General features: G+C 38.4%; 1 protein-coding gene across 2 annotated transcripts; it reads left to right on the top strand.

Annotated features, from left to right (window-relative positions):
- The first annotated feature begins 81,176 nt into the window (after positions 1-81,176).
- On the top strand, positions 81,177-220,849 carry LOC119251066 (phosphatase and actin regulator 1-like). 2 transcript variants are annotated; one of them, XM_054698441.1, is made up of 3 exons: positions 81,177-81,323; positions 112,519-112,665; positions 220,820-220,849. In XM_054698441.1, exons 1-3 carry the CDS (start codon positions 81,221-81,223, stop codon positions 220,825-220,827), a joined length of 258 nt encoding a protein of 85 aa, XP_054554416.1. In that variant the 5' UTR covers positions 81,177-81,220; the 3' UTR covers positions 220,828-220,849. The 2 variants fall into 2 exon arrangements, with proteins under 2 accessions (XP_054554416.1, XP_054554415.1); XM_054698440.1 differs by lacking the exon at positions 220,820-220,849 and adding an exon at positions 167,416-167,443.
- The last annotated feature ends 67,509 nt before the right edge of the window (positions 220,850-288,358 follow it).

The raw sequence follows: 288,358 nt of genomic DNA, 5'->3' as shown, positions 1-288,358 counted from the left end.
TTTGTTGTTATTGTTGTTTTGTTTTTATTTATTTACTGTAACTTTTTAAAATTGAAGTAGCATTAGTTAATGACAACGTATATGATTTAGGGGTAAGTTCATACCTCTTTAGATGCATATTATCTCACCATGCCCACCATCAAAATAACACTTATTGGTATATAAATAGCTTTGATTTGATTAATTTTAAGCATTATATATAATGCATATTCAAAGTAAATATCATCCACATGTGTAATATATAGAAACAAACAAATGAAGTGACAAAGCTAAACCATCACAAAGTGTAGCAATAACACTGCAGGTCCTCCATGGTGACGCAGCAGTAGAGTGCTGGGTTGTGAAGTTGCCCACAGCCTCTGCAGCGCGGGTTGGATCCCCGACCACCGGGCGAGGGTCCCTCATGGCGCGCAGACCTCTCCTGCCACCCGCTGCTCCCCTCAGCAGTGTATCGTCAGTCTGCCTGTTCTGTTCCCCACTCTGGCTATGGTGAATTCTCTCACCCTCCCGCGCTTCTGACTGTACCCAGTGCTTGTATAAATAAATAAATAAATAAATAAATCTTTAAAAAAAAAAAAAAAAAACACTGCAGAATTGAGGCTGCTCGAAGGGGAGGGGAGATGTGGGAATGATGGATGGAGCAGGCCCAGTGATAGATGGCACAGGGATTTGGGTGCTCTGGTGATGGGTGTGGTGTGGTCATGTAGGTATGAACCTGCCCTCCTGGATTATATATAATGCTGCAAACCAATGTTTTCTCAATATTTATTTTTTAACTATTTTTAAATGTATAAAATGTTAAAAGAAAATATTTTAAAATGCTTTTAATCCCAACACCTTGAGATAAATTTACCATTGTGTTAACATATCTTGAACTTCTGTTCATAAGTAGACATACAAATGTGAACATTTATAGGAATACAAAAATACTGTCAAATTATTTTACTTTTACTTTATTTTAGGTGTAGTATGTTTTAGCACCTTATTTGAATTGGAAAGGTTATCTAATAAATAATTATAGTTGTCATTCTCAACTTAGAGATGAGGAAAGTTTGAGAGAAAAAAAATCAGTTTGCACAAAGATAATAAATGCCAAAGATTGAAATTGAAATGAGGCAGTGTGGTTCTAAAATCACATGACACTAGGTACTGCTAATGACCTTCATGTTTCACTAACAATGCATTGTACATATGTGTCCATATTTAATACATGCCAAAACATGTACAATGTATTCCAACTGTATGCTATCACATTAGATGGTTGTACCACAGTCTGCAGCCCCTGGTGCATGGGGGCCTGGAAATTCACCCAGCATGGAAGCCCTGTTGCTGCTTATTGACCAGACTACACCCAGCATGGAAGCCCATGACATGCCCCAATGCAGCAGCAAAGGCATCAGGAACTCTGCTAAGTTCACCCCAAATCCTGTCAGGGACCAGAGACTCACTCAGCCCAGAATACCCCTCAAATCATCAGGACCCAAAAGCAAAAAGATGGAAAATCAAAACAACAAATGGCAACATAAGTCCAAAGGGGGATACCATCCAGAAAGAGGGCAAATCTCCAGATCCTACAAAAACATGGAAGGTCTGTTCTCCTTATTAGAAGCAAGTAAAAATGACCATGGTAAAGTAATTCAAAGAAATGGGAGAAAATTCAGAAAAATAAATGTACTTAAAAATAAAATCTATGAACAGAAGTTCAAAATTGAAATTCTAAATAAGAAAATATGGAGATTCCGGTTTTAAAAAGAGCAACAAAGGAGATGAAAAATTAAGGAGAACGTTGGAAGTAGAATAAACCAAATGCAAGAACAAGAGTTCAGAACAAAAAAGACTACTGAAGCTGGCAAGGGGGAAAAAAAGCAGATCACCTAAAAAGGACCCCAATCAGCCTACGTATTCTCTGAAGAAACACTAAGGGCAAGGAGAGAATGGAATGATGGAATGATGTGTTCCAAATACTTAAAGATAAAAACTGTCAGTGAAGAACACTCTATCCTGCAATGCTTTCCTTCAGTTTTGCGGAAGAAATAAAGTTCTTCTCAGATAAAGAGAATCTAAGGAGTTAGCAAACACTAGATGTGAATATTGAAAGGAGTTCTCACATTTAACCAGGATAGGAACTTACACATAGAACTGAAAAAGGAAATAGATTGAACCACAAAAATTAAGGTCAATAGCAGGAACAGACTTGCATATTGTAATAATCACTATAAATGTAAATGCATTGAGCTCAGCAATTAAAAGACACTGGAGATCTGGTTGGATTAGGAAACAGAACCCAACCTTCTGTTGTCTCCAGAAAACATCCCTGAGTTCCAAAGGTAATCACAGACTCAGAGTAAAGGGCTGGAAAACAATCCTGCAAGCAAATGGGGCTAAAGAAGGCAAGGACAGCCATACTCATATAAGACAAAATAAATCTCCAGTTAAAAAAGGTAACAAGAAGGCCTCCCCAGTGGCGCAGCGATTGAGTGCTGGGTTGTGAAGCTGCCTACAGCCTCTGCAGCGCCAGTTCAATCCCCGGCCTCCAGTGAGGGTCCCACATGGAGTGCAGACCTCTCCTGCCACGCCCGCTGCTCCCCTCAGCAGTGTACTTCGGTCCTTTTGCCTGCTCTGCTCCCCGCTCTGGCTCTGGTGAATTCTCTCACCCTCCCACGCTTCTGGCTTCTGACTGTACCCAGTGCTTGTATAAATAAATAAATAAATAAATCTTAAAAAAAAAAAAAATAACAAGAAAAAAAAAAAAGGTAACAAGAGACAGAGGTAGACATTATATAATGATTAAAGGAACAATACACCAGAAAGACTTAACACTCGTCAATGTGTACTCACCAAATGAAGAAGCACCAAAAGATATAGACAATTACTGTCAACTCCGAAAACAGACATTTGTGGTAGGAGACTTTAATATCCACTCTCACCAAAACAGACATTTGAAAAAACACATTTGTGGTAGGAGACTTTAATATCCACTCTCACCAGCTACACAGAAAATAAGTAGGGACACAATAGGTTTAAACAAAGAATTAGACAGCATGGACCTAATAGACATTTATGGGGCACTGCACCCCCAAAAATCTGAATATACATTCTTCTCAAGTGCATTTCTCCAGAATTCACCACATATTGGGTCACAAGGCAAATATCAACAGATTCATGGAATTAGAATCAAACCAAACATCTTCTCTGACCATAAAGTTATCAAACTAGAAATAAACTGCAAAAAGAAAGCAAGGAAAGCTTCACTGCATGGAGACTAAACAACACACTACTCAAAGACTAGTGGGTTAAAAAGAAAATAAAAGAAACAAAAAAAATAACACAAGACACTTCATGCTGCTAATGATTTGTGTGTTTCACTAATGATATACCATATGTATACTTTCATCTTAATACATATCAAAATATGTACATTCTTTTCCAGCTGTATAGTATTCCATTAGATGGGTGTACTACAGTTTACAACCTCTTCATGATGAAATTTAGTTTGCTTTTATTCCCTCAACCTTTTCACTACTAAAAAATGATCTGAAAAAAAAATACTTACAAAGTAATTTTGCTATTTTTTATTACTTATTTAAGATAAATTGCTAAAAATAGAATTTTAGAGTTATATTTTATTTTTGATACACATTGAGAAAATGCACTTCCTAGAGGTTAAACCAATCTGTTCTTACAAACAGTATGTGAGAATTGTTCTCCACACTTGCTCCAAGTAATTTTTAAGAAAAATCATTCTTAAAACTTCATAATCCAAGACACTTTGGAAGCAAAAGTATCTTTTTATAGTGAACCATCAATGTAATTTCCATAAAGCCAAACTACTTTATAGACTACAGTACTTTGTCTATGGACTAATGCTTCTATATAAAATACTTTTCCAGTGTCCAGTTACCCTATCCTGGCCAGCAGGCGGTGCTCAAATACAGATTAGAAAGATCTCTGTCCTATTCACTCGAACACAAACATCATTCACATTATCTCAAACTCTTGGACCATACATCACAGTCTGCTTGCTCAAAACTTATATCATGGTTTGTCCAACAATCTCAGAAATCCAGGCTCTTTGTTACTCTTTTTCTAAAAATTTCTTGAGAGGAAACCTATGAGCTGTGATCAAATATCCCCATGACTATGAGGCCCAGATATAGAGGCAATAATTCCTTAGGACCCTTTTAGGTCGCTTTTCATACACCTGAGCTTAAACATGCATCAAACAAACTTAACCTCCTATCTTCCTGTCTATACTTCTTGTCTATAGAATTGGCATATGCATAATACCATCTACTGCTCATCCTTTACATATTTCATTTTTCTTTAAATATCATACATTTCCTTAAGTCAGAAGGAAAAAGAAAAATATTGGATGGTTTCAATTATAGGAGCAATCACTTATTGGAGGAATAAATAAGACATCAAGGGAAAAAATAATAACAATTAAAAACACAATAAAACAAAACAAAACAAAAACAGACAATTATAAACCCAGAGACATCCTGCAGGGAAGGAGAAGGAAGAGGGATCAGAGGGAGGGCGGGAGGAGCACAGGGGACTGAGGTGATCATGCACAGGTGCCTTGCAGAAGGAAACTCTATGGGGACTACACTTGCAGAAGGAAACTCTATGGGGACTACAGGGGGGAAGCAAGCACTGTTTTAAAATGAACAATGATATAAAAAATATATAAATAAAAATTAAAATTAAAAAATAAATATCATTTTTTTCTTATTTTAAAGGGTGGTTAAATGTTTGTCATTGCAAGCGTGAGGTAGTGAAGAGTGAAGTTTCTCAATTTTCATTTCACTAATGCTTTTTTCATCTCTTCATGTACTTATTGGCTATCTGTATATTTTCTTTTGTAAAGAGTGTGTTAAAAACATTTTTGCCATTTTAATTGAGATCCTTGGAATGTTATTGATTACAACTGTTCTTTGTTCTATGCAAAAGTTTTACGTCATGTAGGTGTATTGTGAATATTGTTTATTAGTTTGTGACTTCCTTTTGTCACACTTGAATTTCAGTGAAATATAATTCATCAAATTTCGTAACAACTTATGTATTGGACATCATATGTAAGAAAAGGTTTCTTCCTATAAGAGGGAAAATGTTTTATGTTTATATCAGTGATCTATTCTAGTTTATTTCTTGTGTATATTTTGATTTAATTTGGAGATTCACACTTTCACATGGTTATCTAATTGTTTTGGCATTACATGCTGAAAAGATTATTTTTTTCACTGATGAATTATCCAGTAATGTTTGGTGAAAATCAGCTACCTCCAAATCTGAGTCCGTTTCTTGATTTTCTATTCTACCACATTGATCTCTGTTTATTCTCATAACAGGAATCATTAGTTTGGATTTTCCATTCATCTCCAGGTGTATACATTGTTGGACAATAAAATTACCACAATTCCATGGACTTTATAATTGGAAGAAATTTCTCTAGGATCTCAGCTATTCCTTCAAGCTAGCAAGAAAAACAAGAAAGCCATTTAACTTCTTGGAACCTTAATTTTTTCAACTATAAAATATATATAATTAGTACTTACTTTCAAATATTGGTTTGATAATTTAACAGTAAGTTAAAATATCTAAAGCAACGCCTAACACAGGTGACAAGATCAAGATAAGTTAATATCTCTGTAGTGACTTTTGCTAGCCATGGCTCTTACATGAAAGCCAAGGAAGGGTATATTAGAATGCATTTACTACTGGAATTTCTATCCCTCATTTTGCATTTTCAGCCATCTGATTTTCATTTTGATTCTGTACTTAAAGACATTATGGAAAGTTTTGTAATTTCTCTGGGCCTCAGTCTAGTCCACTGAAATAATAGGTCACTACTCAGTCTCTAGTCAATTTCATTTCTGGCCATTAAGTTTTCAGGAGAGCAACTAGTTCTTTAGGTTGTTTAGATCTAGAGAGCCCTCTACCAGAAGAACACCAAAAAATGGGAATGCATCTAGATCGCCGTTGCCGAGATAGAACAGATCTATTGTGTGCTATTCTGGTTTCTCACAGAAACCAGAGCACATGTGGGAAGACAGAACAATTTGTTATGATTTATCCAGAGCATGAAGACATGTACAAGATAACAAGCTTTAAAACTTGGACTGTTCATCATGTTGGGAGAGTGAACAGATTACTAGTAGCTCCAGAGTATAGTATTAGAATCGAACAGCAAATATTAATGAAATGGAAACAAATTGTTATACATTCAGCACATATTTATGAACCATTATGCGTTTTGCTGAAGTGATTGCCCCATCACTGGAAGTGTTCATCCTAGGGTCATATCATCATCTAAGTGATAGTCTTAAAAACTTCCTTTAATTTGTCTAGAGGGCCTATAAAATTCCTTCTAGTGCAACAAATCTATGATTCTGTGGAAATCTTGCAAAAACTCAGTAGTTTCCTTGAAACTTATATCAAAAACTCACAGCTTCTAAAGCCAAAAGAATCTATGAATATGCATCTTTTCATCAGGAATTTAACTACCAAATTAAAAGAAGAATCAAACCTTACTTTTTTTTTTTGGCTATCTCTGTAAATGAAACTTTCCATATCTTGAAGTACTGAGAGACTTCTAACATTCTCTCCTAGTCCACAGTAATAAAAATAGAAAGGTAAAATAATGTGAAAAGAAAGAGGAGTTATCTTTTTGCCCTGAAAACCAAATGTACTGGTTCTTATAAAGATGGGAAGAAAATTGGACCATCATCACTGGAAATCAGACTACAAATAGGAACTTTAGAATACAAAGAACCATAGTATCATTGTATTCATTTTCTTGTAGCCTGCTACATATTCATTGCATCAAATGTATCAATTTTCAGAATGAAAGTAGACTTTCATGTCTTCTCATCAATCCTAAATTTTGAAATATTTTATTAGTACAACTTCGAATATTATATATTAACTTTACCATGTTGTAAAGGACTTAACAAAAGTTCTTTGTAAATGATGGTTGGGATTTTGGATTGGCATGAGAAAGCCAGATAAACGTCACACAATTCCTTCTGCAGAGAATGTTCAGTTATGCATTGTGATAGATTCATTACATTATGGTCTCAATTTTCCTACATCTTCTTGTCTATGCCTTTTGTCAAGTGACTTTAGAGTTCCTCCTTCAAATGAGTATTCTCCATCCCACATGCCTTGCTTTGACCTTTAGAATAAGTGGCTAGATGTAACATAGACCTCAAAGGACTTTACAAATGTCTCTTTGATGTTTCCTCTTCCAACATCTCCATGATAACATGCACTGTCTAGTTTGCCAGATATAAGACACATTGAAAAGAACGAGTTGCTCATCATTTCAGCATAGCCCACCTAAATCAGTCAAACTGAAACTAGATCAGCAGAGACTCCTGGTTAACCCAAAGCTGACAACACAGGAAGAACATGCGACTCTGTAACAACAGAGCTTTTGGTTTATTGTTATGACAGCACTAAGTAAATAATCAAGTTATCTTGTGAGTTTTTTTCCACTTGAAGTCATGTATCCATTATGCTTTTAAACACATAGAAAATCATCCCCAGACTCCTTTTGTTTCCTGCAACAGACTTCTTTATGTATGAAATACCTCTGCTCCTCCCTCCTACTTGGGACTGGAGCTAATCCTGTGAAATGGCCCTGAAAATCCTGCCCTCAGACTGTGGAGACAAGGGTGTGGAAACCCAGAAAATAGAGCTCTTGGTGGTGCTATACATGAGATGCCCCTGCACGCCTCTTTCACATGTGGCTGGACCCCTGAAGAAAAACCAAAAATTTCACCATTACCTAGAAAATAAAGAAATAAGAAATCTTGAAGACTAAATTAATCATGGGTGGAAATTAAAATACTGACAGAGGGCCTCCCCAGTGGCGCAACGGTTGAGCGCTGGGTTGCGAAGCTGCCTGCAGCCTCTGCAGCGTCGGTTCAATCCCCGGCTGCTCCCCGGCCACCGGAGGAGGGTCCCACATGGCGTGCAGACCTCTCCTGCCGCCCGCTGCTCCCCTCAGCAGTGTACTTCGGTCCTTCTGCCTGCTCTGCTCCCCGCTCTGGCTCTGGTGAATTCTCTCACCCTCCTGCGCTTCTGACTGTACCCAATGCTTGTATAAATAAATAAATAAATCTTAAAAAAAAAAAAGTTAAAAAAAATAAAATACTGACAGAAAATAAAGTCTTTGAGATAACCGCAATTAATGCTGAGTAAATGGGCAAACAGATAAGGTAATTAGATTATGGCTATAAAAGATAGGCAAAATAGGTAAACACAAAATATCATCAGGATAGTTCCTATTCCTGAGGTAGAGCAACACATAAAGATAGTGAAAACAACTTCACCATTATAAGCATGTGAAAATAATTTTCTTCTATACTAATATGAGTATAGAGCCGTAATAATGTTATTTATAAAGATAATAGCCCTGTGAGGGAAAGGAAACAGTAACACAATTTGGGAAGCTGAAAAACAAATGGACCAATGATAACCAACTTGGCAATTATAAGAAAAGCTTCACTCAAGCCATCAGTGAAGAAAGTTGAGTCTTGAAACAGTTGAATTCACAGAATTCTCCAAAGTTACAGTAATGGCAGCTTTATATCTCTCCAGAGCTGGGGTGGTGGGAGAGTGAAGGGGATATGCTAAAAAAAGAAAATTTACAAAGGCGTTAACCTCATAGTGTGCTTTCCACTACATTCCAGGTCTTGAGATCTATTCTCATGAAGGTTTAGATTCCCTGACTGCGTGTACACTGATTTCTACTGCAAAGACTACCCCACCCCACCAGCTCAGCCTACATCATGAATGGTGGCATTTGGATCTTTGCCATCCAGGTGGAAGAAAAAAAGACTTAAAATGTTAAGAAGTCTAAGAGAAAATACTTATTTATTTTTATTTTTTTATTTTATATATTTTTTACATTATTCTTCATTTTTGTATAATGTATGCTTTCTCTTCTCAGGTGTAATCCCTGTAAAATTCCCACCAATTCACCCATGCACCATAAAAGAAAATATTTAAATACACTGATATTTGTAATAAATACATATATATATAAAACCACAAAGTCTTATAATTAAAAAATAATTAATTAATTAACCATGCATGCTGCTCCAGCATGCTTGGGTATGACCATAAACAATAAATAAATAAATACACTAATATTTGGAGTTTCTCACGAAAAAGCCCACACAGCTTTTTTGTTGCTTCCAGTCAACTTTTAGTAACCTATAGTAAGACAAACAGTATTGCCAGAACTAAAGGGAAATCTCTAATATGGTGAATAAATCCAAAACAAAGGACAAAAACATGATAATGATGATAAATGATGCTGGAGAAAGTAAAAGGAAAACTCAGCACTAGCTTTTTTATATTTGACACCTGCATCATAAAATGGACCAAAGAGGTGTGAACTTAAGGAACCAATTGTGTTCATCAGCTCATTAGTTAATTATTTGGTGCCAGATGGGCTGATTGGTCCTAAAATGGTCCAGTTGGTCACTTAGAATTGAATATGGTCCAATCAGGCAAATGTCAATTAGGGTAGGGAGACCCTAAAAGAGGAACCAGCTTAGGATTTCCAGACCCCCATTCTGTTCCTGACCTCCAAAGAAGAAAGAAACATCATCCAGAAGCTGACTTCTGAAGAGAGAAACCAAAGAGCTTTGCAATGACTGGGCTGCTGCACCAGCCTCTGGTCCTGTTGTTAACAGCTCCTGAAAAGCACACTAAAGGCCCCTGGCCTGGTGTCTCAAAGAGCTGTTGGTGGTGGTGTGGAATGACAACTCACAAAAAGCTATAATGCTGACACAACCTCTGATGACCTGGTGACCAGTACTACTGGCCAGTACTTCCCAGTACTGCTGACGGTTGACCAGCAATTTGTGTCGGGGTCACTTTTGAGAGCTGCTAACATGGTGTGTCTGATCATCCAACATTGCCTCCCAGCGCTGCTGTCTCCATTGCTGCCTAGTCCAGTGCCCCAGACTATCCATCCTGATCTTCAGACTCTCTCTTGGGGCTGCTGCAGTGTCATCTCGGCAGCCCCACCTGTGAGTGCCTCCAGCTTCAGTAAGTTGGATCCTGATCCGCTGCTTGCCAACGAATTACAAGCTTCAAGCCCTCATTGGTGGGACAGCACCATCTTGAATGAGTGCCATTGTTGTTGTTCCATGAGGCTGAGTGGTCTTGCAATTGTGTGCATGAGTGAAGATCCACAGAGAGTGACCTATTCACTGTCCTGTGACCTCTATTGCACCTCTAAGAGCAGTATTTCAACTATACCTGACAAGATTTTTGATCATTTTTATTCTATTTTTTATTCTTTTCAGTGCCAGTCAAATTATTAACCATAAGCATATTATTAATTTAGCTAAAATTTGGGGGGAATTAATTTTTTTTTTAATTTGGGGAATAGTTAAGGCAAAGGATACATTTTTATTTATTTTTTCCCTTTTTCTCTACTCTCACTGTTAGGCAAAGAAGTGGGTGTTTCAGGGTTTTTTTCTCTTTTCCACTGATTGCCTAAAACCTCACTTGATTACCCACTTTGAGATGTAAGACAGCAGGAACCTTTTGGTATTGAGTCATTTTGCCTTTGAGGGAGGAAAATGCTCAGGACAAATTGAATGACAAGAAAAGAATTGATTATATTTTTGACCTGTTGCTGCTCAATTAGATGAATTTGACCAGCTGTGGCAAGATTGTCCTAACAAGCTATTCTGTGTAGGGAACACCGTGTTCTCAACTCTTTTCTAGACTGACTTAGCCCCTTGCAATTTATCATGTGGTTTGTGGAACAGCAGCATATGTCTTCCCTGAGAGCTTGTTAGAAATGTGGTCTTGGGACCTACCTCAAACTTACTTTGATCAAGATCCCAGGCACAGAAAGCATTAGAATTTCTGACTTGGAAAGCACTCATCATGTTCCTGATTCTTTGTGCTGGTGTGTCAAATATGAAACTTCATGGAGATGGAGAACTGCAGAATGTTAAATGGAAAAAGACCCACATTCCACAGACCAGACAAGCTTACTCAGATGAAATACTTATAGGCTCTTTGTCATAAACCTTACCCTGGACAAATGAAGACTCCATAACCTACAAAACCACAATTCATAAATGTAAACTGATAGCTGCAGTTAGGATATTTGAAGTCAATAAAAATTAAATGACAAATTAGAAACTCAAGTTAACATTATTCCAATGACCCATGTTGCCTCTTCAGAGCACTGATATTCAAGCTGATATCCATGACCTTCTTTAAGCTTCCTGAGAACTGTCAGTGTTCTTTCTCTCTCCCTTCCCTGTTCCTTTTACAACTAGATACTTTTTATCTGTTTCTAGAACATCTAAGTATTTAACAGATGCAATGGGAAATTCTGATTATTTCAATTGATGCCAAAATGATAACTAGAATAAAGTCACCATCTTTCCTGCTTTTTAAAAATAATCAGATCAATAGCCTGATTTGGTTCATTTGGCCAACCCTCATAATTGAATATTGTGGCTCTGTTTGTTTATTTACTCATTTATTTATTTATATGAGAAGACATGGAATTTATTACTTAGAGGTCACAGGAACAAGGAGCACAATGAGCCAGGAAAATACTGTCTTCCCTCTCAGATCACAAGTTTATTGCTCAATTTTATTTCTAACACTGAAGTATAAATATAAAATAAAAGTTTCTTTAGAACTACAGTGACTTCTGAGAACTCTTCATGGATCCCAGTCTAAGTAACACTCAATTTATAGAAAACTGTTAATTTTAACCAAAAAAAAAAAAAATAGTGTTCTTAAGTTGGCGTTCAAAGACCAACTGAAGAAATTTTTAGATAGTATTCAGAAAATCTTTAAAATTGAATTATCAAAAGGTTGTATCTTTAATTTCACTATTTTTAACTAAGATATAACAATTGTATTAATAACACCTGTGTCTTTGTCACCAGTAAAAATAATAAATATTGTCCTAAAAATTATAATTTCTGGGGTCTCCCTGGTGGCGCAGCGGTTGAGCACTGGGCTGCAAAGCTGCCCACAGCCTCTGCAGCACCAGTTTGATCCCTGGCATGCCCGCTGCTCCCCTCAGCGGTGTACTTCATCAGTCTGCCTGTTCTGCTCTCCACTCTGGTTCTGGTGAATTCTCTCACCCTCCTGCACTTCTGACTGTACCCCAGTGCTTGTATAAATAAATTAATAAATCTTTAAAAAAATTATAATTTCTGTAGATATCTCAAAAATATCATTTATGTCCATTTCTACTTCAAAATTATGGTAGTCATCAAACTCACTGTTAGATCTTATTATTTAAGGTGTTAATAAAGAATCAAATGTATTGTTATTATAGCCCAAATTTGTTTAAATGATTTTAATATGAGGCAAAAAATTAACTTATCAGATTAATGATTTTTTTATTTATTGATCTAATTTTGAAATTTCTTAATTGCTTTTATTATGGTAACGTTGGTTTACAACATTGTTTGTAATTCAATAGATTCACATTGGCTCAGATGTATGTCCTCACATCAACTTACCAAGGTACCATTTTCATTTTTTAAATATTTAATTTCTTTTAAAATATAAAAAAATATTTTTTTATTTTTAAAATAAAAGCAAAACAATCTTTATTAACATGTATAACACTTTTATTTAAATACAGTCAAATATGTCACATTTAAATTTTGGCAAATCTATTTGATGTCTAGTTTATTCTTTCTTTTAATTTTTAATTGAGATAACTTTGGTCTACAAGACAGCATATATTATGTCACTATACTATGCCCACTGCCAGAGCATTCACTGCCCTTTATCATAGACTATTGGGGCCCCTCTCCCATTTTTTCCCCTATCCCCACCCTACTTTCCCTTATGATAGTCTGAATTCTGCAGTCAGCTTTTAGGGCTGTTTTGTTGTGGATTTATCAATTCTTTTATTTCTCTGTATTCCATATATGAATGAAATTATCTGGTATTTGTCTTTCTCCATCTTACTTATTTCACTTAGCATAATCCCCTCCTGTCCCATCCATGTTGATACAAATGGCAAGAGTTCCTCTTTTTTATAGTTGAAGAAGTATATATTATACTTCTTAGTGCATTGCTCTGTCACTGGACATTTATATTGTTTTGATAAGTTGGTTTTTATAAAAAGTGCTGTAATGAACATAGCAGTGCATTTTCCCCTTCAAGTTATTGTTTTTATATTCTTCAAGTAGATACCTAGTAGTGGAATTAATGGATCTTATAATAGATACATTTAAAATATTGGGAAATCTTTTTCTTTCTGGCTTATTTTGCTGAGCATGATCCCTTCCAGCTCCATCCATGTTGCTGCAAACTGCATGAATTTATCTTTTTTGATTGCTGAGTAATATTCCATTGTGTATATGTACCACATCTTCTTGATCCAGTCATCTATTTTTGGGCATTTGGGTTGTTTCCATGGCTTAGCTGTTGTAAATAGTGCTGCTATAAACATAGGGGTGCAGGTGCCCTTTGGAATTAATGATTCTGTGTCCTCTCACTCATAGCAGGAATTTAGAAAACCTAAATAAGGGACCAGGAGAAAGACTAATTATAATAAAGTAAAAATCAAAATGAACAAGCAACTATAAGCCACAGACACACTGTGGGGGGGGGGTAGGAGGGATTAAGGTCAAAATAAGAGGGGGTGGGAATTGTATGGGGCCTATAACCAAGTTGAAAAAGCATACATTGTGCAAAAATGAAAAATGATATAAAATATATATAATAAAATATAAAAAAATAAAATATTGGGAAATATCTATACATTTTTCCATAGGGGCTGGGCCAGTCTATATACCCACCAAAGGTTTACCAGGGTTCCTTTTTCTCTACAAGCTCACCAACATTTGCTATTTGGGTTTTATATATATGCCATCCACTGTAATGAAAGGTGGCATCTCATTGTGGGTTTGATTTGCATTTTCTTGATGATGAATGATAATGAACATTTTTCATGTGTCTGTTGGCCATCTGTATGTCTTCACTGGAGAAGTGTCTATTTAGTTCTTGTGTCCATTTTTTTGATTGGGTTCTTTGTGTTGTTGTTGAGCTTTATGAATTCTTTATGGATTTTGGGTCAGATGTGTATGTACAAAGCAGAAGAGGCTGCTCTCCTCCCAAGGCTGCCACCTCTGACTATGCAGACATCTCTTTTAATAAACATGTTTCTTTCAGGGCAGCTCTTTCTGCCCACTTGTGTCTATTCAAGTATCCTTAATTATTCTCTGCCTTTTTTTTTTAATAATAAACCCTCCCTTTTGGATCTAAAAAAAAAAAGATATATTAATTCAAACAAAACCATCATGGTAATCAATAACCAATAATCCAAAATAGAAAGCCACAGACTAAGAAACAAACAAATTGATAGTGACAGGGAAAGTTATACAGAAGGAGTTGAAAGAAACAAATGGGAAAATGAACAAAAGAAAAATAAAACAATGAAAAATAATTTTTAAAATGACTATAAGTATTTCATATCACCCTAAATGTGAATGGTCTGAATTCATCAATAAAAAGGCATAAACTAGCAATGTGAGTGAAAAAGTTTCAGCCATTGATGTTTTGTTCATAAGAGACCCATTTAAAGTTGAAGACAAAAACAAACTAAAAATAACAGATTGGAGTAAGTTCGTAAATTCTAATAACTCAAAGAGAAAAGGAGGAACTGCTATTCTCATATCAGGTAAACTAAACTTTCAATGAAAAAAGCTCATTCAGGATGAAGAAACAGACACTGTATAATGATCAAGGAAGCAATTCACCAAGAAGACAGAACTGTTATTAATATGTATGTGCCTAATACTAAAGCATCTATAACAACAGAAACTATAGGAATACATAACATCACAAGAATCTATTTCAAAAGTCTCCATGCAAAAACTGTACAATCAAGAAGAAATGGACAAATTTTTAGAACCATCAACCTCCAATGACAGAATAAGGATAAAATAGTCAGCTTAAACAGTATAATAACAAATGCTAAAATTGAAAGAGTAATAAAAAGTCTACATAAGAACAAAATTCAAGTACCAGATAGCTTCTAAAGTGAATTCTACCAAACCTTTAAAGAAGAACTAGTTATATCATAGTCAATTTCTTCATAAAAATGAAACGGGGAGTAAACTCCTAAAAATTCCTATAAGGCCAACATTACCATCCCTAAGCCAAAGACAGTACAAAAAAAAGAAGATAATAAGCCAATATCTCTGATGAACACAGATACAAACATCCTCAAAAAAAAAAAAATCCTAGCAAACCAAATACAACAACATTTTAAGAGAATCATCTTCTACGATCAAACATGAGTTATTCAGCTTATGCAAATAAACCATTTTTTTCACTAGATCAACAAAAAAGAAGATAAAAACCACATGACATCTCAATAGATGCCAAAAAAGCATTAGACAAGAATCAACATTGATTTATGATAAAAATAATCAATAAAATATGAATAAATTGAATTTATCTAAACATTATAAGAACTGTACATGACAAACTCACAGCCAACATCACTCTCAATGATGAAAAGCTTAAAACATTCCCACAAGACATGGATATCCACCATCTTCACTATTGACATAGTACTGGAAGTACTAGACAAAATAATTAATCAAGAAAAAGACAGAAAAGGAATTCAAATTGGAAAAAAAGGAGTTAAACTGTCACTATTTGTTGATATGTTAATATATTTACAAACTCCAAAAGACTACAAAAGAACTACTAGAAATAAATGAATACAGTAAAGTGAAAGTATACAAAATCAAAAAATTTACAAATACAAAAAAACTGTTGCATTTCTATATGCAAAAAATATATCAAAAGAAAGGGAAGTAAGGAATACAGCCCATTTACAATCATGTCAAAAAGAATTAAATACTTAGGCATACACTTAATGAAGAAGTGAAAAACCCATTATTGAAAATTATAAAAATATGTTAGAGGAAGTAAAAGAAGACACAAAGCAATAGAAAGTTATCCCATGCTCAGAGATTGGAAGAAATAATGTCATTAACATGTTCATATTACCAAAACCAAATTATAGATTCAATGCAATACCAATGACTTTTTTTTCCAAAGAAATAAAACAAACAATTATAAAATTTATATGGAACCACAATTGGTCCCAAAGAGCTAAAGCAATCCTGAGAGAAAAGAAGAAAAATGAAATATGCTTCCTGACTTTAAGCTACAGTGATAGCAACAGTAATCAAAACAATATGGCACTGAAATGAAAACAGAGACTCAGACCAATGGAATTAAATCCCACATAAACCCACACAAATATGGATAGTTCATCTTTGACAAAGGAGCTAGAGTCATACAATGGAGTAAAAACAGCTTGTTTATAAATGGTGCTGGAAAACATGGATAGCCATTTGCAAAAAAAAACTGAAACAAGATCCATACTTAACTCCACACACACAAATACAAAATGAATTAAGTTCTGGATATAAGAACCAAAACCACAAAGTGCTTGGAAGAAAATATAGGGGACACAATATAGGACATCACCAAAAAAAGAATTTGGGGACTCATTCTCTGTGGCAAGGGAAACAAAAGCAAGAATAACAAGTGGGACTACATTAAACTAAAAATCTTTTCTGGATATTTACCCAAAGAATATAAAAGCACTAATTTAAGACTATACAGGTACCTCTATGTTCATTGAAGCACTGTTCATGATAGCCAAAATGTGGAAACAACCCATGGATGAGTGAGGTGCACACACACACACACACACACACACACACAGAGGAATAGTAGTAAGTCATGAAAAAGATGAAATCTTGCCAAATGTGACAATATGGCTGGAACTTGAGAGGATTATGTTAAATGAAGCAGTCTAGAAAGAGAAAGACCAATGCCAGATGATTTTATTCATTTGTGAAATTGTTAGTAAAAAAGCAAATGAACAAAAAGAAAAGAAAAAATAAACTTTTAGTTTCTATAAACAATATGGTGGTCACCAAAGGCAGGAGGGGAAATGGAACAGATAGACAGGGCTGTTTGGTGGTGAATGGTGACTGAATATGTTGTGGTGGGTGTGTTGTCCCACACACATTTGCTCAAGTAAGAAATTGTACACCTGAAACCTTCAGTCTTGTAAACCAAAGTTACCTCAATACAAAGAAGTAAAATAATCTTTTACAAACTTATAAAATTTTTCTCTGAAGTAATAGATTATAAGAATTCTTATTTTCTAAATTTTTCATGTCTAGAATATTTGCATTTTTAACAAAAGCTAAATATTTGGTAATTAGGAAAAGTAAAAATAAGGCATTTTTATATAATGCATTTTATACAAAGAGAGTATTATAATTAAAGAAAGAAAAATAGTCTAAGGAAGGAATTGATAATTAGAAATTTAAAAACAAAACAATCCATGACCATGCTCCAATCAGTATTAATATAACACAAACGTTACTATCTTTTTAAAATGTTAACTGACAGCAATCTACAGGTAGGTTTCTACTATGAATACATTGACAATGTTCTATTGTGTAATATGCATTAATTACTTACTCCTTCACATATGATTGGATATCTAGATTGCTTTCAATTTTCCCTATCTTAAAAAATACTATAATATGAAACATCAGTAAATAATGATATTTATTCTTTTAATTTCAATTAAGATTACCTTCATAATGAAGAGCGCAACACTGAAATTCTTCTGTAAAATGTATAATTGTATGTAGACATAGGCTATGAACTGAATAAACACTTGAGAAATGAAAAATTCAGCAAAGCTGCTTGCTTGGATATCTTATAGATACAAAACGGTTATTTTACTCATTTTCCTACTTTATGTGCTTGATATCCATACCCAGAACAATTTAACTGGGTTGAAATAGTTTTGAATTAAAAAGATCAGCAGTAAGGGCCTCCCCGGTGGCATAGCCAGTTGAGCGCAGCACTGTGAAGCTGTCCGCAGCCTCTGCAGCACCGGTTCGATTCCCAGCCAGGCCGGGGAGATACCCACATAGCACAGCAGATCTCTCTTGTCTCGCCCGTTGCTCCCCTCAGCAGTGTATTTCGGTCCTTCTGCCTGTTTTGCTCCTTGCTCTGTCTCTGGTGAATTCTCTCACTGACCCGCGCCTGTGGCATGTTACCCCAGTGCTTGCATAAATAAATAAATCTTTAAAAAAAAAAAAGATCAGCAGTCAATTTTTGCTTGTATTTTGAGGAAAATAATTTAAAATAACCTATAACTACAATATAGGGGAAGGGCCTTGGTGTTCTATTACTTTATTCTTAATTTTCCATTTAATTAATAATGATAAAATAAATAAAATTGATTTTAATTAGTACAATGCACTAAAAATAAGTATGTTGTTATTAATGGCCACTGTCAAAATATTCATTGGTTTCACAGGTTCTGTCAATGACAGAATCTTAAAATCTTTAATGTGAAAAATGAAACTATACCACACTATAGCCAGCTATGAGATATACCAAACTAGCCAGCTATGAGATTCCAACAAATTTTCCAGGAAAGACTATAATGTTTGTAAATGGGTGCAGTCCTGAAGACTGCACCTGCATCTTGTCCTTTATAATTCAATTTGTGTGCTTACTAGAAGAGGATTGTATATTTCCATGGAAATTTAGCTCCTTCTTCTTTTTCTCACCATAAAAACAAATCTGAGGTGAGCTTAGAGTTGTATTTATATCTCCATTTTAAAATGGCAGAATTAACCACAGAATTGATGAACTTTCTCACCCAAAATGATATCAAATGTCACCCACACTGTTCTGTCTGAAGACTGTTGATTCCCCATGTAATGTGTGCTCAGGTTTCTCTAGAAAGAACACCCTCAGATAGATTACTTTAAAAGTTGAAAGAACTGTATGCCTTCCAACTATGTTTCAAAATGATATATAGTTCAAGACGTCATTAATGACATATATTGGATTTCAAATCTGAGTTGGATGAATCTGTAAAGCTTGCCGCTGGCAGAGGGGGCAGAATTGTTGGGAAGGACAAGAGTGAGCTTTCTCTGGGGATGTGGACATTCCAGATGCTTAGAGATGGGCATAGATATGTGATGAAGCAAGTACAAGAAAATGTGAATGATAGAACCTTGCTGGGTATTCTCTGTTACCCGTAAAAAATTTTCAACTGTTCTGTATGTTGAAAATATTCTGTATGTTTAAAAATCTAATAAAATGTGGAAAAGGAAATTTCCTTTAAATGAAACTTTTAACCCAAAATGTGTTACAAATCCATGTCCAGCCCCACAAATCACCAAGATCTACTGTGAAACACAATTTGAAATAATACACATAATACTTATATTCTACAGAGGTATTTAGAACCTAACTTTATTTTATGAGAAAATATTCATTTGTCCAAATTTTGCTCTAAATTTACTAAAATGGTTTGATTATTTGTCCTTATATGTATATTTGAGTAATGTAGTTTGTGTTCACGAAAATTATTACTGAATTACATTAATATGTTTGTCAGAACTAGACTTTTCTATTTATTTTCAAATAATTACAGAAATTTATTTTTTCATTTTCTTTTCAAATAATACCATTACTCTTAGGAAAACTGTAAAGAAACTAAAACAAAAATATTCCCCTTATAGTAATTTAGTATGTCTTGGACAACCTTGCCATCAAGTCATTTACATTGATTTTTTTTTTTTCATGTATTGGAAAAAAAAACAGAGTTCCACTTTCAAGGGGACATGCTCCAATGACAGACAGCTGCCAGTTTTCACTGGATTAGCTTGCATTGATCTCCTCCATTCCACTTGTCTTTTGATTTCACAGTTCAAGGAGAGAAGGGAAAAATAAACAACAAAAATAATCCTTTAATAACTCTCAAAGGAAACTATTTGGGACAACCTTCTTAAAAGATTAGGTAATCATCTTTTTAAAATGCCCTTAGTATAGTAGTAGTTTTGCCTTTCTAAAAATTATGGATGATGAAAGATGTGTTTTCTCTCTTTCATTCTATCAAGCATATTTGTGAACATTTAATAAAGTCATACAGTCATTGCCCTTCTTTCTCTCTCAAAACCCTGGGCCATCAGATAACCCACCTTGTTTTGTTTCTCCTACTATATATGATGTAGGGATGTTCTGTTTACTGAAAATATTAAAGCTCAGTAGCAATTCTTTTTTAATATTTATAAGCCACTTGAGGCTTTTCTGATTATTAAATATTTCACCAAGCTATCTGCCTTTTTTGTCACTTAGTGGTGGGATTTAACATGTGATTTATTGACCATTTATTTATGAATCCTCTTTAGAATAGTATTAGGTGCTAATGACTTTCAGAAACCCAAGCTTGTTTGTGAAAGTTCTTTAATAAATTATCCAATGATTATTGTAAAAGATTTATTGTACTATAATTGACATTTTCTAGATTTCCTAGATTTTTTTCTGATGATAGCATAAAAATATAGGAAGAAAAATAAGTTGTTTTCCTCAACAGAGGCTGTTGACGCCTCGCAGTCACAGAAGGGAGGTTAATGGATCCTAGAACCTAACAGGAACCAAGGAAGGCCCTGGGGAGAGAAAAGGAGCTGAGATATTGTGGTTCCTTATGATGCAAGAATAGCAGTGAAACCACAAAGCAGAGGACCCTCAAATTACTAAAAATGGATCTACCATATGACCAGGCAATTCCATTGCTAGAAAGCTACCCAAAGGACACAAAAACATTAATTCAAAAGGATACTTGCACTCCTGTGTTCATCACAGCACTATTTACAATAGCCAAAATATGGAAACAAGCTAAATGCCCAAAACCAGATGACTGTATCAAGAAGATGTGGTATATATACACAGTGGAATATTATTCAGCAATCAAAAAAAGATAAACTTATGCTATTCACAGCAACAACAGATGGAGCTGGAAGGTAAGCTCAGTGAAATAAATCAGAAGGAAAAAGAAAAATATGGAATTGTTTCACTTACAAGAGCAACACAGGGAAACCACACAAGGGGTCAGGGGGCAAAAAAAAAGACAAAACTATCAAGCAAGCTATAGATTGAAGACATTCATCGGGGAGGAAGAGGGAAAGAGATCAAGACAGGAGGAAAGAGCACAAGAGTCTATGGTGACAGTTCATGGGTGCCTTGGTGGTGGTAATTTTATGGGACAACACCTGAAAGGAGAAATCAAGCATTGTTCAAAAATGAACAATGATGTATAGATAGATAAAAGAAAGGCAGTGAAGAGCCAGAGAGAAGGATGTGGAACCTGAGGGGGAGTATATTTTACTTGTGTTCTTTTCTCTTTCATTATTTTGCCTTCTGTCATGGAATAGAAAAACTATAGTTCCTGTCTAATGCTATGTAGAGGAGTAGTTAACATTAATGAAGCTTTGGAAACTTTGGGAAAACAGGGAATAAAACATGGTGAGATAAATTGACCATTCCAATATAATTTCTCTCCTCCTCCCACCCCACTTTCACCCTTGGCCAGATTATTTGTGAGAATTCTCTTCATAAGGAGCAAAGCTGGGGCCAAAGGTGTTGGGGTTTCCTAAGGAATTGGCCCTCATAATGTTGTGAGTGTTATTGTGGAGTAGTTCATATGTAACTTCAAAGTGTCGCCCTCTTGGGCAAATGCATCTTTCCCTGACTAGCCTAAGAGTATAGGAGCTAGGGCTGGGGTATTTATCCCTCTCTCTGTTTATTCATCACCAGTCAATATTGTAAATAAAGTCAAAAGAAGTTTAGTTCACAGACAGAGAAAATAAGGAAATACCTCTCAAGCACAAACATAGAAGTTAGATTATAGATGGAAAACTTATGCTAATGTAAACCTAATTGAAAACAGTGCTAAGGTTGGGGCCAGGTCACTGGCTGTGAGTTGTCACCTTTGTGCTCACAATTATAAGACATCACTCAGGTTCAGGGTACAACAGCTCTCAAAGCCAGACACAAGTCAGAAGTTCCAGTAATCTGTCAGTAATATTGGTCAGCACTGGTTACCAGAAGACAGTGCCAGAGACAAGAGTGTTGTGAGCTGTTGGCATGTAGCCCACAGCAAATGACTCTTTTAGAGATACCAAGCCCAGGCTGATTGTGCTCTTTGTAGGTGATGTAGGAGGCGGGGCCTGAGGCAGAGCCAGGTCTCTGTGAAGTTCTAAGGAGATCTGAAGATCTAAGGAGGTCTAGAAGTCTGTAGAGATTTATGGAGGTCGATGAAGTTCTGTGGAAGACTCGAGGTCTGTGGAGGTCTGGAAGCCTCTGAAGTTCTACAGAAGGCTCAGAGACTGCAACAAATCTGTCTACAAAGGGTCTGAAACTATCTGCTCAGTGCTTCTCTTCTGAAGATACCTGCTGAATCCTCTTCTAAAGCCATCCAATGATTCACTCAAGATGGCTGTTGCCCTGCTTATAATCTTTTTCAGAATTCCTGCCTTCTAAGCCTTATTGGATTGTTTTCAATCCTAATTTATTGGTACCAGTTACACACCGGTCACCTTACTCCATTTTCAGTTCCTCAATTAAAGCTTGCATGGATCTGGTGAACTCACACTTGATTGGTCCTTTGAGCTTGACCCTGGTTGGTACATTAATAGTCCTGGTGCCATATTCAAAAATGAAACCCTGGGAAGCTTCCCCGACCTTACCTGGACTGAGGTCAGGGTAAGGCTTGTGTACTCCTTAGACCAGCTCTGGGGAGTCATGGCTAGATCTGGACCCAGTGGGCAAGAGGTTCACTACACCCAGATCCCCACAGCAGAGCTGGGTTTAGCAATGCATGGGGAATCCTTCAACAGGGCTGGAGTATGGGTCTGAGCAGCTGCTATGTTGGCCCCGTGTACCATTGGCCTTCCTCCCAAGTCTGGGGATAGGTCAGGGTAAACCCTGCTTCTGTAGCACTGGGTTTTTGACACTGAGGTGGCAGGACTAGGAAATGCCTTCAATAGCCTGCTTTCAGAGTGGCGTGGGGTCTGCCTGCAGATGGCTTGCTGAAGCAAATGGGTCTCAGCCAAGCTGCCATGTTCTGTGACTCATGCCAGAGTCACAGTAAAGCTGTTCATGGTCCACAACCTGTAGGCACCACAGGAGTCCTGTTTCAAAATAAGGAGCATAAAGGACCTGAATTTTAAAAAGGCAAAATAAAAGCTGTCAATGATATAAAGGAGGATTATTCATATGTGAACTGGGATTAACACACTGAACATAAGAACTATTAGTTGACACAGGCATGAAATGTTATAGCCATATAAAGACTTTGAAAACGTTCTTAATTAGAAGGATGGGTATAGCCAAAAAATTATTACAATCATTAAACTGCAATATGAGGTTCAAGAACTCACCAAGAAGGCATTAATAAGAAATAAACAGATGATAAATAGAAAAGCTAAGATATGGAGAAAAGAAGAAAGTAAAAAAGAGATTTTTAAGTAGAAATCCTAGAGAAGAGAAAATATAATCTATACAAGGAAAAGTAAGAAATTGTGAACATCTGTATAATATAGTAGTTCCAGAAGAAGAAAATTGCATATAGTTCAAGGGAAAGTAGGAGCAGAGAATATAAAAAAAAGAAAATATAAAAAATAAAGACAAAACAGATGTATTCATAATAACTATAAATAAAATAAATAAGATCAAAAGCAATCACCTCATATTCTATTAAAAGCAATGTAAAAACAAAATACAACCCAGCAATATAAGTCTATAAGACTTATTTACAATAAAATGATTTTAAAATGTTGAAAATACAGAACAGGTAAATATGAGTTATTACAGCTATTTTAATATTAGACAAAATAAAATTTAAGACAAAAAGTTCCTTAGGACTCAAAGAGAGACATTATTTACTCTAAGAATAATTGAGCAAGATTCAAACTATTCTGGAATATAATTGAATTCAATTATATAGTCTCAAATAAGCAATAGAAACCTGATATAGATTAATGACTTTATAGTAGAATATCTTTTCTACTCTTTACTATTTTATTGAATGCAATTGGTTTATAGTATTATATAGGTTTCAGGTGTACAGTCTTATACATCAACATCTATATATACTGTATTATCCTAACAACCAAAAGACTAATTTCTGTTCATCACCATACAATTGACCCCCTTTTTCCCCACTTTCCCCACCCTCTCACTCAATTTTCCCACCCTCTCACTCCCAATTCATCTTCCCTTCTATTTTGTTCTTACAGTCTAAAGTTGGTTTGGTTTTGTGGTATTCATTCATTTATTCTATTTTTTTATCCACCACATATAAGTGAAATCATACAGTATTTTTCTTTCTGTTTGACCTATTTCACATAGTGTAATACTTTCTAGCTCCATCCATTTTCACAAATGGCAGGATTTAAACATTTTTTAATAGTTGAGAAGTATGTATGTATACATACACATTGTATGTGTATATATGTATGTATATGTGCATAACATCTTTTTTTAAAAAGATTTATATATTTATGCATGCAAGAACTAGGGTGTAGGCCAGAGATGCGGGGGATGAGATTCACCAGAGAGTGGGGAGCAGAACAGGTGGATCTACTGAAATACAAGGCTGAGGGGAGCAGCGGGCGAGATGGGAGAGGTCTGCTGCGCCATGTGAGTAGCTCCCTGGCTGGGGATCGAACTTGTGCTGCAGTGGCTGCTGATAGCTTCATAGTGCTGCATCTTAGCCCCTTGCGCCACCAGGGAGGTCCCCTGTGCACAACCTCTTTTCCACTCACCTGTTCATAGGTCTGTAGGCACTAAGGTTGTTTCAAATTTTGGTTTTTGTGAATAATGCTGTGATGAATGTGGGGCTGCATATGTAGTTTTGCAAATCAGTGGTTTTATATTCCTCAGGTAAATATCAAGTGAAATAGTTGGACCATACAGTATTTATAGTCTTAATTTGTTGAGCAATTGTCACACCATTTTCTATAATTGCTGCACCAATTTATATCCCCAACAGCAGTAGAAAGGTTCCTTTTTTTCGCCACATGTTCAACAACATTTATTGTTTCCTGTTTTTTAATTAATAGCCATTCTCCTAGACATGAGGTGGTATATTATTATTGTTTTATTTGCATTTATCTAATAACAAGTGATGTTGAACATCTCATGTTCATCATCTATATGCCTTCTTTGGAAAGATATCTATTCAGAGCCTCTGCCAATTTTTTTTTTGTTTGTTTTTTAAGATTTATTTATTTATTTATACAAGCACTGGGTACAGTCAGAAGTGCTGGAGGGTGAGAGAATTCACCAGAGCCAGAGCGGGGAGCAGAGCAGGCAGAAGGACCGAAGTACACTGCTGAGGGCAGCAGCGGGCGGCAGGAGAGGTCTGCGTGCCATGTGGGACCCTCACCCAGGGGCCGGGGATCGAACCGGTGCTGCAGAGACTGCGGGCTGCTTCGCAACCCAGCGTTCAACCGCCGCACCATGGGGAGGCCCTGCCCATTTTTAAATCAGGTTGTTTTTCATTGTTGTTGTTAAATTTTATAAGTTCTTCATACATTTTGGACATTACCCCCTTATCTGATACATAATTCACAAATATTTTCTTAAATTCAAAAGGTTACCTTTTAATTTTAATAATGGTTTCTTTTGCTATGCATAAGTTTTTTAGTTTGATGCAGTCCTGTTTATTTACTTTTGCTTTTTCCCCTTACACACATAGACATCATTAAAGTCTATGTCAAAAGCTTAAAGCCTGTGTTTTTCTATGTATTTTATAATTTCAAATCTTTAGTCTATTTTGAGTTAGCTGTTGTGTATGGTGATATATAGTGGTTCTAGTTTCATATTTTGCATATTGTTATCCAGTCTTGCCAAAAGGACTAAAGGAAAATTCCTTACTCTATTTTACACTCTTATTTCTTTTGTCATAAATTAGTTGTCCATATATGTATGAGTTTATTTCCGAACTCTCAATTATGTTCCAGTGATCTTTGTATCTCCTTTGACTTCAATATCATGCTATTTTTATTACTATCAATTCACACTATATTTTGAAGTCAAGGAACATGATACCTCCATTTTTGTTCCTAATTCACAGGATAATTTTGACTATTTTGGATATTTTGTTGTTTCAAATAAATTGTGAGTTTTTTTGGTTCTAGTTCTGTGAAGAATGTTATTGACATTTTTGATAGAGATTGCACTGAGTCTGTAGGCAAAATTTACCCCCAAAAGTGAAAGAACGATACCTGAATATCTTAACAGATCTTTATCTAGATTGAATTAGATGGATGATGCAGACAAAATAAAAAAAAAATTAAAAATCTAGGAACACAATTTATAAGTCTGTAATTTAAATATAAATGCCATAAAATACTCATTCTTTCTAAATACATACCAAGTAATAACAATATGTGACCATGAACTAAACAAAAAGATTCAAAAATTATAGAGAATAAATATTGTACTTACTATATTTTTTATAAGAATGTGATTAAAATAGAAAGCAAATACTAAGGAGATACAATCTGAAAAGTCAAAATAGTTATATCTGGTTCCCAGAGGTTACCTAAATTCAACAGGCATTTACTAAATATCTACTAACTTACAGTCTTTGGTAAACCAGAGTACCCAATAAAGCCAACTGAGATACTGAAAAGAAACATACAACTTATTTATATTATTTCCTATCTTACTTTTAAAAATGTATATTTGCATATGTTTTATAGTGTACTTTAAATATTGTTATATTGTTACAGTATTTCAAGTATATAATGAATAAATAATTTATGTGTGTGTTTATTAGTTTCCTAGGGCTGCAATATACCATAAATTCCGTTGCTTACAACAATAGAAACGTCTTTCATATTCTGGAAACTTGAAGTCTAAAATCAATGTGTTGGCAGGACACTGCTCCCTCGGTAGACACCAAGAAAAAAATTATTTTTACCTCTTCCTACCTTGTAGTTATTGTCAGCAATCCCTGGTATTTCTTTTCTGGCAGCTACATCGCTCCAATTTCTACTCCATCTTTGCATGACCTTCTTCTCTCTGTGTATATGTGTGTGGGGAGTGCTTTGTATCTACAATCTCTCTTCATATCAAGGCACCAACCAGTCTTTGGATTTAGGGGCCACCTACTCAAGTTTGACTTCATCCTAACTTGATTATATCAGCAAAGACCCTATTTCCAAGTAGAGGTCACATTCACAGGTACTGAGGTACATTAGGACTTCAACATATCTTTGTGGGGATCACAGTTTAATCCATAGTAGTGTTTTAATCTCAAATAATAGAAGTATGAAATAATTTCACTATTAGAAGTATGGTAAATCTAAGAGGAGGGCCTCCCCTGGTGACGCAGGTGGTTGAGCGCTGGGCTGTGAAGTTGCCCACAGCCTCTGCAGCACTGGTTCACTCCCGGCCGGCCCGCTGCTCCCCTTAGCAGTGCATTTCGTCAGTCTGCCTGTTTGTTTCCCCACTCTGTCTCTGGTGAATCCTCTCACCCTCCCGCGCGTCTGGCCTGTACCCCTGTTCTTGTATAAATAAATAAATAAATCTTTAAAAAAAAAATGTAGGAGGAGTACCGTGGGAGTTGGAGGCATACAACAGTTATTACTCCTGTCTTTAACATACCAGCATTTGTGGGAGATATCATACTAACTATTATGATAAATTTTGAAAAAAATAAACATCACAAGATCTGTGAAAATGTTCTAAGGCAGCTCAAAGGAAAAGGGGTCCATAAAGATGATGAGGTCTTTCATCCAAATGAAAGGTTTTATTAAGGAGGTGATTTTTATGTTTTTTATTTTTTATTTTTATTTTATTATTTTTATTTCAAGCCTTAAACAGCATTTTATCAGGAGAGACAACTCTATAGAAAGCATTCTTTTTTTTAATAAATTTTATTTTTATATTCCCCATACAAATGCAACCCCCTTATTTTGACCCCAATCCCTCCCCTCCCTGCCCCCCACCTCCCATAGAGTGTCTCTGGTTCATAGTTTTTTGTTGATTTTGATTTTCACTTTCTTATAGTTATTCATTTTCCTGGTCCCTTATTTAAGTTTTCTAGATTCCTGCTATGAGTGAGACCATCCGGTATTTTTCTTTTTCTTTCTGGCTTATTTCGCTGAGCATGATCCCTTCCAGCGCCATCCATGTTGCTGCAAATTGCATGTGTTTATCTTTTTTGAATGCTGAGTAATATTCCATGGTTCTATGTATCACTCTAAACCAAACTTTATTCAATGTTCCTGTCCATCCCCTGAGCAGAGTGTATGTGTCAATAATGCTTTTCTGCTCAGGGGATGGACAGGAGCATTGAATAAAGTTTGGTTTAGAGTGATACATAGAAAAATAAGATAAAATCAGATTGCAGAATCTTTGGGAAATCTGTAAAAAGTTTTTACTTTGTTGTTGCTTCTGTTTTCAGATTTTTTTCTTTATGTGAAAACAATAGGCAATTATCAAATGTTCTGGAGATTAATATTCTGGCAACAGTATGTTTGCAATGGTTGGGAAGATGGATAAAAAGGGGATGCAGAGAGATGCTGCTTTACTATCTAAGCCAAGGAAAAGTAATGACGAAAGTTTTGGAGTATCTGAGAAAATAGGAAGGAGGAAGGAGATTTGAGGGCTATTAAAGAAAGTGGAAAAAATAACCTGGGAAGTCATTACATTGAGAGGCAAGTAATCAGGAGGTCAGTAAAAATGATCATAAAAATAGAAGACTGAAAGGGAAAATAAACCGCTTATGTAAAAGTCTGAGGTCGAATTTTTCATGTATTGAAATTTAGGATCCCCAAATAAGGATGCTGAAAAAATAAGGACAGTGTGGTGTGCAATTATGACACCAGGTTTGGGTCTAACTTTGGGAGGCCTCTGCTTAGGTCATGGTGACAACTGAAACTCTGGGAAGAAAATAGGAAAAAAAGCATAAAGGAGGTGGGACGAGCTAGAAGTCTTAATTTTACTGTTTTTTTTTTAATTAAATTATCTCCCTTATCTATCAACAAATTTTATACATGTAATTGCTGAAAGATGCTTTGGGAGCAATATATGTAATGTGTTGAATTTTCCCCACCTCATATGTTTACGGTCTTTTCTTTTTGTCTATTAGTCAGCTAATTTCAAGTAAATTAAAGTAGTTGACCACAGAGAATACTGGGCTAGGTCTGATTTTGAATAAAGATTTAGACACACACATACACACACACACACACACACACACACACACACTCACACACCAAGCATAGTGTTAAAAAGCTGGGAGATACAGTGGATTCTGATATTTAAGTAACCACTGGTTTTGCAGAATTAACTTTCACTCATGGAGAAGGAAAAGATAAAAGCAAAACTTCAGGAATTTGATGGATGAATGAGTAACAAGGCCTCATTATTTACAGAATGATTATACATTTTGCTTTCAATGAGTTTGGTGGTAATGCAAAAAAAGGGGGGGGAATACAGTATCTTGCAGGTTTAGGAGGGACACAAAAAATATTGTTTTTAATAATGAGGAGACATAGCCATGATTACTCAGAAGACAGGGGCCCAGAGAAAAGGGGAAAGTGGAAATCACATGAGGTAGCAAAAGGGCAAGGCCCCAGAACAGGTGTGGTGGCCAGGATGGTGGCCCTGGCCCAAGGCTTAGATTCTCTCTTCCTTCTGAAAAGGAAGAGAAAAAATGTGGAAGATAACTTGAAAGTGGATGAAAAAAATGAAGTAGCAGACATTAGATAGCCATATTACTGGACTTCAAAGAGAAAGACACCTTTAACATGTAAGTGAAAATATCAACGGAAAAAGAATCAGACTGAGCTCAATTGTTAGGACAACACGGAGTTCTACCCCAAAGTCCTCAAAGAAAGAGTCTGACCCAAGAAGTATATTCCCACCCAAGCTATCTTTCATGTATAATGATATCAAACAAATACTTTGGAGCCTGTAAATAATTCAGGGATGATAGTCCCAGATATACTGAATAAAATGAATTATGAAGTTAAAAGAAGATGTTTAAAAGTATGTTTTAAAAATAATTAATATACTGGTAAACACACCTTCCTTTTGGAGTTATACTTAAGATATATTTGAAGTCAAAAAGAACTTTGTTGAGCCCCTGTCGAGACCAATGAGATCACAGACCTGCATGGAAGAGGGTGCCAAACATTGCAACCTTTTGAAAGAACCTGCCAGATCCCAGCTATACAAGCAGAGATTTTATGACTTGTTGCAAGAGTCCACCAGTGCCTATCTAGACTGGCAAGGCCCTGCACCCATGTCAGGGAGTGTGGCAGAGCAGCCAGAGACCTCAGAAGGACCCACCAGCCCCCACCCAGATGAATAGTTGCCTTGTGACCTCCTGCAGTATCCAGCCAGCACCTAACCAGACTGGCAGAAGACTTGCAGCCTTCTACTGAACACCCCCAGCACCCATTCAAATCTACAAAGACCTTGTGACTTCCCATAAGTCACACTAGCACCCACACTGACTATTGAGACCCTGGACCCACATCAGGGAGAGAGCCAGAGTGGCCAGAGGCCACATGTGAAACCCTGCCTGCATCTCATCCAAATAGGTGAGAACACTGACAAGTGAGGGTGGAGGAGCCACACTCACAGGAAACCCCATATACTGCAATTGGAGTCTGCAAGTAACTAGTACAACACAGAACAAATCTCTAGAACCCCAAGTCATAGACAGGGAAGCTATGCTCTTCCTACCAGATACAGAGTTTAGAATTGCAATAATAAAGAAATTGTAAACAATGGGAGAAAACTCAGAAAAACAAGTGAATGTCCTTAGAAATGAAATCAATGAACTGAAGAGATATAATGAAGGTCTAAATAAGCTGAAAATGGAGTTTCAGGATTTCAACATTGAAATACAGGAGATGAAAAACTCAGGAGAAAGCAACAGAAGTAGAATAGATCAAGTGGAACAATGAGTCATTGTAATTAAAGATGCAAATGTACAAAGAACCCACATAGAAAAGAAAAGACAGAAATGAATATTAAAAATGAAGAAACACTCTGAGCACTATCCAACTCCATGAGAAAGAGCAACATAAGGATAATGATAATACCAGAGGGGGATGAGAGAGAGAAAGGAACAAAAAAATGACTTTAAAGAAGTAACGGAGGAAAACTTCCTGAACCTAGAAAAGGGAATAAATGTACAAACTTAGGAAGCTAAAAGAATGCAGGCATACATAGATAAAATGAGAGTGACAGCAAGACATATAAATTTCAAAAAATTCAGGACAAAAAAAAGAATACTGAAGAACTTGGCAAGGGAGAAGAACCAGATAATCTACAAAGGAACCACAAACAGGCTAACATCGTGCTTCTCTGAAGAAACATTACGAAAAAGGAGAGATTGCAATGGTGTGTTCCAAATACTTAAAGAGAAAAACTGCTAGCCAAGAATATTCTATCCTGCAAGACATTTCTTCAGATATGAGGGAGGAATAAAGGCCTTTTCAGACATGTAGAAGCTCAAGGAGTTTGCAAACAGTAAACCACTCCTTCAAGAAATATTGGAAGGAGCTTATACATTGAAACCAAAAGAACACATCAAGAACTAAATATGGAAATAGACTGATCCACAAAAATTGAGAATAAAATGTCAGCAAGAGACCATCACATATCAATAATCAGTATAAATGTGATGAATACAGAGTGTCCAGTTGAATCAGGAAACAAAATCCAACCTTCTTCTGTCTCTAAGAGACACACCTAAACTCCAAAGACAAAAATAGGATTAAAGTAAAGAGTTGGAAAACAATCCTAAAAGCAAACGGGGCTCTAAAGACACTTGCTACATCAGACACAATAGATTTCCTGTTAAAGAAAGTAACAAGATATGAGGGACACTATATATATATAATGAAAAATGTAAGGATATATCAAGAAGAAATAACATTCATCAACATATATGCACATGAGGGCTTCCCCGGTGGTGTGGCGGTTGAGCTCTGGGTTGCGAAGCTGCCCACAGCCTCTGCAGCGCTGGTTCGATCCCCGGCCCCTGGGTGAGGGTCCCACATGGCGCGCAGACCTCTCCTGCTGCCCGCTGCTCCCCTCAGCAGTGTACTTCGTCACTCTGCCTGTTCTGCTCCCCGCTCTGGCTCTGGTGAATTCTCTCACCCTCCTGCGCTTCTGACTGTACCTTGTATAAATAAATAAATAAATAAATAAATAAATGCTTGTATAAATAAATATATATTAAAAAAAAAGCATACATTTAAAAAAAAAAAACAACATATTTGCACATGAGACATTCTCCAGAATAGACCACATCCTGGGACACAAAACAAATATCAATAATGTCATGAAGATTGAAATCATCATACCCAGCATCTTCTCAGACCATAAAGGCATCAAACTAGAAATCAACTATCAAAAGAAAGCAAGTAAATATTCTAATATATGGGACTAAACAACACACTACTGAAAGACCATTGGGTTAGAGAGGAAATCAAAGAAGACATTAAAAAATATCTTCAGACAAATGAAAATGAGCATTTATCACCCAAAAGTTATGGGATGCAGCAAAAGGGGAACTAAGAGAGAAATATATATCAATACAAGCCTACATTAAGAAACAAGAAAGAACTCAAATATATAACCTTCTCTTTAAACTAGCATTAAGCATTAAGAAACAAGAAAGAACTCAAATATATACCCTTCTCTTTAAACTAGATAAATTAGAAAAGAAGATCTAACAAATCCAAAAGCTAGTAGGACAGAAATAATAAAAATCAAAGAAGAAATAAATGAAATATAAATTAAAAAGGCAATCCAAAAGATCAAAGAAACCAAAAGTTTGTTCTTTGGAAAAATAAGCAAAATAGACAAACTTCTAGCAAGGCTCACCCAGAAAATAAGGGATAAATCTCAAATAAATAGAATCAAAAATGAAAGAGGAGAAATCACAACAGATGATGGAGAAATTCAGAGGATAATTAAGTACTACTATGAACATCTATATGCTAAAAAATTCAATAACTTAGAAGAGATGGACAAATTCTTATAATTGTACAATCATCTGAGACTCAATAGGGAACAAATGGGAACCCTGGACAAACCATTCACAAGCAATGAATTTGAAACAGCAATCAAAACTCTCCCTAAAAGCAAGAGTTCAGGACCAGATGACTTCAGAAGTGAACCCTACCAAACCTTCAAAAATGAACTAAGGCTTAGCTTGCTCAAACTTTTGCAAAAATGGAAAAGGAAGAAATACTTCCAACTAATTTTTTGAGGCCAACATTACTGTAATACCAAAACCAGACAACACACAAAAAGAAAATAACAGATCAATATCTCTAATCAACATAGACACAAAAATCTTTAATAAAACCCTAGCAAACTGAATCCAACAATACACTCCAAGGATCATAAAACAAGTCCAAGTAGGATTCATACCAGGAACACAGGATGGTTCAATATTCAAAAATAAATCAATGTAATTCATCACATAAACAAAAAGAAAGATGAAAACCATATGATGATATCAACAGAAGCTGAGAAAGCATTTGATAATATACAAAATCCATTTATGTTGAAAACCCTCAAAAAAAAACTGGGGATAAACAGAACAGAACATAATAGCCATTTCTACAAACCCATAACTACTATCATTCACAATGGTGAAAAACTGAAAGTTTTTCCACTAAGATCTGCTATTCAACATATTACTGGAAGTTCTAGCTAGAGCAATTAGACAAAGAGAAAGACATAAAAGGAATCCAAATTAGGAAAGACGTAAAGCTATCATTATTTGCAGATGACTTGAAAATATGCATACAAAACCCCCAAAATTCTATGGAAAAATCTAATTGAAACTATAAGTTTAGCAAAGTGGAAGGGTATAATATCAAGATACATAAATCAGTTGCTCCTGTACACAAACAATGATACAGAAGAGGAAAAAATTAAGAAAGTGATTCCATTTACAATTACACAAAAATAAAAATTAAATACCTAGGAGTAAACCTAATAAAAGAGGTAAAAGATATATATGTATATCTGTACACCTTACCCTTACATCTGACTAAGAACTGATATCAAAGATATACAAAGAACTCATAAAATTCTACAAAAACAAAACAATAACCCAATCAATAATGGGCAATAGAACTAAATAGACATTTCTCCTAAGACATTCAAATGGCCAGTAGGTGCATGAAAAAATGTTCACAATTACTGGGCCTCCCTGGTGGCACAAGGGGTTAAGATGCAACCCATGAAGCTATCTGCAGCCACTGCAGCACAAGTTCGATCCCCAGCCAGGAAGCTACCCACATGGCTCAGCAGACCTCTCCTGACTGGTCTGCTGCTCCCCTCAGCAGTGTATTTCAGTGAATCCACCTGATCTGTTCCAGATTCTGTCTCTGGTGAATCCTCTCATGCCCCACAACTCTGGCCTGTACCCCAGTTCTTGTATGCATAAATAAATAAATCTTTTAAAAAAAAATGTTTACACTTACTTATTATTAGAGAAATGCAAGTCAAGACCACCAGGGGATACCATCTCACACCAGTGAGAATGGTCTATATCATAAAGACCAGAAATAACAAGTGCTGGCAAAGATGTGAGAAAAAGAATCCTACACTTCTGATAGGATTGCAAATTGGTCCAGTCCCTAAGGAAAGCAATATGAAGGTTTCTCAAAACTTTAAACATGGATCTTCCATTTGACACAGTAATTCCTCTTTTAGGCATCTATCCAAAAATTTAAAAATAACACTAACTGGGAAGGAAACTTGAACTACCATGTTTATTGTAGCACTGTTTATTATAGCTAAATTACAGAAACAACCTAAGTCTCCCAGAATAGATGCATGCATGAAAAAGATGTGGTATATATTCACAATGGAATACTACTCAGCAATCAAAAAAGATAAACTTATGCCATTTGCAGCAACATGGATGGAGCTTGAAAGGATAATGCTAAGTAAAATAAGTCAGGAGAAAGGTAAGTAGTGGATGGTTGTCACTTATATATGGCACTAATTTAAGGATTTATTTTTGTTTATTTATGCATACAAGAACTGAGGGTGAAAGGATTCACCAGAGACAGAGTGGGGAGCAGAACAGGCGCATCTACCAAAATACACTGCTGAGGGGAGCAGCCGGCAAGCCAGGAGAGGTCTGTTGCTCCACATGTGTTATCTAACTGGCTGGAGATTGAACTCATGCTGCAGTGGCTGGCAATAGCTTGATAATGCTGAGACTTTAACACCTGGGACACCAGGGAGGCCCCCCAAACCAGTTCTTAAATGAAATTTATGAGACAGATTCATTCTGATTTGGAGACTGCCCTAATTGTAAGATCAAAACTAACTTATATTATCCAGTTAATATGTAATCGATACAACATATTGCTTCATTTTCTAACCTTACCTTTAGCAAGGTAATGAGTGACTACAACTTAAAAAGTTTGACTTAAATAATGGTATGTTGGAATTTGTCTTAAATTTTTCCTAAGCTATGTTTGGGAAAATCCCACTTCATGAGTTTTCTAGAAAGTCAAAATCACTTCCCAATGGACACTGAAAAACATGACTTCAGTTTTTCTAATTTTTTTTTTCTTTACAAAACTAAGCCAAAGGAGTGATTGCTTTGGTCCATGAACTGTTAGAGAACTACATAGCTGAAGAAAAATGCATTTTTTTTGTTGCTTGCTGGTGGCTCCTGCTAGTCCCTGTATGCTGTGTCACTGGTGACCACCCAAAGAGCAAGGATGAACGACTATGGTTTGAACTGAGTGAACTTGTTTCCTTCCGGGGGGTAAATGAGTAAATCAGGATTTTTGTGTGTGTGTGTGCCCTCCTGCCACTAGCATGGATGCCCAGAGAGGTGTGGGCATGGGGCACAGACACTGATGATTGTGGACATCTGGGCCCAGAGAGTACAGGTGTGTACATGCATAAATGCTCACACCTGTACCCAGAGGAAAAGGATAAGGGCAGTGGTGGCAGCACGGCAGGAAGACCATTCTGAGACAAGACTACAAGATCAGGACTGAAAACCCAAAGCGAGAACATAGAGAGAGGCCAGAGAAAGAGCACAGATTCATGGGGGGATGGGAGGCTCAGTTGCCTGCCAGCCTGCCTTCCTGTACCCCCTGCACCTGGCCAATGTCTGCCTTCTTCTGGCCAGCTTCCCTGCATGGCCCATGCCTGCCTCCTTGCATGCCAGCCTCCTTGCCTGGTGTGCCTATCTGCTTCCCTAAGAGAGCATTAAGGGCCTGCAAAATCTATCAAAGGCTCCAGGACTCACCTTTTTGTCTGCCTGAATGGACAGTGAACCTGCCCTGTGCCTGCTTGCATTACACCTACCCAGCAATGAAAGGAAGAGGCATCTTTCCATCTATGTGTGAATCTCTTCCTATGTTTTGTCAACATAGAAAAAAATACAGGAAGCTAAAAAAGACAATATAGATGTTGGCTTTAACTGGACTAGAGTTAATACCTGGGTGGAGCAGAGGTCATTAGGTCCATTGGGAATTAGAAAAACCTCTTAATTTCAGGAGAAAATTCTGACAGATTTAAAACACACCAGCCTCTACAAGGTGGTTGTGCACATGAGAATGGACATTAGTATAGAAAGAAATGGGAGAAAACCATCAGGCCAAGGCTAGAACATGGGTGTAGGGTAAATGGTTTTCATGCTTTTCTGCCCTCCCACCATTAGGATTACCCTGCCTGATAGGGCACCTGCAATTGTTACATTGTTGTGTTGTTTACTTCTGTGGACCATGGGAGGGTTATTGAGATAATCACCAAGAGCAGCAGAGGTAGAAACAAAGAAGCAGCAGGAGAAGAAGCAGGAGAAAGAGGCAGGAGAGAAAAGGGGAGAGAGAATGCCAGAGAAGCCCAGAGTGAAGACTTGGCAGGGGAGTTAGAGGCCTCCTGGCTCTTAGCACCCCTGCCTGTGGTGTACCTGGTTGCTGCAATGCATGTAAAGTTCAATAGAAGCCCGAGAAAGCCACAAGGGCTCCAGGACTCTCCTTTACCCCATCTGTGTGGATCATAGAAACCTGCTGTGTTCCATCCTGCCCCTACAATTGGCTTAAGTCGGCAAGATGGATCAGATGCAGACAGGTGTGGAGCCCTCCGAAGATCTCAGGAGGGACTGAGGAGGAGCAGACTGTTTGCCTGTGACAACGCTGGACGAGCCATGGCAGCACAGGTGGTGACCAGAGTCCAGGAGCTGTGGAAATTGCTGAAGATGCTGCAGGAGCACAGAAGGTGGACAAGGCCCGGGAGCTGCAGGATGAGACCTCACGTGGAGGAGGAGATAGCCCGCGAGGACCAGCCGAGGACCTCTGGGGCAGCAGAATCAGGCAAGAATGGACCACGATTTGGAGCTTGCCCAGTGCTGATTCAGGAAAAGACTGATGGACTTGGACTTAGAATCCCACCAGAAGGTGGAGGAACTTTGGCAGGGTAATGTTCTGTTTTGGGGACCCTGGGGGAGGGTGGTGTTGTTTGTACACCCCAGGAGATGGGAATCTGGGGGTGGCCAGTGGGCCGCGGTGGTCAAAAGCAGCCTGTGTACTGCCCAGCAGCCAGGCAGAGGGAAAGCCAACTTAGAAAGGTAAAAGCTGTTGCTGAGGTTGGGAACCCTGAGTGGCTGTTAAGCAGCCTAAGTAAGCTAAAGAAGGCCAGCGAGTCCCGTAAAATCACCTGTGGGTGATGTCCTGCTGTAAAGTAACCAACCCAGTCCGGGCAGGTTTATGAACGGTTCTAGCAGCCACATGCTTTTCGCTGTTGTTTGTAGTCGGTGTTCTCATCCGTACACTCCACTCCTCCACCCTCGACACGGCACTACCACCACCCCGCCCTCTGCTGCACCACCCTTATAAACCAGTCTCTCAGCTCAGGTGTACCCACCTACGCATGCCCACACCCTACTCCAGGTGCCGCCATCAGGCATGCACTCAGGCCCGTAGGGCTCTGTCATCCATCCTAATGGCGGGAGGGCAGAAAAGCCTGATACCTTTTACCTTACCCTGCACTTGCTCATTGTTGAGTGAGGGTGAGGAGCCTGTAAGGGCAGGACTGGACACGGTGCAGGTTTTCTAGGATCCAGCAGACCGGGTAAAGGAGGAGTCAGAGTCCTCAGGGGTTTTGCAGGTTTTTATTGGGATTGCCAGGTACACGGCAGGCAGGGGTGCTGGGGGGGCTGGGAGGCTCCCAGCCCCCAGCAGGTCTTCACTCTATGGGCTCTCCGGCCTTCTCTCGGCTTCTGCTTGTCTTGCTTCTCTCTCAGCTTCTTTTTCGGCTTCTCCTGCTGCTTTCTCGGCTTTTACTGGCGTCCCCGTGACACCGCCCTTAAAAGCCCCATCTCAGCCCAGGTGAATCCCATCTACCTATGCCCACACCCTACTCCAGGTGCCGCCATCAGGCATGCATTCAGTGCAATGGGTTGGCCTGAGTGCAGAGTCCGCGTGTCGCTTTGGTGGCTGTGGGTAAAGGGCAGGACTGGACACAGTGCAGGTTTTCTGATCCCATGCAGACTGGGTAAAAGAGGAGTCAGAGTCCTCAGTGGTTTTGCAGGCTTTTATTGGGATTACTAGGAACACGGCAGGCAGGGGTGCTGGGGGGCCAAGAGGCTGGCAGTCCTCCCAGCCCCCAGCAAATCCGCACTCTTTCTGGGCTCTCTGGCGTTCTCTGCTTCTGCTTCTGCTTCTTGGCTTCTCTCTCGGCTTTTCTTTTGGCTTCTTTCTTTGCTCCTCTTCGGCTTCTGCTGGCGTCTCCGTGATGCTGCCCTTAAAAACCCAGTCTCAGCCCAGGTGAACCCCATCTACCTATGCCCACACCCTACTCCAGGTGCCCGCCATCAGGCATGCATTCGGGACTGCAAGGATCCATCATCTCTCCTGATGGCGCGAGGGCAGAAAAGCCTGACATTTTCTTTGCCCTACACTGTGAAAGCTGAGTGTTGGAGTGACCGCAGACAGAAACCCTGAAGATTGGGCGATTACCCCCAAAGAGTACAGAATCGCCAACCCAAGAGTGAGTGCATCCTGGGGGTGGATGTGGTGTGAGGTTTGTGGCCAAGACCACAGCCAGAGAAGGCCAGGAAGCCAGACAGCTCCTGGCACGTGAAGACAGATGTCTGAGTGGTCCCCCTCCCTTGTATGAGTAGTGCCTTTGGCAGCAGAAGTGGTGGATCATCTGCTGGTGCCAGTAACGGTCTTTTGCCGCTAGGTTGGTGCTCTGCCTGGAATTATTTGTGTTCTGTTGCATTTTCTTCTGTGGGCCATGGCTGCTGTGATTGTGTTTGTTAAAGGAAATTTGTGTATACTTGTTTATAGATTGTATGGCAGAAAACCCTGAGGGGGTGAACTGTTTTCAGACTTTTCTGAACTCCCACCATTAGGATTGCCCTGCCTGATAGGGAGCCTGCAGTTGTTACATTGTTGTGTTGTTAACTTCTGCGGGCCATGGGAGGGATATTGAGATACTCACCAAGAGAAGCAGAGGCAGAAAAAAAGCAGAAGAGGCAGGAGAGAGAAGGGGAGAAAGAGAGAATCCCAGAGTGAAGACTTGCAGGGGGCTTGGAGGCTTACCGGCCTCCTGGCCCCCTAGCACCCCTGCCTGTGGTGTACCTGGTTGCTACAATGCATGTAAAGCTCAATAGAAGCCTGAGAAGCCACCAAAGGCTCCAAGACTCTCCTTTACCCCATCTGCTGGATCATCAGTGCCCTTCCTGGCACTACAGTGGGTATGCTGATATTTAATGAGGATAAAGAAGGGCCCCATGAAGACAGAGAACAAATGTGCAGAGATGTATGAGGGGAATAAAGAAAGTAGAGCTTGAAAATGAGGGAATATGTAACTGTGACCAATCAGATAAGAACTGAGAACAGGGACCAAAATATGACAGCACTCGAAGGGATGGAGTGAGAAGCCAAACTTCAAGAGCCAAGCAGTACATGTGAAGTGATGAAGTAGGAAATTAATCAATTCTTTCAGCAAGCTCAGTTGGTAGGGGTTAGTCAGAGAAGGACCTGGAGGCTTGGGAGTTTACACAAAACCAGCCTCACCTATTTTAAAATACCCTATCTACACATCACCTGCCCTATCTGAGTACAATTATCAGCGTCAGTCCTTGATTGCCAACCTTTGGTGAGCCCTCAGATAAGGGAACACAGCCAGTAGCAGGTGATCTTAGACCCATGAAGCTGGCAAACGAATATGAATGGTTAAGCAAGTGTCTAGCAAAGTTAATTAAAACAGATAGGCCCACCATGTGTGCATTTTTAGTTTCCTTCAGTCAGCGTTGCTGTAAAGCTGAATCAGGCTAATGGCCTTGGTTCCCTGCTAAGGCATTTCCCACAGATACAGTTTTCTATGAAAACCAAGCAAAGAGGCAATTAGGAAAAACACAAAAGGTTTTTAGACCATGTCTTCATCTCTGCTGTGTTCACTACCTTACCACATTCTTTGCCTCATTCCTCTTTCCCTAGATTCATCACACATTTTCGGAACGCTCCTGTTTTTTTTCCCCCAGTGGTATGCTTTTTCTTTTTTCTTTTATATATTTCTTACATCATTTTTCATTTTTGCACAATGTATGCATTTTTATCTTGGTTATCATCCCCATACAATTCCCACCCCCCTTGTTTGGATCCTACTCCCTTCTCTCCCCCTGTAATATGTCCCTGGTTTATAGTGGCTTGTTGATTTTGATTTTCACTTTATTATAATTGTAGGGTAAGGTAAAAGGTATCAGGCTTTTCTGCCCTGAGGGAACCCTGTGATCCTGAATGCATGCCTGATGGCGGACACCTGAAGTGGGTACACCTGGGCTGAGAGACTAAGTTTATAAGGGCGGCATCGCGGGGACACCAGGGGAAGCTGAAGCAGAAGCCGAAAGAGAAGCCGAGAAGCAGCAGAACGAATGCCAGAGAGCCCAGATAGAGTGAAGTCAGCCCCCAGCCAGCACCCCTGCCTGCCATATGCCTGGTGAACCCCATTAAAAGACCTGCAAAAAACCACTGAGGACTCTGACTCCTCCTTTACCTGGTCTGCTGGATCAGAAAACCTGCACTGGTCCAGTCCTGCCTCTACAATAATTAAATAGGTAAGTGTAGGGTAAGGAAAAATGTCAGGCTTTTCTGCCCTCCCACCATCAGGACAGGTGATGGATCCTTGTGGTCCTGAATGCATGCCTGATGGCGGGCACCTGGAATAGGGTATGGGCATAGGTAGATGGGATTCACCTGGGCTAAGCCTCGCTTTTAAGGGCGGCGTTACAGGGACGCCAGCAGAAGCCAAGAACGAACGGAAGCTGAAAGAGGAAGAGAACTTCAGAGAGCCCAGATAGAGTGAAGATTTGCTGGGGGCTGGGAGGACAGCCAGCCTCCCAGCCCCCCAGCACTCCTGCCCGCCATGTACCCGCTAAATCCCAATAAAAGACCTGCAAAAAACCACTGAGACTCTGACTCCTCCTTTACCTGGTCTGCTGGATCAGAAAACCTGCACTTTGTCCATTCCTGGACTCTACAGTAAGCTATGGAAACAAACCAAATGCCCAAAAATAGATGACTGGATCAAGAAGATGTGGTATAGATACACAATGGAATATTACTCAGCAATCAAAAAAGATAAACTCATGCCATTTGCAGCAGCATGGATGGAGCTGGAAGGGATCATGCTCAGTTAAATAGGCCAGAAAGAAAAATAAAAATACCAGATGGTCTCACTCTCCTGTTTTGAGACAGATATCAAAGCTCTCATCCCCAACCTATTGATGCTCAAAGACAAAAGTCATTTCTCTGGTACAATTCAGCTTTCTCTGACCAGCATTCTTATTTAGATCTCTTTCAATATTGAAAAAGTCAGTGAGAAATGCTAATTGATAACCTGAAGAAACAGTTCTAGCAGACTTTTTTTTTTTTTTAAGATTTATTTGTACAAGCACTGGGTACAGTCAGAAGTGCGGGAGGGTGACAGAATTCACCAGAGCCAGAGCAGGGAACAGAACAGGCAGAGTGACGAAATACACTGCTGAGAGGTGCAGCGGGTGGCAAGAGAGGTCTAACGCGTCATGTGGGACCCTCACCAGCAGCCGGGATCAAACTGGTGCTGCAGAGGCTACGGGCAGCTTCACAGCCCAGTGCTCAACTGCTGTGCCACCAGGGGTGGCCCCAGACTTTTTTTTTAATTGTTCAGATTTGCAATACATTGGGGGTCACTGGCACTATAGTCTATCAACCTCAAAAGCCAGGATTTTAAATGCTAAAAAGGAGGCCCACACTCCACATGAATAATTGGGTAGGCAACAATATACTCATGCTTCCCCACTGTGATGACTGAGAAGCCTGTGTAAGGAAAATGGATTTGATCAGACTTTTCCCCTGTCCTCCCGTCCCTAGCCTCTACAGCTGGGTCCTGTGGCCTTGCACTCCTCCTAGGCTGCAGCACCTATCGAGCTGAGAGGCTTGAGCACAGGGGATCATGAACCTATAATTATCGACACCTCAGTCCATTTTGCACACATGCAAATGGGGACAGTGGGCCTAGAAGGGAGGGTTAAAGGGGTATGTAGGGTAAATGAAGTTGTCAGGATTTCCCGCCCTCCTGCCATTAGCATTAATGATAGATCCCTGCAGTCCTTCATGCATGCCTGATGGCAGACACCTGGAGTAGGATGTGGGCATGCTTAGGTGGGCACACCTGGGCCGAGAGATTGGGTTTATAAGGGTGGCATCAGAGGGATTCCAGTAGAGCAGCCAAATGAGAGCAGAACCAGCAGAGCAGCAAAGGAGAAGCAGAGACCATGAGAGAACGCCAGAAAGCCCAGAAAGAGTGAAGGCTCACCGGGGGCCAGGAGGCTGGCAGGCCCCCTGCCTGCTGTGTATTTGGATGCTGTACTAAAAATGATGTAAAAAAACTCAATAAAAGCCTGAAAAGCCAGAGAGAGCTCCAGGAATATCCTTTACAGTCTGCCCAGATCATTAGAGATTCTGCTCTTTGCCTTGCTGGCACTATAGGGTGGTGTCACTCTGAGGCTAGGGGCTCCGTTGCTGTCTCCTCGCCACCTAGTCTGTCCCTGATTCAGCATTAAAGTCCTGTAAAATCTACTGAGGGCTCCAAAATCCTCTTTTCCTGTGAGTATTGACAATAAACCTCCCCTGCCTGAGATGGTCACGCAACACCTTGGGATTGTGTTGACTGTCTGGCAGGACCAGGGATGGTGCTTGGTTGTTTTCTGTGGGTTGTGACAGAAACATGAAGCAGTGGGGAAATGGTGCCTATGTTGGAAACATGAGAACTTTCTCAGCGTCCTTTGCTCCTACATCTAAATTTATTTCCCTAATGCTCATCATGTCCTTTTGTTTGAGGAATGCATTTTCTGGATGCATTTGGCTGGTAGACTTAACTTTCTCACCTGTCAAATTGACTGGGGGAAGGGGTGTTAATTCACTTTTAAGTAACCTACTTCCTATCACTGTAGGGATCTGACTGACAAAGTACAATACTAAATGGTTATATATATACTGATTTAAAAGTATATAAAAATCTACATGTAAAACGAATGTACCCTGGTTCCTAAGGGGGAGAGGGCACTTTGAAATGTGTTGATTTTTTTTTTCGCACTCACTGTGTCATTTCCATGAGTGCTAAGGAGGAAAAAGATCAATGCCCTTTTATTTTTATTTTTATTTTTATTTTTCTGGAGAAGCAAAGAGTAGCATGGTGCTCAGCAGGGTCTCCTGCACAATGAGCTCAAACTGTGTAGACTCATGGCCAGGCAAACAACAGAGCCTGTCCTGCCACCAAAAAGGCTGTTCCCATCAGAGATTCAAATTGTGATAGGCACACACACACACACACACACACCCCACCCCACCCCCGTCCACTTGCAACCCATATTCCAGTCGTCTTCCAGTTACATACAGCCCAGATCAGATTATTAGGTGCGAAGAGCCCATTTCAACCCACAACGCCAGGAAGAACAGGATCCTGGCACCCAGGGTTCAGTTTAGGAAAGGGACTATGTTTCTTGCTCAACAGTGAATTCAGCCACAGGCGCAAGGGTTGCTTTAAGAATATTGGAGAGAAGCACAGTAAGATGGTAGTGTGCAAGCATCCTGGGCTGGGAAGTTCATTGTCAATTCTTGCAGACAAAAAGAGGACTTTGTATCATTTTGCAGGCCTTTAATACTGAATCAGGGAACAGACTAGCTGGCAGGGAGACAGCAACTGAGCCCAGTAGCCTCAGAGTGACAGTGACCCTGCCAGAGCTAAGGACTCCTTTTACCCCTCGCTTCTAGGCACAGGTATCCATTATCTACATGTGCACCCACCTGTGCTCTTGGATTCTTGTACCAAGTGTTCATAATCAAAGGTGAGCGTGCTCCACACCCAAGCTCTCACCCTGGGCTTCCGCAACCTAGGCATGCAAGATCCCAGGTGCTGGATATAGAGGCCAGTGGTGGGAGGGCAGGTAAAAAGCCTGAGTCACTCCAGTTCCCTTACAGACGGTGTCAGAGTAAAGACTGTGGGCTCTCCTCCTCCATATACTCCAGTAAGATTGCAGCACAATAAAGTCAATTAACTCCTGAAAGAAAAATAGATGATCACAGCCTGCAATAGGGGTAAGGTCCAGAGGAGGGGCTCCCAGAGAGAAGGAGCAAGCCCAGCAGGTAGCCTGGCTTGTGGTTCAGGAGCCTCCACAACTGCAGAGTGGAACTGACAAGCAGAGGCATTAACAGATGCACTGACAATGCATTAGGGCCTCACAGGCCCCCCAGTTGGTCCCTGAGTGGAGCTAGGAAGCAAACCTGCTGGGTGGGCTCCCTGCAGGGCTCTCAGGGCTGACACTGAAGAGATTCTCTGCAGAGCAGCAACCAGACACAGGACAGTCAGGGAGATAAAGAAGAGTCCTGGTGCCCTCAGTGGCTTTTGCTGGCTTTAAAACTTTCTCTACGCCAATTGTTGTGGGGCAAGCCCTCAGGCTGTCAGATCTGGGAGGCCAGAGGGGTGTCGTGGGGTGGGCAGTAGGCTGGCAGGCCTTCTCGTCACTGGCGAATCTTTACTCTCTCTTTGGGATCCCTCTGGCCTTGTCTCATGGTCCTGCCTCTCTGGAGTCACTCGTCCTTCATAGCCCTTCCGCCACAGCCGTCCTTTGTGTGAAGCCACCTTTATAGCCTCAGCCTCCAGGCTCAGGTGTGCCCACTCATGCAGGCCCTCACCATACTCCAGGTGTCCACCATCAGGCATGCGTGCCCCACACCCACACTCTCAAGCACCTTCTGCATTCAAGGATACAGGTGATAGCCACAGAGGCCAGCAGTGTACAAGCCTGATCATTTCACTTACCCTATGTTCACACTACATTAAACAAAGTTGGTGGAGAGAGAAACCTGGTGGTTGTGGTCTGGAGTAAGGGACACCAATGGAAAAAAAGTTTAGAAGGCAGAGATATCACTGAAGAGCAAAACTACACTGTGAAGAATTGAGATGAACAGGCAGAAAACAGCAACATGAGACAAAAATAAAGAAAGGTAGACTGAGAAATACAAGCAAGGTAGGTGTGTCAAAAGAGCACATGAGTGGAAAGAAAACAAATGAGCATAAGTTCGAAGAGAAATTCCTAATGGAACTGGTGGCTGAAGCCATAGACTGTTACAGGTGGTGCCCCTGGAGGGGGCTGTGGATGAGGAGACATAGTCCCAGGGAAAATGCTAAAAAGTGTCGAATTTTGGAGTGGCGTGACCAATAAGAATTATAAGTGCCTGCAGAAGGGGGTGGATTCATTCCGTCTTTAGAATTCAGGGTTTCAGGATTCAGCATGAGGGGTTAGTGGATTTTGGCCCCCACTGCTCCAGCCTTCCAGAAGGCTGTTGAGGGCCTCTGAAGCTGGAAGCTTTCAGGAGCCAACCTCAGAGAGGAAAAGTTTGGAGGCTTTACAAATGGCCAAGCTACTGAAACTGTTTCTGTTGTGCTGCTATTTCGGCCTGGCAGAGAAGGCGAAGACCTGGAGCCAAGCATCTTCTGAGATATGTGAGTGTGGCTGTTTGTCAGGTCATTTGACTACTGCAGCTGCTGTCTTGAGTATCGCTTGTCTGGGCCTGTGCTGGGGTATCTCGGCAGCTCATGGAGCATCTCCTATTGTGTTTTCTGTCTTTGTGCGTTGGAACCCGGCCTATAGTCTGACTGCTGCATGTCTGCAAAGGCAGAAAGACTTCATCCTGTACACTTGGCCTGTTGTTGGGGAGAAGAGCTCTGTGTCCGCAGTGGCGGGAAGATGCCAATTTAACTGCTTTTATTTAGAACTGAAAAACATTGGATATGGCCAGTTTGGGCCTCAGTAACGCTTTGTTTTTGCTTGTTTTGTTAAATAAATTCCTTTGTTGTTCTCTGAGCCTGAGCAGTCTTGCAATTGTGTGCGTGGGTGACCCGCGACAGACAGTGGCCCATGAACTATTTGGGCAGTGTCCGTGGCCAGTTTTAGTGCCCCTTGCTGCCATGTATCAATACTTGTGATAGTCAAGTCAAGTAAGCATATGTAAGGAATTACAAATGGATAATAGTTAACTAATGATAATACTGCATTTTTTTAAAAGTATTTTGAAATTCCATCTTTATTTATTTATTTATACATACAAGCACTGGGTACAGTCAGAAGCGCGCGGGAAGGTGAGAGAATTCACCAGAGCCAGAGCGGGGAGCAGAGCAGGCAGAAGGACCGAAGTACACTGCTGAGGGGAGCAGCGGGCGGCAGGAGAGGTCTGCGCGCCATGCGGGATCCTCCTCTGGTGGCCGGGGAGCAGCCAGGGATCGAACTGGCACTGCAGAGGCTGCCGGCAGCTTCACAACCCAGCGCTCAACCGCTGCGCCACCGGGGAGGCCCCTAATATTGCATTTAAAAAAAAGAAATGAAACAACTTTAGGACCTCCCTGGTGGTACAAGGGGTTAAGTCTGAGCATTATGAAGCTATTAGCAGCCACTGCAACATGAGTTCCATCCCCAGCCAGGGAGCTAACCCACATGGCACAGCAGACCTCTCCTGCCTCTCCCACTGCTCCCCCTCAGCAGTGTATTTCAATACATCTGCCTGTTCTGCTCCCCACTCTGTCTCTGGTGAATCCTCTCACCCCCTACACTTCTGGTCTACACCCCAGCTCTTGCATGCATGCATAAATAAGATAAATCTTTAAAAAAAAGTTAAAAAAAAACTTTAAAATACATAGATTACTGGCAGAAAAATATAAATCCAAATTATTGAAAGTGATCAAATAAAAGGCAGTAACATGCAATTCTTTCTTGCTCTAAGCCTTTGAGACCAAGCTCCACTAGTCTACTTTAATTGTTGTTTCTATTAGGCACCAGTTTGGGTACTTGATTTAATTTAATTATGCCATAAGAGGTCTTACTGTAATATAGCTCTTTTTATCTCCACAGTTTCTGAACAAAGATTTTTTTTTGAATGAAGTTGATTTACCTAAATGTACACCTCAATGACATTTCACAAGACCCAAACTCCACCTGCTGGTTACATTTCCTTTTAACTAAATATTGTCCTAGCTCTAGGGGCAAGAGAAGAGGGTAATAGGGGAGAAACAAAGCAAACACTTGTACCCTCCCCATCACACCTCTAATGCATATCACTAGTGGGCAATTCTGGAAAAACAGTACTGTATTCCAAGAAATAGATGATTCTAGTCTGCATTAGGGTGAAGCATTGAGCAGAGAGAAAGTAGGGTCTTCTAGCTTCTGGACTTGTATATTTAGGTCTTTCCCCATGTTTGAGAAATTTTCCTCTATTATTTCTTTGAATAAGTTCCCTGGTCTCTTCTTTATCTCTTCCCCTTTTGGAATATCCATTATCCTTATACTTTCTTTCCTAATGCACATTATTATCTTCAAGATTATTTTGATCCTCCATTTGGGTTATTCTTTTTCCATAGTGTTCTCTAGAATTTTTTATCTTATCTATCGAGCTTCTTACATTCTGAATCTGTTATTTTATTTAAAACTCCATAAGAAAGTTTCTCTTCCTATTCTCTTTTCATAGTATTTTTCAGGTCATTAATTTTGTTTTGTTTTAGTTATGTTATAGCTCTTTGATTAGCTTTTATGGGTTCTCTTACCTAACTTTGACTTGTTTATGACATTTTTTTCATCGCTGAACTTTTTATGTTACTGAAAATTTGAACTCTCTATCTGATAAGGAGATAAAACTTTCAATGTCTTTATGGTTAGACTCTACACAGTTCTCTCCTTATGATGCCAGGTTCCCTTGAAATCCAAAGGTGGCATGTGTTGGTTTTTTTTGTCTGTCCATTTTTCTGCTCTGGATTTGTCTATTTTATTGACAAAGTAACATATGGTCCAGCACTACTATTCCTGTTTATGCTTCCAAGAAAAATGTGTATATCCACACAAAAACTTGTACATGAATATTCATAGCATCAGTACTTACAATAATTGAAGAGTGGAAACTACCCAAATGTCCACCAAATGGTGAATGTATAAACAAAATGCTTGTTGTATGGGATATCAATACAGTGAAATATTATTCACCAAAATAAAGAGAAATAAAGTATTTATATATGCTGCAACATGAATAAATCTTGAAAATTGTATGCTAGATGAAAGAAGACTGTCACAAAAGATCACATTGTATGATTCCATTTAAATAAAACATACAAAATGGTAACTCTAAAGAAACATATAATGTATTAATAGCTACCTAAGGCTGGTGCTTGGTGAAAATAGTGATTTTTTTTTTTGGAGTTGATAAAATAAACTTGACTGTGATGATGGTTTAAAGACTGTGCACATACTAAGACATATTGAATGGTATACCTTAAGTGGGTGAATTATATGGCATATGAATTATAACTTAATAAAGTTTTAAATTAAAAAAATTAAAAAACAAAGTACCTATAGTGTAAGTGAGAGAGTTGAACTGCTTTTATTTTTCCAGCAAGTGGAGCTAGGAGGAGTCATTGTACATCTCATGTTTGATGAAGGATTAATTTCCAAAATATATAAAGAACTCATCCAACACACAACAACAAAATGGACAAAAGTCCTAAATAGACACGTCTCCAAAGAAGACATACAGAACCCACAGGAACATGAAAAAGTAATGTTCACCATCACTTATTAAAAGGGAAGTGGGAATCAAAACCACAATGAGATATTATCTCACCCCTATAAGAATGAATGAAAAATAGTGGAAACAGGATGTGGAGAAAAAAGAACTCTCATCCAGTGTTGATAGGAATTGAAATTGGTGTAGCCTCTCTGGAAAGTGGTATGGAGATTATACAAAAAAATAAAAATAGAAATCTCATATGATCTACTAATACCTCTCCTAGGTATTTACCCAAGAAATGAAAATGCTAATACAAAAAGACTTATGCACTCCTATGTTAATAGCAGTGTTATTTGCAATAATCAGTGACCAAATCTTGAGAGAATTTTTTATCAATATAAATAAAATAGTCTGCTTTTTAAACAAAAAAACCCATGAGTCCATACTAACTAAATAAAGTAGTTAATGCAAGATGAGAAAGGAAAGCTTTTTCTTTCAATACAATGACAAATAATTAAATAATAGGCAACTTTCTTAGGATAAAAACAAGCAATTTTCTATATGATAATAAGATACTAATATTAGTGGGTGAAAATACTGATAAAGTACAGATTATTAACATAGTTTCAAGTTATCTCCTCATAAATAACTTATTAATTACAAAGGGGAGCATAATTTTAAAATATATAAATAAAAAAATAATACTTCAATAAAATTATTATTACCAATACTGGAACAAGCCAACAAAAATGACAATATAAGGATAAGGAACTATTCCAGAGTTAGAAAACTAAATAGATATGATAACTAAAGGCAAGTTTCATCTGCATTGGACCTTAAATCAAGCAAAGAAAATGGCTATAAAGGACATTACCAGAAGAACTGATGCATTTTATTTTTTATTTTAATTTTTATTTTAGCATAGAAGAACTGGGGTGTAGGCAACAGGTGCCAGGTGTGGGTGGTGAGAGGATTCACCAGAGACAGAGTGGGGAGCAAAACAGTTCAGTATAACATACACTGAAATACACTGCAGAGGGGAGCAGCAGGTGAGACAGTAGAGGTCTGCTGCACCATGTGGTTCAGCTCCCTGGCTGGGTATCAGGGATCCAACTCAGGCCATAGTGGTGATAGTGCTGAGACTTAACCCCTAGGCCATCAGAGAGGCCCACAAAACTGATGGATTTGAATGTGAACTATGCATTACATAATAATATTATATCAATACTTCATGATTTTTCTTAAATGAAGTTAATGGAAGAGAATGTCATTGTTCTTAGGAAATATACCAAGAAATTATTTGGTAGGTAAAAATTTGCAATATTGGGGCTTCCCCGGTGGCGCAGCAGTTGAGCACTGGGCTGTGAAGCTGCCTACAGCCTCTGCAGCGCCGGTTCAATCCCGGGCCTCCAGTGAGGGTCCCACATGGAGCGCAGACCTCTCCTGCCGCGCCCGCTGCTCCCCTCAGCAGTGTACCTTGGTCCTTCTACCTGTTCTGCTTCCCACTCTGGCTCTGGTGAATTCTCTCACCCTCCCGCGCTTTTGACTGTACCCAGTGGTTGTATAAATAAATAAATAAATCTTCAAAAAAAAAAAGCAGTATCTGCAATGTATCTAAATGAGAGAGAGAGAGAGAGAGAGAGAGCGTGTGAACTTGGGGCAGGAAGCAAATGGGACAAAATGTAAACAATTGGTGAATCTGAGTGCAGAGTATATGAATTTTATTGTACTATTCCTGCAACATTTCCACAAATTTAAAATTAAGTCAAGTAGAAGTTAGAGGATATATGAGAGGTGACTGACAGATTGAGGTCACTGAGAAAATGAAAGGGAACCAGATTTATAGCACATTTGAAGGGAAGATACTTAGATTGGATAAAGGACACTTTATGCATAGTAAAAGTGAGGCAAAGAGAGGAGATGGGTCCTGATGTCCATTTTCTTTGTTGGTTGAGCAAAGGGACCAAAAGATTGGCTTTTATAATTTTATTAACCAGGAAATCTTACCTTCTTCCACTTTTGAAACTCACGGAAGGAAGGCGCAAACATGAACATGTTGCTGACAGACCATTACTTAGCAGAGTACATTAATGAATCTTTGAGGTTGCAAAGGAAGGTTTTCCACTGACTGTGAGTGCACAGCACAAGCCTACTCCCATGTAAGCAGAACAGGGAGAGAAGGACTCCTGCAGGTGAGTCTCACTCTCACGGGTATTGAAGGGAGTGATTCAAAGATAGGAAAGCATTTCCCTCCAATAACACCCAAGCTAGGATGACTGGTCGTGATCTTACTTATGATTTTTCCTTAAACCAGTTTTCATCGAATGAGCCATTCACCTATTTTTAAACTAAGAAATAAAATGTGTTTTTCTTGCAAATTTTTAACGTAACTGTTTGCCTTCTTCATTGCTCAAATTTAAATCGTATTTGTGGAAAGATGAAATCCTACAACAAATAGTGAAATATTCAAGCTATAAACCCATCTCTGTAAGTAGAGAACATTACTTTCACAGCTTTCTACTAAAATGTCCCAAAAAGACTAACAGCTAGGATAAACGCAATGCACTTTTATTGAAAGGTGGCTTTATCTTCCTTCTATGGTTCAATATTTTCACCATTGTCTCCTTAACTTGTTCGAGCAATGATTTGATCAATTGCGAGATGCACTACAAGAACTTAAAAATAAATAAAAATTTTGCCTCCAGAGGTATCGTCACCCTAATAATAGTAATCAAGTGAAAAGTTCAAATGTAGTGTTCTGTACACGTGGGAAAATAAAATATCAACAGAATTTATTTTTTTAATAAATGAGTGTTCACTCATTCAAATCATATTAGACCTATTTGTATAATTTTAGAAACTAGAAAATTTATTGAATGGATATTTCTAGTTCCTGCTCCTCTCAAAAAAAAATTACTGAAACAAATACGTACATTCACCCTAGAGTCTACAAGAGCATCTAGGTTCTTTCCAGGCAGGGACCTAGCTAATGTTTTTGAAATTGCTTTTTGTATGGATCTTCCTGGTGGGAAAATAGAGAGACCTTCTCCTTATGAACACAAAAATTGCCCTAGAGTTCAAAGAATCACTGCAATATCTATGTCATGTTTATAAAGTAACTCTTTAAAGGTAAATAAATACATGGTAAAAAAAATTGTGTGTCCACTTCTCAGTCTTTAACTGGGCAATCAGAAAGGTAGAAAAGTAAGTCATTGATTTGTGAAGCACAATTTAGTAAGATTACTCCTGGAATTAACAAGTAAAGGACTCACAGCACCTTACTTTTAAATTTTAAACATAACACCATTTATTCACAAGATGCCAAAGATACTCCATATGATTTATGGGACATATAATATAAAATATGAAATAAAATAAATCCCTCAGCAATAGTTTCTCAGTTCCCCTGGATGACTGAATTCTTTTGAATATTTTTATGAACTGGATTTTATGATTAAAAATTTCTAAGAAAAATTAATTGGATTTGAATTGTTAAATCCATTATTTCTTTCTCTAAGGAGAACTTTTATTTTCTGATAATTATTTTTAATTGCCACAAAAATTTTTTAGGCTTCAGTGGGGGAGGATACTTCATGAGGTTAAACATCTCCTCTTGGAAGCTCTAGTTTATTATGTAGTGCTACAACTGTGAATAAGTTTCTTACTTTCTATTAAAAGTTAATTGCAACAAGGCCATCCTGGTAGCTCAAGGGATTAAGCACGGCACTGTGAAGCGGTCCCCAGCCTCTGCAGCATGAATTCGGTCCCCAGCCTGCCAGGGAGCAACCCACATGGTGAGGCAGACCTCTCCTATCTCTCCCACTGCTCCCCTCAGCAGTGTATTTCAGTAGATTTGCCTCTTCTGTTCCCCACTCTGTCTCTGGTGGATCCTCTCACCACCACATCTTTGGCCTGTATCCCAACTCTTGTATGCATAAATAAATAAATCTTTAAAAAAAGGTTAATTGCAACAAGCTTTTTAAAATACTGCTTTACAGTTACCCATAGATAGCCACATCTCTAGCATTGCAGCAGTTATTTTCCTTTTTATATGTATTCTTCTTTATCTAGATAGCTTCCATATAATTATAATAATCATTCATTGCTATTTTTTTCTGATGACATGTTATATTAGGTCAGTGGATTCTATATGTGGTGATTTGGGTGGCAGTCCCTTTTATTTCTCATCCTCTAATAAGACTTCGCAAAAGTTTGCTTTAAATATAGATTTGAAAACTACCAACCTAATCATCCATCTAATACAGTCAAGGAAAGTGAGAACAGAAAGCATCTAGAATTTACACAGTGACACTGTAAACAAATTTAATCATCAGGTCATGTATTCATCAATTCAGTTGAATGTGTTTCAGTAACTGTGCCAGGTAAGAAAAAAGCAAACACATTCACACATAGCTATAATATAATATTACATAATAAAGTATAATGCATAGGAGTATAATTGATTTTAGAAAAGGTCCTGTCGTAAAGTATGTGGCCAATAAATATGAACAAATCCATGATAGATGATAAATGAATAAATATTATACCACTTCGGATGTCAAAGCAGAAGTCACATTTAGATGCCATATACAGTTCATTTTATCAACCAAGAATGGGCTTTCTGGGCCTCCCCGGTGGCGCAGTGGTTGAGCGCTGGGTTGTGAAGCTGCCCGCAGCCTCTGCAGCACTGGTTCGATCCCTGGCCTCCTGGCGAGGGTCCCACATGGCGCGCAGACCTCTCCTGCCGCCCACTGCTCCCCTCAGCAAGTACTTCATCAGTCTGCCTGCTCTGCTCCCCACTCTGGCTCTGGTGAATCCTGTCACCCTCCCGTGCTTCTGACTGTACCCAGTGCTTGTATAAATAAATAAATAATTAATTAATTTAAAAAATGTTTAAAAAAAAAGTATGGGCTTTCTGAAGGAGAATGATATGAGGTTTACTTAAACACTGAAATCAAGCACAAATTGCACACACCAGACAGAAAATAATGTGTCAGAGCGGTTTTAAAGGAACATTTGGATTTGTGCTTATTATAACTTGACCAGCCCTAAAAGCAAATCATATCTTTCACAGGCAGTTCTCCTATGAACCACCTCAGTGTAATCCAGCAAATGCTGTGGTGCTTTACTCAGTCATTCTACGGACAGTATTGTATTTGAGGCCCTGTGTAGAAACTGAGGATAAAGAAAAAATGAAATCATCCTTTTTTCCTAAAAGCTCACAACCTAGAATTGAAAGCTTGTTATAATCACATTCTTCATAAGTGTTGCAATACAATGGATAAGCACAATGGAAACATGGGCTTAGTATTATGGGAGTGTCAGGGAGGAAATAAGGAGGCTGTTAACTCGGTTGTGTTACAGTATTGAGTGTGTAAGGATATTAAAGTATAAAAGGGACTTGAGCAGGCGAGAAGAGCACACTGCAAAGAAAAAAGATCATGACAAGGACAAGGAGCTACGAGAAAGCAAAATGCTGTTAGAGAACAGTAATTTTGATCTGACTAGAGGGGGAAATCCATTTTGCAGATGTCACGATGTAGGGAAAGTGCTGAAAGGAAAAATCAGTGGGTTCTGTAAACCATACTAGAGTATTTAAACTGCATCTAGAGAAATAAGGAATCGTCAAAGATCTACTGGTAGGTAGAACCAAAGGTCTTCCTGTTTTAATGTTTTTGTTTGACTAATCAATTTAGGTCTATTTGAGAGAAAAAAACTCTTAAGCAGAAACACATTTGGTTTTTTTTTTTTGTTTTTTTGTTTGTTTGTCTTTAAGATTTATTTATTTATGCATACAAGAGCTGGTACAGGCCAGAGATGTTGGGGTGGGGGGCGGTAAGAGGATTCACTAGAGACAGAGTGGGGAACCGAACAGATTGACTGAAATACACTGCTGAGGGGAGCAGCGGGCAAGTCAGGAGAGGTCTGCTGTGCCATGTGGGTTTCTCCCTGGCTGGTTGGGGCTCAAACTCAGGCTGCAGAGGCTGTGGATTGCTTCATAGTGCGCTGCTTAACCCCTTGCACCACCAGGGAGGCCCAGAAACATATTTTGAATTACTTCAATTTACACTTAGAATCTGTGTGTAATACACAATCAGAGTGACCTAGCAAAGATGGTCTGTAATCAAAGTTTAGTAAACAAATTATTTATCTCAACCACTTATTGGAATGCTTAGAAATTTGCTTCTTGTTTTCTTGAAATTGTTTGTAGAATCTTCCCTTTCTAGATTTCTAAATAGTTATTTATCTGTTGATATGCTAACTTCCATTTTTCCTAGTAGTCTCTATCAAAGTTGAACCCAGGCAACCCCTCTCCAGGTACCAGGGATGGTGCTTAGAGGCTTATGTATGTATGTATATATTTATTTATTTTAAAGATTTATTTATTCATGCATACAAGAGCTGAGGTACAGGCCAGAGATGCGGGAAGTGAGAGGATTCACCAGAGACAGAGTGGGGAACAGAACAGGCAGATCTACTGAAATACACTGCTGAGGGGAGCAGCGGGACAGACAGGAGAGTTCTGTTGCACCAACTGGATTTCTCTCTGGCCGGCCAGGGATCGAACCCAGGCTGCAGTGGCTGCAGATTTCTTCATAGTGCGGTGCTTAACCCCTTGCACCTTCAGAGAGGCCCAGAGGCTTATGTATTTAGATCAATGCTGGTGAGCAGAGTAAAGCATTGACATCAAGACCTGCAATACAGTAGGCATAAAAAGAGACTGATACATGAATCTCTTGCCCTTTCTGTGGTGCTGGTATCTGTAATGTTTGAGATTTTCTTTTAGCTTAGGTTCATAATTCCATAAGAGAGACTTTGTCTGAGTACTTTTTTTCAGCAGTAAAAGGATTATACTAGCTTCTACTCAGAAAACTTAGTAATAACAATTTCAGCCCTCCTTAATTATTTGTAAAGCTTCCCTTATGTGAATTCTGTGTACCAACTTACTACAAATCTTTAGCTCCCCCAAAGAATCATTATATTAAATTTCATTTCATTTATTTGAAATGTTAAAAATATATACTTAATAATCATTGTGTTTTATAACTTCTTGGATAAAAATAGTTCTTTACAGAGATTGGAGAAACCCATTCTAAGTTTGAAAAACAATGACTCTCAAGAATGAGAGTGCAGGGGCCTCCCTGGTGGCGCAGCGGTTGAGCACTGCGTTGCGAAGCTGCCTGCAGCCTCTGCGGTGCTGTTTCGATCCCCAGCTGCTCCCCGGCCACCAGAGGAGGGTCCCACATGAAGCGCAGACCTCTCCTGCCGCCCGCTGCTCCCCTCAGCAGTGTATTTCAGTAGATCGGACTGTTCTGCTCCCCGCTCTGTCTCTGGTGAATCTTCTCACCCCTCGCATCTCTGGCCTGCACCCAAGTTCTCGTAAGCATAAATAAAAAATCTTTAAAAAAATAAAGGACTCATTCTAGCATCACTTAAAAGAATGGGCTGAGAGGGATATGCTTATTTCCCAGAGACCATTAGAGGTTTGTTGAAATAACTGAAACAAAAACTGTTGAGGCTATAGAAACAGAAAGTATAAAATATATGAGGAGGAAAAGTGGGGGACCTAGCTAGTGGCTGCATCTTGCTGTATAGAGAAAATACAGGGATTTGGGATGACTATCAGTTGTCTAAGGTAGATTCCCTGGAGAATTATGTGCCACTTTCAAAGAAAGAATACAAGAGAATGAATAGTTTGGGGGTACATAATGTTTATGGCTAAAATTTCAGTGATTATTCACCACTTAGGGTGTCAAACTATTTGTGTTATCTTTTGTCAAAGGTGAATTTGGTTTGGGGCATGATGAATATGGGAAGCCTATGATTACCCAGGAGAATCTTCTTACCTGCAATCAGGAAGATAAAAAGAATACAGATTAGAAGAGTTAGTTAGTTTGGAGTCAAAAGGATAATAATAGCTAATATCTGCCAAATGCTTACCGTGTGCCATGTATTGTTGGTAGCACCTATGTCCCTTTAATTCTCACAGAATCTAGATATAAGAGGAAAAAGAAGTCTAATGAGAAATAATACTTGACTTGCCCAAAGTCACAGATTAAAAACCCAAATAAAGTTGCTAAAGTGAGTTGCCTGGACTGCAGTTGAGTTCCTATGAAAGTAAATCCACTTTCCTGAATTTTCCATGAGGCAGTGATGTTCTACCAACCAGGGAACAAAAGTCATGTTCAATGAGGAATTTAGGTTACAAAACTGGATGTGAAATTCCCCTTTGTGTGATTTTAGGCAAGTAACTATTTTTGTGAGGTTTAGTCTTTTTTCATCTGTCAAAGTTGTAGAATATCACCAAAAGGATTTTTTGGAGAATGAAAAAACAATTAATTTATTTGAATGTAGAGCACATAATGAATACACACTAAAAATCTATCATATATTCAGTTCTCTTTTATCTGCAATAGCCTATTCACTTCTAAAACCAGCCACTATCATATAGTAGAAGGGGTGGGGATGAGGAATGGCCTAATTTTATATCTTCTTCGAAAAATTAACATGATCAGGTAAGAAAGAACTATTTATCTTTAAAATCCTATCTTTAGAATTTTATACATCTTTTTCCCATCCCATAGCCATCCAATTTCAAGAGGTGGAGTAAGCAAGTAGTTATGCTGGTGGTCTAAGTTAAAGAGAATTATAACTTCTTATGCAAATATTGAGTCTCTAAGCTGACATACTAATTTATTTAAAATGTTTTTTTTAAATAAATTTTATTTTTATATTCCCCACACAATTGCAACCCCCTTATTTTGACCCCAATCCCTCCCCTCCCCGCCCCCCACCCCGCATAGAGTGTCTCTGGTTCATAGTTTTTTGTTGATTTTGATTTTCACTTTCTTATAGTTATTCACTTTCCTGGTCCCTTATTTAAGTTTTCTAGATTCCTGCTATGAGTGAGACCATCTGGTATTTTTCTTTTTCTTTCTGGCTTATTTCCCTGAGCATGATCCCTTCCAGCTCCATCCATGTTGCTGCAAATTGCATGTGTTTATCTTTTTTGAATGCTGAGTAATATTCCATGGTGTATATATACCACATCTTCTTGATCAGCAGATATTAAAACATCTGTAGCTTTTTAATCCTCTTGCTGAAATATTTTTTAAAAAATCTTAATTGACAATGAAATTTTTATATATTTTTTAATTTTTTTTTATTTTTACATGCAAGAACTGGGGTGGAGGCCAGAGGTGGCGGTCGGGGTGGGGGGGAATGGGAGGAGGGAGTGGATTCACCAGAGACAGAGTGGGGAGTACAACAGGCAGATTTACTGAAATTCACTGCTGAGGTGGCAGCAGGCAAGACAGGAGAGGTCTCTGCTGCGCCATATGTGTGTTAGCTCCCTGGCTGGGATCGAATTCATGCCACAGTGGCTGTCCTATAGCTTGATAGCTCTGAGACCTTAACCCCTGCGCCACCAGGGAGGCCCCTGAAATTTTTAGATTTAACCATAGATGTAGTGAGAAATTATGCTATTCAGTAAAGTAATGTTCTTGACAAATGTACAAAAGTTACATAATGTCCAGTTATAAAAAACTATCAAAATTACTTTCCTCTAAGAAGAGTTCCCATTTTCAAGATATAATTTAGGCCAAAGTCATTATACAAGAAATTCAAGAAATTAACTTTTGTTTGCATGAAAATACATTCTAATTTCACTGGGAGTAACTGCTATTCATTTTTAAAAACTTGAACTTTGTGAATCTCCAAGTTTTCTAGATTTTTAAGTTCAATTTTATTGTATCTTGGAAATAAAAATATTTCCCTAGATTCACAATACTAATTGTTTTTATTGAGCAAAGTATTTAAGCTCTTTAAGGACAGAAAAAGTGTCTTACAAGTCTTGCCTACCATCCATACGTATCCAGGAGGGTTTGGAGAATTTGTCAAGCAGTTATTAAAGCCAAAAATAAAGGAAATTTATAAAGCATTTCATCAAGAATCATTCTGCTGGTAGTTCTCTTTTGAGATTACTGCAGCACTTTATTTATAGCATTATTTGGGCATTTGGAAAAATGTTATTAGTATTAGTACTAACTCATTTTGAAATAATTAAGAAATTCTAAATCTTTGAGATCTTATTTTTTATAATTGGACATAGTGTGCCGATGAATAAGCTATCTGTTTGAGAAAATTTTCAGGACTATTTAAAATACATGACTTGAAGTCTTTTCCATTCTTGGAATTGGGCATAATCCATCCAATTAAATCATAACCCAATATAAGTAGAACTTTAGAATCAGTCAATACTTCCTTCTTCCCATTTTGATTTCTAAGGCAGAGGCATGAAATCTCCATCATACTCTATAATTTAGGCATTAATCTTTGACTCATCCTTGACATTCTACTTACACCTACACAGTCTTTCAGTCTCACAAAATGCCACCTTTCAAGGTTTAGCAAATTTAGGCGTACGGCTCTTCACCACTAAGAGAAAAATACCTCTACCTCTCCTGACTACTTGTTCCCTCTCTCCCCCAAACTACTTTAATATAAGAAAAGTTTTTATTCTGTCTATGCTAACTTTAAAAAAATGTTTTATAAGTTTTCTAAATTAATTGAAAGTCTTGCAATTTAAGAGCCTAATAACTCAAAGGCTTCCTAAAGAATTTGCCATCTTTTATGTCGTCAGTGATGCCAGAGCAGAAATTACCTTCACACCCTCCTGCTGCACAGCAACTAAGATTTCTATTATTAATACGTTCCTAGCAGTATGCTCTCATTATCAAAAAAAATCCTATTATATTTGATTGAATTTAGATTTCTGCTTCCCCTTAAGACTTCTTAGCACAATGATTCTTTTCCCTAGCAATATATTAGAATCATCTGGGGAGCTTTTAAAAACTAATTCACGGGTCTCACCCCAGAGCAAATAAATCAGCATGTCTAGGGTATATAGTCTGAGCTTCGGTATATTTTTAAAGCTTTAAAGGAGATCTCATTGTGCTCTTCAGGGTTTAAAACGCTGTTTTAGAAATTCAGAGAGCACTTAGGTTAGGTTCAGCCAGCTCTGTGGAATTATCTTCTAAGGATGACCCATGAGCTATGCCATGACCAGACTGGTGGAATCTAACATATTAAGCAGACTTTCAAACTTTGATGTCATAGACATCATCTTGGAAGCAAACTAAAATGCAGATTCTGATTTAGTAGGTCTAGGTGGGGACTGGGATTCTGCATATCTAACGAGCTGCCAGGTGACACACATGCTGCTCTGTGCAATACTTAAAGAGTCAAAGATATAAAGCATTAGACAACTCAACTTAATGGCTCTTAACTCTGTACACCCAGATTTTTTAAAATAGTGACTTTTGGGCCTAATCTTTGTGGAAATTAAGTTGAACTGATTGGTCTAAATTAGAATTTCCCTGGCAGGACATGGGTGTCTGTATTTTTTTTTTTTTTCAAAGCTCCTTGGGTTAGTCTGAGGTTCAGTCAGAGTCAGTAATCAGAATGTTTTTGTCTACCTTATTTAGCCTATTTTGCCTAAATTAACTCCAGTTGTTCCTGTAAAATAAACAATTGCTAACATTTGAAGACTTAGATTGTTGCATTGAGACTAATTGGGCAATCTCCCGTAGGATTTCATTTCAGTTTCAATTTGGGAGAAATTCACGATGAAAACATTAGACAATACCTCACTGGTTGCTGAAAAGGCCTGCTGCCATTAAAAAATCATCAATGTCATAACGGGTAATGCTAGTTACTAATAGAGTCACATCAGAGATTTTTACTTTGATGAGTCAGAGCCTGGTTGATTTGTCTCTGGTTGTTCTGATCATTTCTGATTGTTCTGATCATCTCTTAATTGTCAAATTCAGTAGAGAATTCTGCATGGATTTTTGATACTCTGCTATCCTCTTTGAATTATCTTTTGTCCTTGGCTTCTGGAACAACCAACCTCTTTCTCCTAGTTCAACCTCCTCTCCCTTAGATTCAAGTTTCTTACTGCCTTTTAAACATCTCCTAAATGATTCTGAGACATTTGAAATCCAATGACTCCAACTGAATTGCACTGTCTTAAGTCAGGTCCTCATTACATTTGCCTTAACTTTGTTAATTGCCTCTTAACAAGATTCTCTGCCTGCAGTCTTAATTCTCCAGAATAAAGTCAGAATAGGATATCTTTCAAAATGTGGTTCCTGCTTATCTCTTCATCCTCTTCTTTCAAGATATGAAACTCTCCTCTGGAAGAACCCCTTGAAATCCTTATTCTCCTGAAAATACTAGGTTCTTCCTTGTTTCCATGCCTTTAAGCTGCCTCCCCTGTCTCAAAACCCTCTTCCATACTTTATTTTCCCATTTAGCTGCTATAGAGTAGCTAACATGAGTCAAACAACACTTGTTCTTAAACACTCTGTATCAAAAATGAGCTGGTTAAATTCCTCCTCTATTAAACTTTTAGTTTATATTTTTTTCCCTGCTCTCTCCTTTGACAAACCTAGAGTCACCCCTCCACTTCTGCCTTGGGAAAGACACTCCTTGGTTTGTTGTTGTTTAAGGAAATCTATTTGAATTAACTAAAGAAATTGCAATATATCCAAATGGTCACTAATGTTGTCTTCTTTGACTCTCCAAATCTAAAAGATTTAAGGTTTTGTTTACTGTATTCTTTAATTCAATAAACATTTTTGTGTTTAAGCTGAAATTGATTGCTTAGCTGCCCTAGAGAGCAACAGAGTTAAGAAATGTCAATTTAGCAAATAAAAAAGAACAAATATTCATGTATTAGGATGAATTCAAATGTACAAATGGTGTTTTTTTATTAAGTAATGCTGCTCATCACTGTATTCTTTACAGTTAGTCCCAGATAAAAGTGCTCTCCTCCTTATCATAAAAACAACTCAGATCCATCCAAAAAAGGTGAGACAGATTCAAGGATATTTTTATTGTATCATGATTTACATAGCTTTGCAGCCATTGTAGCTTGAACAAAGCCTGATTTTCAAGAGAAATTTATAAGTGGAAATTGGAGGCTATGGTTAAGTGAACAGAAATAGAATTGACAACCTAAATGCGTCAACATCCATGATGTGACATCAGCAGGCTTGGTGTGCTATCACTTTTTTAAAGTGAGTAGGTGTTTAAAACTTTTAAATGTTTAGAAAGTGTTACCTTCAGCTTATTTTTCTTTATGCAATCTTTTTTTTAATTTAAATGTTATTTTTATATTCCCCCTACAATTTCATCCCCCTTATTTTGACCCCAACCCCTTCTTTCCCTAACCCCACCCCCCACAGAGTGTCTCTGGTTCATAGTTGTTTGTTGATTTCGATATTTTCTTTCTTATAGTTATTCTTTTTCCTGGTGCCTTATTTAAGTTTTCTAGATTCCTGCTATGAGTGAGACCATCCGGTATTTTTCTTTTTCTTTCTGGCTTATTTTGCTGAGTCTTTATGCAATCTTTTAACATGAAAGAAGTTCCTTAAAAATATTAGAAGACATGTTAGCTCTAACAAGTTTAAAATATGTAAAATATGTACATCTGGCTAAGAACAGGGACATCCAGAAAATCTATAGCCTCTATTAAATCATTATGTTGTATGACCAAAACTAACATAATAATACATGTCAATTTTACCTCAATTTAAAATTGTTTTTTAAAAAAATTAAGAAAGGTATTATAAGGACAAACGTCTATTAAAAGGTATGAGTGTTCATGATCAAATATTTATGTATGAATCAATTTTCCACTCTCTAGTTTTCTTGGTAAAATACAAGTTCAGGGGCCTCCCTGGTGGCACAAGGGTTATGTTTTAGCACTGTGAAGCTCTCTGCAGCAACTGCAGCATGGCATGAGTTTGATCCCAGGCTGGCCAGGGAACTACACACATGGCGCTGCGGACCTCTCCTGTCTTGCCCACTGCTCTCCTCAGTTGTGCATTTCAGTAGATCTGCCTGTTCTGTTCCCCACTCTGTCTCTGGTGAATCCTCTCACCCCCTGCACCTCTGGCCTGTACCCCAGTTCTTGTAAGCATAAATAAATCTTTTAAATAGTAATAAAAAAAAAAAAGTTCATTATTTGCTAAAGTTGAATTAACACCACTGGCTGAGACTATTCTAGGAGTGGCAGTTACAAAGAAATATATATATATATATATATATATATATATATATATATATATATATATATGAGTCTTTATCATTCAAGGAAAAAAATATAGTTTTAGCTGAAAGTTGTGGTTCTCAAATTTTCGCTGTCTAAATCCTTTTACATTCTTAACTCTCATCAATATTTACCATATTTGAAATTAAAACCAAGAAAAAATGTTTCATATGTATTTTTGATTCATTTTAAGAGAGCAATGATGAATTCATTGTACATTTATAGCTAAAAAATAGAATATAGCCTCTCCCAAGAAATGTATTTTGGGATAATTATGATAATCCTGGATTTGATTGTAACTTGGTCTTATATGTACCATTTGATGACAATCTCCTTGCTGATAGCCCAAAGACTAAATAAATTCCTTAAGAGGACAGATCACTTTGAAGCTTTTGAGCACAAAATGAAGAAAATATTCTCAGACAATATTCCATTATCATTCTACACTAAGCTGTTGATGTTATTACCTTCAAAATGAATTTATGAGCCCAGGAAGTATATATAGATTATTCTATCAAAATATTTTACCCATACTGGTGAATGGCAGTCACTAAAATTCCTGTTGACCCCAAAGTACTGTACACATGTCTCTATGATACTGTACACATGTCTCTCTATATGACACTGGTGTTTACCAAAGTTTGAGTCAGTTTACTTCAGTAGACTATGAGTTCTTCAAATGCAAGGATTTTATTTTTAATCTTTTGTAAATGTTTAGCAAGTCACCAGTGACAGATACTTTGTAGGCCTACCAGCAATTTCATACTATTTAGCTTTATAATTATTCAATATTTAAATACTCAACCAATTACTGCACCCTATTGTTCCATTTACCAGGGTTGGGCTTTTCAAGAAGAATACCAGCATTTATTTCATGGTTTTCGTGTTTTTACAATGTCTGTGAAATGATAGGATGTGTCAATTAGTCAATTGCTAGCTTAACACTACAGGAATTTGCTCATTTTTTTCTGGCATAAACTATTTATCCCTAGTACAGACCAAGTAAAATCTCTGTGCCTCATTATATTCTGATAAATGAATTAGTTTCAGATCTTTTGAATATGAGTATGTTTGTTCCTGGGAACATATTTTCATTCACTGTGTGCATGTTTGCATGTGTGTTTAATGTGTATATCTACACATAGTTATACACAAATACACATATATATACATATATATACATATATATACACATACATAGATAAATGTACACACACATATATATATATGAGAAAGTCAACACATATGTATGTGTGTATATCTATAGCTATATATATTTCTTTTTTTAGTTTTATTTATTTTATTTCTATAGATATATACACATATTATGTCATTATTCATTTTTGTACAGTTTGCTTTCTCCTCTTAGGTGTAGTCCCCATAAAATTCCCACCACTAAGTCACCCGTGAAACATCACCATAGTCTTTTGTACTCTTCCCATCCCTGTTTTAATCCCTCTCCTTCCCCCTTCACTGATGAATGTCTCCAATTTATAGTTGCCTGCTAGTTTTTTCATTTTTCTCCCTGATATTTTATTTGGTCCCCTATATTCCTCCTATAAGTGAGATCATCTGATATTTTTCTTTTTCCTTCTGATTTATTTCACTGAGCATAATCCCTTCCAGCTCTATCCATGTTGTTGCAAATGACATCAATTTATCTCTTTTGATTGCTAAATATTATCCCATTGTGTATATATACCACATCTTCTTGACCCACTCATCTGTTTGGGGCATTTATGTTGTTTCCATATCTTAGCTTTTGTAAATATTGCTGCAATAAATATAGGAGTACAGGTTTTCTTTCAAATTAATGTTTTTGTGTCCTTTGGGTAGATTCTTAGAAGTGGAGTTGCTGGGTCATATTGTTGCTCCATTTTTAGTAGTTTGGGGAAACTCCACACAGCTTTCCATAGTGGTTGGACCAGTGTGCATGTCTTAACACAAGAAACTAACTGAACTGTGGAGAGCATGAAATGTTCTACATTTAAGTTTTGGAGGAGTACTCCTCCTTCTGAAAAACGATGTCAGGAAAATTCAGGCCAGCCTGTAAAATAAAAAATACCAGAATCAAAATTAAATTGCATAGAACTATATTTTATAAATTGCATAACCCAAATGATGATATGAGAAATCCTTAATAACATTTAGCATTCTGTTTCAACAAGGTATCACACAGAAGATACAGAACAGTCATGTAACTACTCTAAAGAACATTTTTCACTTTTGGATGCATGTTTCTATTCAATGTCAATGAAATTTTATCTTTTTGACATCCTAAAGTCTAACTTTGTCTTTTTGACCCCCCAAAGAAGTCTAACTTCTCAATAATATACTTTACTTTGTATATTTATTGCTCTTCTGAGAAACAACATATTTCAGTTTCCATATACTACATCATTCTCAAATATATTATTTTACCTTATCTCCTATACTACGACCAGTTAACTTCTAGCTTTAGCATTCAAAATGACTTACTGCTATGAAAATAATTATTGCAAAAATTACTTCTCTCTAATTCAGAAACCTGACAATAGGTTGTGCATGTTTTAAGGGTAAGAAAGATATTGCAAAACCATTTTCTGTGCAATGACAATACTGTTGGGCTTGATTAAGTCTCAAAAAAATGTGTCTTCCAAAATGAAATAACTTGGAATAATGGATGTAAAGTCAAGTATGGCATTAAATTTTCTTTAATTTTAAAAAATGACTATTTTTTGCTACTGTCGGTGGGACTATAAGGTGGTACAGCCACTATGAAAACAGTTTGGCAATTCCTAAAAAAATATTTTAAAAATAAGGTTGCCATATGATCCAGCAATTAAACCTTTAGGTATATATTCTGTGTATTTAAAGCAGAATCCTAATGAGATATTTGTGCACCTAACTCCAAGATAGTTCTTGGAGTTCTATCAAAAGATAGAAGCTAAAAGGCATCCACCAGCATATAAATGGAAAAACAAACATACAATGGAATATTATATTATATATATATTATATATAATGGAATATAAGTAAGCCTTAAAAAGAAAACGAAATGCTAATACATGATATAATCTGACTGATACTTGAAGACATTATGGTTAGTGAAATGTGCCAATCACAAAAAGATGAGTTAGTCAAATTCGTAAAGAAACTTATGCTGCCAGGAACAAAGAGGAGGGGTTATACAAATTGTTTAATGAGAACAGAGTTTCAGTTTTGCAGAATGAAAAGAGTTCTGGAGATGGATGGTGGTAATACTTTCACAATAATATGAATGCACCTAATACCACTCAACTGTACTCTTAAAATTATTAAGATGTTTTTTGACCCTGCCACTTTACTGAATTAGTTCATTATTTAAATTAGTTTATTAGTGGAGTCATTAGGATTATTTTGTGTCTATTATCATGGCATCTACATATTGTAGTTTTACTTCTTCTTTCCAAATTTGTATTCTTTTTATATCTTTCTCTTGCCTGATTGCTCTAGTTATTACTTCCAATGCTAGGTTGAATAGTAATGGGGAGAATAGACAACCTTGTCTTGTACCAGATATTAGAGGAAAAGCTTTCTGTTTTTTCATAATTCAGTGTGATGTTTGTTATGGGTTTGTTGGATAGTGCCTTTATTATGTTGAGGAATGTTCCTTCTATCCCCAGTTTTTTGAGGGTTTTTTTCATAAATGGATTTTGAATCTTATCAAATGATTTCTCTGCACCTACTGACATAATCAAGTGATTTCTTTCCTTTACTTTTGTTGATGTGATAAATTATATTGAGTGATTTTCAGGTGTTGGACCATGCTTGTGTCCCTGGCATAAATTCCACTTGGTCTTGATGAATATTCCTTTTGATCTATTGTTGAATTTGTTTTGCTAAGATTTGGTTGATGGTTTTTGCAACTACATTCATCAAGGAAATCAGTCTATAACCAATCTGCAAAAATCAGTAAAATTCCTATATGCAAAAAAAACAAATTATAAGAGCAAGAAATCCAGAGAACACCCCCATTCACAAATGCAAAAAAAAAAAACTAAATACTTGGAGTAAACTTAACAAAGGCAGTAAAGGACCTACAAGACACTGTTAAAAGAAATAGAAGAAGACAGAATGAAATGAAAAGATATTCCCTGCTCGTGGTTTGGAAGAACAAGCATTGTTGAAATGGCCACCCTACCACAACAATCCCTTTCAAGGCCCCAATGGAATTCCTCAAAGAGGTAGAACAAACATTACTGAAATTCATATGGAATCACAAAATACCCAAAATGGCCAACACAATGCTAACAAAAAAGAGGAAGGATGATGGCATCACATTTCCAGACTTCAAACTATTTTATAAGATTATAGTAATCAAAGCAGTATGATACTGGAACAAAAACAGACACATAGAACAATGGGATAGAATTGAGAGAAATATACCCACACACCTATGGACAGTTAGGAGTCCACAGGAGTCAAGCGTATAGAGGAAGAAGGAGACTTTCTTTAACAAATGGTGTTGGGAAAACTGGATAGCCACATGCAAAAGAATGAAACTAGATCACCATCTCACACCATAAGTGAAAATTAACTAAAAATGGAGTAAAGACACATATATAAGACCTGAAACTATAAAATACATTAAAACAAAAATAAAAACACTCCACAGTATCGGCTTCAGAAATACCTTTGGGAATTCATCACCAAAGAAAAAAAGAAGCAAAAGCAAATATAAATAAATGGGATTACATCAAACTAAAAAGTTTCTGTGCAGTTAACAAAACCATCAATAAAGCAATACTAAAACAGTCTCCCTATTGAATGGGCGAAAATATTTGCAGATAATATATCTGATAAAAGACTGATATACAAAATATACAAAGAGCTCATGCAATTCCACAAAAAGAAAACAATCAAACCTATCAAAAATTGGCAGAAGAACTAAACAGACACTTCTCCAAAGAAGACATGTTGGTCTATCCAAAGAACACAAAAATACTAATTTGAAAGGATATCTGCATTCCTTTGTTTATAGCGGCACTACTTAAAATAGCCAAGATATGGTAACAGCACAAATACCCCAGAACAGATACTAACAAGAAGATGTAGTATATATCCACAATGGAATACTACTCAGTGACCAAAAAAGATAAACTCATGTCATTTGTGACAACATGGATGGAACTGGAAGGAATTATTCTAAGCTAAGTGAGCCCATAAAGAGAAAGCTAAATACCAGATGGTTTTACTTATATGTAGAATCTAGGGAAATCAGACAAAGACAAACTGTAAGACTGACCTTTGAAAGCTGACCATAGATCTGAGATACTCAGGAGGCGTAGAAGGAGGAGAGGGTGCGAGTATGGGTGGGAGTAAGAGAGGACAATGGAGTGGGGTGGAGGACTGTAGGCACCTTCGTGGTGAGAAGACGATGGTGACTGTACCTGAGGAGAGAAATCCTATATTATGAAAAAATAAATCAGGATGTATAATAAATAAATAAATGCATACATACAGAGAAATTTAAGGTGGGCAATCTGAAGAATGCCCAATGAACACCCATTCCTCTTAGCTGGCCAACTATATGGAAAAACCTAATTTAAACCTAACTTGGTAATATTTAATGAACCATTGTTTACGGTTTATTATGGACAAGTCATCTACTCTCTTTGCACTTCAGTGTTCTCGTGTGTTAATAGGAATAACAACCAATAATAACCTTGCAGTGTGAAAGAAAGGTGGCTTTGATACTTATAACAGTTCATCAACAGATTTATCAATAGAAACACATTTCTGTAGCTACTGTACATCAGTAGTTCTCAAATTTTAATGTGTATATGAGTTTCCCGAAGAGCTTGTTAAAGTGAAGATCCTGACACAGTAGGTCAGGAGAGGGACCAGCGCTTCTGCAGTTCCCACGCCCCTGAGTAGTGCTGATGGACACCTTTTGGGTCGCAAAACTTACACAGATCACAGTAGGGTCCACTCCTCAATTTCCAGGTCTCATTTTACAAAAAACAGAAAAAGTGAAAAAGTTTTCATCAATTCCCACTTCTATTGACTTGTGTTCTAGAAATTCTAGTCATTTTGAGCAGCAAGATGCCTACGATATAGAGACTATATAGCTTAACTTCTCTATCTTACAAGTGAGGGAAGAAAAGCCCCAAATTGATAAGCAACCTGTCTGAAGTCACAGAGCACAGATCTAGGTCCAGCCCCTGGTTTTGCAATTCCCATTCCTTACACTTACCAGAAATACAATTACTGAGAACAGAATCTTAATCTAATACCCTCCAAATCACTCATCCTAACTGAGGGAGTCTGGAGGACAGAGGGATGATGGTTGTCCAGTAGAGAGAATACTTCAATGGAGGTATCGAGCTTCCCTCTGAACCAGAATGTTCCTCTGAATCTGCCAACAAAACAGAAGTGAATCATTGGTTCACATTTTGTCAATACCTTGGGCTCTAAATAAGATTGTATGCAAATCATCTCTACCCTGCTCATCTCTACCCTGAACATGGTTTTTCCCTTGGACATTTAAAAACCACTCCACCAGATTTCAGACTGTCTTGGTTTTTGTAATTTGAATCACAGCCCTCAGATTAAAAAGAAGCAGCCCTCCCTGAGGACAGAGAGCCACTGGAGTCTTCTTGAAGAGCAGGCAGTAATGGTGACAGCCAACCCCAGCGCCTGTGTATGAGACAGCCGACACAGAGGGGGTCTCTGCACAGCCATGACTAACTGCTCCAGCTTCCCGAGAATGTGAGAAATGTTCCCAGGGCTGTACTGCAGCCCAGTGGGTGCTTTTTGGCTCTGTCTCACCACATATGCTATCTGCATGGTAGCTGCTCCCAAAAAGGGTTGTATCTCAAGGGAATTTCTTCACAGACTCACGTCTGACTTTCAAACAAGGAGCTCTCAAACCTGTCAAAGCGGGGAAGCAGACGGTGCTCTATTTTGGGGTACATTTTCCCTCTGGGTTTGTAAAGATTTCCTCCGGGAGGACTCTCCCCTTTTACATTTATGGGTTTGATTGTTTGCATGTTGGGAACCAACTCTGTTTCTGGAAAATGAGCTTTTTCAAGGTATACAGTTTATTGAAGTCAGGTGGAATCCATAGGGAGGAGGCAGCTGAGATGGGGGAGGTTCGCCACTCACAGCTTAATGTACACAGCACACAGCATTAGTGAACACTTCTGTTGGTTGCCATAGGAATGAGAAGACTTTTTGATTTTAAATCATATTTCCTCTGGAACTATGTTAGAAATGTGATGCTAGATTCTTGCTATTTACAGCTACCAGCTTTTAAAATCAAAGACTAAAATATATTGTCCAAATGTTTACCCTGCCAACAGGTTACAGTAACCTGAAAAAAATGTCACTCCCAAGGTCTGTTAGCTAAAGAACATTGACTTCTCCCAAATTATCTTGGACCTGCAACTTCCAAGCTAGTAAATGCAATGGAGTTCTGTCATTTTCCTCCCCTGGAGGGATTTCTAAACACACAAAGGGATCTGTAACTGGTGATAAGCACCCAAGGCAATTATCATTAAATTGTTGTGAGAGAATATTTTAAAACCAGACTATTGGTTTAAAACCAACAGCTCTAGAAACCATTTGAAAGATTGTTTAAAACATGATAGCCCTTGCTCTGTATTTGTTTTCTCTGTCAGTATTCCTCTAATCCTTTTCATTACACATCCAAAGTTCTGACATTGAGTACCACCTGCAAATTCGGCATTAAACACTGCACCAAATTTAATTACAGTCTATTCCTCTCTTACCCTAATTCAACTAGATGATATTTTCATCTAATTTGGAAAGCTATGAAGAATGTAACACCTTAAAGGTCGTGCTACCTTACAAGAAGCTCCCCAGATGGCAAGGCAAGAAACCATGTGGATGGCTGAACCACTGAGGTTGACTGTCTCTAGACACATCTACTCAACTACGAATGTGATCAGTTTTGATGTATGCCTTAACATGAGAAGTTAGCCAATTTTCAATCTTCTTGAGAAAAGGAACCCATCACTTTTATAGATAATAGTATACCTAGCAACTTGTGCAATAACTGGTACAAAGTGAATACTAAACAATTAATCTGCCAATTAAATAACTATGAATAAACAAGTATTAACTAAACATTTAGATCAAACAACATATGTGGACCTATACTTGGAAGACAGAGACTTCTGCTATTGAGTTGTGCAATAACATAAAGTGCCTACTGTACACCAAACATTCACATGTATTATGTCATTTAATTTGAGGAAAGAGATGACCTATGAAAACTAGAGATCAAACTTCTGCTATAGTTTGTAATGCACTATTGCAAACTTTTCTCAAGAAAGCAGAGTGGCAAAAATATAAATAAATAACAACATTTTGGTGAGGATGTCTTAGCATGGGCCACAGACGCCCCCCTACTTTGCATAAGTCTCAGAAAAAGAACACTCACTGAAGAAATTGCTGAAGCCCACCAAGTCTCTGTGAGGGAAAGTTATTATAACAAATAACATGCTAGGGGTGCTTATTATGAGCCAGACACCATTCTAGGTGCTTTACATGTATTAACTTATTTAATTCTTCCGCATACAGTATTAGCTATAAATACTGTAGGATTTCAAAGAAATAGGAGCTTATTCACAATCAATGTGATAGAGATGATATTATAACCAATATGAGATGGATGCACTCGGGATGCAATGGATGGGCTGTTTACTCCCGCATTCTTTGCAAATGTAAACCATTTCAACAATATTTTAAAATAATACCTAACCTAAATTCTTCCATGTTCTCCATTCTGTGTTGTCTACTGAGATTATCTCACTGGATTCTTACTTTTTATTCTGCAGAGATAAAAACTGAGGTTTAACAAAGTTAATTTGCTCAATAAGCAACAGAGCCAGGATTCCTAGGCCAATACTTTCAACTACTTTGCAGCATTGTCTCCTGACTAACTGGATAACATATTTTTGGTGTGTATTAGATAACAATGAGTATTATGAGGTTAATATATAACAATTTTATGCAATAACAAGGCTTGTGATAAATTATAACTCAGTGACTACAATAAGATTCTCTTTATTTCAGAAGAGAGTGTCCACTTGCAAATATTGCCCTTTATGAACATTATGGAGAGAATGGGTCATCTGTTATCTTTAGTTCACTAGGGTAGAGAATGCTGACTTGGAAATCTGATACTATGATATTATGATCCACAATGTTTCAGGTGATAAATCTTAGAGATATTTAACTCTTACATCAATCCAGAGACTATATCATGAAAACACTATTTGATATGCAAAGATATGCATCAAATACCCTTTCCACATACATGTTAGGAAAATATTTAATATTACTATTTAAGCATATAGACATTCTGTAGAATTTGTCAGTGAAGTCAAAACCTAAATGGAATAAAAAAAAATTCCAAAGAATAAAATAATTACCAAAGTTCCTTTAACTTCCTTTTTTTTAACTTGGCACTTGAGAAAACACAAAAAAAAAATGTAGTTCAAGGTTTCCACTATATCTAAGTGTATTTTGATGAATTTCTTTTATTTCTATATATCTTTATCTGTCTCTGTCTTTAATATCTATCTACCCATCTATCTATCTATCTATTTATCTATCATATATCTACCTACCTATCTAGCTACCTATCTATTCTGTATCTCATTAGCCACTTTCACTCTGAATGTAGTGTATAATTGTACAAGTGATATTGCAATGACTAAAAATGACCTATATTGATTGGATTAAAATCAGACTTACTGTTTGAGTGTTCTCACTGTTATAGCAATTCCTATTTTCCTTCCTATTTGGAAGTTCAGGGACTGTATCTCCTGTGGAAGGTCTCTATAAGACTTCTGGTCCCTAGAGATCATAATTCTTCCATTCTTCAGCATGGCTTTGGATGCTTTCAGGTTGCCATCTGGAGTTTTAGTGGGGCTGGGAAAATGTAATTGAACTTGTGTTTTGTTTGCCCCCTTGACGATTGTTGAAAACAAGTTGCATGCATGTGAAGAATTAAAAGCAATGTGATTTCCTCACCACAGGGAGTGAAGTCAAATATTATTTTATATTCTCAAATTTGTGCTAAAAAATTTACTACTATTAACATATTTCTTCATTACTTGGAAATTTTCATGCCTTTATATTTAGTAACTTGAGAGTGAGAATAAGTAGAGAGTTGCTTGAGAATTTTTCATTTCCCTATTCAATATTTTTCATTTCTCTATTTCCAGATCAATTAGATAAGTACTGAGATAGAACATAATTTATGAGTATATAGTTTCTGCCAAGCTCAGCGATTTCTATGTTATGGATTTCCCCCACTATCCAAAAATAGAAAGTTCATATGAAATCTTTCATTAGTCAAAATGGTGTATTTACTATTCATTTATATGGGAAATAGTTTGACCATAACAGACACAAAAAAATTACCTACCAAATATTGCATAAAACCTAAAATAACACCAATATGTAGTAAAAACAGGGATGCTCTGATAAATACACAGCCTGTACAAAGCAGTCCCAAGGAAGGAGCTTGGAAGTGCCTCTCTCACTGCTGAGGGGGCCCGTCTCTAGAACTGCGGCTGCAAAAACAACACTGAGTATAGTTTCCTTTTCCATCATTGGAAAAATGAAAATCATTTTCAAATTTCTTTTGGGTAGCATAAAAACAGGCACTAATGTAGGTCTTTTGTAAAGTGAAGGGGCAATGAAAATATTTGAGAAGCAGGGGATAGCTATATAATCAAAATCAAATTATTATTGATAGAATCCATTTGCCAGAAGATGACATTTGTTTTGTTCATATTTTCATTAAGGTAACATTGGTTAAAACACTGCATGTGAGTCAAAGATATAGGATCACACCTCTTTAGATATGTGTCACCACTCCACACCCACCACAAAAGAACTCATAATCCTTCTCCATAGTCCCTTGGGCCCCCTCCATACTTCGCTCTCCTTCCTCCTCCTGGTAAACTTAATTCTACAGACAGATTTCTAGGGTTTGTTACTGGGTTGATTTATATTGATGCTTTCTTTTGTTTCTCTATGTTCCACACATAAGTGAAACCATTCAATATTTGTCTATCTCCTTCTGCCTTATTTTGCTTATCATTATCCTCTCCAGTTCCTCCCTGTTGTTGCAAATGGCAAGAGTTCATTTTATTTTATCACCATGTGGCAGTCCATTGAGTATATACACCATATCTTCTTAATCTACTCATCTTTCCTTGGGCACTTAGATTGTCTCCAGAGCTGGCTATTATAAATAGTGCTGCAATGAACATGAAAGTTCATATGCCCCTTCTAATTAGTTTTTGCATTACTTGGGTAGCTATGTAGGGCTGGAATTACTAGATCATATGGTCAATCTATCTTTAATATTTTGAGAAAACTCTCACATTCCATAAAGGTTGTACCAGTTTATATTACCACCATTAGTATATGAAATTTCTTTTTTTCCTCCATATCCTCACCAACACTTGTAGGTTTTGGACTTTTTTATATAGACCACTTAAGATGACACATGATCTCTTGTTCTTCACTCTATAAATTGACTATTATAAATAATCTTACCAATGGGGAAATTATATTTTTACAAGTGGGTAGAAAGTAGGGCCAAACTCATCCCTATTTTTGGTCCTGGCTTTCTGCCAAATTGACCAATCTCCTGCTCCACTCTAGTGGCTTGCTCCAATGCATTTTCAAGAACCAAAGGCTGCATGATTATGTTTTAGAAATTGTTCCTTATAACCAAAGATGGGCTAAGGGAAACCACTTAGACATAATGGTCTTGACTAGGATGTAGGAATCTGCCTCTGCACCTTTAAGAAATGCCCAAAAATAGATGACTGGATCAAGAAGATGTGGTACATATATACCATGGAATATTACTCAGCATTCAAAAAAGATAAACACATGCAATTTGCAGCAACATGGATGGCGCTGGAAGGGATCATGCTCAGCGAAATAAGCCAAAAAGAAAAAGAAAAATACCGGATGGTCTCACTCATAGCAGGAATCTAGAAAACTTAAATAAGGGACCAGGAAAATGAATAACTATAAGAAAGTGAAAATCAAAATCAACAAAAAACTATGAACCAGAGACACTTTTAGGGGGGCGGGGGGGAGGGATTGGGGTCAGAATGGGGGGGCTGCAATTGTATGGGGAATATAAAAATAAAATTTATTATTTAAAAAAAAAATAAAAATGAACAATGATGTAAAAAAAAAAAAAAAAGAGAGCACCTAGACCTGTTCCAAATTGGGATGCTGACTCTGCTTTAATGTCTTGTCTGCTAGCTATATACCTGGGTATCTCACACATAATCCAAGAAAACATGATTGCAGATTTACATGGAATAAAATTAAACTCTTCTTCACTGTGAGACTATTTTCTCTCAGTTTATCTTCTCAGTTCTCTCAGACTTCTTTAGCTTTCTAACTCTCATCAAAACCTTTTCATGAAGAAGAACTGGAAATTCATTCATTCTATAGTAAAAGTAACAGATGATGGCTTAAATGCTTCCTCCCCAGGAAGATTTCAATATGAATAAAACATCAGATAAAATGTTTACTGTACTCTTACCCATTTAAAGGTAAGTTCAAATGAGCAGAGAATAAGAGATTTCTTTTGAATGAAGAGTTGAGAGATACTTGCCAAGTAGAGAGGAATCACTGCATTTGAATAAAAACTCTTCATAATTCAATTTGCTGGGCCAACTATTCACCAATAAAAATTCAATGATAAATTAATATGTCATTTTCTGTATTTGTTTAGGCTAACACTTAACCAAAGGTCTTCGACTGAGTTATCCCACCAAGGGAACTAACTGGCAGAAGTCAATCAAATAACATGAGAAAGAGCAAGCTGTTCTACTTGAAAATATGAGCACTTCTCTCCCTTTCCTTTCCTTCTTTTCTTGGGTCTTATATCTTCCAATAGGATTAATAAGTACACCTCAGAAATAAATTAATAAAGCTGACGTCTTTACTGATCTATAGATTGCATCTTGAAGTATACCTCCATTTTTTATTTATTGGAATACTTCTTCCTTTTGCATATAGAGCACATATGTATCTTCTCACCACCAAACTGAAGGCAGATAAGCATGCACATTGTTGCCTTGCCATGTATTTTTAGTAATTCTGGATTATTTATTTCAGCCTTGTAGTTCTCAACTTTCATATTGTAATATCATCCATATAAAAAAGATGACTCTACTACGGTCATTTTTTGAATAATGACTTTATGTCTAACTCACTGAGATATGCTAATACTGTGCAAGTTAACTTTTTGAGCTGATATCTTGAGGATGTTTTAGGCTGAATTGTTCAGTGTTGCGTAAATGTTAGTCTGAATACTTGGTCTAACCTTGTCTCCTTCTCTGTCTGGTTCTATTATATCCCAGAACAATGAATCATTATAAAAGTTTCTTTTGAGCTCATCAAAGTTATAAAGCAGAGCTGAGATGATCAGATTTTGACATTGGCTGTTGAACATTATAATGATTCCCCACCTTCAAAAATAATTCCTCACACAGCTATTTCTATATGTAATAGGTATACTCTCCAGAAAGTAAAAATTGTTTTTTGAAAGTGGAAATAACCTTTATCTTCACAAGTATTCTGCAAATCCCATTTAAAATCAAAATAGTGACAGACGCCACATTTATATGGAATACATATACTCTTTCTTTTTTTAATTGAAGTAACTGGTTTTATCACTATAGGATCCTATCTAGATTTCAGATATAGATCATTATAAATCAACATCTTTATATGCTACATTAAGTTCACACTAAAAATCCAATTCTATCCTTCACCAATATAACTGATCTCTTTCATCTGATTTTCCAACCCCTTCCCCCTTTTTGGTATGGTAACTACTGATCTGATCTTGTAGCATCTTCGTTTATTTTTGTTTAATTTTGTTTATTTGTTTTGTTTCTTTCTTTATGTGTGTGAAACCATATAGTGTCATTCTTAAAAAAAAAAAAAAAAAAGATTATTTATTTATACAAGCACTGGGTACAGTCAGAAGCGTGGGAGGCTGAGAGAATTCACCAGAGCCAGAGCAGGGAGCAGAACAGGCAGACTGACGAAATACACTGCTGAGGGGAGCGGTGGGCAGCAGGAGAGGTCTGCGCACCATGTGGGACCCTTGCAGGCAGCCGGGCATTGAACAGGCGCTACAGAGGCTGTGGGCAGCTTCGCAGCCCAGCACTCAACTGCTGCGCCACCGGGCAGGTCCTTTAGTGTCATTCTTAAAATCATGTTTGAACATATATTTTAGAAACGAGTCATATTTTGTTAAAGATCACAAAAGTTAAGTATTTAGTAAAATGAAGTTCTTTTTTACAAGTGAATAATAAGGGGCTTCCCTGGTGGCACCAGGGGTTAAGTCTCAGCACTATCAAGCTATCGCCAGCCTGAGATCAATCCCAGGCCAGGGAACTAACCCACATGGTGCAGCAGACCTTTCCTGTTTTGCCAGCTGCTCCCCTAAGCAGTGTATTTCAGCAGATCTGCTTGTTCTACTCCCCACTCTGTCTCTAGTGAATCCTCTCACACACACATGCCCCCACCCCTGACACACCTCTGGCCTACACCCCAGTTCTTGTAGGCATAAATAAAATAAACCTTAAAAAAACAAGTGAATAATCATCCCCTTCCCAAATACGTTTCTTTTCTCTAAATTGAAATTTACCTCTCTACAGTTCTCGTATCATGACCCTTTTACATTATATATTCACTTTGTAAGACATTCAAATTTGCCTTCCTTGGTCAAATGTCCAGAAATTACTAACTTCCAAACCCATCCCACAACTCCAAGGAATCAACTCAGTTTTTCAAATACTTCATTTGTGCTCACCTAAATGCTTGTGTTTGTCAGGAGCAATGGACTGTGCATATTCTCTCTCTCTATCTCTCTCTCTCTCTGTCTCTGTCTCTGTCTCTCTCTCTCAATGAGTCATTACAATTTTAGTACAATCACAATAGAGAGTTCACAGCCTGTCGCCCACACCGTACTGTAAGCTAAAGGAATCAGAAGACAGCTTTCTCCTCTTGTCAATGTCAAGTGTTCGACATGCCTCCACTGGGGGTTGAATAGTAATGTAACCTTAGAGAAGTAAGACCTTGGGTGTGGGTAAGGCTTTGAGTTTTCTAAGTTCAAATTTGACTTTTCCTGCAAAAGCATGTAATTGGTAGTTTTAGTTTCCTCTTTCATCAAGCCTAATTCTCTGCAGCACCAGCTCAGTGTCTGATTTGTTTTGATTGAATAGGAAAACTCACAAGACAAATAACAGATTTCAGCTTTGTCTTAAGGGTACCCAGCAGAACTATGTATATGGGAGAGAGAGGGTCTGGTGGCCTTCCCTCCAAGACTTCTTAAATATATCTTCTGTTTTCTTAATAATCTAATATGCCGCACACCACACCACTTTATTGCCAATTCTGCTTGGTCAACAAGAAGTGCAAGAGTTTTGTGGAAAACCCAGTATCAGGCTTGCATTTGGCTGTTATTATGCATTTCATGAGCAGATCTCAAAGTATTGTGTCAAAAAGTCCTTACTGAGGCTTGGAAAGGGGATACACAATCAGAATAAGCTCAGCCATCTAACCAAAGTGTTGTGTTTGTTTGTTTGTTTGTTTGTTTGTGGGATTATTTTGTTCCATTCAGATATAGTAGAATGCATTTGGACACATTGGCTTGATTTGGGAAGATTTGACCAAGCAATCAAAAACAGGCAGAGGAAGAAATGCCAGGGAAGAGGGAGGATATGGAATCAAATGTTCATTCTGCATTTCACTCCAGAAAGCAGTTCACTATTATAATTACCCACCTTATTTTGTAGCTCAGAATAAAAGTGGCTTTGCACCCACCCCTACCCAAGCAGTCGTCATGATTAGAAAGTACTCCACACCTTGGAGAACTGAGGAGACATGAGCATAATTTTAAATGCAAATTAAATTGAGGGGGTAGCGGAGAGAACACATAAAAGACAGTAAAACAAAACCTTTCAATTTTCTTAAATTAGCAGTCTAATGTGTTTTAAAGAGCAGCTTCAGTCAGATCTCATCTTAGGGGTAGAATTTCATCACAATATAAAATGGGCAAATCCATCACTTTTCTCTGCTCAGTGCTCTTGAATTGAGATTGAAGGGAAAATTAGAAGCTGTTCACTTGGGCTCGCGGGCTCAGCAGCGTTCCGCAGCAGCTTCGTTTTCTGTGCGCTCGTGTCCTGTGGAGAGGGTCAGCAAGTGCTGGTGAGTACCTGCTTACTTCCAGACGCTTCCCTTCCCGGTGTCTTCTTGGCTACCTTTCCTTTACCAGGGGGTGTATCCCAAAAGATCTGTTAGGATGCATCTTTCAAAACCTGGGAAATTTCAGACAGCTTTTTAAGCTTCTTCCAGAGACTGATTCACAGAAGGGAAGAGTTATTTTCAGCCTCGATGGTGACTGATCTGTAGATTAATTTTAAGGGGAATGTTTAACACAGACTAAGTAAAAATGGCCTTTCCCTGCCACCTTTAGCCAGCATTAGGCTGAGGGCTGGTACCCCGGCAATTGTTAGACAACTTTCCTATCATATTAACTGTTTAATCATGTAATTCTGTTGAAATTGCAGATCAAACTGGGACTATAAAAATAAATTATGAAAGCAAAAAACGTTTTTTGTTTTTTTTTTCAAATGTCTCTGGCACTTCTCTGCATAGGAGGTGGAGGGGGAGAGGGTAGAGGAACCTGCGTGCCAGTTATGTGTGAAGATGGTGACGGTTTTCTGCCAAAGTTTTACACGGGAAACCGGTCATTTTCTTCCCTCACAGAGGAGGATACAAAGAGGCTGAGGCTGGCGTCACCTTCCGTTGCTAAGGTAACATACTTAGGCCATTTTATCTGATAAAGGAAGTCCAGTGGACGGTATACATTATTCATCGCCGTTCAAATCAGACAATCAAAATTGTTTACTTTCACTGGGGATATTTAGTGACATCAAAGACATTCTTACTGAAAGTGCTCTTGTTTTTACTGCGGGCTGTTAACTCTTGGTTTGTTTTTTGGTGGTGGTTTTTTTTTGTTTTGTTTTGTTTTGTCTACAGTAAGTATGATTTGCTTTTGGGGTAACTTTGGGCATTTTTTAAAGTTTTCTCTTACTGAACTTGATTTCTTAAATTAAATGTGCACTGTTAGAAAGAGAAACCAATTGGATTATCCATCTGAGCTTGATTCTAAAGACTGTGTCTTGTAAATTCTTTCCACAATCACCCTGCAGAAATAGGGAGACTTCATCTGTATGGGCATCAGGAAAAGGTTACCTATGCTAGAAAGAACCCAACAGGCTGAACTTGTTTCAATGAAGTGAAATAGCTTTTTGACAGGCTGGTGTATGATGATATTATGAGGATCATTACAATTCTGAAATAATTGTCACTACTTTACAAACCAGAAATTTTACTCAAAAGCAGCCTGTATCAGGGACAAGCAGGTGATGATCCTCCAGCACTTTATAAAATGTGCTGAAGGGAATCACTGAAAAGAAGAAATGAAAGGGATTTTTTACAGCAAGCACGTCAGCATGTGTCATAAACAGAGGCATCTGGGAGTGGAGCCTCTGGTTCCCAGGCAGTTCCTGCTGCTCAAGGGAATTGAAACTCCCTGGATCAATTGGAGATCAATACTCAGAACAGCTGGCACTTAATGATGCCATTTACCATACAGGCCTTTTAAAAACTGATAGCTAGCATGTGATTTTAATAGATTTTAATTTTCCAGTTAATATACAGTAAGAAGAAACTGGTATGTTGTCTCTCTTTAGCCTAAATCATGTTTTTTTCTGAGTAGAAATATATTTCCTTTAATGAATGTTGGCTAAATGATGCATTTTTTTTTTAATGCAGAAGGAAAGATATATTGAGCTGTGGCTTTAGAATGGGAAATTTCAGTCAACTAATGGGATATTTCCTATTAAAAGTAAAAATATTTCCTATATATATTTCCAATGTAATATATAGAGGACATTTTTAACAGTATATATGTTATGGCTTTTTTTCTTCTTTCATAGGCATTCAAGTGACTATTTTCTTCTAAAACTCTGTGTTTGGAACATCAAGGATGGATTATCCCAAAATGGATTATTTTCTGGATGTGGAGTCTGCTCATAGACTTTTGGATGTTGAATCAGCTCAAAGATTCTTCTACAGTCAAGGAGCTCAAGGTAATAAAATGGGAGGAAGAGAGGAAACTCCTGTCATTTGCATGTTGGTTGTATTCATAGTGCAGTGTTGACTGTAACAGTATAAGCTGCACTGTAGCTGTTCAACAATTGGGATTTCTAAATTGATTACCTCTACTGAACTTTTGCTGGAATTGGGAAGCATATAATAGAATGAATAAATCCAAACATCTTGAATGTAATATGAAAGCATGCTACCTGACTAGCTACAAATGTCTTTTAGAGAGCTATGATTAAAAAAAAAAAAATGTTTCTAGCACCTCCTTACACCAAAGCAAAAGTTTGAAAGGCATCAGGGATGCTTTCACCTCCTCGAAAAGGTTGAGTTTGCAGCTGAGGAAGCTAGGACACCCTGACGTACCTTACTGAAATACAGTGGAATAGTGGCTCCTGAGATCAGTGCTGAGTTTCTAGAGCTGTCTTATCTAGATTAATGCAGTTTAGATTAATGCAGTTACTGCATTAGATTAATGCAGTTACTGCCTAGAGGAATTAGCAGTGAACTCTGGAGTTCTTGCTGTGAAGAGTGGCTGATAAATACATCTATATTACCTATTTCAAGATGGTCAGTTAGGCTCCAGTTTGATTGCTCTTCCATTCCAGGGTGCATTTAGAATATCTTGCCAGAGCATTTGGAGTGCAGTGTGAAGCTAGAATGATTGATGGAATCTCCCGACAGGCAGATTTTTTATAAGGATATTTTCTCTTTTCCATGGAATTTTTAGAGATTCAGTTGGAATAACCTGATGATAGGTTTGTGCCAAAGGGTTCCAGGGATGCACTGAGGAGAAGGGCACATAAACAGATAAGTGATTTAATTCTTGGACGTCACAAGGCAGGGCTGAGAAGGAAATGCTGTTCTGGAAATGCTAGCTTTGTAACTGTTAGGAGGTGATAGCACTTTGCCACAGGGCACTGATTACATTCTGTCTTCACTGCCCCCCAGTGGCCTCTTCTGAATTGGTTTTGCTTCCCTCTCAAGCCAAATTCTTGAGGCAACCTCCAAGGCATGTAAGCCTCCCTCTTCCCTGCCTCCATTTTCTGAGGCATGCTCTAGTGTTCTGAAATCAAGAGGGGCTGGAAATTATCTGGTTGATTTGCTTAGGTCAATGCATTCATTCACAGAACTGAAATTAGCAAAATCAAAATAACTAATTCTCCTCACCCCTCCGGTTTGTGTAGTCAGCTTCTCTCAGCCACTTAGATACACAAAAATGGGACAGAGACTGGCTAGAGTCTCCAGCCTCCTGTCAGTTTGCAAGTAGGAAGAGGCTAAGAAGGAGATGGAACACAGAAGCCCGGAAGGAAAGTGGTCTGAAGCAGGCTAAGTCCTACCACCAGTGCTGTGTTTAAACATTTGCTGTGTCTGGTCCATTCAGTTTGAATGAGGGAAGATTGTTGAGTGGTGGGGTCATCCACCTGAGCTGCATAACTGTTGGCAGAGCAGAGAAGGGGAGTGGCAGTTAATTATAGATAATAAAAATGTCCACCTTGCCTTCAGTAAGGACAGATTAAGCCTGTAAGAGGAGTGTGGGCTCTAGGCTTTTAAGGAAGGAAAGCTGGCAAGGTGTGGGAGGCTCAGAGGACTCGATGCAGCTTGGAGGTTGCTGGCAGATGGAGCTGGGGGTGGAGTGGTCAGAATTGTTGCCATCAGTGACTATGGTTCAGACACCAGAGCTGGGATGTCTAGAAAATGTATGGGAGGTAGTAGCATAAGCCACTGCTGCTCCCTAACATCACATTCATTTTAAGGTTATCGGAAAGATGTTCCAATTAAAGATTCTTGGGTTTCAGCAAAGCTGGGTTTCCCCAAACATCATCGAGTTTAATTTTTTTAAATACCTAGACTTCCAGAATCAGAAATCCACATGGAAAGTCTAGGAATTGGCATTTTAAGCAAGAGATCTGATGATCATTTCCCACTGATCACATCAGTCTAGGGACCTACATTGAAGAACCAGCTCAATTTTTCTCTTTTCCCAGAGTAGGCGATTTCGCCCAGCATTAGCAGGGGCATAGCACAGCAGCCACACACCCTGGGTAACAACAGTCTGTGTTTAAATCCTGGATCTGACCCAGGAGCCCAGGCACATTAAACCACTCTCTTCTGCAGAATGAAAACAATAGTAGTACCTAAGTAGTACACTGAGGCAAACAGCGTCTGCCTCATAGCGAACACTACATGTAAATAAATCAATAAAATTAAACATCCCTGGCAAAAGACAATGAATGCCCCCTCTGTTTGAAATTTCATAAAAATCCACTGTCTTTCAAACAAGAAATAAGGTCTGATAGGAACTTAGTGTCCTATTTTTAATGATTTTAATTTTAAATAAATTTAATAACACAATGATTCTTTTCATGTCCAATCAAAATCCAACTCAGGGCAAACTTAAAAAATGGTAAAATTTATCTTGTTGGTACCCATCCACTAAGTCCATTTCATTTAACAGGCGAGAGCCCCTTCCTTCCAACACCATCCCCAGAGCCCGCCATTCCTGGGACTGTCATCCCTGGAGCCACCTTTCTGGAACAACCCTGTGACAGGAGCCTTGCCACCATATTGCTCTGTACTCTGTATCCTGTACAGCAGCTCCTTCCACTGGGTATAAAAACCCCTGTCTTTCTGGATAATAAGCCCCTGGGCCTGGTGAAAGGCTCCAAGTCAATAGAGGCCAGAGGACCTTGGCTCACTCCCTTCCCTTTCTGAAACAAAGGCTCATGCTTAGAGTGGATGTTTAAGGTCCATATCTCACCGATGGCAAGGCTCGGCAGACCATTGGGAAGAGGGCACATATGGTGACAGGTTCTTGAGAAAGATTTTTGGGACCATTAGGGCTTACACTGCTGCTGAATCACAGCACATGTCAGCTCTCAACCTGGTAGCGCAGGGTATAGAGGCCACATTGCCCATTAGATTGTGTCCTTTATGACCATGATCCAGTTGGGAACCTAGTATGTGTGGTGAGTACCTGGATGTTAAATGACCAGGATTTGGGTGGTTTCACTGGTGTGTTATTATTTCCTTTTTGACTTGTCTAATCTTGAGATCATGACGCTATCTCCATAGACAAAGTGTTCTTATAGGAATAAATACATTTAAAGGGGAAAGCAAATAAAAAGAATCTGAATTTGTCTTTTTTTCCACATTTCCATTCTTGCATAAGTTTATTTACAAATTTATAAACTTCCTTGACTACAAGTTTATTATTCACATACAACATGGTTATCCAAAACAACAATTTCATAATTATGATAGTTTCGACCCCATTATAGTTGTTTTTTAATTTTTCTTTGAAAGTGGCAAAAAGCCTACTGCTAAGTGAAGGATTATTTAGCCGGTGAAAGAAAGAGGAATCCAGGAGGAGAAATAAAAGAAGGGAGAAGTGGTCCAGTTTATCACTGGGCAGATTCTTTTAAAAATCCCAGAGATCTGGGCCTCCCTGGTGGCACAAGGGGTTAAGCACCGCACTATGAAGCAATCCGCAGCCTCTGCAGCACGAGTTCGATCCCCGGCCAGCCAGGGAGCAACCCACATGGAACAGCAGACCTCTCCTGACTCTCTCGCTGCTCCCCTCAGCAGTGTACTTCAGTCAGTCTGCCTATTCTGTTCCCCACTGTCTCTGGTGAATCCTCTCATCCCTCCACACACACCTCTGGCCTGTACCCCAGCTCTTGTAAGCATAAATAAATAAATCTTTTTAAAAATTTTAAAAAAAATTAAAGTCCCAGAGATCTTCAAAAGTCAAGCATCTGCCCTGCTAAATAAAAAAGTTATTTCTTTTCCCATCTCCGTTTTTCTTTGGTTTGGTCTCAAGGGAGGGAAGATAACTACCTCCCCAGGATGCTGTGTTGTCAAGAGCAGCAGCGAGTCTATGGTCATTCTGTCTGTCCCTGTCAGTGATGGATGTTCTCCAATTAATCTCTTTGGTCATCGTCAACAGGAAATCCTGTTCACAGAATTATAACAAGGTCCCTGTTAACTCAAAAGGAAAGACCTGGCAGTTGGAGATAAACATAAAGATCAGTCAGATGTTACGTTCACCCATCTTTCAGATTTTTCACAGTGATATCCCACACTTTTGACTTTAGACTCTGTAACTTGATTCTGAATAGTTGAACTGAGAGGGAAGTCATCTATTTAAAAAAATCACAAAATTAGCATCACGGGATTTTTAGATTGAAATGGACATTTCAATGAGATCACTGATTCTCTTGGATGCCTCAAGCCTAGTACATAAGATCTGTGTGGGCCAGGCCCCATTGCTACATTTTCTTTTTTTTTTTAAAGATTTATTTATTTATGCATACAAGAACTGGAGGACAGGCCAGATGTGCAGGAGGGTGAGAGGATTTACCAGAGACAGAGTGGGGAACAGAACAGACAGACTGACTGAAATACACTGCTGAGGGGAGTGGCGGTGAGACAGGAGAAGTCTGCTGTACCATGTGGGTAGCTCCCTGGCTGGCCTGGGATTGAACTTGCTGCAGTGGCTGTGGATAGTTTCACAGTGCTGTGCTTAACCCCTTCAGCCATGGGGAGGCCACCCATTGCTACATTTTCAACAAGCCCCTCGTTATCTGATGAAACTTAAAGGTTGAGAACCAGTGTGATTCTAGACTAGGAGTCTGTCGCATCACAGAACAATTAAATCAGAATCTTTGGAGGTGAATCTCATACTTAGGAATCTTTTTAATTTTGCCAGCTAATTCGAATGCACAACAAGGGCTAAGAACTACCAACCTCTCATTTTAAAGAAGTTTAGCTTATTGTGTAACTATTCTTCAGAATTTTTGAGAATATTCTAGAGAATTATCTTTCTCTATCTGGATCTTTCTCTTTGAATGTGCACAACCCCCTAGGAAGGTGCTAATGGACTGGGCTATGAAGCAGGTGCTGATTTTGTGTATTCCTTGTATCTGTTAATTCTCAAGGAAACGAGGAACTATGAGAAAGAGGAACTATGCTCATTTTTACAAATTAGAAAAGACTAGACATTCAGGTAGCAGCAGAACCAGGATTTGAATTCAAGTATACCTGACTCCAATTAGCCCACAAGTGTGACCATATCACACTTCCGGAAGATGGTGAAATTATGACTCAGCCACATGCACAATCACACCAAGTATCCCAAGAAGGTAGAGACTGGAAACAGCTACTTTTGCCACACATAACACACCCTTCCCACTGGGTTTCTTTTCTCAAAGACTATCAATATCTTTGAACATTTAAATTATCTTCAACAGGGAAAATGCATTAAAAGGCAGCCAGTTGACTAAAGTCACTAGGGGATCACATTTAGACTACTGATCACGATCCCCCGTTGTTATCATTCTAAATAACATTGGACATTGGAAACAGGTGCTGAGGCATTGCTATTTCATCATAAGGCAACTTTTCTGTCATTTACATTGTCTTGTTCAACAAAGGAAACATGCCAGTTTGGACTTCTGTTGAATACCACGGTGAGTAGTTCAGGCTGCCTCCTCCTGTGGTATTTGGAAGTAAAGGAGAAATCATCTAACAACTCTCCCTTCAAACATTTCTTACCATCCTCAAACCTTTGTCCCAACTCCATTTTTTTGCTCACCTTGTGAAGGCTTTCAGAGCTGCTGGCTTTCAATCTGTAGCTTTGAGTTAAATGGACTCTAAACCTACAATGTTGCTTGTGTTTAGCGGCCTGAGCTCTCCCTTTCTGGGTTGTCACTAGGCTACACTCCCTACACAACCAGCCATCGTCCTCCACCACAGTCTCTTGTGCTTTCCCCCTCTTTGTTCTCAGCCTTCCCACTTCCTATTCCCACTGGTAGCCTGGGTTCTACAATCAGTTTTCTAGCGTTTGTTTATGGGATTTTTTTTTCTTGTTTTCTCTATATTCCACATTAAAGTGATGCCATCCAGTGTTGATCTTTCCTTCTGATTTATTTTGCTTCACATAATCCCCTCCAGCTTCATCTATGTTGTTACAAATGGCAAGAGTTTATCTTTTTAAATAGTTGAGTGGTATTCCATTGTGGGTATAGACCACATCTTCCTGATCTGCTCATCTGTTTTGGGCACTTACATTGTTTTCATAGCTTGGCTGTTATAAACAAGGCTGCAATGAGTATAGGAGTGCACATATTCCTTCAAATTAATTGTTTTGTATTCTTTGGTAGATGCCTAGGAGTAAATTGCTGGGTCATATGGGAGATCAATTTTTAATTTGTTGAGAAACCTCCACACAGCTTTCCATAGAGGTTGGACCAGTCTACAGTCTCACCAAGAGTGTAAGAGAGCTTCTTTTTCTCCATGTCCTTGCCAGCACTTGTTGTTCCTGGTCTTTTAGACATGGGCCATTCTCACAAGTGTGAAGTAGATATTGTCATTGTGATTTTGATTTTGCACTTACCCTTGATGATAAGTGATGATAAGCATTTTTTTTTTCATGTGCTTGTTGGCAATCTGTGTGTCTTCTTAACATGGTCCCAAGAGATAAAGACATTTGGCAGCACTCAGTTATTTGCAAAGATTGGTAATAGTCATCTGCAGAGAATGTGCTCATGTCATATCCTTTCCTGAGAGGGGAAAGGATTCTGTGATGAATACAGAGCCCAACGCCCATGTCACCTCCTCTACAAAGCCTAACTTCCTCAGGCCTTTCTCTCCTGGCATTCTTTTCAGCCTACATTGTAGCTAGTGTCATGTATTATTCTGCTTCCAACATCCATTGTGTACATGGGCTCACATAGATGGCTTCACCAGAGTCTCAAATTTCTCATTTAAAATGGATATAATGGGCCTCCCTGGTGGCGCAATGGGTTAAGCACCACACTATGAAGCAATCCGCAGCCCCTGCAGCACGAGTTCGATCCCTGGCCAGGCAGGGAGAAACCACATGGTACAGCAGACCTCTCCTGCCGCGCCCGCTGCTCCCCTCAGCAGTGTATTTCAGTCAGTCTGCCTGTTCTGTTCCCCACTCTGTGTCTGGTGAATCCTCTCACCGCCCCCCCCCATCTCTGGCCTGTACCCCAGCCCTTGTATGCATAAATAAATAAATCTTTAAAGAAAATAAAATAAAAAAATGGATATAATGCTAGCTGCAAACTCATAGTATTAAGGGTGAGGGTGATTTAAATGAGGTATGTTTATGAAGTGTTTAGTACATTATTTATTATTGGCTATTGATTAAAATTATTTTACTACTACTTAAATATCTATTACATATCTTGGTCATATGAACACCTAAAATACCATTTTTTGGGCACCTAGTGCCATCACAGTGGGAGATTAAGAGTTATTAAATATCTCTGTTGAAATGAAGGAATGGAAATGCTTAAATCTGCATGACAAAGAGATGCTTGGGTTTTAGCAAAAGGACTTTTTACAGTTCAAGGTTTGGAAAATAGAACCTCCTAGGATCTTTAAAAAGTTAACCTTTAGTTGAAAATAGATGCTTTGCGTAAGGCTGAATAGAGAGACAGGTAAAAATAGTTTTCAAACACATACAGATGTAGGAAATAGAATAAAATTATCAACTTTGCTACATCTGCTCTAAAAGAGAAGAAATTGAAAAATTAAAATTGAAAAGAAAATGCAGCAAGAGGGATTTGGTGTATTATTGAAGAGAATTAACTGTTAAATAGATCTCCAGGGTTCCCGTAATAATACCTTTCTTGGAAAGGCTTTTTAATATATAATAGTCTATGATGAATGAGCTTTATTCTACCTAAAAGTAGAATTATGGAATAGATAACTGTCCAATATTTATTCTGATGAATTTGAGACCAAATCAAAACCTGCTCTGAACATATTCCAGAAACTAACTCTAAGCTATACTTTAGTTGAACTCTCTTTCCCCTGTTTTCTTTGGTCTCTTACTGACTAGTTCAGTCTTTACACTTTTTGGTTGATTGATCTTCAAACTGGCTTTCATTCACACTACTGCTTCCAACTAGACTCGATGGAAGGGGGCTGTAGATGCCCATCTAAGTCTTACTAGAGATGTGATCTTTGAGAAGCACTCACTGAAATCCCGGTCTTAATGTCTTTGGAGTCTTCCCAGTGGGTGGCAGGCTGGCTCCCTTTTTTATATCTGTCCCTCTTCCACTCCCAACCCCTGCCCCACCAAGCACCTCTTGTCATGGCCTTAGATGTGGGTCTCATGTGGACCTGCAGGTGTAATTTGTTCCTTAAGGATTCAGGCAGGTGTGGTGATTGCAAAACACCCTGATCCCATTTGGGCTGTTGATTGGATCAGAACCTTTTCTATTCTCCAATCTAATGTTCTTCCACCTGGTACTCACCTGGGACCAGCACAGCAAAACTTGTGCATCTCTGTTTCCTCGTGGCAGTTTAGATGTGCTAATGCTATTTTTCAGGCCTTCATCTCTGAGAAATACTTTGGATGTCATTTATACCATTTCTAGCCTTCTTTTTTAAATATTCAACTCAACGCCCTCAACAAATATTTGTTTTTCTGGTTTCTTTTGGGTATTTTTTTTCTCCATAACTCTAGCCAGGAAGCAACACGCTGTGCTTCACTTATGGATGACAAGCAAACTACCAAGTCTTCCTTTCTAACTTCCCACACACTCCATTTTAGACCTCTAATTGCTCACACCCAGGCTTTCCAAAATGTGTTTTATATAGGGAACATTTTTGTGAAGGAGAAGATGAAGGCAGATAAAGAGGAAAAATATTGAGGAGATAGATGCCTACCAATCCCATCCATGTGTAGATGACCATGAAATCCAATATTCCATTTCTGGAGTGTGCCCTTGGGATTGGACACTTCTCTGCACAAAAAAAAAAAAAAATACAGCATTCTTGGTGCTGAAAATTTACCCTCACACAGTTGTCCAAGGATCTTTATACATTTGCCCCAATGATCTTTGTAAGACACAAGCAAGCATCTGCTTACCCATGCTTTCAGGGCTTACAAGTGAAGTAAGATAAGAAGGCAAGAAAAAGAGATGGAGGAGAGAATCAAAAATAGAGGAGAAGAAAATCATGAAAAGACAATGCAATCATTTCAATCCATTAATAACTTCTACCTACACATAAACAATATGAGAGAGTGGATTACAAATTTGGCACATGCACAGCCAGTATTAGACATCACCCGTTTAGGTTGAACAATTCACAGGTTTTGGGAAAACAATTCTCACTCATCAATTGCTCAAACAAATCACTTTTCTCTAAAACTTTCAATACTGATTTCTATAAGAGAGCTGAGGTAAGGTTGAGGAGCCAACTGCATCAAAATCAGCTATTAGTTGCTACTATTTTCAATGTTTTAAAGGCTATTTCAGTAAGAACTCAGATCCATACACTTATATGAAAACATGAATAAACATTGCCATTTAATTGAAATTTGGAAAATCTAGGAATGAGCAGAGATTGTTTTCACATCCATATATCTTTTTTCTCCATTATAAACTCAAAACAAGAGTATCATTAAAGACAGGTAAAGATACCTGGAAAGACAAATCAACCCTAAACAACTATTTCAATTTTTATACCCTCACTGAAATCCTGGCCATTCATATTTTTACAAAGTTCCAAATATAAAATTGGGATAAGGATAAAATATTTTGCAGTACTGGCTGAAGAACATAATAATGTTTTATGGCTTCGGCTTCAGGATAACACAGATCTCAATTCAAACTATGATTTAGCTTGTGATGTTAATCAATCTACTTCATTTCTCTTTGCTCACTTTTCTCTTTTGGTAATAAAAGTTCCTAACCCAAAGAGTTATTTTGAAGATTAAGTGAAAAAAATACCATTTCACAAGTTATGGCACAACATATGATTTTCAGGTAATGTGAAATTGTTGTTGTTGTTATTATGTACAATAACTTTTAATTGAAATATTAAATAAAACTTTTGATTGAAATATTAAAGTGTATAAATAGACTTCATACTTATGGACTGCTGCTTAGTAGAAAGGGGAAGGTAGGACAATTAAAGTCCATTTAAGGAAATACCTTCAGCAAATTATAGACTGGTAAATTATAGACTGAAGAGGTAAATTATAGACTGAAGAGGATGCTTAAGTGTAACAAAATCCATAAATGTGATTTAAGAATGAATAAAGTTTGGAAACACAGAAAAAAAATATAAAACACTAAACAACATGTAAACCACCCACTACATGTTTAATAAAAGGTAGCTCTTATGTTAATTGTGTTTTAATTTTGTCAAATCTCAGAGGATAGTGCCAGGATCTTAGCTTCCTCAAGAGGGACTATCATTCTGTTCCTTCTGGTTCTCCTCTGCTACAGTTCATTCCTAAGTCAAAGTTTTAAGCCCTTTGAAGGTCTGATACAGTTTTAAAATACAAAAACAAGAAAATGTACCAAAATTTTTATCTTAAATGAAAAATTGATAACAAATTCCAAAAATAATTCTCATTATACTTCTGCTGAATATTTTCTTTCTTCAAACTCTCTTAAACTAAACTGTACTAATTTCCTGCAAATTTAGAGCAAACTCTAGTTTATCAGAATGTGACTTCCCTGTGGAGATTTAAATGAGTCAGCATTTACTGAGAAATGAGAAAATGGATTTGGGAGAATCCACTTTAAATCATAATTTATTCACTCTTCTAATTTGTTGACTTAAGACCCTGGTAATATGAAGAAAGCAACATCAGAAATGCCTGGAAACTAATTCTAGCCCAACCATTAAATTTTCAGGTGAATGGCTAAAACTCTGCAAATTCTGATTTCCCTATTTAGAAAATAATAACATGTTTAGATTATTTTTTATTATTATGAGGATAAAAATTGCATGAGTTAATGCATTTAGATTAGCAGATTCTCAATTTAGATAGAAAATTCTCAGTAAATATGTAATGAATGAATAAGTTACCACAATAAGGAAAGGAAACAACACTCATTAACTGTTCTTTGTGTTCAAGAAGCTCACAGGGACTATCATACAACACAAGATTCCTTACAGGAGAAAACAGGATTTTAAACAGAAAAAGATAGAATTTGGGAAATTCTTTATGTAAAACTTGATGCCTACCAAAGCTGGAGAAGACCAATAGTGGGTCATTGCTTACAGAAAATAAAGTGAGCATGTACAGGTGTTTTATAAACAATTCAGTTTAACTGGATTATAAACTGATACCCAAAGCTGGGGAAGGAAAGCAGCATTCAAAGAAAGTGAACTTGAGCACCAGATTAAGAAACTTGGAATCTATTTTATAAGTAACACAGAGCCTTTGAAGAATTTCTAAAACTAAAAGTGACCACAGAATTTCTAGACTAGTTGATCCTAAACCTCGCTTCTATAAGAATATTCTCTGTAAGAAACTTTAACTCCTTCTTGGGTGTACTGATCTGAATCTTTGAGAGTCAGGTGTGGTAAACTGGGTTTTTCCTATTTTTAAGAGATCATTTTGTTATATTTTTTGTGGTGCCCAGATTCTTTGATGCAAATAATTTAAGGTCTAATTTGAGACACATTGACTATTCTAATTTTTTGACTTTTATGGATGAGGAAAATAGAGTCCAAAGAGGTAAATGAAGGAAATAGAATAAAAACCCAAGATTGTATTCATTTAAAATTTACTGGTTTTGTTAAAAAGTATTATTTTTGAATATTAGCCACGTGCTGGGAATTCAAACTCAAAATAGACCTGTCTTCTGATCTCAAGGAGTTAACTATTTGATAAGGAGAGAGATAAAACAGTGATTCCAATATCAAAAGATAGATGCTGAGAGATTTTGTTAGCACAAATGAGGACATCCCAATGAGAGAGGAGAGAAGAGGAGTGGAGGGAAGATGAGGGCAGCGGAGGGCAGGAGAGGAGAGGGGAGGGGAGGGGGAGGAAGGGGAGGGGAGTGGAGGAGGAGAGTAGGAGAAAGAGGTAGATGTGGTCTATTTCCAGGTTAGAAACAAATGACAGTTAAGCTGCATTTAAGTTAAATTGAAGTAGGGAAAAAAGAAATATTCTGGAATTGTGAAATGGCATGAGTGCATCAAAACATTAGGGGTATGCAATATTAGGGAAATTGTACGAGTTGCTAAATGAAAGGTATTTTGTTGCCAGGGGAAATGGCAAGAGAAGCATCTAGAGTAGTAGGCAGGAAGCAAGGTATGCACGGATTTATGTGCTTAATGAAAGAATTTTAAGCGTGATATTGAATCCATTAAAGTATCTAAAGTAAAGACAGCCTGAAAAGGGAATTAATAGAGTGAATTCAGCAAGGAAGAGGGATCCTGGAAATATTAAGAAAGTTCTTTCCAGATTGTGTGGTGTTGAATGAGTAGACAGAAATGAGAAATGATGATACAATGATCCCAGATATTTTACTTGGACCCGTTGAATGGATGAAGCTGTTCACTGTAAAAAAGAAATGTCAGAAGTCTGTCAATATAGAAAGGTGAGAGAAAAATTAAACTTAAAACATACTAAATCCAGAGACTCTACAAACTATCCAAACATAGGTTACCAACAGGGAATAAGTTCTCTAGGTGTAAATTTCAGTATGGTGATCTTGAAAACAATTTAAAATATAGTGTGTGCTTAGGAAATTCCTCAAATATTTTTCTAACACCTTTTACATTTGCTTCTGAATATGTGATTCCGCTAGGTCCTTAATTTTTTCTTTACATATTATTTAAAGAATTGGAAGACTTTAAAGGAAACATTTGCTTTCAAAATTAAAAGTTTTGCTATAAGTATTTAATCTCTAGCACTAGTTTTCAAATTAATAGTCAATCTGAAATAGTGACATGAATCAAACATTTGAAGATACCAACATTATTTCAAACTCTGGCTTGTGTTTTCATAAGAAGCAAAATTCCATATTAGTACTTAGGAGAGCATCTAAAGAAAACAAGTTGTTTCTTTTTTTTTTTTTTTTAAATCTCAATGCAATTCAATCACTTTGCAGAACCATAGGCTGCCACAGAATGTTGCAAAGGAAGGGAAAAAAGATTCAGCTGTAGCTGGTTAAAAATAGATCTTACTTTTCTTTTGAACCTACGCAGTAAGATCTTGTTACATTTAGTTGATTCTGCATTATTTGGTGACTGAACTTGATAGGTGACAGGCAGGGGAAAAACTACTTGACTTAGCCCAATTTAATCCTTGTCGTTGGAAAGCAAGTTCACACTGCAAACATCATACCACATGACTGACTTTTACATTAGTCCAATATCTTACACTAATTCAGTAATCTGGAATGCACGTAGAAGTTGCAAAAGGAAAAAAGAGTAAGAAGATTCACATTTTATGTGGCACAAGGTTGGTATTTATTGTCTTAGTTTAGTACAGGGAAGGGAAATTTGTGAAGTCCTTATTATTATCCCCATTTTGCGGATGAAAGAATTCACATTTTCAATAATCAAGTAATTTCCCCAAATCACACAGCTATTAGGAAGGGATTAATACATAAACCTGAACCTTTGATCCTTGTCACCACACCATAGTAGTCCTGTATCATAGTGGTGACCATGGTAATACTAGGAAATATTTGCTGGGATACAAATATGTGTATGTATTTTCACACATTCAAAGGTAGACTGTTTCAAGGTTGTAAAATATAAATGTGACAATCAAAAAAGATAGACTCATGCCATTTGCAGCAACATGGATGGAGCTGGAAGGGATTATGCTCAGTGAAATAAGCGAGAAGCAAAAAGAAAAATATAGGATGGTTTCACTTATAGGAGGAATATAGAGTAGTCAAATCAGGGATCAGGAAGAAAAATAACATTAATAAATGAATAAATAAAAACAAAATTAGCAGGCAACTATAAATCAGAGGCATTGTGCCAGGGAGGGGGAGGTAGAGGAATCAAAACAAGGGAAGGAAGAGCACAAGGGACTATAGTGATGGTTCACCAGTGAATGGGTGGAGGGAATTTTACAGGGAATACACCTGAAAGGAGAAAGCATACAAGCAAACATTGTACAAAAATGAACAAAAATGTAGAATATATATATATAATATTTAAAAAATAAAATATAAATGTGGCAATTGAATTATTTTATATAATGATAATCTTAACTTCAGCTTCTTAAAGTGACATTCTGACTTATTTACTTTGAAAACTATCAGTACGGGATGGTGAGGCTTCTGCCCTTTAGAGTGAATTGCAAGGGTGAGGTATGATGTAGCAGAGAGAAGCAATCTACTTAAGTCCCCATGGGAGCTTCTTACTATACCCTTAACTCATTTTCCCTCTCCAATTTAACTACTAATTGAATTTGTAATAATTACAGAAAATATAGACAATGAAACAAAGCTTAACTAGCCCATCATCTGAAAATAGGTATTCCTCCAATTTATAGTTGCCCGCTAGTTTTGTCTTTTTTCCCCCTCATCCCTTATTTGATTCCTTTGTGTTCCTTCTATAAGTGAAAACATCTGATATTTTTCTTTTTCCTTCTGACTTATTTCACTGAGAAAAATCCCCCGGCTCCATCCATGTTGTTGCAAATGGCATGGATTTATATTTTTGATTGCTGAGTAGTCATTGTGTATAAATACCACATCTTCTTGATCCAGTCATCTGTTTGGGGGCATTTAGGTTGTTTCGATATTTTAGCTGTTGTAGATATTGCTGCAATAAACATAGGGGTGCAGGTTTCCTTTTGAATTAATGTTTTTGTGTCCTTTGGGTAGATTCTTAGGAGTGGAAGTGCTGGATCATATGGTAGCTCCATTTTTAGTAGGTCCAGAAATCTCCAGACAGCTTTCCATAGTGGTTGGACCAGTTTGCACTCCCACCAGCAGTGCAGGAGAGTTCCTGTTTCACCCCATCCTTGCCAACATTTTTTGTTAGCAGTGTTTTGATTTTTTTTTTTTTTAATATGTGCCATTCTCACTGGTGTAAGGTGGTATCTCATTGTGGTTTTGATTTGCATTTCCCTGATTATAAGGGATGTTGCGCATTTTTTCATATGCCTATTGGCCATTTGCATTTCCTCTTTGGAGAAGTGTCTTTTAACTCTTCTGCCCATCTTTTGACTGAATCATTTGTTTTGTTTTTGTTGAGTTGAACTCTTTGTAGATCTTTGAAATCAGTCCCTTATAAGTTGTGTGGAGTGCAAATATTTTCTCCAAATCAGCAGGGTGTCTCTTTGTTTTGGTTATTGTCACTTTTGCTGTGCAAAAGCTTTTTAGTTTGATGTAATCGTTTCTTTCACTTTCTTTGCTTGGGGAATGTGTCTTTAAATATATTTCTGAGACATATGTCGTGGAGTGTTTTGCCTATGTTTTATTTTATATATTCTATGATCTCAGGTCTTATGTTCAAGTCTTTTATCCATTTTGTGTTGGTTTAGTTCACGGTAGTAGTATAGTTTCATTCTTTTTTTTTTAAAGATTTACTTTTTTATTTATGCATACAAGAACTGGGGTGTAGGCCAGAGTTATGGGGGGTGAGAGCATTCACCCAAGGCAGAGTGGGAAGCAGAACAGGCAGATCTACTGAAATACACTGCTGAAGGGAGTAGCAGGCAAGACAGGAGAGGTCTGCTGCGCCATGTGGGTCAGCTTGCTGGTCAGGGATTGAACTCATGCCACAGTGGCTGGCGATAGCTTGATAGTGCTGAGACTTTAACCCATGTGCCACCAGGGTGGCCCTAGTTTCATTCTTTCACATGTGGTGGTCCAGTTTTCCCAGCACCATTTATTGATCAGACTATCCTTGTTCAGCAGTGGAGAGGGAGGAAATGCGATTAAAACAGGGACAGGAAAAGCACAAGAGACTATGGTGATGGGGAATATATATAGGGTATAAGTTGGGATGACTTAGTGGTGGGAATTTTATGGGGACTACACCTGAGAGGAGAAAGAAAATTGTACAAAAATGAATAATGATGTAAAATATATAATTAGAAATAAAAAAATAAAATTTTACAATTTTCTCCAAAGTATGTAAATAAAAATAGGTATTCCTAACATTATTAGTAATCTTTTTTTAAAAGATTTATTTATTTATTTATACAAGAACCAGGGTACAGGCCAGATCTTTAGGAGGGTGAGAGGATTTACCAGAGACAGAACAGGGAACAGAACAGGCAGACTGACGAAATATACTGCTGAGGAGAGCAGCAGGCGCGACAGGAGAGGTCTGCTGTGCCATGTGGGACCCTTGCCAGCTGGCCGGGATTGAACCGGTGCTGCAGAAGCTGTGGACACCTTCACAGCACGGCGCTTAACCCCCTGCACCACCAGGGGAGGCCCATGATTAGTATTCTTACATTCTTTTTATATACATGGGCATACACATACCCATACAGATTCATGTAACCTAAATCAATCCCCTCATATTTATTTCTTTAATTTTTTCCATTCTAATTTTAAAAATAAGTAAATTCTTCATATACCTGAGTAGTTGATTCTAACTAATGTAGAAAATAATCAAACACAGATTCAGACTTAGGGAGAGGGCAAGCATGCTAGGCTTTTGCCAGCTGGATGGATGTTATTGGATCTGTTCTGCCATTATTTACTATACAGAGTACATGACTAACCCCCTGTGATCTTGTCACTGTCATCAGCCCATGTATAGAAATGGTAGAATTAAAATAAAATACCTACCAAATACACATTGGGCAGGCAATCCTTTTAGACACACCCATTTTGAATTTTTATGCTTTTCCTGTCCATACTTTGATTTTTATTATAGCCAGATGCAGTACTTCACTACTTACCAGAGCAAGTTCCCAGATCCGCTCTTGTTTCATTGAGTAATGTAACTCCTATAACATGAAGTATTGAAATGAGAAGGGACTTAATTCAACTGATTTGTTTTAAAGGTAATAAAACAGACTCAGGGAAGAAAGGGAAAATGTGAAAGTAGCTTATTAAATACCTAACATATGGCAGAACATGTGCATATTGATTTCATTCAAAAACCACAAACTTTTGGCTTAGATAAGATTTCCCCCAATTAAAGTTCAACAAGATCACACAGCTATGAAGTGGTGGAGTCAGCATTCAAACATGACTCTTACTGGCTCAATTTTCTCCTACAGTAGCCTATTTTTCTGCAAAAAGGTGACTTCTCAAACCACATAGCAAGTTTTTGGCAGAAAGCAAACTGGAACTGATATTCCTATTGTCTAGTAGATAGCTTTACTAGTCCATCTCTATATCCTATTGTTGTATGAGGAACTAAAATAAAATTCAAATCCAAGGAATTTGCTTTTAAAGTTGCTTTGCAAGTGGGAAACCGAGCAGTTCCCACACAAGGATATGTCCAGCCATGTATCACCCTTTTACACATTTGGACATTAATTTGAAATATTAGGGCCTTTAGATTTTAAAGCAACTATATTGGAAATGAACCATGTAGAAAATACAAAAGTAACATAAATAAGGTTTAACATTACCTGTATAAAATCTTAAGCAAGACTGGAAAAGTAACTTGTCTGTCTTAATCAAACCTCTTCAACATTTAAGTAAAAGAAAGCTGTTGAGGTTTATGTCCAACTCATGCCTGAAACACATTTTCCTTTTCTGTATCTATCATGCTTTAGCAGCCAGCCCCCATCCACTCTGCACAGTGTCTACTTTAAGAAGCTGGGAGGAAAGGAAGCAGCGAACATTTGTTTCCCGCCTACCATTTGCCAGGCTCTGTGTTAGGTGTTTTACATTTATTATATAATGTCTTATCCTCCCAAGTCCCAGTGGGAGAGTTTATTTTATTTCTAGTTTACATATATAGAAACTAAACCTTGGAGAACTCACTAACTTTCTTCTGAGATCTAATAAGCATTAAAATTGGGAATTACGCCAAAGTTTAATTTCACAGTTACTGGCTAGTAATAATAGTTTTAACATACTAAATGTTTATTGGGAATTTCTCTTGCCAAAGACTTTACATAGATTATATGTCTGAATCCTCGAAACAATTGTAAGACTTTGTAACATCCATCCACAAGAGGTAAATGACTTGCAGAAAACCATGTAACTATTAAGGATGAAATTTAAATACAAATTCAGGGAGACTAAACTCAAAGTCTTTGGTGTCAAACATTACTTCACATTGTATAGAAATAAAATAATATACAGGTTATAGAGTTTCTGTATTCATGAAAAGTGAAAATTACAAAGTGCCACAGGTAGAGATAAAGAAAATAAAATATTACATTCTCACTGAAGCACTGGATCAGAGATAGAAATAAAACCACTTCAGTCATAGAGGATGGGAAAAGTATAAACATGAAAAGATGGGGAAGAGAAGGATAAGAAAGGATTTCTGGTGAAAAAGCTTATAATGTAATTTGATAATTTTTTAAAAGTTTTGTTTGGCTCATCTATTAAAATGGATAAGGTATGGGGGGGTTCGATAGATATATGTGGCATCTAAGCACTCATGATTAAAGCTCTGAGTTCATTAGCACATTTAGATATTATTTATCTACTACTGCACCTGAAATTACCCCAAAACTTAGTGACTTCAAACAATAAGCACTTGGGGCCTCCCTAGTGGCACAGGCAGTTAAGCACCGCACTATGAAGCAATCCACAGCCTCTGCCACATGAGTTTGATCCCCGGCCGGCCAGGGAGCAACCCACATGGCGCAGCAGACCTCACTTGACTTGCTCACTGCTCCCCTCAGCAGTGTACTTTGGTCAGTCTGCCTGTTCTGTTCCCCATTCTGTCTCTGGTGAATCCTCTCACCCCCCACATCTCTGGCCTATACCCCAGCTCTTGTATGAATAAATAAATCTTTAAAAAAAAATAAGCACTTATTATTTTTTTAAGATTTACTTATTTATGCATAAAAGAACTAGGGTACAGGCCAGAGATGTGGGGGATGAGAGGATTCACCAGAGACTGAGTGGGGAACAGAACCAGTGAATCTACTGACATACACTGCTGAGGGGAGCAGCATGCGAGTCAGGTGAGGTCTGCTGCGCCATGTGGGTCACCTCCTTGGCCGGGGATCGAACTTGTGCTGCAGTGGCTGCAGATAACTTCATAGTGCTGCGTCTTTACCCCTTGCACCACCATGGAGGCCCCAATAAGCACTTACTATCTCATAGTTTCTATGGGTCAGGAATTTGAGAGCTTAGCTGAGTGGTCCTGGCTTAGGATTTTTGGACCTTAGGCAATGACCAGGGCTACAGTAATCCAGCAGCTTAACCAGGGCAGCCAGGGTGACTCATGAATATTGCACTTGACTAGAGGCTTCATTCCTTGCCACATGAGCGTCTCTGTAGGCCTCCGTAGGCCTCTTATCCTCATGACTTTGTAGTTGTCTTCCCCCTACATAAAGAGGCCCAAAGAAATACCAAAGCAGAAACCAAAATGCATTTTATGACCTAACCTTGCAAGTGATATTCCATTACGTCTATCATAGCATACTACTGGTCACTCAGACAAAGCATGATAAGATGTGATAGGGGAATACACGAGCATGTGATGGCCAGGAATTGGGGATCACTGAGGGCCACCTTGGAGATGGGCTACCACAACACAAAGGTTTTTATGGGAGCAGTAAAAATTCAAAAGAAATAGAGAATGTAATTCCTATATTTAATCAGGTTTTGTTAATTTGTCTAAGATCTTCTTAATTCTACTTAAATGTGGCACAGTTTTACATAAACCAACATTTTGTCCCTATGGTAGAGAAGCCACTATGTCAAAATAAATGCGACCATTAAATAGTCGCATCCTTCTTTATCCAGTCATTCAAGGAAATCTAGGTATTCAAGACTTAAAGGAAGAGTAAAAATTAAATCAATGTTAGACCCATAGAGTTATAGGTAACAGGGCTGACCTGAATCGCCAGACTTGAAATTGTCTCTTTAGAAAGTCACCACTTTTAGGGTATAATTGAACAAATTGTAGGACTCAAAATCCATGCATCTATTTGTCACAGATTATGATGTGAATGATGTATCCCTACAGTTGCACAAAATGAAAGACTTGAATTGGGGGCATCAGAGACCCTGTGGAGTTGGAATGCTAGATTGCAAGTGGTAAAGGCAAAAGAAAACACCCCTCAAAATTAGCCAGTTAGAAAGGGAGGTTAATATCAAAACTTTGTCAAGTGAACGGCTCCTTTAACGATAAGCTTAAGCAGAGAAATAAGATACTCCCATAACAATCCTTCAGATTTTTGGTTCTTTAGCAAATTATGTATATGTATAGAAATAATGTCGCAACACATATATATTAAACTTAGATATATATTAAAATTAGTACAAAATGTCCAAACCATTATTGTATATTTTTCTTAATCCTACTTAAGATATATGTTACTACTGCATTCTTGTTGGCTTGATATTACAATTAATAACACATATCCTCATCATTTACAGTTTGTATTTTCTATGTGGGTGGCATTCAATAATATAACTGTAATTAGGGACATCATACTAGGTTTAATTATAAAGTGTAAATAGTCTTATATTTCTAACTGATGTTAGATATGCAAGACAGTGACTTTTGCAAGATTCTGCATCTACTTCATCAATACAACCTAGATTCTTAATCTGTTTAACTCCCAAATAAATTTTTTCAAACAAAAATCAAAAAACCTCTAGCATAAAGCAGGACAGATTACCCTTAATATTAACATTGTCTTTATCCTCAACCTATGTGACTAACTGAAAATGATAAGTTTTCAGAGAGATTTAAAATAGAGGTGAGACATCATCTGTAACAATGGGAAACTCTCCTAAGTAGGAAGAAATAAACACATTTCTAACTTGTATCAAAAATAACTTAAAACCGGGCCTCCCTGGTGGCGCAGGTGGTTGAGCACAGTGCTGTGAAGTTGTCCGCAGCCTCTGCAGCACGAGTTCAATCCCCGGCAGGGGAGCAACCCACATGGCACAGCAGACCTCTCTTGACTTGCTCGCTGCTCCCCTCAGCAGTGCATTCCAGTGAATCCGCCTGTTCTGTTTCCTGTTCTGTCTCTGGTGAATCCTCTCACCCCCCCTCACACCTCTAGCCTGTACCCTGGTTCTTGTATAAATAAATAAATAAATATTTTAAAAGAAATAAAAATAACTTAAAACTTACCAAAGTTTCAAAAATAATACAGTATAAAAAATACTTAGTTATTCTTTTCTCAGATTATACACCATTTATCATTTGCTCTCTCTAGACTCTATCCATCATCTATCTATCTATCTGTCTATCTATCTATCTATCTATCTATCTATCTATCTATCTATCTATCTATCTATCTATCATCACCTATCTATTGTACCTATGGGGAGAAAAGTGTAAAAAGCAAAGAGAGAAAGAGAAGAAAAGAGCAACAGAAATGAGTGAGAGGAGGGAAAAAGACAATACATGTGACTGTGTCTCTAATTGTCTATGTGCTTGTGTGTTTTCATTTTTTTCTGAGCCATCATATGCCTTTATCTCTAGTACTTCACGGTGTACTTCCTAAGTATCTGTTTAGGATAAACAGATATCCTGTTTAGGATATCTAAACAGATAAACAGATATTGCTCACAAAGGCACAGCACAATTATCAATTCCAATAAATTTGACATTGATTCTTCAAAGTGCTCTTTGAATTTCAATTTTGTTAGCTCAGTCAAGAATTTAGTGCACTTTTCCCCTCCAGGCTAGGAGCCACTCTAGGAGCAGTTCAGTTTAACTTGATGGTCCAGTACAGAGTCCAGTCCAGTTTCAGATATCTTATCTTTTTGCTTTCTTTAATCTAGAATTTTCCAAAGTTTGAATTCGTCTTATAGGACATTGTTCCTTTTTAAGAATACAGTTCCCCTCCCTCCATTTAAATAGGTTATTCCTAACTTTGATGTTGTCTGAAGCTTCCTCATAGCTTGACTCAGGTTATACATTCTATCTAGAACACTCCAAAGTTGACATTAAGTATTTCTCTAGGTATCATGTCCAGAGGTACCCCATGTCTATCTGTTCCTCATTAATAATGAGAATTTTGATTGCCCAGTCAAGATATCCAATATTTCCCTTGAAACTATTAAATCTGTGGGGAAATACTTCAAGGTTTATCCAGTTCATCTTTTCAGAATCCATTGATGGTTCTTGCTTGATTTTTGTGCCCACAGGTTTGAAAGTGCTGATTTTATAACTAGCCTTTCCACCCCCCCATTGATGCTTCAGCTCTCAGCATCCTACTGTAAACAAGAGACTTGTCTTTCCTTGCCCTTTTCTGCATTTGCTTATTTAATTGTGATGGGTTTTTATCCATTTATCTTTTATCATTATGATCAATCATACTTATTTTTAATGGTATATCATTCATTGATGGGCTTAACTATTTTTTTTTTTCATGTGTTCACATACTCCCAAATCTGATGCAAGATGCATCCTGGCTCCTGTATTCTTGTTACATGCCCCCTCTACTTTGGAGAATGCTGCCTTGTTTCTACACAATAAGAAGAAGCCCACTATCATCATTCTTTCTTTCTTCCTTATATACATTTCCAGTCTAGTAATTTGTAGTAATTCTGTTATTGTTTTTAATGCAGCACAGAATGCCAGGATCAAAATATTTAAAGATCATGGTTGTAAGAGACAGATATGATAGCTTACAAAGAAGGCTGAGACAAAAACAGATTCTACATAATTTTTGCATAGTGTAATGCTAGTATTCACAAAGATGGTCCAAATCATTTATTAATAACTTAAAGTCATTTAAATTTTTATTAATAATGTGGTTTTAAATATTTATTATCTAAGCATAGTCATTCTCAAATTTGTTTGTGTATCTTTATTACCAGAAGCTTTTAAAATTTTATTTCCTAATGATATATAATAGATAGAGTGATTCCCATAGTTGCTGGTAGCTCAAGTTTTCCTTTTCACTTGTCTACAGGTAATTTTTAAATCCTTCTTTGATTCCTCATTAGACCAGTAGTTATTCAGTGTGTGTTATTTGGTCTCCACATACTAAAAGTTTTGCCCATTTTCTTTTTGTACTTGATTTCTAGTATAAACCATTGTGATCAGGCAGGAAAGATGCTTGATTTTATTTCAATCTTCATAAATGTATTGACACTTATTTTGTAACCCAATCTGTACTCTAGCCTGGATAATGTTCCCTTGTTCCTTGTGCACTTGTTAATTTTGTCTTGTTGATCTGTCTATTGATGGAAAAGGGATGCCAATGTCTGTTTTTTAGATTTGTCAATATTGATTTATATATTTTGATTCTCCTTCATGAGGTGCATAGATACTGATAAATGTTGTATATTTCTGACGTGTTGATCCCTTAACTATTATAAAATGTCTATCCCTGTCTCTCTACGTTTTTAACTGGAAGTCTATTCTATGTGATGCAAGTGGGTTGTCTCTGCCTTTTTACTCTAGGTTGGGGGAGGTAAGGTGGACAACTTTTGCTCGTAAAATCATTTTCAAACTTTGAACCTATTAGTTAATCATTGTTGCTCAGATGGGTGCCCTGGAGATAGCAGAAAGTTGGTCTCATTTTCTGATTCAACCAACCACTATGTGCCTTTTGTTTGGTGAATCCAGTTCATTTACATTTAGAGTGATTATTGATATATAAGGATTTACCACTACTATTTTGTCTTTAGTTTTCTGGTTCTATTTCCTTGTTCAATCTTTGTGAATTCTCTTTACTTTGATTTAGATAGAAAACTTTTTAACATTTCTTGTAGGGGAGGTCTATTGATTGCAAGCTCCACTAGCAATGTACAAGAAATCCTCTTCCTCTATAACTTCACCAATATTTGACACTGAATGATTTTTAAATATTAGCAAATTTGTGGTTGTGAAATGATATCTCCTTGAGGATTTTATTTAAAGTTACCTTTAAGTAATAATGCTGAGCATCTTTTCTTATGCTAAGTTAATATTTGACTATACTTTTTCTGTCAAGTGCGTATTTGTAGTCAATTTTTTAAAAAATTGAATGAGTTTCTATCTTTTCATTATTGCTGTATGTGTTCTTTATATACTATTCTTAAAAATGCCTTTGAAAAGGCAAATACATCTTTGAAAATATATTTTATACTTAACACAAGATATATAGGTATAAAATAAACATATGAGATATCTACTAGCAATATAAATGTGTGTAGGATATAATATGTCAGATATACATATTTAAAATATATGTATCTTCTTCAAGAAGCTGACTTGTCTTTCCACTTTCCTAGTGATATCTTTTCTTTTTAAAATACATGTAGTTGATTTCCACTAAGTTGTTTATATATGAGCATGAAGTTTTGTATCCTCTTGATTCTATAATAATGATCCCTATTTAATTTCTGTTACTGGTGATTTGCATACTCTGTATTTTTCGTTCATCTTATTAAAATAAATTTAACAATTTACTGATTTTCTTGAAGAACAACTTTTCTGTTTGATTTTTTTCTACTATCCATTTATTTTCAATTTCATTGACTTCTGCATTTATTAGTTTCTTCCTTTGCTTGCCTTTGATTTACTTTTCTTTCTTCTTAGTTCCTGAAGTGGGAACTTAGATTATCGATTTTAGACCCTTCCTCTTCTCTAATAACACATTTAATTCTGTAAATTTCCCTATCAGTGCTATTTTACCTACACTTCACATATTTTCTGTGTGTTGCATTTAATAGTGTTGTGGTGAACAGAAATTCCTTATTTTAATGGCATCAGCATGCCTATATGTTCTTTCATGGCTAGTGTCCTTTATGCCCTGTTTAAAAATCTTTGCTGCGGTCATAAATTATTCTTTTATGGAAAAAAGAGTTTCTTCTAGAAATTTTATTAATTTCTTTCACAATTAGTTTTATAATCTATTTAGAATTGAATTTTGTGTATGGTAGGAGGTAGGGATCAAGGTTTTTTTTTCCTCCCATATGTATATCCAAATGATTGAGCATGATTTATTGAAAAGTCCATCTTTTTTCCCCATAATATTAAAATGGGACTTTTTTCATAATCAGGTGACTCTTCTAATGTGGTTCTATTTATATATTCTATATTATTTTCTATAGGTCTATTTATCTTAGCTTTATTTTAGTTCTATATCTTTCTAATGTCTTGATATCTCTGACTGTGCATACTCAGCTACTTTATTTGTCAAGCTCAACCTGATTAGTTGTATCCCTTTGCATTTTCATCTAAATTTTGGAATCAGCTTATCAGATTCAATAACAAAGTTGGGGTTTTGATTGGAATGGTATTGAAAATACAAGTCAATTTGAAGAGACACATGCCTTTACAATACTATCTTTCAACCCATGACATAATTATAATATATTCACCCAACTTCCCATTTATTTAGATCTTCTTAATTTCTTTCAGGAATGTTTCATGGCTTTTCATGAACAAGTCTTAGCTTTGGTTAGATTAATTCATAGATGTTAGTTAATTTTGATGCTATTGTAAATGATACTTTTTAAGTTACATTTTCTAATTTTGCTAGCATATAGAAACAAACTTGATTTTTTACATTGACATTGTACCCAGTGATGTGGAAAATTCACTTACTATTTCTAATATCTTAGACTCTTATGGACCATGTGTGTACATAATAATAAGGTATATACCTATTTATAATTCTCTTCTTATTTCCAATTATTATATCTTTCTAATTCTTCACTTAGTTTATCACCCTCACCTAGACCTCAAATATAATGTTAATTACATCATATTTATAAATGCATTGAAAAATTAAACACATTTATATATTTATAAGTATATCATATAGGCAGGAGAGTGCATATTTTATATTTTTCTGAATATTATTTTATTTATTTTTTGTTATGCAAACATTTTAATATATTTTGTTAATAAAATATCAACTTTTAACAAACTAGTTGGAAATATAACTGTTAATAACTTCTACAAAGTAATTACTGACTAAATATATTATTAAGTATGTACATGTATTCATGAAGTAATGTGATAAACATTGTTAATAGTTACAAGCCTATTTTAGCTTGATCTTTCATATTTTTTTCAGTTAATGGCATATCATCATTTTAAATCCTTGTTTTTTTTTTATAATTTAGGATTTCTCCCCTCAGGTGTGGTCACCATAGTTTACCCACCACCAAAGTACCCATAGTCCCTCCACCAAAGTCATTTGTACTCTCCTCCTGGCCTGTTTTCTCTTCTTCTCCCTCTGTCCTCCCCTCCTGGACGCCTCAGATCTATTGCCAGCTCTCAAGGGTCAGTTTTAAGGTTTGCCTTTCCCTGATCCTTTGTTTGGTTATTGTATATTCCAACTATAAGTGAAATTATCGGATATTTAACTTTCTCCTCCTTCACTGAGAATTATCCCTTCCAGTTCCATACATGTTGCTGCAAATTATCTTTTTTTGATCACTGAGCAGTGTTCCATTGTGTATGTGTAAATACTACATTTTCTTGATCCATTCATATGTTTGGGGGTATTTAGGTTGTTTCGAAATGTCTGTTGACCATATGCATATCTTCTTTGGATAAGTGTCTACTTAGTTCTGCCAATTTTTTTATTAGCTTGTTTCCTTTTATGCTGAGCTGTATGAGATTTTTGCAGATCTTTGATCTCAGTCACTTGTTAGATGTATGGTGTGCAAACCTTTTCTCCCATTCAGTAGGGTGTCTCTTTTTTTTTTTTGTCTACTGTCTCTTTTGCTGTACAGAAGCTTTTTAGGTTGACGTAGTTCCAGTTGTTAATTTTCTCCTTTGTTTTCCTTGCTGTTGGACATGTGTCCACAAAGATGTTGCTGAAGTTTATGTCATGCAGCGTTTTATCTGGTTTCTTCTATGTATTTTATAATTTCACATCTTACATGTAGTAGGTTTTTTTAATCCATTTTGAACTGATTTTCATATATGCTGTGAGATATGGTCTGGGTTCACTCTTTTGCATGTGGCAGTCCAATCTTCCCAACACCAAGATTCCCACGTTTCATTTCTTCAAACTCTGATTCAATAGGTTTATATGGTGACCTGGAAATTATTTTTGAACAAGTATTTAAGTGATACTGATGTAAGAGGCCTTAGAAACACATTTTTAGGGCCTCCCTGGTGGCGCAAGGGGTTAAGCACTGCACTTTGAAGCTACCCACAGCCTCTGCAGTAGGAGTTCGATCCCCCACCTGCCAGGGAGCTACCCACATGGCACAGCAGACTTCTCCTAACTCACCTTCTGCTCCCCTCAGCAGTGTATTTCAGTCAGTCTGCCTGTTCTGTCTCTGGTGAATCCTCTCACCACTGCACCTCTGACCTGTACCCCAGTTCTTGTATACATAAACAAATAAATCTTTAGAAAAAAAAAAGAAACACATTTTGAGTATTATTTTTAAAGGGCAAGTTTCAATCACCTGAAAAGTTTTCTTCTCTTTTTTCTTACTCTCCTTCCCAACTCCATCTTTTTCCTTGTTAGTGATAGATGCATAAAAAGTTAATTTTTTTAAAACCCTATAGAGATGCTTCTCTTTCTCTGACTGTTGTTCTAGACATGAAATGCATGTAAGGGTCTTCATTATTTAAATGTTGACTAGATTTAGAAAAGAAAGCAATACAGCCCTCTTCCTGAGTTAGCCATCTATTAAAAAAAATAAGCATTTTTTAAAAAAACTTAAATTTTACAGTTGTTGAGGTTACAGTTGAATTAATTTCTTCCTATACACATGCACACATTCACATGTGCACACACACTATAAGAGATTCTAAAGGACAAGCAGTTACATAAAATAGACTTGAATAATATGAAATTACTTGGGAGAAGTATGGATACCATGTGGTTTCTTAAATATGATTGGTTACAAATCAAAGGAACAATGCATTTTTCTTAGATTAAGAGACAAACTATACCATGGATATTTATGGAAAGATGTGTAGATAAAAATACAAGAATAGCTACATTATTTATGGAGTATAAAAACCAAGAGGGGCCTTAAAAACATGTTATCTGATGCTTCTATTTTTATCGCTGAGGTGACTTGAACCATCCTGGTAGAATGTGTTACTTGGTGAGATTGTGGCTGTGCTGAGAGCTACATCCACCACCCCTCATTGCCACCCCACAGATCTTCCCCTGATGTCACTCAGATATTCTCTAAGAGACCATGAATATGAAAGGAATGCCAGGGAATAAAGAATGTGGAAATATTCTGTGGTAAGGCCACAGAAATGAATCCTCCATATGGGATACGATAGTGATATATAAAATGAAACTTACTTGAAAGTGATTGCCTTTGGTTGAACTAAGGAAAGATGTGATAGAAGTGCAGCAAAGTGAAAAGGGAATATGAAAAAAATAGGTGAGAAAAAGACACTAAGTTAAAAAGGCCAAAAAATAGAAGATAAATTATAGAAATGAAAATATGACAAAACAATTCAATAGCTCACAGACAGATATATCTTATGTCATTCTTATCAAAAGTATATCTAGAATTATTTCAATAAAAACTAGTAAAAAGTTCATTATGAAATAATATGGAAATACAGTCAAAACTCTTTGAAGAAAGGTAAATATAAAGTGGTAGCAATATTACATTCTTAATCCACTCAAATGCTAAATAAACAAGAAACAGAGAATCAAAGATGTATTCTATATATCAAGAACTATTAATATGTAAAATCAAGAAAACATAAAATCAAAGAAACACTGAGAAAGCTAAAGCTAAATATTTCTTGAAATGTCTGTCACATTTTTAGAGCTATGATTAATGAGTGAAAATGCAAGGAGGTTGGGAATCTCAATCTATCAAATAAGACTGTATTAATTTTAAAGACAGGCAAAGTTTGTATAATATTCAAAATTATTAGAGGTAATTTTCTTACTTTTCACACTTCCATAAAAGCCTGAACCCAAATGTCATAATCATAACATTGGTTTGCAGTTTGATTAGTCATCCAAAGCATTAACCTTCATGGTTCATGTGACAAATATAAAATACCCCAGTTGTATCCCTTGGGATAGAAGGGAATCCATTTTTAGTATATATTTAACAAAGATAAATGGGACATAATTGTGAGTCAAATGACATAGAAAAGTGTATTTAAAATGTAACTAGATATATATGATATATATGTGTATGTGTATATATATATATATATATATATATACACACACACTACATGCACATATACACACACATACTTAACTAATCAATGTACTGGTTAGGGACATGCAATTTGAAAATCAGGCAGACATGGATTTGAACTTCAGTCAGCTACTCATTAGCTATATAACCTTCCATTAATCCTCTTTTCTTTCTATTCTTCCTCCTCCTCTCTCTCCCTCTCCTTGTTTTTAGTCCAAAAAAAAAAAAATTGAGTATTTACTATGTACTAGTTTCATGGCATAGACCAGCTTACTCCCATTTCTGAGGGAAAGCAAAGAAAGGCTATAGGGGAAGATATTTGTGGTGTGCAACAAGCAAAGGTGCAGGTCCAGAAAGGACAAGACCTTTTGTGATGATTCCTAGCAAGATGGAGATAAATAATGGGAGATGGATTTGGAAAGACAGGTTGAAGTTGTGTTGCAAAGAGTTTTGAATGCCAGCAAAAGCAATTCCAAATTAATATGCAGAGAACTGGCTAGCCATTAGAAAGCATGTGGTTAGGGAGGTAATCGAAGCGGTAGGTCAGAGGTGAAGAATTTCAAAAATAGAGGGCTATGTACTTAAGAAAATGCAAGAAACTGTTCGTGACACATTGATGCATTTAAAATATTTTTAATTGAATGGTGAGGACAGAAAACAGTGGTGGAAATGAAAGGAGAAGGTTGAGTGAAACAGTAGAGCCTGTGAGGCCAAGGACTCCACAGGTAGCGTGAACAAAATGGGAAGGAAATAGTGTGTTTAAGACTGATAAATAGCTGGACAGATATCTTTCTCCCAAGAAGTATTACTTCCTAATATGTAAAGTAAGAAACTAATTAGAGAAACTGAAATAGTGTGTAAGACTCCAAGATGAAAATAGTGACAGTCATGGTAGACGGGGAACTCTTGCAGGCCAAGCAGCACTTCTTCCTCTGAGACTAAAGGGCATGACTTGATACTGAGATTTCCTTTGTAGCAGGGAGGGATTCAAGGTAACACTTATCTGTGTGCTCCAGGTGGGCTCTTACTAGAAAGAAGAGTGGCAAAGTCAGGCTATAAAAGACTAAGTGACTACAGCTGCAGAAAGACAAACATAAAAGAGTTAGGCCATCAATAGGTTGGGTAGGAGCATCAAACTGTTCTGATTCACACCCCAGAAACCTTTTTAGGTCCCTCTGTTGTATGCCATGAGAAGGTTGCAATTCAAGCATTCAAAGAAATGTAAAGTGCCCTTGATCTTCAGCTCTCTTTCAGAAACAAAGGTGCAGGGTTATAGAAACTACAGATCCACTATAAAGATGTTGTTTGCCCTCTAAATCACCAAATACAGACAAACCAAAGGTTGAAGTGAATGGGTGTTTGTGTAGAGATGCACACATACTGTCAGCTAGTGGTCGTAAAAGATGGCTAGTCAATTCTATGTCAGTATATTCAGTCTCAGTTCAAATTTCAACTCTAGAAACTTTATTGCCAAACTATTCCAAAACTTGCATGCTCTTTTCCTCCATGACACACCTCTAGGGGTAGGGAAGAGAGCTTCAGAGCAGTTCTTACCTGGTTCTCTATTTGAGTTCCTCCTTGGGAAAAAATGAAGCAAAGGGGTACCTTGGGTGCAGTACCCTCTTCCAAGTCCAACTGGCCTTGGCTTGCACCAGAGAAGTAATTCCAGGCAAGCAAAGCTGAAGTTAGGCTACCTAGGCTATCTGATCCGGCAGCCTCAGGCTGGAGAATCTCGTGGTAAAGGAGACTCGAGTGTGCACTTGAAGAGAGAGTAAGTGTGTTTGGCGGGAGCGGGCACAGTGCTGACTGGGCATCTTTGCCGGGAGCTTCCTTTACGCATCGGCCGGTGTGTGCCAAGAGCTGAAAACCGGGGCTGCGGCGGGGGCGGGTGCCAGTCTGGAGCCCTGACCCGCTGGCCCTGAGACGGGGAGAGGAGTCGGGGGGAGCCCTGGGCGCTCGCCAGGGATAGCCTGATCTCTGCTCCAGTCCACAATCCTTAACGGATTTTCTTTCTCTCCCTTCACCCATTTCTCTCCTTTGCTCTCTTTCTCACTCCCTCTTTTTTCCTCTTTCCCTCTCTTTTCCCCTCCCTCCCTGTCCCCTTCCCTCCCTTTCCCGTCCCCTCTCCCCTCCCCCATCCGTGTGTGAGCCTCTTCCTTCCCCTCCTCCCCTTTCCGCCGTGCTCCCTCTTCCTGCATCTCCTTCTCCCGCTCAGCTCGCCGGGCGACCCTGCTCCTGCCTCCCACATTAATGGCGGCATCTTCGGAGGACGATATAGACCGGCGGCCCATCAGGAGAGTCCGCTCCAAGAGCGACACGCCGTACCTCGCGGAGGCCAGGATCTCCTTCAACCTAGGGGCAGGTAAGGGCGACCCTCTCGCCGGGCGCGCTCCCCTGCCCGGCTTCTTCCCTGCTCTCCCTCCTTGGGCTGGCTCAGCCCCCTGCCCCTCCCGGCAGTGCCCTCCCCGCCCACCCCCTCCCTCCCCAGCTGGGCTCCGGCTCCTGCTCACTGGTTCTCTTTGTGTAGGTTGCAAGGAGGGTGTGTGTGTGTGTGTGTGTGTGTGTGTGTGGTGGGGAGGGTGGTATTTGGAGCCCTACATCCACCCAGGAGTAACACGCGGGTTTTCCCTCTCCATGAAGAGAAGAAAGTGCTGTCACTGATAACAATGATCACTGGAGCAGCCAGAGCTGGGTCAGGATGCCTGTGCGCTGCCTGTGGGGGCGGAGAGGCTGGCCAGGCTCTGCTGGAGAGGTTCGCTGACTGCTGGTGGGCTTACTACAGGGTGGAACTTGTTGGTGACATTCAGACTCTGGTGATTTTGTCCGGTTGATACCACAGCTGCTACTGCCATGCTAGAGTAGGGAGAGGGGTAGACTTGACTACTGGGAACTGGACCTTTTTCTTTTACTAAGCAGTTTGCAAGCAACCAGGGTGATGATAATAACAATGCATGGGTACAATGTTAGGGGATTTGATGCTGTCACTGGAGCTTGTGTCCAAAGTGGCCCAGATGGAATTAAGTCAAAAGACAGCAGAGAGGCTGAGGAATTTAGAGAGTCAAAATTGCTTCATTTGGGTACTCTGTGGGTTGCCAAATAAGTAGTACCCAGTATCTACTGTCTGCATTTCTGCTGTTGCTGTTCCATATTCACAGGCAAATCTCACTATCACTGAGAAGGAGTTGTTCACCACTAACTTCATAATACTACCTTTCCTGAATGACCCCTAAGCTTCCTTCTAGCTGGGTCTCTTCCTTTCTGGGGTCCCTTAGTATTCTAGTAACTCCACTGCGAAAAGAATTCAGAGTACTTTCCTGAGAACTATCCAGAATAAGTTTAAAGAGCAGAGAATAGTCTTTTTGTTTAGGAGATTAAATGCTTGAAAATGGAACTGAATCAAACAAAGTGTTCATGTGTGCATATGTGTGTTGGAAGAGAGAACCCTCAAATGATCAGTGTTTAATACACTATTGAGAAGTTTGGGTAAAAGAAAACTCTGCAGACAGAAATATGATGCATGGGTATGCAACCATATCTTTATGACTGGAACAACTGCAATGAAATATGCCAGAGTAACCAAGTCCCTGTCATGGTGCTTTGGGTCTTTTAATCATGTTTCCTTTTCACTCCTGAAATGTTTGCATCTGGGTCTGGGATAAAGATGAATTTATAAAGATGGGTTTATTGCAGTTTTTCTTGCATGTCTTTGGGCTCATTTTGGAATAGTTAATCCTCCACTTGTAGGTTTCCCATAAAGATTTTTGTTGGGAGGTATCTTGAAAAGACCTTAGAAGAGTTTCCAGTAGGACTAAGATTGTTTTTTCACTCAGGGATATTAGAAATTATTCCATTAACCCCTTTGCTACCAAAATCTGATATATCTCTTTAGTGCCTGTGGCTTAGCACAGGAGATAAAGTGTTAAATAGGCAGTTTGTAAAGTTTATCTTCTGCCAATACTTTTAAAACAAAACAATAAAATAATGCACACACAGAAAAAGAGTTTCAGGTTTCAGCTGTTGGTGAGTTAACTGAGCCATTTTATCACCGGATTAAATCCAGTGACTTGCAATCTTCTACTCTGCTAAATTGCTCTGGAGTCCAATTTAAATTTTTAAGAGAGTCAAAAAAGCTCACAAAACCTTCCATATGTCCCTTAGAATGCCCCTAAAATTAAAATGTTAATAAAAACAGCAAGAAAGAGAAATGCAGTGTAGAGGACTTTGGTGAGGGCAAGAGGCCTCTGCTGCAGTTGGTGGAGCTGTCCTCTCTTGGTGGTGCTGAAGCAAAGGGTTGTGTGACAGAGCTATTACAGTTAAGCAAGGACAGTGGGAGGCAGGGATGCTCAGTTTTTCTGTGATGGAATTCCAGAGAAAACATAGATGATCTGGCCATCAGAAACTTTTCTATCCCTGCCCACCTACATTTGCTGCCTGTTTACTATGCCTCACGCCTACTGCTCCACTGCTCAAATCGGGCAGTTTTGCTCTAATTTTGTGCCGGCTGCTTACTCCTGGGGCTTTGTTTATCTTCCAGCTGGTTTCTGGTAGCTTTCCTGACATAGTAAGATCTACTCACAGATGTGCCTTTCCCCCGCTTTTAAAGTAATTGTAACCCCTGGTTTAAAAATCAAACAGCCTTGTTTATCTCCTTGAGCAGCAAGTTGTAATTAAACTATTAGTGTTGTTATCAGAGTTGCTGAACAGAGGAAACTGCACACTCTGGATAAATTACATGATTTGGGCACATAGATAATCGTGTTTTTCTCTTAACAAAAATTTCTAAACAGTTAAACAAGGAAGTTTCATCTGTTCTTTCACCCCATTCCTCTCCTACCCCCAATAATTTGTTGTTTATTCTCTATTGGTTTAAACCATTTAACTTTAATATTTGCTTTCTCATACCCGCTTGTTATATATAAATCCTTGCTTAGTATTTTAGAGGCTTATAATGGTTCAAGGAAATATATATATGTAAATATATTATATATATTCATTTTACTTGGTCATCACAGAGCCATATTTGGTACCAACACCCAAAACTAATGTGAAACTAATGTATATAGTTGCCAAATAAAGTGGAGTGGACATTTTGAATGCTAATTAAACACTTAAGCATTTCTTCAGTTACACCCTATCCCCAATGTTTCAGAAATAACTCCATAGCTTGCGTGAAGATATATTCCTTCACATATGATACTATGTCAGTAAAACATATCACCAAAATATGGGTCTTTCAGCACCTTATGAAGAGGCTAATTTTATGGTTCAAACAAAATTGAGAGAATAGAGGACAGAAATTTTCTGAGCCATCTTTTTATTAATTAAAAAAAGCCCATTCTGAATTTATTGTTTACTTTTATTAAGCATTTAAGGTAATGTGCAACTATTAGTAGATGAATGTTTGCTAATGAGAATATATGTTAGAAAAAAATTAATGCATTGTATTTTTTGCAGGTTACCCAGACATATCAGACTTCCATTTAAAACACTGAAAAATATTTTTTTCTTGAGAAATTCAAATGTGTTAAAAGGACATTTTGTAACAGAAGGGTATGTTCACACTATTAGTAGCAAGTGTTTCTAATTGTGTTCTCACTTAGTAATGAACATCACTGACATGTAGCTTGTAAGATCTCACCCTGCCGTGTGAGGTCATTCATTCACTGCACTGAAGTGAATGCAGTGGAAAACTGCAGATGTTTTCCTATGGAGTATATTCTATTTCTCTTTATATTGATAGTATATAATAGAAGTATATATGAAAGTACTCAAACTGAAAGTTTCTCTGCAATTGTACACTAAAATAAGTGAAAGTTTTTGTAAATGTAAGAATTAAATACATCTAAAATTTATTCGAGGGGTGTCAAAGGAAGGAAAACTGATGATTTAAGATTGTTTAAAACACAAAACCAATATTGAGCACTACTGAGAAGAGCAAATACTTTTCTAGTCATAAGGAGGTTTTAACCTTTGTTGACATTTCAGAATTGCTATATATGGGGGAGATATTAGGTTAACAGTTCAGTAAACCCCATTTTACTTTCATCTTTGGAAGGCTGATATGTGTTATAGTTTCTTATATCACCTAAAGGTAGTGGTTTCTGACGTTCTTTTTTTTTTTTTTTAATTCTTTTGCATTCTGAGGGTAATGGTAGTCAAACTCGGCTTGGCATGGTTACCTGTAAGAATGGATGAGTAAGCCAGATTAAGCTGTAAACTGGTTATCAAGAGAATTCTTTCCTATCTTTCTTGAGAAAAATATCTTTATCCCTTAGCTAAGTTATGAAATCCCCTGATATTGAGAAGTGGCATCCCAGGGTTTGCTATCTTTGCTCAGTAGTGGAAACTGTCCTTAGGCAAAACTGTGAATATTGTCATGTTATAGCAAGGTTACTTTCCCAATATAAAGGACTTGGAAAATGACCTTTTTTGCTCTTTCATTGAAGAATATCAATGGATCCCTCTCAATATTTTTTGTTACTTATTTCAAATTGAATGCGCATCATCTAGGTCTGACTTTTATTTGCTGATCCCAAATTCTACCTGTAACTATTGCTTCTTACATTCAGTCTTCAGAAATCAAGTGTAGATGGCCAGAAACCTCTATTGTGTTTGAAGATCTGTCCTATGTCATCATTAAAACTAGCTGTCCTGGTAATCTCATTATGAGATAAATTAAGGTAGTTCTAGCAGAGACCACTCCAGAAAATATGAATAACATAAATAAGGTATAGGAAAGTAAATTTTTATCCTATGAGGATAATGGGGATCCTTTTGCTATAAATGGGGATCCTTTTGCTATAAATATGTAACCCGATCATTCACCATGCCATTGTTTCATCAACAACATATATTTTTATAGTGCAATTCAAACACAAATCTGAGTTGAGTGCTTATCTACTTAAGATCTTTGGTCTGGGCATCGTTAAATTGTTTTAAACATTGAAATATTGCATTTGCTATTTTCTTATGGTTAAGAGGTAAATTACTTGTTTGCTTTGTCTATATGTAGCCACATAATTTAATTTTATGGAAGATGATACAGTTCTGTTTCATATGAAAAATGTGAGGGAAGAGTCAGAGAACTTGATTCTATGCATCTCTTCCAATAAGACAGTGGTCAAGTCACTTAAGCCTTCTGGGCATGATTTACTCAGCATTTATATTAAAAATCTCTAAAATCCCAAATAATCTAAAATGTTTTGTGAACAATTGGTACTTTTAAGACAAGCTGTACTATTGGGCATATACTTTACCTTAATTTTGCATGTTGTCTTATTTATAGTATAAAACATGTAGAATATCATGTTGAATTTTAAAAGAATTGATTTACATTATACTGCACATTTATCTCTACATAGTAATTTAAATGTCTTTAATTTTAATATTCAGGAATTAAAGTCTTTAAAATAGTTGATGCTTTACAAAAATTTGTAATATAATTGAACAAGGTATTGGAGACATCTAAGCAATAAATGAACATTGAGGAAACTAAATATTAATCAAGATCCCAATTGGCATGTAAAGTCTATTACACTGTTCTGCTTTATAATTAAAATGCACATATAAGATATACAGTTGCCTTTATCCTTTTAAATTACCTGGGAAGGTAAGTATGTATGCAGACTAGCTAAATGGTAGGTTTCAGTCAAGCTGCAATGTACCCCTTTGGTATTTGCTGGTCGAATAATCCTAACTTCTAGGGACTTAGCCATGAACTACAAAGAACTATTTTCTTTCTTTTCTTTACAAGCATGTAAACTGATGGGAGCAAATTAATTATCAGTTAGGAAAAGTGCAGCAAGTGCACACTGGTACATTTTCAGTCATATATTTAATTACTAAACAAAAACATTAAAAACTACTTATGGAGTTACTCTTAGATACATGTGACTTCAATTCATGGTTATTATCTACTCTGCAAATAAAAGAGTCAAAATTCAACCAGATAACTTGTAGAGTTGAGTCCTTGATTTAATCAAGTGAAAAGGAGAACATATATTATAGCTCTCTATGTTGTGTAAACAAAAAAAGGCTCTAAAATAGCTATTAATAAATGCAACATTTTCCTCATTGTATGGTACAAAAGAAACTACCATTTCCATATTTTCTTTCACCACTCTCTGTAGCCCTTTTGGTAGGTGATAAAGTGGTTGTAATGGGGAGAGGAAAATGGGCTCTGTTGACATTTTAATTGCTCTAATTTACAAGTCTTTACATAATGAATAGTTAAATCAAAGACAAAGTCAACTTTATGGCCTTGTTGAATGATGATAGATTCCAATGACATTATTCACAGTTTATTAGACAACAGGAAAAATCTCATACTAATTGTTATTTTTTAATTTTCTTTTTTTGTGGGACCCTTGCCGGCGGCCGGGAACAAACCCGTGCTGCAGAGGCTGCTGCAGAGGCTGCAGGCAGCCTTGCAGGCCAGTGCTCAACCGCTGAGCCACCAGGGGAGGCCCCTCGTTGTTATTTAACACAGGCGAGTGATGTGTAAAGCTTGTAGGTTTCCTTATTGACCTTTTCTGCCACAATTGTATATCTTAAACTAACAATTCAACAATAGAACCTTTGAATACTAAAATCTTGAACTGTGACTGTAGACATGAGGTTTCAATATATCTTTGTTTTGAAACTATACTGAACTTTATCAGTATGATCTCTTGCCATTTATAGACATAAAGAGCTCATTTTGTTTCAGTCTTTGCCAAAGACAATAAGTTGGTTTAATATTCACTCATGATTTAATCAAATGTATAGAAAGAGTTTTATTATTATGCTTTAATTTCTTCTTTATTCCACTTGGGCCCTGTTTTGGGGGGCAGGAGGAGGTACAAAGAAATAATATAATAAAATTCCTTCATTCAACAATTAAAATGTTAATATGTGCTAGACCATTTTTGGGCACTTGGATACATTTCTGATCATAACAAATAACATCTTAACCTTGTGAATTTTGACTTCTAAAGGTGGGTTATGGAAAATAAACAATATGATATAGAATACCTTGTACATTATTTCATAAGACAAATGTTAAAGTAAAAATAAATAAGCAAATTAAAAGTGTAAGACAAGTTGGGGGGAGCAAAGAAAGGGGTCATCTGAACAAAGTTTTTCAAAAGAGATGAAGAATATAGGATGGGGACAAAAAATATTAATGTCTTACACTAAGAGTGTTTCCAGAATGTTCATAACTTGGCAAGGAGTCCAGTGTGGCTGGAAAGGAATGGATAGAGGAGAGAGTAGTAGGAGAGGAGATTCATGAGGGAATTTGGTTCAGTCTATATAGGTTCTCTTGAGCCACGGCCACACTTTGCTTTTAATGGTGTGTGGGACAGTGAAGGAATTTAAGCATATGTGCGCCATGATCTGACATACATGCTAAAAAGAACAGTGGGGCTGGCTGCTATGTATGTGTAGTGGGCAATAAACACTCAGGGAAGCTGATTTGTAGGCTGTCATAGTGTTTCGGGGAAACAATAGCAGAAGCAGTGAGCAGTGGTCATATTCTGTATGTATTTGAAGGCACAGCTGTGACAGACTGAATGTGGGTTATGAGAAAAGGCAAGGAAAAAGGTATCTGGAAGATTTGACCTAAGCAACCAGAAAGATAAAAGGGAAATTTGGAGGTATAGGGGGAAATAATCCCCACTTTAATAAAGACATGTCATATATGAAATGTCTATTAAACATCCAAGGGGAGGTATTGAATAAGCAAATAGTCAAGTCTAAGTTTAAACATAAAGTCTGCCTGAAAAAAAAATATTTGAGTTGTCAGTATACATAGAGTATTTACTAACATATATTGTGCTGAGGGATTTATAAACATTTGCTCACCTATTTCCTATGATGACTCTATGAGATTTGTGTTATCTTTACTGTCCTTATTTTATCCATGTGGAAACTTAGTCACAAGGAGGGCAAATAAATCAGCAAAGGCAATATAGATTATAAAGGAAATAAAGAAAATTTGTGTTTGGATAATGTTTTATGACTTCAAAATCATATTCTTAATTGTCATGATAGATTGAAAGAAAAGGAACTTTGTTATTAGGTCACATTTACTGAATGTGGACTAAGGGAAAGAAAGAGATGGTACTAACACTGCTTCTTAGTTCAATATTTAAATATATATATATATTTGACTAGGATTCACTGTAAGAAATACACTTTATATCATCTGATGCAACACATACATATTTATAACTGGAACAAAGTATTCCTTATAAGGACCTTTATAAGGTCCAAATGCACTGTGATGTTTTCTATATTATCCTATCCCATCCCTTACTGTCCCATCTCGTTCTAATATATTTTCGCCATAAAAATGCTATCCATGGCCCATTTAAATGACTTTAAAACCCACAGTTAAGGGGAAAAATCAATATAATCCAGTCTAGTTTATATTTGTCTTTACATTAGCACATAACTGAGGGATACTGATAGACTCCCAAATTGCACTCTCTAAGGGGAGCTGGTCTTTCAGGTACACAAGGGCAAAAGCATATTCTTATTATGAAATATCTTTAATAGAATCAGTGTGCATAGAGAGGAAACAGAAGAGAAAATATTTCTTTTTTTTAAAGATTTATTTATTTATGCATACAAGAACTGGGGTATAGGCCAGAAGCATGGGAGGTGAGAGGATCCACCAGAGGCAGAGCGGGGACCAGAACAGGCAGATAGACTGAAGTACAATGCTGAGGGGCGCAGAGGGCGAGTCAGGAAAGGTCTGCTGCGCCATGTGGGTATCTCTCTGTCCACCCGGAAATCGAACCCACGCTGCAGAGGCTGTGGACAGCTTCACAGCACTGCGCTCAACCCGCTGCACCACTAGGGAGGTCCAGAAGAGAGAATATTTCTAATAAGAGTTTCCCAATAAATCACCCAAAATTTCCCATTCCGTTGTGGGAAAATGCGGGGGCACTTAGGTCTGGAACTCGCCACACATTTAAGGCACCATTTGGTGGAGAAACACAAGGAAGGGGCAGAAGGGGACATGCAAGTATGAGACGAAAAGAACAAAATGAAAGTAGAAATCAAGATAATGGCTGCCATTGTCAGTCTCCCCATGTGCCTCTCACCCATGTGTCTCTTTCAACTGTCTCTATATGTCTCTTCTCCATGCATCTCTTTCAAGTTTCCCCATTTCTCTGGGCGCAAGTCAAAGCTGCAGAAGCATGTACTTTTTCTCGGCCCACCTGCCTCCCATGTTTCACAGCCTCACCTGGCTGCTTAAATGCACCCCTTGTCCCAGTAGCTACTCTGAGGTAACTGTATGTAGTGGGGGTGGGAAGCATGGTGCCGCCCCTAACATTTATACCAACACAGTCATAAAATATATTTTAAGATATTTTTCATGTTGAAAGGTGTCTACAAGTCAAAATTAAGTCCTGTAAAGAAATGAAAAAGGGGCCATGAGAAAGCAGAATGGCATGAGGACACACTCATGTCCCAGCCTTATTGGAGGTTCTAATCTCCACTTAGTCACTTACGAGCTGTGTGATGTCTTGGGCAAAGCAGTTAAGCTCTCCCTACTTAAGTATTCCCGTTTGTAATATGGGCTTAAAAATGATAACCATCTTGGAGTTTTGTTTTGGAAAGTAAATAAATATTAAACATGAAAAACTTAGAATAATGCCTGGCATATGGTGGGTATTCATTACATAGAGTAAAGAATGAGCACCCTTATGTGTCACCTTTGTGCTATTTTCCCATGATACCAAAAAAAAAGAAGTGTTTCCAGTTACCATATCCTATAAGACCACCAAATGACCTTAACATTCAGAAATTCTCCATAAGTAACAATATTTTCATGGTTAAAATTTACCCTTATTCAATTCTTCAAGCTTAGACTGTAGAATGAAATTGACTAGCCCACAATGAGAAAGGAATTCACCCTCAGCCTCTAAATGTTAAAGAAATTTACATGAAGGATACTATATCCTCTGACTAGAGTTGAGTGAGTGAATTAATTCTGAAATATCTCTGGTAAATGGCTACATGGAAAAGAGTAACTTATTGAACTTTTCAAAGATCCTTTGAACTTGGAGGTATTTTGTGGGAAAGGGAAAAGGCAGAATAGGAAAGAGATATAGGAAAAAGAAAGGAGAGAGGGAAAAGAGAGAGAGCACAACTTTTCAGTCTGAGAGGTCATCCATGGAAGTCAGGTGAGTGCAACAAGCATCAGAGGAACTTAGTTTCAGAGAGTCAGAGGAATAGCTCTTCTTGTCTGAATAATGGACACACGTGTTCCGGGACGGCCCTGGACACGTGCTGATCCTAAATCTGAGTCGGCAACTTCGGTGCTAAATCAGGTCTCTGCATCATTGAAACCTGTAACACTGGGATAACATTCTCTGCCTAATTTTTCCTGTTGTTTTGAGGACCAAAAGTGAAAATGTTTTTGCCAAAAACCAGGTGCTATACAAAGGCAATAAACAGCTGTGGTCCAGGTGGCTAGAACAGCTTTAACTGTCCAGCTGTGACACAGATTAGGTGCAGGATTCTATGTAAAATGCTGCCAATGCCATGGCTAAAATTTCATCACAATCTAATAATCCAGAAAGAATCAATGTGGAATCTACTGATTTGTAAATTTAGGCCATGTCCATGAGTCCACCGTCAACTCTCATCATTATATAAAGTGTGATCACCTCAGGATGTTACTATTCATCCATAGAGACAGAGTGCTTGCATTTTTACAAGGATTTGTGAGTTACAGAGCTTCTAGTAGAGTCCCAGCCTCACTTCAGCTGATAGCAGCCCAAAAGAAGGTAACTGTCCTTTTGAAGTTAAAGGAACTTTGCTGCACATGGGTCATTGACCAATACCTGAGGGGCATCCATCCATCCTGCCCTCATACACACCCTTGACCAAATAACCAGGCCCACCTCTTTTACAAATTCCTCTCCCCTTTTCGTCAGGTTCTCCCTCTTCCCTTCTTCCCTCCAACTGAATGCCCTAATTATTTGTTCTTAAATAATGCCCTAATTATTTGTCCTTAAAAAACACATCCAGAAGCTTCAGGAAAAATCTTCGTTTCTGAGAGGGAGAGGCTTGAAAGTCCCCTGTGTGTCTGCGGAAGTCTAGGGCTGCTCATTACCTCCCACTCAAACCACAGGATTACACAGTTTGCACAGCTGTGGAACCAGCTGCCCTGCGTTCATGCCAGACCTCACCATGCTGCCTTCCAGCAACATCCTTGCTCTAGCTGCTCGTGATGCTGACTCTAATTAGCTAAGGAGCAACTATTTCAATTAGAAAAGTGACTTCTACTAGCAGTTTTGGCATAGGACTCAGAGCCGCCTTATAGTCAGGGAAACACCTCAGTTCTAGAAACAATTTCTCCATGTTTAAATTATCCAACTGAAATAGAATAGTCAGAAACAAAATTGTGAGTCATTTCATTTTTATTTTATTTTTGCATTTGAGTTTTACAGTTTGGAGGTTCCCCTAAGCCATGAATTTCATTCATATAAATGCCAAATTTTCAACTGATTTCTGGGTCTGGACTATGATGGGAAAATGCAGACCACAGAAAATTCTGGTTAATCACAAATGCCCATTATACATAATTTATGACACTATGTGGCTCTCATTGGTGTGTTTTACTGCATTTTGATTTAAAAAGATATTTGACTAGGGCCTCCCCTTGTGGCACAGTGGTTGAGTGCTGGACCGCGAAGCTGCCCGCAGCCTCCGCAGCACTGGATCAAACCCCGGCCGCCAGCGAGGGTCCCACCTGGCATGGCAGACCTCTCCTGCTGCTCCTGCTGCTCCCCTCAGCAGTGTACTTCGTGGGTCTGCCTGTTCTGTTCCCCATTCTGGCTCTGGTGAATTCTCTCACCCTCCTGCGCCTGGGGGTATTTTAAAGTGCCTGGGGTATTTTCCTTTATTTTCTCATTAAGAAGTTCTTTTTAAGTATGCTGTAATAAAGCATTAGTGTGGTTTCAGACATTTTAGCCAAAGGTGGTCTCTGCTCTATTTAACATAAAAATTATTTTTATTCTATGAAACAACCAGGAAGAATGGTCAGTAGCCACTGTAAATGATGCTTGGTTTCCTGTTTAGTTTAAATGAACAGTCTTTGTTTTTCACAGCTGATCCATATCATATGGTGCTTCCACATTCTTTCAGGTACCTTAAGAACATTTATATTTATAGAAATGTAAGCTTTCTCTTACTTTTCTTGTCCTCTAAGATTTGAGTCAAACCATGTCTCACAGAATAACAACCACATAAATGGAAGTATGTGTTAAGTCTTAGACAAGCTAGAACCACCATAAAAATAAGACCAGGTCAACCCTAAGTAAGCACAAATCGGCCTTAAACTCACTTCATTGGCCTCATAGATACAGTCCATATAATATGATCTGTATGAACAATTTTTGCTGTGAAGTTACCTCATAAAGTAATATATCACCTACAGAGTCCTTCCATAAACCCAATCATAGGAGCAATTGAGGAGAGTTATAGCCACTAGGATCTGCATTCTATTTCCTCGTTGGTTACACTTATTAAAGACACTGGATAGAAATCTCGAGGTGGAAAGGAAACCATATCTGAATTCAGCCAACACAGAGAAGGCTGGTGTGATCATTCAATCAAGTAGAACTTGTGATCTCTCTTACTATTGTGTTGTAAGCTTCATTTGTTATACGTGATTTGTCAAAAGAAAAACTAAAAGTAGTCTCTTTTCACAAGAATACACATATATTTCCAATATTTCACTGATTTGTTTGCTCAAAGTTGTACTTGATTCATTCGAAGTATTAGTTGGCCATTTAATTTATTTTTTTATTTTTTTAAAGATTTTTATTTTATTTATGCATACAAGAGCTGGGGTACAGGCCAAAGATCCTCTGAGAGGATTCATCAGAGACAGAATGGGGAACAGAACAGGCAGACTGACTGAAATACACTGCTGAGGGGAGCAGCAGACGCGACAGGAGAGGTCTGCTGCGCTATGTGGGTTGCTCTCTGGCCGGCCGGGGATCGAACTCATGCTGCAAAGGCTGCAGATTGCTTCATAGAGAGGTGCTTAACCCCTTGCGCCACCAAGGAGGCCCCTGTCCATTTAATTTAAATGAAGTCATCACAGTAAATTGATAACTAAGATGTTTGTCGGCAAGGGACAGAGAGGAAAATAAGAATTACAAGGGAAATAACAGAGCATTAGACAATAATTGATTTTAAAAAATCATTGTTGGGAGATAATGTCCAGTCATGAAAGATATGATTCCTTTTATACTGAGGCTCAGGTCAGAAAATATTCATGCTAAATTTGTTATCTCCCAGAGAGTTGAAATGGTGAATCTGGTTTTAAAAAGAAATCATATGTCATAATAAAAAGGCTCAGAAGGGGACCAAGTAGAGAACTGGGTATTAATGTTCAATGAAAACATTTCTGCAGCCATGACTCATTCAGAACTACAGGAAAATGAAGAGCATGCCTTGTCTACTAGTGTGTTGATTCAATATTTAGTGCATTCACTGCAACTGGGTAAATGCACTCAATGACATGGTGTGTATTAAAGTTGGTGTGATTTTCTTTCCAGCCATTGGTTCTCAGAGGACTTTCTTCTTGGCAATTTCTAGAAATCTAAATGCGGTCCAATTACCACAGTGAATCTTGACAACATTGTAGCGTCTTTTCTAAAATCTAACTGATTTCATCTCTCTAGTGTTTGCTTTTTGGTGACCTAAGAAAAACAATTGTGTTATTTTGTGGGTTCATAAAAACATAATTTTTCCCCAAAAGTCCCAAGTTTCCATTAGTCTGTTGCTGAGTTTCAATCATTGTCTTTTCCTGGGTGTGAGAACAATTTCAAGCTTTAAGTTTACATAATTTCTCCCTTTACATTCCTGGTTCTGACTGGTGTTTGTTTTTTTTTTTTTTTTTTTCTGACTGGTGTTTGAATAGAATGCTTTAAGTGATGAAGCTGTACAGACCGTACAATTCACAGCAGATTAAAAAAAAAAGTTGGTGGTGATTAAGGTAGAACTCTAGCCCTTTCAGGCATAAATCACCTGAAGCAACTAACAATTGATGATCATACATAGGAGAAAAAAGCCTGGAAAAAAATGGTTCACATAGGAAGGAGTGGGGTTCACATGGTCAGGTAAAGGTGTACTGCCATTTCTGACTACTTTTTTTTTGCTTAGAACTGGGGTGTAGGCCAAAGGTGCAGGGTGTGAGAAGATTCACCAGAGACAGAATGGGGAGCAGAACAGGTGGATCTACTGAAATACACTGCTGAGGGGAGCAGCAGGTGACACAGGAGAGGTCTCCTGCACCATAGGTGGGTTAGCTCCCTGACAGGGAATCGAACTTATGCCATAGCAGTGATAGCACTGAGACTCAACCCCTCCGACACCAGGGAGGCCCCTGACCACCTTTGAAGCATTGCATTTAGAAGGATAATCTCAGACTCATGTTAACAGACCTGGGATTGAATTTGGACTGGGCTTCTCTCTAAGAAAAGTTAACATTTATGAACTTCAGTTTGCTAACCTATAAAATGGAAGCACTCATTTCTCAGAGATGTGAGAGTTGCATGAAAAGGGGGATATAAAGCAAAGTATCAGGCAATTCAAACAAGAAATACACTCGCTTGAGTTTATTAGCATAAAGTCTTAATGTATCACAGTGGCAATGATTTTATTAGATTACCAAAGTTCCCTTATAAAACCTGGACAAAATTTTAGGGAAAGATGGGATTATGTGTTATTGGTTTTTCTGAATTATTTCACTAAATACCAATGTAACAAACATTCATCAAATATGATCCACATGGATTTACTGGTTTCATCAACAACTAAATCCACCAGTAGAAGCATCAGCATCCAAGTTTTCTGAGGGAAGGAACCATGCCTGATTCATCCCTGAATCTGCAGTGCCTAGTACGGGGCATGTCCCCTGAAAGATGCTCAGAGTACTTGTTGAGTAAAGAAATGTATCTGGGAAAATGACCATTTTGCTCTCAGTTCATTTTTATATTTCTTCATTTTCTTCTCTTAAAAAGGACTTTATTTTTCATTTTTGTTTGGGAGGGGATATTATACAAATATAACGTTGTTTAAGTTTAAGGTATACAACATATTGATAAAAGATGTTTATTTTTCTAAGAGCAGTCTTAGATTCATAGCAAAAGTGAGAGGAAGATATAGAAAGTCCTTATACTCCCTGTCCCCACACATACACAGCTTTCACCTTTATCAACACCCCACCACAGGGGTACATTTATTATAATTGATGACTTTGCACTGATATGTCTTTATCACCCAAAGTACATAGTTGACTTTAGGATTCAGAGTTGTCTAGTCTATGTGTTTGGATGTATGTATAATAACATAGCAATGTTATTATAACATAGCATTATTACAGTATCATATAGACTATTTTCACTGCCCCCAAATCATCTGTGATTACTTCACCTATCTTCCTCCCTATAAACACTGACCCTGTTACTATCCTTGCAGTTTTGCCTTTTGCAGAATATCATGTCTTGCAACCATACATCACACACACACACAGAATATCATGTCTTGCAACCATACATCACACAACTTACTCACATTGACTTCTTTCATTTTCATTTAGTAATGGTTCAATAGCTCATCTCTTTTTAGCACTAAATAATATTTCACTGTCTGGATATACCACATTTATTCATCAGTTCACACACTGTAGTATAGCTTGATTGTCTTCCAAGTTTTGACAGTTAAGAACAAAGTTTCTATAAACATCCATGTACAGGATTTTGTGAACTTAAATTTTCAACTCCTTTGGGTAAATGACAAGGAACCTATTTACTGGATCGTATGGCAAGAATGTATGTTTAGTTTTTATAAGAAACTATCAAATTGACTTCCAAAGTGGCTGCAACACTTTGCACTTCACCAGCAATGAATGAAATTTCCTCCTCTTAGGAGGAGACATCAGATGTTACTGGTCCTTACTTCTTTCTCTAAGCAGAAGCTTTAGAACAAGAACCACTCAAATGCCCAAAAATAGACAACTGGATCGTGAAGACGTGGTATATATATACACAATAGAATATTATTTAGCAATCAAAAAAGATAAACTCATGCCATTTGCAGCAACATGGATGGAGCTAGAAGGGATTATGCTCAGTGAAATAAGCCAGAAGGAAAAGGGAAAAATATCATATGGTTTCACTTACAGGAGGAATATAGAGGAACCAAATAAGGGATCAGGAAAAAAAATGACGATGATAATAAAAACAAACAAAATTAGAAGGCAAATATAAATCAGAGATATTCTACAAGAGAGGGGGAGGTAGAGGAATCAAAACAGGGGAGAGAATAGCACAGGGGGCTATGGTGATGGTTCAAAATCAAAACAGGGGACTATGGTGGTGGGAATTTTATGGGGACTACACCTGAAAGAAGAAAGCATACATGTACAAAAATGAACAATGATGTAAAATATAACAATATATATATACATATATATGTAAATTTAAAAAAAGAAGATAACTTATCACTTCAGAGCTGTCTACAAGCCAATCAGACCTCTCCTGGGGAAGGGTTCAGAGACCCCATGTTCTCTATAGTTTGTGTCTGGGTTCTAAAATGTTTGGAAAAGGGCCTCCCGGGTGGCACAGTGGTTGAGCGCTGGGTTGCGAAGCTGCCCGCAGCCTCTGCAGCACTGGTTCGATCCCCGGCTGCTCCCCAACTGCTCCCCGGCTACTGGAGGAGGGTCCCACATGGTGCGCAGACCTCTCCTGCTGCCCTCTGCTCCCCTCAGCAGTGTACTTCGGTCCTTCTGCCTGCTCCGCTCCCCACTCTGGCTCTGGTGAATTCTCTCACCCTCCCGCGCTTCTGACTGTACCCAGTACTTGTATGCATGTATGTATAAATCAATCAATCAATCCATCAATCAATCAATCAATCTTTTAAAAATAAAATAAAATAAAATAAAATAAAATAAAATGTTTGGAAAGGAAGGGTTACATTGATTTTTATTCCTGTTACATTTAGTGGTAATAGCTCTTGCAATAATACCATTAACTTTTCCCCATCAATAGTCAGTTCATGGTCTCCTCCCAAGTGACTCTCTAGACACGAAGGAAGGTTTAAAGTGCAATTTTTGCAAAGAAGACTAGCTGTTACTTCCCCCATGCATCAGAAATAGGGCCGTCTTTGAGTTTGCCCATTTTGAAAAGGCAGAAATAGAAATGAAGCAGATGCAACCCAACCGTAATGTCTTTCTCCTAATTGACTGACTTTTTTTTTTTTCTTTTTGATCTGAACTGCAGAAACTGACATCATTGTGACAGATCATGGGAATCTCTCATTTTATTTATTTCTGAAAACATTGACCCAGGTAGTGCCACAGTGATTCATTCACTCTGTTTGTAAACCATTTTCCATCAAATAAGTGGTGAATCAGTTGAAATGTTCCCCAATCCAGCATCACCAACTATAAAGGTGCATCTTGAAGCAAGAAGTCAACAGTTATTTAGAATTCTCTCAGCCTATCTATCTTTAGCACAATTGCTTAACTATGTCAGAATAAAATGTTAAAAATTCATCATATGTGGGCCTTCCAAAGAGAATCTTTTTAAATTGTATTTCAGTTTCTGCAGGTTACATGTATTTTTTAAACAATGACGGGAAAGATTTTGTTGTTTTCTGAATAGTTTTTAGCTTTTAGCAAATGCAGCTGTAGATGAAATGAAGGTCCCAGAGGAGACTGATTTGCTGTAGGGAATTTGAACAACATTCCTTACACTCTTTTCTTTCTCTTTCAACTGTGGCTCAATGACAATCATAGAGGAGTACATGTGCATAGACTAAGAAAGCAAATTAGAGTTTTGCATTCATGCATAATGGCAGTCTAGGGTAATGAATGAGAATATTAGCTTTTTAGGTGTGTTTTAAAGTTCTCCAGGTCATTCCTGAGCATCCTGACATGTAGGAGAAAATGTATAAAAGGGCTTCAGAATGAGAGGTCATTGTTTAAGAAAATGGCCTCAGGTTGGAGAGCTCCAGGAAAAATGAAAAGACAAACTTAAAAGATATTAAGAAATCCTCTTTGAATTACCTTAGCATTTCCTAGCAGAATGCATGAATCAAGCAGAAGGTGTTAGGGTATGTGACTTAAATATTATTGCATAAAGTGCTTGGCACTTTTCTTTGGTGCAGAAAGTGAGACCTAGCACATCTGGACAATAGATTTGTCAATTGGGAAGTAGAATTACCTGATTTTGACAAGTTTGAAATAACTCGGTTACAGCAGCATCTTTTTTTTTGTGTGTGTGTGTGAGGATAATCATTTAGAATGCTATCAAACCTTTTTTAGGGAATAGAGCCTGGGAAGAACAATTATCACCATCAAACCCCTGTTGAGCATAAAAGCCTGAGAAGAGATTGGATTTTGCCTCCTTTAAGGTCTTGGTAAGGTGAATTAGTATAGAGGGCCCAAATTACTTTTCACCTTTTTTCTCTTTTTGAAAAGGAATGTGCCACAATCTTGATTTGGCTTGGGGTCTGTGGGCCCAGGGCCTGTGGATTTGCATCTCACCTCCAGCCTTCACTAAGTCCGGGGCCTGGAGTTACTTGCTGAACCCCTCCCCTGTGTCTTTCTTCTTCAGTGAACCAAGATAATAACATCATCTTTTTCACATTTATGAGTAATAGATATAGCAATGTATAGAAAGTTCTTAGAAGCGTTTCTGATACATAGTAAGCACTCAGCAAATGTCTTCTGGTATTATTAGCAGAGACTGCTGGCCCAGTCAGCCCAGGATGCTAATAGGCTTCAGAGACTCAGCACCTGCTGGGAGAACTACAGACAGACTCAGGGTGAATGAAGCCAGCTGGCTCAGCTGTGAGATCCCTCTGCAAGTAGATGCTTTTGCTTTTCTCCCCCTTCTGCTTAGAGGCTCAGAGGAGAACCCCTTTAATCCCCCAGGTCGATGCTTGGCTGAAGCAACCTGTCCCAGACCATTATGCGGGCTGTGACTAAGCAGATTTAAGATTCAAGTCTCTTTTAGGTAACTCAATTTATGAAGTAAAGCATTTAACTCAGTAGGATGTAAAAGATGTGATATACCAGTGTTTAGTCACTTATAATTCTAACTGGTTGAGATGATTATGTAATTTGAAATGCCACCAAATGTGGGAAGCAGGGTATGAGTCAGTTAAGACTTAGGTCCTCTTGCCCATTCATTTGGAAAGTCTCCTTGGAGTGTCCTCCACTGTGGGGACTATTAAGCCTGGTTCCATGTTATCCCAGAGGGCTGATAATGGAACCAGAGTTCTAGTTATTAAGACAGAAATTTTATACCATACATCTGTTTAGGACTCCCTACCCCCAGACCCTGTGCTGGACACTAGGGGCTCAAGGAAATATAGGCACCCCCGCTTTTTCTTAGGCACCTGAGTGAGCTCTAGTGAACAGATAGTTCCAATGCAAAGTGGTGATGTGCTTGTCAAGGCACAGACAAAACCTTTCTGGACACAATAAATACCCCAGCCCTGCCTGGAGAGTCATGGAATCTTAGTTGAGAAGGGTACCTGGGCTAATCTGGAAAGAATGAGTAGTATTTTTCCCATGGACAAAGTAGAGAGAGTTGAGGGAAGAGTTTCAAAAGTTGAGGGACATTCTCATCAGAGGAAACAGTCTGCACAAAGTGTATTTGGCATTTAGGTTACTCTGGTTCACAAAGGTTTCATATGTATTCCTTCAAAAATATCTGTATATAGTCTGCAATGCACTGAAGTGGCTGTGGATACCTTTGCTATTAAGGAATACAGACTGGAGGAAAGATAGTCAAGGGAAGTGACTGTGATGTAGCTTAAGTGTTCTAATAATCAACAGAAAATCAGGAGCGCACCCAGCAGGGCCCAGGGTCCCTGGAGGCTCTCATCAAGGTGGTGCTGGAGCAGGGTTTACGGCCCCGTGGTGACCTTCAGGAAGGTCACGGGAAGCAGGTGTGTGAAGGCATGAAGCAAACCATGTGCACACTCCAAAAGAGCAAGAAGACTGGGGTTTGAGGATGCTGGAGCAGGGAAATGCAAAAAGGAGACTAAGGAGAGAGTTGGACAATGAAGAACCTCACTGCTCTTCAGCAACAGTGCGCAAGAGGGACTGGATTAGGCCAACACTGAGCAAGAAAGTGCTTAGCTTATCTTAAGCATTTGTCAAGATACAATAAAGCCTGTGGGTAAAGCTTTACCTGATTTCTCTTAAATTCAGTATGTGTTGCTCAATGTTAGTTAAAACCTATTTTATTGTAACGTGAAGTATTTATTCCTTTTAGTTAGTGCTCAGATTATTTTTTCTTATGGATTTTTTAGTACTCTCTAACTGATTAATAAAAAACAAAATGATATTATACCTGCAACAACAACAAAAAAGATATAATAAAGGCCTGAGCTCAGGGAATAATAGCAGGGATGGAAAATTGATTTAGCATCAAGATATTTTAAAAGGTAGAAGCGCTAAAACTTAGTAACCAAGTGACTGTAGGGGTTAGGAAGAGGGATGAAGTCCTCTGAGTTTGGTCAACTAGTTTCTATTTACCATTTCAGGGAAGTGAGGATGGGGTAGATACTCATGGGACAGAGTGATGAGCTTAGACATAGATAGATGAGTTTGGGGAAGATCTAGCAAGAAGTGAATACATGGATTGGGGCCTAGGAAGAGCTAATATTACTAAAATCATAGGTGAATAAGAACTCCTAGTTCAAAGATTCTTGCTCAGGGTATTGTACTGATTGTACTGTGCCAAAGTATGGAGATCCTTTATCCCCAGGTTGACCGACAGGATCAGCTCACCCTCCAGCGGGTTCCAAGTATTTTCAGATCCACCATTTTAATCATGTCTTTAAAATGCCACCTCTTCTTTCTTTAAATTTTATTTTAACTTTTGTAAATGGTTCTGTTTTTTGTAACATTTTTTAATTGAAGTAACATGGTTTACAACACTGTATATGATTAAGAGGTATAGGTTCACACTTCTTTAGATGTGTGGAGGTATAATTGACATCAAACATTGTATTGCTTTTAGGTATACAACATAAGGATTCGCTGTATGTATATATTGTGATAGGATCACCACAATAAATTTAGCATCCATCACCATCCATTTGCCAGCACCTGGCAGAATGTTAGGAAGCCCTGTGCTGGGGAAACCGTGGGTGAGAGAGAGAAGCACTGGGAATGCACCTCCAGGAACATGCATTTAAAAGGGGTGTGGAGGGGCCTCCCCTGGTGGTCCAGGTAGTTGAGCGCCATGCTGTGAAGCTGTCCGCAAGCTCTGCAGCGCAGGTTCGATCCCAGCCAGCTGGGGAGAATCCCACATGGCGCGGCAGAGCTCTCCTGTCTCGCCCACTGCTCCCCTCAGCAGTGCATTTCGTCAGTCGGCCTGCTCTGTTCCACGCTGTCTCTGGTGAGTCCTCTCATCCTCGCATCTGGCCTATACCCCGGTTCTTGTATAAATAAATAAATAAATCTTTAAAAATAAAAAATAAAAGGGGTGTGGAGAGGAGCCAGCATGAGCAGCTGAGCAGGACACAGGACAGAGGAGAAACAAGAGCCAGCCAGGGGAAAGGGTTTTCTAGGGAAACAGAGTAATCAGCAGATTCATAGGCAGCAGAGAAAGGAGGACCCAAGGAGGTCCACCCCAAGGTTTTTTTGTTTGGTGTCTTTATCAAAAAGTTTCCTTATTTATCAAGCACTAGAAGCCCAGTGTAAGTGGGTAGAAGAGTGAATAGAGGTACTGAAATGGAGGCAGTAAATGTTGATTCCTCATTCAAAGAAATCAGCTACAGGAAGGTTGTAACAAGCACCCTAGCTAAAGGGAGACCAAGGTCAAAAGAAGTTTTGTTTTGTTTTTCAGTTGTGCATTGAGGCACGGCTAATCTTAGTTCCCTAGTTAGGTTGTAAAAACTACCCAGAGAAGTGACTGTGTTTTCCACAGAATTGGGCACCATCCAGATACTAACCCAGGGCATGATGGTTGGTTCACCTATTGTATTTTGTTACAGAATTATCCAAGCAACATGGTGTGTACACCAATTTAAAATGCCATTTTCCTAAGTACATTTATAATATGTATATAGGCATTTCATAACTGGAGAAAGCATATTTGTGAACTCAACTGGTAATAATGAAAGTATTGTGATTCAACAGAATTTTTTCTTTCTCTGGAATTTGCTTTCATCTAGATTTAGAATGTAATGAGATATCTTATGCCCACTTTCTCTACACACTGGCCTTTTCTCCTACTGTTAGTAACAGTTCATCTGTTAAGTAACATTTTCTCTACCATAGAGCTCAGACCATATGTTCCCCTTCTGTACTGTTTGTGTTTTTTTTTTGGTAGGGTAGATGGTACTTGGAGGTGGGTCTCATCATTCTCAAATACTAAGTAAATATACTAATTGGGCATAAGCATGAAATTAACTCTGCCTGCAACAACATGTTGATCAAAAAATATCCTCCTACATTAGCTCTTCAATTGAAATGTATGCATTATTTATATCAGGTAAAGCTTGCCCTCAAAACATGTAGTTCGTGTTGAGAAAGTTTCTGTCTGCACTGGGATGTGTCATTTAAGCTCAGAAATGCATTAAAACTGATTATGGAACATAGCAAATGGACTCATGTTTTCAACTCCTATTTTTAATTTAAACTTGTACCAAATTCAGTAGAATTTCTAGACATTTGTAAAAAGATACAATTTGAATCTGACAAGAAAGAGACCACTAAATTTTAAAAATGCCCTTTAAAATAATAAAAAAGAATGAAACAATCTGGATAGCAGAAGCCTCTCTAAAGGTGTTTAGATATCTAAATAAAAAGACTGGTTATCACAACTAAATTCCATTTCACACTTACAGTTCTCCATGGTATGTAACAGCTGAAATTTTACATTTGGGAGTTGTCCTCTGTGTGGACATGGGTATATTCTCTGCACCAACTCAATATTTTTAAAAAGAGGTATGACAGGGGCCTCCTTGGTGGCACAAGGGGTTAAGTCTCAGTGCCATGCAGCCAATGGCCAGGGAGCTGACACACATGGCAGAGCAGACCTCTCTGATCTCACCCGCTACTCCCCGCAGCAGTGTCTTTCAGTCCATCTGCCTGTTCTATTCCCCGTTCTGTCTCTGGTGAATCCTCTTAGCTGCCACCCACCCACACCTCTGACCTGCACCCCAGCTCTTGTATGCATAAATAAATAAAATAAATCTATTTAAAAAAGAGTGACAAATATTTCTGTTTTCCCCAACTGATTTCCAGTTTCTATAACTTGTACCATTTAGCCTACTAGACTCATTAGTGTATTTTTCAGATTTACACAATTTGTTACCTTGCTAGGTAATTGCATTTCCTATTCCTATTACTAATTCTATTACTTTGTTTTAATACTTAATACTTTAAATACAGACTACCCTTAAGAGCCATGCAGAATAGAACCAGAAGGCTGTCAGTTAAAGTCATGTCTCAATTCTAATATAAAACCTCAGATTTCACAGATCTCATAATATCTGAGCTGTGAATACTTGCTTCAGGCATCAACTTGGCATTTAAAAAAAAAGTTCCTTAAAACCACATGGACATTTCACTTTGCCAGAATATCTGCTTCTCATGTAATGCTTAAAAATATCAAACTTTAACTAAAACATCTAATTTTGTCACATTCCAAGAGTCAGAAATCTCTTTTTGTTTGGTGATTTTATCTTCCTTTTTTCCCATGTCTAGGCCAGAAAATACTTGTCATTCATTTTTTGTTAAATATTTGACTGATTAGGTAATCAAATTCCAAACACAAAAACAATTGTTCTCTAGAACTTTTGCCTAGACCTTTCATTCTGGGAAATTAAACAGTAAAGACAGAAGACGTCAAGGCCAAGTGAAAGCAGCAGTGTGTAAAATGAAGGTGATTCAAGTTAGTAAAATTTAAATATATGTCAGTTGTTTTTCTAGTCTAATGAGATAACATATTATTGTATTGCAAGTATTTTCCATTTTATTTTATATTCACATATTTTTATTTTTATTTATTTTTTAAGATTTATTTATTTATGCAAACAAGAGCTGGGGTGTAAGGCCTCGCTGGTGGTGCAAGGGGTAAGCTTCAGCACTATGAAGCTATCTGCAGCTACTGCAGCATGAGTTCGATCCCTGGCCAGGTAGCTACCCACATGGCGCAGCAGACCTCTCCTGTCTCGCCCACTGCTCCCCTCAGCAGTGTATTTCAGTCAGTCTGCCTGTTCTGCTCCCACTCTGTCTCTGGTGAATCCTCTCACCCCTCACATATTTTGAATACATTTTTATTGAAGTAACATTGGTTTATAACATGATGCGTGTTTCAAATGCTTAGCCACCAATAGCGTAGTTTGCATTTGTAGGGAAAATGGAGTTAAATCAGGCTTTTTCCCACCTTCCTCCTGCTAGCCCATGGGTCTAACATTCCTCCTTATTTCATTGCCTGTATGGACACCTGAGACCGAGAGGTGTGGGCACGGGGCTTGCACACCTTTGATATGAACACTTGGGCTGGCAAGCCAAAAATAACTGGGTGAGCACATATGAAACGCTGGCAGCTGCACCTAGAAGTGAGGGATAAAAGGGGCTCCTCAGTTGTGGGGTCCACCTCAGTGTCACTCTGAGGCTAGGGGACTCAGTTGCTGTCTCCCTGCCTGCTGGTCTGTCCCCTGATTCAGCATAAAAGGCCTGTAAAATGATACCAAGGGCTCAAACATTCTCTTTTCATCTACGAGAATTGACATTGAACCTTCCCGGCCGAAGATGGTTGCACACCATCATCCTTAACTGCATTTTTATATTATTAACTATTTTTGTATATATTATTCATGATTAATGTTTGCTTACCCCCTGCACTTTACAAAGTACTCTTGGATCTTATCTCTTCATCAGCAAGGCAAACTCCTTGAGACCCAAAAGCATGTTTGCATTTCCCTGACACTTCACAAAGGTTAGAATATGTTCAAACAACCCAAATGCCCAAAAATAGACAACTGGATCAAGAAGATGTGGTACGTATACACCATGGAATATTACTCAGCATTCAAAAAAGATAAACACATGCAATTTGCAGCAACATGGATGGCGCTGGAAGGGATCATGCTCAGCGAAATAAGCCAGAAAGAAAAAGAAAAATACCGGATGGTCTCACTCATAGCAGGAATCTAGAAAACCTAAATAAGGGACCAGGAAAAAGAATAACTATAAGAAAGTAAAAATCAAAATCAACAAACAACTATGAACCAGAGACACTCTATGGGGGGTGGGGGGCGAGGAGGGGAGGGATTGGGGTCAAAATAAGGAGGTCGCAATTATATGGGGAATATAAAAATAAAATTTATAATAAAAATGAAAAAAAAGAAAAACAAAGAATATGTTCAAACCAGTGGTTCTTTGAGCCATTAGGTATCTGAGTCTTTCCATGCATTATCACACTCAGAGATACAGAAGTATTACATCTGAGAGTCAGTGTTCAGTAGAAACTTTAAGTAAGAGGGGGCAGGTTTTGGCATCAGATCCACTTTAGTTCACAAAGGCAAAGTCATTTACAAAATTAGAGGATGTTGCCCAGAAGGTCCTGAGTCACTTTTAGAGTGTGTCTAGAGGCCAAGATGGCGGCAGAGTGAAGCAGTCAGGCTGGCCTCCTCCAGACACTCATGACCAAACTGATGCAAAACAAAGCTGAAAACCCCTGAGGGGAAAACTGATTATCCATCCTGTACACAAAGGGAGCCCCAGGTGGGCCAAAAGGGACCAGGTAGGAGAAACTCTAAGTGAACTTTGTTTAAAGTAATTAAGGGTGCTATGCCCCACAGAGGGAGTCGTGGTTGCAATGAAGAGCCCCTGAGCGCTGTATACTTCACTGGATAAGGGGGTGCATGAGCACACACCCAGGATGAAGTGTGCATTGAGGAGAGCTACAGAAGTGAGGGCACAGAGCCCTGGCTTAAATCTGAAGTTCATGACACAAAACAGCTGTACCCTGAATAAGTGAGAGCACCTGGATTCCTACTGATGTGCAGGCTACCACCCCCTACCCTGGGCTGAGACATCCAAAACACCTGTCACCTCCTTGCTGGGCTGAGGAATCTGAAACACTTGCCACCCCCCAGCAAGAAGTGCTTTGAGCAGGAATTTCAAAGTCCTGAGCCTACTGGAGTTGATGCTTTGATGCCTGTCGCCCTCTTGTGTACCTAAGACCCCTCACTGGCACCAGACCCCTGACAATTCCAACAACAACAAGAACAGCACTTAAAAAATCTATCCTTACTAGAGTGTGTCTAGAACTGAAGGATCCATGGCTTTCTATGGCCTCTCCAAAGAGATTTCCTCCTTGGGAAATGCTGAAAAGACAGGGTGCAGGAAAAGCCCCCCAGGTTTCACTAACCAGCGGAGTCTGTTGAAAGGATGAGTTATCTCATCAGCACTAACCTAGTTTCTCTTAATCTTTTGGATACATTAATCACCCTGAGACTTGCACATTACATCACATTTTATTCAATTTTTCAAATAATGAGGCTCCTAATAATTTGTAACTATGATAAATCAATGTTCCGTTCCCCCAGAACACGCCTGTTGAATGATGTCGCCTATTTTTAGAAGTTAAAATAAATATCTTAAACTAAAAAAAAAAAAACAAAAAACACTTATTTAGGGGAAATTGGATCTGGCCATCTGTTGCCACATGATTAACTAGTAATGTAGTAAATACAATATGAAGACATAAATCTATTTCCAGTCACTGAACTTCTTAATCATGTAGCCCAGTGGCACAGCATCACTCCCATTATAAATGTGGAGAATGCTGGTTAACTCTAATCCTCAAATACTTAATTTATATCTGATTGTCAAATGACAAGGTAAATAAAATTTAATTTTTTTTTTTTTTTTTTTTAATCTGCTGTGGTGGAGAAAGTATGCAAAATAATGTGAGATGCAAAATGGGATGAAATGCAATTTGCCCATATGGAAATCCAAGAACAGGTGTTTTTCTTTTGTGCTAATTCTAGTAAATTTTTTACAAGGTTGGTATTTAAAAATCTCAGATTCCAAGATTCCGTCCTGCCAACAGTTTTGACTGGAACATACTGTACCACCAGACTTACCTACCTCCAGATCTGATCAAAGACAGGAGATTCCCGACCACTTTCATAGATTCTTGAGCCAAGAAGGCATAAGGATTATCTAGGTAACAATCAATAAAACCTTTGGAAGGAAACTTTTAGTACAATTAGTGTATAATACAGAAAAGGGAAAGAATAGTTTTTAATTCAGTACCCTAAGTTGCCCAACCCCTCTTAGGTAAATGCCCAGCCAAAAGGGGTTGGCCCAAGGCAGGGCCCTTTGAGGCCTGAAAGCCTGCCACCTGTCTAAGGCACCTTCTGGTGAGGACCCATAGAAAAGGGTCATAAACAGCCAGACAAGTCTGGGAGGAAAAGAGCAAAATCAAAATCAAGATAAAAGCTGCCACTGTTAACCTCCCCGCGGATCTCTCACTCTCAAACAGTCAAAGGCCAAGAAGCAAGTGTAGGTTTTTCACGTATCGTTTTACCCCATGTGTTTCCTCCAGGCCTTCTTCATGCTCTCCATCCTTCTTTTTTTTTAAGGATTTATTTTATTTTATTTATGCATACAAGAACTGGGGTGTAGGCCAGAGGTGCAAAGAGTAAGGGGATTCACCAAAGACAGAGTGGGGAGCAAAACAGGCAGAATGACTGAAATACACTGCTGAGGGGAGCAGTGGGCGAGACAGGAGAGGTTTTCTAGGCCATGTGGGTATCTCCCTGGCTGGGGATCTAATTCATGCTGCAGTGGCTGGTGATAGCTTGATAGTGCTGAGACTTTAACCCCTGAGCCACCAGGGAGGCCCATTCTCCATCCTTTTTTTTCCCTCCACTTTTTTCAGTCCCCTCTCCAGCTTCTTCTCTTCTCTGCTCAGCTCCACCCTCCCTTGGGTGTGGGATGGAACCCAGAACCTCCCCTTTCCCTGGAGACCACCCTGTTACAGAAAGACAATGCTGAACACTTTGGCATATTCCCTGTTCTAGTGGATATTCCCATCTTAAAGTTCCCCTTAGTCTGAACACTCACGTGATGTTCACAATAAATTTTTAAAAAGACTACTGCCCTAAGATCTTTTTCCTTTAAAATGCATATATGGTATTTTAAACCAAACAAACGAGAGCTTTACCTACATCTTTTGACTGTAATTTTTTTTAACTATACGTATTCACATCAACAGAAGAAGTACTGGTTATGAGACCAACATTGTCTTTATTTTCCTTTTCCTGTTTACTTAGAGATTGAAGAAAAAAAGTGAGAATTGTTTCTGTTTTCTTAACACACTCATTACCATTTACAAATTTAAGTTAGTCCAAAATAAGAAAACAATATTTTTACTTCTGCTGAAAAAGCTTACTCTGTGAAGCTGAGTCAGTGCTTTCATCATCCTCTGGTAAAGCATATGTTTGATCAAGACGTTAATAGCCGGCCCAAGAACTTGCACACCTCCCTCCTGCAAAGGTGTCTACTAGCTTGGAACAGTGTTGCATAGCATTATCATTGGTCATATGTGGGCTCCATTCTAGGGAAAATCAGAAACATTTCATGTATATTATAATCAGTTTGTTGCTCTGTTCTCCTATTTAGAGTTGCACATATTCTAAGTAAAATCCCCCTCCTTGCTCTATTGTGTTACTTAAACAAAATGGACGTACTTCAAAGTTTGTTTTTATTTTCATTCATCATTCATACTTCATATTTCACTAATCAATCATCAAGATAGTATGTATATTCCATAACTTAAGAACATAGAAACCTCAAGTATTTATGTAATCAAATCAGTCTTTACTTTTTTCTTCCTGTTCACTCATACAGAGGCTGAAGAAATAAGATGATGAACTCACTAATTATATTGAAGATTCTTGGATTCTTTAGAAAAGAAGAAAATTAAGTAGTCTTTTACATGATGTAACCTGTTACAAAATATCACATAATGCATAGAAAATACTTTTCCTTCAAAATACCCAATAGGTCTCAGACTAGTAATTCTCATTCATTTTCAATAAAAACACTTATTTTTAAGGTTAGAAATTTTGAACCCCATCCCCACCCAGATGTGCTTGGTATGGACCTAACATCTGTGCTTAATTTCCATTGATGGATGCAAATAATGAAAAATTGGGTAATACCCAAACATTTGTGTACTTTTATTCAATACAACAGTGTTTACAAATATCTGAAGAATAATGGTGGGCACATGTATGAGATTTACTCAGACTACAGGTAATATCTGATGTGTACATGTGGATGGGATAATTGCCTGCAGTAACTCCAGCCCTCTAGCAGTTCAAAAGACAGGGGCATAGTATGGAAGGCATAAGAGGGTTTCTCAAGGTTGACTAACATATGGATCCTTCTAAAAAAGATTACTTGACGGGGTCTCCCTGGTGGCGCAAGGGGTTAAGACACAACCTATGAAGCTGTCCGCAGTCTCTGAGGCAGGAGTTCAATGGGAGAAACCCACATGGAGACCTTTCCTGGCTCCCCTGCTGAGTCCCTCAGCGGTGTATTTCAGTCAGTCTGCCTGTTCTGCTCCCCACTCTGTCTCTGGTGAGTCCTCTCACCCCATAAACCTCTGGCCTGTACCCCAGCTCTTGTGTGCATAAATAAATAAATCTTAAAAAAAATATTATTTGACTCCTGAAAGTGACTTAAATTATTTTTGTTATGTACATATACAACATAATAAACATGTTAAACCTGTAAAAATATGCAAACTTGGTTATAAACTCCTTTCAGAGTCCTTGTACAACCATAAAATCAAAACAAATTAACAATCAAATACAGGCTACACAATCAATTAAAATCAAATTAACAAAACTAATTTAATGTGGCAAAACATGTTGTTTGGCTGAAATTAAATTAGCACTCAAATGTGAATATAGTATCGACTGCTATGGCAACAGAGCCTTTGATTTCAAAGCACCTATGTAACTCAGGTACCAGGTGATAGTTTTCTGGTAGAGTATAGTAAAACTTTCATTTCTTTTTTGCATTTACTTGGTACAAATAAGTCATTTACTTAACAACTCCACCTTTTAATCTTAATTAGTATTTCTTGTTGCTACTACAAAAGAGGTTATGTTACTTTTTTATGTTATTAACTGATAAAAGCACAAAAGCAAATCAGTTCCTATAGAAATTTGCAGAATCTTGAAAACATGTTCAGTTATACCCTGTCCCCATTCTGGATGACCATGGTACCAATTTGAAATCAGTGCCCTGGAAGGCAGTAAAACTTGTTTTAAACATGTCCAATGTGAAAAGGCTGTTTCACAAAATTTGGAAATTTAGTGTTATAAAGCATGTAAATACAGTTTTCTTTCTCTTATAGTATATTGCAGCTTCACTACTCCATATTGTTCTTTGTGCAAATTAGCAAAGGATGTTCTTCTCAGCAGACACAGCACCATGCTGGAGCTCAGGATGCTTAGCCATGGGGGCAGGATGATTTCAGTGTGCCCCCCGGTTTGCTGCCTTCATGCCATGCTCACCTGCACATGCACAACTGTACATGGAAAACCCAGGATATTAAAAAGTTAAGGAAGAAAGGTTCCTCTCTTTCACTTCATTTTCCAAAGGAAGAAATCTTGATTCTCAAGTTCACTCATTAGTTAACCCTCTTCATAATGTCATATTCAATTCAGTTAATTAAAGCAGATGTACTGGGAGAAGTGATGCAGTTTCCCTTGGGATATCATTCCTGGTGCCCTTATCTTAAATAAATAGTTCCTTTTCCACTTATTTCCCTAGATTTCATTGTATTTTTCCTACTTAATAGAATTAAACAATTAGTCAAATCTTAATTTCAATCCCTGAACTGCTCAATATTCTTGACCAGTTTTATTTATTGAAAAGACTATCTCCTTGCCTTGTGATAGTAACTAGAAAGAAATATTTTTGCTGTTGGCTATGGCAGCAATATAGAAGGATTATATATATTACATATATATATATATCTTGATGTGTGTTATGTATTGGGTATATAAGGGAATTATAAATATATGTGTGTATATACATATATGAGAAAGAGAGCATGCATAGTTTAAAGTTCCCTTTCCATATAGATAGAACTTTTTGAATGGAAATAAATGTGAAAAATAGGTAATTGTTATCTTTAATATTATACACTGAGCTGCGCAATAATCTTTATAGGTTATTTCTCAATGTGCAAGTCTGTGAGAAAGTGCACTCACATTCCATCCTGCTCTAGACCAGAATAAAGGAGGAAAGAAATTCATCAAGAACTTGTGGCAGGGAACTCTGAGATGAAATCTATAGATAAAAATCAGGAACTTTAAGAAGGTTTAGGGTCTCAACAGCTTTGTTGTATTTTTAATATTTTTTATATTGTGTTTAAGTATTTAAATTTTTTGATAGACATGTGCTTAATAAAAGCCCAATATTAGAATATTAGTGGGGGAAGGGGCAGAAGTAAAGGAAGAGATAAATTGAAGCCATTTCACTTCATGTATGTGCTTACCCACACCTAAGGATTCTGGGGGGGGGCAACTTTATCTGTATCAGGAACTGATGTACAGAAACAGATAATTGCTGTTATGCGATTGTGAGCTTAAATATAAACCCTGTCTTCTCTAAGCTTTATTCCCAGCAGAATTATGCAGAGGCAATTTTACTTAGTGGATTAAGACCATTTATCACAGAGTACATCTTTGCCAGATCACTGCAAAAGAAATAGAGCACCAGGAACTGCATTCTACCTAGAGTCAAAGTCTTAAATACACCCCTAATACCTCCATTTGCATGCATAATGTCCTCCTCTGGGCAAGCAAATAAACAACTCTGTGCTCAGAGCAGGCACTTTAATATGCTACCTCCCTGGTGTTTCTAGATATCCCTTTTGTCCTAAGGTCAGCTAAACATAACTATGTGCTTGGAAAGTGATCCTGCAAACTCTAGAAATATATGAAAATCTTAACTGGCTCATTTCATGAAATACTAGATTATAAACTAAGCCCATACCTGCCATTTTCCATATGACAATTGGGTTTGGAGGAGAGACGTGTTGGAGAAAGGGTCTGGTAAGACATGTCTCTACTCTAGCTCCTTCCCCCTATGCTACAGGAGATACCAAATGGGCCTGCGCATAATGGACACCCATGCTATTCTCAGGCAAACTGCTGAAAGTCGCAGATGAAAAGCTGAAATTCTTGATGCCATTGAAAAATGGAAATTAATGAATATTTTGTTGTTTTTTTAAAGATTTATTTATTTATGCATACAAGAATTGGGGTACAGGCCAGAGGTGTGGGGGGGCGGTGAAAGGATACACCAGAGATGGAGTGGGGAGCAGAATAGGCAGATCTACTGAAAGACACTACTGAGGGGGGCAATGAGGGAGACAGGAGAGGTCTGCTGCGCCACGTGGGTCACCTCCCTGGCCGGGGATCGAACTCATGCTGCAGCGGCTGCAGATAGCTTCATAGGTTGCATCTTAACCACTTGCACCACCAGCAAGACCCAGTTCTAATATTTTGGATTGCCCGCTAGGTTCTATATATGGTAGCACTGTGTGTTCCCCTCCTTTCCTCTGACATCTTGTATCTGGGATGATTCTGGCTTCACTAAGTCCCCATTCTATGATAACTTTAGGGTAGAAAATCTAGATCCCCTGGATAGCTGCTCTTGAGGATAAAGTTTTTGCTTGATCTTTCACTGTTAAATATTTGTTCTACCCAGGACATGATCATGTAGTAACAAAATTTTTTTCAAATCAATGCTCATCCCAAGGAAGAGGTGTCTCCTGTGTTAAAGTTTGGCAACCTATTTCCAAACATGCCTATAAGGGTTCTAGGGTTGCCCAATTAAAAGAATGTTTTCATCAAGCATGGCCAGTGTTAGCTAGTTTTCTCATTGGACAGAAGAGAGAAGCTCAATTCAGTCATCTCAGTGATGGGGGATTATTTTACTGGGAAGCCTAACGATAAAGAGACAGAGATTTCATGGCTTCCGACATCAGCCACTGACTAGATGCCTCTGCAGTGGGCCTGTGGGCCCTGGGCAGTGCTCGCCTATCTTACTGCCACCTCAGCAGCAGGGGTGATTGTGAGTCTGTTCTCTGCTATTCTGCTTCTGAACATATCTACTCTTATTCTTCTCACTTTATCAGCTGACCATTTATTCAAAATATTCTTTTCAAAATTCCACCTGAAAAAATGTTTTTGTCCTACGAAGTGAATAGCGTCTCTGTTGGGGTTGAACTTTTGTACCAAATCATCTCTTAGGTTTCTGATCAATTTAAGGTTGACAGGCAGGCATCCCAGCTGAGTCCAGTTCTTTAGAGCTGCTCAGAACACCCCTGCAGCTGCTGATTTCTCCACCTCGGCAGGTGGGCAAGGCCAGTGTCCTCAGAGAACACATTAGATGTGGCACGCACCATGACTAATGTGTCTAGTGTAATGTCAGGCCATAAAAAGGCTTGACAAAAAATAATCAGTGTGTGTTTCTAATGCATTTTCTAAAACTGTTTCTAATGTTTGCATGCAGCTTTGTAATATTGAGGCTATAGCTAAGGTTTTTCATAAAATTATTGATTAAAATATAATATTTCTAACTAATTACTTAAATCTATTATTTATTTTTCATGAGCTGGGATTGTTGTGGCACACAGGACAATTATGGGGAAAACAGTAATAAAAATTTACAAGAACTAGAAAGAGACACACTTAGCCTCTTGGGATGTTAGATAAGACTGGATAGTGGCCAGCCATAGAATTAAAAAAGGGGACTACTATTAATTAGATAGTCAGAGTAACAGAGAAATAATGGCTCTGAATGGCACTCTGATGATAGGGAGTGAGGGGCCATCTAGCTATCAAAAAGAATTATTCAGTAAACATAGTAATTATCTTGGTGCTTATTCTCTTATGAAATATATAGCCAGCTGGTAACTCAGTTGGGAGATAGAGAGGGAAAAATAAATATGTGTGTTCAACTTTGTCATTTTTGGAGTCAAATATTTGCAATGCACAGCTATGCATGGTCCTTATGAAAACTGTGGCCCCTCTAATGGTTTAGCCATGGGTTAAGCACAACAGATGCAACACCCAGCGGACACACATGATGAAGACATCTGAACTGCTGGCTGAAGGGAAAGGCTGTCCACAGCCCCTTGCTTGGCTTGTGCATCATTTGTTCAATGCCAGGAATCTTGGTCTCAAGTTGTCCTTTTGACATGTCACCTCCCTGCATCCACTGCCCCTGTGCTTGCACCAAATGCACAGGTTCTTTTGTGTTGTGTACCCGAATGATAACTAGGAAGAGGCCACATGTTTAACATTTACAACAAATCAAATCCACCCTGGATTAGTGTGACTTCCAGTGTAAGAATTACACTTAATATTATCCATTCATTTTAATGTGCTTATTTAAAGACATTTCTTTGCTCTTGAAATATATATGGTGCACAATGACAGCTGAGGTACAATGGTCAGGCATGAGGCCATAACAAACATGTTCTATGACAATGAGATAACTTTTTTTTTTAAAGATTATTTATTTATACAAGCACTGGGTACAGTCAGAAGCGTGGGAGGGTAAGAGAATTCACCAGAGCCAGAGTGGGGAGCAGAACAGGCAGACTGACGAAATACACTGCTGAGAGGAGCAGCGGGCACAGCAGGAGAGGTCTGCGTGTCATGTGGGACCCTCACCAGCAGCCAGGAACGAACCAGTGCTCAAACTGGTGCTGCAGAGGCTGTGGGCAGCTTCGCAGCCCAGTGCTGAACCGCTGTGCCACCGGGGAGGCCCGACAATGAGATAACATTTTATTTCATCTTTAATCTTATTTTTTATGTCCCAGCTACATGAATTTTTTAATGTAGTAAAACTATCATGTGCTGTGATAAATTCATGGTGGATTCCGAAATAGCACTGTTCAGCCTCAAGAAGCTTTGTATCATATTGTGGAGAAATGCAATCATAAAAATCATAATTACCATAGCCCCATATTCTTTTCTTTACAAGTATTTTCACTATTGTACAAAAATATTATAAATTACTGTCTTATTTTTACAAAAAAAAAAAAGATAAGTGACAAGTCCAAGTAACCAGATATTGGATTCAAATTCAGATTTTCTAATTTAAATAGACATAATCTACTATATTATGTTAAATATATAATGGGGTGAAATACTAAATTTTAGCTATATGGGTAATTCCTCCAAAAATTTTAGAAAGTTCAATTCAAGACATCAGTTAGTCCTATTGTTGCTTGATAGTCTTAATATGAGCTAGCACCAGAATGCACACACACATATATATGTACACATATAGATATGCATATACACACTATGCTATATATATACACATTTGCTTGTATATATAGATATGCATACACACATGCCCATATACAAGAGCTGCACATGCACACATACGTAAATATACCACTCTCCCATATAATCATATATTTATAAATTTAACATAGAGAGAAAGAGAAAATAGATTTAAACTCCTCTAGACCTTTATAGCCTAAGAAGAAATATAGGACATGCCCATAAAAAAAAATGCATTTCATCATAGATAACACACAGACAAATACTGAACTCACTGACTATAATTGCATGTATTGCCACCAGGTAGAAGAGGATGCTGTGTCCACCCCTTGCCTTTTTCTCCATTGCTATTCCACACCAGAGCTGCTACATAGGGGAATAAATGTGTTTGCATTACATTGATATATGAGGATACAAACAAAGGGTTTCTTCTTGCTTTGTTCAGGAAGGAAAACTTAGAGGCTAGTCTAATGCCTGAATGTTTCAAAACAATGGGCAGAGGCAGTACAAGGGTTAACAAATCACTATCAACCTGCCTGGGTAGTTTCAGAAAGCAGGGGGGAAACAGAAGGAAGCTTCAAGTTTCTTCCCTTATGTTGAAACAACAGTATTTATATAATGTATTCAGTCAAGACTCCTGGCATTACTAAACTAAGCTAGAAGTTTCTGAGATCTAGATGTCTTACAGAAGAGCTCTTTTGTGCAGGCCTAATCTCCCAGCTACCAGATAGCCACTTACACACTTTATTTAAAATAAAATGTTTTTTCCTTTTACTTCCTTTATTCATTTACTTGTATGTTATATATATATATTGCATATTTTATCTATATCACATTAATTTCTAGTATTCATTTATTGGTCATTCACCATGGCTTTATTTACTTAGTAAACAAATATTTATTATCTACTTTTTAAAAACTTTTTATTTTTTTAAATATTTATTTATTTATGCATACAATAGCTGGAGTAGAGGCCAGAGGTGTAGGGGTGAGAGGATTCACCAGAGACAGAGCGGGCAACAGAACAGGCAGACTGACTGAAATACACTGCTGAGGGGAGCAGCGGGCAAGTCAGGAGAGGTCTGCTGCGCCATATGGGTTGCTCCCTGGCTGGCTGGGGATCGAACTCATGCTGCAGAGGCTGCGGATTGCTTCCTAGTGTGGTGCTTAGCCACTTGCACCACCAGGGAGGCCCCTCTACTTTTTTTTAAAACAGTGGGTTTTTTTTTTGTTTTTTTTTTTTTTAAGATTTTTATTTATTTATACAAGTACCGGGGTACAGGCCAGATGTGCGGGAGGATGAGAGGATTCACTAGAGACAGAGCAGGGAACAGAACAGGCAGACTGACAAAATACATTGCTGAGAGGAGCAGCGGGTGAGACAGGAGAGGTCTGCTGCTCCATGTGCGTTTCTCCCCAGCCAGGGGGGATTGAACCCATGTTGCAGAGGCTCTGTACAGCTTCACAGTGCGGAGCTCAACCGCCTGCGCCACCAGGGAGGCCCTATTATCTACTTTGTACAAGGTAATGGAGTATATGTCACTTATTTTTCTTTATTGCCAATGTCTATTCTGACATCTTTTTTGACATCTTTTCAAAGGTCAAGGTTTACATTGTGTTCCTAACAACATAGTAGTTTTTGTGATAGTAATATCACTAGCCAAAGGGAATCTAAAACGTTGCTTCTTAATGCTATTTCTCCCTCTGCTTTTGAATACTCAAAAATATCAACATGGTTATAAGAGAGAAAACATTCTTCCCCCGGTAAGTGGCACCATTATTACTACATTGCCTTTGATGTCTAAAATATAGCAGGGGTTGATTATAAAGGTTTGTAACTGGTTTTCATAGTCTATTCATAAACTAATGCTAATGTGAAACCAGGAACTACCCTTTTTTCTCGTGTGTGTGTGTGTGTGTGTGTGTGTGTGTGTGTATTTGAGCAATGCCAGCATTATAAATTCATAGCTTTCGAAGGTAACTCAAATAGGATATAACTCTTAATACAAATTCTAAAATACTAATAATAAATTTAAAGTATCAATTATGGTGCTCAAAACAGTCCAGAATGTGATGTTTGCTATATGACTGAGCCTCAAGTTCAGAAATCAGTTTTTTTTTAAAGATTTATTTATTTATTTATACAAGCACTGGGTACAGTCAGAGGCACGGGAGGATGAGAGAATTCACCAGAGCCAAAGCGGAGAGTAGAACAGACAGACTGACGAAGTACACTGCCGAGAGGAGCAGTGGGCGACAGGAGAGGTCTGCACACTATGTGGGACCCTTGCCCGGCGGCTGGGGATCGAACTGGCGCTGCAGAGGCCGCAGGCAGCTTCGCAACCCAGCGCTCAACCACTGCGCACCGGGGAGACCCCAGAAATCAGTTTTTAAGAAAAGGAAGTAGAAAGAGAAAAATTTGAACTCCCTGTGTCTGGAATTGTCAATTATGAGTGATCATACAAATGTGCCTCACGTTTACTTAGAATCTATATTAACTGACAGATTCCCTTTCCTACACTATTTGGAGTTAAGTGTCAAGGAAGCTAGAGATCTGAAAATTGCTGTTTAGAAGTTGAATTCAAAATGACAGCTATTTCTGGAGTACGAGGGCAAAACTCTTCAGTGTTCACCATCATCAGACTTGATAAAGGTAGTCATTTTGTTTGTTTCTTCCTCTACTTTAGAAGCACTTAGCTAAGCCCTGCTGACAGAAAAGGGCATACTTGAAATTATAGGAATATATAAAAATATTCCATCTATAAAATTACATGTTTTACAACTCCCGAGTTAAATTACCTATGGTGGTGATTTTTGGGAAACAGAGGTTGGTACAGGCATCATAACTTTTATAACTGAGGCAAAATGATGTTTTACAAAAATTCAGAAAGTTTAGAAAATAAACTGCCAAGACATGAGTGAATCTTTCCTAGCCAGGAAAGATTAGTATAGCATTGAAAATTAAAACTATTTTCTAATTAACTGAAAGGAGATCATTTGAATGGGTGGCCATTGAAGAATGGTAGAATAGAAGGGAGCTTACAATCACCCCCTCACTTTACAATTGAAGAAATTGCCACAGCAGCAAGCCTGAAGCTGAATCTAGGTTGATTGTAACCTATGATAATACAAGGTTGAAACAATTTGGTTTCTTTCTACTAATAATATTGTCCTTTTCGGTTAGAACATTATTATTATCATCATCATCATTGTTTAGAAATAAGTATATATGAGATTAAATACAGATGTAAAGCATGAGAATTTTTAATTTTTACTTGCACTCCATGCCATTCAACTGAATAGAAAAATGCTTTCTTTGAAAAAAAAAATACCCATATCTTTCCATGACTTGAATGTGAAAGGTCTTTTATGGGGAAATCTATTATATTCAAGGTTGAGATTGGAAAAGTTCTGATGTATCCTGAGTAAATGGTTTCCCAGAATAGTGATGAAAAGAACAAAGATGTATTTGGGGAGTTTATTCCAATTTTCTCTTAAGCAAATGTTAAGAAAGCAGTGAGAAAAAGCTCAGTTTGGTGGTAATTTATAGTCAGGCTCCTCAAACAGGCAGACAGGTTCTGTTCAAAAGCAACCACATGTCAGTCTGGGATCAGATGCTAAATCACTGTGCTCCTCCTTGAGGAATTCCACAGGAATACAGCCCATGGGGTCCTGGGGCCTTGATCAATTGCATTGCTCTAGTCAGTGTGACATTTGGAACCAGTTGCTCAGGATAAGTAAGAGAGCAAACTGCAAAGACCATGGCTACACCAGCCTGGCCTAATCCTGGGGTTCAAGAGGGCATTTGGGGCTATTTACATCAGATTCATGCAAACTAACTTAGAGAAACAACATCACAGCATCCTCCCCAAGTTCCCCACAACATCAGCTGGTGTAGCTAGTGATATTGGTGCTACTTGCACTATTCAGCAGGAGGTGGACTTTGTATAAATGAAACCCCTTTTCTCACTTGCAAAAATGAAAATCTGGAGACCACAGGCAAGAGAGGAATATTATCTTGCTGTAGTTATCTTTAGGGATTGTGAATGATCTAGCAATAATATACAAAATCACGTTTTTAATGAGGTCCTCATGGGGTGATAGAGAGTAAGGAAATGTACCATTTCAACAGAACATGGAGGATTTCAACAGAACATGGAGGATATGTCAGGATCTAATTTCCTATGAAATTTTATTTCATGTTGTTACATTGCTATGATTTTTACATAGAATAAATGCTGTCTGGGACAACCTGGATGGAACTGGAAAGAATAATGCTAAGTGAAATAAATAAGAAGGAGAAAGACAAATACCAGATGATCTCACTTATATGTGGAATATGGGGAAACATATTAAGGGGTCGGTCAGTCAAAACCCAACCAATAATAAAGTCTCCAAATCTGACTGCAGCACTGAAGAAACCAGAATGGAAGGGTGGTGGGTGGGAGTGGGAGAGAAAGGGAACTTGGCGGGGGATTGTTGGGGAGCACAGGTGGTGGGCAGGGTGTGAAAGCATACATTTATAGAGGTTTAAACCTGTAATCCTGGAGCAAAAAAATCCTATACAAAGATGTAAACTTCCTTTACCTCAATATACAATATACATAATGGGTGGGTGAGAGATAAAACGATGTAATCCTTCATTTTGTATTTGTTGTTATTCTTGCCTATTTAAATATTTTATAAAATGAGGAATTATTCTACTTGTCTGAGGATATAAATTAATCTGACAGAGAACAGTTTCTAAGGCCCTGTTGGGTGCCCATAGTGGGCATAATATTCTAATCTTCATTTATAAAAACACCAGTTTAGGGTTAATTTTTGGGTATGGAGTTAAATAATGATCCAGTTTCATTTTGACTTGTGACTATCCAAGTTTCCAAAAACCATTTGTTGAGTAGACTTTCCTTTCTGCATTGTGTGCCCTGTCTCTGTGTCATAGATTAACTCTCCTTATTTGTGCGGGTTTATTTTGAGGTTCTCAATTCTACTCCATTGGGTTGTGTTTTCATTTTTGTTCCGAAGCATCCTGTTTTGTTTACTTTCATTCTGTAATGCAGACTTGAATATGAGGCATGAAAAAATAAAATACATAGAAGAAAACAAGATGGTACAGTCCCATACATCAGGCTCAGAGTTGTACTGGAAGGGAAAGAAAGAAACAAAAATAACAAATGGGACTACCTCAATCAGTAAAAGTTTTGTACAACAAAAGAAACCACCACAAAAAGTAAAAGACAACCTATGGACTGCGAGAAGTTATTCACACATTGCACATCTGATAGGAGGCTAATTTCCAAAATATATAAAGAATTCACACAACTCAACAACAACAAAAACCTAATCAAAAAATGGGCAAAAGACCTAGACACTTCTCAAAAAAAAAAAAAATACACATATGGCCAATAAGCACATGAAAAAAATGTACAGCATTAATTGACATAAGGGAGATGCAAATCAAAACCATAATGAAATATCACCTCACTTCTGTAGGAATGGCATATATCAAAAAGAGTAGAAACAACAAATGTTAGCAAGGATGTAGAGCAAAGGAACACTCTTTTACTATTAGTAGGAATGTAAATTGGTGTAGCCTTTATAGAAAATGGTGTGGAGGTTCCCTTAGGAAACTAAAAATGGAAATGACATATGGCTCATAAATACAACTGCTAGGTATGTATCTAAAGAATATGAAAGCACTAATATGGAAAGGTTCATGTACCCAATATTCATAGTCGCATTATTCACAATAGCCAAGACATGTAATCAACCTATATGTCCAGAAGACAGACAAATGGATACATTAGGGCAAATACACTCAATGAATACTATTCAGCTGTTAAAAAAAAAGATGAAATTGTGATTTTTGCAACAATATGGATGGAAATTGAGGTGATTACCCTAAGTGAAATAAGTCAGAAAATACAAGAAAACTACCAAAGAAAAAAAACTGGCAAATACAGCAAAAATAAATCTCAGATTTGGTGAAAAATAGGTGGCTTCCAGAGGGAAAGAGTGAGGCATGGGGGAAGTCCTAAAATCAGGGATTATACCAAAGTGTAGGGAATCGTGTGCACATGTTGAAGTGTGAAGCTGCACACTTGAAACTGTATAGCTATATGAACCAATGATAAATCAATAAAATTTGATTTTGGAAAAAAAACACTAAAAATTTATAAAACATTGTCTCTACCCTCTAAAAGCTAGTAAGGTTAGGGAGAGATAAGAGATCTAAGAAAGAATAGTAAGGCAGAATTTGATTAAATGCTGAATGAGCATTTAATGAGCATTATAGCGAGTAAATGCTAAAGCACTTGTGTTAATAAATGTTTAAATACTCAAGAGCAAAAGGGTAATGTAGGTTAACTTTGAATGGAAGATAAGAGTTGGAGAAGAAGGAGTATTTGGAGAAGAAATAAAGAAGTCAGTCAAGAACTGAATATTATCAATATTACTTTTCTGTCTTGAATATTATCAATATTACTTTTCTGTCTTTTGATGATACAAATCACCATTTCTTTGTTCCCAACACTCACTATTCTAAATTCCTCTTAAATCACTTGATCTCATGAATCTCTCTACACAGTCCCCTGATATTGTTTCTCCTGAGACTACCAATATTTTCCTCCCTACTATATCTAAATATCAGATTTTATATATCTCATTATTCTAGACCTGTCAGCAACATCTGGCACTATAAAACAGAGCCCACCCCACTCCGTACGTAAACTTTACTCACCTTCCTAGCTCCCTGGGTGGCCCATCCTCCTGGTTTCCCTTCAAGTCATTGATGACTTATCTAAGTCTCCTTTTACAGCCATTTTCCTAGCCCTGACTGTGTTAACATTGGAGTTTCAGAATTAGGGCCTTGACCCTTTTCTCTCTGTCTTCATCGACACCAACTCCCTTGGTGATCTGATTTGGTCACATAAATTTAATTACCATATATGCAGTGAGATCTTTCAAATTTATGTTGTGAGCCAATTACTTCCCAAACTTTGTATTTGCATATCTAACTGCTTTTTGACATTTCTACCTAAATGTCCAATATCAAATTCCTCATCTCCCACCACTAGTAGTCATTCTGCCCTTACCCCTGCTATCCCAGTTGTTAAGAATTCCATCTCTCTGGTGACTTGGGCTTAAACCTTGGAGTTGCTCTTCACTCATGCTTTCTCTCATCAACTACATCTGGAAATTCTGTTGATTCTTTTTTTTAAAGAGTTATTTATTTATGCATACAAGAACAGAGTACAGGCCAGAGGTGTGGGGGGTGAGAGGATTCACCAGAGACAGAGCGGGGAGCAGCTGAGGGGAGCAGCGGGCGAGACAGGAGAGGTCTACTGTGCCATGTAGGTAGCTCCCTGGCCAGGTATGGAACTCATGCTGCAGTGGCTGTGGATAGCTTCACAGTGCTGTACTTAACCCCTTGCACCACAGGGAGACCCAAATTCTGTTGATTCTTCATGAAAGCTATTATTAGTATATTACTAGTATCTGACCATATCTTTACACTTCTGTCGCTGCCAATTTGATTCACCCACCTTCGTCTCTCTCTTGGTTTATTTTAATAGTCTCCAAATAAATTCCTATTTCTACTTTTCCCCATAGAAATCAATTTTCAAAGTGCTATTTTTTTAAATTTTTAAAAAAATTTTAACATTTATCATTTTTTACATTTTTTTAGACAATAGTTACTTCCTCCCACCCCTTCAGATTGAGTCCCCATAGAGTTTCCTTCCCCAAGGCACCCGTGCACCATCACCACAGTCCCCTGTGCTCCTCCCTCCCTCCCTCTCATCCCTCTCCCTCCTCCTCCCCTGCAGTATGTCTCTGGTTTATAATTTTCTGGTTTTGCTTTGTTGTGGTTTGTACTGTAATTATTATTTTTTTTACACTGATGTCTTATTTGGGTCCCCTATATTCCTGCTATAAATGAAACCATCCGATATTTTTCTTTTTCCTTCTGGCTTATTTCACTGAGCATAATCCCTTCTAGTTCCATCCACGTTGCTGCGAATGTCATGAGTTTATCTTTTTTGATTGCTGAACAATATTCCATTGTGTATATATACCACATCTCTTGATCCAGTCATCTGTTTTTGGGCATTTGGGTTGTTTCCAGGTTTTACCTATTGTAAATAGTGCTGCAATAAACATAGTGTACAGGTGTTCTTTTGAATCAATGTTTTTGTGTCCTTTGGGTAGATCCCTAGTAGTGGAATTGCTGGATCATATGGTAGCTCCATTTTTAGTAGACTGAGGAACCTCCAAACAGCTTTTCACAGTGGTTCTTTTTTCACATCCTCACCAACATTGGTTGTTGCTTGTTTTTTTGATGTGTGCCATTCTTACTGGTGTAAGGTGGTGTCTCAGTGTGGTTTTGATTTCCATTTCCCTGATTATAAGGGATGTTGAATATTTTTTCATATGCCTGTTGGCCATTTGCATTTCCTCTTTGCAGAAATGTCTTTTGAGTTCTTCTCCCCATTTCTTGACTGGATTGTTTATTTTGTTTTTGTTGAGCTGTGTGAGTTCTTTGTATATCTTTGTGATCAGTCCCTTATCTGTTGAATGGAGTGCAAAGATTTTTTCCCAATCAGTGGGGTGTCTCTCTGTTTTGGTTAATGTCTCTTTGGCTGTACAGAAGCTTTTCAGTTTAATGTAATCCCAGGTGTTTACCTTTACCTTCACTATCACTGCTTTGGGTGATGAGTCTTTAAAGATGTTTTTCTGAGATGTATGTCTTGTAGTGTTTCACCTATATTTTCTTCTATATATTTTATGGTTTCAGGTGTTATGTCCAGTTCTTTTATCCATTTTGAATTGGTTTTTGTGCACAGTGAGAGGTAGTGGTCTAGTGTCATTTTTTTGCATGTGGAAGTCCAGTTTTCCCAGCACCACAAAATGGTATTTTAAATGAAAAGTCTTGTCACTCCTCTGTTCTACATCCTGTACTAGCTCCCAGTTTCATTCACTTGGAGGAAAAATCAAAGCCCCTATAGGAACCTGCAAGGCCTTTTATGACCTGGATCCTGTTACCTCCTCTCAAATTCCCTGAAATTATCTGGATCACTCTTTCTGATCCAGCCACAATGATCTCCCTTGTTCTTTAAACATATCATGTAAACTCATGCATTATAACCTTTTTTCTGGCTGTTTCCTCTACCTGCCAAGCTCTTCCTCAGATAGTCCATGGTTCACTAGCTCACCTCCTTTAAGTTCTTGTATAGGTGTCACTCATTTCAGTGAGGGTGCGCTATTCAAAATTCCAAACAACATTCCCATCCCTGCCACTCACTTTTATATTGTCATCAGCTATCTCCTTGGTAAGTGCAAGCTCCATAACCCGTGATCCTTGTTTATTCTGCTCAGTGATAAAGGCCAGGTAGCATATGCTCAGCAAATATTCTCTGAATTAATGAATAACCTGATATGGCTAACTTACGGAAAAGAGAATATTATTAGAAGTATATGGGATAGGTCAGAATATCTAAAGCAACATGGTGAACTAGGCATTGAAAAAGATTGGCACTATCTCTTCAAGGCCCTGCCATCAGGCTAAATCCTGAGCTGTACTTGGATCAAGGTAGAAATACCAGAATGAAAGCTTCTAATTGGCCTAGATTGGTCACCTTCCAGACCTTGCCCAAGAAAAAGAAGGTCACCTTGATAGACAGTTCTGTCAAGTCTAGATCAGATGGAGAAAGACCAATTATCCCTTTAAAATCAGTGTGATTTTTTTCAAGGAAGAATGACTAAAGATCAGGCAAACACAAAAGACAGCCTATTCAGTCATCATTCAAACAACACTAATTGAGCACTAACTATATATCATTCATTGACTACACAGAGGAAGATGGAGGGAGGATAAATAGTCATTTAAGCAATTATGTATAATGCATATGCTAACCTTCTATGGAGACAGAGAAAATTAGTGACTGCTTCTTTCTGCAAAAACAAGAGGATTAGAGGAAAGTTGTTAATGGATGTGTAAATGTTTCATTAGAGAGAATCTCAGCAATCTCATCCTTGGGATCTCTCACCTGCACTTGCTAAAGTGATCATTGGAGCCTCTCTCATTGAAGTTTTAGGTACTTGATCTTGTTCTGTGCCTGGAATAGAGGAATGCATTTGAGGAATCAAATGACACAAAATGTCAAGAGATGAGTACAACCCCAGGAATTAGTCACTGACCTCACTTTCTCCACAATGAAGTGAACTAGCAGTACTTTACAGTGAAGTGTGGACATGGTATCCTCAGAGAGAAGTGAAGAGGTCAGAACTTTGGCAATATAAGTTGCTGCCCAGCAACCTTAGAAGAGAGGAGGGCCCAGTAGTTTAAGGCCCCAGCCTTAACTCCTGTTGGGAGTTTCTTCACCTGTCTAAGACTCAGCTCTAAAAGTAGGGTGACAATTCATGAAAGTCCTATCCTTTTCTCAAAAGATTAAATGAGACCATTAGTTGCTGTGTTGTAGAACCAATAGTATGGTGCCCCACACAAAATAAGCAATTGCTAAATGTTTATTCTTTCAATGATTGCTTGCTGAGCCCCTCTGTGTTCAGCTTTGTTCTAGGTGCAGCAAAGGTACACCCTAGGAGGGAGTACAGAAATAATATGTAGGTAGTGGTTAAGTGTCATGAAGAAAAACAAAGCAAAGCAAGACGAATAGAAAGTAATGGGGTAAGGATAAGTAATATTTAATAAAGGATGGTCAAGGAGATTTATCTGATAATGTGACATTTGAACAGAGAGCCAAAAATCGTGTTAATATGCATGTGTATGTGCACACAAGTATATGACGGCAGACCTACACATATATAGACATATGTATATTTACTTATGCATATATCTATTCATTCAAGTATTTGTGTCATAGGGTATGGCTGAAAATAAGAGCATAAAGAGTTCTGAGATCTTCCTGAAAAAAAGCTTAAATCTACAGAATATTTTTTATACTGAGAAAACTCAAATACAATATTACGGATATCATATTCATGCCCATGTATTTCAAGATATTTATGCTTGCGAAAGTGTCAGTGTTTTATGCTTTAGAAATTAGTCTCTTGTGATCATGTTCTTCCAATTTCTGTTCAAATCCTGAAAATTTAACTTGAGCTGAAATTCTTTTGGATTCTGAAGATTTCTTCTACTCCATTTGAATGGAAGTCAAGATTTAGGGATACGAAATAGAGCTCTATATTCTTGAAGTTTGTTAGTCCCACTATGCTTGTGCTTTAAATAAAAGCTGTTTTCAAGAAGCAATCATCAAAGGAATTCTGAAGCTTTTCTCTCTTGACTACACCTACATGTTTGCTATTTTCAGCAATCTCCCTCCGAGTCAAAGACATTGTTTAGATTTTAGATTTTTCTTGCTCCCAGTCAAGTGTATGAGATTGTCATTTTAATTTTAACTTCAATGTTGTAATTTCCTCCCTAAGGTCATTATCAACTCTCACCCCATGTTAAACAATAAAAGAAAGATGGAAAAGAGTAATTATTAGGAATCATTCACATGATGTGTTTCATTCCTTGCTAGTGCTCTGATGTGAGGTTATTAAGTCAGTATTTCCTGAGTGTTTCAGAATCAAACTCAAACATATGTCAAGTATTCCATTATGTGAGAGTTGGCAACCATTCCCACCAGTACTGATTCCAGAAATGTAGTGGTTTATAAAATCCTTTCATTGCAAATCTTTGTATAGAATTTTTTTTCCTTTATGCAGATTTTTATTTCATCCATGATTGGCATTTTTAAAAGAAAGTAATTTCACCAAGGACAAGGCTTAAATGAATGGAATATTGCAGGACTTAGGTTACTGTGTATTTTTCTCCATTCTGTGTATCAAGTGAATATAAGGAAATTTTAATATAATTTCATTCTTTATTCTTCAAGATTTGAAAAGAAATATAAAATCACAGAAAATATAAATTTTTATGAGCTTTTGGGTTAGAAGACACCTCAAACTGTGATTGTATTAAGATATCAAACCCAGAAATGTTGGGTGACTTATTAAAGTTAATTTAGTGGTAGAAGCCTCATCAAAATCCAGGATGTGTGATTACATCTTAGTGGTGTTTAAACCATAACACTATTTTTCAAAGACAAGTGGAAAATGTATAAATCAACATTTCTGATTTCTTCAATGAGTCATCAAATTTCACATGTAATCAAGATCACTTTCTGAAAGTTTCTCCTAAAACTACTGTATGGCAATTAGCAATTTGAATAAAACTTACAGTTTGATTGAATGAAATTCATGTGAACTAGAAATAAATTTAATCCAAAAAGCATTTTCTGTGTACCAACAAAATACCAAAATGTTGAGCACTGTGCTAAGTCCTGGGAATATTAAGAGTAATAAGATGGTCCATCCACGTTGCTGCGAATGGCATTTTATCTTTTTTAATTGCTGAATAATACTCCATTGTGTATATATAACACATCTTCTTGATCCAGTCATCTATTTTGGAGCATTTGAGTTGTTTCTGGGTTTTACCTATTGTAAATAGTGCTACAATAAACATAGGTGTACAGGTGGTCTTTTGAATCACTGTTTTTGTGTCCTTTGGGTAGATCCTTAGTAGTGGAATTGCCAGATCGTATGGTAGCTCCATTTTAGTAGACTGAGGAACCTCCAAACAGCTTTCCACTGTGGTTGAACCAGTTTGCATTTCCACCAGCAATATAAGAGAGTTCCTTTTTCACCACATCCTCGCCAACATTTGTTGTTGCTTGTTTTTTTTTTTGATGTGTGCCATTCTTACTGGTGTAAGGTGGTATCTCAGTGTGGTTTTGATTTGCATTTCCCTGATTATAGAATTATGCTCAGTGAAATAAGCCAGAAGGAAAAAGAAAAATATCAGATGGTTTCACTTATAACAGGAATAAAGGGGAACCAAATGAGACATCAACGTTAAAAAAAATAATAACAGTACAAAACAAAACAAAGCAAAAACAGACAGTTATAAAGCAGAGACACACTGCAGGGGAGGAGGAGGAAGAGGGGTGAGAGGGAGGGAAGGAGGAGCACAGGGGACTGTGGTGATGGTGCACTGGTGCCTTGGGGAAGGAAATTCTATGGGCACTCAATCTGAGGGGGTGGGGGGAAGCAAATATTGTCTAAAAAATGTAAAAAATTATGAATATTAAAATTTAAAAAATAATAATTAAAAAAAAGAAAAGAGTTGGCAAAAAAAAAAAGAGTAATAAGTTGGAAAGGGCACCAAATTTGAGTCAGAAGAACTTTGGATTTAAATCCTGGTCCAGTCACTTAGCAGCTGTGTAGTCTTAGAAAAATATGTTAACCTCTCTGAGCCTGAGCCTCACCCCACAGGGTCTACTTGTGAGGACAAAAGGGAACATTACACTTTTATAAAATGCCTAGTCCACTTCACACAGTGTAAACCCTCAAATATGGTATGTCCATCCCTCATAGATTAAACAACCTAGTAAGAGAAATTGTACTGTGAATAGATGGTGCAATTTGATAAACTTCAGTGAGTTACTGCTGAAGTACTGAGGGCCTCCTTGTTTATACTGGTAGGAAGCATCAGGGAAAACAGGGGAGATATTTGAATGGAGAAGCCATTTCCAGGCAGACAGTGTAAAAAGGAAAATTCCAAACCCAGGAAAATTCCAAAAGGAAAATTCTAATACCAAATATAGGATACTGGTATTCAGTAGAAATAAATGAAACTTTAAATTTTCTGGTAGCCACATTTTTAAAAGTACTGATACTATATTTTATTTAGATGTGTATTAAAATAGTATCCTGTCAAAATGCCATCAAAGTAAAACATTAATGAGATATTTTATATTCTTTCCCCCATACAAAGCTTTTGAAATTGACATGTACATCCTACTCATAGCACATCCCAATTCACATCAACCACATTTAAAGTACTCTGAAGTGGCTGATGGCTACCTTAGTGGACAAGCATAGAGTGGTGGGTGTGTGAGTGCACATGAGCCTCGGAATTACAGAGACAGAGGTGATTAGAGAGAAAAAGGAGACCAAATGATAGATGTAGGCCAGGTTATGGAAATGAACTTTATATTTTTACATAGATGAATAATAAACTTGGTCTGTGTTTTATAAAAATCACTATGTAAGAAGGGGAGTTGAAAGACCTTGCATCACTTCTGAGATTTTTCATGAATGATCTAGACAGACTAGCACTTCTCATACCTTAATGTGTACATGGGTAATCTGAAGATCTTGGTAGAATGCAAATTCTGATTTTCTAGCTCTGGGCTGGGATCTGAGATTCTATATTTCTAGCAAACACCCTGGTGAAGATGATGTAGCCACACTTTGAGTAGCAAGGATCTAGAATATAAACTTTAAAATAACAGAAAAGATGGTTTTACCATGAGAAAGGAGAAAGCCTAGTTAATAATCAAATTGTCAACCGATGACACTAGTACTTTACAGTCCAGAACTAACGACTTAGCACTGAGCCTTTTTAAGTCATCCTCCCCCTGTAACTAGCTGTATCAATTAAGGATGTGAATGACAACCATTATTTCTGGGAAACTCATTAATTCATGTTAAAAGGATAAAGACATTTTGAACATAAACTGCCTGTGATTGAATGCTCTTCGGGAAGAACGTTCTGATTCACAAATGAGTTGGAAACCACAGCACTGTAGCAAAATTGCCCATGTAAAGGTTAGGTGTATGATTAATGGGTCCTAGTGTTTGATTTAGGTAAAGTATAACCAAGTGATGGGGGAGAATAAAGTGGGAGGGAGATGCAGCAAAACAGGTGAATTTATTTCTGTATCCATACATGTTATATAATTTGGAAAAGGGTAATTTGATCTAAATGGAAGGAAAAATCATAGCTTTTGAAGTTCATTTTATTTTATATACATTTTATTCCTTTGCCTTTTTAAAAGGCATTCTGTTGATTTTTTTCTTTCTTTTTTGGTAAAAGAGTAAGAATTTTCTTCAAGGAAAACTCTTGATGGAAAATTTGTCTTCCCTTAACCAAAATTCATACTTTCAGAAATTAATCTTTAAGTTTATGTAGATGCAAACATTATTGTTCCTAAAATTCATTAAAGAGTCCCAATTATTATTAGTCATCCAGTGAATTTGTTTAAATAAGAATTAGCACCTTAACTTAGAGGATATACATGTGAGTTCCTTTACAATCCAAACAGTTAAGCTGCATGGCTTACTTAACTTGCCAAGCCAACAAAGCTGACACTTTTTCTTGATTAAGTGAAATGTGTGGGGGAAAAGGAAAAAAGAACAGCATTTTTGGGCTGCATGGAGTGGGGCGATGTAATTGTTACCACTTCTAAATATATGTATTAAATATATACACAAGATTTTGCATGCCCTCTGACATGAGTAAGCATGTGCATGCTTTTTGGTTCATAACAATTATGTTAAAATCCAATTTAGATCAAAACAATCTGGGCAAGCAATATTGTCTTTTTTCTCAGCGATGCCATTAGGAAGATTAGTTGGTACCTAAGGTGCTATGTTGTAAGACCTACTGCCCCCACAGACTTTAAACCAGCAGCAGTACCAGCCTTGCCTGCTCACTGAGTACTGGCTCTGTCTCTGGAAATGGTGCTACAATGTGCAAGATGGAGCTTCCAGATGCCTCTGCAAAATGAACCCAGAGTTGGGATTCCTTAATTTTCAAATGTGTGGCATTCAATCAAAAACTAATTTTCTCTGATCTTTGATTTCTAAGGTTAGATTCCCAATATAGTTGCTAGACATTGGCATCCAGTTTCCACAGACACCTAGGAAAGAGTGATGTGAGAAGTGTGGCTTTGGGTAAATGAAGATAGCATCCAAGAGAGAAGAATTCTTGTGGGCCTCATGGCAGCTGAACCCTGGGACACTTGAGGGCTAGAGTCCACAGGTGAGGCTTAAACAGAAGCAAAAGAAGGTAGCTAACAGCTCTCTTTGCCCATTGAATTCCAGTCCTGAGCTAAACACTTTTGAAAAATTCTCATATACTCAGCACATCAACACCAATGAGCAGTTATTATCACTACCACTTTTCCATTTTACGGAAGAGAAAATTAAACCTCAGAAATATAACTCTCTCACTTCAGGGCACAGAATTTGTCAGCAGAAGAATCAGACCTCACAACTCTTTTGTCAAACTCCAGAGCCTAGCAGACTGTGTGTGTGTGCATGTGTGTGTGTGCACAGGTGTGTGTCTGTGAAAGAGAGAGAAAGAGAGAGAGAGAGACAGTGACTAATAATAGAAAAACTCCAGTTAAAGAGAAAGAACCGATCTCGAAATACATGCGGCTTCCAGGAGTGATGGCCGCATCCAGGGTATGCAGCAAGACAGATGTAGTAACACAGATTGATGGGTTGAAAAGTCACTGAAAGTTCTGTAGCTGCCAGCTTACAAGCAGCTAGGAGACAACTGGGCCTTTCCCATAACCTCTGGGAAAAGCATGTATCACAGAAATCAGCAAGCAAAAAACATGCGTCCGTGAACTGTTGTTGTATAATGATTCAAGAACAAGTACCTTCACTGCTTTCAGTGCGGCGATCAGTACATTTCTTACCTACTGGACCCTCACAGTTTGATTACTATACTACCTCAACCCACAGGACATGCTTGTGAGAAGATAAATCATTCATAATGTCTCTCAGTACGTAATTATTTGAGTACCTCCTCCATAATATTTTGGAGTTTATAGGCTAAGAGGAAAGAAGTAATAATGCACACAATTTAACTGCTTTGATGGAAGAGATATTGAGTCTAAAGAGGGAAGAGGGTAAATTCACACTTGTCTCATGGTCACTGGGGATCCTGGGCCCTCTCTGCCCACCTGTTACCCCCACCTCTTAGAACTGTCTCTCCCTCTCTCACCACTCCAATCACATTGGCCTTTTTGTCTGCCAGGATAAGCTCATTCTTCCCTTTGTACCACCTGCTCCCTCTACCTAGAACCCTCCCTCCTTTGATGGCCAGAGGGTCTGCTGCTTTCTGTCACTGAGGCCCCAGCTCAAGTGTAACTTCATCAAAAATGTCAATTCATTTTATAAAATTTAGGGCCTCCCTGGTGGCGCAGCGGTTGAGCACTGGGTTGCGAAGCTGCCCGCAGCCTCTGCAGCGCTGGTTCGATCCCTGGCCTCCAGGCAAGGGTCCCACATGACACGCAGACCTCTCCTGCCGCCCGCTGCTCCCCTCAGCAGTGTACTTCGGTCCTTCTGCCTGCTCTGCTCCCTGCTCTGGCTCTGGTGAATCCTCTCACCCTCCCATGCTTCTGACTATACCCAGTGCTTGTATAAATAAATAAATAAATCTTAAAAAGAAAAATTAAACATTCAGTCTTTATTATTTCTTCATGACATTTACCACCATTTAAAATATCATTTCTATTGGTTTTCATGATTACTTCTTGAACTGTCCATCCCTCACCCATACACACACACACACACACGCGCACACACGATTAATGCCATAAAAGAAAGGGTTAATTAGGTTAATTGTTTTGTCTGCCCTAAATGCCTGGCCCTATGATTGTCAAAGAGTTGGCAGTCAACAAATACTCATTGAATGAGAGAGAGGAGAGAGGGTCAAGAGGGAGGAGAAGGAAAGGATTCAATGAGGAGAACTGAGTGGTTTGAATGGATGTTTCCTTTTTTTAAAATATGACAAGCAAGAGGGAGAGCTGCCTGTTATATAATGATGTAAATGAAATTAAGTTGAAAAGTAGAAAGTGTCACTGCTCTGATGGTGGGAGAAACTCAGGAAAAAAGGTAAAGGTGATTTAAGATTTCAAGATTCCAAAAGACAGTGATTATTCTCAGGACATTCCAGGCTTGAGGCCCAGTCCAGATATCACTCCTTAATTATTTTTTTAATATTTATTTATTTATGTATACAAGACCTGGGGTACAAACCAGAGATGCGATGGGTGAGAGGATTCACCAGAGGCAAAGTGGGGAACAGAACAGGCAGACTGACTGAAATACACTGCTGAGGGGAGCAGTGGGTGAGTCAGGAGCAGTCTGCTGCACCATGTGGGTAGCTCGCTGGGCAGGGATCAAACTGGTATTGCAGTGGCTGCAGACAGCTTCACAGGTTCCATCTTAACCCCTTGCACCACGAGGAAGGCCTTTAATTATTTTTTAATTTTATATATAAAATTGATGTTTGTATTTGGAAGTTAGGATGCCCCCCATGTCTAGTGCTGTTACCAAAACACTCCCACCACCAAAATACCCATAGTCCACACCACCATAGTCCACCGTGCTCCATCCCCACTTTGTTTTCCTCCTGCACCTTCCCCTCCCCCCTCTGAATGTCACAGTTCTACAGTCTGATTTCAAGAGACAGTTTTTTAGTTTGGCTTTATCTAATCCTTTGTCTTGTTTCTCTACATTCTACATATAAGTGACACCATCTACTGTTTGTTTCTCTCCTTCTAGCTTATTTCACTGAGCATAATCCCTTCCAGCTCCACCCATGTTTCTGCAAATGGCATGAGTTTATCTTTTTTGATCCCTCGTAGTATGCCTAGAAACAAATGAGTAGATCAAGAAGACAAGAAGACGTGGTATATATTCACTCCTTAATTCTTATGTAAATAATGTGGTATAGCCCAACTGATTTTGAGTCACTCAATATACAATTGACAAGCTCTGGAAACAACCTAAGTGCCCATGGACAAGTGAGTAAATAAAGACAATGTGGTTTAAATACACAAAGGATTACTAACCAACTACAAGAAAATTAAAAAAGGTGAAATCTTGCCATTTGCACCAACATGGATGGAAATGAAAGGGATTATGCTACATGAAAGAAGCCAGACGGAGAAAAAAAAGTACCAAAAGATCTCACTTGTGTGTAGAATATTAAAAAAAAAGAAAGAAAAGAATAGATAAAACAAAACAAAAACAAATCTTTGAATTCTGACAAAGAACTGAGGCTACCAGAGGAGAATGGTGTAGAGAGTGGGGGAACAGGAGCAAACTGTGGAGAAGAGGGTGGTGTAATTTGCTAGTGGGCATGGCTGGCACACCTTTGAAACAGTATGGACCTGTACTCTGAAAACACATACAGTGCTATCAGCAGTATTGCCTCAATAAAAATTTAAATTAAATCAGTGCTTAGGTGGAGGTCAGTGCATGCAGAAAGAGTGCATGTCCTCCTTTCTAATTTGGGGAGTGGTGACATGTCTTGCATCTTTTGAATGGCCACCTCAGAGTTAGAGTGCATCACAAAATAAGCTGCTATAAATGCTGAGCTGTCTTTGAAAGCATGCTTTGCTGGAAGTTTTTCATTCTTGATACATAATTAGCATGTGCACCATTACACAGTGTTTAGAACAGATTCACATGGTTTCAAAATGTCAGAAGTTTATGGTCCTTTTTTGAATCTGCATGGTGGGTGCCTGATTTCTCTGTTCTTTTATGCAAGTCGGTTGCTCTGTCCCCCTCCAAAAAAAATTCCACCACTTCTTCTCCAAAGAATATTCATATTCTTTCCACTATAAAATTGTTCTCTTTTCTTTCCTATATAAAGAACTCCATGCTGGAGTCAATTTACTTGACTAAGAATTTCTTCAAGCTGTGAAAAAACTGAGTGACAATGTCTAAATGTCATGTTCTACCATAGTCACTTTTGGGAAAAGCAATATATGTATTTTAATTTGACCTTTCTTGGGAGCACATTTGGTACATGTGGTCATTTCAGTTTTTTTTTCTCTTTTCTACATTAAAGATTTATGAAAGGATCTTCACCAGCATGATATTTCATCATGATGTATGGAAAGGCTGTTTCCCAAATGCCAGAGTGTGTAAAAAGGTGAGGCCAAACATCAGTCTGGGTCTTACCAAAAATTAGCTTATATGGAGAGAATTCACCATTATTTCTTTTTTAACGTGTGTTAATACCACCCCAAATAAAATGCATATGTAAATAAGACATTGCTAGCTTTCAAAACTAAAACCAGTGTTTTCAAAATACTTATTTTTTTGAATTTCTTTTCTGAGAAAAAAAAAAAAAAACTATGTTATCTTCTTTTTGTAACAAGAAAAACATCTTATAATACCAGGTGCTCTGCTTCTTACCAGCATTCAGAGTGATTCCACAGGAATCACCTACACTTTCAGCAGAAAGTGAAAAAATAAATTGTGTTTCTTTGGGAGTAGACGAAACACCCATGAAGGTAGCACCTACATGTCTTAACTCAGATTCACTGATGGAAACTGATATATCATGGATTCTGGATGTATCAGAGACCTTGGTGTTCCTGTCCAAGCTATACGGCGTTGTGGTTACATTTCACGAGCACCTCACCAAAAGGCTGCACGCCAAGGAGAATAGTGAATGGGCAATGCATGCAAAGAGCATGACTCTAACCTGTTGGTATTTTGTGCCTGTGACAACTTCTCTTAGACTCAAGTTAGACATGTTTAATTATGCCTCAATGGATGCCATTGTTTTCTTCTTTATTTCTTGTTTTAACTTTTTAATTTTTTAAAACATTGTTCATTTTTAAACAATATTTCCTTCCCCCCACTCCCTCAGGTGTAGTCCCCATAGAATGTCCTTCACCAATGTACCCATGCACCATCACCACAGTCCCTTATGCTCCTCCCTCTCTCCCTCTGATCCGTCTCCCTCCTCCTCCCCTGCAGGATGTCTCTGATTTATAATTGTCTGTTTTTGCTTTGTTGTGTTATGTATTTTTTTAAAGATTTATTTATTTATTTATACAAGCACTGGGTACAGCCAGAAGTGCAGGAGGGTGAGAGGATTCACCAGAGCCAGAGCGGAGAGCAGAACAGGCAGACTGACGAAACACACTGCTGAGGGGAGCAGTGGGCGGCAGGAGAGGTCTGCGCGCTATGTGGGACCTCTCGTCCGGTGGCCGGGGATCGAACCTGCACCGCAGAGGCTGCGGGCAGCTTCATAATCCAGCGCTCAACCGCTGCGCCACCGGGGAGGCCCTGTGTTTTGTATTGTTATTATTTTTTACACCGATGTTTTATTTGGTTTCTCAATATTCCTGAAGCCATTCGATATTTCTCTTTTTTCTTCTGACTTATTTCACTGAGCATTATCCCTTCTAGCTCCATCCACATTGCTGCAAATGGCATGAGTCTATCTTTTTTGATGACTGAATAATATTCCATTGTGTATATATACCACATCTTCTTGATCCAGTCATCTATTTTGGGCCATTTGGGTTGTTTCCAGGTTTTACCTGTTGTAAATAGTGCTGTAATAAACATAGAGGTACAGGTGTTCTTTTGAATCAATGTTTCTGTGTCCTTTGGGTAGATCCCTAGGAGTGGAATTGCTGGGTCATTTGGTAGCTCCATTTTTAGTAGACTGAGGAACCTCCAGATAGCTTTCTATAGTGGTTGGACCAGTTTGCATGCACACCAGCAATGGAGGAGCGTTCCATTTTCACAACATCCTCGCCAATATTTGTTGTTAGTTTTTTTGATATGTGCCATTCTTTTTTTAAATTTAATTTTATTTTATTTTTAAATATGTATTTATTCATGCATACAAGAGCTGGGGTACAGGCCAGAGATGCGGGGAGTGGGGGTGCTGAGAGGACTCACCAGAGACAGAGTGGGGAACAGAACAGGCAGATCAACCGAAGTACACTCCTGAGGGGAGCAGCAGGCAAGTCAGGAGCGGTCTGCTGCACCATGTGGGTTGCTCCCTGGCCGGCCGGGGATCGAACTTGTGCTGCAGAGGCTACAGATTGCTTCGTAGTGTGGTGTTTAATCTCTTGTGCCACCAGGGAGGCCTCTGACATGTGCCATTCTTACTGGTGGAAGGTGGTAACACCAGTAAAAATGTTTTTTCCTTTAGAGGTAGCAGAGTGATTTTAGTAATGTAGTTCCTTAGGGAAGTCATAACAAAGAGGAGTTGATCAATCTAGAAAATAACAGAGTTAAAGATGTTTCAAAGTCAGTGTGTCTACTTCATGTTCCAAGGATCCTTCCAGTTCTTGGTTTCTAAAATAGTGAATTGTGCCAATAAATATTTGCATATAATGCTTATAATATTTTTTTAATTTAAGATGAAATCACTGGAAAAATAATATACAGATAACTATGTATGGTCACCTTCATTAGGTGATTATTAGGACCTTTGATTTTTGTATTCAGAATGCTAAAGCTAAAAGTATATTTAACTGTGTGCTTTAATTTTAAAAACCGTAATTGTAGAAAGGTTCTGACCATGTTAATATATTTTGAGAATAGCCTAGAAGAGAGGCTGTGCAAAGACTAGAAGATGTGTACAAGTGTTTCATGGGAAAGTACAATCTAATGTAGAGATAAAGCTCCATTGCTCATGTTAAATTAATGAGCTAATCAGTGGGGCCATGGACTAGTGGTCTGGTCAGCAATGCTGGTGCACATGCCTCCTTGACCAGACTTCGGCAGACTTCACTACTCAACAATTTGACTTGGGAAGCTCATGCACATCAAGAACAGAGGCAAATGAGAACAAGTTCAAAAAGGGGCCACAAAAATAATTATAGGGGTTTGTGCATAAGAACAAAAATAAAAAAGAACAGAATATCCTCAATGCTTGGCTGACAGCTATGCCAGGGCATAGATGGCAGAAGGGGGAGGAATTAATTGTGAAGAAGGAGCTAAGATGTCTGTAGAAGTTTAGGAAGGAAGCTTTTAGCAGAACCGTGGAATTTTAAAGCTGGAAGACATCTTAGAAATCATGTGGGGATCTGGTTGGAATTAATGAGGCTAAATTAAGCTGTGGAAATGAGATGAAAACCAAAAAATATTTTTTTTTACAAATGAGAACTATTTAATAAAGCGTTATTAAGCATAGTAGAAATTGTCTCTGTTCTTTCCTGATATTATAAGATACTATACTATAAGATCCTTTGGTGATATTTAAGTCAATGCCTTGACTTATATGAATCAAGAATTAAGCCCCTGAGAAGTGAGTTAATAATTCATTATCAGAATGATAGTTTTCATATCCTCCTCTGGCATCCCTTATACAATGTCAGTCGCCTCATCTGATTCAAATGTATGGTATTACATAGAGAAAGTGTAATTTCTACTTTCTGGTCTGATAATTTAGCCACACACCTCTCAGTTTATAAACCCCTTAAATTATAGGGAAATTGAGCCATCTATTATTTTATATAATGAAAATAAAATATATATGTTAATGTCAAAGATAATGAGTAGATGCATTCTACCTCTTCTCTATTTCTGGTCTACCTTATTTATTGAAAAATATAAATGGTTTTAGTCCTCACTAGTTTATAGCCCTCATTAGCAATTTATGATAATGTAAAATAAAAAGGGACAATCTTAGCAACAAAAAAAAAACTTACACATAAAATTAATCATTTTTATGTGCTGGCAAATGGAATATATAAAAAGGCTAAACTAGAAGCTGAACAAGAGGAAAATTTTAATATGTATATACAAGCATTAGAAGGACAATTTTAGAGATGACCTGCCTGATCCAAATGATTCTAAGGAAAAGCATTCACTTTCTTTCACTCAATTTAAAATGCCATCAATTATACCATTATTTTCTTTAACCAAAAAAAGAAAAAAAACAATTAAACTATGACATATGCTTTCATAGCACAGCAATTATAAGATACTTCCTGCCTTCTTAAATGTTAGCATTTTTTTAATGAGCATGGTAGATACAATGAAATATGACCTCTTAAGCTTAACTACGTAGGAATTGATTACCTCTCTAAACTTAGTGTTGACAGTCTTCCCATTGGAGAGCCTCTTGACACACAGGATCTTCATCTGTATTATCTTATTCTGAGACAAGAAATTTGAAAAAGCAGCCATGAGTTTTGGGGGTTGTTTTTCATTTTTTAAAGAAAATCAATTTAATGCACTCTCCGCTCTGAGATGAGAAGAAATGGAAAAAATAAACACCTGACCTGAAGGTAGTCTATATATGTAGCTTTTTAAGGAAAGGACATTCCAGAGTATAGTGAAGTCTCATGTGGGTTAAAATATAAGGCTGCCATTTTAACGCTTGTGTATTAAATAGTGATCTATGGACAAGCTGTACTGTCTGATCTGTGTTCTGCTGAACATGTTTCTATTTGGTCCTGTTATTTTTATCACTTCTCTCCATGTCATCTCAATTGAAAGCTATATGTGTCAATACTCCTTCCTCTGTAATTCAGAGCTCTAGTACCCTTGAGCCAAGGGTAGAAGCTCATCAGGATTAAGTGCATGGTGGGACTTTTAGAGGTGGGGAGTGTCTTTTCCATTCTCCCCTTCCTCCCTTGCACCTGAACCACCAACATAGCCCTTTCATGGGAAATTAAAAAGAGGAGGAAGACCAGGGAGGTGATAAGGCTAGAAAACATACCCTAGTGGGCTGGACTTACCTAAAAGAAGATAGAATTAAAGATCACAAAAATGTGCTAACCATGACACTCTTGGGCACGCCATCTTGAACTAAAAATCTTGTACTCTTAAGGAGTAAAAAGTGTTCTAATTAAAAGGGAAACATTAATTTTTCCATACTGAAAAATGCTAAAGGTTTCAGGAGCAAGTCACATTATTTTCTAAATTCCTCTGAACAGTGCTGTAACCCAGAGTGTTTCAATTTTGGCACTCTTGATATTTAACTTTCTTGTTGGGGTTGGGGGGATTGTTCTATGAATTGTAAGATGCTTAATAGCCTCACTGGCTTCTACACCAATCTGCCAATAGTGGCAACCACAAATGCCAAATCACCACAGTGATTGCCAAATGTCCTCTGAGAGGCAAAATTGCCCCCACCGCATTCCATTTGAGAACCTCTGTGCTGATCAGAAAGAAAAGCTCCAGGGCCTCTCAGGTGGCGCAGCAGTTGAGCGCTGGGTTGGTTGCGAAGCTGCACGCAGCCTCTGCAGCGCCGGTTCGATCCCCGGCTGCTCCCCGGCCACTGGAGGAGGGTCCCACATGGCACACAGACCTCTCCTGCCTCCCGCTTCTCCCCTCAGCAGTGTACTTTGGTCCTTCTGCCTGCTCTGCTCCCTGCTCTGGCTCTGGTGAATCTTCTCGCCCTCCCGCGCTTCTGACTGTACCCAGTGCTTGTATAAATAAATAAATAAATCTTTTTAAAAAAAAGAAAGAAAGAAAGAAAAGCTCCAGAGAATGAGCAAAATTACGAATTGTAACAAATTAGCAACTGCTGGTCTACAAAGGGTTGGAAAGGATTCCCTATTCTAGAATTGACTCATATCATGCAGAGAGAGAAAGTGAGGTAGAGGAGTTTTATATGGCGTGTCACCCTAGCATGGCTACATGTGTTGTGATTTCACACTATACAAAGAAATGATCAACATGACCTGTGAAATATGGTTACAGCCATCTTTTGCCTGTTAGACCTCTTGTGCTCATTCAGTTTAGAAGCCATTACATGTCCTTTGAACTAACTATATGCCAGTTGAATTATCCTTATGTTTTGCTCAAGGAAAACAACTCCACATTTTAATCAATTGCATCTAGGAAGGTCTTTTAAGTGTTGACTTATGTTTATATATCTTTTAAAGCATTTTCTCATGATTTATCCAAGTCCCCCTCCTACATTATGTCATGCTCAGAATGACCCAAGATATCATAACCTAACAGAAGTGACAAAGTCTTTTGAGTGAAAAATTTAACTACATAAAAGGGAACAATTCATTTAAATCAAATTTATTTGAAAGAAAATGGCTAGTCCCATTATAGAATAATTCTTTTTCTGTATAATATACTTTCTTATAGTTTTTCTTATAATATTTAATATTTATTAAATATTATTTTAGTCAAACTTTCAGTAGACATGAACTGAATGATGCCAGTAACTTACATGTATGAAAATAAATGTTCTAAACAATGGACAATAGTTAATCTATTAAAAGTTATTCTAACATTATCCTGAATTTTTTCTACACTATTAATGCCAAATTGGTCAGCCAGCCTGTATTCGAATATGTCTTATAACAGGGATCTCTAAATTTTCCATTAAAATTCATAAAGGTAAAAAAAAAGTCATTCAAATGCTTGTCCTAATTTGCATGGTTATCACTACAACATTGTACAATAATTTTGTACAATAGCAATCACTACTTCATATGCTATTGTGAATCTTACCCTTCTTGTCCTTAACATATGTGTTGCAAAGGAATTTTCCTTTTTGGCTTTATGTGGGTTGTTTGGGATTTGGCTTTTTAACATTTTTTGGTAAAGTTCAGAGCAAAAATCTATCAAATTATCTTGTTAGTTAAGTTATAAAGATTTTATCACAGAGGAAATGACTCATCTGTGCTCTTGAAAATATCACACTTGGAATTCATCAATTAACACATTGTATGGAATTTTTTTAACAATGCTTTTTTGGGTGTCAAACCCAACTCATTTTTTAAAATAAATCCGTTCTTAAATGATCTGGTTTACTTGAAGTGATAGTGCCTCAAATATTTCAAATTTCTAGAAGCATGCAACATCTGTAACTTTATAACCTGTTTCAGTTACCTAGGTTTCAAACAATCCTCTTCAGCCTCAGCAACCACCACCTAGTCATGGCTGGTTCATATTTCAATCTCAAATTCTTTTTTTAATATTTATTTATTTATTTAGTTAGTTAGTTAGTTAGTTAGCTAGTTAGTCAGTTTTGATTGAGAAATATTAGGGTTCCCCATCAGGTATTGCCACTGTAGTGCACCCACCACCAAATCACCCATAGTCCACCACCATAGTTCATTGTGCTTCCTTCCCTCTTGTTCTTATCCCTACATGCCCCCTCCCCCTCAACGCTTCAGTCCCCAAGTGCCTTCTACCCTACAGAGTCTTAGAACGACACTCTTTGGAAATCACCAATGACCTGCTAATTTTCAACTTGAAAGGTTTCTTATTTGCTGCCTCAAATGTTTAGTGAACTCTGCCACTGTTGACTACAGTTCCATCATGAAACTTCTACTAGTTGCCTTCATAATGTCACATTCTTCTCATTCCCTTACTTCCCAAATCCCAGTTTCCCAGTCTCCTATCCTTCTCTACTAAATATGTTTCAGCATTCCAGTTTTGGCCCAACTCTCCCTCTATTCTCTTTATCGCAATTCTGTTGATACTCAGATTTTAGTATCTGCCCCAAAATACTTTTGAGTTCCCACTTTGCGATTTTTAAGCTAACTGTACCTCAGTATTAACAGCTTTCTGTCCACCATCCTCTCAGTTGAATTTTCTCCTCTTCCAGTCTCACACCATCATCTTTGTCAAAACCAAGACTTTAAACCTAGCAGAAAATCTTAACTTCCCCCTTTTCTCTCTCTCTGCATTGCATTGGTGGGAATTCAGGTAGGAGGCACCTTTGTGATATCTCTGTTATCTCTTTTCTTCCTTTTAAGTCCCATGATTCTAGTTTAGGCCCTTGTTTCCTTGCTCAAGGAATAAACATCTCTCTAATTATCTCCCTTCTAATCAGTGCTACAAGCTATAGCTAGACCCTACTTCTTTATTTCTTTAATATTTTTAAGACTTATTTATTAGAGCTGGGGTACAGGCCAGAAGTGCAGGAGGTGAGAGGACTCACCAGAAACAGAGTGGGGAACAGGCAGATTGACCGAAGTACACTGCTGAGGGGAGCAGCAGGCGAGTCAGGAGAGGTCTGCTGAGCCATGTGGGTTGCTCCCCGGCCGGCTGGGTATGGAACTCATGCCGCAGTGGCCGCGGACAGCCTCATAGGCTGCATCTCAACCCCCTGCACCACCAGGCAGGCCCCAAGACCCTACCTCTTTATAAAGAATACTCTTTGTAAAAAAAAAGGCTTTGCCTTTCCATGCTCAGAATCCTTCAATGATCTCTCAGAGTATCAATTTACTCACTTCCTAATCTCAATTTACCTATATCTACTGTATTCCATGCTCTGGCTAATCCAGATGACTCACAATTCCCTTAATATATTTCCCTTTGCCATCATTGTGGTTCTGTTTCCACTATGGTCATCAAAAGTTTTACCTCTGAAAAAAAATGCTACCTCCAGATCAGCAGCATTCTTAGACCAAACTCAGAGCTACTGAATCAGAAATTCTGAAGGTAAAGCCCAGCAGCCTCTATCTCAATAACTCCTTCAGATGATTCTGATGCATGCAAACATCTTCAAACATGAAATGCCTTTTTCTGTTCTTTTTTGCTAGATTTTCCTGTGTTTTGAAAAAAAAATTACTTAAATATTACCTCTTTCATAATGTTGTCTCTGGTTCTTTACTCTCTTCCCATAGCCTTCTCTGTCTCTGTGTCTTTATCACATCATTCACAATATATTGCCTTAATGCTTAGTTATGATCTCTCCTGATAGATTTTAAACTCAAGGATGTGTGTGTGTGTGCGCTTTGCCTCGACGATATACCTTGTCTTCATATTTTTTCATTTGTTTTCTATTTTTAACGATAGACATGAAAGCAATGAATAAAACTTTTATTTGTGAGTGAAGTAATTAATCAGAATCTGGAAGGAGAAAAATAATAGCACTTAAAATTTGGCAGAGCGGCTTTAATCTTCTAATAAAACAAATCCAGTCTTTATTCTCATGTGCTTATTCAACTGTGAATACTGTAGCATTGACTTCAGAACACTTGGACTGTCTGACCTCTGGAAAAAACAATCTATCACACAGAACAGGAGGAAGTTGTGTTTTCAGAACGTGCCTTATTTCATGTGAAGCCTGTAACTACTGTTGCAGTTTGCATAATTGTTTTATCCAAAGTGGCTTCTGGAGGCAAAGAAGAAAGTCTTTTAGACAGGTATGAAATTTAAGTATTAAAACCAAAATGTTCAAATTGATCCAATTGTCCCACATCTATTATTTGAACATGTATCATCATCCCATTTTTGTGTTGTCAATATTTATTAATTTATTTAGCTTTGTGAAAAAATATATATAATATGTTCTATTATATATAATATATGTAGTAATTTTCCCAGGATGAATTTTCCCAGATAGAGAGCAGCCTTTGGCAGGAGGGTGGTGGGCTGGGACATGAAGAGAGCAGAAGAAAGGAAACAATGAGAATAGGATCCAGTTGTGTTACAAGGATGCTGATAAACACCTACAATTTCAAATCTAGTCATAACCTGCTGAAAACTTTGCTTTAATTTCTTTCTTTTCTTGAGATTGTGTGGAAAATTAAACTAGTGGCTAATTCATTCTTGTAATGATCAACCAAAAAGAGTTTAAGGTAATGATTTCTAAATTAGGAAAGTCATAGAGTGTTTTCTCTATTGCTAACACTTCAAAAATGGTACTTTAGTTCTTAAAACCTCCCAGAAGAAAGAAACAATATCCTCATCTGACAAATGAAGATACACAAACAAGGGAAGGAAGACATTGTCTAAGGTCTACAGGCTGCTTTGATAAAACTCATCCAAGATGCAGTCCCCTTAAGATTATCTTCAATAGAGCTCAAATTTTTGTGCTTGTAGCCCTTTTGAATTCTGGGCCTTTAGCAATGTATTTTCAAAAAATCTAGACTTCCAGAGAGGCTCAAAGACTCATAACAACTCAAGTCAGCTCTAACCACAGTGTTACCCTTCTTAACCAGTAACTGAGTATCCAAGCAAGCTCCCTCCACTCTCCGTTTTTTCATGACTTACGACCCCTGCCCCATGTTCTGTGGATGGTGAGCAGAGGGGAGTGTAGCTCCAAGTACACTTAGAGATCCAGGAAGCCATTTTATCACTGTGCTAGTGACGAGACTGTGATGCAGCTTGAAGACGCTTGCACTTTGGTAGAGATCTTCTCAAGTAAACAGTCCATCTCAGTCATCACAGTATATAGTCAGTTATAATCAAATAAGCTTTATATACTGATAAATAATTGGTTATTCATATGTGATAGGATCATAGTATACTGAAGACCCCTGGAGGACCTCATCTCACATCTTTTGAATCATTGTGTAATGAAATACAGAGATTTGGTCTGTTACGTAAGAGAAATGTATCTAATGGCAAATTTTAAATGAGGCTAATTGGATTTTTAAATCTTTTTTTTTAATATGACTTCTGCCCATTCATAAAGCTCTTTAATAGTAGAAAGTTATCTTTTTTATAAATCAAATCTGAATTATATATTTTTGCTAGTAATAGTTATAAACTTAATCTTTAGGATGATTGAAATACTATACATCAAAGTCCCTGGGGAAAATAACTGTCCTCAGAAAACACAGACAGTAGGACATATATTTTCAGAATTTTGAATTTGTTTGCATGATAACTGCAATTATAAATCTGGAGTTTTTAATCTAGCAATCAGATGACAAGTTGAGCAATTACCGTTCCATGCACAACTATTTTTATGATGACTTTTTTTTTCAAAGCAGCTGTTGTGGTTTAAAAACACAAAAATTCTTATTTTTTCTTCCCATGCTGCAGTATTTTGGCAAACAAATCTGTTTCCCAAACATAAAGAGTTTGATTCTGAAAGATGATGTTGTAACACATGTGTGCTTTCATAGACTTTCGGTGCTTAATTATCTTGTAGAAATGGCTTTTTTTTTTCTTTTTTCTGTCTTACACAATGCTTTGCACAGAGTGGGTACCCCGTGAGTAGTTTATGAATTGATGAGTGAATAAAAAATATTTGGATTATTTAACCATATCTTTCAAAAAGCAATTTTTTGTGTGTCGGGTAGCAACCGAAAAAGAAGATAAAATATTTCTTCTTGTCAGTTTCTTTTCTTACACGACAGACTGATGACATTAGAGGTAATGTTTCTCCAGAGAATTTCAATCCAGTAGAGATGCTTGTGTGCATTGGGGAGTTTTTGTTATGTTAATTATTATTATCAATCCAAGGAAAACAAGGGAATGAGAAATATAGGGTTATAAAGGCTAGGTAACAAGCAAATATAAATTAGAGACACACTACGGCGGGGGAAGGGAGCCGGGAGAGAAAGGATTTGGGTCAAAATAAGTGGTGGGGTGCAATTGTATGGGGAATAAAACCAAAATGAAAATGCATGCATTGTGCAAAAATGAAAAACAATATAAGAATTATATAAAATAAATAATTTTTTAAAAAGATATTGTAATCTAAAAAAAATGAAAATAAATAAAGACTAGGCAAATGCTGCTGATCAGTGCTTATTTCAAACATTTTAGTTTCCCAGCAGATTGTTTGGGTTAGGATAGAAATGTGAAATTTTACACAGAGCAGGCAGAAATTCTGATCAGAATAACTCATAACAATCCAGTCTTTCTAGTGAATCCATCTAAAAATGTTCTTCATTTATAAAGCCTTCTGCGATGATCTGAGACGTGGCTGTTGTTTCTATTTGTCTCTATGTCTTGTACTACTAGCATCTGTTCTAGTAATTGTTACCCCAATCCCCCAAATATTTATTTGGATGTTCTCCCAATAGCTTTGTGATAACTTTAATGGGTGACACCATGTTTTAATGGTATTTGCATCCACTGTGTCTGACATTATAGTTTGCCCATTGAATTTTGTTGAATTTTATTTGGGGAGATAAATGGACTAGGTATGTGCACATCAGCTTGTTATTTTAAGCAGATTTATAATCAGTGAGTATAATCTTCAGAAGTTGAATTTTCCGTGTATGTTAAAAGACCATTTCCTTAACTTTTATAGCTTTGGTTTGGCCTAGTTTTAATTGACACTCCAGGTTGTATTGGAAACAGGGATCTCAGTGGAGAATTTTGCCCTATCTATAGGAATTTTTTCCTATCTATACGAACTTTTTTCTTATTTTTGCTAACACATTTCAAAGTGGAGTTCAGTATCAAGTCCTGACCTAACTGATGAGTCAAGACATTCGTGACAAGCAGGTAACATTTCCATTATACCTCTGTGTTTAAAAAAAGTATTTTGTCACCCACGTAGTTCCAAATATAACAATATGATTCATTGTGATCACGTGTGCAGTACTCAGTTTTTGGAAAGCTAATTGCTAATCTATACAACAGAATTCTTTATCAGTCTCTTATTACTAAAATTATTATTCATCCCTTGAGCACATTTAAAAATATTCTTTCAATTTTTTAAAGTTGGTGGAGAATAAATTTTTATAACATTTTAGGAGAGCTATTCATAAATACACATCAAAACTACTTTACATTTACTTTGTTTCAATTTCACTCATAAAAAGTTAACCTGATATGATAATTATGGCGGTGCCAAGAGACATGGCTACAAAAATTCTATGGAATTGCAGTTATTGAAATAGTAAGAATTAGAAACCACTGTAATCTACAAAAATAATTAACTACACAAAATTAGTACAGTGGACTATGAGGGAGATATTGTAAATGACATAGAATGTCCACAGAATGTTCAGCCCTGGTATCTTCAGGCTCCTTACTCCACATACTCATCTTTCTCTCTATTACCTGCTGACATGTTGATGAACCTGACATTTCAGAATGGATCAAACAGGCCCTACTTGTGATTTCCCAGGTTGAAGCCACATGTGTTGCGTACCACATACAGGTACTGAAAACACTACAGAAATTTCTATTGCACTCCAATGGTGTATAATTGGAATTTCATGCAATTGAAGCATACGAACAAATTTCCTTCACAGCCTGGTGATCCTCAGAGAAGATGACCTCTTCCAGCTCTGTTTAAACTGTCAAAAAGGTGCCTCCCCAGTGTCACAGCAGGTTGAGCACAGTGCTGTGAAGCTGTCCCCAGCCTCTGCAGCACCGGTTCAATTCTGGGCCGGCCAGGGAGAATCCCATATGGCGTGGCAGACCTCTCCTGTCTCGCCCGCTGCTCCTCTCAGCAGTATATTTCATGAGTCTGCCTGTTCTGCTCCCCGCTCTGTCTCTGGTGAATCCTCTCACCCTCCTGCAACTCTGGCCTGTACTCCAGCTCTTGTATAAATAAAAATAAATCTTGAAAAAAAAAAACTATGAAAAAGGAAGGTGTGTGAATATACAGGAGCAGCAAGGAGGCAGCACCAGTGGAGGTAGATTTTAATAATTAATTCATTAGGTCAGTTTATTTGTCTAATCGGTTATGAAGCTTTGTCAAGTAAGAAATAATAAAAACAATTTGAAATGTAAAAAAAGTTAAATTTGCTGAAGTTTGGGTATTAACAATGCACAGAGAGATAAAAAGAAACACATTTTAACAAATATGTCTTGTTTCTCTATGTGCTGGGAAATGGTCCCAAATCCAACTTCTAATGGCTTTTTTAATGTCAGAGGTCAGAATACTTAATCTTGAGATCATGATCAGCTTCAGGGGTTTCTATTACCCCCTTGAAATTCTCTGGAAAACATCACCTGTGCATTTTTCTGGGATGAGGATGCAGAACTTCTGTCATACTTCTGGAATCAATATTTCACTGCTTTCTTCCTGGCTCTCTGAGGCATCGCCCAGAATTCTAACGTCCTCCCCAATGTAAGGAGGTAGGTCTGTGATGGGCGAGGGGCTTCTGCTATCCAAAGTCCCTTAGCAGGGACTTGAACTGGCCCCTTAGCAGGGACTTGAACTCCTTTCTGTGGTTACAGCCTTGAAAAGACCATTCTACACCTTCCTTCTGTCCTTCTCTTGCCAATAAAACTAGTAGTCTGACCAGATCAGGGATTGAGGCAAACACTGGGCTCAGCTAGATGAAGGCAGCACTAGAAGTCAATTATCTTCTAGAGGTAGTTTCCTGAAAGTGGAGAATTTTCAGAACCTTACAACTCAGAGTGTGTGCCACAGACCAACAGCATCAAATAATCTCAGAACTTGTTAAAAATATAGACACTCAGATCCCACTAAGACCTACTGGGTCAGAATCTACATTTTAGGAGGCCCAGAGGATTCCTCTACACAGAAGAGTTGGAAAAGCACTGGGTCAGCAGGTGTGCTGTTCGAGGCAGGACTGTCCATTTCTCAGCTTTCTGCTCTTCCATCTCTCTTATCATACCACATCTTCCTCCCTCCTCACCCTGATGCTAGTTGCTTTGTGTCACATGGAATCCCTATTCTGTTCTATGTCACCTGAGACAGCAACAGTTTCTCATGTGTGTGATCTGAGCTCCAGCCCTTTCTGGGGCACAGACTCAGGTGGCAGCCCTCTGTAGGTGGTATTGCGATAAGAGAGAAAGGAATCCAGTTGTAATTGTGCAGAGCCCCCAAGGTCCTGTCTATTGTGTACACTGATGCAAACACAAAGACACCAGTTTGGGCTGGAAGCAGAAAGGAGTTTATTGGGTTGCACAAGCCAAGAGTGAATTAATTTTGGGGACCAAAATCAGGCCCCCTGACTTGTAATGGGTTAGGGCGGGAGTGCATGCTTGCTCAGATATTCATCATACATGTTACATGAGACTTGTGATCAGTAGGAAGTAGAGAATTAAGCATTGTGATGAAGGGGGCTGGATCCATGCTTTTATCAGCTTGTCAGGAAATGGGAATCACAGCAAGGGGCGATTGTTGTTCATACCAAGTAACTTAGAGAGAAAATATATGCATGGTAATATCTTTCTTGTATTAAGTGGGTTAATTAATTAATTAATCACTTTCTCCATAAGTCACACAGTCCTGAGCAAGTCATACCGCCTTCCCCCCCATGGATAGGTTTTCTCATCTTCAAAGCTAGTGGCAAAGGTCAAACAATGATACAATATTTATGAAAAGTGCCTTGTGCCTGGCACAGAGTGCATGTTTCACAAATGTTTCTTTTCTCTTTTTCTAAACACCTTTATTGAAAGATGATTGACATAAAATAACTGCACATATTTAATGTGTATAACTTGATTAGTTTGGTGACTAGTATGCACCTGTGAAACCAGCTTCCCCACACCTATAACCATGCCTTCTACTTCCCAACGTTTCCTCCTGCCTTACCTTTATCATTATTGTTATTACTATTACTTATTTGCAAGAACACATAACATAAGGTCTTCTTAGCAGATTTAAAGTATGCAATAGGGTATTTTAACTATAGGTACTGTTCCATTTAGTAGATCTCCAGAACTTATTTATCTTGCATAACTGAACTTTCATATCTCTATTCAGCCCTTGCAAAAAGACACTGAGTTATGATGCTGCTTTTATTATACCTGATTAGGTTTGACTAGTTTTGTACATGAACTTGGGTAAATCTTTCCCCTCAATATCTCAAGTTATAAAGGAGACTTTGACCACAGAGTTTTTCTAAGACCCTTTCTAACTCTGTGATGTTCTGCATCATTCCCAGAGGAAGCCACCACCCACCAGATGTTTTACAATTAGTGACTCCATAGAATTAGTCAAATGCTTACAGGGTATCCCTTGAGACAAATGTATTTCCACGGTTCCACTTCCATGGACATTACTCCCCCTCCATTAGTGATTCTGAGTTGCTGTGACAGCATTAGGCAACCCAGAGCCCAAATTCTTGGTCCTTAGTGAGATATCCTCCATTAAATTTGCCTCAAAACACACCACACTTCACATGCATTGAGCACAGTTGCAAATTCCTCTGTGACAGAAAGAAAATTAATTTTGAGCTTCAGTACTTTGTGTTTATCCGTCGTGGTGCCAATTGTCATTGTAATGATACACTCTCCCATGCAGACAATTAAAAATCATTCTCAAGGAATCTGTCCTAATTGCTTTGCTTTGAATTATAGTTCAACATAGAAACATACTCCATGCAATAGGGTTGCCTTACTTTGTTTGCTACTTAAAAAACAATTTTAACAATCTGTACCTTCTACTTTTTTTCTCTAAAACCTCTCAAAGAATGCCTCCAAGCCAGAAAAATACAGAAAGTGCCCCTGACATATTTAGAATTCCTCTCCTTCTATTCATAGGCCCCAGTACTACCCACTGCCCAGGTTGCCCAAGATTCTCTTCTCCACTGAAAGACTCATGTTTTGGAGTTTTCTCTATTTGTCTGTCCCTATACTAAACTGTTCCTGTTTTGGTCATTCCCTCGGAGGCTAGATTTGCTACTAAACAGCAAATGTGACAAATTTAACTATTGCCAAGCATTCAGTGGGTGCTAATAAAGCTGTTCATACTTCTTTGTGCTTTAGAAAGGAAAAAGGAAGGAAATAATCATCCTTTCCTTTTTATTGAGTGTAGGTAGGCAGATGCAGGGGATGGGGGGAGAAGTGACGCAGAACAGCTACTTAACTTCCTCTTCTCCCAAATTAAATCATATTTGAGAAGTTCCAACCTGTATCCAAAATAGCAGGTCAAGTGCAGGTCTTTGGGGAAAGTAGTGAAAGAGAGATCCATTTAATTGTCCTTCAATTATTTATTCCTTCTCTCTATTGTTTTTTGTGTCTTTCTAGCTCTTTGTCTCTTCTCTGTCTTATTTCCATTACTGAGCAGAAAATAGTATGTAGAGCCATACGATACCAAAGGCTTCTGCGGAGTAAAATTTCTTCCTTCTCCTGATGCATGTCCATCCTCTAGGGAAGCAAAACAGTTGTAGGCCAATGTTCTGTTTCCGAGTGAGAGAATCTCCCCAGTGTGAGTAAGGCAAAAGAAAACTAATTGAGTACAGGTTTTTACCTTTTCAGGGGACCATGTTGACTACGTGAACAGTATCCAATAATAAATATTGCTATTTTTCTAGAAACTTCCATCATTGCTACCTTAAATGACTCCATGTCAACTCAGAATTGGAACTGAGTAAATGAGTCTTAATTTAGAGATTCATGAATATTGACACTAAAGAAGCTGTCAATTTATCACCTTAATATATTTAATAATACCTCATAAATTCAAAAGAATGAACCACTTACCCTCTTATGAGAGATGTTTTATCAGACCCATTCTTTGTGAGTTTTAAAGAATGGATGTCATCTCTTAAACATTTAATCCTTCATTTAATCTGAAGTTCTCTCAAAGGTAAATTCAGTCATTCTCTTTAGTCTCCTAGAATGATGTAATTAACTCTGTGGGTGTGTGTCGTAGGTTTCATGCCAGGGAGATAAAGCCTGATTAGACTCATTCCCAAGGGTAAAGTCATTATTCTGAGATAGGGTGCTTTTTGTTTTTGAGGGCCTTGCATTATATTACATCGTGAAGACATCTGGAATGGTTTCAGCAAAATCATGTCTGACACCTTCTATCCTCACAACTTTAGAGAAACATACAGTTTTTCAGATGTGGCAGATCTTGTTTTTGTCTATATAAATCACAATTGCCATGGCTTAGAAGAGAGACTTTGATTTATTTTTCTTCTGTTGTTAAAAAATCCTCCCAATTTTATTAACAAACTAATGTGGTCAAAATGATGCGTTGACAATCATCAATCATTTTGAGAAAGAAGATCAAATTATCAGGACAGTATTTAGATTGAGAGCAAGATGTGCAATAGAATTATGGCTCTTCTTAACTGAGGAAGTCCCCTCTGGGATCAGCCATGAGAAAGAAGAATATTTCAGTGACTCAGAAAGGCATTCATAATTCCTACTTAAGCAAGCAAGAAGAAATAGAGTGGTGTGTGTGTATGTGTGTATGTGTGTGTACATATATATGTGTGCATGTATGAAATGACAAGACTTCTGTGGCAGTAATATGGCTTCTCTGATTGACAGAACAGTACAAGTTTGGTCATATTTGTGTAGTGTGATGATTTTTCGTAAGCCCTTACTACCTTGTGGTGCTTTTATTAAATGTTATGAGAATAGACTCTTTTACAAAAGGAATTTAACCAACAAAACAGTCACAGGAAGCAAAATTATGAAGCTGATAAAGTTTTTTATCACATCTTTTATCTTCCTTTTTTGCAATTTTTTTACTCATCTCTATTTTTCCTTCAGACTTTTCTATCCGCTAAATGCTGGGGAAAATGTTTATTATAGACTTATTTATAGCAATAAAAATGCCTTGGAAGGTCATAAATTAAAGTTATTAAGAGTCAGAATGAAATCCTGGCCCTGCTGCATACTGCAGGATGTTCGACAAATTTATCTTTATAAAGCCTCAGTTTCTTAAACTGGAAAATGGGGAAAATAAAATTTTTCTAGTATTATTGTTACAATGAAGTGCAATATTTTATTTAAAGCACTGAGCATAGTTATTTGACTAGATTAAGTGTTTAATAAATGATAGCTTTTGCCATTGATGTAATTTAATCTTCCGAGGTTAGAAAAGAGATTTCAAATCTTTGGAATTATTTTAATAGTAATTAAGTCTGAACACTTTGGTTATATTTTCCCGGGAAGTTGAGTACTGAAATGAAACTACCAATAATTATAAGTAAACAGATGTTTATGTTTTCAGCTTTATCAATGTATAATTAACAAATACAGTTATAAAATAGAGTGTACATCGTGGTGATTTAATATATGCATCTATTCCTTCCATCTAGAGTAGTTAATTAACATATCCACCATCTCACATACTTATCTTTCCTTTTTGGTGAACAGATTTAAGTTCTGCTTTCCTAGAAAAGTTCAATTATATAATACACAGTTACAATTATCATCACCATATTTTATGTTTGATCTTCAGACTGATCCTTACCTATCTTTGTAGCTGAAAGTTTATACCCTTTACCAACCTCTCCCTAATTCCCTAATTCTCCCACCTCTCCTTCCTCCCACTGTCTCTGGATACCACTCTCTACTCTGTTTTTGTAGATTTTTGCATATACATGACACCAGGCGGTATTTGTCTTTTTCTGGCATAATGCCCTCAGGGTCCATCCATGTTGTCACAAATGGCATGATTTCTTTCTTTCTCATGACTGAATAATATTTCATTGTATAGATAGATGTAGATATAGATATAAACATATACATAGATATATCTCATCTTCTTTACCAACTTACCCATTGAGATTTGGATTGTTTCCATATCTTCACTATTGCCTATAATAATGCAGTGAAAATGGGAGGGCAGATTTTTTTTCAATGTTCAATGTTTTACTTCCTTCTGATATATACTCAGAAGTGAGATTGCTGAGTCCTATGGTAGTTGTATATTTATTTTTTTGAGGAACCTCCACACTGTTTTCTACAGTGGTTATACCAATGTACATTCCTATCAGCAGTGATAGGGGTTCTTTTTTCCCAACATCCTCATTTACATTTGCTACTTTTTGTCATTTTGATGACAACCATTCTAACAGGTGATATTTCATTGTAGGCTATCTGTATGTCTTCTTTGGAGAAATGTCAATTCACTTCTACTATTTTTTATCAGATTTCCTTTTCATTTGTTTTCTACTACTGTGTCATATGACTTCTCTATATATTTTGAATGTTAACCCTTTTTTAGATATTTGATTTGCAAATAGTTTCTCCCATTCCATTGGTTGATTTTTCATTTTATTAATGGCGTTCTTTGCTTTGAAGAAGCTTTTTAGTTTAATGTAGTCCTACTTGTTGATTTTTGGTTTTGATATCAAACCTAAAAAATCTTTACCAAGACCAATGCAAAGCAGCTTTTCCCCATGCTTTCTTCTAGAATTTTTATGTTTTCTGCTCTTATGTTTAAGTCTTTAATGCAATTTGAGTTATTTTCTGTGTATGGCATAAGACAATGGTTCAGTTTCACTATTTGCAAGTGATAGTTTTGTAAGATTGTCCTTTCCTTATTTATGTTCTTATCTTCTTTGTTGTAAATTAATTGACCATATTTGTAAGGGTTTAGTTCTGGACTCTTCTGTTACATCTATCTATCTATGTATCTATCTATGTATCTATCTATCTATCTATCTATCTATCTATCTATCTATCTATCTATGTTTTTAATATTACAATAGATGTGTAATTTAGTTTGAAATCAGGACATGTGATTCATCCACTTTTGTTCATCTTTCTCATGACTGCTTCAGCTATTCAGGGTCTTTGTGACTCCACACAAATTTTAGGATTGTTTTTCCTATGAGAAATACCACTGGAATGTTAATGGGGGGTTGCACTGAATTTGTAAATTGCTTTGGGTAACATGAAAATTTTAAGCACGTGTTTACTTTTTAAATTATTTTCCTTTTGGGGGTATAGGAGTGGATCAGCACTTGCTGTGTAACAAATCATCCCAAAACTTAGCCGAAAACAGCACTTGCTATTTCTCCTGATTCTGAGCTGTTGGGGTCATTTGTCTGATCTAGAGCAGCTCTATTGGGGCAAATAGTCAAGGATGGCCTCACTTTATGTCTGGGGCCTCACTGGGACAGCTGAGATGGTTGGGCTAGCTGGAATCTATATGCAAGTGGTGTCTAATCCTCAAGAAGCTGAACTTGTTCACATGGTGGCAAAAGTGTTCCCAGTAGTTAAGAAGGACAGACATACATCAGCAGGCACTTTTTGAGTCTCAATCAGCCAAAGCAAGTCATATCACCAACCCAGACTCAAGCAATAGAGAAATAGTCTCCACCATTTGATGGGAGTTGTTGCAAAGAATTATGGTCTTTCAGACTCTGTACTGCAGGGGTTTTACATTAGTCAACCTTTCTAACCTCTATACACAGTTATAAAGAGAGTTTTAAAGAATATTTTAAATGAATATACAGCTTTGTTCCAACAAATAAACCAAAAACACCAGGGAAAAGTACAGTCCTGCTAGAAATGCTGAGTCATTATCTACATCTAATGTTTGACCTTTAAATTACTACCAATGTAGGTAGACATCCCCAAGATGATTGTAGCCAAAACAAATTGGTCCAGAACTTTTTATGCCAACTACCCCCTTTTGCCTTTTTGGAAAACACATTAGAGAGTAGAGCAGTACTGCATTTCCACATTTATTCAAGAAAATAGAGACTTAGGAAATGCCAGAGATGTCTTCACAGGAAACAGCTGGAAAAAGCACTGGGTTTGGAAAATATTTGAGTACAGCAAGCAACAGTGCAGTGGTATGCCTTTTACCACTTCTCAGCCAAAGCATTAAATTCTTGGTGGATTGAAGTTTATGAACATCAAGTATTCCATTAAAAGACTTTGACATCTTAAGATTGATGAATTTGTCTTATCTACATGCTATGCTGCTTTTCTTTTAAGGGATTACTTTGATTTTTATAGATCTTTTATGACTCATCATTTAATATCTGAAAATGGATATGAGAGGAGACATATGTTGTATTATATGAATGGAAAATCCTCTGCAATTACAACTTATAGCTATATTTTCTGCAAACAAAGTATTGCATGAAGTCACTGTATTCTTTTGATCTACAGCAGTTTTTGCGGTAAATCCCAGAACCATTACAAATATCCAGTCTCTAGGTCCCTCAGTCATACAGGAAAGTGAATTTGGAATAGGTGGTTACTTCACACTTATGTAATAAGATAGGAATTTGGAAAAAAAAAACAAAACCTAGCTTCTATTTCTAAGTTCACCCCTTCTTAGTTATATAAACTTGCAGCACATTGTAAACAACTTCACAGTGTCTATTGCTTCTTCTATAAAATGGAAATATAAAAAATTGTCTTTCACAAGTAACATTGCTGTGATGATCAAATATAATCATGCATGGGAAAGTGATTTCTAAATAATAAAAAGAGAGAAATGATTTGGTATTATTTCTGCAATTGCTAACCTAAACAGGGTCATTTCATAATCATTCAAAGCTGTAAGGCCGGTGAGTAGTAAGGTGAATTTCACCATTTTTAGAAGAAATTAAATAATAAATCTAGCATCAAGTAAAGAGGAAAAAATTTCCAGAGGCAGAGATCCTGAATTTCATTATAGTAATCATCCCTATGCTAGTTTACTCAGTATTATCAAGGTTCCAGAACTTTGAGTTATTTAGAAGCTAACTGTCCAAATCCTAAATTACTTATTTTTTTGTTGCTACCTAAACTCATTTCTTGGGTAAGAACTCTGTATCATATCAGTGATGTAACATGGGAGAGAAAGGAAAAAAAAAATGAGAAGTTAAATATTTGAAAGGAAGGACGGCATGAGTATTTCACATGAGTATAAATTGTCTATTATCTCCCTATTTGGCCTGGCCACTCTGTTGTAAAATGATCAGTGAACAAGTATTATTAGTGTTTCTAAGAACAGTGAGCTTGTTTCAAGCAGAGAGATGATTTATACATTGTCGCTTTTCTCCCCACTAGTATATCAGTCCTAACCTCCATTCCCTTCTCTATTTTCTCTTCTGGTTTCTTATCTTATTTTATTATTATTGAGGTAACATTAGTTTACAATACTGATTGTGTTTTAGAGGTATAGATCTCTGCTTCAGATGTTATTGCCATCCCACACCCTCCACCAAAGCATCCATAATCTTCCACCATGGCCCATTGTGCTCCCTCCCCACTCTTCTTTTATCTTTGAATAGCATGTCCTTACAGATGGATTACTCAGCAAATACTTCATTTAAAATTTGAATTCTTTATTTTTTCAAACTTAAATATATATTCCAGTGTACCCCTTCTGACTAAGAATAGAAACTGAAATGCTAAAATATGAGAACTGTCTGTACAAACTCTCTATTAAAAAATCATTACCATCAGGAAGCCCAAGCCAAAAGAAAAATTAAAAAAAAAAAAATACGAGAATAAGACTGCCCTATCTGCTCTCGATAGATGATAACTATGCCATACTTTTGTTTGTCCTTTCAACTTTTCAAACCACTTCCAAATAATTTCTTCCTGGAAAACTCAATATGGAGATATAGAATGTTCTGGAAAGACTTTTAATTTGTGAGCATTTGTGTAAGCTGGACACTCAATCTTTCTGAGGTCAGCCAATGAAGGAATCAGTTTGGTTTTGTCTTGGCTGTGAGAGAGGGCATTGTGTGAGATGAGCATCAATTATTGAGGTTCAGAAACCAAAGCACGGGGGTATTTCTACCTCTGACCTTCCTAGAATTCCACCTATAGTCATTCATTTACTCTTTCAGTAACTATATATAAAAGGGAGTGACTCAAGGGATATTTAGGGGGGAAAAATAAGATTTTGTTTAAATGATAACACCTATAATTTATTACTGCCTTCTGTATGCCAGGATACTGTGTTAAATGCTTTTGTTGGTGTTTAAAGCATCTAGAGGTATTATTAGCACACTTTCAAAATAAGGAAAGGAAGGTTAAATAAGTTGCCAAACTTCAGTTAAATTGATCCAGGTTTAAACCCAGATCCATAAGTAAATGAATTCAATTAGCAGATTTCACTAGACTGTTAAAATAGTCTTCAGTATTCTGAAAATTTCTTGAAAGATTCTGTTGGAAAAGCTAATTTTAACTGTAAAACAAGGAGAACATAGTTGATGTGCATCCTCTGGCCTCAAACCAAATAAAAGCTTTAAGAAAATCACAAGAAGAGTTTGAGTGTGCTCTGGCGTTGGGGAAGCATATTGGGCTACTGTGTGACTCGGTCCTGAGCAACACAGAGGAAAGAATCTGGTGATGGAAGAGAGGTCTGTAGTTCTGCAAGTCCCTGAACACCTATCAACTAAAGGCCAAGGTGTGTGTTTCCAGAGGATGCAATGCGAGCAGAAATAAAAAACTGAACTGCAGTAATCATAAATGGATGTTGCCATGGAAGGCCACTCTGGGGCAGGGAGGAACTGTATGATGGCTGCTGAGGGGAAGCCCCAAGGAGCAAGCCAGACAGCCAAGGCAGAAGCAAGAGGGAGAGACACAGTAAATGAGAGATGGAGAGCAGTCAGGGGACAAATGCCTTTGGACGATCTGCAAAGCTCCCCACAAGGTAGAGATTTTTAAAACTCTGCCACAGATGGAAGAAACCAATGCCAGCTCATGACAGTTCTAAGTAGCTATGATATTCCTGATATCCCCTGCTCTTTATCTCTCTCCTTTGCCTAATTTTTCCAGCCCCTGGAGGAGCAGCAGCTTCTAGCAAGTGCACAGCAGCAGGTGTTTAGGGGTAAGGGCAGTAAGGAGAGGCAGGAGCCTGCTCAGAACAGAAGAGGAGCAGCCTGGCCTCTCTGTCCCAGAGTAAGTTACTGGTCAGCAGAGTCCTGACCCACAGCTTTGACTTCAAACAACATTCAGAATGTTGAAAATAGACCAAACGTAACATGATGATGATCGAAGTAGGACTGTTTCAAGGTCTAAAGTGAGAAAAGGATTTTTTTCTTTGTTTTGTTACATCTGAGGAAGTGGATGAGCAGAGGGCCACAGCAAGGGGTTGCAAGAAACGTTATCAGGGGGAAATGCCTTTTGATTTTACCTTTTTAGTCCTCTTGTAATGATAACATTTGGGTCAGGAATCAAGGAGTTCCTGAGGAGGGGGTTAGTAGTGACAACAAATAAGCCTCATAGTGCCTAGGTAATAGATATACTGAACAATATTTTGGGCATCTTGGTGTCTGATCAGAAAGGGTTGTACATCAAGTCAAAATTGCAAAACCTAGGGCCTCCCTGGTGGCACAAAGGTTTAAGTCTCAGCACTATGAAGCTATCAGCAGTCACTGCAGCACAAGTTAGATCCCTGATGAGGGAGCTGACTCAAATGGCACAGCAGACCTCTCCTGTCTTGCCTGCTACTCCCCTCAGCAGTATATTTCAGTCAATCTGCCTGTTCTGTTCCCCACTGCTCCACACTCTGTCTCTGGTGAATCCTTTCACTCCCCTGTACCTGTAGACTACACCCCAGCTGTTACTATGAAGCTATCCACAATTACTGCAGCATGAGTTCGATCCCCTGCCAGGGAGGTGACCCACATGGCACAGCAGACCTTTCCTTTAAAAAAAACCCCACACAACTGCAAAACCTAACCATCTATAGACATTGCCTAAGGGCAAAGGCTCTCTCACCTATTCCTCCTATATGCTTATGCAAGTCACTTATGTTCTCTATACTCACAATTCTAATTCTGTGAAATGAGAGGAATAATGTCACCTTTTCACAGGACTCTGGGAAGAGTGTAAATAAGTTCATATATTTAAAGTAGAAGAGTTAATGACACATGGAGAGCACTTCGTTTGGTATTTTAAATGAACTTTATTAAAATCAGTATGTCCATTAGTTCAGATACCAAAAGATGCATGGATTTTATTGCATGAAGTGAAAAAACAATTGTGTTAAAATCTGCAAAGAGCTGATGAGACTCAACAACAACAAAGAAAATAATCCAGTCAAAAAATGGGCAGAAGAGCTAAAAAGAAACTTCTCTGAAGAGGAAATGCAAATGGCCAACAGGCATATGAAAAAATGTTCAACATCACTTGTAATCAGGGAAATGCGAATCAAAACTACCATGAGATACCATCTTACACCAGTGAGAATGGCACATATTAAAAAAACTAGCAACAACAAATGTTGGCGAGGATGTGGAGAAAAAGGAACTCTTCTGCACTGTTGGTGGGAGTGCAAACTGGTCCAACCACTATGGAGAGCTGTGTGGAGATTTCTGGACCTACTAAACATAGAGCTTCCATATGATCCAGCAATTCCACTCCTAGGTATTTACCCAAAGGACACAGAAACATCAATTCCAAAGAGCACCTACACCCCTATGTTTATAGCAGCACTATTTACAATAGCTAAGCTTTGGAAACAGCCCAGATGCCCAAAAATAGATGACTGGATCAAGAAGATGTGGTGCATATATACCATGGAATATTACTCAGCATTTAAAAAAGATAAACACATGCAATTTGCAGCAACATGGATGGCGCTGGAAGGGATCATGCTCAGCGAAATAAGCCAGAAAGAAAAAGAAAAATACCGGATGGTCTCACTCATAGCAGGAATCTAGAAAACTTAAATAAGGGACCAGGAAATTGAATAACTATAAGAAAGTGAAAATCAACAAAAATTATGAACCAGAGACACTTTTTGTGGGGTGGGGGGAGGGAGGGGAGGGATTGGGGTCAGAATGGAGGGGTTGAAATTGAATGGGGAATATAAAAATAAAATTTATTATTAAAAAAAATAATAAAAAAAAGAAAAAAACAATTGTGTTGACTGTACTGTACTTTGTTGGTTATTTTGCACACAGCAAGCCTGACAGATATGTCCTGTCAGTTTTCATCCCAATTAGAGATCCATATGGGATGTGAAAGTTTAGGGAGTGAACTGACCCACTTCCGTGTTCAGAGCACAGCGTCGTATTGAATTGCACTAATTGATTTTTATAAAATCCCTGTCTCAGTTGGAGCTTCGGGTTCATTCTCTACTTTAATTCTGTCTGTGATTTCATCTATTATATTAGTGGAAATAATTTCGAACCATTTAGAAGCTTCCACTTAGTGTTCATTCATCATGTCCATTTTCTCTCCTTATTTTGCAGACAAATATAAACGAAAATTCATTAGCTATTAGGGTTATTTGCTGCTTTATTGGAGTGTGACTACATATTGATTTGATGCATTTCTGAATTACTTTTTTCATGATTTTTCTTTCAAAGGAAAAGGAAGTGAAAAGTTACTTGCCAAGGTAGTTAGAGCAAAAGTTACTAATTTTCCCTTCCGAGGAAAGAAGAATTATACCACCTGCATGATGTCCCTGGATAATAAGTCTTTACTATTAAGAAGAGAGAAGACTTGCAAATACTTTTCATTCTCACTCTATTTCTCTGGAAGAAGGCTTAACAGTGGAATTCAGAAAGTTTGGGAGTGGTTTAAAGATAGGCATATATTCTAGAAAAAAAATAGATACCGTTGCCCACTGCAGCCCTTCTTAGTCATGCAATAATGGAATCTGTTAATATACTTGGGTCCTGAAATTTCAGAGGATTAGCATTCATACACATGGGATGACAATGTGTTTCAATCTAAGACATAATGAGATTAACCATGGGTTCTGGAACCCGAGAAACTGGGCTTGAATCTGAGCTCTAATCCTCACTTACCAACCCCACGACAGTGGGAAGAGAAGTTTTGTTCTGTGTGGTTTGGTTTCCACCTCCATAAAATGACTGGGAAGAGAATTAAGTTAAAATATTTAAAGTATTTAAAAGAATGAATGGCATCATTAGCTAATACTAGTTATTTCTCTGCTTTTGTTTCTAAACTAAATGACAGCTAAATGTTTAATGTTGTTTCTCTATGTTATTTAGGAACATACCAACATCTGACAAATGGAATGGAATAAGATTATTGAAAAACAGCAAATTTACTAATACAGACTAGCTGTATTATTGAGAATTTTAGAAAATTCATGTGCTGGAAAGGATAAATTTATCATTCTTGTTTTTATATTTTGATTATAAAAGTTGCCTCCAAAGGAAACAATGATTCTCAACTGCCTGTTTGACCCTTCCCCTGTGGCTTCCCTTCTGCCTCATTCATATGTTTCTGCTTCCCTCCTTTGCATTCATGTTGCTGCTTTACAAACAAAACATACATGCCATCATGTGGTATCATGACCCTTCCTAAAGACTGCTCAGACTCAGCCTCAGACCCCCACGCTTACAGCATCTCTGTTACCATCAACGTCCAAGTTACACAAGTGATTTTAGAAAACACATTGGATTTACTATGGAAGGAAAACCCAGGGGTAAATGACAACCAGAAATAAAGCCTCCCCATGCTCTGCCCTCCACAGCCAGGACCATAACTGGGCAACTGTGAAAATCCCTCTTCACTTCTCTAGAACTCATACACTGAAAATATAAATAAGATACTCCCAGATTTAACTGGTCAAGGTACAAGGAACTGCTTTCCTTTCATTACAGACCATTTGGGGCTAAACTACAACCAGGCTGGAGACTGAATTATAACAGTATAATCTTTAGACAAAATCGGCAGTCTAGCCTCATATAATCTTCTGGGACATTTTGCTTCCTTGCTCAGTTAACTCATCATACTTTCTACCATCCAGTTTCTTCCTAGAGTTTTCCTTCATCTCCATTTATTCTCCTTTCTTCATGATTAGTTCCTTTAGATATTGAGCTGAGTCATTTTCATCTGCCAAGGCATTGCCTTTTTTTCACCTTCATCTTATTATGAAATTAAATTTTCTTGTATCACCATGAGTCTCAATAACCTCTCCATTCGTAAAGAGGTAAGCATTAAACTAGCTATATAAATAAAAATAAAAGAAAAATTTCAGGAAACTTTTTTACAACATTAGGTTTACATAATAATCAGAATTTTTCTAGGTTAAAGTTTGCTTTGAATCTCAGTTAAGAAATTTAATAGATTGGAATTGTTTCTCAGTATGTCTTTATTTGCTCACTTAGGTCATAAGGCTCTGTAATGTTAAGCATGTAAGCAAGTTTTCCTCCTGAATAACTAACTCTAAAACTCCAAATATTTCACAATTTGACTTAGAAATAAGAATCCTGACACAGTGAACATTCATTATACTTTCTTCATTATATATCACTACTTTACCCAAAAAGCAACTGAACACATACCTTCCAAAAAGATATCTTGAATTTAAAGTTGTACCACCTCTTACAAAAAGTAAAAGACAGCAAAAATAATAAAAAATTAAATTAAATTTGGAGGCAACATAGGACCAGAGTCTATATATATATATATATATATATATATATATATATATATAATGACAACTTAAAAGTTTTCTTTGAATGAGTTCACTTAGTTGACTAGAAAAATGGAAACTGGATCAAATTTAATGACAATTCCCAGTATTTTAGCCACCTCAATTTATAGAGTAGTTGACTTATATTTGTAAAATATATCTTGGTAGCCAGTTTGCTGCTTGTTATTTTTTCTCTCTTTCACTAAGAAGAACGTAGATGGGAATTCAAACAAGGTGACATAGATATAGGCTATCCTTGACTTTTCTCTAATGTATTTCTTATACATAACTTATAAACTTCATTATTTTAATGTTAATAATCAAAATCTCTTGCAATACACCTCAAACATAATGTGGTAGAAAATATCCAGGTTTACACAATCAATATAAAAATATAATAACTCAGCTAAGGACAATTAATCTTGAAGCAAAGTTCAAGCAGGGATTTCTCCTGGGACTTCTCATGAAGATGAGCACATTTTGAGGCAATGTGTGCCTTTCTCCATGACACATTGTCAGAAGTATCAACAAGTTCCATGTGAATTATTTTCACAGCCTTAAAAATTGACAGCTAGTAACATTCCAATAAGCACTCAGTAAAGTCAATACTTAGCATTCATCACTATCACCCTTCTTAATTGTTTACAGTCATAACTGATTATCATTAAACTCTAGATTACTTAGGGAAACAACCATGTTGAACTAACTTTATCAGATAAAATTCCTAAGGTTTTCTTGAAAGGACTTAATCCTATCTTTTGCTTAATCACTTTTGATGCAAGGGTTTTCTACCCTGCTTTAACCTCACTCGCATAAATATGAAAGCAAATTCACTCCGTTAATATTTAATGTAGGGCAAAGGTTCTAAAGCATTTTGGGGATCACAAACCTTTGATAAATGATGAATTCCATAGATACCCTTCTCTAGAACAATGCACACATTTCATAAATTTTATCGGATCGTTTTAGAGATTTTTGCATATGTCCTAGAGACTATACAATGGTGCTCTAACCTAAAGATGCATTTGTTCTGACATTATAACTTGGCTCTGGTTATTTCAAGATATATACAAATAAATCAAAACCTACATATAGAAAATCTTGCTCCGGGGCTTAATTGGAAAGGACTGTAGCATCACAATTAACTGAAACTGTGAGGATATTTTTATTCACATAAAATCCCTACACAGATGAAGATTCAGTTTACTAAGATTAACAGAACCTGCTGTTTATGACTGAGCGAGTCCTGAAGCTGACAAAATTTAATATTTTCATAGAGGCAAAATTCAGTTTAAAATTGTCCGCCCTTCTGAGGAGACTGACCCCCTGAGAGTGTACCAATTATATAAGAAGGATAGATTCCAATATAACCTTCCAACCACCTAATATGACAACATAAAATTAAAAGAGCTTTCTGTTTTATATGAGGGAGGGGTTTCTGCAATTCATAGAATATTTGGGAGCTGTTTTGATTTATGTTTTGGAACTTTCTGATACTCATTAGCACTTTAGTTTTCAGAAACTGCTTAATGTCTCTGTCTCTTTATTCTAGCAGAAAACTTAATTTTGGAATGTGATTGTCAGCTTTATCTGAGCTAGAATTATCTATACAAAGAAATAGCAGTGGGCTTTGATTACCTACCTGCCTTAGCCAATCACCGTCGGCTGAGTGGGTAGGCAATAGAATTGTCATTCTATGATTTTGCTACATATGATGCCAGTAAGCCAAAAGGATTTATTTATAGAACATCATGAAATTCTCAGCTTAAAGTAGGACATTGTGCTTCTCTTCTTACTAATTAAGAATTGGCACTGATTTTTGCAGTTACTTACTTAAATATTATTGAAAATGATGTTGCACATTTTCTATAGCATATTTATATGTATTCCATACAAAAACATTGCACATGAGAACCTAGAGGAAGAAGTAAATTTAAATTGTATAATAGGATGTAAAACTATGCATTTGTTCTTTTAATTAGAAGATAGCAAGACAAGTAGATAATCAAGAGATTCCTATGGTGGAGTTTCCATTCATTTTTATTTCTTTCATTTGTAATAATCTGTGTCTTCTCATTCCTTTAAATCCACATTTGAGAACTTTTAAGGTATAATATCCTTATAAAGAGAAGGAAACTCACGAGAATTCAACTGTAGCAGTCTCTGGAAAGGCAGAATTATCTGATTTCTATTTCCCTCTGTTTCTTTATCTTTTTTCTTTCTAATTGTTTTGTAATCAAAACGTACTGCTTTTGAAATGAGCAGAAGCAACAACAACAATAAAGTTCATTTGGGGAAAAAAAAAACTCTTTTTGTAAAAGACACAGTTTCTTTTAAAAAGCAACTTGGAGTGGAGGCAAGTCCCGCATTGCAGGGCTTGACCGAAGGAGCCCTGACAGATGAGACAGATGGGCGCATGCTCAGAAGGAGGCTGAGCAGCATTTTTCAAATAAAAGAGAAAATAAACACAAATTTAGAGACTAGAGAAAAAGCTTTTCATAGTAATGGGAAGAACTGTTTTCGTGAAGTCGTACCTCAGCCTTACATATCCTTAAGGGAATCTTAGGCAGTTATTGGGTTTTTTTTAGAAGAATTTGGGACCATATTCTTAAGTACAAGACCAGGGAGTTTTGCACTTGATTTAGGAAATGATGGGAATTCATTTGACAGTGTTTGAGTGGATGGGTGACAAGATTGGTGATGGGATTTAGAAAAATTAGCTTGCAATTATGAGTATGATTGTCTCTATGATCGAGTGAGCTTAAGGTATTGAGACTCTTTAAAATGGCCCAGATGAGATCTGAAACTTGGCTTCGGTTTTATGAGTGAAATGAATAAGATGAATAAGAGGTTATAAGAAAGGTGTTTTTAGTTCACTTTATCTAAGACACAGCATTTATTTTAATTCACAACTGATTCAAATCCAAAGAGTGGAAATGAACTTAAAGTTCTAATCAGGTTTGATACCCAGCTGGCCTGATATCCCAGATATCTTACTCTATTGTCTTTATAGATTGCCCTCAATATAAGATTTTGGGGTCTTAGAAAAAAAAATCTGCAAAAAAGGCATTGATAGTAAGAGAGGTTTTTTTTAGGTCTCTACTTTATGCAAACACATATTTAAAGTTCACAGACAACAGCACAATAAAGAATCATACACTATGAACAAGTAGACTCCAATGACTCGGCATGGCAATATGCTTCTATTAAATATAGTCTTAGTCTCCTGTGTGGAACATATATATTTTTAATTATTTCTTAAGATAATCATTGTATTTTTAATTGGGTGTAAGAGAGACTCCTTAGAGAAAATGACCCTTCTTATTTTACAAAGTAGCAAATAATGTCCCTTCAAAAGATTAATAAGATCGGGCCTCCCCTGGTGGTGCAGCAGTTGAGTGCTGGGCTGTGAGGCTGCCTGCAGCCTCTGCAGCGCCAGTTCGTTCCCCGGCCGCCGGCGAGGGCCCCACAAAAAAAAAAAAAAAAAAAGATTAATAAGATCATTAAGGTCACTTTTCTCAAATCTGCTAAAACTAGAAATTTTCTCTCCACACTCTTTGAAGAAAGGGGAATTCCAGGATATTTGTTGTGGGAAGATCATTTGGAAATAATGCTATATGAACTATTGATAGAAGCCTAAAATGGAATCTGCATCATATAGCTATAACTGAGGTGTATCTTACATTTATTTAATTTTAGACTAATGGCCTCCTTGCGAGGCCAACACATTTGTCACATTCTAGCATGAAAATAATCATAGGATAATTGTGGACATAGAACAATAAATACCAGGAAATAATTTGTGGATGAGGCATGTCTCAAATAAACAATTTATCTCTTGTCAATAGGGAGCACTTTTGGGCTCTTTCAATCTGGCCCTGGTAAATGGTATACAAATGAGCCTTAAAAACATCAAGAACTTCTCATATGACAGTTGATGAATTCTCAAAATGAGTGAAATTGAAATGCTTTTATTAAATTTAGTATGATACCTATGATTTCATTTACCCTGTTGCTTGTTTCAAATTTCTCTACCTAATGAAGTAATTTAGCTTCAGATCTCTAAACAATTACCTGAAAGAGAAAATCCCACCCCAATTTTTGTTTTTAGGCACACAGAAGCACCAACAGTAGAAAGATAGGCAATTTTCAGTCTATGCTAAATGCTAAAATACCTTTTCTTTCTAAAGGAGCCAGGTCATATGTCTTGTTTTCCATTACAACCAACCAAGGTCTAAGAGTATATGAAGTGCTTATAGCCTTTCTGACATTTTATGTAATTTTCAGATTTAGACTATCAACTATAATGTAATCCAAAGGGCAAATTCATTTTTTCTCCCAGTTTTATTCAGATATAATTAACATTAGCCATGAGCCTGAATACAGTAAAGAAGAGAAGAGATAGGAGATGTGCTCTTGGTTCTAGAGCTGGGTATGTCTTTGAAAAATTTATTTATCTATATATTCATTATCTTCTAATCTGTCAAATGTCCTTTGAGCTTCTACCTCAAAAATGCTGTAATGTAGCAATGTAAGGTGTCTAACCATATGCTAGGGTTTGTTCGTTTGTTTGTTTTTTTCTCTTCCTTTCTGCATTAAGACTAGCACATCTAAGGTGTGTTTTGATATACTAATCACTCTTAGAGAGCTCTCTATTGCTTGAATAATGTAATATGAATCTACTTCTCTCCATCTTTGCCACTGCTATGCTGTTGGAAAAGACCATCTGTTTCATCTGAACTTTTTACTGGTTTCCTGCTTCTACGTCAACTCTTACTCTACTCAAACACACATAGACATCACTTCACATATAATCTGTTCTCCACATGGTATCTAGAATGAGCACTTTTCTCATGAAAGCTTATAGTGGCTTCTCACTAATTTGGAATAAGATCCCAGTACTTTAATCTGTCTTGGAAAACTGTGTATGAATGCCTGCTGCCTACACCTGCTCTTATTCACTATCCCCATCACTCTGGTTACTTGTAACTCTTCTTCACACACAGAGTTCACACACATGTTAGGACTAATGGCTTCTTCCTTCTGGAATACTTTTCTCTCCATCACTAAATCACTAAGACAGAGCCTAGCCCATAACAGGTGCTCAATAACTATTTTTAAAAAGACTTTAAAAGAGAATAAAAATATATTATTTTTGACTGAAATAGGTTCAACTTTGGGCCTATTGGCATAATAGGTCCATAGATATTATCAGAAATTTCTCAACCTTATCCCCTGGAAACCTAACTGTGCTAGTGAAGTCTGCCTCTGTAAGTTGAAATTTCTGCAGATTGGGCAGAATTACATAGGTTTAAATTAATGAAGAGAAATGGTGGGCATTAACCCAGAAGAAGTTAAAGTAGAAGGTATCTTTATATAATTTACACCTCTAAATTACATACAGTTATCTTCAAATTAAGCACCCAAGAAAAACTAGAATGCAAAAAGTTTCTGTTTCAAACAGAATATTCACACAGGTGTAAACATGGTCAATCCCTTAGTGTTTGCACATAAGTCCAGATAACTGCTGTAATGGAGAGAAATAAAAATATTAGTCATTTAAGCAAAACATGATACAAAGACAATGTATCCTTACTTTAGGATTGTGATGGTCAGGATTGTAGGGGGTGAGACTATGAAAATAAAATTCTGAAATGTATACATCCCAAATAAATGGTTCTCTTAATACTGTCTTCAGAATGAGTCAGAATACCATAAAGTTTTTCTACTTGTTGGGATATAGATTGACTCAAACTCCTGATGGTGACTTGTTGCTGGTAACTTGCTAGAAAACAACAAAGGATGTCCTAGAACAGAATGATGAGCTGTCAGAAAAGAAAGCATCTGCACTTCTTCCTAAAGTCAGACATTTGAGCCCCAGAAAGGAAAAAATGATTTGTTTTGTCTCGCAATCAGTTAGCAATAAAGGAAATTAGGAAAAATTGAGTGATGAGGGTAGGGTAGAAAAGTTTTGTGGACAAGATGAAAGGTGAGCTTGGATGGGATGTGAATGGGTTGGGGGTAGAAATGCAACCCCAGAGGGAGAAAGTTTGTGAACAGAGAGTAACTCAATGGCAGTGTATTCAGGGAGTAAGGATACAGCTGAATAAGGAGATTGCTGATAAAGGATGCAAAGTTAGAGGTGGGTTACACCACGTCAGGCCAGATTATGGTGTTTCTTCCTTCTAGCCCATCAAAAGAATCTGGATAGCGAAAAATGAGACATTTCTTGGAATGCCTGTGTCAGGATTGAGAGCATTTAGACTGCTCCCTAACTTTGATCTGGGAGGCAACTATTGAAGGATGAAAGAATGTGACCTTGAAAAGAAAGGTCAAGTGAAATCAAGGACAGAGCTTTCTTAAAATTTTGTTTATTGGCTTTGATTTTATTTTTGTATGAAGGGACCGTACATTCTCATCATTCAAAATCAAGTTTCAAATGAAAAAAATCATTTTTCACCAATTAATATAAATTTTTATGTACCCTACCTGAGAGATAATTTAAAGAAGAAAGTATAAATTGAATGTTAATAATGTATTATGTTTTATACAGTGTTTTGTTCTTTACTACAGATTCATGTTATTCTATTAACACCTCATAAGGTAGATAGGACAGAAGTTATTTACTTCTGTTCTGATAATGAGTGAATAATGTCAGAAAAATTAAGTGACAAACAAGGCTTTGTAACATTTTAGTGGAAATATCTAGATGAAGACTCAGTTTGAGGAACACATGGAACAAAGAAGTCAGATAACTGACAAGTGAATTTTCACAATATTATCCTTAAATTTTTGAATAGCTATAAAACAGAAAGTTTTAGATTCTTTTTGAGGCAAAAATTTTAAATCATTAGTGTATCTAACTTGTTTCTTTATAAGATGTTATAAAACATAATGGTCTTTCATTTAATACCACAAAAGCAGTAGTAATAATGGTCACAGTGCTTATGAATTAAGTACTGGGGCCTTAGTTTCAGCTTGAATTACTTTCTGAAACTTATCAGGAAGCCATCAAATTTGCCTGATTTCTAAAGGTATTTGAAAGAACACCCACAGTGGTATGAAATATTAAGTAAAGACTTGCTCTAAATTTTAACTTCTTTCTCTTTTCTACCACCTCTGTTTCTTTTTGCAGTTTTGACTTTAGGATAAGTGATGGAACAAGCTATCCCCCCCAACACACACACACAGCTGGCAATAATAGATGTTTATATTAGTTATCTGGATTCTTCTGGTGGCACAGTTTGGTGAATTTAAAAAGTGAAATGAAAAACCTGATTTCTCTTGAGTTTTTAGTTGTGAGAATTTTATACCTTTCTTCTTTCCCTTTACTGGAAGCCAATAACATTAGTCCAGCATTGTGGATTTTAGGCTGAAATATAGCAGTGGAAAGTCCACAGCAGTATTAGAGAACTAAAACGTGCAGAGGCATCCTGAAGCACTAAAGGAGCTACCGCCTTTACAAGGTTTCTGAAGCTAATACAGTAAGGACTGACATAAGGGCACATTACGTGTCCCAGTGAAGAACTCATTTAGCTTCAGTGTCCACTTCCAGAAATGACAGTTGAAATCCTGTCTGTGTAATATTAGTAAACATCTAAATGACATACTTTTTAAAAACATGTTTTAAGACTTCATTCTTTTAGATGCTGTATTTAAGCTACAAAGGAGAAAAAAAATGTTCTAAGAAAGCAAGTACCACCTCAGTAATTCATGTATAATTTTAAATATTTCAAAAAAAATTTTAAAGATTTATTTATTTATTTATACAAGCACTGTGTACAGTCAGAAGTGCGGGAGGGCGAGAGAATTCACCAGAGCCAGAGTGGGGAGCAGAGCAGGCAGACTGACGAAGTACACTGCTGAGGGAAGCAGCAGGCGGCAGGAGAGGTCTGCGCGCCATGTGGGACCCTCGCCAGGAGGCCGGGGATGGATCCAGCGCTGCAGAGGCTGCAGGCAGCTTCACAACCCAGTGCTCAACCACTGCGCCACTGGGAGGCCCTAAATATTTCAAATAGTAACTGCATTTACAAGTTTTTCTCCAAGGAGCAAGCAGTTTCTTCCAGCATTATCTCATCAATTGTACTAGTTCTAATGTGATGAAAAAAATATGAAGATATTTAAAATCTTGTTCATTTTACATGTGAAAAAAGAGAAGCAAGAGACACAGCATTTTTTATCCAATTTCGTATGCTTGGACCAAAACAAGAGATGAAACAAACCACAAAATTCTTATTCTCTATGAATTACTTCCTGTTAGCTAATGGCCCCGGGGCAAATTATATAACACCAGTTTTCTCTATAAAATGTGAATAAAACCATTTCACAAGATTATTGGGAATAGTGTAGTGCTATATATGTGAAAAAACAATCCAGTGACTGGCAATAATAGATGTTATATTAGTTACCTGGAGCTGCATAGCACTATTACCTCAAACTATGGCTTAAAACAACACACATTCATTACCTTAAGGTTGCTGTGGTCAGAATCCAGGCACAGCTCGACTTGTCCTCTGCTACAGGCTCGCACAGAGATGCAATTCACGGTGCTGGCCAGGACACGGGCTCAGCAGGAGGCTCAGCTGAGGACTCCCTTCCCAGCTCACATGATTGTTGGCAGAATTCAGCTCTTTGCAATGTAGGATTGAAGAACTTGGGAGTTTTACTGGCATTTGCCTGGTGGACCCTTAGTTCTTAGAGGGCGCCCTCAGTTTTTCTGCCAGATGGTCACCCCAAAAAGGTCATTGCATTTCACACCAGCATAGGGGAGAGTCACTCTTTACCACAGAGTCACAGATGTGGCATTCCATTATGCTGGCCAGATTCCACTGAGTCAAAACGAGTTACAGTTTCCGCCCACACTCAAGGGGAAGGGATCACTCAGGGGGCAGAGATAAGAGGTAGAAACTGGGCCTCCACTGGTGGCGCAGCGGTTGAGCGCTGGGCTGCGAAGCTGCCTGCAGCGTCGGTTCGATCCCCGGCCACCGGAGAGGGTCCCACATGACGCGCAGACCTCTCCTGTACCCAGTGCTTGTATAAATAAATAAATAAATAAATGAATGAATAAATAAATAAATAAATAAATAAATAAAAAAAAGAGGTAGAAATTGATGGAATTCAAACGATGGGGATCAGTGCTTGGGGTTCTTGGGTCCCTCTGAGAAAGAATTCAGCAGACGTTCCCTTTCAACAGCACACAGCAGGTTTACTGAGGAAAGGGAAAAAGGAAAGAGATGCCTGCACAGACACAGACGGGCAGTCTTAAAGGACAGGAACTATGTTTTCCCAGGGCAAGGGTGTTCTTTAATAGTGTTCTTTGATGGAATTGTTGTGAAAAGTATCCCTCTGGGATCAGATTGGGTTGGTCTTCTAAGACCAGTTATCGTCTCTTCCCCACCTCTGGCTGATAATCTTTTTCTGACCCCACCTCAGATTCCTGGACACTTCCATAATGAGTTTTAGTCCAAGATTCATTAACTGTCCTTACCTCCACCTCTGGTGTCTGTCCTTGTGAGACCTTCCATCCTAAACTTTTCTACTCTACGATTCCATCACAAATCATAGTCCGCCTAGTGCCTGCCCCACTTTCCTATCTCACCGCCTCTTCCTTTTAATGATTCCTAAGTCCAAAGATGACTTTCCTATCTCACCACCTCTTCCTTTTAATGATTCTTAAGTCAAAAGATGACAACCAGGGCCCTCCCCTGTGGCGCAGCGGTTGAGTGCTGTGTTGCGAAGCTGCCCACAGCCTCTGCAGCGCTGGATGGATCCCTGGCGGCCAGGCGAGGGTCCCACATGGCGCGCAGACCTCTCCTGCCTCCCTCTTCTCCCCTCAGCGCTGTACTTCGGTCCTTCTGCCTGCTCTGCTCCCCACTCCGGCTCTGGCGAAGTCTCTCACCCTCCCGTGCTTCTTACTGTACCCAGTGCTTGTACAAATAAATAAATAAATCTTAAAAAAAAAAAAAAAGGACTACAACCCAACTGCCCATCAAAATTTTCTTTGTCTATATAATGGAAGACAGTATTTCAAATTTCACAGAAATAAAACAGCAAAAGCCAACCCATGGTGGAAATATTAAAATCAGTATTCTATACAAGTTAAATCATGTTCAGTAAAATTAATAGGAAAGAAAAATCTCATAAGATAGTAGCCTTCTGTTTACTCTTGCTTGTTGGTGCCTTTGATAACATTTTGTTGACACTTGTTCAGAAGTGTTTGTGAATCTAAATCAGTGAGTACAAAAGTTGTCACGAAATGCAGGCACTGCAAAAAAGTTTCACTAAATAATCCAAGAAAGCGTGTTGATTTTGTTTTCCTAGGTGTGGTTAAAAATAGCCACCAGCCCCAACATGAGGCAGAATGGCGTCCACACAGGTTATCATCATCCTGGGTAGTTTGGCCATGTTGGTATGTCCTCCTGCATCTCCAGTTTCTGGAGTCTCTGAGGGTGACGGTCTTCCAGAGATGGAGTGGATTTTAATCATTTTAAAGGCTGCTGCTGCTGCTGCTACCAATGATGATGGTGGTCTAGCTAATATTTACCATGCTAGTTATTCCAGATGCCTTGTTTATGTAATCTCATACCACCCTGTGGGAAAAAAAAAAACCCCTTAGTGTCCCTGGTGCACAAATGCCGAAACTGAGCCCTTGAGTGATTACGGTTACAGGATTAGTAAACTGCAGGGCCTGACAAGTCATAGAAAGATTCCTTTCCAGGAGCCTCCCTGGTGGCGCAAGGGGTAAAGACAAAGCACTATGAAGCTATCCGCAGCTATTACTGCATGAGTTCGATCCCTGGTCAGGATGGTGACCCACATGGTGTAGCAGACCTCTCCTGTCTTGCCCACTGCTTCCCTCAACAGTGTATTTCAGTCAGTCTTCCTGTTCCCCACTCTGTCCCTGGTGAATCCTTTCATCCCCCATCCCTGCACCCCAGTTCTTGTACGCATAAATAAATAAATCTTTAAAAAAAAAAAAAAAAAAAAAAGAAAGATTCCTTTCCAGAACATCAGAATTTGTTGTGAAGAGCCAGGGATTTTAAGACACAAAGCAGAAGACCCAAAGTGGGTCCAAATACTCTCTTCAAAATGCTCGAGGACTTTTTGCTGAAATGGTTAAGAGTTATACTTGTGACCAAGGTATAACTTGTGTCCTCTGTTACTCTGACATCCCTCCTACCTAAATATTCACCCAGGCCCGAAACATCTAGTACCCCTTCTCTCAGAGCTGGCCATGGGGAGTGGGCCAGGATATCCACCCCAACCCAAGTCCACGGTGGGGTTTAGTAAGACAGTTACTGTGCTGCCAAGCAGAGTAGCCAGGGCATTTCAGAGAGAGGTAGCACTTTCTCAACCTCCCTGGTCATGTGGACTGGCCTGCCGCCACCCATGTCCCAGAAGCCCATAGCATAGGACCCAGATTACCTTGTCACCTCTGGCCCCAGCCTCCCAAATTGATCCCCAAAGCTGAAGAAGTTAATAGAAGAATACTGGTCACAAGTAGATCAAGATGTACACATTTTGATGGGCAGTGAGTCCATCCACTTCACATGTACCATCTCATTAAATTAAAATGTAAGAAGCAGGGACTCCCCGGTGGCGCAGCAGTTGAGCGCTGGGTTGCGAATCTGCCCACAGCCTCTGAAGCGCCGGTTCGATCCCCAGACACTGGGTGAGGGTCCCACATGGCGCACAGACCTCTCCTGCCACCTGCTGCTTCCCTCAGCAGTGTACTTCGTCAGTCTGCCTGTTCTGCTCCCCGCTCTGGCTCTGGTGAATTCTCACACCCTCCCGCACTTCTGACTGTACCCAGTGCTTGTATAAATAAATAAATAAATCTTTTAAAAAAATAAAATAAAATAATATGAAAGAAGCAAACCAGCTGGTCACATTGCAGCTGCTTCATCTCGCTCAGATGTGTTGAGGGCAGGTTGTGCGAAAAGAACAATGAAAGATGTGCGACAGGAAGCAACAACGTAGGTGCGTCACAGAGACAAAGCAAGAACAAAAATCACTAATTTATACTTTTGTCTCCAGGGAGATTACTCTGAGTCCTGATGTAGATGAGTTACATATTGATGGGAAATCACGAGCAGAGATTTTATGTGGGCGTCCTATAAGAGACTTCAAGGAGACCCAGTTATAGCTGACTAACTTTAAAAATGAAACATTTCTATTCTGTTCTATTTTTGATGTTAGTTCCTTAAGAACTCATGTATAGATTGTTATAAAAATTTATCTAAAAATGCAAAACAGCTGATTTTAGACAAGCCAATATATCAGCTTAATATTTAATCTATTTTCTTTAAATGTTGGTCATTCATCTTATTAACTTGCTCCATCATGCACACAACCTACAAATAACCAAGAAAAAAGTTTTCATGCAAGAGGAAGATGCTAGTGGTCCAAGCTGACCTTGAAAGAGCAGGCAAGACACCTGAGCACACAAGACCTTCTCAACCCTGCTGCTTACACCACCTTCCTCATCCCCATGAAGAAGCAGCAGCACATCACAGCAGAGGAATTTTCTGAGGTTGTCTTATAATGCAGCTCTGAGTGAAAACATAGTAATGGCTCATTTAGGTGTGGATTTTCTATACCCACACCTGTATTTTCTGTATCAACATATTTCTCATTATCTCTGTCAAAAAGGAAATATAACAGGTCTATAGCCTTCACCCTCAAATTCATGTGTCTTTAAAAGCATGACCATTTTTTCTTGCCTTTGTTTTTTAATTTCCAAGGGTGTTTTTAGTGGCTTAAAGAAAGTTGTTATGCACGAAGGTAGTATAATAAATGCTATTGCATTGAGATGGTAAGCAAATAAAGCTGCAGTTGAGCTGGCTTAATGGAGGGCATGGTCGCTCACTCAGCTACGCTAAGACAAGCCTTAAACAGATGACGTGGGGCGGGGGCACGGTTGGAGAGGGTAACTTGGCTACATTAGCACCAGCTACATATACTGAGAAATGTGAAAAGAACTAACTTTGTTGTTTTACCGTCTATTGTGTAGGATGCAATGTGGGGTCTTGGAATATAGTGATTTCATTTAATACTTACCACAAATCTAAGGAAACTGAGATGTGGAGAAGTTCAGTAAGTAATCAAGGTCAGCCATTTAATATGCTGTCAAATGGGACTCTGACCCCCAGGTCATCCTGTGTCCATTAGACCAAAGTTGCTTCCTTCTTTTTCTTGTTTGCTACACAGCTACATCATACTTCTAAAAATAAGGAGTGTACCTGTACAATATTTGTACTAGGGGGCTAAGAGAAGTCATTGTTTTGAACTTGCTACATTCTGGGAGATCATCATTAAATTAATAAAAGTAGAATGTCACAGCATCTCAGGCCTATACATTTTTGGTTGCTGAGAGAAGAGCATTAAGATCAGATATCAAAATTTCTTTTGTTGTTGTATCACTAGGAAAATAGCAATGATTTTGAGATGCTAATAGCAGATTAAATTCAAATTTCCATAAGGCTGGGGAAGAAATTTTACAGAATAATTTTGTATTTTAATGCATACTGTACCATTATCAGAAGGAGAAGCTAGAAATGATAATTCTAAAGATAAATAATTAAATAGAGCTGACCAAGGAGTGTTGTAAACTTTTAAATTTTATACTGAAACTCATTTTGATAATTATCCTGCTTTATCTCATATGTATCTTATGGGAATCATTAGACTCTGACAATGTTCTTTTCTGTTGATATTATCATTTAATTAAGCAGCTTATTTCAGTTGCCTTAGGGCTTCTTTCACTTTTATTTTTAAAATAAAAATGTACATTTTAGAATCTCTTATTATATCTTGATAATGTACTTCAGGTTTTGGCATCATGTAAAGCTATCAAAGTGGTTATTATGCCACTCAAAATGAATTTTATCCTAAGATAAGCAGATAAGACTCTGTTTTTCTATCTTTTAATAATAGACATATGCAAATAATATAAATATAAATATTTATGTAAGAAACTACTAAAAAGAAGACTATATTTGATTAGGAAAAATGTTAATTGTTCTACCCTAAAATTTCAATTGAAACATTTCTGAAAACAACCAGATGATTAATTTACATCATTCAAATAATTAATTATTTAAAGCATAATTTCATGCAGTTGGTGTAACTTTTACAAGTATTAAACACCACATAGGTGATCTTCCACTTTGTACTTGTTACTGGAAAAAAAAATAGATTTTAATCATGTGACCTCTTTCCCTGTAAGAACAGCATGGTAAGTAAGGAGTTTTGTAAATTTGACCAATGGCCCAATGTCATAAATTACTGATGATCCTTTCAAAGAAAGATATAATTTAAAATCTTTGCAATTACTGTAATAAAACACATTTTAACAAATGCATGAAACAGTAAGGTATCTATTCTAAATCTTACAAAAATCAATAAGGATACAACTACACTTGTTATTTAAGGAATTTCATAATGTACCCAACTACCATATAATCATGTAGGTACATGTACGTCTATATGTATGTATCTCTTCTAGGTCATACTTTTACTATCTTGTTTTCGTATGTTATCTACAATAACCATTTTCTTAACAAAGTTGCTTTTTTGCCATTGGACTGTAGAAAGACTTCAAGTGATATTTTCATGAGTCAAGTATCTTGAAGTTGGAGTTAGCAACATTTTCTCTTGTAAAATCCTATAACAATGAGAATATTCAAATATTTTCCATTTCTAGCTAAGAACAGTCATCAATTTCAGTTAATCTTTGAAAGCATTAAAATAAAAGCTATTTCTGAAGACTTACTCTAGGAATTTGAACAACAGGAACCTCACCAGTCTTTTGATCCATCTTCTTTTCATTCCTCCTTATTTCAGTCACAATTGTGTGGAAACTTACAGGAAATATAAATGAGCAGTCAGAATCTGGTGAGAATGTTGAAAGGTCAGGAGATGGCAGGTGGGGAAATCAGGGCAGGAAGAATAAAGAACAGCGATCACGCACACAAACACAAACACAATGAATTAACCTGCAAATCTGTTGCTTGGAAAACATTGATTATTTATATTGATGTGTTAAGCCCTACATTATAAATTGAAACTTCTCAAATCAATGAGAGTAAATCAAAGATTTCAGCCCCACATAGGCTAAACCTTGGCAGATATTTAAGAGGTGTCTAATGAAAACCAAACATTAAGTAAAAGAAATAATATAGGCAAAATGACCCATACTGATTAATCTATCTGGTGGATAATAAAGTTCCCTTTGCTTTTTCCTTAGAACAAGTCAATTTAATATTTGTATAAAATATTTACTTGGTCATAAATGCCTTTTCCTTCTTTGAAAAATATAGTGTAGTTGAACAAATATGTTTTAAAGTCAAAAAAAACATGAGCCTGAGTTTCAGTGTGTCCTCGGTAGCTATAAGACCTTGTACAAAGGGGATGACATCTTGAAATCCCAGATTCCTCTTAAGTGTAATGTGATTAAAGATAAGAATCAGCTATCCAATTATGGAGATCAGCTATTACATGGATAAACACAGGGGTCTAGGTTCAATTTACAAATGCCCCAAGCATTATTCTGAGCACAGGGGACACTGAAGTGGAGCATTAGCAGTTAATATACAAGTAAGGAGATTCAACAAATGATAGAATTTATTAATATATGCAAAACATACATTATGGAGTAAAAAGAAATACTGACAGAGGTGTCAAAATCTGCAATGACTCATATTAGTATAAATGATTTGAGGAAAGAAATGTAAGAAAGAGGAAAAATTAGCAGCATTAGATACAACTGGCAAAATAAAGGAAGAAATGTCTTCAAGAGGAAATCTGACTTCAGTTAGAGCTACCTGTAGGCCTGGAAGAGTAACCTCTACCCCATGTTGATTCTGCTATTGGTGGAAACAAATAACATCAACCAAGACTTAAGCAGTAGGCTTAACTGGTTGCAGAAGGGGGCACATGCCTATTTTGTCTCAATTCTCCCTGGATATAAGATTTTAAAGGGAAAAAAGAACTATAATGCGTGTGTGCATGCATATTTACATACAGCTGCATTTGGGTGTTAGAGTCTATATTTTTCAAACTGTGAGGTTTTATTTACGGTGTGATTTTGTGCTTATAAATCTTTGCATTATCTGTATGAGAGAAAGTGAAGAAATGCCCTCAGTTATTTTGGTCTCTTTTCTTCTTTGCCAGATCTCATGATGTATAGGAGTTACCCACCACATATGCTGCCGGATCTTTTGTAGATCCTTCCCCACGCTCTCCTTTGCATTTTAGTCTCTGCTGCCAGGTGCTTGCTCATTCTTTTGCAGTGAAAAAAGAGTGGCGTGCAATAATGTCATCGTGAAAAATCCCCCTTGAGGCTGAGCCTTCCTTCTGCTGTTTTGCAGCATCAGATGACAGTATTGTCATCCACAGCACAGCAGGCCTTTCACCTCAGGGATTATATTTCTGTTAAGCGTGGAGACAGTCTAATGCGCTAGATTATTATCATGTATATGGCTTTTCTGTACTGTTTACAAAAAATATTCCTGAAAGGAAGATAACTGCTATGGTTAATGCATCGGTTCAGTGCACTCTCGCTCCCTAGTAAGTCTAAGAACCAGATCATTGTGCTTTATTAAGTTCTTTTGTGGGTTCTGATACAGAGTTGTTCGCATTTATCCATGCAATCTACACTACCTTATTCCTATTCAAAGGGCATTTGTCTCACCAGAAGGCAACGTTCTCTTAAATTCTGCAAGAGTAACTTTGGCTTCTTCAAGAGAGTTCTGCTATTGTTCTTAAAGTTTCACCCCACAAAGTAAGCATGCACCTGCTGACAGCACCTGAGTCTGTCTTGCCAATCTTATTCCCAAGTCAAACCAGGGAGGTGAATAGTTTATATGTAATTTGCATAGCAAAGGTGAGGGCTGTGCAAAGGAGAGGACTGATACCCATTTTGAAGCCATTTCTTGAAAGGAAAAAAAAGGCAAAAAACCTAAGGCCTAAACACTGTGAGATAAAGACTTCTGCTCAGAGGGATGGCTTTGTCTTCATGACGATGTTTGACTGTTGTTCCACATGCCAGTTTTACTGCCTGGCACAAAATAAGTATCTGCTGAGGGAATAGATTGATAAATGTTTATGAATGAAATAGAGGATGTAATCCTGAGTGTTATGAAAATGGAAATTTTTAATTTAATGCTACACATCAGATACTCCTACTGGGTTTATATTGCAATTTCTGTCAAAATAGTGACAATTCTAAGGACTGTGCTCTGAGAAGTCAAATTTCCTTTCATGTTTTAATGATCCTGAGAGCTAGATGAGTGAATCTTGTAGGCTGTGCTCTTTCTCTAATAAAGCTTTGGGTCAACAATGGGTTTCAGATTTAGAGTTGTTAGGCATGTACCGATATGCACCAATGTCCTTACTAATCAGAAGCAGATTTCTTATCTGCCATGTGTGGTGAGAACTTTAGGCTCTTTATTGAACATTCAGTCATACCCTTGCTTGTTAACTTTTGAAATAATATTAACTTTTCAGAAATTCTAGAAAGAATGAAATTTATATGCTATCATCTTAACCCAATAATGAATGTCCATTTATCTTTGGGTCTTTTTTCATACCTTTAGAGAATTTGTGATAATTGCAAATATGTCACTCAACACACTGCTTTCTTTTATATGATATTCTATTGCAAGCATTTATTTTGCTCAGGTCATCACAGTTGCAAGTAATTCAACAGCAACTGGTTTAATAATGCCCAGTGATGGGCCTCCCCTGGTGGTGCAGGCGGTTGAACGCAGCGCTGTGAAGCTGTCTGCAGCCTCTGCAGCGCTGGTTTGATCCTGGCTGGCTGGCGAGAGTCCCACATGGCACAGCAGACCTCTCCTGTCTCACCCGCTGCTCCCCTCAGCAGTGTATTTTGTCAGTCTGCCTGTTCTGTTCCCCGCTCTGTCTCTGGTGAATCCTCTCTCCTTCCCGTGAATCTGGCCTGTACCCCAGTTCTTGTATAATTAAGTAAATAAATCTTTAAAAAAAACACAAAAAATGCTCAGTGATGCTATTCTTAGCATCAGCTATTCTATTTATATAATATGTATAGATATGTAGATGTATATATACATGTATATATATATAACCAGATACTTGAGTTAATGATAGCTTTTAACTATTTGTATGTCAAACATTCAGTAACTTCATCTATCAAAAACTAGTTGAGTCAGAAGCAAAGAGGAAAACAAACCAAAAGGATCTTTTTGGAGCCAAACTAAATGAACAAAGTTCATGAAAATTATAGTAACTACTTTTCAGAACGCATTTAGAATCTGTTATTCCTTTTTTACTTGCAATTCTAATGCACTTCATTATGGGTATTGATTAAATCTCTAAAAACAAGCATAAAACCTCACTAGAACAGCAAACTAAAGCCATCTAGTCAAAGAGGGAAAACTTATGAAATACCTCTCAAGATATTTCAGTGACTCAGTAACAAGGTTAAAAAACAAAAACAAAAAACTGGGCCTCCCGGTGGCACAGCAGGTTGAGTACAGACTCTGCAGTGCAGGTTCGATTCCCCACTGGCCAGGGAGATACCCACATGGCGTGGCAGACCTCTCCTGTCACACCCGCTGCTCCCCTCAGCAGTGTATTTCGTCGGTTTGCCTGTTCTGCTCCCCATTCCATCTCTGGTAAATTCTATCACCCTCCCGCACCTCTGGTCTGTACAAATAAGTAAATAAATAAATAAATCTTAAAAAAAAATCTTTAAAAAAAAACTATTTAAAACTGTTTCTTTTTACTCAGGATACTCTAATTTCCAAAGGCAGGGAAATGGCTAATGTGTTTGGAGATATTTCCATCTAAAATTGATTTTTAAAAATAATGTGTAAAAGAAAAGAACAATGTTCCTCAAAATTTGATTATTTAAAATAATTCCTTGGTGATATTGTTTAGTGGCCTTCTTGGTGGTGCAGGGATTAAAGTCTCAGCACTAGCAAATAATCGCTAGCCACTGCAAGCAGGGATGCAATCCCTGGCAAGGGAGCTAACCTATATGGCACAGAAGACGTCTCCTGTCTCACCCGCTGCTCTCCTCAGCAGTGTATTTCAGTAGATCTGCCTATTCTGCTCCTCACTCTTTCTCTGGTGAATCCTACCCCACCCCACTGCACCTTGGACCTACACCCCAGTTCCTCTATGCAAATAAATATTTAAATATTAGTTAACTGAGGTTTCTAAATCATCACTATTTCCTATGTTAGCTTTTATTTGAAATTTGTTACATCTCCTCATTCTGATGTGATTCGAACACCATTCCTGAAACTTCAACTAAACATAGATGATGCTAGTATACATATATTATATACAACAGGAGAAAAGTATGATAATGATCCATAATAATTAAATGTTGTCCTTGTAATAGTGCTCCTGGATTGTCATTCATCCTCACCTCCATAGCAGTAGTCAGGACCAATAGCACATATAGGTTAGGAGCAGAGGGCAGATAACCAGCTCACACGGGCAGCAGAGATCAGGCCTAGGTGTTAATATCTTTGCTTTAACCATTAAGAATGATCATCCAGGGCCTCCCTGGTGGTGCAAGGGGTTAAGCACAGCACTGGGAAGCTATCTGCAGCCTCTGCAGCATGAGCTCGATATCCCAGCCAGCCAGGGAGCTACCCACATGGCACAGCAGACCTCTCCTGTCTCACCCACTGCTCCCCTCAGCAGTGTATTTCAGTAGATCCACCTGTTCTGCTTCCCACTCTGTCTCAGATGAATCCTCTCACCCCTCACCCCGTACCTCTGGCCTACACCCCGGGTGTTGTATGCATAAATAAATAAATAAATAAATAAATAAATAAATTTTTTTAATAAAACGGATGATCATCCACCAATGAAAGATCAAGATATGTCCATTTTTCTGTTTATATTTTTGCAAATCTGCATTGTAGCCACACCTGCATATTACATAAGCACAAGCATACAGGAGGGAGTGTTCTATTTTTCTAGTATCCTACTGTTCTCTTTTCCCAAGTTTTCTTAGGCTCCATTGGACTGGATTAAGGCACCAATTAATTTCTATTAAAAAGCTAATGGAACTGGTAGAAACTTTTAGTTGGAAATTTAATAGCTGTTCACTTAGAAAAGGGGATGTGGTAGAGTTTGATGAAAGGTTTGTCAAGATAGTCGCTTTGCAACATGCCTGAAGATTGTCTTACTTTAAATTACGCTTAGTAACTTTCCCTCCCACATGCTGATAAGCATCTCAGTGTTTCTGATCACTTTGAAAATAAGACGTGTGCCTTAAGCAAATTGAAGAAAATGACTAGATTTCTGGTTCTGAACATATTTTCAAATGGTTTTCTCCTGTTAGAAGACATTAAGGGAACTCTCCTAAGAAAGAAATACACCTCAATTTAGAAGACGCAAATCATTTTTGAGCCAACTTTTGTACTGAGTTTATTATTATTATTTATTAATTATTTTTTTACATCACTGTCCATTTTTAAACAATATTTGCTTCCCCCTACCCCCTCAGGTGTAGTCCCCATAGAGTTTCCTTCACCAATGCACCTGTGCACCATCACCACAGTCCCTTGTGCTCCTCCCTCCCTCCCTCTGATCAGTCTCCCTCCTCCTCCCCTGCAGGATGTCTCTAATTTATAATTGTCTGTTTTTGCTTTGTTGTGTTTTGTACTGTTATGGTGATGGTAAATGGGTGAATTGGTGGTGGGAATTTTACGGGGAACTACACCTGAGAGGAGAAAGCATACATTGTACAAAAAATGAAGAATGATGTAAAGTATATATAAAGGAAATAAATAAATAAAAAGAATATAAAAGGTCACATACCAAAAAAAAATAAAACACTGTGTCTTATTTTGTTCCCCTATATTCCTGCTATAAATATCTGATATTTTTCTTTTTCCTTCTGGCTTATTTCACTGAGCATAATTCCTTCTAGTTCCATCCGCATTGCTGCGAATGGCATGAGTTTATCTTTTTTGATTGCTGAATAATATTCCATTGTGTATATATGCCACATCTTCTTGATCCAGTCATCTGCTTTTGGGCAAATGTTGGTGAGGATGCAGTGAAAAAGGAACTCCCCTACTTTGCTGATGGGAGTGCAAACTGGTCCAAGCACTATGGAAAGCTGTCTGGAGCTTCCTCAGTCTACTAAAAATGGAGCTACCATATGACCAGGCAATTCCACTCCTAGGGATCTACCCAAAGGACACAAAAACATTGATTCAAAAGAACACCTGTCCACCTATGTTTGTTTACAATAGGTAAAACCTGGAAACAACACAAATCATTTTTTAAAGAAAGTCCCATAAGATTCTGAATTAACAACTGGCAATTCTAAAGACATTCATTAGAATCACTGAAGCGCTGAACAAATAGAGACTTATTTTTGTGTTTCACAAGGTACATTTAAACTGGTGGCCTCTAATTATCGATGACTCTTCTATCTAAGATTTCAGAGACAGGCTATATTCTTCCTTGCTACAATTCAGACTACTTTGCAGATGGCATCTAATTCATCCCCCACAGTATATCTCCCTGTGAATGTGAAGTGGGTGCCCCTTCTCTCCAGCAGAAGTCCCCAGTATGGTGAAAGGAGACAGCTTAGTTGCAACAATTTTTTTAATCTATGGGTAAAGACAGGAGCTCTTTAGGAGCATGTGAGAGAATGAGTGAAATAGGAGACCCTTGCTCCATCCACTATTGTTCTGGAAGATTACAGAACTCCTGTATAAATCACTTATGTTTAGGTGTGTAAAGTGAGGTACATGTAGGTGATACAGTTAGTCAGATCTACAGGCATCTCCCTGTAATAACTGTGTGCCTGCTGAGAAGAGGGGCTACATTGAGGGGTGTGTGTGTGTGTGTGTGTGTGTGTATGTAGAATAGCAGTAGTTGCTGCTGCCCTAGCCTAATACCTCCAGGCCTTCTTCTGTGTTCTCTGCAGCCACAGCTAATGTCTGCCAGATGCAGATGCAAAATCCTTCTTAACCCGGGCTCCCATCAGCCAGTACTATTAAATGCATCTTGCACACAAAACAAAATAGATTGTCCATTCCTCCTAGAGGACATTGCTTGAAGAAGGGAATTTTCCTTCATTGTTTGTCCTCCAGTCAGCAGAATGTCGCTTTGGGTTGCCTAGTGCCTTTGGGTAGCCCAGTATTAGTATTCGTTTCCATGAGATGCTATTAACAAAATACCAGAAACTGAGTGGCTTAAAACAATAGAAATGTATTGTTTCCCAGTTCTGGAGACGAGAAGACTAAATCAAGATGCTGAGAAGGTGACACTGACAGCGCGGCAGATCCTTTTTTGTCTCTTTCAGCTTCTAGTGTTTGCCAGCAATTCCAGACCTTCTTTGGTTCATATGTATATCACTCCAGTGAAACGGTGCTCTCTCTTCTGTGTTTTTCACATCATCTTCCCTCTGGGCATGTCTGTGTCTCAATTTCTCCCTCTTATAAAAGCACCAGTCATAATGGATTAGTGCTCTCTCTACCTAATCTTTGACTTCTTTAAATTTGCAAAAATCTTAATTATTTCCAAATACAATTACATTTGGAAGTATTGGAATTTAGGACTTCAATGTATCTTGCTTTGGGGGGGCTGTAATTAAACCCATAACAGTGTTTCAATGCCCTGTTTTTATATATACACATAGTGTCTCTTATTCTTCCCAATTTTATGAGTTAATGTGTTCACATGTCTAAAAAAATCCTACCTCATCTAGATTCCACAAACTGGGAATGATTATTCTGATCTCATATGCAGGCTATAGGCTGATGTCAACCAAACATATCCTGGAGTGGAATGATCACCAGGTACCAGTGACATGGGTGCTGAGAAGGAAATGCAATGAGTAAAAGATGAGTCTTTGGACTTCAAGGGATTTAACCTGGGTCAGAGGATGCTTGAGAGTCAATACATTGATGCATATTTAAATAGCAATCTAGTTCAGTAATAAGAATTCAAATAAATACAGTGCTGTCGAGAATATGATGGATTTTGATGGCAATAAAAGACATTACTGCAACAAAATCCCAGATTACCCATTCAGATCTTGCCCTCTCAACCAGTCAACACCCTGCAAGTTTACTGAGGGAAGTACCTGAGGGAGGTAGATATAAGTAACAATAGTTTAATATTATATCAACTATAATTTATCATTAATTACACAAGTACCTAGCAAATTCTAATGCAGAGCAATGGCAAAAGCTCAATTAGAACTTAAGAGTCCAGCATCCTAATTACAACACATACTTCACATACTTATATTTTGATTTTACAAATTGCTTTATTGATTAATCTGTTAGATTATATTATTAATGTAACAGATTCCATATACTTATTTTGGCATTTTGAACATTAAATTCTATATTTTCTTTTGAAAAAAAAAAGAAAATATTAAGCAATTATATACTGCCGTGCTAAATGTGTTTCTCTCTTACCATAATAAAGTGATGAGTTTTGATATTACTGCTCAAGAACAACATTTATCATGTTCTAAGTTATTGCTATGTTCCACATGGCATTGATATCCTAGAAGGAAATCCTTGAGAAGGCGATTAGAGTGTCAGTGACCCGACAGTGACCAAGCTGGTCTGAATCATGCCTTTCACCCTTCCTTCCACTTTATCCTATTTGTACATTTTGTACAAAAACAAACACAACTAAAGAAAGTAAACAACAAAATCTTACAAAAGAAAATTGTAAACTCAATCAGAATAATCTTATTTAACAAAGACATTAAGGACTTACTTTTGACCCAACTCCTTATCTATCCCTGTTAAAAAAACAGTAATCTCTACAAATAATGGGATCTTGGTTTAAACAGCATCCAGGAGAGGACTGTTTACATGGCCTGCTTTAACAACACTGGACATAAAGCATCTTACACAAAAGGATTATAACCTGTGTCTTTAAAACTTTAGGCAGGAAATCCTTGGCCTTTTTCAGAAACCTTCCCTATCATATTACAACCTGAGTCATCAATAATCCTACCTTACAAGTAACCAAGTTTCCAGCATTATCCATAGCAATTCCATTTAAGTACCTACTAACTATAAAGAGACAAGGCATAGTATAATATATAAAATCAAATGAAAACCAGTTTAGCCAAAAAGTTTACCACAGAAATGGCAAACCTGCCCCCGTGTAACTTATAAACATCATTGATATATTATTGCTTTCCCCACCCCAACCGTGGTAGACACAGTTTCAGAACCCTCAACACAACATCTAAGCAGAAAAAATGTGTTGATCACATTTGGTGTAGGAGATAAGATTTATTTGTTAACCCAGGTTGTCATATGACCAATAATAACTTTTTTAAAATGCTAATTAGAGATTCAAATAGAGGGTTAGGTATGTGAAGAAAAGGAATAATTTATTCTGAATGGTTGGAGTAGAGAAGGCTTCGTAGAGGAGAAAGTATTTATTATTAAATTTATTTTCTGATGTCATTGATCATTTTTGGACAGTATTTGATTTCTTCCCTCATTCTCCCACCACCATAGCACCCTGATCCATCACCACTGACCCTTGTGCTCCTCCTTCCCCTGTTTTGACACTTCTCCCTCTCTCTCGCCCACTGTATGTCCTCAATCTATGGTCATCTTGCAAGTTGTGTCTTTTTTTGTTGTTATTGTTTGGTTTCCTGCTTGGTTTCTTTATATTCCACATATAAGTGAACCATCTGATATTTCTCTTTCTCTTTCTAATTTCGCTTAGCAAAATCCCTCCAGCTCCACTAATGTTGCTGTAAATGACATGAGTTTATCTTTTTTTGATGGCTGAATAGTTTTATAGAACAAGTTTGGTGTTGATGGGCAGCTGTTTGGGGCATGAAGTTTTCTGGCTGGGGCAACACCAGAAACAATGGGTCACAGGGCATGTAAGTAGAACTTTCATATTGATAACTCCATATGGGGTATGGGTATGTATAAGGGCACAGTAGATGTCAAAAAGCAACTTTCAAGCAATGGAAGACCTCCAATGTTTTAGGAAATTCAACATTTTTCTGAGATAAAGGAAATGATTTGGGTGGAAATAACAGCATATTTAATCAATTAATTTAAAATAGAACCATAAATATCAGATATACTCATTTTTCAAAAAAACTACCAAACACAAGGGTCCTTCAAAATCTATTTAGTTTATGTCATGGAGATAGATATGTTCCTTTTTTATTTCATTTCCTAGATGTAGGGTAGTAGGCCAGGCTAATAGAATGTATTTTTGGTTGACCTGCTTGTCTCAAAGGATATTTGCACCTTGTTAGCATTTTCATTGTTTTTTCTATTAAATTCTGATAGAAGCTTTGCTGAGTGGCTGTGGAAGTGTCACTGTGATGGGTGGCTTTTATCCAGGCTATTTACCCTAAATGCCTAATTTGTAAAATTTTGACTCAGGATCTGAAAATCGCATGAGAACAGTCTGACATGAGACTGGAAATGTAGTTAGGAATTTATCACATTGGCTACTTTCTGGCTTGAAGTAAATTCCTATTTCTCTAACTTCCAGAACATTACAGCCAAAGGGCACAGTAAGTCTCAAATTAATAGTCACAATCAAAAGCTGCTAAACTGAAAATGAAAGTGTGACTAAAGGTAATGTATATGCTTAATGATGATGGTTTTAAATGAGGCTACCACTGGAAAAGCTCATCTAATCTGGATTCAACTACTGTCTTATCTTCTTAGGTCTCAGGGGGAACATAATTGTTTAGTCTCTTGAACTCATTAAATTACTGTCTGTTTAAGTTTAATTCCAATATTCACTCTTTCGTAAATTATCTAAAAAATAGCTATCTGACCAAATGCAAATCTCCCTTTATGATCAGTTAAGTCCATAAAAGACTTGTGATTACAGAGAATCCTATTTCTTACTAAGAATTATAATAATTTTTATTATATCATTTTTATTTTTAATTATTGTTATTTTATTATAATGATAACCAGGGCTGATGACTATCAAGATCCTATATTTCTCCTCCATGGGCTCCTTTCCTTGACCCATTCATTTTCATTTCCCCCAATAAAGGCCTGTCTTTGCCCTTGGATAATCTCTCAACAAAACACTGGTACTTAGCACCCTAAATATCATTGTCTCCACTAATGACCACAGACAGAGTTCTTGCTCTTCTGAGCAGTGGAACCACAAAAAGTGGCCTTTTGTAGTAGTAATGAAATTTCAGAATAGTTCTCAGCCAATGAAAATTGAGACCTCAGTTATTTTTGTCTTTTCTTAAAACTGGGGATTATTTCACGTAAGGAATATTGTGTTTCAAACAGATTCAAACTACCAACTGTGGAAAGTTTTGTTCCCAGTCACCAAACCTGGAAACAGTCTTCTGTTTCCTGTAAGTAGGTATATGTATGCAGTTAGACAAATGCTGGATTTATTCACAGGATTTTTTTTATTTTTCCCATTACTATTTCCTGCTTATGGGCCACAATCAGATGGGAATTCATTGCTTAGATAAAAGTTATCTTAAGGAAAATATCTATAATTTTTACTTACAGCACTTAAGATTAATATAGTCACATACTTATAAAAAGAAAAAGCAACATTTTCTTAGGCAAGAATAGTACTGAGTTAGTGATAAAAATGATCGTGCAGGGTCAACTAACAGTATAAACTTTGGGTTTTGTTCTTTTATTTTTAATCACCAAAACATTAAGCTATATATATCAACCCTGTACCAGGATTCATGTCTCTGAAGATTATGTTTCTCCTACTCTTAAGAATTGAGAGTCAGTCACCCTGCTTCAAAGTCTGTGGAAACAAAATAAAGAATTTGCGGTCTCAAGATCCTTAAGTCCTGAATTCACCACTTATTCACTGTAATCTTGGTCAGGTGATTTCAATAATTCAGCTGACAAGTATTGAATGTTCCTTCCATGCCAGCTAGGCATATGAGAGACAAATATTAAAAGATATAGACTGTTCTTAGCAAATATACTGTAGAGTGGAAAAAGAGGTTTTCAATCACCCTTCAATATGAGAATTAAAATCATGGAAGTTGTAGAAATGGAAAAGAAAGATACATAATAAGTTTGGGAGAAGACTGGGAAGGGACTTCACAATGTGACAGTTATATTGATAAATTCTCCACCTTTCTGCATGTCATTCTTATCACTACAGATTCAGAAATTCACTTTGGTGGGCCTCCCTGGTGGACTAAGGGTTAAGTCTCAGCACTATCACTTGTTACAGCCTGTGTTTGATCCCTGGCCAGGGAACCAACTGACATATGGTGTAGCAGACCTCTGCAGTCTCACCTGCTGCTCCCCTTAACATTGTTTGTTAGTAAATCCACATGTTCTGCTCCCCACTCTGTCTCTGGTGAACCTTCTCACCCCACACCTCTGGCTTACACCCCAGTTCTTTTATGCAAAAATTAAATAAATAAATAGGAAGGAAGGAAGGAAGGAAGGAAGGAAGGAAGGAAGGAGGGGGGAAGGAGGGAGGGAGGAGGGAGGGAGGGAGGGAGGGAGGGAGGGAGGGAGGGAGGGAGGGGGAGGGAGGGAGGGAGGAGGAGGGAGGGAGGAAGGAAGGAAGGAAGGAAGGAAGGAAGGAAGGAAGGAAGGAAGGAAGGAAGGAAGGAAGGAAGGAAGGAAAGGAGGGAGGGAGGGGGGAGAGGGAGGGAGGGAGGAAGGAAGGAAGGAAGGAAGGAAGGAAGGAAGGAAGGAAGGAAGGAAGGAAAGGAGGGAGGGAGGGAGGAGGGAGGGAGGGAGGGAGGAAGGAAGGAAGGAAGACAACCAGTGAGCATTGTAAGTAAGTTTGAAGCTGGCTGGGTCTAAAACCTGTTGTGTTAGTCACTAAGTATATATTTTCCCATGAAATAATAAAAATATATCTGCAAGAACAATATTATCTGCAAACACCTTTATAAGAATGACTTAATGGGCTGTGCCAAGAAATAAAGGCAATTAATGAAAATGATTGTTGGCTTTGGAACAGCTATTACTAATTACTGGCTATTTTTAACCTTATGCACATATCATTTTTAGCTTATGTAAATAGTTATCACTTACAATATGACTGTGAAAGCTACCACAATTCTGCTGAATACCAGTGAATGATAATGATATTGAAAGTGAATATATGTATTATGTAAGTAGCTTTACATAAAAATATATATGTATATTTACACTGTATATATAGTAACTTATAGCTTTTCCTTCCTATTCTATACATATTGGTGAGTCTTCCCTGGTTTGTATTTTTCAAGTATATTTCATTAATCCAATGTTGTACCAATGATATCTAAATCTGATACTATGGTAGGTTTTATGCAGGCAAAAGTCCAAAAGCAATAAGAAAAGACAGCAACCTAGGGTTTTTTGTGTTTTTCACAGCAACAGCAAACACCCCTCAAGAACTATACAGACAAAGTTCAGTCTTAGGAAGCAGGCCTATGAATTAGACCATCACCCAAGTAGCCTGCTTGCCCCACAAATGCTGATTGAGCTCTATTCTTGGTTGTGAATGGTGCTTTATCAACCATTTCTTTGTCCCGATGCCCAGAACCAATGTGTTCAGCAGCATTAAGCTAGACTCTGGTACATGAGGACAACAGATGTAATTCCACATACACAAGAAAATTCTCCAGGGAGATTCTTTAAAAGTTGATAGTATTGTTATATGGGGATTTTTAGGGCTGGGAGGTACCAATAACACTAAGGCCTCATGATTTTTCTATAAAAATTTGATATTAGATTTTAAATAAATTGTGCTGACAACAGGAAAAAAATCCTTACATGGGTTAAGAATGATATCTTAAGTGAACCTTTCTTCTGAGGTTATTTGACAAGGATTATTTGCAATGTCAAAATTAATTGTTTTACATAAACTATGTGAGTTTTGTGAGGCAAGGAAACCAGCATTACAAAGAAGGTTTATATTTATCAGACCACTCTCAAAATATTGTCCTGAATATGTGGTCCACAAACAGAGTGCTATCCTATCCTACATCTCTCTTCCCAAACATACACACACTTTTGATACACTGTTGACTGTATTATTTCCTCAATAAATGTAAAATAAATCTCCAAAATGTAAACATTTTTGGTTGTGTAAACATTTAAAAATAGAATTAGTGGTCATACTCCCACACTGAATGTCTCATGCTTCAGAAACCTGCCTGTTAGGCTAGTGTTGTGCTTCTGATTTCTTCTGAGAAGAGTCCCATGAAGAGTTTGAAAAATGGTCACCCACTGCTCCTGTTTAGAAGACTGAAAGCAGCATGTGTTGACATCTGTCTATCTGGATCTCATTTAACCTACACACAGGTCCTATTAAGCAAACTTATGCATTAATACTAACATCAAATTCACTGTCTTTTTTGGACTAGAACAACTGATACATGAAATTCAAATTAAAACAAGCATTTTAGTCATGTGTTGTAATGAAATATATATTCATTGAGTAGAAAAAAAAAAAAGTCAAGAAAAGACTACCCAATGACTGCTCATTGTTTCGTTGTTCTAGAAAAATGGGATCAGCTGCTGTTAGAGGAATGAGCATATGGGAAGACTAGAGGGTCTCTGTGCAGTAAACAAAGGAGTCATGGATATCCTCTGCTTTACTTCAGTCAGTTATGAAAATGCAGGTTTTCTTTACCTTTTTATTAAACCCATATTTAACCATACTCTCAAATACACAAATAATAAGTATGAAATCTAACCCCATCATTTCTGGTAAGCAAGGCATCAAATGCTCATTTTGGCCAATACCAGAATTGACACTACACCAAAACGGCTAATTTTGATTAAATTGCTTTAGTTAACATCTGAAATAAATGCATAATACATTGTGTGTACATATAAACACATTGTATGTACATATAAACACACACATATGACACAAACTTCCACATATATGCATATATACTAAAATATATGCTGATATATAATCTATATTTTATAGTACATATTTTATAGTACATATTTTATATTTTATATGCATTTATAGTACATGCATGTGTGTGAAGTACTATGCTAAGCATTATTTATATTTTGGTAGAGATGAAGTGAGAAGAATCTTCAAATAGATCAGCTATTGACTGTGTCTTCAGAGAAGTTTATGAACTTCAGAGAAGTTTATGAATTCCATCCTCCCTGGTAGGCTAGTGGCTAAGATTCAGCGCTCTCAACATGAATTCCAATGTAACATGAGAGAATGTGAAAAAAAGATAGGAGAGCCCATGAAAAGAGAAAAGTCTTGTGTATGGCTGAGTACAAAGCAGTCACCCACAGTATTCCAGATGACAATACTGTCATCTGGAATAGGCAATACTGTCATATGGAATAGGCAGGGAGTACACTTCTAAATTCAGTATAGGTTTCAAAATTGACCAGTGTCAGGTGAGCCCTATGGAGAAACAGATCCAGAGTGACATGGTCTTGAGCACAGTGCTCAAGGGCTACAGAGATATCAAAAATAAATAACATACCTCAAGTCACAGCCCAGGTTAACTGGTAAGCACTGGAACCAGGAAACTATTGGAAAACAGAAAAGGTGTCTCTGCTGGAAACACTGAGAGTGATGACTTTTTTCTCCACGGTACTTTCTGCTCCAGAGCCACGTCTTAATAAATAAATCTTAAAAAAAAAAAAAAAAGACAATTAAGGAAACTGAACAGCCCCAGCCCACCAGGGAGCTACCCGCATGGTGCAGTAGACCTCTCCTGTCTTGCCCGCTGCTCCCCTCAGCAGTGTATTTCAGTAGATCTGCCTGTTCTGCTCCTCACTCTGTCTCTGGTGAATCCTCTCATCCCCTGCACCTCTGGCCTATACCCCAGTTCTTGTATGTATAAATAAATAATCTTTAAAAAAGGATATAAAGGAACTTATAGAAGATTCCATAGAGACAAGTTTCTAGGTATAATTGAAGCAAGTCTGTTGCAGTGAGAAGAACAATGACCTCCACCTTGGGAGCCACATTTCCCACCTCAGTGCCACTTCTTACCAGGTATAAGAAGAGCCACTTCTTCAGCAAAGTCATTTCAACTTTCAGAAGCTATTTTCCCCCTTCCAGTTGGAATCTGATAGTTATATCCTCTATTCTTCAAAAAGATTTTACAAACTCTAAAGTTTTATCATTGTCAGCAAATAGGTAGAGAAGATATAAAAGGGGAATCTTTGTGCATTCAACATCTTGGGCTGCTATAACAAAATACCATAGACCTGGTGGCTTAAATAACAGATGCTTATATCTTAGAATTCTAGAGCCTGGGAAATCCAAGATCAAGGTACTGGCAGATTTGGCTCCTGATGAGATTTTTCGTCCTGAATTGCAGATGGCCCCTTCTCATTATGTTCTCAATAATGGAGAGAGACATCTGTGGTCTCTCTTCCTCTCTCTCCCTCTGTTGATAAGGGCACTAATCCCATCATGAGGGCCTCAGTCTCATGATCTCATTGAGACTTATCTCCCAAAGACTCCCACCTCAAATACCATCAAATTTGGGTTAGGGTTTCAATATATGGATTTTTCAAGGACACAAATATTCAGCCCATGACATTGTCATACTGAGATAGTCATTGTCTCATTTATCCAAAAGAAAATGATCTCAAATCAAATGATTTCTTCCCATTTGAAGGTCAAGGACCCCAGGCAGTATCTGACCACAGGAGGTTAGCCTGATAGGATATCCATAGAAATAAATATATTTTTTTAATGATGTTAAGAAAATTGAGTTTGGATAATCATGATTTCATCTTCCAATATAGACTGGTAATTGAGTTGGTGCTTACCATCTTCAAAAAGCAGTTATTAAAATAGTAAAATATCTTTGATGTAACAATAAAATAAAAGTCCAGTTGATCGCAGAATTGCAGGGACAATCAAGTGCTGAGCAGGAGTTCAGCAGAAGCTCGTTCTATAGCCCTTCATGATTCATGAAATTAAATTGTGAGCAAACATTGGAAAGGCAAGTGGGAAGCAGAGGGAATACCATTGTTTGCATTTCATGCATAATGTCAAGGCTTGTTGTAGTGTGGCAGCCAGGCACAGGGCAGGCAGTGGGGGGTCTGGTAAAGGAGAATCCTGGAGCCCTCAGTGGCTTTTTTCAGGCTTTAATGATCTTTCCAAACCAGCTGTTGTGGGGTTAGCCTGCAGGCTGGCAAGTCAGGGATGTGGGGTATGTGGGGGTTGCCAGGAGGCTGGCAGGCCTCCCAGCCCCAGGCTAATCTTTACTTTTTGGACTTTCTCTGGCATTCTCTCATGGTCTCTTCCTCTAGTAGCCATCACTCATCCTCCTGTGGCCTTTCTCCACCTCCATTATATCTTCAGCTTCTAGGCTCAGATGTGCACACTCACAGGTGTCGACTGTCAGGCATGCGGACCCCAAGCCCATGTTCCCATGTGCCTCCTGCATTAGCACAATCAGGGCCACAGGTGATAACCACAGAGGCCAGCAGTGCAAAAGCCTGACCATCTCAGTTTACCCTACACATGTGAATCTGGTACCATGTGAAATATTTTCTGTTAGTGGTGGTATCTAAGATCCTTAATTGCCTATCCTTGACATAAAGTAGTAATATGAGAGCTAGACTCAACACTTGAATTCTTTCATTATCTTATTAATTCAATGAGTGTGAATTCAGTGTATCTTAGACCGTTGTTGCATGAAACAGAAGTGGTGGTGCAAACACAGGTTGTTGAGTTCCATCCCCAGAGAACCACATTCATTTAATCTGGTGGAGCCTGAGAATGTTCCCCATCATGTTTCCAAGTGATACCAATGCTGTTGATTCAAATGGCTAATGCACCCCAATACTAAGTCTGAAATTCTAAGAGGTAGTTCCTTTGGCTAATTTCTTCTTTTGAACAGATCAGCATCATGAAAAACAGTGGGATAAACCTGGAGATCTCCAAAGAGTAGCACATGGGATTTAGTTTCCATTGCAGGTTTTCTCTTAAAGGATTTTGGGTTTTATTTATACAGCACTTAATTCTTTATTATTGATTGCATATTCCTTTATCTCTGCACAATTAAGTTTAGTGTGTTGGTAGTAATGTGTTAGTGCTAGTCACAGCCAAGAAGTAGAGGGGAAAACAAGAATAAGTCAAAGTTTGGGTAACTTAAGTTGGGTAACCAATTCATCTCAGTTTTCCCAGGGACTGTCTCAGCTTTTATAATTGAAAGTTCCAGGCCTCCCTGGTGGTGCCGGAGTTAAAGACACAGTGCTATCAAGCTATCACCAGCCATTGCAACATGAGTTTGATCCCCCGACTTGCTTGCCTGGTGCTCCCCTCAACAGTGTATCTCAGTACATCTGCCTGGTCTGCTCCTCACTCTGTCTTTGCTAAATCCTCTCAGTCCCCATACCTCTGGCCTATTCCACAGTTCTTGTATGCATAAATAAACAAATCTTTTTTTTTTAAAAAAAGTGATTTCTTAAAAAATAAATAAATAAATAAAAATGAAAGTTCCACATCCCAGGAAAACTTCATCCCCAAGCAAGCCAGTGTAGTGGGTCACCGAAGCAGAAGGACATCTTACCAATGATTTTGAAGGGAAGGAGGGAAAAGAGAGGATAATGACTACTTGTTGTTTTTAAATAAATTCATAATAAGATAATGGTTTAAAACATTATATAAGTTTCAGCTATACAGCATTGTGATTCTACACCTGTAAATCCCACATCATCATTACCACCCAAAAGTCCAGTTTTCATCCATCACCATACAGTTGACCCTCTTTAGCCTTTGCACCCACCCCAATGCCTTTACTTATATTAACATCATTGCTATAGGCTAGTGAGATACTTTGACAGTGATGGCATCATGAGGGCAGGAAAATATACTTCAATACTGACTAATTGATTAGAAAAACGCCAGCAAGGTCATGCCTGACACCTGTCTGGATTCCAGGGTGAGGCCGTTGTTGAAGTAACCTGCAGTTGCTTAGTGGATTCACATGAGTAAAACCCACCCCTGCTCCCCAAGTTCTTTTCATCTTCAATTTCTTGGTCTTTTCACTGTCTCTAGTGGGCACCTTGGTACATTATTCTCATGGGCAGTAACGTGATAGTTGGCTTGGTAGCCTAAAGCTGTAATGAAATGCCACTAAGAAAACTTCCTCATATTTGCTTCTCAGTACTATTCAAATAGCATAGTTTGCAGAACTTTAAAGATTGGACTTCTCCATCTTCTAGTCCCACTTTCAGAGAGTTTATTACATTGTCCTTACAATTACCTGTGGTATTGTTGGATTTGGGGGATCAGTTTTGCCTTAGAAAGTTTAACATTGTGTTTTACTCTGGCCATAAAATCTTAGGACCCTATTCTCAAGGAGTGCAAATAACCCAATAATGAAGATCCTTAGGAGAGCACTGGTACTGCCTTATGCCCCATCATATGCTTTCCCCCTTTATTTCCTCTCTCCTCAACCCAAGAAAGGCACCTGCTCCAACAGCAACAAATGGGTTCCAAGTTGCTCTCTTTCTGCCTAAAAATGTGATCTAGGAAGAAGACATACACTTTCAGTTATGTTTTACATACTCTGTGAATAGGCACAGTACCTAGGAAATTTCAGCCTAAACAACAGTTTGGGGCAGTAATCAATCTGGTAAACAATACCGAAGTTTCTACATTGCTGTGCCTAAGTAACTCAAGCTGATGGTGGTGTTTGTGATTGCAGACGTAAAGCTTTTCACTTCCTCTCATCCAGAACAAATGGTGTAGCAAGCGAGCAGATCTCATGTATGACAGAACCTGAGCATTCCTGATAAAGAAAAGGAGTGAGAAAAATGTATTGGCTGCAATTATGCTTCATTTATGAACTACTTTAACTCTTCCTTTCTCCTTGCCCCTCTGCCTACATACTCAGTGAAGGGTAATAATATGCAATTCCAGAATTCTCTTGTCTGTCCTGTTTCCCAAAAAGAGAATGAAAAAGTTCTAGGAACTCTCCCCCTAGAGCCCAGCACTGCTGTTCTTCTTGTTGAAGGAAGTGGTGTCTAAAACATTCAACCTTCTCCATCTTCTTTTCTCCCACACACATGCCAGTCTTTGCAGGCTGAGATGGGGTAATTGAGAAAGCATATTCAAAATGTACCATGTATGTTCACAAAGGTTAAGGAGCCTCCGCAGGGTGTCTAACTTCCCTCTGCAAATAAAATGTTATACAAGTTGCCTTGCTGAGAAGAGAGTTGGTGCTTTATGATAGAAACATAATGCCAACAATCCATGAGAGGTGCTTCCTGCAGGGTTGTATGCTAGGGAATCAAGTGGTCCGTAGGTGCCAAACTAGTCTTTCTGTTTTTCACTGCTGTTGAGCTAAAATAAAGCTTTTGAATGAAACACACAGTCGCTTATGGGTTGCTAGGCAAGAGTTCCACTTTGAAAAATGCTTTCTTCTTTTTTTCTCCTCACCCCTCTCCCCAATTACTTGTTGTGCTTACTAAGTCTTAAGTTTAGCTGGTAGTTCGGAACTGATAGTAAAAAGACATAGGTATAGAGATACGGAAAGACAGATGTGTGTGTGTCTGTGTGTGTGTGTGTGTGTGTGTGTGTGTGTGTGTGAGTGGAGAGAGAGAGAGAGAGAGAGAGAGAGAGAGAGAGCAAGAGAGATATAATACAGAAATATAGAGAGAAGAAAGACAGGGATGCAAAGAAAAGAAGAAGATGTATTCATACAGGTATAGCAAGAAAAAGAGAAATACAGATGAGAGAAAGAGAGAACTGGACATACATGTCCACACACCATCTATTCTGGGGATGTCTATGGAGAACATTTCTGGGCAGAGTAGACAGAATATAAGCCAGAAGGGGGCACTGAACTTGATTTATATAAATAGTGGTCTGGAGAATGAAATAATTTAAGGAAGAAATAATCTAGTTTAACCAGCTTTTACAGATGAAATGAAAGAAGACAGGAGAGATTCCTGGGCTTATCGGAGCTCACTAATTACTCACTGCAATTTGCAGGGCTACTAAACTGCTTCGGTCATTGGTTTAAAGTGAAAAAGAGGAAAAGAAAAACAGACCCCTTTGAGCAAAGGTATTTTGCAGTATGTTAGAGCAAGTGCTCCCTTTGTGGTAGTGCCTCCTAGGTCTCTTCTATCTGGAGGTTAAGATCAAAATCCAGGTCACGTGACTCCTGGAGTTCTCTGATCATAATCACAGCATAAACCTCATGGAACTGCTGGGATCTTCAGTGCCTGTCTCAACAAGGAGTCAGAGGGGAGTTGAACCTCTAAGGTAGGCTCACTGCAAAAGCAAGGATGGCTCAAGGGTTAAGACGCAACCTATGAAGCTGTCCGCAACCAATGCAACACGAGTTTGATTCCTGGCCAGGGAGATACACACATGGCACAGCAGACCTCTCCTGACTCGCCTACTGCTCCCCTCAACAGTGTACGTTGCTCAATCTGCCTGTTCAGTTCCCCACTCTGTCTCTGGTGAATCCTCTCACCCTCTGCACCTCTGGCCTGTACCCCAGCTCTTGTATGCATAAATAAATAAATCTTTAAAAATAAAAGAAATAAATAGCACGCCCAAGCTGGTCATGACCTTCAAGGATTGAAGGGAAGGTCACTTGCAGATAATAAATGAGTGCTTCCTATTTGCCATGGTCTTTTCTAAGTGTTTCACATTCATTCATTCATTTATCCTCGTAGTATCAATAACGATTCCAATCTAATTATTATCCCTACTCACAAGTGAGATTAAGGTACAGAGAGGAAAACTGACTGGCCAGAGAAATTAGTTAATTCAATGCCCAGTAAGTTGCTTAATAAATGATGTAGTTGCAATAACCAGGCAAGAGAATCAGCCTAACATCACAGCCCTACCCCAATACCTGGCATATAACACCTCTTCACAAAATACCAATTCACTGGCATTAGCAATAGCAAGTTCTAGAATCATGGTGACCTGGATTGTAAATTGGGGGACAATAGGGAGGGAAAGTGGGAGGGCTGGGAAGGAAGGAAAGAAGGAGAAATTGGTCCAATTCACTTGAAGGGAGAAGGTATGAGGCAACCTTTATATCGAGGCCTCTTTCGTTTCAGACTAACACCGCCACACATCCACACCAATTAATGTTCCCACTTCAGCAGACATGCTTGGTGGGAATTAGCAAATTCCTGTGCTGTCAATACAGAAGATAACCCTCTAACACTTCCATACCTCTACCACACCTTAAGAAATAATAACCGTGGGCCTCCCCTGGTTGCGCAGCGGTTGAGGACTGGGCTGCGGGCCTGTCCACAGCCTCTGCAGCACCGGTTCTTCCCCGGCCGCTGGCGAGGGTCCCAGAAAAAATAATAATAATAATAATAACCGTCTTTTTTTTTCATGACGCTATCTGAACATATACCCTAAAGACATAATATTTGGGGATCATTTCTGAAGATGGCAAACTCAAGAGAAAATTAGAAAGGAGGGGACAGGTGAAGCAAAAAGGGGCTGGGAGAGTGTCCACAATCTACTATGACAGATGGAACAAGAACTTCTCCTCAATTTTAACCAAAATAGCACCAGAGACAGATTATGGATACACTGGATAGAAACACAAAGTGGAAGAAAGAGAAAGAAAAGAATGAGAAAGAGTGAGCGAGGAAAAGCAAAGAAAGTGATGAGATTGTTTCTTAGTGTCCCGAAAAAGCAAAAGGCATGTCCTGGACTTTTTATTCAGAAGATTATGAAGAGAGTGAGAAACAGTTTGTGAAAACTGAGGATAGTTTAAGATTGTCCAACATCCAGATCCCAGAGAGATGTTCTATTCATTTAGGAAAATGAAATATTAAAACTGTTTAAATAGTCCCTTTGCCCAAAGCCAGGAACTTCAATTTTATCCATAGACTTTATTTTATAAAACCTTTTTATATGTGCAATCAGACTAAAATTTTCCCACTATTGCATTCCAGATCTAGGATGACTTGTCCTCAGGAATTTACTTCATATTCAATAGCAAGGGGTCGACATACTCTACTCTTCATCCAAGCCCTTCCCATTGCAACCTGCATCCTCCTTCTAATCTAAATCCTCCTCAAGGCTATGAGTGTGCCCCAGGTATAAACACTGCACCAGGAGAAATATACAGAGCGTTGATGTATTCCCAGCCTGCAGCAGACATGCTTGTCCAGGGCATGGAAAATGAGTGGCAAATATACTATGACATTCAGGTCCTTCTATCATCAATCTCCACTTAATAGCCCAGCCCTTTGTCCCCACTGCACTATGTGCCTAATGATGCAGTCCTAGCTCATAGTCATTAGGCCTCCATTTAAGATAGTAGGATAGGAGTCCTGTCTCCTACTGCTGGCACCTCTACCTGTTGGTCCACCATTACTGTAAACCACCCACACCTCTACCTGAGGGTACAGCCTTATCTCCATCCTCTGTACCTCTACTTAATAGTCCAGTCCAATCACATACCCTTATACCTATTCCTGATGACCCCACATTAAACTGAACCTTCTGCTCTGATTCACCCCTCAGCTGGTGGTTAAACTAGATTACCTCCTCCTTAGATAATTTCATTCTCCAGATCATTATTTATGTAAGTCAAGTTCAGAAGGGTTGCCTCCATGGAGATATCCTTAGAATACAGGGCATGTGGTCATGTATATCCAGTCTCTCTCTCTCTCTCTCTCTCTCTCTCTCTCTCTCAATATCTCTCTTTTAATTTCTCTCTCTCTCCCTCTTTCTTTTTCTCTGTCTCTATCTCTCTCCTGTATTTATAGCTCTCTTCCTACTTAATAGTACATTCACATCTTAACCCCTTGCACCTCTCTCTGATGGTCCAGCCTTATTTTCCATCCTTTGCACCTCTTCATGATGGTTTAAACCTACACCCAAGCCAGGCAGCTCTACCTGGTAATATAAACCTTTCTTCTACCTCCTGCACCTCTGCCTTCTTGTTTGACCTTACCTTGCATTCTTATATCACAGGGATAGTCCTAATGGAATTCTATCTGATGGCCTGGCCCTATGTTTTACATTCCATCTAAACCGCACTGTGTAGCACACCCATCTGCTCCTTCATGCCAACCATCAGGCCTTTTTTAATAATGTTACTCTGCCCAAATGCCCTTCATTCTCCTGTTCTTGAAATTTTACCACCTGTGTGGGATCCTTTAGGATAGCATTTTTTTTTTTCTTTCCGTCCTCCCTTTGTCTTTTTATTTGCCTCACTTGGAGCACTCAGCAATTCTATTTTTAGAGTTATATGCATTCATTGTATATCTTGCCTCACACTATTAGATTGTAAGAGTAATGAACTTGAGTGCAATGTCTCAGATCCCTTTTAAAAAATACTCATCGAACTTCTCATCTGTGTCAGGCATTGTCTTAGGTGCCAGAACTATAAAGTGACTAAGACATGAACTTATATGACCTTATTTTATAATCTGATTGTTTATTTGCTCCTACAGCACCTGGCAAAGAGTCTGTAGCTGGTCCTTAGTACATTTTGCTGCATAGAAAAAAAGGGAGAAAACAGATTAGCTGACTAAATGATCACTGCAGCTGAATAGGGACACAGTTTAAAAAAAAATTCAGTGCATCAACAACATGCCTAATTGGCTCAAAGAAAACATGGATGTTTTCTTCAATAAGATGTCAGAGACTGTGGCAGTCTATGTAGGTGTAATAACACATTACTCTGTCAATTCAGAGATTCTTTGATACAATCATTTCAGGGAAATGTGTATCTTGTTTGGAACGCTTTTCTTTTTCTCTTTCTTTTTTTCCAGACTATTGTTGTATAACCTGATTCAATTCATCTAGATGGAAGATTCATTAATGTATGATTATATGTTTCTTCAAGGGGGTTTTTTCAATCCCCATTTTGGAAAGAAATTAGGTAGAATGAATTTTATTAGAAAACACAGCTTCTGAAAACTTTAAAATTATAATCATCCAAAAATGATTATAATCCACACTGGAGCCTGAATCCTTGGAATTTTTATGTGAAGGCTCTATAGCAGGTGCATCTGTGTGCACATATGGATACACACATGTGTGTGCTTTCTTCTCTTCCTCCTCCTTTGCATTGTGAAGCACATTAAGTCTCCATTTCTGGGCTCTTCCATACTTTATAAACCCAGCCTCATACTTTCATTTTCATCTAAGGGTCATGTTGCAATAGGAGCTTTGTTGCCACTTTGCAGTGGGAATGCGATGAGGGACACAGCAGTCATGGAGCAGGTTTGCAACGCAAGACTCTGCTACTTGAGCAGAAGTTCTTGTGCCATTTATTGAAATCATACAGGATATTAAAAGTCAATCATGTGACAATGGTGTAAGGGATAGAATCTGGAGGCTGGGATAGGAATGGGGGACAAAGTTTTACAAGGAATAGGGAAGGGGACATCGTGACCATGAGTCAAGAGACATTTGCATCAGCAAACTATTTGATGTTATCACAGACAGAGTTATCCCAAGACTGCCATGGAGATAGTCATGTAATCAGGTCAACAGTGGCATACCTCATGATATGGGCTATGCTCCCTCAGTTGTAAAGGAATGCTCTGCTGTGATTTACAGATAGCAAATAGGTCACAGTTGCCCATGAGTGGCCAGCTCACAGGAGCCCACAATGTAGGTAGTCACACACATACTCATCCATGACAGGGAGCATTGGAATGGTGATAGTTGAGAAGTAAACTTTCATTTATTTATTTATAATTTCTTTTATTTCCTTATATCATTGTCCATTTTTGTACAATATTTGATTTTGCCCATCATATGTAGTAACAATAACTCTCCAATCACCATGGCACCCATGAACCATCAATTTAATCCCTTGTGATTTTCCCTCCCCCTGCCTTGCTATATGCCTCAGATCTATGGTTTGCCTGCAAGTTTTATCTTTTTCCTGATCTTTTGTTAAGTTTCCCTATATTCCCCCATAAATGAGACTATCTGATGTTTTTTTTTATCTTTTTCCTTCTGAATTATTTCACTTAGCATAATCCCTTTCAGCTGCAACCATGTTTCCACAAGTGTCATGAGTTTATCTTTTTTGATGGCTGAGCAGTATTCTATTGTGTTTATACGCCGTATCTCCTTGATCCATTCATCTGTTTTGGGGCATTTAGATTGTTTCCATACCTTTGCTATTGTAAATACTGCTGTAATAAATATAGGAGTGCAGATTTTCCTTCAAATTAGTGTTTTTGCGTCTTTTGGGTATAATCCCAGGAGTAGAATCACTGGACAATATGGGAGATCAAATTTTAGTGTTTTTGGGAATACTCCACACAGTTTTCCATAGTGGCTGGACCAGTTTACATTAGAAGTAAACTTTTTTCAGCATCTAAAGGTCTTCATCAAAGTGGTCAGCTCACTCTAAGAAAAAAGTGTTAGTATCAGTACATACGGAAAAGTAGCTAGTCTTCAGACCCAGAAAATAAGATTACCATCTGGAAAAAACTAATTAGATCATGGGCATGAAGCAACTTCGGTTTGTGGAGCAAACTCACAAGAGATTGTCAGTATATGAAATGGTTGAAACATAGACCAAAATCCAACAATTCAGGGAGGAATTAATGGCATATGATGATAACTATTAAAGTAGAAAACCTAAGAAAAAAGAAACTGTGAGTAGACTGCTAGATCCCAGGAAAAGGAACAGATAAAATGAATTTCCCATATTTATCCAACATTATGAGCTAGTGGATGAGTCTGTAGGTCATACGCTTAATTCACTAGACAGTTACATATCTCAGACTAACCCCCCAATACCTCAAAACTCTTCACTGAGTTTTCAAGTTGTCATAAATTCACAAATAACATTTTATAGTTTGTTTATTCTAATAAAGATCCAAAACATATAAAATAAAGAAGATTCTGGCATTGTATTTGGTTATAAGTTTTAATCTCCTTCAGTGAATAATAGTCCTTTCCCCCCTTTTACTAGGACATTCAGTCTGTAAAATACCCCACACTCTTTGGTTCATGTGTAGAATCTAATATGTTTCTCTATTCTCTATATTTTCTGTAAACTGATTTGATTAGTTTCAGGTTTATTTCTTGACCAAAATATTTCATGGGTAGTCATATAATGTCCAGTTGTCCCCCTTTAGTAATATTAAAATTCACTAATAGGCGTAGGTATTATCAGCCTAATTTATTTATTCTGAATTTCTTCACCAAACTTATATGATTGCTGCCTAGATTTATTATTTATTAAGTTGAAGTGGTTATTTTATAATTCTCATTTCTCTGCATTTTTTAGTTAGAATTCTTCTATTTACAAAAATTCCTTCATCAAACATTTTGTATATGAAAGAATATGTGATTGATTTTTTTCCTATTACTCACCAACTTTAAGAAAAATGAACTGATGATAAGTGAGATTATGAACACATGGTTTTAAAATGATAAATATGGTTTAACCTATTATACTCACTATTCCTTTTGATACTCAAACTGGGCCATTTTTAGCAAGTAAGATCCTCTTCAAGTTAGTTGCTATGTCTTTTGAAATGATTCCATTAGCCTTTGACAGCATCTTTGCTTCCTGACACATATTTTCCATCCAGACCTATAATCAGTCATCTCTGCCAGAGCCTTCATTCCTTTTTGTGGAAAGTGGTATTTAGAAACTACAACCCAGATGTGAGTGGTGCTCATTACCACTGGATATTCACTATTTCTAAAGCTTGATCTAGGAAATACATAAAGGTGCCTACAATAAAAGAAAACTTTTATCTGTTAAAGGTTCACAGTATGGTAAGAATCTTTTGTAAAGCATACTATGAGCAAATTCTCAGTTACTAGCTCAAATACTAATAAATGTAATAACAAGCTAATTTCTATCTACTACATTTCCAAATCCTATAACATTACAGTAAATACAGAGCAGTCACTCAAATGACTTGAGGTATACTTTGCTTGTTATTTCAGCTTGCTGCCATGAGGGTTTGAGTTGGGAACAACCTCTATCTCCCCTATCTCTAAGATATAGGATTACAACTAACTCAGATATCGAGTCTGAAAGAAACTTTAAAATCTTCTGGAATTCAAATGGTTTCTTTTTCATGGAAAAGAAAGTCTTGTTTCTGCACCCCCATAAAAAATTTAAAACACTTAAGAACCAACCTTACTATCACTTTGGACATCAAATAACTCTCAAAAAGATAACATTTAGGTGAGTTAACACCAAATGACCCAGAAAGATAAGGAATAATTCCCACAGACAATTTACACTTGTTCAATAAAGTGCAAGTTATATTTTATCTGGAAAAATCATTTATTCTTCTTCACGATTTTCTAAGAGGTCCAGATCAGGAGCTAAGATTGAAATTCACATGCCACTACTAACTCAGTTATACTTGGCTGGTCTCTTAAATTCATCACCTCAATATCTTCATCACTAAGAACCATTCCAGGTCTAGGAGTAGGAGCTGGTGTATTTTCCCAAAGTCATGCAGAGTCAAGCAGAGCCAAGAGTCAGCCTCAACCTTCTGGCAATAGCTCTCTTCAATATACTGCACTGCTCCTATCAATAAAAATCATTCATTTATTGCTTTGTTCTTGACATGCCAGTAATAGAAGGTACACAGTCTAATTTAACCTCCAAGTATAACCCCCAACATTGTTCCCTTACTATTATGTTTTCTGAGCTAACACTGGAAATTACCGTTATGAAGACTAGCATGTGCTCTCAGGCACAATGGAGATTTTCAGTTAATTCAAATCAATAGGGAAATTGCCATATTATGTGTGACTTGTGTTTCCAGTTCCTAGTGGGACTGAAGAAACCAAATGTGACCACAGGAAAGCATGTGCCTAAAGTGTTGGTTGTGACTGACTGTCCTGTTTCTAAGTGCATGAAAAGGAGGACCAGGGACACTTCCCAAGAATGCCCCCAATTCTGCTCCACTATGTAAAGCTAAGGATGCTAGAAGGATGAATGGGGAAATTGGGGACCATTTAGAGCCAATCTCATAAACTCTTCAGCACCTCTGTCTCACAAATATCTAACCAAAGAGACCAAAAGGGTTTAAGCATGTAAGGGAACAGTCATAACAAGCAGGGCTGGGCTAACCCATCTTGTGCCAATTAAGGCAAGGTGCTCTTCTGCAGTGCACAGAGCTTTATAACCAGAGATACAGTCTTTATAAAGACTGAATTTCCCTCATGTTTTCAGTATGGTCTCCATATCCAAGAAACACGTATTTACAGGCTACTCAAAATTTACCTGGCACGGTTCTCAATATAGTCATATATTAATTCTGTAATCTTCATAATAATCCAATGTTGTTTTAAATAGTAACAATACTCATTAATACCATTATTCTTCCAATTTTATACATAAGGAAACGAGATTAGAAACAAATAAGGGACTTATCACACAGTTAGTAAACTTCAGCATTAGAATTCTACTCCGCTGCAAAACTGACCCCCTAAGCTTCAGCTTATCCCCGCTTTTAGGAATGAAAACACATCACTGTCTTCTCCATTTGTACAGTCAAGTAAAGAGACATTACACATACTCAGAAACATTGCTTCTAACATTATGTGAGAAAAAAGAATGCCCCAAATCAGCAATACCCTTCAGAGTCATAGTGTGAATACTAAAAGCTTTTAATGGTCCCCAGTAAACTGACGTGCACATATGCCTATTGCATGACCGCCATGCCTGTGTGTGTGTGTGTTTTAGAGTATATGAGACTATTTCCTTCTAAAGTTCAGCACAGATCATCAATATCTTGGGTATAATTTTAAGGTGAAGGTAGAGTAGTTTTCAGGATAATGAATTGCCTGAATAAAAATACTGGTAATCCCTGTATAATTAAACAACGCACACCGCTCTTTGCTAATCATCCAACTGAAAACAGAGAGCACCTACTATACACTGGACAATCCAATCACAGAAACAGGAGAGCTGGAATATGCAAATCATAGACCCTTTGGTCATTTAGTTCCCAGCGTTGCTCCACACTCATCCTGTTCCTGTACACAGATCTCTGGATGTTTCCTAGGTATGCCCTAGGGTTTCAAACTTGAGAGGCTTTGCATTTGTTCTCAATTCTTCTTGGAATGACTTTCTTGCTCTTGCCTATCTACCTGACAAACAACGTCGCATTCATTGGGCGTCTCTCACTTTACTATCCTGTGCCTGTGCTTTTCCTGTCTCCCTAAAAACCTTCTTCCCTTCATCGGCTATCCTGCTTCACTACATGATCCCCTCACCAGATAATTTTGGTTGAATGTCAAGAATTCAGACTTTAGAGACAGATGGAATTTTCTCAACTTGGGTCCTTTCACTACCTGGCATCACTGAGTCTTTCTCAAGTGGGGACCACCAAGAATATCTATCTTATAGTGGGGAAAGATCTAATGCTTGACACATGCAAAATTCTAGAAAGTCTCCAATATGCATTCCCTACAGTATTTCTCTCTGTTTTCAGTTGGATGTTGGCACAGAGTGGTGTGCATTGTTTAATTATACAGGGGTTACCAGTATTTTTATTCAGGCAACTCATTATCCTGAAATTATCCCTTTAAATTTTCACCAAAATCATTCTTTTCCATCCTTGATTACAGAGCACTCAGCAGAGTGCTAAGAGGAGTCCTACAATGAATGTTTAGTAAATAAAAGGATAAACAGTAAAGGGGAAAAATGAAAGGGGAACAGCAAAGAATCTTATAATGACATTGTGTCACATGTATAAGGATCCTCTGTATAAATCAAATTTTGATGATTCCTCATCAAATCAAATATATATGAAATATCTGTGAATTGAAAAAATAATAAGTTGCTATGGTTTTAATGATCCATATGCATGAGTGAATGGATAATTTTGTGCATAAGCTTTTGAAAGACATCTCCTGTTCACTAAGGGCTTATAGATATATTTCAGCTCTTATATTTGACAGATAAGGGGAAATTTGAGAGATAAGAGGAGCTGGAAATTAAGTCACATCACAAAGCAATGGGCAATCAAGCCAGAACAAGCAATAGGTCCTTTGAATTTCTGGTCCTGTCCTCAGAGAACTTGTCATCTTGCAGGAGAACCTAGATAGCATACACATGGAATAGTTGGAAGGAAACACAAAGCTGTTTATAGCCATGGACAGAGGGGTGAGCCAACATCTACAAGTGCAGTTGGCATTCAGCTTCATATTGAAGTTGCTTTAGGGATTTTAGAGTAGGCCTCTGAGAATTGAATCACTTCTGAAATATCTAAAGCAGCTGTGTGCTCCTCAGCATCATCAAGTTGTCTTGTCTCCATTTTAACATCCCTAGGTCCTGAAAGTGTGGTTTATTATACTTTGGAATGGTGATTTAAAATGGGGAAATGTGGAGAACACAGTATGAGACAGATCCTGATGCTCCGTTTTCAGTGACTCATATGAAATTATGGCTCTATGCAATCAATCTTTTATCCATATAAAATTTCACCTCTGCCTCTTCTTGTAGCAACAGCATTGAGATGCCATGTGTAGCAGCATCCAGACTATTAACACAGCCGTTAATAGTTTGGAGATGCAGTGTAGTGGCTCAGTTTCAATATTTTAATTCAGTTCTTGCTTGCAGTCATGGTTTTCCAGCATGTTGACTTGGCTCAAATGTTTGGAGACTTGCGGAGGCATGGTTGAAGGCAATGAAGCTTTTAGGAGGCTGCAGGAATCATTTGAGCAAGAAACTTGAACTACTGGTTTGAAACAAGGCAGACCTGAGAAGGTTAAGCTCCTGAGAAAAGAACCCCAACATTATTGACTGAATGTGGAAACTGAGAAAAAGGTAGAATAGAGAACAATGTCATTGTCCAAGGTCATCCATCCAGCATAAGTGCAGCCCGTGCAATGAAGCTTTGTAAATCTGGTCTTTATAAGAACTCCCTGTTGTAGATGGTATTATCAGTATTATCACCCCTAATTTTTCAATGAAAAACCAAAGAAACACAGAGATAAGGTGTCAGGATTTGAACCCACACAACCTAATGTCACCAGGCCCATTACAACACTTTCCACAAATAGAAAGTGATGAATTGGTCCCCTGTTCTGTGGGTGTTCACCTCTATGATCTTAGAAGTTTGAAGATTTCTAGGCACATCCTTTTACAAGAGTAAAAGGATGTTGGTTGAAGCCTTGGGTATTATTTCCAAAATACCATGCTATGCTGGCATGTAAACAGGTAACATTTATTGAGTGTATAGTGTGTGCCAGGCTTACTACATGCTTTTGTACATGAGGTGCTCATTTTAAACTTCACAACAGCCCTTTGAGGTAGAAAACTCTATCTTTAGATTAGTTTTCTCATGAAACTCAGAGATAATTGCCCTAGGACAGGCCTGGGATTTAAAGTTTGAGATTGTTTCCAGAACTTACCCTTTTAGGCACCATGTTCTTCTGCAAGACAAGTGTGCTCATGGTTTCATAGAGGAAATGTGTGCTGGATACCTAAAAATTGATCCCAAAATAATAGGTGATATGGGTAGTCATGACCTAAATGAATGGAGAATATAACATCAAGGAGGGAGGCAGATTAGACAAGATTTGAACAGGTAAAAAGAAAGAGCCGGGCATTGCAGACACAGAGGTGAGTGTGAGAGAACATGATTGGTAAAAGCAAAGGATTTATTGGTTAGCAGGGCCAGCAATTTCATATTGTGGGGATTAGATGCATTGGGATTCAAAAGGGAATTTGGGGCCTTTTTATAATCAGGATGGGGATATATGATTTTTTTTTCTAGATTTTTAAGAAGAGAATAAAGAAATGACTACTAAAAGCCATGACCTGGGGGGAAGGGGCCAGATCTCTGTTTCTCCATCTGTAACATGGTCTTGCAGACAATAAGTCCATGAGGGCGAAGTGCCAAGCTCTCTGTCTGGGACTGTGAAAGTTTGCCATAAATGGTCTCTACATATAGACTGTGGTCCAGGGGTGAATTGTGTAGAAGATGAAGGAACAGAAGGAACACTAGGCTCTTACTGATACACTGATTATTAGGAGAGCATGAAGCTATGAGCTTGGTGACTCTTAGGTTCCCAGCCTGACAAGAGAGACAGAGAGGGCCTTCCTGGTGGCACAAGGCTTTAAGCACGGCACTGTGAAGCTATCTGCAGCCTCTGAAGCACGAGTTCGGTACCCGTCCAGCCAGGGAGCTACCCACATGGCACAACAGACCTCTCTCTCCCGCTGCTCCCCTCAGCAGTGTATTTCAGTAGATCCAGCTGTTCTATTCCCCACTCTGTCTCTGGTGAATCCTCTCACCTCCCACACCTCTGGCCTATACCCCAGCTCTTATATGCATAAACAAATGAATCTTTAAAAAAAAAGAAAAAGAAAAAAACTCAGAGAAACAAGGAAAGAGAGAGGGCCTTGCGTTTGTGTACAGACAAATTGTGCTTGCAGTGACACTGGGAACAGACAGGAAGAGAGAGAGAGAGCGAGAGAGCAAGAGTCCTAACTGGTGGGCCTGAGTTCAGAGACATTTGCATAGCGATCATTTATGTAGTTTCTCCACTCCCTGAGTACTCTTTCCCCAGAAAAGTCCTGGGGTTTCCTTGTCACTCCGGCCTCAGCTCAAATGCTCCTCCTATGAGGAGCCTTCCCTGACTGCTCTTAGCTGCCCTGGCACTCTCTGTCCCATTTGCGCTTTGCTTACTTCATAACACACAGCACTCTGCAATTACAACGCAAGTTTTCTTACTTGTTCACAGACAGCCTTCCCCACACAGCAGGGGCCTCCTCCTCTTCACCACTGAATTAGGCCCTAGTGGGTATCTGGTACATGTCAGTTCTTGGTATATCCTAGTAAATGATAGTATGTTCATCTCAACAAATAATGATATTTTGAGAAATGAATAATGAAATTATATTGATGAATATGGGAAGAAGGTGAGGAGAGGAAGAACAGAAAGTTATAACCCAACCCCTTGGAAATTTCCATTGTTCAGGAGGCAGTAACAAGATGAAAAGTAAAAAAATGGCATTAGAGAGTGGGGAACGAAACAAGATCCAAAAGTCTAAAGACCAAGAAAGAGGTGTGTGAGAACACACAAAATTCAACATGGCCAAAGACACAGAAGAGTGACATATAGGAGCAGGCATTGCCTGGGGCTGGGGCTTCCCTGAACTCACAGCTCACATCTGGGGTGAGAGAGGAGGTGAGAAGGGAGGCAGCACCGCTGTCTACCAGTTTTTAGAAGTCGCTAAATGAGAAACAAGTTTAGAAAGTAAGATCATCACTCAAGGGGAGAGAGATATATTTGAAAGGAGTTCCTTGATGGGAGAGAATTAAACACAGGGGGAGATGGAAGATGCTTAAGAAAGAGGGATGAAGGGCCTCCCTGGTGACACAGGGTTAAGTCTCAGCACGATCAAGCGATCACCAGCCACTGCAGCCTGAGTTCAATCCCCGGCCAGGGAGCTACCCACACGGGGCAGCAGACCTCTCCTGCCTCGCCCGCTGCTCCCCTCGACAGTGTATTTCAGTCTATCTGCCTGTTCTGCTCCCCACTCTGTCTCTGGTGAATCCTCTCACCCCCTGTACCTCTGGCCTGCACCCCAGGTCTTGTATGCATAAATAAATAAAATAAATCTTAAAAAAAAAAAGAAATAGGGACAAAGATGTCCAGGAGGGCACATCTGTCCTCAAGGGGAGGCAGACAGACCAAGCAGATCCATGAAATTGACTACCAAATTCACAACATGATTTTTATATATGAATTTTGGAAATTGGTCTCACTGCCATGCAGTCATAACCTCAAACCTATGAAAACAAATGTAAAAATAACAAAAACAAATACATGGTAATACTCTTGCAACAGGAATAGAAATGTCTCCATCTGCTTAAAATGAACTTTGGGCAAAATAGAGCATCTGAAGCAAAATGAGGCAATAATTAGAAAAAATAGTTGATTTTTTAAAAAAATAATTTATTTCTGATTACAAGAACTGGGGTACAGGCCAGAGGTGTGGGAGGTGAGAGGATCCACCAGAGACAGAGCGGGGAACAGAACAGGCAGATAGACCAAAGTACACTGCTGAGGGGAGCAGCGGGCGAGCCAGGAGAGGTCTGTTGCACCATGTGGGTAGCTCCCTGGCCAAGGATCGAGCCTGCAGCTGCAGAGGCTGCAGACAGTTTCACAGCTTTGCGCTCAACCCCCTGTGCCACCAGGGAGGCCCAAATAGTTGATTTTTTAAACAGGGAAGAAGAATCAGTTCTCCCCTCGCTGTGCTGGCTAGCTTCCTGGTTGAAGCAAGCCCTTCGCCCTTCTGTATCAGTGACTGCCCACTCAAAAATGGGATGGTTCCTGGCCTCGTAACTTCTGTGTAAGGTTTTGTGTGGGTTCAATAGAAAAGTAATGTATTTCAGGCACTCAGAAGTGTATTATAAATGAACAGGAGCTGGTGTAGTAATGCTTGAAAGTGATTTCATTATCCCAGATGTAACTAGACAGCTTTGTGTACACCCGTTGAGAGGTGATTAATGGGCCTCCAGCAGTCTCATACAATGGCCTTTGAAAGCACCTGTTTGGAGGAAGTGCTGGACCAGAGGAGGCTTAATGACACCAGAGGGACGTGCTCCCCAGGGCAGGAACCAGACCCTGCAAGCAGCAGGGCCCTCAGCCACCCCAAGGATAAATCAGAGCTATGGAAAGGGAGCTTGTCAGGACGACCCTGCCCCTGCCCCCACTGGAGGGAAAGCCAGTTCCATAGACTGCACTGAGAAATCAAAAGTGTCAAGTTTTTCCAAAAAACTATTCCATCTTTAAAAATCACATCACAGGGGCCTCCCTGGTGGTGCAAGGGGTTAAGATGGAGCACTGTGAAGCTATCGGCAGACATTGCAGCACGAATTCAATCCCCAGCCAGGGTGGTGACCCACATGGCACAGCAGACCTCTCCTGTCTTGCCCGCTACTCCCCTCAGCAGTGTATTTCAGTCAGGCTGCCTGTTCTGTTCCCCACTCAACCTCTGGTAACCGCATCTCTTACCTGTACCCCAGCTCTTGTATGCATAAATAAAAAAATCTTCAAAAAATATATCACACCACAGAAGGAAAAGAAATGCCCCAAATTCCAGGCCCCAAGGGCTTGGAGTTTCCAGAGCTGTGCAGAGTCCTGCCCCAGCCCTCCTCGGACAGGCTGGTAAAGCCAAGGCTCAAGGCCCGAGACGCGTTCACGTGGGCTCTGCCGCTCCCTTTCATCTGTCTCACTCTCTTCTCACTGGTACAAAGCCTTGGGCCTCACAGGGACTGTCTTGTAAGATAACAGTATATATGTGTGCTCCATCTGGGCATGGGCACGTGTGCACACACACACATACAAACACACACATAGGCATGCCTTCTGATAGCAGATTTTAAGTATCCCAAATTCTTTTATCATCCCATACCAGGCACAGGTCTATGCTCAGGATATCTTGGTGGATTATATTTCCATTTTCATTTCCTTTTGTATATTTGTAAACTAGCACAAACTATATACATACAGAGATGAGCATTGTGATTCAGTCTAGAAAATAGCAGAATGAGATTGTTGAGTACTTAGGATTTTTTATGCTTCAACATGACATCAAACACTATTTTGCATTCATTCAGAGCAGTGAATGTCTGTTATGTCAGACACAATGCACACCACACACACTCATCCTGCCCTCTAGTGACTCAATTTTGTTAACGGAAGTCTAATCATAAATAAATGACTACAAGATCACTTAACATATCCTAACAGGAGCTCTGGATAAAGGAATCGCTGGGCGTCCTGATCATTAAGCAGTGGTCACTGGGGAGTAGGGTCCTGCAGACTGAGTAGGAGTGCACTTCCTTGTGGAAAGCCCTCTTTATTCCTACAATGCTGACATCATCCCCTTTAGCTCAGCTGGAGACTGCAAATGTGTGGGCACTACTGACGTTTCTTCTGTCTGCAATCTAGATGGGGTGAAGGGCCCCACCACCCTGGGAGAGCAAGGAGGGTCCCTGGAATGCCCTAGTATCAGGCCCAGTCAGTCTCAAAGTAAAGAAAAGTTTTCATCAGGCTCCAGAGTGGCCTTTCCAGAGACAGATTTGGGGAAGAGTTGCTCACAAGCATTTGTCCAAATCCCTGCCAGGCACTGAGGATGCTGAAAAATGTATTAGCTTGGGTGTTTCATATGGGCAATTATCATCTGACCCCTGTAAATGGAAATGCCTGCATGCCTTTGATCAGTGAATTCCTATTATCTAGAAAATTGGTTTTCTAGTAAGCGGGGGTTAAGGGTTGTTGGGGGCCTTGCCTATTGATTTTACTTTGAAGTTTTCAATAGCAGCCTGGCTTTAGAGATGACAATGATGCACTTTCTTTGCATGTCTCTTGCCACTCCCCTCCCAGGGCTTGCTCATGAATCATTTCACTGAAAAGCTCCCTCAGTGAGACACAGCCACTGGTGTGGCTTTATTCTCAGAGAAGAGGCTAATCTTTTCTACATCCTTACAATGTAGAAAACAAGGGAGAATCTCATCTGATAATAGGGACCTGGGGGATAAGTTCTGGAATCACAATTGAACATGCACAGCCCTGTCCAAAGAAGCTTAATGAAATGGAAAAGTGTTTTCTGATGCCGCCTGGACTTTAAGATATTGAGTCTCTTGTGTGTCGATAAAGCAAATCACAAGTACATATATCCTCACATTAAATTTGTGTTGTATTACTTTAAAAGCAACTTAAAAAACACACTCAAATGCCACACCTACACATGTTCCTGAAAATGAGGAAACATGTTTGCAAGGTAAAAGGTCACATTCAATAAAGACAGGAGTCTTAGTAATAATAATATATATCAATAATTATGTATAATATAATTAGTACATATTGCATTATACTATTATAAACATTTTTATTGAATGTTTTCTTGTACTAGTCACCTTAAATACACTTTTATTGCCTTTGGAATAATATTATTGTGCCTGTTTTACAGATGAGTAACTGGAGAGAAGAGGTTAGAAACTTCCTCAAGGTCATGAGGCAAACGAGGAGCACGACTTTGGTTCTGAGATGCTGCCTCTGGATTCCCATAGCAGGGTGTTGTTGAGAAAGAAAAGGAGAGGTGGAAAAGATGACTAGCCAGGCTCTCTAAATGAACTAAAACCCTAGCTTTAAAGCTTGGTCATTTGTTAGGACCAAGCAGCATTGACAGTGTGACCCCCATGGGGTGGACAGATCCCAAGTAACAGAGACCCAAACAGGAAAACCTGCTAACAGCTCAGGATGGTGTGTGATGCAGAAGGGGTGCGTGGGGGACACCTGGGAACAACAAAGAGGGCAGAGAATTGTTCTGACTTCATTTGTGTCTGGTCTGTGCCTCTCTGCAGGGACTGTCTCACACACACACACACACCAGTAAAGGGAGGGACAAAAGGCTGCAGATAATGAGGCAAAAGCAGGTTCCAAGCATGGAATCCCAACAAAAGTCGGTAGTGGACTTCAGATCAAAATGCAGCCCCACCCCTCAGAAAATGGCTCCTTCCCCCCACCCCTTCCACCTCCTCTTCTTTTAAGGAGCTGAGACTGGCAGCTCCTGTCCCAAGACTGCCCACCCGTGTCTGTGCAGGCATCTTTTAACAAATCTTTCCCTTTGGATAACAGCAGCTCTCCCTGCCCACTTATGTCTGTGCAAGCTTCATCTTCTTTCCTGTCTTTCCTAATAAACCTGCCCTTTTGGGATAGAAAAAATGAGCTGAAGGCTGTTCCACTCAGATGGGGAGCACCAGGGATTCTTCTACAGTTTCCCCATCTCTCCCGAATTTGGGAAATCAAGACTCGTCCTGAGTTAGATAAAGCCAAGCTAAGAACTAACCCCAGAAAGTTGGCTGTAGAAGTGAGGCTACAAGAGGGGGAGAGGAAGGGGAGAGCAAGGTGCGAGCACAATGGGCTAAGGCAGTGGACTCTGGGCGTGGCAAGGACGCCTGAGGGGGGAGAGTCTCTACTTCTAGAATTCTAAAACACAAACAATGATGTAAACCAATGTCACCTCAATTAAAAATAAAAGACTCCTGAGCTCCCCAGATCCAACTCTTTTTGTTCCTCTCTCCTTGGGAGTTCTCTGCCCCTGTGAACATGCACCAGCAGGAAGAAGGAAGGTACCTTCATGCTTGAAAGCCCAGTGCCCGAAGACAGGCGAGGCAAGCCTTAAGGCCGCGATAAGCTTAATACTTTGCAGTTTTCCGCTGAGTTCTAATCACCATGGGATGTAGCTCACATACTCCTGTCTTTGTTTATCCAACTCTTCTAGCTAACTCAAAACCCGCCAGAAAAGCTAAGCACTTATAATCACTTTTCCCCATCCTGTTACCCATCCTTGCCATCCAGCAGTGTCCGTCCATAGGATGTCAGCTTTTTAGCTGCGAAAGTGTCAGTTCTCCAACACAGAGAGGGGACTATTAGCACTTTGTTGTTTCACTTATTTCTGCATTCGTTTTTCACATGGTTTCAACAAACATTTTTGGAGTCCAGTTTGTGACGGGCATTATTCTAGATGCCAGGTATACAAAGGTGGGTTCAACTATTTCTAACCTCAAGATGTACATCAAGGTATTGAACAGAAATCAAAAATTTAACAGACTATATCCAGGTTATCATTTTCTAATTAATCCTGCACTTAATCTTAGCCAAAAGGCCAAGAAGCAAGTTTGTGATTAATCCTGAATTAAAAAAAAACAAAACCAACCTCATTAAAAATGGAGTTTTATCTAATTTAACCTTTTAACTCTTTCTAAAGGCCATGGATTGAGTAATATCCATTTGGTAAATAAGATGTGTATTTTATTAGATCTGCACTCTAAGAAACAAAGCCTTTAGCTATCTAGACAACACACCCATCCTGAATGACTTTGTATTAGTCAGTTTTGTGCAGTAACAAGCCACTCCAGAATCTCAGTAGTTGGCAGCGTTTTTTTCTCACTCGTGTTTCATGTTGGTTCAGGCATCAGCTGGGGCTCTGTTCCATGTGTCTTCTGGTTTCAGAACCCATGCCAGAGATATATGGGGTATGCTGATCTTGGGAGAGGAAAAGAATGAATGAACTGATGAAATATTCAATGGTTTTATTGATACTGCCTCCTCAAGGTGCATGCAATACTCTGTTATATTTTATTGTCTGAAGCAGGTTGCAGGGTCAGTATCTTCCCACGGACACTGACAGTGATCAAGCTTGTACTAGTCAATGTATGCTGAGAGCATTCCAAATGTCAAGAGCTTTGGTGGAGGGGGAGGGAAACGTGCACATATGGAGTTGTGAAGATGGATTCCCAAAATTCTATAGTCCTATAAGTGATTGCCAAAGGAATAAAATTTGAGAAAAAATTAAATTTAAATAAACGTGTTTGAAAAAATAAAGAATCCCAAATGTCAAGAAAGCATAGTACTCGAGAGGGTGTGCTGATCTGACACCAGGGTTCCAAGACTCTCCCACCTGGCATGCTGGAGGCTGGGGATGGCACTGGAGTGACCTTGTCAGCCTTTTCTCAAATTTCTGTGACATTTGTGAGCAGTTAACAGCAAGAAGGATGTACTAATCAGCTATTTATGGATGCATTTAAAGTTTTGTTTTCACACATTCATTCAATTCACAGATTTCATTCATTTAATAAATGAGATAGATTTGAAGATAGATTTGAAATTCACTTGTAGTATAAACCTTATGTGGTCCAGTTCTTCTCTCCAAACTGGCAGAGCTTGACTGCGTAAAGCTATCTGGGATCTTGAAATAACGCATCCCGCCTATGAAGCTCCTCCTGCTGGTTTCTCTGTGACCACCTGGCCCAAGGCCCCTCAGATCACCAGAACTCCTGCCACGTTCCCCTGGCAGGTCTCCTGCTCCTGCCTTTGGTCCCCTGCAGGCTCAGCACCACAGCCAGAGTGAGACTTTGAAGATGGAAGTCAAATTAGTGCCTCCTCTGATCAAAACTCACATGTGGCTCTCATTTCATCCAAAGCAAAAATCAACCCCACTGATCATTGACAGGGTCATACCCCATCTAGGCCCTGGCATCCCAATTTCCCTGTCCAGCCTCACCCCCTCACTCTGCTCCAGTGCCATTGGCCTCTTTTTTCTGGAACTGAACACGTTCCCATCTTAGTGTCTTTTCTCTAGAGATTCCTTTCTTTTGGCCTGGAATAATCTTCCCCCTGGATATCTGCTTGGTTGATTCCCTCACTTACTCAAACCTCACCCGATGAGGCACAACTGGTCACCACTTTTGATCATGAAATTTTCCCAACATTGCAGATCCTCCTGGCTCCACTCTGCTTACATTTTTTTTTAATAGTGCTTTATTCCCGCCTTAGCCTCTTAATATTTGCTGTTTACATTCACTGTTTAATAACTGTCTTCCTTGCATATAGATGTTTGGTGAGACCAGGTGTTGTCTATTTTGATCGCTGATATGCCCCAATTCCCGACAATAATGCTTGGTATAAAATAAGTTTCAACAACCACTTCTTGAACAGCAAAGTGAATTCTTATCTTCATCCCTTGAAACGAAAACATGAAGATATTTTTGATCACTATAAAAATTATTTTGTGCCTTTAAATAGTCTAATGTAAACAATCATTCATGATGTTTAAGTAAAAAACAACTTCTAAAGTGTTATCAGTTTTCCCCAGAAAAATAAATAACATGTTCAACACCCTCAGTTAACATCTGGGTGATGGTGTTAAAAAAAAGTTCTCCTCCAACTTTACAGACCATGCCGCTGGGGTGCACAAGAGCAGAGACGTTCGTTTATAACCAAATCCACACCTTCTCCCAACTCTTCTTAACTCCAGTTTTCACTGGGCTACTCAGGGTGACTTGAATGCCAAATAGATAAAGAAATTCCAAAATACTTTGACTTTATTATAAAAATGTCACTATTTGAGAAATATACACATTTTATTTTATATTGAAGAAAGAACTGAAATTTGAGAATGGTCCCTAAATCAGTGCCTTTCAATAAATAAACCAATGATGGCTCCAAGAACTCCTATTTCTCATGACCTAACTCACCCTGCTGTCAAAAAGCCTTCCTAATCCCCCTACTATAGTTCCCTAATGCTCAGGTCTTAGTCTCCTACTGAAACATCTGCACCCCTGGTTGGCAGCATTTTCTAGTCTGTATTTTATAAACATAAACTCACCTTTGATTCGATTATTAGTAAGAAACCAAAAAGGATCTGATTTCACTAAGCCTTAACATGTTTGCACATAACAGCTCACTCTGAAATAAAACTTGGAATTTTTTTTACCTGTTGGTTATTTAACCCTCCACGAATCATTTAAACTCACAAGCCTCAGTTTTCTCACCTGTAAAATGTGCATAATACTAGGACCTTACTTTATAGGTTTGTTAGGAGGACTGAATAAGCTAATACACATAGGCTTCTATTATTTTTTCCATCAATCACGCCAAGCAGAATGCAGAGTCCAAGACTCTATATTCTTTTCTTTTCATTCATGGGAGCTTTCCACAGGGATATGGAGCTGCAAGCTCCCGTGAGTGATGAGAAAAGCCCATGTTGAACACATGAGCAGCGCATGTCTCCCAAGACTGAACCCTTCCAATATTGAGACGTTGAGCCCCTCTTGTGTTGCCACGACTGAATGACATGAGTGCGCAAATCATCTCACTCAGTTTGAAGTTTCCTGTCAAAATTAGTAGTTTTTGCCAATGGAGAGCATTAGAGAAAATTACATTCTTCATAAAAACTGAAAATTCCATAGTTATTCATTTTCCTGGTCCCTTATTTAAGTTTTCTAGATTCCTGCTATGAGTGAGACCATCCGGTATTTTTCTTTTTCTTTTTGGCTTATTTCACTGAGCATGATCCCTTCCAGCGCCATCCATGTTGCTGCAAATTGCATGTGTTTATCTTTTTTGAATGCTGAGTAATATTCCATGGTATATATGTACCACAGCTTCTTGATCCAGTCATCTATTTTTGAGCATTTGGGCTGTTTCCAAAGCTTAGCTATTGTAAATAGTGCTGCTATAAACATAGGGGTGCAGGTGCTCTTTGGAATTGATGTTTCTGTGTCCTTTGTGAAAATCAAAATCAACAAAAAACTATGAACCAGAGACACTTTTTGGGGGGTGGGGGGTGGGAGGGGAGGGATTGGGGTCAGAATGGGGGTTTGCAATTGTATGGGGGAATATAAAAATAAAATTTATTATTAAAAAAAAAAACTGAAAATTCCAGACAGCGCCCAGCCCACTTATGAGGTAATGCACTTAATGCAGACTGCAACGTATGCAAATAATAGACTACACATGCATGACTTTTTTTGCCTGCCTAGAGGCTTTTCAGTCCTGGATCAAATTAGAGTAGAGCTGCCTCTGCCAGAGGAGAGTGTGAAACATGCACATTCCTCTGGGCTTAAAGTTATGTGAAATTAGTTGCAAAATCTTAGTATAGGATCCAGCTTGGTTTTTAAAATAATATGGTCTATTAAAATATTTCCTCTGTGACTGTATCTTGAGCTAATGGTACAGCAAAACAGAAACAATGGCAGGTGTTGCTTCAGCTGCATTTACAGACATTTCTCCTTTCCAGGCAGGCAGGATGGTACGAGAAACCAAAGTTCTTCCTCCCACTTAGTCAAGAGATATGAGAACCCATAAGACATTGCCATTGTATAGATCCTCAAGGAATACACACGGGGGAGAAGAGGACGGGACACCTGGGAACCCCACCTCTGAGAAGGACCCGCAATAGCAGTGGTGTCAGTGAGAAGAGGCTGTACTGGAGTGATGAGGTGAGGCAGGCAAACCATTAAAGTAATGCCAGAATTTCTTAGAGCAAAGGAGAAAGATAGAGGCTTCCAGAGAGGGAGGGGAAGAGAAAAACTTGATTCTAATAACTTTCAGCCAGTAATGTAATTAAAAATTAGATTGGAAAGAAAGGAAAATCCCATTATTCCAGCCTCTACTATGTGCCGGACCATACTACACACTTTATAAACAATTAGTCCCTAACTCCAGTTAAAGCTCTCAGGGAACCCTCTGACAGTTCACAAACCAGGCAGGGACAAAGCTTAGCACTGTCTGCTGCAGCCTTTGCTCATTGCACCAGACTCGCAAATGCTGGGAGACTGAAATCCAAAAGCAGAGTCCCAGGAGCAAGACTTTGCTCTGATCCTTCAGTTCACGTGGATGCATCAGCAGTAGAGAACTGCTGCTTTAAGGTTCCCCGGCTTTCCGCCCCTCTTCAGAGTCACTGCAGGAATTGCTGCAGGGATCATCATTAATAACAGATGGGCTTACAAGTTAGAAGCAGCAAAGTAAGTCAGAGATTGGCCAGCAAACCCTGGACAGGTTCTAAGTGTGGGTACGATGGTGCTGTGTCTGCTGTGCTGTTAAATACAGCTATTTTTTAAATGTGCATTTGGGTTCCCTGGTCCTTCCTCCTTGTGACCTGCTGCACCCCTGGGCCTCTGCGGCAATGAGGAAACACCAATAGCTTTCAACCAACTGACAGTTCCTCATTTCCAACCCTCAGTCATCAAAGGCTCTTTAGAAATTACTCATTTTCATTCTCTCTCTTCTCCCACCATTACTTCCCTCTCAGAGACAAATGGATGAGATTTCTCCATGCAGGCAACTCACTCAGGATAAAACCCTTTTCTAAGTCAGTAATCACCAGAAACTCCAGATTCAGCAAAGAAGCTCTGTTGTTCGAAGGAGAGAAGATCCAAGAAGTCCCCCTTCTATTCATGAAAGCAAACTGTACCCTTTATCAAGAAGCAGTGAGGGAAAGAAGACTCCCCAGGATGACTATAATATGTGCTGTTAATTAACCCACATAAATGGCAGTTTGCACAGGGAACACATCTTTCCCTCCAGATCGGTGGGGTTTCTCCTAAAGCCCTTTTACTTTCACTTTTAAAGCTCTATTGCCATCTGATGGCTCGATTCAATATTGCATCTAAATGATTCTATGCAGGTTAAACAGCCTTGAGATAATTCACTCATTCATTTAATAAGTATATTTTGAGCCCGATATCTTAGACACTTGCACATAAAAACAAGCTGCTTGTTTAATAATAATTGTTATTAATAATTATTAATGTTTTATTATTTAATAATTATTATTGTTTAATAATTATTATTAATTCTCTTTAAACCTCAGCAGATTTGCATTTCCAGATTTAAAGATGCATTGAGCTTCCACACCCTGCAGTTGACTTGCAACCAAGCCATGCAGTTGCCCCTAAGCACATAGAGCAACACAAGCCCTGCTACGTGACAAGTCACTTAACATGTTCTCATTAGACCTGTGAGACAGCTGAGAAACAGAACGGAATACATACCTTTGTATACATAAAATTACATAAATAATGCCCAGCAGAGAAAAAAAATCCAAAATATAAAATCACATTTAATATCATCACAAAGAGATAACTGTCAATTAACATTTTCGTGTCTATCTTACCTATTTTATGAATATGTTACAAAAGTAGTATCACAACATGCATGTTGTTCTTAAACTTCCTTTAAAAAATTAATAGCTTTTTTTTTTTTTTTTTTTTTTTTAATAGAGGCATGTTTGTTTATTTATTTATTTATTTGTTTGTTTGTTTGTTTTGTTTATACATGCACTGGGTACAGTCAGAAGCGCGGGGAGGGTGAGAGAATTCACCAGAGCCAGAGCGGGGAGCAGAGCAGGCAGAAGGACCGAAGTACACTGCTGAGGGGAGCAGCGGGCGGCAGGAGAGGTCTGCCCGCCATGTGGGACCCTCCTCCGGTGGCCGGGGAGCAGCCAGAGATCGAACCGGCGCCGCAGAGGCTGCGGGCAGCTTCGCAACCCAGCTCTCAACCGCTGCGCCACCGGGGAGGCCCAAATTAATAGCTTTCTTATTCACTGTTATTTTCCTAGATCCTAGGACAATATTTGGCACACAAGTAGTTCTCTAAAAGCAGCGTTAAATGAATGAATGTGAATAAACAATTTTCATAATTGCCTTTAATGACTATATGATATTCCACTTTGTGGATAACTCATTTATTTTATTAATCTACTCTCATCTGACATTATGATTCTTTTTACTTTTAGCAAAACTGTAATAAGCAAAAGCAGTACAGGTATGTGAGTTTTACTATATAGTGGCATGGTAATGGTGTCTCTCAATCAACCCTGTAATCACAGGGTTGCTGTTTTCTAAATAAAATGCAAGTTTTGATGCAGAAAATGGCTGTGCTCATGAAAATTTTACCAATCAAAATGATACCAAAGTGACATCATCTTCCTCAGAACTTTAGTCCATGATCCTCACATCTGTCTGTAAATTAGAATTACCTGTGAAATTTTAGAACTAGTGATGTCTGGGTCCCTGTCCTCAGACTGACTTAATTTGTGGGTCTCACCCACATGTATTTCCCAGAAATGCCAGACAATTTTAATGTGCAGCCAGGATAGAGAAACTCTACTTTGAATGGAGTTATCCCCAGAGTTCATGCCTGGGAAACCTCACTAGGCAGAGGCAGCAGCTAGTGAAAGGCCTCCTCAGGATGGACACAATCCATGGTATGTCATACATTGGCTCCAGTGAGGTAAGCTTTGCACCTCAAGTTAATCAGAACTCCTCAGACGTGTTTTAGAGGGTTACCCACAGAAGTAATTCAGTGGAGCAAATATCCACTAGACAGCTTGCCAATATCACAGTGACTTTAGAGACATCAATCATAACCCTGTACACATAAAGAAACCTAGTTTGCATCTCTCCATTGCAATATAGTTAACCCATTCATTAGCAGGCACCATCTCATATTCCAACATGAACATTAAAATAAGCTTCATTCATAAAACAGAAGATTAATTTGGCATCTACATACATTTGCTGTGATTGGTTTAGCACCCTTTGGAGATTTATGAGGGAGTGTCTCCCTCCGATTCTTTAGAAATATAGACCGCATATCCCCTTGACAATTTTCTTAACTTGGTTACTGTTTCTCTCATTTCACATCACCAGACTTCTGAGTAGCCCTTTCTCAACTGAGCATGCCCAGATACTTACTCTTCACTCCATCCCAGAGGACAATTAAGTGTTTCACTTGGGATCAAAATGCCAGACAGTCTCAGGGGATGAGAAGGAGATAAGGTTACTGGATGTGGTCCAGGTCCCTGGGAGACTCTAGCTAAAAATAAGTGTAAACAGAGAAGCATTCTTCAGTGCCAAAAACATATCTAACCATGTTTCTTCAGGGAATAAAAGGTCTTGTTTTCAAAACTCCATTGAACTAACGGTTCTTTCTATGTTTTTCTTCCCACACAATTAGTTTTGATCTATGTAGCTCTTTCTTGTCTTACATGTCTCATCTCTGTAATTTTTGGTGGGGCAGAAGGGTCTCTCTAGAGAACTGGGAAGGTCAGTTTTGTACCTATCTCCTGTGTGCTAAGGGCAGAATTCAAAGGAAAGTGGACAAAAGTTCAATTAACGCCTTCACACTATTGAAGTGCAGGATCCCAGTCTGCCTGCTGGAGCAGTTTGCTGTTACAGTGAACTCTACAAAATTTGGTCTGCTGGACTCACTCAGCAGCAAAAATGGAAAAATTAGATTCAAATACAAGTTATCAAATTGAAATCATCTCATACATTCTTCTTAAAGGAGACATTTCTGAAAATTATACCAAATTTAACTGAACAATAAATGGTCATCATCACCACCTTCTTCTGTGTTCTCTTGGTACATAGTCAACATAGAAAATAACTCACATCCCCTCTTTTCATTACAATTTTTCCATTAGCATTAAACATGTCCAATCCCTCCCATGTTGAAAAATGAGGCCTCCCTCAGTCCCACAGGCCTGATCCCCTAAATCGCCTTACCCCAAAACACATGCGTGTGCACTCACACACACACACACAAGTGAACCAGGGATATAGCAGTGCTATGGGGGGGGGGTGTCAAGAACAATGCCAAGGTAGAGGAGGACAGGTCACTGTCTTTGGGTTCTCACCCATGCTCTTGATTATAAGACCACTCAGGCTCGGGGAACCACAACAAAGGATTTATTTGACAAACAGGGGAGACAAAGAGTTTCCCAGGCCACAGGTGACTGGCTATCTTACCCCAGATAGTGGCCACAGTGTCCAGAAGTCCCAAACAAAATAGACTCATGCAACATGACACTGTCCTGTCCATGAGGGTCTGGAACTTGTCGCATATTGCCAAGCCATGGGCCAGGATCCAACTCACAGTGGCAGCCAGAAGTGCTCACAGGTGGGGCCACTGAGATGACACCACAGCAGCCCACAGTAGCAGTCTGAAGGCTGGGCTGGACAGCAATGGACACTAGACTGGACAGCAACAGAGGCAAGAGCACCTGAAGGTGGTGCCTGATGTTCAGAAGCAGTGGACTGAACAGAGTACCACTCACCTGTCAATAGTGCTGGACAGCACTGACCAGTAGTGCCCATCACCACCAGTCACCAGAAGGCAGTGTCAGATACACCAGCGTCAACGTCTCTTTGTGAGCTATTGGAATGAATTAGTACATAACCTAACCGATCTTTGAGACACCAGATCTGGCCTATGGTACTTCTTTCAGGTGATGTCAGGGAGGGCTGGAGGCAGGTGCAGTGCCAGGTCTCTACAAAGGCATTTGGCTTTTTTTATTTCTTTGGAAGTCAGCTATTGGATCCTTGTGTTTCTTCAGAGGTCAGCTGCTGATCCTTCTTTCTCGAAGGCCAGGAACAAAATGCTTAAGTTGGCTTCTGCCCTGCTTAATATCCCTTTTCAGAGACCCCCCCACCCTACAAGCCTGATTAGACCATCTTCAATCCCAAATAACTGATTGGACCATTTAACACCAATTAGCTCATTTTCCGTTTTCAATCCAAATAATTAACTAATGAGCTGAACTTGAAACTGATTGGTTTGATTTGTTCACACCTGATTGGTTCATTCAACAATCCAGAAGCCAAATATAAAAGGGAAAACTTGGTGCCTGCACAGACTTAACCTGTCCTGGCCTCAGTGGGGCATCATGTAACAACTTAAAGGTGATGGCTACAGCAGCATTTTGACACAGGGTCCCAGCTACCGCAGTGTGCACTCCACTGGGAGCCTGCCATGTTGGCCCAGGACTCCACACACCTCTACTGCCTGCTGTTCCACAGCACTGGAGCTGGCCCAGTAGGACCCCATGCTCCTCCCTGCAGCCCCAAACCAGGGGCCTCCAAGCTTTCTTTTTTTTTTTTTTTTAAGATTTTATTTATTTATTTATACAAGCACTGGGTACAGTCAGAAGCGCGGGAGGGTGAGAGAATTCACCAGAGCCATAGCGGGGAGCAGAGCAGGCAGAAGGACCGAAGCACACTGCTGAGGGGAGCAGCGGGCGGCAGGAGAGGTCTACGCGCCATGTGGGACCCTCCTCCGGTGGCTGGGGAGCAGCCGGGGAGGGCCTCCAAGCTTTCTGTTGCCTACTTTGCAGGAGCTAGCTCTAGCGTAGAGCAATCTTGCCACTGCAGTCCCAATGGGGTTGCATGCCCTCGGGTGGTGTGGCAGGGGAAACACTGCCACCTGCTGTCACTCCTGGCACCTCTGCCAGTAGACAGAGCCACAGTGGGGCCACCAGCGGTAGGCAGTAAAATATACCACCTGCTGCTGCCCACTGTTGGTTGTACTGCCTGCAAGCAGCTCACTTCTGGGTTGGGCACTCGAACCCTGCTGGGAGGGGGGAACTGACATTCAAACCCAGCTAATGCCAGGGCAATCATCAATCCTGGCCCACTGAGGTGGACCTCTGTGCAGCTGTCCTGCAGTCTCCCACTGCAGGGCAGCCTGGGTGCTGCTCAGAAATAGTGCTTCTGGGCAGCTAGCAGGAAATTCCCTCTGCTGCCACCAGAGACTTAGGGGCTTCTAGCTCAAACCCAGCTTGCACTGGGGGGAGGACTGCAGGCAGGCTGCCTGCTCCCCCTGGGGTGGAAACTCCTGCTGCCACTGCTGCTGCTGCATGGTACTTGCTGGCCACTGCCGCTCAGGTCACTTTCAGCCACCAGCTAGCCAGCAATAATACTGGGACGAAGGAAGTGGGGGGAGCAGCACCGACAATGTAGGCACATCCTATGCTTGGGTGGGGAAGAGCCAGTTTTGCTTGTGCGGCGGGAGCTTGTGCGGTGGGAGCTTGTGCGGTGGGAGCCAGTTTCACAGCACACAACACTGCACCTAATTTATAGTGTTCACTTCTCCACCTTCACTTATATCTTCAATCTGACTTCAGTCTCTTTCACTTCACTAAATCCTTTCCCCCCGAAACAACCCATTATGTCTTTGTTTCAAAGCAAGTCAAGTCTTACTAGCCTTTTCAGGCAGCATTTAGCCCTGTGGCCCACTCTCTCCTTGAAATACCATTTTCTTTGACTTCAAGCCACCACATTCCTTAGGGAATCGTTCCCCCTACTTTTCTGGCCATTCTTATCTTGCCTCCGATTTGTTGTTCTACTCACCTAAATCTTGAGGTTTCCCACCGGCCAGCCCTTTTCTCTTTGTAGCTTCTCTGCCTACGACATCCATCCTCTCCCATGACTCCAAAAACTCACTGTGAACTGTCAAAACATCACTTCAACCTTGATTGTTCTCCTGGGCCCAGACTCAGGGGACTGACTGTCAAGGCAAGAGCTACTTGACAAACCACAAACCTGGCACTCATCCTACATGACAACCACCATTTCCTGTCAAGCCCACTGCCTCAATGTCTCAGACACTGACTCTTTCCAGCATGATGACTGTCTTATTCATTCATGTTGCTGTGACAGAATAGCAAGCCTGGGTGACTTATAAACCACAGACATGTATCACTTGCAGTTCTGAACATTGGGAAGTCCAAGATCAAGGTATCAGCAGTTTCTGTATCTGGAGAGAGCACACTTCCTGGTTCACAGGTGTCCATTTTTTTGCTACAACCTCACATGGCAGAGATGAGGAAGCTCTCTGGGGGCTTTTTCACAAGGGCACTAATCTATTCATGAGGGCACCATCCTCATGACCTAGTCACCGCCCAAAGGTACTTTCTCTGCACACATCACACTGGATATTAGATTTCAAAATAAAAATGGGGATGGAGGGGCAAGCATTAAACTACATCAGCTACTTAAATCTTAGCAGCCTGTATCATCTTGCACTGGATCACCTCAGCCACCTCCTGATAGGACATGCTGCTTCCATTTTTTCTGATCCAGCCTACATGCTGCAGCCAGAACACTCTCTCAATGCCATAATCTATCTGTCCTTGTTATTAGGACCTCTCCCCATCACTTCAGAACACAAACCCCTTGGTGTGAGCTCTGTAAGATTCTTTCTGATCTCCCACCTACTCACCTAACCAACTTCTACTAGGTAGCCAGCTCCTCTGCGCTGGACTCCAGCACAGGACTCAGGTATCAACCTTAACCTTATTTCTCACCCCTAAGCCTTTTGCATATGCTGTTTCCTGGGTGTGAAATACACGCCCCCCCCCACCCCTTAGAGTTGCCCCAATCCCAATACTTTGCCTGGTTATCAATTATATAATCTCACATGCAGTGTTCCCAGTAAAACCTCCTGTGGTCCCCAAGGCTGAGAATGTGGCTGTAGCCAGTCCTAGGTGGACAGCACAAGTCTCATAGGAAACTGGACTGAAATGGCCCATTTGTTTGCTTTCCTGCCTCAAGAAGCCTGCAAATTTCATAAAGATAGAGCCCGAATCCCATTCATCACTGATCCATAATATCCATCACTTATCTGATGATGGATAAATATCAATTGAACAAATACAGCATTATTTACTTTCCTAGTGCAGGGATGTTTTGAGGAACAGTGATGGGGAAAATCATTTTAAAGTCATTAAATGAAAGCATACTCAGAAGAAATATGACAAATCAGCCTTTAACCTGTTTCCCTCATTAATCAAATTGTTAATCATGTCCATATGCCATAAACTGTTAAAGTAGTCCAGCCAATGTAGTTTAATTTCTAAACGAATAAAACTACTACAGTGTGTCTCTTTTATGACAAGTGTTCATAAAATTCTGACACTGCAGTAATGAAGTAGCTTGGTGACCAGGAGGCTGCTAATATCTAGTGCTGGGGTCGCCCTGTGCTTGCTGGTGCATCTTGTGGGTGGACTGAGAACAGCTTGAGCATGAAGGACTCCCTGGGTGCTCACTAGGATCATCACCCCAGCGTGGACAACCTGGAATGCTTCAGACCAGCTTTGTAGACAAGCTTGAGTAGTGGAAAATCCAGGGAAAGAAGTGTGTGGCGTTATCATAGGTCAGAAAACTATGCTGTTATGCTGCGTCTCGTGAGCTCAATGCTTAGAGAGGGCACCACCCCTGTCTGAGTGGTCACACTGCCATAGGTCCCCACAACTGAGAGGAGTGGGCTTCCGGTGGCCACCCCTGGACGCACAGTTCTCTCCTTCCAGAAAACCCAGTCAGCGGGCTCCTCTCCCCACCAGCCTCCTGGAGGTCTCTTGCTGGGTTTCACGATGTTTTCACCAGTCTGGGCCCATCTGTGGCCACCCCAGAGGTCACCAGCTTAGTCACCTGACATGTCCTCACCACACTTCCTCATTTTGCAACTCTTAAAGTTGCTTTAGTTTAAGATTTTCCTTTATTGTGTTTTGTCTCAATCCCTTCCCCATTCATTTTTTTTTAGCTGTTTTACTTTCTGTTTTGCTTTTTTTTTTTTTACTATTCCCTTCATTTTTTTCTAAACTGATCATTTTATCTAGTAATTAATTCTTATATCGGCCTTACTTTTACTTCCTCTCACCTTTCCCACAGAGAAACCATAAAGGTTCAAATTTTCTCTTCATTTATTTTGCCTTCTCCATGGTCTTTGGTTATTTTAACATTTTATCTAGTATTTTTTCTATTAAAGTCTAGTTCCCATGCTTGATTTCTATATTTGAATCATTCTTTGGCTCATTTTTCAATTTATCTGCTTTTACTAATCATTCATAACTCTTACTTGTGTTTTTTCATTTTAATTCAACATTTTACTTGACATTTAATCCTCTTTTGCTTTCTTATATTCAGGCCAATGTTATCTTCTTCCCTTTTTATTTTTAAATTGTTATTTTGTTCCTCCTGTTTTTTTTTTTTTTTACAAAGGATAATTTGAGAAGCATGCTGATAAGGTGGCAGTGGGACCCTGGAGGACAGAGGTCAGGACAGACCCTGCTGTACCCCTGGCACTCCCTCAGGGCCAGGCAGTACAGCCCAGCTAGACACTCTCCTTCACTTAGCGTCCTTGTGAATAAAGAAATAAGATCCACTGAGTCAGGAAGTGAAGCAAGGGAAGGCACCTGGAAGGCCCTGACAGCGAGTTGGGCTGCTGGCTAATGAGGTTTCCATTTTGTGTTGATTCTGCCACAGCATCTGTACATTCTGCCACAGCACCTGCACATAAGGTGATTCTGCCACAGCACCTGCACATTCACACCAGATTATTCAGGTGATTCAGCAGAGACAACAGCTCCTTAGTCCTCACAGTAGGTGAAGAAAGCTGTAGAAAACTAGAACAAGAGGCTACTCTTGTTACCATCCCTCAAAGCTGATGATGTACTTAAAAAAAAAAAAAAAAGCCTTGCAAAAAAAGGAAGGGAAAGAGTTAGGGAGGAAGGGGGAGAACACAGAAATGAAATTTTAGGAGTTTTTACCTCAACATTTTCAAACAGACTAGGAGAGGAAAGAGTCATTTTCATACACTCAAGTCTCTGCAAGTTAAGCTGTTTGCACTAGAAGGTAGAGGTTTGAAACCAGGAGCAAGTGGGACATTCTGCCCTTGCATTTGGCAATGTCTGGAGATAGATTTGGTTGCCACAACTTGGAGGGGGTGCTGCTGGCATCTAGTGGGTAGAGGCAGGGATGCTGCTAAGCACCCTACAATGCACAGGATAGCACTCCCCCCACAACAAAAATTATCCACCCAAATGCCAACAGAGCTGAGGGGGAGAAAGCTCATAATAAAGACTCTTCTCACCTCACAGGACTTCTTTTAACTCCTATTGGATGGCCTTTTCCAAAAACTTCCCCCAGAGCACACACAGTCAACTCGATCAATCAACTTTGTCCCTGACCATCCCTACTTCTGTAGGACTTATTTCCCCACACATCTTTTCCAGACCGAGGAGCTCAGATCTTGATTTTTCCTTCACAGCATCCTCTTTCTTTTTTTTGAGTGAGAGTCAGTAGATCAGCTCTCACTGAAAATGTGTATCTGGCCTGGGGAACAGGCAGTTTCTCTCAGTACACAAAATGGATGCATTGAGCCAAATAAACCTACACTGGCCCTCTCAACAGTCACTAGCCAGCAGCCCAGCCCAGAGAAGTCCATCTATCTGGAGGCAGTGAGTTCCCCAGTACTGCTTTTCATTACAAGCTGCAAATGTCCCTAGGGGCTCTTGCAACTTGTTGGTTTGAGCACAGGAGATGGGGGCTGTGGACAAAGGGAAGCAGATCTCCACTTGGGAGCCTATGGAGGGCGGGGGTGAAGAACATGAGTTCAGAAGCCAGAATACCTGCTTTTGCTCAGGGTCCTTAACATGAGCCTCAGTTTCCTTGTCTGTAAAATGGGGATCCTTTAAAGGGCTATGATGAGGAGCAACTGAGTTAGGACAAGCAAGGCAATGAGAACAGTGGCAGGTGTAGCAATTATCTGATAAAGGGGAGACATGTCCTGAATCAATAGCCAAGAAGAAAATGTTCTGGTTGCTTGTGCCCCTTGATAGTATTATTACAAATATATCAACCAGATGGTCAGCGTGACCAAAGGTTACCTCTCTCCAAGGTTAAGTGAAAAGCCAAACAAATTTCACTTCCTTACAAGGGCAACTGATGGGACTCTGTCCCACTTCTGTAGATTCTGTTTCCTCTTTTTATTAAGAGCGAGCACGCCACGTACAATTCTCAAGCTCCCAGCTGCTTGCTGCTCAACGCCTCTCTCTGCCTCAGGGGAGTGCATGGCCTCTTCCTTATAACTCAGTACATAATTATTAGGAGACACAAATGAAATGAGATTTTAATTATTTTATTAAAGGTAAGAGAGATGGCTATACTCTTGCAGTCATATAAAGCAAAACAGTTTTCTAAATCGTTGTCCATAGTGAGATTTTTTTTCACCAACTGAGTTTTAAAATGTGTGAAAACCCTGAGGTAAATCAGAGAACTTTCAGCCTATTAACATTCCTAAACTGTTCTTAAAAGGTCAAGAATTCAGTTGTAATATCTATGGATTTTTTTTCTTATTTCCTAATGATATCACATGTTTTATAATTTAACACCTTTTTAAGGAGGAAACTGACTTAGAACTTGAGATGAAATTATTTTAACCTTCAAATATCTATTTAGTGAAAAGTTTGCATATGATCCAACAAAATACCTCCATCATTTTAAGAGCTAGAGGGGTAATTAAGCTATTTTTTTCATATCTTTAGCACATAATGCAGCATTTGGAGCAGAGACATTTCATTTCTGTTTATTGAATGAATAAAACATGCATACAAATTAACAAATGAACTACAAAACCCATAGCTAGGGTTTTATTTCAGTGGCAATATATTTTTTCAAGTAGCTTCTTTATAGGAACTATTCATAATGAGAAGTCCCCTAGCACAAGAATCACATTAAACATTGAACTTTTCCAACTTCATTTTCCTGACACTTCTTGGACTTGAGGAAGGATAATGAACCATGATTGACCTAGTGAGCCAGTTTTATACCCTGAGGCCACTGACCCGCCCAGTCTAGCAGGATCAAAGTCTACCCTCTTAGCACGGTGTTCTAGAAGGGCAAGGTCTGACTTCTGGGAAAGGTGGGTCCCAATCCTACAACTTCTTTACCCCTCAGCCTTCAATTTCCTTATGCCGCAAAGGAAACAGTTGGGTATTTGTTAATTAGATGCATTTAAAGTGGCTGGCACGCATTTAATGAGCCAGGACTATGGTCACCTCCATCAAGTAGCAGGAACATCATAGAAAAGCAGATATGAAAGCAGCACTTCTCCACAAGACCTAATCTCATGTTAGCCAAGCCTTGACTAAATGGGAAGATCACCCACAGAATGTTTGAAAACTGATGCCTGCTACCCACCGCCAAGGAGTATGATTTAAATGGGACTAGGTGCCCATGTTTTTAAAGTTTCCCCAGGGGATTCTAGTGAGCTCCCAGGACTGAGAACCACCCAGCTAGTTCATGTGCCCCCAGACTCTGCTGTGTCCTGGGTTTGATGCACTACCCCTGGAGCACATTTTCGTGGTGAGTTTGATGATGTGTCTCTATCCTTATAACTCATGAAATTTTGCATGCTGGACCTCTTCTGAGTAAGATTCTCCATGCTAATTCCAGACCCTTCTTCCCTACCATAGTATGATGTCTAATCTGTATTCATTGAGACACATGATTCATTGAAGACCACTAAGAGCCAGGCACTATGCCATCCTTCTGTAATCAAGACCCGAGCCCAACACAATCTCTGCCTCCTGTCATTCCCAGTCTAATGGAGGACACAAGGACAGAAACATTCTGCATAATGTGTTTCCACGTAGGCGTGTAGCAGTGAAGGACCATTAACCCAGACTTGGGAGAGTGAGTTCCTAAGCACACATCCAGAGGTGAGATGGCAGGATAGATAGGAATTAACTGGGCAAAGAAGAAAGGGCCAAGAATGGGATGTTGGTGGCATTTGCCAATTTCATTAATAACCATAACTTAAAATGGATTTATCTTATAGTTATTAATATAAGTCTGTAGGTACCTATTATAAACGTAAGCTAGTATTCAGATAATAAGGGTTTAGAATATTCTTACATGGCAATATCCCATTAACAAAATTCCCTGGGAATGTGTATGACAATGTCTTTATATTGTGTACTTAAGGAGTTGATAATTTGTGTGTTGGTGAGAATGGTGGGAACAATAATATATTTTTGTGGTAGCACAGAAATTTTAAAATACAATTCAAGGAATTTGGTGCCATTTATCAAAATTTTAAATATATGAAACATTTATCTAAGTGTTCCACTTCTAAGAATCTCTCACATGGAAATATGGTCTTGCAAACATGAATATCATCATCCCAAAACAGCTAATTGAAGAATACATCATTCCTGGGCCTCCCCCAGTGGCCTAGGGGTTAAGTCTCAGCACTATCACTGCTACAGCCTAAGTTCAATCCCAGACCAGGGAGCTAAGCCACATATGGTGCAGCAGATCTCTCCTGTCTCACCTGCTGCCCCCCTCAGCAATGTTCTGATCCCCATTCTGTCTCTGGTGAATCCTCTCACCTCTACACCTCTGGCCTATACCCCAGTTCTTCTACACAAAAAGAAAAAATAAAAATACATAATTTCTTATGTTCAGTGGTATTCAGTTATAGAATCCTGAATTTAAAATTGGGAAGGGACTTTAAGTGATTGAATAATTGATACTTGACTTAAATTTGCATAAATTCTGTGTTTCCATGTTTTCATTGCCTATTGTCATAGAGCATAAACTATTCAGGGTCAAATTGTTTCCCTTGAAAATATTTTGTGTTTAAAGATGTTTTCATATGTTTAAGTAAAAAAACATTGATCATAAACTAAAATATTTCCTTTGCTCAGATACTTTGTATACTATTACCTTCAGAGCTAAAAAGCACAGTTCAGTGTAGGATATATAATTAGTTAGTATGCTGCCCTTTGAAATCAAACTTAACTTTTAAAAGGGGAGAAATTTCAGGCTTGAGGGATACTATTAGTTCAGCAAGGATGAATGCATACCCTCAGATGATTCATTAAGACTCTCATTGGGTGTTTTTTTAATCTCAGTTTTATTGTCTTCATTCTTTGGCATGTTGCCTCTACACAGAGGGAAGGTTGGAGCCTGACAGTTCCAAGACCTCAAAATGAATACAGTTCATGGTCTCTGAAAGGGTAACTCTCAGTGACATTTCCAAGCCCTCACAGGAATTCTGATTGGTTCTCGTGGGGTCATGTGCACATTCTCCACCGATTACTCTGCCTAGGGAAATGATGTTTTCGGACTGAACCTTGGGTCTCCACTGTTGTCATGGGTGGGCCCACCAGAACCACAAGATAGGGGAAAGAATGCTTCCCATGAGAAAGGTATTGGGGGAAGACAAAATAAAGGGTGGCCATTACTGGTAGTTGTGTTGCTATAGTGTTTCTCTTGTCCTCCTCAAGAGAGGAGTAAATGAAGATCTAATAGAAAAATGAACTACTTTGTATAGTTGTTACAGCTTCCATTTTGAAAATCCTTGTGGCTACTAACACATTTCCTCCAGTGAACAAGTGAACAGTGAACAGGGAACAGTGGACATTTTCTGTGCATTACAAAATTTTCTTTCATTATTCAACTGCCTAAGAAAATTCTTAGTAGTTCATATAATTAGTCTATCAGAAAAAAGAATTAATTATATTTTAACAAAATAAATTGGCCAAAGCTAATTAACTCAAGTTTTTTATTTCTCTAGAGAAGCAAATAGAGGTTGAGAAAAGAGAAAGGTTGAAAATTAGAAGCATATTTTTTATAATTTCATTTTTGCATTCTCCATCATATGACTTCTATGAAATTTGTTAGTGTCTTATGTTTCCATACAGTTATTGCAGATTGAATGGCAATGGTTTCCACTTAAGAAGTCTGGCACTTGGGTGGAATCCATCAGGATAGAACTACCTTAGGGATGTCACTTTGGTCTAAGAATGGTGTTCAGCTTTGAAGATGCAGAATTTTGATTATTTTCTCCCAATACATTCAAGCACTGTCAGTATCTCCAAATTTGCCTATTACCAAACACACATAAGAATCCTTTCACACACATGTCCACAGTGAACAACCCTCCTAATTCCATCTCATTAATATAAATACCACCCCCCTGTTCATCTTCCTTTATATCCCCTTTGCCTCTACCATACACATATCCTATAATCTATAACTTAGATTTTTCTACGCTTCTTATATCCTGACTCAAGTCTTCCTCCTTATTTACTCATTACACTGAAGTCAACTTCATATTAAAAATCTGAAGTGAACTGCCTAGCATGGAACATTGTAAATAGGTCCTCAATTAATATCTGAAATGGGATTATTCAAAATGATAGTTCAAAGAAATTTCTCTCAGAGGAAATTTCTAGGAGAGGGCAAATTTTATCTCAAAATTGCCTGGAGAATGTGTAATATTAGCAAGATCTTTTATTCGGATCATCTTAATTTCTAGTAATATCAAGCTCTGCCAGTTCGATGCACCCCTATCCTCTTCGTGGATAGATTGGATCATTAAGTGAGCTGATTGGAGAATCATCTTCTCAGAGCTTTAATTTAAAAAAACCTCTCATTTTCTCCTTTCATAATTCCCCTTTTGAAAATTTCCTTTATTATATCCTTTCTGATGCATTCTTTCTTTATAAATGATGAAACCTATGGGCTCCAGTTATTCATCCAGCTTAAGAGTCTTAAGAGATTTTTAAGATTAGGTAAAAGATAGATAGATAGATAGATAGATAGATAGATAGATAGATAGCCTTAAATATACAGGTATTTGATTCCATTCTTCATGAACTAAACACATCAAATACCTACCAAAATCAGAGCTGTCCTAATCCCGTCCAGCCAGTAGCTCCTAAGATAACCCTGTACATACTATTGTCACTTCCACAGATGCTTCTGTTGAGTGATTTTCCTGAACTCTAGGTGGGCATCTCTAGTTGCTTGACTGTCGTCAGACTGTGGTCAGAGAGATGCTGTCACAAAGGGGTTGGTGTGTTTTCCTCAGTGTGACCAGATGCTATGTGAAAATGAAATGCCACCACCTGATGTGGTACCTGCCTGGTGTTCTGGAAGATTTGTATCTTGAGAGATGTTTATCAGGTGTGGTGGTAATGTATCTTTACACTGACCAGAATAATGGGGAAACACTATTCGTGTTCAGTAGTGCAACAAACTTCATTCAGAAAGCCAGCTTCTCTGTCCTGAGCCTAATTTGAAGGACTTCACCTCATTTGCAGATAAAATGAATTTTCAAGTATATCACATTTCAAAAAACCATAATCATCTTTAAGAGAATACTTTAAAACTAATGTGAGTCAAATTTCCTCTGGGGCTTTATTTGGATAATAGAAAATTGTACTTATGAGATTGTAGAATATAAAGAAGCCTAATTTGGGGCTGTATAATGCTTGGCAGCAGCAATAAAACTGCAGTTTATAAAGATAGGGAAAATGATCAATTAACTTTGTGCTACCATAATGGTCTAGCACCTCAGATTCACCATAATAATTTTACTCATTCCATTCTGCTGCAGAAAAAAAAAACTGCATAAAACGATGCAACATGTGAGCTCTGGGGTAGTGATGCATGTTTCACAGATGTAATGAAGGCTTTAGGAACTTCACACTATGAGTTCCTATTTTTTTCAAAATGCACGCTAAACTCTTAGCAAAAACAAAAGGATTCAATCAAACATTTGAATGAATTCAAACTATTAGTTGAAAATTAAAACTGTAATAACAACCTTAATGCCACTGGAGAATCAAACTATGAAAGTGGAAGTTTTCAGCTGCTTCTTTAAGAATTAAACATGAACTGTCATTTTCAAAAATCAAAAACTTAAATGTTAAACTGCATTACAGCTTTTCTGGAATGATATCATATATTCAGTAATTATCCTGATAAAACAAACACTTTCACATTCAATAATTAGTAACAAGCATCTGAGGATAATAATATAAACAAATCTGAGTCCTGACAATTTCATTTATGAATTTATTTTCTTTGTGATATAGATGGGTAGAGTAGAACATCAATGTTATATCTTAATTATTAGATTCTAAAATAGAAAGACAATCAATGATATTTGAATAATTCTTACACATTTTATGGCTTAGTCTAAATACCTCAGGGATTAGATACTATCTACCTGTCTGATTCTTTGAAGAGCTGGCATTTGGGGTATTCTTCTTCATCTTGATCCACTGTCTTCATGCCCTGACCAAGCTTCACCCCAAGGTTAGATAGAACAAACACAAACCCCTTTCCACATGACAAATTTTCAAATACTCTAAGAGAGTTATCAAATCTCCCCTCATCTCCTTTTATTTAGATCAAAGTTTCTTTTTTTTTTTTTTTTCAGAAATAGAATTGAACAATCATGTAGAGACTGCCTATTATAGAACAAACTATGAGCTGAGTTCTAGTGTAAATAAGACATAGAGATTGGTGCCTGTCTTTAACAGTTCACAGGTTAGTGGACAAAACAATGTGCAATCAGAATAAATTTAAAATGTGATCAGTGGCATTGCAGAGACTAAAGACCAGATGCTGTAGGGCACATAAAACGCAGGAGATACTACTGTCTGGAGGAATCAAGAAAGGCATAGTTTAGGAGGTGATATTCAGCATGAGTCTAGAAAGGCAGATAAGAATTGGACTGTTGATTATGAGATGGGGCTTGGCACACCACAGGCAAATGAAATTGTGGGGCTGGGAGAAGGGAGAGCTTAGAACAGTGTGTTCACAAAAGTACAAGTCAGAAGGGTACTGAACTCCTGAGCAACAGGAAAAAAAGGAGGGTGGAGATGATACATGGTGGCTGAAATGTTGCATCTCCAAGGTCCTTATGGTTTGCTTGGCAAATGACAACTGCTTGCCCTCCAAGTCATAAAGCCACTGCACGATTTTAAACTGTAGAAATGGCCCTGTCAGATCTGCATTTTAGTAAAAGGTGCCAGGTGGCAATGAAGAGAGGAGAAAGAGGGGTGATGGAACAAAGGAAAGGTAAAAGGACCAGTATGTAGCAATACTTGGGTAATGGAGGGGGAGAGGCAATAAGAAGGCTCAAATTCTCACACAGGACAAAGCCCTTGAGTGGGTGTCAGTGAAACACATGGTCAAGAAGATTTTATGGTGGTTTTTTTTTTTTTTCAGATGCCACCATTTCCAACCACTCTTTTCACACTGTTTCCCACCTGCTCACCATTCTGGTTACCTACATTCTTGATACTGCTGGACCCTCCTGTCATAATTTAATTGCAACCTATGCTTCCCCTCAGTGAACGATCCTGAGGTAACAGCAATGTCACTATTTACATCAGGATGTCAACTTAAACTACAATTAAGTCACAGCTCAGGCTAGTAGGAAGTATTGTCGTAATAGTTATGACTATCCACAGATGCTGATTTGTGAAGTATAAAAGTATATGCAGGAGTTATTAGTTTTTCAATTTAATTTTATAATTACATTAACTGAACATCAAAGTAAATTGAAACTATGAAGGACAAGGCATTAAATCTGGTGCAATGACTTCATAATAAGTAGATTAAAGAAATGATGGCTACCAGTATAGCTGAAAATGAACTTGATATTTGTAATACTCAGTACAGTTACAATGACCCACACAATCTCCAAATTCTACAACTGTTCAATACACTTTCCATGTGGAGTCTTCTTTAAAGTCGCTTTGAAAATGGACCACACTCTGCAGCCTCCCCTCAGACTCTCCAGCAAATACTTGACATTTCCCTGGGAGATGTGCTCAGTAGCATCCAGGCTCACTACTCATATGTGCCCAAGGCCAGAATTCCCACGATTCTCCACCTTCCAACAAAACTACCACTTGTGATCTCTAAACACCCTCACTCCAGACCCCAGTGGCCTGGGTATTCACCCAGCCTGCTCTCCCAGGCAAGCAGTGCCGTTTGGCAGTGAGTTCTGCCCAGTGCAGCTGCTTTATGTCACCTGACTCAGAGACTTCTTTTGCTCATATCTGCGCTGCAGTTCTGCATAGAGGTCATGGCAACCCAGCCTTTGTACCTTAGGAGGCCCATGCTGGAAAACAGGGAGGAGTGGGCAGGTCCTCTTCCATGCCTGGTTCTGGATCAGTCCTTTAATGTGCCCAGAGAGATGGTAAGGAGAAACTTCTGACTAAAATGCTTGCAGTACTAAGGTATCTGCTAGAGGGCTACCTATGTTAAAAAATAATCTGACATTTTCTGTGGGATGACACCAGAATTTTTGGCTTTTTAGCTCAAAAAAGCAAGGCCCAGAGCCCACGAGATATCCAAATGGTTCTTTGTAAAACAAACAAACAAAAATCCATAGTGTCCATAAGCATCTAAGCCAAAAATCAGCAGCCTTTGAATTTTTGCTATTTTTCAAGGGATTTACATAGATACCTTTATTATTGCCTCAGTCCCCTTTCCAAATGGACAAAATAGCCTCAACACGACTTAAGGCAGGTAAACTTCACCACCAACTTGAAATCCTTGTCTGAAAACTGTTAACTACCTGAAAACCTGGCGAGAGAGGAAGGTCAAAAGAAAATGCATCATCGAGGACAAGACACGTTTTATGAGTGTTGTACTTCAACCTGTTTAATCTCAAGAGTTGACAAGGACAGGCTTTTAGAAGACACCACTTCTAAAAGTAATCAGAGGGTTAATGTTAGTGATTTTAGTCTCTAATCTGTGGTGTACAGATTGTGTGATCCAAAGAGAGAATCAGTGTCTTGGTTTTGGTTTTGAAAATGCTTTATCAGCTGGTAGTTTTTCTGCATACCTGTGAGGTAAGGCACACCACATGTAAGAAAGGATACCCATGTGGAGCCCAGCTCAACCAAACCTTCCACTCCCCCCTCCAATAACATGCTTTCTCTAACAAATAATTTGTGTGTTGTCCTTGTGTGTCAAGAAATAACAGTTCTTTTTAAAACAAATATTTAGAGCTACCATACATATGTTTTTTAATTAATTAATTTTTAACTGAGGTAACATTGGGTTCTCCCCACAAGTTATTATCACCATAATGCATCTGCCACCAACTTGCCCCTCCTTAACCACCACAGACCATTATGTCTCCTTCCTGCCCTCCCTCTCCTTTCCCCTGCCCCCCGGTGTCCCACTTCTATAGCAACTATCAAAGGTCAGTTTTTTCAGCTTGTCTTTACCTGGCCAATAATCTAGTTACTTTATATTCCATGTATTAGTGACACCATCTTGTATTTATCTTTCTCCTTCTGACTTATGTTTTAAAGGATGTGTCCATTCTACTTCAAAGGCTTCATATCTGTCTCCTCAAGCCCCAGGAAACATATAGCATAGATTAGATACTGAGTTTTCTACAGAAAATTCAATATAGACGTACAGCCAAAACATAGAACCAAATGTCTGATAAAACAGAGATGATTTCCCAGTTCTCAGTGGAAAGAGACCACTTCCTCACACCTAGTTAACAAACTTTCCTAAGTGCTTTGCAGATAAAATTCTCTAAATTAGAATCCAGCCTCTCCCTCTGCTCTGACACCTCTCTCTTGGTTCATCTTCTCACTGTCATGTGGACTTTGACCTTGTGGCTGGTCCTCCTGCTCCAGCACATCCTGACTCTAATCCCATAGACACCAAGGATCCCCCTAAACTAACTAACTCATCCCTGTTATGTCCCCTTTTTTTACTATTATGATTTGTCAGTCATTTGCCTTGTTATGCTCTTGCATAAAAACCTCTGATGGTCAATTGGCTGATGCAGATTTTAACGACAAGAAAAACTGTGTGTAGGGGGAATTATGTAGGGATTCTCCACATTGTGTGACCAGTTTCTATATGCCTAAAACTTTTCATAAAAATAAAGCCTATTCACTTAAAAAACAGAAACTTCTGTGACTCCAGATTGCCAAACTGCTTCTCTTGTTATCAGGTCTGTGCAGCATCATCTTTAAGTTCTCATCAATTGGAGTTTCCGTGCCATGCAACCCTTCCCAACAAGGCTTTTCCCTCCTTAGGAATATCTTCCTTGCCTTCCTCCACTGGAAAAATACCCTTCAAGTTCCAGCTCAGATATCAATTTTAAGCAAAAATTTTGCAGTCACTAGGGCAAGTCAGTTGGTTATTTCTCTCTGCAATCATTTTATATCTTAATATTTTAAATTACCTATGTACATGTCAGGCTTTGTCATGAGTTTCCAAATTAGAAGTCAGGCACTATTTCTTATTCAGCTATTTATCCATAAATAGTGTCTGGTACAGGGCAGCACTTAAATTTTTTTCAATGATGTGAACGTTAAATGAATGAGTGAATGATGAGAAGACGGGCAAGAGCCTGCGTAACAAAGCTCTCTGTCTCCACGCTCCAGAGAGCAGTATCATTTAAGTAGTAAATACCTATCTTGTAGGGGAAAATATTAGGTCCACATAAAATGCTAGACACTCTTTAATAAAAGCATATTATTGACAATCAGTATATTTACAATAACTAACTCAAAGTGAATAATAACTAGTAAATCTCAGGAGAATTGGGTTTTCCTGCATTTGGGCACTTGAGTAGAATAAATTGCCAAAATGATAAGTGACTAACATTCTTTGCTTTCAACATGCCAGTATTGAAGGTGGCTAGAGCCCTTTACCCATGGCAACTCTGAGGTCCAAGTAACTTTCATTTTTTTAAAGATTTATTTATTTATGTGTACAAGAACTGGGGTACAGGCCAGAGGTGTGGGGGGTTGAAAGATTTGCCAGAGACAGGGTGGGGAACAGAACAGGCAGACTGACTGAAATACACTGCTGAAGGGAGCAGTGGGTGAAACAGGAGAGGTCTGCTGTGCCATGTGGGTAGTTCCCTGGCTGGGGATCGAACTTATGCTGCAGAAGCTGTGGATAGCCTCATAAGTTGTTTGTTAACCCCTTGCACCACCAGGGAGACCCAAACTTTGTAAGATTAGTTGGAAGTAGAACAGCAGGTGTAAGTGGGTTTCTGTCTGTGATGGTAATTCTGGCTGCCATTAATGATAAGGACGTGTGCAGACCGAGCTCACCACTGCACATACATTCTCTCCATTAATCTCTCATTGGTGTAGTCAGTCCCTTTGTCCATGGCTGGGGACATATCTTCGAGTAGCACACCAGTTTATTCTTTTCAAATCAGACTGTTAGTGAGAGTGCTGGTAAGTGTTGTTGAATGAATATGTCTCAGGGGGACTGGAAGCACAGCTGGCTTTTTCTGTAGCCAGTCAGCAAAAGTGACTGCCATTCACAACCTGGTTGGAGCCCTGCTCCAAACCTGCACATGTTTGAGTGGACGCTACAGAGCAATGTCAGCCCAGATCACCCATGTTCATTTTAAACTTGTTCTTTTCAAGGAGAGCTCAAAGTGACCCTCACTCACTGAACTGTACTCAGGAATTCAGAGGTGCCTGAGTTTATTCTTCTGGATAAACCCAGGATAAACCAACCCAGGGACCACTATTCTGATGGTAACATTTAAAATAGAATATAACTTGTGCTTGATGGTTGGCAAAATTAACTACAAAAACACCTTCCTGCCTTCTAAGGCATGAAGGTAGCACAGTCATAATGCCCAGAAAGAAGTCTGGGAACAAGGACAGCCTCTGCTGTCAGCTGCCATCCCTGTGCCATGCTCTAACCACCTGTATCAGTCACTCCAGGAAAGTTGCCCTGCAAGAAACCGCGAGGTAGGTTCCACCAGACAGGGCTTGTGAACCGTCTTAGCTAGAGGTCTGTCCACTTCACCCTCCCTGAGTCTCAGTGCTTTCCTCTTCATCCAGGACTGTCAGGCAGTTCGAGGGAAACACAGGGCTGATATTTTCATTCCACACTGCCTAGAATTGCTTTTCATGCTAGAGCCGTTGCAGTCACACATACATATCTACACTTCAAATTACGAAGCACACTTTGTTTTATTCATAACTACATCTCCACTAAGTGAAAGGAGGTGAGCACACATTTTGGCGATGCGTTTATAATTGTGTTTGTTGACATCACTTCTGCTATTGTACATAAAATTAGCCATGTTTCATGAGAGCTGCCACAGCTAGCTGTCATTTTTTCATTTGTATAGAGAGGTTGTCTGGTTGCATTTTAAATATTTGTTAATTTGATGTGATACCATTCTAAACATCAAATAGTGTGTTATATGTCACAAGTGAGCAAGTTCTCTGAATCTTGATTCACAGACAAAAGTCACTGGATGGTATCTAAAATTGCTGGGACATGTTAGACATGTTAATAAATTGAAAAACAGAAGCAAAAATCATGTTTTTAGACTGAAAAGCTTTCCTTTTTTATTTCTGAAACTCCTTATTTAATATTTTGGGTTTTTTTTTTAATTACATTACTCTTTATTGGGGTTACATTGGTTTAAAACACTGTATATGATTTAAGGATATAGGTTACACTTCTTCAGATATTCAAGCATTCCTTACTCATAATCCCCTACCATAGACAATTGGGGCCCTACCACCTTTGTTTCCTACCTCCTACACGCCCCCTCCAGTAGCTTCAATTTTACAATCAGATTTCTAAGGTTTGTTTGGGTTTAATTTTAGCTGTTTCTCTGTTTTATTCTATATGTGCATGAACTCATCCAGCATTTGCCTTTCTCCTTTGAATTTGTTTATCTAATCCCCTCCATTTCCACCCATGTTGTCCCAAATGGCAAGATTTCATCTTTTGTTTTTTGTAGCTGAATAGTAAAAATGCCATGCATTCTTAATCACTCATCTGTTGTTGGGCACTTAGGTTGTTTCCATAACTTGGCAGTTGTATATAAATAGTGTTGTAATGAATATAAGAGTGCATGTATCCCTTAGAATTAGTGTTTTAGTGTTCTGTGGATAGATACCTAGAAGTGGAATTGCTGGATCATATGATGGACCTACTTTTAATATTATGAGAAACCTCCCTACTGTTTTCCACAGCTGCTAGACCAATCTACATTCTCACCAACAGTGTACGAGGTTTCCTTTTCCTCTACATCCTCACTAACACTGTTGTTTCTAGTCTTCTTATATAGTTCATTCTGGCAGTTGTGAGGTGGTATCTCATTGTGGTTTTGATTTGTATTTTCTTGATGATAAGTGATGGTGAGCACTTTCCATGTGCTTGTTGGCCATCTGGTATCTTCTTTTGAAGAAGTATACATTTTTTTTTGGACTGGGTTATCTGTGTACTTTTTGTTGAGTTCTATGAGTTCTTTGTATATCTTGGATAGCAGCCCTTTGTAAGATGCATGGAGTACAGATATTTTATTCCATTCTATAGGGTGTCCTTTCATTTTTAACAAGTTTTTTTTGCTACACAAAAACTTTTTAGTTTGTTTATTTTTAGTGTTCTTTTTTTTTGCTTTCATTTCCCTTGTCTTTGTAGTTGAGTCCCCAAAGACAGCACTGAAACCAATGTCAAAGAGTGTTTTCCCTATATTTTCTTTTTGTGTATACTGTGAGATAGTGGTTTAGTTTAATGTTTTGTATGTGGCTGTCCAATTTTCCCAGCACCATTTAAAGAGACTTTCCTTTTTCCATTGTATGCTTTTGGATATTTTATTGTAAATTAACTCTCCATATAAGCCTGTTATTTCTGGACTGTATTTCATTGGTTATTTCTGGACTGTATTCCATACACACACACACACACACACATCCCAATGCCATACAATTTTTATCACTACAACTTTGTAGTATAGTTTGAAATCTGGAAGTGTCATAGCTACATTCTTTTTGTCAGTATTACAAAAAGCATAATCTTAATCAGTGGGTCAGGGGTCTATTAAGAGCATTTGAATTTAACTTGTGCTCAGGGTAGAGACAACCATTCTTTCATGTCATTTGAATTTTCACTTTTACCTTTTAGTGGGCATACTGAAGCAAGAAAAAAATTTCTTTGAGTTTAAAATGTCAAGCTTCCACAGGGCTTTTCACTGACATTATGAGGTTTTTAAGGGAAAAAGAAGCACAACCACAATAGATGTGCACATTAATAATTCTTACAGTCTGATAGTGCTTTTGGATTCAAGGAAATATGGTAAATATTTTGCCCAAGTGCCTCATAAAACTTAGAATTAACTTTCTTATATACAAAGTTCTGGATCATTTTTCCATTGTGATACTTCCCTTGGTTTCTAGCTCTTTTTATTTGACCCTCCTTATTGGAATTATCAAGAAATTCTAACGTCCAGATGAAACATAATTCTATGCAGCAGCAATGTTCTTAAATATGCGTTACACTTAAAGTTAGTGGTATGTCTGCTGGACTCTCATCTCAAGGAGACACTTACATGTCTTTGGTATATTTTATTTCTATTCCTGGCATCCAGCTCTGTGTCTGACACTGAAGAAGCAGTGGGGTACAATGTGAAGAGCATCATTTTATAGACCTGGACACCACTCACAGTGCAAGCTTTGCTAGTGATTTTATGATAGTTTCCCATCTTTAAAACACTTTCATAATTCATATCTACCTGAAGAATGGTACAGAAAGAGAGGGAGAGAGAGAGAGAGAAAGGGAGAACGTACTTTAACTACTTTGTGAATATTTTTTCTGATACGCAGCACTTTAGTCACTCAGGAAATCTTAACATTATTATTGCTGGTTAGATAAATATCAGATCAAATGTTTATTGAAAGTTTCTAAATTAATTTCATGAGTGGTGAACTTATAAAAAGAAAACAGGAGAATAACAAAACTTGCTTCTGTGCTGCCCCCAATTTATATGAGAGCATAAAACTTCTTATACTTATAAACCAATAGAAATTCCCAATAAATTGTAGAAAGCCTAAAATCCACATTATGGAGAGTTACATTGTACGTAAGGGACTGTTTGCATTTGTCAAACCTGAGCTGTTCCCTTCTTCCCCAGTTTGAATCACTCATAAATTTAGCAGAGGTGATTAAGAAACTTTCCAAACCCATCACCTGAAATAAACTGCCAAGGAGTCTGAATTTGTCAAGATGTTAAGAATGTTTTTCATTGTCTCTTCATTAATGGTAATCCATGCTTTACCAGCTTTTGCTTTTCTTCCTGTTTCTGTTTTCCTGTGCAGCACTATCAGCAGTGGGGTAAATGCAATGATGAAATAAATTTGTATATGCATTATAATTAACATGTAACAGAAAAATTGTAAAAGAAAAAGAACTGTCATTATCTAAGTGTCCCTTAAACAGGGCCAAGGTTAAATGGAGCAAAATAAATGGATGAAAGAAAGTAACTATAAGAGGATGTGCATCCTGTATGAAGTAACTCTTTTTGGTGAGGGAGAGAGGGAAGAATTCTGTCTTCAAGTGCATGGAACCTGAAAATAGTATCCTGATAATAATTGCCACCATTTTTGAGTAATCAATTGTTTCACTGTGCAAAATATCTCACTAAGCCTTATAAGAACCTTTTGAGTTGGATTTTGAATTTGGTACTTCTAACTATTCCTGCTAGATTTAGAAAAATGAATAAACTTGTCCAAGGTCAGGAGCCAGGACTGAAGAGAGGCAGAGGAGGTGCCAGGGTGCATGTTTAAGGAGCTACCTGTTCTCAGTTTCATGCAAGTGCAGGGCTGTTGACTGAGTGAGCACCTCCTGAAATTCTGCCCCCCAAGCCCTTGCTTGCTTCATGCTGCTCCCATTCTGCCAGGATCTAATGATTAAAAAGAAAATGCCCAAAGAAGATTTTAGATTTCAACCAAAGTTAAGGTTTCTTTTCACTCTGCTAGGTGCTAGCTTAGGTGGTCATGCTCAGCTTTCTGTAGAAAATCATGAGCACCTGCTAGTGCACATACCAGGGCTGGGTGTCCAGGGCACACAGGGTTGGTAAGGATTGTACTGTCCTGTCTCCAAGACTAAAATGCAGGGACTCACTGGCGTCCCTACCAAGCCAAGAGGAAAGCAGGAAGACAGGCATAGCATCAGCCAGCATCTCAGCATTGGCTGGCTCTGGTGCCAGCAGGCATGGTGTACGGGGCTTTCTCTGAACCTCACACTCTCTGAAATTCACTTTCCACATCTGTAAAATAAAGCAAAGAACAAACCACCATATTTATTAGAGCCGGGACCCTGGGATTCTAATTCTGGTTTTGTCTTTTATCCACAGTATGACCACACAAAGCAATCTTCTTTAGGTTCTTGCTTCCTCATTCATTAAATGAGAACATTGGATTCAAAATTCTAAGAGTTCATCAATATACAATTGAAATATGGAGAGAAATGTTTAGTAAAGTCTGTTAAATTATGTGTGATCCTGTAGTATTATTGCACACAGATCAGTGCACATTCAAGGGTATTGACTTCAGAGGCTTGCAAACTCATGTTAATGATGCTATACAGGGCAAGAAACGAAAATATTAAAAGGTAAATTTTATCTATGCATAAGAAATAACATAACAGTTTATTCAAGAAATATGTATGTAGCACCATGATAGTGTAAGTTAAATATTCACTAGAGTTTAAGCCCCCATCCCTCCTACTTTCCCACTTCATCTCCAAAACTCGCAAGTGACAAAATGATGCAGAGGAAAATCCATGAGGCTTTGAAGACAGTGACCCACGTACAAATCCGGAGCCAGCCACTCAGGACCCTGCACAGCTGCTGGCCACGTCACTTCTCTGAGATCCAATATCCCAGTGTGCAAACGAAGCTGATGCTGCTTCAGAGGGTTTTCATGAGGATTCATGAAATTATTATTTTGTAATAGTGATAATATGGTTCTTAAAAAGATCCTTACACACAGTAAGTGCTCAGTGAACTGTAGGTAGCTAGTGTCATTATTGAAATAGCACCAGAACTCTGTGCTAAGAGCCAGCCAGCGCTTCCTGGAGTGGCTGTGGCCCTGGAAATGTACAGGCTCTGCCCTCCATTTCAACTGCACCCTCTTGTACACCCTCTTCAAGGATCTTACAGGCAGAAAGACTCTCAGATCTAAACAGGCTCTTGTTCTCATGTAGGTGCTATTTCACATAAAAGGAGATAAGATGGGGATTATAAAACCTCCTCAACACAAATCCCCAAACCTAGCATACCTGACTGCGTCTGCTGCCATGTCAGCCCCTCTACTGAGACCCCAACAATCTGCAGTCTGCCTCCCTGCTCGGCTGGGCAGTAGGTGCAGCAGCATGGAAGGGAGAACTTGGCTGTACATTTAAAACACAAACACTGGCTCCTGAATATCTCTGAGGAAAGTGGGAATGATGACATCTATGCCACTGACTTTGCAGAGTTTTCAGAACTGAGTAAGATAATGTTCTTAAAATAGTTAGCAGACAACAGTGTCATAAATCTATAAAGACCTGTTGCAGAATACAGTGCCCGCTAACAGGGAAAATGGAGAAGAACATGTAAGTTAAGCTGTTCAGTCACTAGCATGCTTAGAAGAATAAAGCAAAGTTCACCCCCTAACATCAGTAACCTAGAAGTTAGCTATGACTCTGACAAAGGCTACTCTACTGCTTGAAATCCAGAAAGTATTAGGGCTTACACTGCCTTAGAAGCAACAGCACATCGTCCCACAGTCTTAGTTTGTTCCTAGGACTCTATGTGGACATAGAAGTAATTTCAAATAACTATTGATTTTGCAGATATTTACAGAATATTTTCTGCAAACAAAACACCATGTTAGTGGCTATGGGAGATTACAAGAGTTTAATAGATACTGAGCCTTCCTTCGTAAAAGAGACTAGGAATGTGCAAGAACTAGAAGAGATTCAGAAGGGAAGATACTCTGAGGATCCAGTTATGATGATCTTAGGTCATGGAAGTGAATATTCTCTGAAAATAGTTATATTTTAATAATAAATAGTGGGAAAGGTGCATGAGATTTTGCCTTGAGATATTAATCTACATAAACCACATTATCCTAATTTAACACATTAGGATAAAATACTATTATGCTGCTGTTGTCATGCCACAAATATGATGACAACACAATGCAACATCCTGGATATCACACCTGACTTTAGCAGTGTGGTCCTGAAGAGAAGCACATTTAGAATATTCTATGAAGGCCTCCTGTGTTTTCCTCAGATCAATTGAAAGAATTTTCCTGGAAGCATCTGTCATGTCATGATCTTGTCCTTTTTTCCCTTTTCAATTGCTCACAGAGCTAGCCTTTCAGAAGCTATTGCTCCACTGGTCTTGCAGTTCTCCATCATCACATTTAGTTATTTCATGAAATCATACTTTCCTCCCTCAAGTCACTGTTTCTCTTCACCATTGATCTGCCTGGTGTTTCAGATACATAAACATCAGCTAGAAAATGACCATCGAGGAAGACTGGACTAGGACAGGCAGTGATATGAGTGGTTTACACATAACATATTTATATTATAATGATTCTTTTTGCTTCTCGGAATAGCACCATAAGCATGGAAGTTTGAATAATGAGGCATTTCTGCTCATGAGGGTGTTTAGCATTCTAAAGTCAATTCTGATCATCGAAGACTATAATTTAGCCTTGAAAGATTTAATAAGCAAATACAAATTGTCATGGGGAGGGCTAAATAGACATATGTTTTATTTTATTTATTTGTGTGTGTACTGTTCATTTGTTGATTTGTTCATTTAACACCCTTTGAGTGTATATCATATACATTCATATATGATATTTTAACTCATTCAATGACACAAGCAGTATAAACATATATTTCCCTTGTAAAGAAAAATGAAAACATCTTAATTCCCTTTTGATCCACTCCCTCTCCCAGGAATATTCTCCTTATACAATCTGACTATTATAAAGTTTGAAATATACCCACAAACACAGCATTAAAAATAAATATAAGTGGGATCACACCATACATGATCAGCCTGCAACTGGTTTATTCAACTCTGCACTATGTCTTAGTCTTATCAAAATCAGTAAATAGACATTTAACAGGTGCAATTTATTCTACATTGGGTATGCCCTAGTTTATAATTCAGTAGAGACTGACGGGCATGATATTAAATGTGTATTTTACATATATTCTACTATGTAATAATAGAATTAAGTGTATATTAATACAGTTACACAGGCTAGTACTTCAATTAATAATTAATACATTGAAGGCCTCCCTGGTGTTATAGGGGTTAAGTCTCAGCACTATCACCACTATGTCCTGAGTTCAATCCCCAGTCAGGGAGCTAACCCACATATGGAGAAGCAGACCTCTCCTGTCTTGCCCGCTGCTCCCCTCAGCAGTATGTTTCAGTAAATCCACCTGTTCTGCTCCCCATTCCATCTCTGTGGAATCCTCTTACCCCCAGCACCTCTGGCCTATACCCCAGTTCTTCTATGCATAAATCTTTTTAAAAAAATAATTAACACATTGATATCAATATATAATAACACATTATACATGTTATATATTGATATTATATTGATATATAACCATATATATCATATACAATAAATATAACTTGGAAATTATATGTGTTAAGATTCATTCTTTTTTTCTACTTTACCAAAATATGTCTTTATTGAAGTGAATAAATCATTACCAGACTACCCCAAACTTAACAGCCAATGGCCATGCTGAGCTTGAGAGTCATTCTAAAGGAAACGCATTCCCAAGAATCTGTAAAGATATCCACCTTAGCACTGTATGTGACAGATGAAAAGTTGGAGAATAATTCAAATATCCCTTAGCGGGAGTTAGATTCAGTTAAATTGACCTATGTTTTAGATTTTGAGACTGTGTTCTAGATAGTACGTATGTTTGTATGTAAACATGTATTTACATAATACAGATAGATAATGTTCATGAGTGTACACACTTGTACTATCATGAAAAATTATATTTAGGTTATTTAAACCATAAACAAATAAAAGCACATGTTTTATTTTTGGTTTTATTGTATGTCTCAAATATCCACACCAAACTTGTTAAAAGTCCAATTAACATTGATTTGCCAAGCTTTTGCCAATGACTAATTTCCATGAATTCTTAATGAGATATAAAGTGAGATGAACATTCTTGAATTTTAGTAAGTAATCATGTTTTGCATTGGCTTACACTCATTTGGACCCATCTTAAAAATGCATAAGTGGTTTTTCTTACATGTTTGTTTTACAAGTTGATAATCATCATGGTAATAGACATTTTCAAGTCGTTTCTTTTTGCATTACCTTCCAATACATACCATTTATGATAGAAATCATCTGTGGGGAGCTCATTATGCCAGTTTGGATTGTTCCTCTGGTTTTGATTCTCTTCAAATCCATCGCCTAACTAGCTTATTACTGCTGGCATATGCTTCCCTGGAGGTGGCTGCTACTACGGACATATGGCAGCTGTCTTGTGTATTTTACATACAATCAGATATCTCATAGGACATCTGTAATGCCAATATGAAGCCCAAATAGCTTCTAACAATTCTATTATCTTTTTATTGAGGGCTCAACTGACCTGTGAACATAATACAAGTTGTTGTGATAACAGCGAGAGCTTGAAAGTGAACATTTCTCTGCTATCTTTTCCCTTTTAGATCATACGTATATTCAACAAAACAACAGCCTCTTCATTAATCAACAGGCACTGAGAGTCAATTAGCTGCTTCAAACTATGGGGTGTGATGAGCCCAGGGGTATAAGATACAGCAACTGCTCTAAGATTCTCAGAGTAAGCTGTAGAAAACAAATATCCATTACTATGCTAGGGAGCAGTCAGTCACATCCACAGTTCTGAGAGTTTGGGGCTCCACTGATGATCAGTAAAGCTGTGAACACTCTCCCAAAATGCCACATGTACATACACAAAAAAATTGAATCATATACCAATAACTTCATCTAAGTATATTAAGAACTTCTGTTGTGAGAGAAGTCCTATAGTATCATGTAGTTATTCTGAAGATCATATTAGATGATGTACATAAAATTTTTAGCCCATGGAGAAAAAATAACAGAAATGCAATAAATAAATATTTAGAATTTGTATTTCATTAAAAAAAAATCCCGTGTTTTGACTGTTGACTATGTTCCCACTAGAAAAACACAGAAAAATAGCATCTTATCCTGCAAGTGCATTGATATTATAGATGCCCAGAGTTGAACTCCAAAGGCAAAAATAGCTTGGAAACTCCTCATTCTATATTGCCCAAAACTGCAATATAGAACCCATTTTGGGGGCCTTTTTTTCATATTATTTTCAAACTTATCTGAATTAACCCTACCTAGCCCTCAAGCCACTATCATGTATCTCTTTTTCCTTTCTTCACTAATCTGTTCCCAACAAAGTAGCTATTCCTTCCTACACTATCTTCCCTTAAATTCACCTGTATGGTTTCTTACTTTACCTTACTACTGAAGTGTTTTTGATTAGCTCCTAAGCTGCCTATTTCTCAGGCCTTATACTGCTAGGATTCTCTGCAGCTGACTTATTGTGAATTATATTTGCCCTTGATGTTTTTCAATCTTGCTCCTGATCTCCTCCACCATTTGGGGTTTTCCCCTTAGTCTCTTGTCTTTCCTCCCGGACCTTTAGTAGTGTTTTCCAAGATACTGTATTGGATCGACTCTCCCTCATTACATATGCTCCCCGGCAAATATGGATTCTAATTGCTTTGACTCTACCTGTAAACTGATGGCTGCCAAATCGATGCCCTCATCCTCGCCTGAATCCCAGATCCGTATCTGTATTTGTACATCCCAAGAACTTCAAATTCTATCTTCTCCTAAATCCAAGTTATTGTCTGTTCCCACTCCATTGCCCACTGGCTCTGTTCTCCATTTTGCAACATCAATATCCACCAAGTCTCCTGGGCAACATGATTCAGACTTGCCTCTTGAAACAGGGCTATAGCAATACTATAGGGGTTCAAAGGACAGTGCCCAGATAAAAGACGGTCGCTGTCTATGGGTTCTCACTTATACACTCAATTATAAGAACACTCAGGTGCAGGGAACAACAATGGGGTTTATTTTAGAAACACAAGCCGGCATCTATCTCATCCCAGATAGTGCCCAGAAGTCCCAAATAAATGGCCACTTGTTCAAGATGATGCTGTCCTGTTAATGAGAGTCTGGAATTCATAGCACACCAGCAAGCAGTGGCATAGTGGCAGCTAGTGGTGCTCACAGGTGAGGACACCACAGCAGCCCACAGCAACAGTGTGAAGGCCAGGCTGGACAGCACTGGATGCTGGATCAGACAGCAACAGAAGCAACTGTACTGAGAGGCAGTGCCAAAAGATCAGAAGAGGTTAACAGCTTTCAGAGGTGATCCAGATGCAGAATGCTACTCACGTGTCAACAGTGCTGGACAGCACTGGCAAGTAGTAATGGTCTCCACTGGTCACCAGGAGGCTGTATCAGAGACACCATTGTTAACAACTCTTTGTGAGTTGTTGGCCTACACAACAACAAACAGCTCTTTCAGACACAAGGCCAAGGCCTGTGGGGCTCCTTTTAGGCAATGTAAGAGGCAGGGTCAGAGTCAGGTGCAATGTTCAGGTTCCTGCAAAGATCTTCAGTGTCTTTTCTTTCTTCAGAGGTTGGCTGTTGATCCTTCTTCTTTCTTCTTTCTTCAGAGGCCAGGAACAGGATTCCTTAAGCTGGCTATCTTCTTTCAGAGCCCCCCACCTGAGAAACCTGATTGGATCATTTTCATTCCTAAGTGTCTGATTGGACCATTAGCAACAATCAGCTCATTCTTGATTTTCAATCCAAATAATT

Source organism: Talpa occidentalis, unplaced genomic scaffold, assembly GCF_014898055.3.
Source record: "Talpa occidentalis isolate TD23 unplaced genomic scaffold, MPIMG_talOcc4v2.1 talOcc4.2, whole genome shotgun sequence".
Lineage (NCBI taxonomy): Eukaryota > Metazoa > Chordata > Mammalia > Eulipotyphla > Talpidae > Talpa > Talpa occidentalis.
Note: the sequence above shows the minus strand (reverse complement) of the source record. Positions and strands in the feature narration are given on the sequence as shown.

What these genes read in the sequence shown, in the direction of transcription:
- LOC119251066 (XM_054698441.1), top strand. Translation starts at nt 81,221, where the DNA reads ATGGATTATCCCAAAATGGATTATTTTCTGGATGTGGAGTCTGCTCAT. An exon ending in CTACAGTCAAGGAGCTCAAG is followed by an intron (nt 81,324 to 112,518) that starts GTAATAAAATGG and finishes TCTCCCGCTCAG; the next exon opens with CTCGCCGGGCGACCCTGCTC.